Source organism: Sparus aurata, chromosome 12 (assembly GCF_900880675.1).
Source record: "Sparus aurata chromosome 12, fSpaAur1.1, whole genome shotgun sequence".
NCBI lineage: Eukaryota > Metazoa > Chordata > Actinopteri > Spariformes > Sparidae > Sparus > Sparus aurata.
This window is the reverse complement of record NC_044198.1, coordinates 3,965,449-4,245,486: the sequence shown is the minus strand read 5'-3', so window position 1 is coordinate 4,245,486 and position 280,038 is coordinate 3,965,449. Positions and strand designations below refer to the sequence as shown.

At 41.1% G+C, this 280,038-nt stretch overlaps 13 protein-coding genes and 1 long non-coding RNA gene across 23 annotated transcripts; 6 read left to right on the top strand and 8 right to left on the bottom strand.

The window, feature by feature from the left end:
• Positions 1-652: 652 nt before the first annotated feature.
• thnsl2 (threonine synthase-like 2) lies at positions 653-9,186 on the bottom strand. 3 transcript variants are annotated; one of them, XM_030434907.1, is made up of 9 exons: positions 8,911-9,186; positions 6,421-6,652; positions 5,665-5,859; positions 4,004-4,156; positions 3,654-3,893; positions 2,785-2,933; positions 1,726-1,851; positions 1,449-1,603; positions 653-1,248 (listed from the first exon to the last, which is right to left on the bottom strand). In XM_030434907.1, the coding sequence occupies exons 2-9, from the start codon at positions 6,641-6,643 to the stop codon at positions 1,023-1,025; spliced, it is 1,467 nt and encodes a 488-aa protein (XP_030290767.1). In that variant the 5' UTR covers positions 6,644-6,652; positions 8,911-9,186; the 3' UTR covers positions 653-1,022. The 3 variants fall into 3 exon arrangements, with proteins under 3 accessions (XP_030290767.1, XP_030290768.1, XP_030290769.1); XM_030434908.1 differs by lacking the exon at positions 8,911-9,186 and adding an exon at positions 7,892-8,046; XM_030434909.1 differs by lacking the exon at positions 8,911-9,186 and having other exon boundaries at positions 6,421-6,671.
• Positions 9,187-12,738: 3,552 nt separating this feature from the next.
• Positions 12,739-22,593, bottom strand: tbc1d13 (TBC1 domain family, member 13). The gene is made up of 12 exons (XM_030434910.1): positions 22,250-22,593; positions 19,937-20,010; positions 19,811-19,851; positions 17,869-17,930; positions 16,920-17,019; positions 16,098-16,180; positions 15,707-15,866; positions 14,874-15,084; positions 14,631-14,794; positions 13,929-14,089; positions 13,774-13,831; positions 12,739-13,691 (listed from the first exon to the last, which is right to left on the bottom strand). Exons 1-12 carry the CDS (start codon positions 22,270-22,272, stop codon positions 13,626-13,628), a joined length of 1,203 nt encoding a protein of 400 aa, XP_030290770.1. The 5' UTR covers positions 22,273-22,593; the 3' UTR covers positions 12,739-13,625.
• A 2,204-nt stretch (positions 22,594-24,797) lies between these two features.
• On the top strand, positions 24,798-51,534 carry zer1 (zyg-11 related, cell cycle regulator). The gene is made up of 16 exons (XM_030435667.1): positions 24,798-24,975; positions 25,978-26,195; positions 26,363-26,513; positions 29,057-29,511; positions 32,102-32,275; positions 32,377-32,491; positions 34,669-34,815; positions 34,937-35,110; positions 35,714-35,929; positions 38,316-38,357; positions 38,719-38,838; positions 38,980-39,095; positions 41,521-41,709; positions 43,300-43,397; positions 43,656-43,758; positions 46,313-51,534. The coding sequence occupies exons 2-16, from the start codon at positions 26,029-26,031 to the stop codon at positions 46,398-46,400; spliced, it is 2,355 nt and encodes a 784-aa protein (XP_030291527.1). The 5' UTR covers positions 24,798-24,975; positions 25,978-26,028; the 3' UTR covers positions 46,401-51,534.
• A 2,056-nt stretch (positions 51,535-53,590) lies between these two features.
• On the top strand, positions 53,591-78,987 carry sh3glb2b (SH3-domain GRB2-like endophilin B2b). 4 transcript variants are annotated; one of them, XM_030435430.1, is made up of 12 exons: positions 53,594-53,889; positions 56,951-57,092; positions 58,211-58,222; positions 60,301-60,429; positions 61,190-61,323; positions 61,550-61,642; positions 64,804-64,866; positions 68,206-68,229; positions 68,386-68,475; positions 72,444-72,544; positions 74,322-74,559; positions 75,270-78,987. In XM_030435430.1, exons 1-12 carry the CDS (start codon positions 53,827-53,829, stop codon positions 75,375-75,377), a joined length of 1,197 nt encoding a protein of 398 aa, XP_030291290.1. In that variant the 5' UTR covers positions 53,594-53,826; the 3' UTR covers positions 75,378-78,987. The 4 variants fall into 4 exon arrangements, with proteins under 4 accessions (XP_030291291.1, XP_030291293.1, XP_030291290.1 ...); XM_030435431.1 differs by lacking the exon at positions 58,211-58,222 and having other exon boundaries at positions 53,591-53,889; XM_030435432.1 differs by lacking the exon at positions 64,804-64,866 and having other exon boundaries at positions 53,595-53,889.
• Positions 78,988-103,528: 24,541 nt separating this feature from the next.
• On the bottom strand, positions 103,529-108,615 carry LOC115592347 (uncharacterized). The gene is made up of 4 exons (XM_030434971.1): positions 108,205-108,615; positions 107,507-107,555; positions 107,231-107,272; positions 103,529-105,429 (listed from the first exon to the last, which is right to left on the bottom strand). The coding sequence occupies exons 1-4, from the start codon at positions 108,508-108,510 to the stop codon at positions 105,032-105,034; spliced, it is 795 nt and encodes a 264-aa protein (XP_030290831.1). The 5' UTR covers positions 108,511-108,615; the 3' UTR covers positions 103,529-105,031.
• Positions 108,616-110,949: 2,334 nt separating this feature from the next.
• On the bottom strand, positions 110,950-161,206 carry pip5kl1 (phosphatidylinositol-4-phosphate 5-kinase-like 1). 2 transcript variants are annotated; one of them, XM_030436811.1, is made up of 10 exons: positions 161,130-161,206; positions 154,344-154,559; positions 127,652-127,702; positions 127,363-127,517; positions 126,559-126,683; positions 125,652-125,686; positions 125,499-125,554; positions 125,271-125,383; positions 121,555-121,717; positions 110,950-117,143 (listed from the first exon to the last, which is right to left on the bottom strand). In XM_030436811.1, exons 2-10 carry the CDS (start codon positions 154,557-154,559, stop codon positions 116,714-116,716), a joined length of 1,344 nt encoding a protein of 447 aa, XP_030292671.1. In that variant the 5' UTR covers positions 161,130-161,206; the 3' UTR covers positions 110,950-116,713. The 2 variants fall into 2 exon arrangements, with proteins under 2 accessions (XP_030292671.1, XP_030292670.1); XM_030436810.1 differs by lacking the exon at positions 161,130-161,206 and adding an exon at positions 160,739-161,035.
• On the top strand, positions 148,106-148,585 carry LOC115593305 (uncharacterized). Its single transcript, XR_003986289.1, has 3 exons — positions 148,106-148,281; positions 148,377-148,427; positions 148,521-148,585. It is a non-coding gene; the product is annotated as an uncharacterized LOC115593305 (long non-coding RNA).
• Positions 161,207-165,746: 4,540 nt separating the features above from the next.
• On the bottom strand, positions 165,747-169,935 carry dpm2 (dolichyl-phosphate mannosyltransferase subunit 2, regulatory). The gene is made up of 4 exons (XM_030436866.1): positions 169,840-169,935; positions 168,338-168,427; positions 167,918-168,020; positions 165,747-167,125 (listed from the first exon to the last, which is right to left on the bottom strand). Exons 1-4 carry the CDS (start codon positions 169,840-169,842, stop codon positions 167,070-167,072), a joined length of 252 nt encoding a protein of 83 aa, XP_030292726.1. The 5' UTR covers positions 169,843-169,935; the 3' UTR covers positions 165,747-167,069.
• A 1,218-nt stretch (positions 169,936-171,153) lies between these two features.
• LOC115593259 (protein FAM102A-like) lies at positions 171,154-197,454 on the bottom strand. The gene is made up of 12 exons (XM_030436745.1): positions 197,225-197,454; positions 196,568-196,864; positions 184,958-185,078; positions 183,507-183,536; positions 181,896-182,012; positions 181,751-181,797; positions 181,460-181,620; positions 180,882-180,983; positions 180,501-180,714; positions 177,075-177,196; positions 176,910-176,979; positions 171,154-176,815 (listed from the first exon to the last, which is right to left on the bottom strand). Exons 2-12 carry the CDS (start codon positions 196,738-196,740, stop codon positions 176,770-176,772), a joined length of 1,203 nt encoding a protein of 400 aa, XP_030292605.1. The 5' UTR covers positions 196,741-196,864; positions 197,225-197,454; the 3' UTR covers positions 171,154-176,769.
• A 2,365-nt stretch (positions 197,455-199,819) lies between these two features.
• Positions 199,820-204,031, bottom strand: naif1 (nuclear apoptosis inducing factor 1). Its single transcript, XM_030435001.1, has 3 exons — positions 203,445-204,031; positions 202,100-202,150; positions 199,820-200,815 (listed from the first exon to the last, which is right to left on the bottom strand). The coding sequence occupies exons 1-3, from the start codon at positions 203,887-203,889 to the stop codon at positions 200,265-200,267; spliced, it is 1,047 nt and encodes a 348-aa protein (XP_030290861.1). The 5' UTR covers positions 203,890-204,031; the 3' UTR covers positions 199,820-200,264.
• Positions 204,032-204,825: 794 nt separating this feature from the next.
• LOC115593099 (calcium-binding mitochondrial carrier protein SCaMC-2-like) lies at positions 204,826-230,823 on the top strand. Of its 2 annotated transcripts, XM_030436463.1 has the most exons (11): positions 204,826-206,013; positions 216,882-217,008; positions 218,123-218,210; positions 220,951-220,986; positions 221,287-221,398; positions 223,922-224,080; positions 224,209-224,361; positions 224,447-224,554; positions 224,679-224,846; positions 224,937-225,087; positions 226,167-230,823. In XM_030436463.1, exons 1-11 carry the CDS (start codon positions 205,660-205,662, stop codon positions 226,349-226,351), a joined length of 1,641 nt encoding a protein of 546 aa, XP_030292323.1. In that variant the 5' UTR covers positions 204,826-205,659; the 3' UTR covers positions 226,352-230,823. The 2 variants fall into 2 exon arrangements, with proteins under 2 accessions (XP_030292323.1, XP_030292324.1); XM_030436464.1 differs by lacking the exon at positions 220,951-220,986 and having other exon boundaries at positions 205,092-206,013.
• Positions 230,824-234,989: 4,166 nt separating this feature from the next.
• On the top strand, positions 234,990-247,727 carry LOC115592126 (UDP-N-acetylhexosamine pyrophosphorylase-like protein 1). Its single transcript, XM_030434651.1, has 9 exons — positions 234,990-235,682; positions 237,686-237,890; positions 242,077-242,252; positions 242,388-242,560; positions 244,955-245,148; positions 245,338-245,478; positions 245,602-245,787; positions 247,125-247,191; positions 247,466-247,727. The coding sequence occupies exons 1-9, from the start codon at positions 235,403-235,405 to the stop codon at positions 247,550-247,552; spliced, it is 1,509 nt and encodes a 502-aa protein (XP_030290511.1). The 5' UTR covers positions 234,990-235,402; the 3' UTR covers positions 247,553-247,727.
• A 1,071-nt stretch (positions 247,728-248,798) lies between these two features.
• Positions 248,799-255,368, top strand: LOC115593015 (probable palmitoyltransferase ZDHHC12). Of its 2 annotated transcripts, none has more exons than XM_030436329.1 (5): positions 248,799-249,387; positions 249,633-249,772; positions 250,524-250,616; positions 253,756-253,922; positions 254,012-255,368. In XM_030436329.1, exons 1-5 carry the CDS (start codon positions 249,291-249,293, stop codon positions 254,325-254,327), a joined length of 813 nt encoding a protein of 270 aa, XP_030292189.1. In that variant the 5' UTR covers positions 248,799-249,290; the 3' UTR covers positions 254,328-255,368. The 2 variants fall into 2 exon arrangements, with proteins under 2 accessions (XP_030292189.1, XP_030292188.1); XM_030436328.1 differs by having other exon boundaries at positions 253,753-253,922.
• A 2,095-nt stretch (positions 255,369-257,463) lies between these two features.
• On the bottom strand, positions 257,464-279,115 carry LOC115593013 (serine/threonine-protein kinase N2-like). 2 transcript variants are annotated; one of them, XM_030436326.1, is made up of 22 exons: positions 278,825-279,115; positions 275,214-275,490; positions 274,073-274,242; positions 271,638-271,761; positions 270,402-270,553; positions 269,994-270,213; positions 269,651-269,833; positions 268,940-269,049; positions 266,765-266,908; positions 266,382-266,457; positions 265,481-265,640; positions 263,575-263,665; positions 263,255-263,316; positions 262,769-262,838; positions 262,469-262,560; positions 261,322-261,498; positions 261,149-261,211; positions 260,986-261,062; positions 260,603-260,745; positions 260,024-260,131; positions 259,770-259,850; positions 257,464-258,386 (listed from the first exon to the last, which is right to left on the bottom strand). In XM_030436326.1, the coding sequence occupies exons 1-22, from the start codon at positions 278,843-278,845 to the stop codon at positions 258,186-258,188; spliced, it is 2,802 nt and encodes a 933-aa protein (XP_030292186.1). In that variant the 5' UTR covers positions 278,846-279,115; the 3' UTR covers positions 257,464-258,185. The 2 variants fall into 2 exon arrangements, with proteins under 2 accessions (XP_030292186.1, XP_030292187.1); XM_030436327.1 differs by lacking the exons at positions 274,073-274,242; positions 275,214-275,490; positions 278,825-279,115 and adding an exon at positions 272,076-272,131.
• Positions 279,116-280,038: the final 923 nt, after the last annotated feature.

Here is a 280,038-nt window from a genome sequence, read left to right as displayed (position 1 = left end):
GCATAATTTAATTACATTTTGCTTGTGTCAGGGTCGTGATTTTCTGAGACGGAACTGAGCCATCATTATTGTGATTCATTACACCTGTGATCTTCCTGCTGTGACAAGTCAAAATGAGAAAGAGATCTATTGCATTGGATTGCATTATGTGCGGTATGTGCATCAGAGAGCAGGTGTCCAGACTTTGCTGAGCAACAGCCTCCACACATTTTAGAAAATGACCAAAACAAATGCATCCACAGTCTGTATGCTGCCTGTTGGATGAGAGATCTATGACCCCCAACATAACAAGATCGCCCACAAATGGTACTTTAGATTAAGTCCCTCCATGTTTAACTTGTCCTGCTCCTGACAAATTAAAGTCGGATGAATAGGCTAGCACTGCACACAGGTCCGTCTACAGAGTTTAAGGAAGACAATGAATATAAAATACACAATGAATACAATTACCTAAAACCTCCTCTTTCTCCTGTTTAGCTCCTCCATGGTGGCTTCAGGCGTCTACTGATGTAGGAATGAACCTTTTTGTTCTGTTACGCTCATCACTCATACAACATACAGACAAGAACATCAGCTGAATCCCTGACGGGTAAATATCAGTCAGTAACAGAAACTTCTGAAATGGCACTGAGCCTGAGACAAGTAAACTCTATTTCAATTTTAGAACTTTTTAATGTTTCGAGACAGTTCAACTCTTAGAAAACTATTGGGATTTATTCTTTCATATACAGTGACATTAGTGTTTTGGCAGGAAGACTGAACATAGTTAGTGCAAACAGTTCATTGATTTGTGGTGTATGACATCACTGAACAAATACAAAGACAAGTTGTATGACAGTTCAGACCAAAGTCCATCAGAGAGGCGACAGGAGACCTTTCCCATCAACATCATTTACTACATTCAGATAAGGAGGTGCACAGATCGAGGACAAGGCCGCCACAATCACCTGACCTCACCCACATACAGTTAGACGTCCAAATCAGGGTTTCTGAAGTAAAACAGTGCAATAACACCTACATAATCAGATGTAGTACGTTCCCCTGTTTTTTCGGACTGCACTCACAGACTGGATTTTCTCTCTCAGTCTGTCCTCCCAGTCCTTGCACCAGGTCACGCTCCGCTCCAGGTTCTCGTAACGGGTGGCCAACTTGTCCAACTCCAGCACCGCCTGGGGTAGGTCAAAGGTCAGGCCGGCCTTCTCTACCGCTGCCTGAAACTTGGCTGGAGATGCTGTTGCAATGTAACACCTGCAGTAGGAGTTTCAGTAATTAATTACAACACTGCCAAAAGTCAAGTAAAGACCATATAAGTGAAGAGAGGTCATCAGATATAATTCCTCCTTCAGGCTACATGACCTCAGAGTCCTGCTGGCTCACGTCTTGTAGTGAAGTGAGAAATGTCTTGTGTGTGTGTGTGTAGTTTAATAGATGAATACAGAATATCTGACCTGTTGAGTCTGGGGCTGTGAGGACAGTGGTAGTGATGCCATACAGCCACAGCTGTGTGTGGACACAGCACATACTGGTTTTCGTCCCAGCACCTCTTCATTGTCTCCAGGATCCCTTCATCTGTCACTGTTCCAGTAGATAAAACTTGTGACAACTTGAATTAAAGAGGGACAGAACACAAACACATCAGGGTGTTGGATGGAGGGTGTGTTCTTACTAGACATACAGAGGACAGGCATGCCTGGACGTATACAATATACGTTGAATGACTGGTACCAGTTTGCGGTGGTTTTCGGGCAGAGAGTGTCTATGTGATTGCTGAAACTCCTCCATCATGTTCTTCACTGAAGCTCCGTCTCTGCCCAGCAGCAACCAGAACACTCGCTCCATGTTGTACGGGTCCTGCAGGCCAACAATCAAGCAGAGTGGCATTATAGCAGTTGAACCGTTGAACACAATACCTTTCCTACTTCATTGTCAAGTCCATCCTCATTGTATGTGACCTTCGTGTTTTCACATCACACAGTCTGGCCTGGAGGCAAGCAAGAAAAGGAACAGTTGTGTTCAAACTCTTTTACTTACTTTGTGATCCAGAGTGACGATGGGCTACACACGTTCACACGTATAGAACTTGAGTTACATCCAAGTTACTTACTGCCTGCCTCGTCTTATTTCTAAACAGGAGACTATTTACCATGCAGTGTTACTGGAAAGGGGAAGATTACTTCCTTCAAGTTCCATAATGTTGTAAATCTATCAATGATCTCTATTGGCATAAGACATTTGTGGGAGAAAACACAATCAGTTCCACGTGTGTCTCTGCTGCTGACCAGCTCCCAAGTGTCGTTAGGAGGCACATGTCAGAATTTTTGTGTAGGCCCCAAACCTTTAAGCTTTAAACCATCTGTGAAGAATAGTTAAATGAATAACCGTGGGATTTACAGTTGTATGTGTAAAATGAAACAGATTTAATCTGATTGATTAGACAATCAATACAATGTGGTCATCATGAAGCTTCACCGATGCACTTCTGAACTTTGGATAAAAAATAGGCTAGCTGTTTCCCCTGCTTCCAGTCTATTGCTAAGCTAAGCTACCCATGTCCTAACTCCAGCTCTGTATTTAAAACACAGATGCAGGTTTGATATCCATCGCCTCATCACACTCTCAGAGAGTATTTCTCAATATCAGCACCCCCCTGATATTTCCCACTGTACCACATGAACAGCTCTGAGTATTAATTCAAAAGTCAGAGTTGTTGATCAAAGGCTTCGGAGCTAACATCATCCAATTATATCAGAGGACCTCTTCAAATCAGATCACATACTGTCTTACCTGGATGTCTATGGCAGGGGCCAAAGTCTGTGTGACATCAGCTGCCATGGAAAAGTCACCAGTGGTTACGGCTCGGTGCACTATGTCATTAGAATTCACCATGGCAACCAGCTTCAGGGGCAATCCCATCTGCTTCACAATATAGCCAGCTGACACACAGACAGACAGTGAGGCGACAGGGACCGAACGTTCTCATGAGCAACACGTTTTTCGTAGCTTCAAAACATTTGAAGGAAATGATCCCGAGAATGATTATTAACTGCACTGAATCACTCAGATCAGTGATTAAACTGAAGGCCTTGGCTTATCAAACTTCTACTACATGGAGAACATGCAGAAAAGAATGCTGAAACGTTATTATTTGGTTGGTCCGATGACTGACGTTATCAGGCGATTTAAGCTTATCATTGATGTACCGTATAAGTATATGTGTTAGCTGACCAGAAAATGCAGTAAAACTATGCCAGAGATATGTCTGAGGTCATTCAGACACACAGTCTCCATTATATTACAGCAGAGAGCACTGAAGACCTACTTTTACTGATTCTTCTCATTTGTTAAAGATGCATTAATGGTCTAAAATGATATTAATCGTTATTGGAACTCACTGATAATGGATAACTGGTTGGAGGTTTTGGACAATTCGTCAGGAAAGCCTTTCATATGAGCTTTCGTAATGTGTGATGGGAATTTGTCAAAATGTGTACCTTTACAGATAAAGCTGGAGAACCAATTTATGCATGAATGAAAATGCAGAGACAAATAGCCTAAAATATACCATGTACCCTGCTGCCTCCTGCCCTAGATGAACAGCCTGCATGCTGACTGACTGCCTGACTGATTTTCCCTGACAGCAGTAATCAGCTCACCCGCAATGTTCCCCGCCCCTCCGGTGGGCACCACCACCTCCAACTCTGGCAGCTCTCCGTCAGCCTCAGCCTGCTCCATACCACTGAGCTCCAGGTAAGTGTAAATGAAGTGGGCCAGCTGGATCATGACTCTGGACCAGTTGACCGAGTTGAGGCTCATAAGGCCGTAAGACTTGACCAGGTCTTGGTCAGCAAACAACCGGCGCAGCGGCTGGTCGATGTCATCAGAGGTGCCATTGGCTTCAGAGGCAAAAAAAAAACACTCAGTCTGACTGTAATAACTGTAACGAGAATAAAATGATGGCTTTATGGTCAAAGAACAGCCATTAGTCCTGTGGCTTCAGGCTCACCTGCAAACACATGGACATTATCCTCCAGGCAGGTTATCATGTGCTTCTCTTGGACTGGTGTGATACGTCCACGAGGGTAAACCACCATCACCTCCAGCCCACTGAGACCCTTTGCGCTCTGGATGGCCGAGCCGCCGGTGTCTCCTGATGTACCTGGTGAAGAAAACCACAAGTAGGCTGACTCAGACCTTCACTATTATCATCTCTGACACTTTGTTCCATCTTTGTGCTTCTTACTTCCTCCTTGGAGTGTGAATGTGCTTGTTAATGCCATGATAATCTGCCAGTGTCAAAGTGAAGGATCCGTACCTACAGACAAGTAATGTCCTCTGGCTGAAATACCACTTTCCTGATGTTTCCTTTTCCGTTCCCATATCTTCTGTTTTCTGTTTATTCTGCAGTGTGTACATGGTTTGCATTCCTGTTTGTTGTCTAACAGTGACAGAATAGGATCCAACGCTGATGCTTATCAGAACCATCTCTGCTTGATTTGAGGTTTCATTTGTGTTTCAGGACATCGGCCTCGCAGACACAGCTGAATCCATGTAAGTTTACTTCTTAATTTCACCCATTAGCATGAATAATACAAAGGTTCTGTCTGCTGACTTAAACATCAAGCTTCCTATTCTTACTAAACAATTCCAAATTTATAACATCATACTCTAGAGACCATTTCTAGAAGAACATCTCATTTTTAAAATGCAGTTTGGTCATTTAGTAGAAACCTCTGTGTTCAGTGAAACACAGGAACAAGAACAGAAAAACACCTGAATCTCTTGCTTTTCCTGCTCTTCAGTTTGCTAACAACTAGAGCTACAATAATTACTTAATTATTTAATCGAAAAATAAATTAATCACCAACTATTTTCAACATCAGTTATCATCATCAGTCGTTTTTTTAAGCAAAGCTTTCAAAAATCTTTCTGGTCGCAGCTTCTTAAATATCACTGTTTCTGTTGTTATTCACAGTAGATGAAGTCTCGCTGGGTTTTGGACTGTTGTTTGGACAAAATAAGCAATCTGAAGATGTAACTTTGGGCTCTGGGAAATTGCAATGGGCATTTTTTTCATAATTTTTTGACATTTTGTAACTAAAACAATAAGTGATTCATAGCTAAAATAATCATCAGATCAAATGACAATAAATGATTGTTAGCTGCAGCCCTAGTTGCAAAGCAAAGGGCCAATCACAAGATCACCCTTCAACTGGAACGAAAAAAAACCTTTTTGGTTAAACACTTTAGTACAGACTAAATGAACGAAACAGTTGATTTGTTTCTTGTTAAGCTGCCATAAATATGTGCTTTCAGCATGTTTCCTACCAAGCAGCACATGATGCTGTAACAGAGGCTGTTTCATTCCAGGGTTGTTATTGGTCTGTAAGACCCCCTGCTGCAAACATGAAAGTTGAACAGTATTCTACTGTTGTAGGTTGATTTGGATACATGTCTGGACTGGATCGGAGCATAAAGCCTTTAGCCGAGGCTACAGTCAGACTGCACCTGTCATCTTAGAGGAGCCAGTACAAAACAAAAGACAAATGTGTTTCTGTCAGATATTTCCATTAACATTTACCTCTTCATGTTGTAGACCGTATGAAACGAATTTGAAAAAATAGTTCCCTAGTTAAATCAGAGGGCACTACAGGTTTTATTTCTCACCTACAACAACAGTAGCTCTGTGATTCTCTTTTTGCAGGAAGTAGTTGAGGAAGCGCACAGTGCAGGTCATGGCAAGGTCCTTAAAGGCCAAGGTCTGTCCATGGAAGAGCTCCAGGACTGACAGACCATCCTTCAGCCGGGCGACTCTCACCACCTCAGGCACTGAGAAACCAGACAGGGCTTCCCCTACCAGGACTGGGATGAGACAAGGGAGGGAAGAGAAGAAATCATTTTTCCACATTTCTGTTGCAGTGGAACAGGTTTTCATAAAAAAAAAACAAAAAAAAACAACATTTTGTTTAATTTCATGATTTGTTTCTTGTTTAAGGTATTTGATTTGATATTGGATTAGGCTTGAATGAATTAAAGGGGACTGTTGGGTCTTTGCGGAAGAATGCACTCTACTGAGCTTTATTGGACAAGTACGTGTACAGACACAAGAGATCTGACTCCAGTTTTTGTCATTTCTCATTGTACTTAGACAGGAAAAGAACAAATCAAGGAGCAGCTCAAAACAAAGCTGAGCACATAAAGTGAGTAACAGCCAGGAAGATTATGTACACATGTGGAGAGGCAGAGAAATGTGTTAACTCTCTGCCTCATATATTCAGTGAGATTTTGGCAAATGTGTTTTGAATGCAGGTTATACAGTTTAACTTGTATTATTTGTTTTATATTCATCTCTATGAAGAGGAAATATATCATACATTAACATCAAATGAGATGTTAAGTTAACAGAATATTTGAGCTGCTCACCCTCCAGGTCCTCTCTGGGGATCAGCTGAGTGGGGACGAACAGCGAGGCGACCTCCACCACCAGTTTGGTGTAGGGCAGCCCCCTCCAGCCCCTCAGGGTGTCTGGGCTCAGCGTGGGCAAACTCTCGGGCATGAACATCCCCCCGTCTGGAGCGTAGCCTGAAAACAACACATCCCGGAAGTTCCATCCACGGACCCCGCCCCGAGTACTGCAGTACTGCATCTGAGAGTCCTGTGAATAGAGATGAGAATCTGATACAGACACAGGCTCCGCGTTCTGTGTCCTATCAGTGGAATCTATGTTGGTATACCTATTGTCTCTCAGCCAATAGCATCTCTTACATCTACATCTTTTATTTATATATATTTTACTTTATATATGGGCCAGTATATATCTGATTCTGATCACGTCACTGTATAATATACACAGTCCTAACATGTTCTAATCAAAACAATTTGTCTAGATTAAACTAACTGCCCTCTCACGTCTTTGTCTTTCTATGGGACGCACGCTCTACCAACTGAGCTAAACAGCGCCCCGATATGTCCTTATATTCTGATTGTAATTTTTGTGTTTTATATTTATGGTCTTGACTGTTGCAGTAATTGGCCCTCATTTTTGTATGCAGCCGAACCCACAGCAAATTCCTTTCTCTAAAAAAGGGGTGGCATTTTATCGTCCACTATTGCACTGATCATTTTGTAAATGAAAAGCTCTTTGTGTTGGCAATAACTGAAATGAAACACTCCAATGTGCTGGAATGCCAGCTTTACACAAAATGTACGTTGCAGTAGTCATTCATTATGCCTGCTTACACAGACTGCGTTTGTTACACCAACAGAATGAGCTGTTCTCAGAATTTAGTATCAGTGTATAGCTCCAAAAGTTTTACTTGGCAATTTATTGTTGTAACACAAGAATGCAACTGAGCAATATTAATGTTAAAATATGGCAAAAAATATATATATACATAGAAATGATTAATTCCGTCTACAATTCGAACAACTTGCAATAACAAATTCGCAAAGAAACAAATAAAACATATAAGATAAATGGCCAAAAGGGTTTGAACTAAACTTTGAGAAAAGGGGAAATATTTGGTTAAAGCAGGTGGCTGGAAGTTACAAAAAGCTCCTTCGATGAAATCATGCCTATAATACATCTGTGCTCTTAGTTTAAATGGAGAATTTTTTCTTTGTTGTATTGGTACTAAGTAAAGGATCTGATTACTTCCTCCACTGCAGTCAGCGAGGGCCCAACTGCTTTTCTTTAGATACCTCATCAGACAGTAATAAGCTGCAAGATTGAGTCACACTTCAAATCAGCAAATGAGCAATGGACACTGTTTAAGTTTCACTTTACTCTAGCCCACGACCTCCTGTATGACAACTATCAATACCTGCTAAGTCAGCACAGACTGAGTGTACTTCTCTATCTGCTATGCTGCCACAGAGCATGCACGATACTTACCACTCTGTAGAGCAATTTTCCTCGTTAATGGCCTTCAGCAAGAACAAACTGTGACTTGGCCCCAGTCGTTGCTGCTATGTTTCTACACTAAGAGGGATAGATCCACTGACGGGCTGCTCACTGTCCCAAGAAGGATATAAGTGGAACTTGAACTTTGGAACAGCTTACCAGAGGAACTACTCACTTATTATGAAATAGGCTTAATTATTGGCTTACTGAAGACAATGCAATAATAATTTACATTCCACTGATTTTCTCCATTTGCGCACTAGTATTTTCTAGTGTCATAATAAAACGCACATACTGCTTCAATAAGTTTTTATTTATGGATAAAATAAATGTTTATGTTCAGATTATTTTGATCATTTGACTGTTCTCCTCTGTCACTTATTGTTCTATAACAATATATTGTTTTATACGCATCTTACTAATGGTGCCTTTAATTAACTGCTGCAAATACATGTAGCTCTCTGTCCAGTTCATGCACTATTTTTCATCCTATTAGACATAAACTCAGTTTAAAACAGTGCATACTTAATATCTGACATCATCAAACGGGGCAACAAAAGAGCCAATATGAGAGGCACTACTCTCTACATTAGACTCCCCCAATTGAGGCAAACAAAGGTGTTATCTGTGGCTGGAAAGGCGAGACACCTCTGAATTCATCAGTGTGTCTTTTCTCATACTAACCTCCAGATTAGATTTGAAATAAAACTCAGGATGGCTCGGGTTTGTGTGTTGTGTTCTGTGCCTCTTTCAGTCAGAGGTGGTCTTGGGTGTTGGCTGTCCCTGACCTGTTAGTATGTCTATGTCTTGTACTAAACACATCTCTCCCCCCCCCCACTTTCATATTCCGTTAGTAATAATAATAATACTCTAGTGGAGACGAGCAGTGTTCAACTCGAACACATAGCAGACGGTAGTCCTAAATCCAGAACAGCTTAACAGAACAGCCATGAGACTGTAGCTCATACTTTATTGAATCATTCCTGAGGTAAAGATTCAGTCCCACTCACCACATAAACAGCGCCCCGGTAGCACTTCTGACCTGATGACGTGACCAGCCTGTCACCGTGAACTGACAGTTAGCTTGTTTAAACACAGCACTGTTTGCTAACGTTGGTTTGCCTCAGAGTTAATATGCTAATTCGGACAATTCAGAACACACACAGCCTCTTCTTAGAATCAGTAACTGTCTGGAGAAACTCTAAATGAGCGCTCTGTTATGGCCACATTAAGTTAAGAAGCCCCTTGTTGTTGTCTCTGAAACAGTACCCGGATGTTCAGTAACGCTGACTCTGGACTGACACGTCTTCCGATTGGCTACCATGGCGGTGGGCGGGACCGGTGCCACGTCGAGGCCACGCCCATTTGGGTTTACCTCATGGGGCCTTCAGACGCATACAAACAATTATACAAGTTCAAAATTACAATCCATTCTCAGCACAACCAAACTTCAACAAACAAAACACACTTTAGAATTTGGAGGTCTGCTAATGAAAAGGAGTAGATCTGAAATGTCCAATAGTTAAATTGTTTTGCCAATTTCTGGTTTTACAGATTTACATTTTCAATGGCAGTCAAATATTATTTAAAATCTGTCATTTTAAGAGTGTAACAGGATGGAAATCTTTCAAGCTTATGGGACCTTATTTGATAAAACCTTTGTCTGGTAGTGAATGAAGAGAGACTGACTGATTGACCCTGTTTGAATTGTGTCATGTATGACATATGTGATGTTTGTCAAATTAAAAGATTTCATTTTCCAAGTAAAAATAAGGTCTGTTTGTCATCAAACTAATGAAATATCAGACTGTGAAAATGTGTCATAATAAAGACTACACAGCCAACAGTCTCGTTAGTGATGTAATCTCAGTGAACACTCACCAAAAAACATAACTTAAACAAACAGAGCTGCTCCTTTATATTAGCAGCTCACAGAACTCCTTTCACATAATTGCAGTTAGTCTATATGAGCAAGTTTATTGTTATTTTCACCTTTGTAAATTGAGGCCAAGACTTGAGGCACACACTATGTATCACTGTAGATGTGTATGTGATGTACAAACGTCTACACTATCCTGGAACAGCTAGGGCACAAAGATGGTAAGATTTCCACTCAGGTTATTGCTTGTCAGTATTAATTTGCTTAACAACTGAACTTCACAGAGAACAATGTTGGATTTATACCATCATTCATTTTTAATGCACATCTGCAAACATGTAAAAACATATATACAAGTTTTAACACTGGAGACATTACAAAAATGTGTTTACAAAATTGGAAACATGCAAATAACTGACATTGTATAGTGTACATAATCCCCCTGCCTCCACACACACACAAACACGCACGCACGCACACGCACACGCACACACACACACAATCAGAATAGAAATAAATACACATTTTAAAAAAAAGGAGCATGTGAATGCCATCAATTAGTAACAGTTCCTCTAAAAATGTTCACCCAAATGTTCATGATTTGCTCATGATGACAAAACAAAATACCTTCAAATGCAAAATGTCTCTTTGTTTTGGTCTGAGAATGCATGTTGTTTTCTTGCTCTTTCAAACTAAATAAATATTCTGGACATGATCATGATTATGACATAGATATCTATCTAAAGAACAATTAAAAATATTATTGTTTAGAACTGCTTTTTCAAAAGTGATGTCAAGTAATTGTGTTGTGGTCATTTTGATAAAGGTCAACTGTGTGACTAATAGCATTGTGTAAAAGTGCTGTAGAGCTGCAGAGATGTTCTGGCCTATACATCTTGTTCTCCAGATGAAATGTCACTTCATCATGATTTTAATTTGTTTTTCATTCAGTAAAAAGGAACATTGTTATGCAAATATTATCATTCCCACTAATTGAGTCATATCGCACTTGCAATATCTGTCAAATGTATTTTTGTCATGTTGTGCAGCTCTAAATCAAACTATACTGTAAATTTGTTATAAGTTGTTTAGGATTTGCATCTTAAGTAGGAACAATGATTAATTTTCAAACATCACAGAAAATGACTAAAATACCATCCAGTATTTGACAGGAGAGCAAAAGAAGGCTAGTTTTGGCAATAGAAAATTATGCCATTGCTGATCTGTTATGAGATGCTCGATACAATTTAAAGGAACATCCCCTTCAGTTCTGATAAGAGAGCTTCAGACACAAAGACACCACAAATAAATGTGTTCTCTGAGCAGCTTCACACAATTTAAATAGCACTGTATCGTTACTTACTGTTTGTTAAAGTAAACAGGGCATACACACACACACACACACACACACACACACACACACACACACACACACACACACACACACACACACACACACACACACACACACACACACACACACACTCAAAACAATGTTAAAGACTATATTTCAATAGTGTATTTTAACTCGGATGATCAAGTAAGATTAGTTCCGATCTTCCATAGCAGAAAAATCAGACAGGGATAATCAGAAGTATTCAATGCCCCATCCAATTGATAAGGAGTGTCAATAGAATTATAGAAAACATACATTACAGAAATGCTCCATTAGACCTGGAAGTGGTGTATGTTACCGTTCTGGGCATGTATTAGGGCCATACTTGAAAAAGGCTGTACAAGATGAGATGACACTGAGTGTTTTACAATGACCTTTTCAGCCAATAGTTCTGTGTTTCATATTAACCTGGGGACGCATCTCAATACCAATGGTGCCTTCATCGGGGTATGCATTAAACAATTCAATAAGCATCATCAACATAATTTAGGCTTTTACGCGTTCCTTCTTTTTCTGTTTCCCCACTGATTAACATGTTACAAGCTCGTGACTGGATATTTTCGCAGTGGCAGATTTAGGTTTGCAGTTACAAATTTACATTTAAATAATAATCTACATTTAATCAAGCCATAACATGTCTGCCACAGATCACACGGTATGTGCACAACACAAGATTAATTAGTAAAAGATGGGAATCAGCCCTTTCTTTAAAGCTGTGGTGATGTTCACACTGGACATAGTCAGGTTAATCTACACCAGGGGTCTCAAACTCAGACTACTTCAGCTCACTTGTCACTCAGCTTGTAAACTTTTGGTTTTAAGCTAATGGATATAAGGGAACAGAGTAAAGAGCAGGAATAGGTTTTTTAATGTTAATCATCAAGTTAAGAGATTTTTTAAAACTTGGCGTTCTTGCTTACTTCCTTGTCTGAAATGGAAAAAAAGTAAGAAGAGAGTTGACCATCACAAAAACGGAGTACAGGAACAGGCAGACCATCTTTCCCTCACCAACATTTTTTAGTCCTCTGTAGTGGCAGCATTTTCGTGTTTCTTTTCTTCTCTAACATATGGAGGAATCACTAGCTGTGGGCTAGCTATCAATTAAAACATGTTTTTGTTAGGGACCAATATTAATATCTAAACCTTTTTAATCAGACAATCTTTCTTACTTAAACTCTATCACATCATTTTAATTGAGATCAAAGTATGTCAATTAAATAATATCTTATTTAGGCATAAATCTTAGCTACGCTGACACTGTAGTATCTGTACCATTTGTTAACATATTGGTACCTGATCATTTTGTACTAATATCAGTGAATTTCAAACAATACTCCACATAATTACTGCAGGCTGGTAACAGCAGAAACCAGCAGCCTTCCAACAACAACTATGAATAGATGATGCTGCTCACAATGAGTGACTGAGAGAACTGCAATGATCAGCTGACCAATTGATAGTAGACTGACAGACTCGCCAATGACTTTGTTCTTGTTGGACTGACAAAAGAAGACATTAAAAGACATCACCTTGGACTTTGAGAAACTTGCACTGACAAATATCACTGTTTTCAGACGTTTTATAGAGATAAATTAATGATGTAAATGATCATTTGTTGCAGCCCTGGAAACAACTAAAGAGACACGTGTAAACACAGGTTGCAAAAAAAAAAAGAAAAGGAAAACAAGCTTGGTATGTTCAGTGTGAAAAGCAACACAACTCACTCTGATGGTTCTTGCTCTTCTTTCAGTATTTTGTTGTGTCAAAGACTCATCTACATTTCGACTGAACAACTGATACAATATTCATTAGGCAAGGCCCATCACTTCATATTGATTTTACCCAGGCAGAAAATATCACCAGGAATACTGTCTCCTGTTTCACATCATTAAACCGATAAGGCATACATGTTTCGTACATTAAAAATGTTAAACTTCTAAAAGTTAAATAAAAAAGCCCAAAGAATAAACATGCACTATTGCTCAACCCAGTTAAACATTTGCTCAGTCTGACTACATACGTGGTCGCAGTGGGATTTCTGTTAAATTTTTGGCTCTATTGTAAAACATTTTGAGTACGTAGTGTCAGACCAAGGTGGCTCTGCTCCCTCAGATGTTCAGTGCAAACATTATCTGAGTCTCCATGAGAGAGATGGCTGTGAGAGGAGCCTTTTCCCACAATGCATCAAGAAACAGATGACATCTCCTCCTCACGTCCAGGAAGAAAAAGTTTCAGCATGTCCTCAAAGGTTTCACCACGGCAGTCCCCACTGACCAAATATCAGACATAAAGTTAAAAAGCAGAGTGCAGGCTTTTCCCAACACATCCGTCCAGGCTCTTCATCGACGAAGTCCTTCCATGATACATGTTTGACATGACACTGTTTTTTATGTTTAAACTCCCACCTACCACATCCATGCAGAGAGGGCAGGGGGACAAGAGGGAACAGGTTAGGAGTTATCCTGCAGCTCTTTGGCCCTGGTCAGGATGGTGTGGACATCTGAGATGGGGTAATCCTGAAAGGGACATCAGCTGTACCATAAATCTAAAGATGACACTTGGAGGTTATGTTTCTTTGTGTATTATAGACAGACTTACCTGCAGTAATCTCATATTCACTGTGAAGTCTCCTGCCAGTAAGTTATCTCGGATGAGACTGTGAACAGAGGAAGACAACAGAAACCATGATACACAGGAGGAGCCAGAGGTACCAATGCTGTAAGACAACAGGGAGCACAATCTGTAAAGCTCACATGAGCATGGCGCAGCAGACCAGGATGAGGAAGTGGAATCTGTCCTGGTCAGAAAACAGGGTGTCCCAGATCCGGATGACGTCTGGCAGGAGGAACTCCTGAGATAACAACAAGGTGAGCCAGCGGAATGTGAAATACTGTGGTTTGATGTTCTGCTCTTCCTGTGAGGACAGAAGAAAAGAGGAATTGATTATGGACTAGTGTTGTTTGAAATGAAAAACTGTGATCCTCAGAATGTATCTCTCTCTCCTCTCCACTAATAACAAACACAGAAACTGGACTGAGTCAGTATCAATTGAGAAGTAGCATATACAATATTGATATAAATGAGGCCCGAACAACTAATCAAGATATAATCCAAATTGCAATATGTCATAGTCCAACGTTAGATTAACAGAATTGCAATTTTTTGATAAAGGTAAAACGCATTGTAGTGCGACATATTCCCCAGACAGAAGGGAACATGCTTGTTTGGTACAGTCCTCAGTGAAAATCACATCCTTCACAACCATTTTCACATTTGTTTTCTAAAAATTCAACTGAAAAACGTAAAACACAATAAAAAATACAATAAACTGTATAGGCTTCAACAACAGGCAAAGCATTGCGCCTCCCATATTGCAACCTGTCTGATTGAACATCCCTACAGCTTTATTTAACTGAGAGTGAGAAGTGGAAGTGGGAAGGAGCCCTCGACCTTACCAGCTTGAGATAGAGCTCCAGGTCTTTGTCTTTGAGCATGGAGTACACACTCTCCATCTTGTAGGTGATGCCGCACTGAGAGTCGTCTAGGCTCTTGATGAAGTTGTCTCTGTTCTCTGACATCAGGTTGGTGAAACAGAAGAATGTATCTGCTTCAGCATGCTCTGGACAACAAAGTAGAAAACAATGCATTTATTTCCTATTTGTGGAATATGTTCACATTTCAGTTAAAATGTTACCTACCTTTCCACTGGCTGTTGGGGTCTGTGGCAAAGGTGTAATATATTGGTCCAACAATCTCATTCATGCCCTGTACATAGGCAATCCCAGGGTTGAGTTTGGCATAGATGAAAAGGATCCGCTCCACAACCTCCCAGTGTGCTTCACTCCCACTGGGCAGCACCTCATACTCGTTAGATGGATACAGGTTCAATGACTTTCCAGGTGAGCTGACCTGGAAGAACATTTTATATGTTAGATGTGACAGACATTTCATGCCATGTATCCATCTATTACTGCTACTTAGCTCTGAGCACAGAGCACATCTGTGGCTGGTGAGAATTTCATTAGTTTGCAGGTATTTGGTCACAAACCAAAGTGAAATTAGGACCCAAGGATTGCATCATTTTATCAGTACTATCAGTTAAAAAAACTCATCCTGAGGCAAACATGATCGTCAGTAGATATTGAGACATTTCAGCCTTGACCCAAGTGTTGAACCGACTGAGACCAAATCCAAATGTCCACACTCAGACTTTGAGGCATGTTCCTTGTAAGTCCACAAGGTTTTAGGTATGTCCCACTGTGAAATTGTTAAGGGCATGAGGGTTCCCTGGCAGACATTTTAAGCTGTTTATGGCTACTTTCTGAAAGTCTACATTACTGAACACGTGGCCTGAGGGAATTAACCACAGTGACAGGTTAAGCAATTAATGTCATGGTTACCAAATTTTGCATGTACCTATACAAGATACCAACTGATTACTAGGATGCTTTCTTGATAGTTCAAAACCAGAAGATGCATTTGTTTAGTTTCTCTTCATTTAAGTGGTGTACTGCTCACTAATGTCACTTACATTGGTGACTCCACTGCGGTTGCGGTTTACAGTTTGTGCTTTCAGGGTAGTTTGTTCAACGCGTCGACGCAGCGTCTCATAATCGTTTTGAGGGTCCAAGATAAGTTGGCATGGATATTCTGTGGGTCGCTGGAAGAACGCCATGTCTGGATACAGCCGCCTGCAAAAGAATAATAAGGGAAACACTCCTGTCATAATTACCTGACGTGTCAATTTCTTCAAATAAGCTGTTCTTATATTTTTGGGTATCTTTGCTCTTCTGATCCCTTTAAAAGAAGAATTGTATTTCTTCTTCTACTCTGTATATACAGTGACAGGCTGTGGACCTTTTTGTACTCACATTCTATCAAGAGGAAACAAACAGATCTAGAATAGTTTTAACAGGTCATACCTTACATCCTTGTCAATTTGTAGTAGAATTTCATTATCTTTGAAGTAGGTATTCCATCTGCTGTCTGGGTTTGGATTTAGAGGCTGAAAAAAAAAGAAAAAAAACAAAGACAAATGACATGACTGCTCTGGTTAGGAGTGACTTGTGAGCAAAGAGCCAAACATTTTTTCTTACATGGCTTCCATGTATGAAACCTTCACTGCAGACTGTAACTGTTAATGTTTTTTCAAGCCCCACCCTAATGCAAACATATATTTGCCAGTTGCTATCTTCACTGCTTAATACTAAGTTTTAAGTCATGCACTTTAGTAAAAATACAAATTCTCCAGCTCACTGAAAGGGTTTCTATGACCACTGCACCCCCTCCCAGTCTATGACAGTGATTAAATAATTCATGTGTTACAGCAGTCCTTTTGGACTTGAGGTCCAGTTTTTTCTTATCAGACATTTCACAAACTATGTTTACATGATTCATAATAGAATAAAATATTGCAATATAAATGAGATGTTTTTATTTTTCGATAAATTAACTTGTATATCAATGATTATCTGAGTGATTTAAAGTGTGTTGCTTATGAAAATCAACTAGAAACTCAAGTATAATCACGTGTCTGCACTCTGCCTTATTAAGACATTTCTAATAAGCATACTCTTAAATGTACAGTCTGTTCCTTTCACTTCCTTCTGCAGAGACTGACAACAGCCAACAGGGTTGCCAAATACACTCTACTTCATGTAACATGTAGCTTCACTGAATCTGGCCTCATTTCAGTTTAACACTGCTGTGAGAAAAGAGCAAAGGACAAAGGAGACAGGACTCACGTGGTCCTCCATCGTCACATCTTCTCTGGAAAGGCCCAAGTTGGCTTTAGCAATACCAGGCTGGATGATCATTTCTTTCAGGAACTGCGAGTATACCTCCCTATGAGACACATGGGACAAAGTGGAGGAAAGAAGTGAAAACTTGAAATAGAGTGAGTTCATATGATCACATCATGAGGTTAACAAACTCTTGTCACAAAGATGTTCAATTAAGGCAGTATATGTTACGGTATAAAATACAAACTTATCATCCACTGAAAGAATTGACGTCAATGGGACTTTATCAATTCTAAATTACTGCAAACATCTTTTTCACATCAGGACATTTTGGACAACATATACAGTGCATGGCAATACAAATGTATTTGTAAGAGGCAGATACCAGCTGATAATATCAGCTAGCCAATTAAATTGATTGGCTTCTTCTTGATTCATCAGTTGACAGGAAATGAGTAAGTATTTTATTAATTGAGTAAAGACATCTGTGAAGCAGAAAAGCAATATAGTTACGTGTTCAGCTTCTAAAATGTGAGAAATTGTATTTTTTCTCTGATATATATATGATCTTAAATTCTAATGGGTATTTTACACAATTTTCTTTACATTGAACAAATAACCAACGGATTTATGATAGTGGAACTAATCATTATTTGCAGAAAACCATTCATAAATGATTCTCTAAACTGTCCTATCAGTGTTTTTCCTCAGGAAAGTGGGGGTAGCAGGGGTGGCTTCTTCCCAGCTAGCTTCACTATGAGAGAGCACCATAACAAAGAGCCTCAGGCCTGGTCAGTCACAGGTCATGTTTTTTTCTTTTTTCAGTCAGCTAACAACATTAGCTAATGTCATCAGCTTCTCTTATTGATGGATAGCAGCAGATTTTGTACCAACACGTAAAAGTAATGCAACGTGGTTTGAGAATGATCAGGCCTCGTCGCGTTCTCCTTACCTCTGCTTTTTGAGGAAAGACTCCCATAATGTCTGATCAAGAGGTAGGTAATTGAGAAGGATCTGAAAAAAGAGTCAGACAATCCCAAGAGTCAGGAACACAGATCATAACATTTTGCAAGGCTATGCCGTCTGATCTGTCCCCCATCACAGTCTAATGGAACATTTTACATGTCACATTTTATGTATAACCCAGACGTTCTTTCTACTGTTATTTCTTTGATTTTAACAAAGAGATACTTGTTGTAAAGGAAAGTTGCAAATGACATCTTTCATGTACGTTTCCATGTCCAAAACTTTCTATAATCATCTTCAACCCTGCTGGAGCCACAACCAAGGCCATCATTACCAACTCATGCAAACTGCTGTTCCAACCCACATACAGTTACTTTAACTTCATGGAGGTTTCTATTTGATGTTGTGGTGCAGCCATAAAACCCTGGGAGCTTGGCTTTGAAGTTGATATATCACACAAAGCTCAATGAAGTGAAATTTACAGAATTTGTACATGGTACCAAAAAGGATGGGAAAATGTTATTGTAACTTTGAAACTCTCTACAGAAATCTTCAGAGATTAATTTCTTGTTTGTTCCTGTTGAGGATTTTTCAGAAATCTGCAACTGAGACACATAGTTCTCAGCTGAGTGTTTGTGTGTGTATGAGTGTGTATGGGTGGATGAAAGATTTGTAAAGGGCTGTGTCTGCACCTGAAGTCATCACGTATGATTTCAGCCTGCCTGGCTCATATTCAGACTCATGTAAGAACCAATCATAAAGACAGAAACATTTCACATCAATCATTAAAGGGGCACTGCTGTGTGGATTTGTAGAAGAGATTCAAGGTCAGACTTTTAACATTTACAATATTAATGAGTTAATAATACGAACTTTCTCCATAAGTGAATAAACAAGCTGTTGTCAGAGGAAAATAAGGTTGCAGAACACTGTTTGAAGCTAGAGAGGTGGCAAGGTCAGCCACATATATAAAAGAAAACCAGTATGAAATTGTGTTGTCGTTTAAGGTCAGTTTGTTTATTCAGTTTATTCATGAAACTAGAGTTTAGTCATGTATCTTTGTTTGGGCAGAACAAACCAGCCAATGAAGATTTTTCTCTTCTCATTGAGTGTTCCTTTAACCAATTAATCAAAATATAATTTTCAGATGAAGGTGTTAAGACAGTGTTAAAATGAAGTACTATAGAGCTGCAGAGATGTCCTGATGTACAAATCCTGTTCTCCAGATGTGATTAAAACATGTTTATTTTGGTACAGACCCCTACAAATGTCACATCATGATTTTATAGTTCATCGTGTTCACAGGTTTAAAATAGCTATGCACATATGATCAATCCTACCAATATAAAAATGCAGACCATTTACTAATTGTGTCAAAATAATCATATCTGACAACGTGACATCCACTGTGATGGAGAGTCTTTTTTTAAATTACAGGAACTTTTTTTGGCATCCAACTTAATTTTCAAGCCATCCTGTCCTAACATCTGTCACAGTACAGCTCTGTGATGACTTAGCATTCACAACACAAGGAATTATTTATGCCTTTTTTTCTGCGTCCCCTGACGTCACTACTGACACTGCTGTCTTCTAAAGCCCTACAGCTTTTTTTCTTTTTTTCCTATTGTATAATTTTTTTATGAATTAAACTTTTGAATGAAGCATTGTATAGCAGTTTTGGGATGTTAATTATAAAATAAGCTGAATGATCACACACTACTTCATGTACTTGTGACGTTCATCAAGTGGAATCAAGCCATTTTAAACAAGTCTGACTGCTGAATCCCACTTGGAACACTCATGTGCAATCCTCAAGGGAACAACTAAGAGGATATGAAAACAAAAATGTTCTTGCATGAGGTCCAATGTGTCACACATATGTGGACTCCAACAACAACAACAACAACAACAGAGGCAGGGCAACTTACTTTCCAGCAGAGTGCTCGTATGCCTCCTTCAAAGGGGATTCCTGCGATAAAAAAAGTAAAGGTCAAATGCAGAACAATAAAATATCTACACCAATATTATCAGCACAAAAAATGTGTGACAATCACCATTGAAGCACAGCTCCCTCAGTGTCTTCAAGTTGATGTTTTCCTCACTTAAAGATACTTTGAACTCCTGTATCCTGAAATAAGAAACAAGATGAGGTCAGAACTGATTTAATTCCTGAATTACTGCTTGATGCCAAAATATCTCTTTTACATTATGGACAATAAAAATGTGAAGTCATTACTGTTGACACACTAGTTCTATATGAAAAGATGCTTTCACTGGCATAAAGTCCTTAAACTTTAACTGAGATGAATTTAAAGGAACAGTTTGACACTTTAGGAAAATGCACTTTTTTGGGATTCGATAAAAGAAAAATAATTACAAGATGACGAGCTACTGCTGCAACTATATTCTAAATCTAAACTCAACCATTGTTCTCACACTTATCTGACCACAAATACAAGTTCAGTTATTATGGATGTGAAGCATAAACCTATAAACATAGACCACACACTGTTAGAGAGCACTGCAACCATGAGACGTGAACTCAGTTGTAGTGAATGCAGTAGTAGTGAATGAGATGTTTTCTAGTGGTTTGATGATCTAGATCACACCAATAGGACAGCATGAATGCTGCCTTGTAACTACAACTGTATAATGCAAACCAAAATCACAACAGCACAAATCACTAAACCTTGACTGTGACAACAACTTAGATCACTTTCAGATTCTTGGCATAAAACAACCTGTTCAGCCAATAATGTGCCCACAATGGTTACACACAGAAACTGAATATGATAAGCTTCATAGAAATTGGATTTATTGTGATACTGGGTCAATGGATTGCATTTAGATGCAGGTACATTTTAAGTACCATATGGTAAAAAAATAAAAATCTCCTTCAGGTGTTTGACTACACTTATCTTAATTAAAAATTAGTTTACCAACTAACCAACTTTCCCCCCCCCCCCCCCCCACTATTATTAGGGCTGGGTAACATATCAACATGATATCATTATGGTGATATGAGACTATATATGTATATGATTTATGATCATATGACATAAGTGTTGTCTTTTCCTGGTTTGAAAGGCTCATTCAAGATGTCATTTTATGAGCTCACCACACTGCTCTACTTGTTCGAATACTTGCCTTTAACCAGTTTGTCATTATATCCACATTACTGATGATTACTGATCAAAAAGCTCATTGTGTTCATATTTGGTCAAAGTGGCGGACTTACAAAGCAGCATTATTGTTTCAATATCAATATTGAAGGATTTAGTCAAAAATATTGTGATGTTTGATTTTGTATCCCAGTCCTTTCATTAATGAAATGCTTTAGAGGGGATTCAGAGTAATCAGGTATATATTCTATATTTATATTTCAGGTACTATTTTAAGGCCATTGCACAAAGCCCGACCTAAACCTAGCCTGTGAGATGAGGCCCTGCACATCTGCTACTGACCTGCAACATGTGTACATTCAATTTCCTATTAAAAAGTAAATCCATCCTTAACAGATGAGGGTTGAGAAACACCTGTGCCTTACTTTATTATTTTATAATGAATACCAACGCTGTAAATTATTAGCAGAGGTGGAAAATACTACGGGATAAAAAAATAAATAAAATAAAAAACAAAACAAAAGAAAAAACGCTTAAAAATAAGAGTACTAAAACATATATAATCAAGTAGTGTTGGGAGTCATTGCGAGTAATCAATAATGGAGATTCACACTATGAGTTAACATACCAAACTGCAGCACAGACAATGCTCAGTTAATTACATGGAACATTTGATTAACAGTCTTTCCAACTGAATCCAATGCGTTATCTAAGGAGCATTGTCCGGCTAATCTGCCATTAACTTATCTAACGCAGACGACAGTTTAACTGGAAATGAGTAACATTTGTTTTCACCCTTTGCACTGACAGAAACTCACTGTCAGCAAACACAGCCAGCTGGGTGGTGGCTAATCGTTAGCGAGTTCGTGCTTAAGGAAGTATGATGTGTCAGCTGATGTGCTAACAGTTAGCTACCGTAGCTACTAATAACGGTGAAGTTGCTGTACAATTAACTAACAAAAAGCCCCGGAGGCCAGCCGTTTATGACATTAACTGTGACATTTTAAAATATGCCACATCATGTAAGCATGCACGAACTGTATGTTTTTTGCAACTCTTGCCTTTCAGCTAAACTTAGCTTATGTTTGGTTAGCCGAGCTGCTGTTGCTGCTAGCTTACTAGCTGAAGTTAACACCAGTTTTGCGGGGGGATGCTAGCTGCTACAATAGCTGATGTACCAGCAGTTCTTCGCGGTCCGAGCCGTTCTGCATCCCACGCGAGAACAAAGATTTACAAGTGTCTCACCTGTTTCTGTACGCGGTAGACATGTCTGGACAGGCGGCGGTGTATTCCTCCAACTGTTTGCAAAAAAATAAGGCAGAATTAGTGTCCAGAGGGAAGTCCTCCTGTCACTTCCGCCTTCACCTCCACACTGTGGGCACACGCGCCGCTGCTTGGATCCACAGTCGAGTGTCAGAGGACAGTTCCCAAAACACTGAGTCCCGCGTGTGTTCCCGTGCGCCTGCCTGTCATTGCGTTTCACGTCTCTGTCGTCTCGGGGGTTTTCCTCATCATACACGGAAACATAAAGGGACAGTGAATATTAAACTTATGGATGCAGTCTAATAAATATGCAGCTATAGACTACCTCCAAAAAACCAAAGAGTGTGTAAAAGGTGTTTTACATGTCGTGCTGTGTTTGGTGGGCTTAGGGGATTTATTGTTATTGCTTTGTGTTTACTGTAGAGAGTGGCATACCTTATGACGGCCACTAGAGGGCGAAACAGCTTAAGGTATTTAAAAAAGTGAGTCGGTACTGAAGAGAAGAATATATATGTGGCAATAACACAAAGTCAGGAATATATATGTTTTTTCCATGAGTGAATAAACAAGCTGCTCTCAGAGGAAAATAAGGTCCCAGAACACTGTCTGAAGCTAGAAAGGTGGCAGGGTCCGCCACATATAGACAAAGTTCAACAGTATAAATTGTGTTGTCTTTAAGGTCAGTTTGTTTATTCGGTTTATTCAGTCATGAAAACAAATATAATTTTTTAATTAGTTTGTCTAGGCAGAACAATTCAGGCAGTGAATATCTTCTCTTCTCATTAACATGTCTGCAACAAAACTACAGAGTGCTCCTTAAATTATTGCATGTTTATTATCACTTTGTGTGTTCTGTGTCCTGTTGTGGTGGACTTTCCATCAAGAACCATTTAAGGGTAACTCCACCAGTTTTACACACTAAACTGCATGTACAGTTGTTGGGGAGCACTTTGTAAAAAAGTAGTATGAAGTCTTTTGTGGCTCCTGAGGAAGCTGCACCAGTGATGTCACTCGGTGGGTAACTTGCACTGTGGGTAATGTAGGCACTGGGTATTAAAAAAGACAAAGAATGTGTGGAATAAAACAGATGATATCTCTAGTTCTGCTGTGTCAATTTTTCATTATTTGGTTTTAAACTGTCCATAACGTAATCTTGAGATCAAAAGTTAATTATTTAGTTAACTACAAATAACAAAGCTTGTCTTCTCATGGTAATGGGTTAATTTATAATAATAATAATATATTTCATTTATAAGTGCCTTTCAGGTCACCCAAGGACACTTTACAGAAACATAACAAAATAAACCAGCAGTCAAACAACAAAATGAAGTATAAGTTTAAAGAATACATAAAACAAATAATAAAAGCATTACAAATCATCAGGGAAAGCAAATTTAAAAAGGTGAGTCTTCAGTCATGATTTAAAAGTAGTTATAGATGTACAGTGATGCAGACTATCTCATCATCTCAACAAAACAAAAGGCTAATTATTGTAAGGGAGAGGCTTACACACAGGGGTCAACTTAATGCAGATGTGTGTCTGTCCAGTATGTTCCAACCAATGCCAGAATTCTCAATAGCATAGAGAAAAGAAAAACACACGGGTGGGTGTTTCAATAATATAATAAATATGTATATGAATAAGTATGATTAATGTACAGTTGATCAACAATGGATAGTTAATGGAGTTTAATGGAGTTTAGATAAAACTACTACTTCTTCTGCCGCTCCCACTACCACTACTGCTACTACCCAGGGGCGGGTCCTCATATGGGCATCTGCCCAGGGCAGCATTTGTGGAGGGGTGGCATGAGCACCAACAAAAAATTAAGAAATAAAATAAGAGCATACAGTCGCCCACAGTAGCCGGCCGTCATTTATGTCATGTTGACTTCTGGAGAGTTTTTTGACTGACCTTTTTTTGAGAGGGGTGGGCGCTGTAGGTGAGGCTCACCCAGGGTGTCATGTAAGCTAGGACCGCCACTGCTACCACCACCACTACTACTACTACTACTACTACTACTAGTACTGTTATATACATGTACTGAGAGTAGCCGATGCCAACAGACTCAACAAGCTGATCAGGAAGGCCAGTGACATATATTGTATTGTGTATATTTCCAGACTGTCTACTTTATTATTTAATATTTTATTTTATTGTCTACTTTATTATGTTATTTTATTTTATTTCATTTTATTATTGTCTACTTTAATATTTTATTAATATCTTTATCTTTATCTCTTGTTTACATTCACGCTGTATTTCTGGTTCTACTTTGCACTGAGCTCCTGTAACAAAAATAATTTCCCCCGGTAATCAATAAAGTATTCTGATTCTGATTCTGATTAATAATAATAATAATAATAATAACCATAATAACAATAATGATGATAATGATGTATTAAGTTAATAAAACCAGACTTCAATTTATTGTGGGCCATTTGAGAAAGCTGAATAATAAGAATGTACCACAGAGGTTTACAAATAGGAAGTGGAAGGTCGAGTGATGGAAGTAGAAGAAGAGGAAGAGGAAGAACAGGAGGAAGAGATGAGAAAAGCAGGAGGAGGAGGAGGAGTAGTACAAGTAGGTGGAGGAGGAGCCTGTTTGTTGACATCGGACGAAAACGAAAATCAGATGAGTGAAGACTGGTGATAATAACTCAATTTCTCGCCCTCATCGAGACGTATAGCCCTGGCGAAAGCTAAGGTAGAGCTGATGAGCCATGCACTCAAACACCGCCGACAACTGTTTGTAGCCTGCCTTTCCACACAGCTCTTAGCTAGCGCTAGCCCTACAGGCTAAGTTAGCTAGCATCATAGCTGGGAAAGTCATCGTTAGCCACAAGCTAATTTGGATGCTGTATTGCACTGGTGACACCGTATCGGCAAGTTGAGGCTTAACTTAAAATAACAAGTGTTGGTCTTTGGTATTTTGGATTGTTGTGAGTGAGTAAGTTAACAGTTTTTGTCAGTTTGTCAGTGGCTATTTACCGTTAGTGTTGTTAAAGTGAATTATTCCACATATTAGCTAGCGAGCTAGCTAGCCGTCTTAGTAACAGTCAGTTTCTCCCTCACAATTCATTGCTATGTGTGGTTAACTAGCAAACCTGTAGTACTAACCGAAAGACAGCGTAAGCTAGGTTACTAGCGTCTGCGTTTCAGCAGTCATTCATCTCAATATTAATAAGATAACTTTGTCAGCAACTTAATGTTGAAATAAGTTGTTGCAAACTAGCCAACATTAGTTGCTAACAGTTGCCAGCCACAGTCATGACGCCTTGGCAAAGTATGCAAAGGTCTCAGTTTATTTTGGCTGTAGGGCGATTTGACAGTAAGGTGCCTGACGTAACAATTTCACTAGAATACGCAGAAATACAATGAGAGTTTGTTGAAGATACATCGACTGTAAGTCAATGTCTTGTTAATGTGTCCGATGAATGACTTTATGTAGGATTGATTTTCATTACTGTCATTGTTGTTACTCTGTCAATGGACACCGCACAGAACGTTTTACATAGATAGGAGCTATATTAACCTAAAACATTAACGTTTAGCACATTGAATGAAAAACAGTGCAATAATAAAGCAGATATTAACCTATTGTTCATCACAGTGACTTGATATCTGGTCAATTCTAATTTACATTTGTTTATTTCATCGTACTTCCAATCAGTCCTCAAATTGACCCTGTTCACTGCACCCCTCCAAGGTCCCCTGCACTGCCCTGTCTTTGATCTGAGCCGGAGAAGAAGAGGCAAACATGGCAGCCAAAGCAGGAGACAACCCTGACAGCCTCATGACTCTGGCAACGGTGTTCTGTCTGAGAAACCTCAGGAAGACCATGTGCTACCAGGGATTGAGGAACAAGCTCTGCCTGCGCTCCGACATCTTCCTTCCCAGCGAAATCTGCGACAAGCTGGTCAACACGTACGTGACAAGATACAACGATTGATGTTGATCACAGTTCTGATATTTCTAACTGTCGAACTGTACCGTGTTCGTTACAATATTACAGAGGCTCTGTCTGATGGGAGCTTTTACTTCAATGTTGGGTTTATTATAATTGTGATTTTTTTTTTTTTTTTTGTGAACAGATACATGGAGTTGGTCCACACAGACAGTAACTTTGAACCAGAGGAGAGCTTCTTCCAACTATTCTCAGACCCTCGAAGCACCAGACTCACCAGAGTACAGCTGAGAGAAGACTTCGTGCGTGACAGAGATCTGGAGGCCATTAGAAAACAGGTGGGATGCTGCAAGTTGGTCCGAGACCAGTTTTTCAGAATAAGCGTATGACGTCTTAACAGGTTCCTTTTCCAGTTCCCCTTTGTTTAACATAGCATCTACAATACTTCAATATTAAACGTACTTGTAGTCATTTACTTTTTTAGATATTTTTTTTGCCTTTATGGCTTTACTGATAGAACAGCTGAAGATAGATAGGAAACAGGATGAGAGAAAGGGGGAGTAACACGCGGCAAAGGGCCCCAGGCCAAGACTCGAACCCAGGGCCGCCGCAGCGAGGAAAAAGCCTCTGTACATGGGACGCCTGCTCTACCAACTGAGCTAAACGGCGCCCCAGTCATTTACTTTTTAAAGCAAAATGCAAGAAACTACTATTGCTGCTTCAACCCTCAGTCTTATGTACGTAGTTTTAACTATAACTCCCATCAGGTTATAATAAAATTGTCCTTATCAACTTTATTATAGACCCAATAGTAGAAGACAAGTCGACAGGTTGGATGAAGCAACATAACATAAGCTGTCATCTAAACCTTTTAATTGAAAATGAAGACCAAATAGAGCCTTAAAGTTATTTCTCACACTGTCGATTTTAAATGTCTTGTTTGATTTTTGTCCATTTTTGGACATCTACCCTACTGTTTGTGTGTGATCTTTAAAAAAAATACAAAATTCATATCTCAGTATTTTCAGGATGAGTGGCGAAACACATATATAGCTCAGTGTTTTCAGTAACAGTATAATAATAATAATAATAATAATAGTAGGGCTGTATGTAAACATGTTCTGCACATAGCACTAGTGCTACAAAGGATAAAAGTTGTGCAGCACAGGCCACAAAATGGAGTGTAAAATCGTAGTTTGAGATGAAAAATGTATTTTCCATGACTTTTCGAATGAACATAGTGCTGAAAAAATAGACATTGTTTTGAAAATCTTTACCTAACTATTATTATCATTAGTGCGCAATGGGTGGACAAATACATAGAGAGAGAGACTTTGTCCTTCATATGTAAGATTTGTGTATGAAATGTCTGTATTGCCACTATGCTGCTTCTTTGTCCTGCATCTGGGCAACTTCTCATCTATCAAGCAGAACAACAAATACACTATGATTCACCTTATACACAAACTGGCACACAAACACTTACCTCACACAAACAAGTGCCTCTGTCTCACACATGCAGAACAGCACTGTGTTGCACGTGTTGTGTAGACTAATTAACAGAATGGTTAAAATACAGTAGGAGTGCTGTGTCTCATTCAGTGTTGCAGGAGAACTTGAGAGTGAGTTAGGCAGAGCGGCAGGGACGGTGTGAGAGGAGAGTGATGCAGACGGAAGGAAAGGGGTTATGTAGCAGAACATCACATTATATCGACATAAACAGTATTGTCTCAAACTGTACCTCATTTGAAAATATATCTTAAAAAGTCCATTCACCGCCCCGCCCCAGTGTGTTTGCACAGTTTTAGAAACCAGTGAATGATTATAAAGAACAGTATAAGTTCACCTTAATTTGGCAGTATTAAGCTATGGAATAGAACATATTACACAATATTGTGAGCATGCATTCCCCTCATTGACCACGTTGAGGAGAAACTCTTACATGAAGGAACACAGTGTAAGCTGTTTCTTATTATCATGCATGGGATTTACAGTTTACTAAACTGAACAGGTCTTTTTTTTTTTTTAAGTATACTTTTTTTGGCCTTCGGCTTTTTATTATCACAACAGCTGAAGACATGACAGGAAACAGGTTGGTGGGGGGAGTGACACGCAGCAAAGGGCCCCAGGCTTGGACTCGAACCCGGGGCTGCTGCAACGAGGACAATGCCTTTGCACATGGGACACCCGCTCTACCAAAGAAAATGTAACAGTGGTTCTGAAAAGCCGAGAGAGAAGAGGTTAAAGAACCATTGGCTGATGCAGCCAAATATTTGAAAATAATAAAAGATTATGATCTAGCCCAGTTACCTGTCAGTCATCTGAGGCTGGTGAACCTGAAGGCACTGACAGCAGATAGTAGCCCATTGAGCTCAACATTCCCAGTTCAACAAGTTTTGCCTGGATGGGGTGCTATATGAAAAACATTTTTACTTTCTAAATGTTGAACTCATTCTTCAGAGGAATGTTTCATAACCTTCACATAGCCTTCATTATAAAAGACCTGCCGCGCTGTACGCAATTTGACATTAAAGTACATCATGTTTGTCATTTCAAGAGACCAGCTCAATCCACACATTGATAGCAACACGTTTGACCATTACATTACATTCGTTTCACAGCTGTGGTGAATAAGTGTAGATGATGTCTTGGCAACATACAGCAGAATTATCTGTATCTGTGTGTGGTAGACAGGATGGGTAATGTATTGTGATGGTATTGTATTGTAAGTTCACTTGTGTCTTTAGTTGATTGTGTACAGCAGTTCTATAAAGTACATTCCAGCCTTCAGTGATTGAACCATGCTTGAGTAGATGTGGTCACAATTTAAAAAAACAGTTAACTGGTGTTCAATAATGACTTGCTTTGTGTGTTCTGCCAGGACCTGATTGAGCTCCACCTCACCTACTGCAACAGTCTGTCATCCCGCAGTTTGAAAACACTGACCTGCTTCCGTGAGACCTTGGTGTCTCTTTGTCTCTTCGGCTGCAACCACATCTTCTACCGAAAGGGTGGAGCCCCGCTCGCGTGCAATGAAGACACCGAGGATGAGGAGGAGGAAAGCCCCGCTTCTAGGCAAGCAATAGAGACAGACTTTAACTTCCAGGGGTTCAACCGCCTCAGGTTGCTCAACTTGGGGGGGCTGCCTGACGAGGTGGATGCTGAGACCCTGCTCAAACCCCTGAAGTCGCTCACCTCACTAGATCTATCTAATGTACAGTTGCTGGGAACAGCTTTTCTCACACAGTGGAAAGACAGACTGGCATCTCTTGTTCTCTACAATGTGGACCTTTCGGAGGAGTTGGTCAGTACAGTGGTGGAGATCGTTCATCTCAGGTAAGGTGGGAGGGGGCTATTATCTCTAAATTGTCATTAAGCTCTTGACACACCCTGGTGTTGCAAGTCCTTGTATATATATATTGACCTTTGCTCCTTGCTGCTTCATGTACAGTGTAAGTGATTACATGAAACACAGATTTTTACTCATGTGTTGCTGGTGGAAGAAAACAGCATTTGTTTTTCTTTTTTCTTTGTGGCTTCAATTTATTTATTCAAATTTAAATGTGACTGTCTGCTGGACTGAAGTTGTAGAATTGAACACATTTATGGACTCATCCAGTAGGCCCTTTTAGCTGCTCAGCATTGATATAGTTTGCTTTTATTTATTAAGGGACGGCGCCAATTTTTTCAATTTTTGCCTAATAGAAAAATGTCCCATTGAAAGTTGTATGTCAGTTTGGACTGGTGCATTTTAGTAGTCATCAACCAATCACACGGTGGTCATTTGATGTATCAGTATAGGATAATGCTATGCTGCCTTGTAACAAGTTGTCATTCATATAGATAGGGGTGCTCCGATTGATCGGGCACTGATCGTTATCCGCCGATATACGTTGTAAAAAGTTGAATTGTTGGTCTCAGTTTCTCTGTCGCAGCCACATGACCACAGGATTCTGCTGCTAACAGCTAACTAACGTTCCTTCTGTTAATATCAGTATGGATTTTCAGTGCGCTCATGGTTTAACCAGCGCAACATGTTGGCACGGTCCTGCCAGCAAGCCGCTTGTGACAGAGAGGGCAGATGGACCGGTACCGCGGAGCAATTCTAGTAACGTTAGGTTTTACGTTGAGAGGCCAGCCAGTGATTATAACTAGCACTGACACCGCGCTGTGGAGAGAGAGAACGATGGTAACAGCAGGAGAAGACGGGCTCCGTTAGAGTCAGAAGTAGTCTGTTCACTTTCTCATTTGCAATGTATGCCGTCCTGTGTGGGAGCAGGAAGCAACGCTGTGTGTTTCGAGGCTTACAGCATTAGAGCTAACGGCAACCTGAGCTAACGGCAACCTGAGCTAACAGCAACCAGGGCTAACAGCTGACCGAGCTAACAGCTGACCGAGCTAACAGCTGACTGAGCTAACAGCGAGCAGAGGCACACAGCGGGACTGAGAGTTTCTGTACACAGAAACGTGAAGTGTGGCACAGTGTACTGCCGTTTAATGATCTCTTGTTTAATGTGACAGTACAACACGTTTACACTAAATAAATGTGCTTAAGTAGACTTATTTAGCTACTTTGAGTTTGTAGTTATAGACTCTACTTCAGTGTGCATTTTATCAATTTTCTGTCAGAGATGAACATAACCAGACTTCAATAGTGATCAGATTGTGGAGTACTGGCTTCAGGGAACAAATACATCACTACTGACGCTGAGACAACTTGAGACTGAGAATTATTCACAAATTCTGTTTTACTGAATTCTGTGTCCTGTTTGCTTTTTATATACAAATATATGAATATATGCTGTATTGTAGGCAGCTTGGCTTTTTTCATTTTCATGAAGCGATTAACCTCTCACCCAAAGGGGCTTTTTCAGTTCTAACTAGCTGATTCACAAGCAGAGTAATGTGGTTTATGTTTGCAATGGAGCGGACTGCCCTGATTTGTACATTTGGAACACAAAACAACCTCTCCATAAACAAATGGCACAACACAAGAGGGCCAACTCTTCAGGTCAAGACTCTGCTGTCCATCTGCACCTGAGGGAGAAAAATCATTCCTGTGAGGACAACGATGTAAATATGGGGCGGCATGAGCATCCTTGATACTGATACTGAAGCCCAAATTGCTCCTAATGATCCCATCCGTGTATGAATGTGTGTTTGAATGGCTGAATGTGACAAGTGTCGTTAAGTGCTTTGAGCTGTCAATAGACTGGAAAAGCGCCGTAGAAATGCAAATACCAAACAGAAGACCGATGGTTGAAAGAGGAGTAAAGGAATCCATCTATGTCAAACTGGAACGCCCATCTTTGAACGGAGCAGACGGCCTACAACATTACTTCTCACCCACTCACATTGTAGTACTGAGTTCTCTCCCCAGCTTAACAACCTTAACACCAAACTGAAACACGTCCAGTTGCTTATGATACAGTACTTACAATTACCCCATGACCTGGATGACTGAGAACCTTCATCAACATTAGAATTGATTATTTATTTCCACAACATTTTAATGCCACTAAAGTTAACCGTGCCACTGATAACTAACAACTTTAGATGACTATAAAGTATATAAACGTACTTTTGATTGGCGATCGGTATTGGCCAATACTGCTTTGAGCATCGATGATCAGTGATCGGCCCCAGCACATTAAGTACAGCATTATCACCCTCAAAGTATTGTACTACACCAGAATGGAAATAGTCTCAATATTAAAGGTTGTACTGTTAAATTAAGTATCAAATGACAATGTGAAGACAATGTGACAGTGTGTTCGTAGTGATGACCCTTTTTTCGAACCAGCAATCATCATCCAACTCTGCGGCTCCCCTCAGCTTTACAGGGTTTTAATGAGTTTCAGCTTGTCATTGTGTATGGCCACTTATCATCAAGAATGTGTCATTGACAATACTCTGCATTCTTCAGACATCTCGACATCTCGCGGGAGAGCAGGCGAACCTCCAAGTGTAAGATGACAAGGAAGATCCTGACGGCCATCGTACAGCGCCTGGTCAATCTGGTGTCACTGGACATCTCGGGTCACGTTATGCTGGACAACTGCACAGTTCCACACTTTGAAGAGGCTATGGGTCGGCCAAGGTGGGTATCCCACCGGATATACAATAATGTCTGATTCAGAGTTTTGAGGAATTTCTTTTACATTTTCATTTGAACCTATGAACAAGCTCTCTCTGTTTCAGCATTGAGCCGTGCAAGAGCAGCATCTATCCTTTCCAAGAGCTGAAGAGGCCCCTGCAGTTTCTGGGCTTATATGACACCACCCTTTGTAATGTGACGCACATCCCTGCGTATAAGGTACTGGTTGGATACACATACATTTTTTGGCTGAAAATAGTTAATATGGGCATCACAACTAAAGCGACATAATCTTTACTATCTGGGCACGTTACTGCTGACAGTCCTGGGACGTAAAGACTTGGAGATATAAAGATGGAACTGGTGGTAAATCCAAAGGAAATCAAGAAAGACTGTGCCAAGAGTCTAGAAAACCAACTAGAATAACAAGTGACAGTGCAACATTAATAGATACAATTTTTACCCATGAAATTGGAAATAGAATAGCAAGTGGATTTTTTTAAAAAGATGAATACACAGAGAAATCCCAGCTCAAAGATGGACAGGTTTATTCGATGACAATCCAAACAAAGCCTATGATGAATTCCTGTCAACTTTTTCCACTCTCTGTGACAAACACTGTCCAATACGAACACAAAGGATGAATAGATATGAACACAAGCCCTTGATAACTAGGAGTTCAGAAAGTGCTTGTGAAATGAAAAATGTACTGTACAAGCAGTTTTTTAAAATCTAGAACCATGGATGCAGAAAATGAAAATGAACAGTAGCTGCAGTAAACAGTGCAAAATGGTTGACAGTGCAAATGAAAGTGAAACAGTGCAATTGGATGTACAAATAGAGGTAGAAATGTTCCATTGGCTATTATCTGTTGTCCTCCCTGCCTTTACTGAGAGCTGTTAAACAGTCTGATGGCGAGGGGGACGAAAGAGTTTTTGAGTCTGTTGGTGGAGCTGGACTGACTCAAAAACTCTTTCGTCCTTAAGGTGAGTGTCTTTTCTTATTCTGTTCTAGTCAATATCTTTTTATCCGGCATTTAGGCAGGTATTTAAGTAGGCCTATAATATAGTGAACGTTTAATCGTCTGTGATTTTATTGAAGGACAAATGTCCAGAGAACACTACAGACACCTTCAGTAGTTTAGTCAGAGCAACAACAACCTGCAAACCAATACAAACTAGATCCCGATCACTAATAGGCTACAGGTTCCCTTGGCAACACGATATATACAGTGAGTGCTACTGTAACTGCACGGCTGCGTTCGGTGGCATCATTAAACGCTGCGACTCATATAGCCTCTGTATTCCCTCAGCTGAGAGTCTGACACACATGATGCTACTTTCAAAGTAGATGATCAGTGAAAGGCACTGCCTAAATGAGGGATAACAAGATATTGACTAGAACAGAATAAGATAAGACACTCACCTTAAGGACATCACGTAGGCTATTGCAGTTTGTAGAGAAGGTGCACTCGATTGCTTACCCAGCTGTCCAGGAATGCTATTAATATTAATAATTAATATTTCGTGCGCACGTTATACTTATTTAGTGGCCACGAATTAGTATTTTTCATGCGCACGTTTTAGCTATATTGTGGCCACAATTTAAATATGTTTTGGGGCTCTGTAAATATATTATATTTGGACATAAAAAATCGGTAATCAAGTGGAAACTACATGTTAATCATATTAAAACCAAAATATTAAAGTCCATTGCAATTTTGAACAAAACAAAAGAGATTCTTACCCTAATTTCATAAGACATATTGTATCATGCATTCATACTTCCATACATTACATACTGTGTGGATGTTGGGGAAAAACATCACAAATCGGATTGTCTTGCTCCAAAACAGAGCAATCAGAATCATCAACAGAGCTGTTCACCCCCAAACAAACCAACAAATTATATTGGGGTGTAAATTCACAAGCACACAAATTCTGTGAAGTTGTAGATCTCCAAATAGCATCACTGATGTATAAAGTATACAACAACATGTTGCCAGACTGTATCCAGCGGTTGTTCCAAATGAGAAAATGTCAATAAGAAATGAGAGGGAACTGTAATGTTTGTTTGTTTGACTTGTTTTCTGAAGCTAGAAAGCATAAAGTGAATGTATTCTCTATCTCTCAGTGTATTTGCATTTTTAAGTTTGAAAATGACCTAAATAAACTAAACTAAACTAAATTGAAATTCACTCAAAATGAGTTTTGTTGTTATTATTGTTAAAGGCCCAACTGGTGTTTTTTTAAAATACAATTTTGTAATCTTTATTTTTGGTAAATATTGTTTAAACTTGCCTTACCCTAACCTGCCAAAAACAGCCACGATTAACTTAAACCTAAAATGAGAACTAGAAAATGTTAATATTAATCTGCGTTGCCGGCCTTTTTCAGGTGACTGGATCCAAGAACGAGGACCAGGTCCTGAATGCCATTGAGGCTTACACAGAGTTTCGCCCTGAGCTGGCCCACAGAGCCATCAATCAGCTGTTTGACATTGCCAGGATACAGCACTGCAGCCAACTGCTCCGAGCTTTGCAAGTATGATGACTTTTAAGTGGGCTTGTTCTTTGAAGGTGGTGACACCAGTGACTTGTCATTATTCTTCTGTGTGTGTTATGCCTGTATCAGCTATCACATCACAAATGTTGTGTCCTTTCAGCTTGTCATAGCAGCGTTGAAGTGCCATAAATATGATAAGAGTATACAGGTGACGGGCAGCGCTGCTCTGTACTACCTGACCAACACAGAGTACCGCAGTGACCAGAGTGTGCGGTTGCGCAGAGAGGTGATACAAGTGGTACTGAATGGAATGGAACAGTACCAGGAGGTCACTGTAAGTCTACACTGTGGTGTAATGATGATGTTTAAATATCTATTAAAGTATTTAATAGTAGTGCAGTTGTCTGACAGTAGAATCAGAAGTGTGAGCGTTCCCGTTTCAACACCTGTACTGTGTGATCTGTTCTAGTGTTAATTTCATCAATTTAATCACCCTCCTGACCAGACCTACCAGTTCACTATTTCATTTATAAAGACCTATGAAATACTGATAAGAGTAAGTCTACAAAATGACTATTGTCTCACATTATGTGGATAAATGAAAAGAGTACTGTATGAAATCTAAGTACATTTCTGATGCTGACTAAGATTTGTAAAACAATTGGCATGGAATGCTTGCACATAATTCTGTACTCTTGTAATGTATGTAATTCTTCACGAACATGTAAAACTCCAAAGAGAATCTCACCATAAGGAAAAATGTTCCACAAAGTATAATTTTTCAAAAGAAAACCAAAGGAAATGGAATAATAAGCTTGATGTTGCTGCCTAATTAAAGCTTTTAGGCCTATTTGACCTGCATTGTTTTTGTTTTCAGACTTGTGGAGGTTTCATTTTGAGTTGTAAACATGGTGTGTCAACCTCTCTATCACACCAGGTCCAGAGGAACTGCTGCTTGACTCTGTGCAACTTCAGTATTCCAGAGGAGCTGGAGTTCCAGTACAGTCGGGTCAACCAGCTGCTGCTGAAAATCCTGGAGCCAGCCAGGCAGGATGAGTCCATCCAGAGAATTGCTGTGCACCTCTGCAATGCTTTGGTGTGCCAGGTAGACAACCATCACAAGGAAGCTGTGGGAAAGATGGGATTTGTCAAGGTAAACTCAGCATAACTTTGCATTTTCAAATTTTCTAGCATCCAAAAACACAGGACAGTGACAACAGTGATCAAATACACATTCTCTTTACTGTCGCCATGAAATTACGTTTTTGGGTTAAAGAGGTGAGAACCTTTTTTGATGATATATTAGTCAGTAATAAACATTCAAAGTCCTACTTCATTTGGTAGACTTTACAAATCTGAGTGGGAAACTCATTAGAGCTATCATAACTTTTCAAGAGCAGTGGGCTGCCACAGTGCTGAGCCCAGGGATCAACTGCAGTTCTCTCCTGTTACTTAGTCAAAGTAAGTGGCAGGAGTATTTCTAATATCTAGCAAGCTTATTTTTAGGATGGCAGGAAGTCAGAGCACCCCGAGGACATTCATGTAAACACGGAGAGTACATGCACCACGGTGTGATGATGACATTATTTCAGTTGTGTCTTTGTGTTGGGAAAGTTCATTGAAGTTCTGTAATTAAGATTTAGATGTTCCTTTATTGATCCCCCTTGGGAGAAATTTGCAGGTAAGAAACATCTTATCTTATCTTAATCTTGGTACAAAATGAAGCCCAGCTATCTTGTTCGATTTCTTTTTTCCAGTTCTGTCCTTAAAATGGAAGTTTATGTACTCTTTGGATAGATGTATTTGTGTACTAGTTACTAAACATTCTGCAATAGGAACAGTATACAAACTAAAGTCCTTTTGTTCAGTTTCATCTGATCGGGTGGTGTCATTGATATCAAGATCTTTCTTTCTAGAAAGACTCGAGAACAAGAAACGCCCAAATGCAACCAGCATACAAGAACAAAAAATACAGAATAAAACCAGATTACTTATAATCCAGCAACAAATAGAGTTCATAAGATTAAAGTGAAATTCATAATAATTGTATATTCATGGAATTATCAGTACACAGTGAAATGTGCCATGAGTTTGTGAGTATGTACTTATGGCAGCTCAGTTTTGAGGTTCAATGATGTTTTGACCTATCAGTAGGCCCTGCAGTGTATCAGGCTGTGTAGTCTTTAAACCTACTGAGCCCTCTGACAGGTGGCACCGTTCTCCAGCTATGACCTAATGGATCTTTAAGCTGCTTTAAACTCTGACACTTGACGAAGCAGAGCAGATAGTCAGCAGATTGACTCAGCACTGGCTGGATTCATGTGAATGCTATGACCCACTCATTTGTCCAGCCGCCATCATTGTTAATCCGGTTTTACTAGTCTTATCAGAAGCTAGTTAGCAGCCCCTCTTGTATGATAAACTTCTCATGAATTATGTGTTTTACCTGTCTTGCCAAGGTACTGAACATGAACTTAGAACAGATGAGTCAACTGGGTCAGTTGGGGAGTGGCACCCTCTCAATTACTGGTGTTTCATGTAGTTTGGCCCACAACACACAGAGGCCTCGATAAAATGTAATAACAATGGAAACATTGACTGAAACGCTACACAGAAAGTCAGTTTGATTTCTAATTTTTGTGTTACATATGAATTATGAATGACAGTCTGGTGTCAAGACAAAATTCCTGAGTATTTGACTCAGCAAAAGTAATTCTAAGGTTAAAGTTTGGCAGAAAAGTCAGAAAGGATAACATGTACTTGGTCTGATCTGCGTTTTAAACATCTATGATTCAGAGGGAACATCTGGGCAGCATCAAAGGCAGACTGAAGATGAGTGGGTAGAACTCGGAGCATATACAATTAAATTATCTTAATAGAAAATGATGTAGAATTATTTATCACGATTGATAAGTTGTTTAGGTATAATGTAAACGGTAACGAACCAAGATTAGACCCTGGCAGCAACCCATTACTGATGGAAAGAGGGCTCGATTGCTGTGTGTCGGAAGGAGAAATATATAGAAATAAACTGGGGGACTGTGACAGGCTTTGGTTAACAGAGAGACCTTACACAAATGATATGGTGGAGGACTACAGAATAGCCTGCTGCCCCATATCACTGCTTTGGTTTCAATTGGTGTTCATTACAATTCATATCTACTATCCTTTGACAAGCTTTCTCAACATTTCAATGACCACTGCAGTGGTGCAAAAATGTCTGCTGGCAGCCAAGCAATGAACACAATCTTACAGTGCACTGGGTTGGTTTCTTCAGTATAAACTGAAGTGCAAGCCCTCAAACTGTACTCATTATTTCTATGTCGACTTTTACCCTGTGATTGTAAAAGATCAAACTGTCCACACACTAATATCCAGTCTACCACTTGTATGATTTCATTTTTCAAAAATGTTTTTTGTTTGCTGTTAAGTAGTGAGCTGTAGTTTTGAAAAAATCTATCACTCCCAGTCGTATTGCTGCTGTGGTTGTGAAATCTTCTGTCAGCTGATTATGTTAAGTTTATTTTTCTCTTTTACAGACAATGTTGAATTTAATTCAGAAGAAGCTTCAGGACAGAATGGTGAGTCTCAGTTTTACCCCTGGATCTTTTGAATATGAAATGTTATTGCTTTTGGGGAGCACATTATTTGGTAGAATATGATTTCACAGCTGAGCAGATGGTATTTCAGAGCCTGTTATGAAATGTATTTTTCAAATGTAAAACTAAGAGTCTAATGGTCTAGGCACATACATATGTCAACAGTTCAACTCTTGGACAGCCAACCTTTGTTGCATTCCATTTGCCTCTCATTCTCCCTCCCCTCCTGTGTCTGTCTATGCTGTTTCAAATAAACACAAAGATTTCCAAGTATATAAAAAGTCAAATAACCATAAAATATTGTTTGAATCAAATGTAAGGGGATTCTTGTGTTTCCCCTCAGTGTGACCAGGTGATGGAGTTTTCCTGGAGCGCTTTGTGGAACATCACTGATGAGACGCCCGACAACTGCCAGATGTTCCTCAACTGTCGGGGCATGAGTCTGTTTCTGGAGTGTCTACAGGTGAGTCCATACTCGGTGTGTGTGTGTGTGTGTGTGTGTGTGTGTGTGTGTGTGTGTGTTTTACTTTTATGACAGTTGTCTTTAGATTTTTCTACTGTATAATCACACAGTTGTCTTCTTATTGTATGTATCTTACTCCAGGAATTTCCAGACAAGCAGGAGCTTCACCGCAACATGTTGGGGCTTTTGGGAAATGTAGCTGAGGTCAAAGCACTGAGGCCACAGCTGCTTACCCCACAGTTCATCACTGTGTTCAGGTAAGAGAACTGCTGACACCAATGGAGACTAAAAGATACTGTATTATAATACAAAGTATCTTACAATACAAGTGGATATTCAAATCAATCTGCTGTGTGACAAACAGCTCATGTATGATCATTTTTTGAACTTCCTGCTTTTCATTTGATTTGCCATGTACTTGGACACAGCCAGAACTAGGAATTAAACTCTTGGTGAAGATTACATATAAAAGGAAAGTGTTGCATTTGCAGACAGAATAGCCATTTTAGAGTAGCACTTTTTATCTGAACAAAGTGTTTGTAGTTAAATGTTATATAAACATATCACAAAACTTAAGGACATTTGTGTTTGGTAAATTATTTCTTTGTTATATTAATGCTTTTTGCAATAAATCTTATACCGTTGGAAAGCCTGTTTATTTCCCTTTTTTTTTCCTTTTTATCGGCTTAATTGATAGAACAGCTTAAGATATGATAGGCAACAGGATGAGAGAGGGGGGGAGTGATATGCGGCAAAGGGCGCCCAGGCCGGGACTCGAACCCGGGGCAGCAGCAAGGACAAAGCCTCTGCACATGGGACGCCCTCTCTACCACCCTAGCTAAACTGCGCCCCTTATTTCCCTTTTTAAATGGTGGCGCATTTGTAAGGAACTTGCATTTGTATGTGGGTTGCGGCCATGAAAAATATGCCAATTCTTCTCTACCAATGCAGCTTATTCTGCAGTCGCTATTGCCTCTTGTTTTGAGCTTCTGGTAACTCCAGATGCTGACAGCTGATGGGCACCTGATTGTCAGCACCTGTGAGCATGGGCCCTGCTACAGTGGTCAGTTGGTGTCTGCTCCAAGAATCGGCATGCCGCGCTTGACTGATCCGGAACGGGCCCGTGCAATGGGGCAACTTATAGCTAGTGTTCTGCAAAACTACTTGGTGGCTTTATTTAGATTGAGCCCTAGTACCATCTCCAAACTGAAGGCCACGTAACCAATCTCCGGTCTCATAGAGCTGCCAGGAGGCCTACCATGACTGCCCTTTACCGTCAGGGCCATTTGAGCTGGTGTCCGCAGCAAATGCACTGGAACCTAAACCTGTGGAGGAACGTTATGTTCACCAATGAATCCAGATTCTGCCTATGGCAGTTAGATCGTCAGGTCAAAGTGTGGAGAGGACACAGCGTACGCTATGCTAATTGCTGCATTGATAGAGTTACATCTTTTGGTGGAGGCAGTGTAATGGTGTGGGGCGGCATCTCCCTCACTGGAAAAACAGGGCTTGTCATCATTGGTGGCTATCTCAATGCAGATATCGAAATGAGATTCTGCAACCAGTGGCAGTCCCATATCTCCACAGTCTGAGACTGAACTCTTTCCTCCAAGATGACAACGCCAGCCCCCACAGGGCAGGGGGTTCTCAGAGACTACCTCCAGAATTTGAACACTTGGGGGAGAGTGACCAGAGTGACCAACATAACAATGTTGGCTGACTTGTGACAAATGCTGGGGGAAGAACTCATGCTGGTCACCAGCATGAGTAGAGGGTGCCAGGCTGTTGTGGCTGTGTATGGTTCTTCAACATGCTCCTGAGGCTCCTGTTTGTTAAATTGCCAATATGTCTTGTTTCATCGGACTTCAATCACCCAATCCACCAGAGAAGATTTGGCAAAATTGTCGTGGGCACAACCCCCATAATCAGCTCTGCGGTTCATGGTATAGAATAGAATGTTTGATGAGGGAGGGTTCTGCATTTCAGTGCCTGTGGGAAGAAACTGTTCTTCAGTCTGTTCCTTTAAGATCTGATAGATCTTTATCTCTTCCCAGAGGACAGGGGGGACAACAGGTAATGTCGGGGGTGAGTGGGGTCCTTAACATTACAGCTGGCCTTCTTTTGTAGTCAGCCAGTGAAAATGTCTCTGAGAGCGGGTAGTGATCTTCCCGATGACACGCTCTGCTGCCCTCACCACACTCTGCAAGTCCTTCCTGTCCTGTGTTGTGCAGCTGGAGAACCTCACCATGCAGCAGTAGATCAGGAGGCTTTCTATCGCTGACTGATAGAACTTGGTCAGCAGGCGGTGAGCATGCTTTAGCTTCCTAAGGAAGTAAGTCTCTGCTAGCCTTCACCACCTGATGAGAGATGTGTGTCATGGTGAGGTCGGCTGAGATGTGAATCTCAAAGAACTTTAAGCTCTCTACCCTCTTTACCTCCTCCCCTCATCCCACAAATGCATGGTTTTTACAAATGTTACACCATTTGAAGGGAAATAAACAGGCTTTCCAACGGTATAAGATTTATCGCCAAGAATCATTTTCACAACAAAGAAATAATGTACCAAACACAAATTTCCTTACTTTGTGACAAGTGTTGTTTAGTTAATTTGATATTTCATAGAGACCTCTCATCAGATAATTGTCTTCATCTGTTGCCCCTCACTGTTGGATGCTTCAACAGTAACCTGCTGGACAGTAAGGCGGATGGGATCGAGGTGTCGTACAATGCGTGTGGTGTGCTTTCACACATCATGTTTGACGGCCCTGAGGTTTGGTCGATGGAAGAGCCGAGAAGAGACACAGTGATGGACAAGATGTGGGATGCCATCCAGAGCTGGGACGTCAGCTCACGCCGCAACATTAACTACAGGTGATTTATCTGTTTGTTAATATCAATTACTTTTTTTTTATTCAATGCACATGAGTAATATGTATTATGTTTATTATCAAATGTTTGTATAAAAATGTCTAAGATGGGTTATATTGAGTAACACATAGAAATAGCAGAAAAAATCGTTCAGACTGTGCATATGATGACAAGCAGCTGCCACTTAATGTAATGTTACTGGTTACTGGTAACCAAGTTAGATTACAAGTTACTTTATTAGTTACATCCAGCAGCTGCCGACAACACCCCCTCCGCCTCAACATAAAAATGACAACCGGTTTTGCCAATACTCACTTTATTGGAAGTGCATTTTTAACAGTAACTCCGAGCACAGCATTGATAGTAGTAGGGATCTTGTTTATTATGGCACAAAACAAGAGCGAGTCCACCGTGTTCAAGTGCAGCATTTCCTCTACATCATACCGTCCGACCAACTTCTTCAACTCTCCCCCTCTTACTTGTTTTGCACCAAAGTCTAGCTTTTGTTGTTTGGGTGGTGGGGGACCTCCTGCAGAAGTCGAGGCCGTGGCTTTGCTCGCAGCTCTCTGCTTAACACCACCTGGTGGGACTTGTTCTGTAAACTTAACTGTGCTGCGACTCCAAATGTTTCTTCAAATTTGACGTCGTGTTTTTGAAGAATGATAGTACTTTGTTTGTACAACGAACCTTAACATTCTCATCTTTAGCTGACACAAACTCAAAATAATGACTGTATTTCCAGCTAAGAAAACGTGCATCTCTCTCCTCCCTCCATTGTTGTTTGTGTTTGTGTCGCTGCGTGGTGTTACACGTGAGTTGTCCTCATGCTGAAAAACGTGACTTGTTGCGTAAGTGACGTCACTCCCCCAGATGCAAAAAGAAAGCAAAAATATATATTCTTACTAATGAAAATGACAAAAGTAATAGTAACGCACAGTGACTTGAATAAGTAACTTTAATCTGATTACTGGTTTGGAAATATTAACGTGTTAATATTAAATCGCTAGTCGGTCGTCCATAATACTTTTTGCTTGGCGTAGTGGCAGAGGAGCATAATATTTTGCCCTAGTAACCCTAATAGGCTCAGTATCTTCTGCGACACGAACACCAGCATGTAGTCTGCTGTTGTTGTTCGCCACTTAACAACGCCACTTAGATTCGCTGTCCACATCAGAACACAAGGGCAGCGTTTCGTATTTTTAAATCCTGAGACCAGGTTTCAAAAAAGTGCGTTTACAGGATCCATGTGGACGATCGGCCAATACGATGCAAAACGTGCATTTACACACAAAAGCGTTTCCATGTGGATGGCCCCTAAGTAACGCGTTACTGGCATCACTGGTCTTAAACTTTACCACCACTAAGCTTCAGTACGATACTGTGGGACACTGAAAGTAAAATGTGCATCATTAGTATGATTATAAAAGTGATAGCAGTGTATGTATGTATATATATATGTATGTGACCATGCTAGAAGCAGAACTGTGTAATAACATGAGTACACAGTGAGCTGCAGCTTGGTTGTAGTTGAACAGCCCAGCTGTCTGTAGTGTTCCTCCTTCCTGAATTGTTAAATTGAGTTTGGTCTCTTAGGTCATTCGAGCCCATCCTGCGGTTGCTGCCTCAGAGCATCTCCCCTGTCAGTCAGCACTGGGCCACATGGGCTCTCTTTAACCTGGTGTCAGTTTACCGTGAGTATCTCATGTTTCAGCTAATATAATAAACGGGCACATGTTCCTGTACTGGCTAAATAAAAATGTTCAAATGATTTTGATTTACTGTGTTCCAGCATTACCTTTTCTTTTTCACCTGTCACCAGGCTGCTTGTTCTTTCATTCAAGTACACACCCCACCATTCTTTACTATTGATAAACATAAATTGTGCTGTATGCAATACTGCACAGGGATATTTCTCAGTTATTCTCTTTCTATTCACTTTGGCTCCGCAGCAAGCAAGTATTGTCCCCTGCTGATAAAAGAAGGAGGAATCAGTCTTCTGGAGAAGGTTCTGAAGCTGGACAGCTCACAGCCAGAGACCAAGGACATGGCCAGGTAAGACTGAAAGTTCTGTATATGAACTGTGTGTACTTAATGTTGTACTCATTGTTGCTCTATAGCCTGTCAGAAGGCTCTGTTTGGTAAATACATTCTGATGATTCAGTCAAAGGCTGAGCATCAGCCAGAGGAACTAGTTTTACTTTGTGTGGCACTGAGTAAAGACAGCTAATGAAAGTATTTGGTTCAAATAATTCTGTTAACAGTCATCACTTATTAGTGCAGTAATCAAAATAAATAGAAACACATAAGGTCACATTTACACATTTACTTCAGTTCTTTAGTCCGTGCAGAGGAAGAAAAAGAGGCATTCTTGTCTTTACGTTTGGTCTGTTGCGTGCTGGGTGTAAGGTAGGGCCCTTAATCATGAAGATACATGGACTGACAGGTGATTCATTGATTGGTGGTTTTGGTGGTTTCATCATCCTACATAATCAGCACTACATGGACCAAGGGAAAACAATTAACATTCTGACAACAAGTCATGCTGCACTACTGAGCCTTTTGTTTTTGTTTATTTTCTGTGGTGTCACCAAGGAGTAACTGATTTGGAGCCCGCATGTCATTAACGATGCATGTTTATAAACGGGATGAATAAGAACCATCTTGTACTGTAAAATTACAGGGGACCAGTTGGAGTGGATGCTTTGGATTACATTTGTCCAGTCCCTGAGGAGGATAAACTGATGATTGTTTACCTCTAGTCAGCTCAGTGTCAGCTCTCTGAATTTGGCATTGACACATGTCTCAGAACATGGCTTCAGTAACCAGGAGGAGTTACAGAGTAATTAGAAATAGCGTTAGCTGTTAACACTAGTGTTACATGGGCTGACTGGTTCTCTCAACAACAGCATCCCGCTACCTTTTTGCAACAGCAACAATGGTTTTGGTGCCGCTGTCAGATTCACAATACAGCTGCTGGTTTTGAAGACACAATGCAAAGTAATGATTTCCAGCAGTAGCCCTTTTCACACAGAGACTCTGCATTATCTCCACAGCGGAGGTTCGCCAAGTCTCCGCCATTATTTGTTCACACAGAGCCAAGCAGCGCCGACGTAAAGACGAACCAGCGTGTAATTCACACAAAAAGCCGGGGATGGATGCTGTTTTTTAGATCTGATTTCAGAATGTGAACACAATCGGATCGACACGCTCCGCATCGCCGACTTATCCATTTACACAGAAGCCGGTTCACCTCTGATACTACCTCCAGCAGCGCTTCAGAGCTGCAGCGAAATTTAATTCCTTGCTACATCCAAATGTTCACACAGAGGAGGATGTGGAGAATTGGCACAGTGCAGTCAAAGGGCAGTGTTAGAATGCTGTGATAGCTTCAGGCAGGTATATGGCTGGAGAAAGAAGTGAGCTGGCAGAGGGGTTGGGGTGTTCCCATGCTCACATCTTAATCTTTGCAACCCTACTTTATTCAGACACTGCAGCATGCTGCTGTGATGAATTACGGCGACTTGAACGTGCATTATGAAGGATCAATGAATGATCCTCACATATCTAACATACAGTGCAGTGCAGACTCCTGCACTTTTTCCAAATTTTTTTATGTTGCAGCCTTGTGCTAAAATCGTTTAAGATAACTTACTCCCCTCATCAGTCTACAAACAATACACCATAATTACAGAGCAGAAACAGAACTTTTGCAGATGTATCATTTTTTGCAGATGTATCAAAAAGGAAAAGCTGAAATATCACATTGATTGATATGACACTTGAATTTTCATTTCATTTCATTTCATTTTCATTTTCTCCTAATTTGTCTGGAGTCCGCCTGTTGTAAAGTCTATTAATTGGACATGATTTGGAAAGGCACACATCTGTCTATAGAGGGTCTCACAGCTGAAAATGTATATCAGAGCAAAAATCAAGCCATGAGGTCAAAGCAACTGCCTGCAAAGCTCAGAGATGGGATTATGTCGAGGCACAGATCTGGGAAAGGCTACAAAAGAAGTTCTGCTGAATTGAAGGTCTAGAGAGCACAGTGACCGCCATAATTCTTAAGTGGAAGAAGTTTGGAGCGACCAGGATTCATCCTAGAGCTGGCTGGCTGGCCAAACTGAGCAATCAGGGGAGAAGGGCCTTGGTAAGAGAGGTGGCCAAGAACCTGATGGTCACACTGGCTGAGCTCCAGAGATCCTGTGTGGAGATGAGAGAAACTTCCAGAAGGACAACCAGCGCTGCCACACTCCACTGATCTGAGCTTTACGAGAGAGTGGCCAAACAGAAGCCTCTCCTCAGTTTAGAGTTTTCAAAAAAGCACTTTGTGTAAGCTAATGGGCGATGCTTGGTTTTTCTACCTGTAAGTTATTGTAAACCAACTTTGTGATTGGTTCTTTACTGAATTTAAAATTAGAATGCCAAACATGTGAATATGCATCAAAGCTTCTAACTTTTAATTCCAGCCGGGTGGCTGCTCTGCTGTGGGTCTTACACCATGGCATTGCGACATTGCATTGCTTGACAGCAAATGTCAGTAGAGGCATAGAATTTACCATCAATTTGAACCTTTTGCTAACTTATACCATCTTCTCATTTTCAGCAAAGTAATGGGGCAGTGTGAAAACTTCAAAGAAGACCCGATGGAGACAAATCATGGACAGGAGGTAAACTATGGACAAAGAGGTTGACAGCACAAGAGCCATGATTCTCAGCAAGCATCAAGCAAACCAACCTAAGGCCCCTCCTACTGTCATCACCACAAGGGTCAATCGTGTGCATTTTCTTCTTCTTCTCATTCTTCTTATTTTGTAGATCAGAAATGTGTCTCTGACCCTCTTCACAGCAGTTTGGACAAAACTTTAATATATGACACATAGGACTTAAGATGTGGTGCATGGTGTTTTGTTGTGAGGGTGCTTACCTTTGCTGCACATAAGCATCTCTTCTGTTGGGAGGGGTTGGTGGGGGTGGGTGACCGTTATCTCTCAGTGTGCACGCAGGTGTGTGTGTGTGTGTGTGTGTGTGTGCGCGCGTGTGCGTGTGTGTGTGTGTGTGTGTGTGTGTCAAAGACGTACGGACAGAACGAAGCAGTCAGAGTGGTTCTCGGTGGAAGGAAACGGGTCCTCCCCAGCTCACTACCATTAACTGTGTAACATTGAACAAAAGGCTGAGGTGCAGCGCCATCAGAGGTCGCAGCACTCACACTGCTCGCTCACAGTCGCTCATGCTTGTGGAGGGCCACTGAGCTGTTGACATGTACAGTGAATATTAGCCATTATGTTTGTAGGCTGCAGAGAAGCGTCACACTGATGTTGACAGGAGGGAAGTCTTCCCAGACCTTGTGGCACAATGATGGACTTCTTTGTTATATATGTAAATATTCTCTGTTTGTCTCATCCTTTTACTGTGTGTATGTTTTATAATATAACTGTAAACACTCATGACTTTACTCTGTATTTAAATTTGTTTAGGTTGGACTGACAGGTGGTCAGTGCTAAGAAACTATATACTGAATACCCAATCATTCAAATGTAGTCTGGCAATCCTGGATACTCTGGTCTTCACAGGATCATTTAGATTTAGATTTGGTTCATCCTCGCCTTGCTCTTGAATTACCTGGCATGTTATCCCGACTCCTGACTGTTGATTCATTTTATTGGAAGTAGCTGTGACTTTCAAAAATGAGGGAGGTCATATCATTCAAAGCAAAAACACCATATAGCCAAAAGTATGTGGACACTACAGGCACAAAAGTAACTCCCATCAAGAGAGCGTTTTCTCAGTTGGTGCAGAGAACCTGCATAGAGCCTCGACCTCACCCCTATCCATCACTTTTGGGATGAAGTGGTATGTTGACTCTGAGCCAGTCATTCTGGCCCATCATCACTGTTGGACCTCAGCGATGCTCTAGAGGCTGATGGGAGCAAATCCCAGCAGGGTTCCGACATCTGTCGGAGTGTCTGAAACCAGAACAGAGGAGGCTGTCAAAGCAGCAGTTTAGTGCACGTAGATTTTGATTGCTATGAGAGACAGATGGATTTGTGCGATCACATGATCATTTACTCTCAGAAATCAATCTTGTCAGGCTTTAAGTGTCCAAATTACAGTCGTTCAACCAATTAGCATCCAATGAGGAACTGCTAGTAGCTACGTGGATCGGTTTTAGGTGTGACGACCATTGAGAGGAGTGACTGCTCGTTTGAAAAATGTGATTGTGGCTCACAACAGTGAAGGCTTTTCTTTATGAAAAACATGTTTTCACTCTTCTCTCCACTGACTTCAGCAAGAGTTTGATTCACCAGAGGTGTGGCAGTGCTGTCCTGCTGTAACTCCAGGCCTCCACATATTTTGAATATATAATATAGTAATATTCACATTTACGACCTTGAAGTCTTCAGACCCAACCCATGCTGACTCAAGTGTCATCATTTGAGGACAGAATGTCACACTATTGTAGGTAAGTAGTTGAACATTTAATAATACTGTGGACATGTAACTGGATGTCCATCTGGAATTCTAAAGCGGTCTCCAGTGGTTTGCTCTCAAGCTCAGCAGTGCCTCCAGTTGTCAGGTGTGATGCCAGATAATTAGCAAGGCGAGGCTAAAGGAAAGGATTATCCTTCGACAACACCTGATGGGCCATTACTTTTACTGGTTGGTCGACATGCTGCTAAGTAACTGCTTCACTTAAACTCCTCTTCTAGTACGAGTTGTCCCATGGTACTATACTAACATTAAACAGCAGATGAAGCAATAACTGATGGGAGAAAGGAAAATAGTGGATTGATGTGTTTGGCTAAAGTTGAAACTAGGATGATCTGTTCAGGAAGGGAGCAGGATGCTTCTTTTTCCCAACCCAAATCAAAGCCTGACTTGTTTCACGTCATTTGCAGTTGTGACAGTAAGGGTGCCCTGTGGAGTTCTCTTGTGAACAAACAGATTCATGTAATCGTGATGTGTGTCACAAAAAAACGTGCGTGTATGCAAGAGGCCTAACAAACTTGTTGAATTTACTTGCAAACATTTTAAAAGCAGTTTTTTAATTTATTCTGTTTTCTTTTACATTTTGCAAACTACAAATGTTTGCTCGCTCATGGCCTTTTTCTCCTCTGCCATTGCTGACATATTGCTTTCTTGCTACCTACTGTGGAGAAGTGGAGTAGCATAAAGCTACAAATGTGTACAGCTCCACCCATGTTTTCTTGCATGTGGGTCCTTTTAAGTGACCTCAAGATACAACACAAAACAACGCACAGATGGGCTTATCCAGACAGTGCTCCACAGTGCTACTAGTGGCTTAAAACTCCACAGGGTGCCTTTATGATGACTCTCACTACCTGGTTTCCTCACTGGCATTTCTCAAACGTGGCACTGGGATCAATATAGCTCTTTTGCAGACAGCAGTCACAATGAATCACTTGAGAGAGTGTCTGCTGAGCTATTGAAGGCACTGTCTCACATTCAGAACTAAACAATCCAAATGTCAGCGGTAGCTGTCTGAATTGGGAGCCATTCCTTTTAGTCTACAGAGTAGATTTCCTGTCGTGTATATTGAGTTCCATACCAGTGAGGCACGGCAAATGCACCACATTTTACTGCTTTTCTTACCTTGTTTTAACACTTTAGCTACAAACTGGATTTTAGTCTGATTGATACAGACATGGTTGACATGTTTCCAGGTTTGGGACAGTGACTGTATGTTGAGATTGGAGTTGCCTTTTTTTGACACGCAGAGGACAGTTTATGTACAAGTGAATAGATTAACAGAAGTCATGAATTAAACTCCGTTCTGTTTTGTTTTTCCAAATCCCAAAGATTTTTCCCATTTACATTATTGAACTAAGAAAAGATTAAATGGCAGCACCACCAATTTTACATATTAAAGTGCGTTTACAATTGTAAACTTTTAGGTTTTTAAAAGCAGTCCAGTGGTCTAACATTACACTCCTCCCTAACACTGTTGGACTCATCATGGACAGTTTAAAAGCAAATGATTAAAATCGATACAGCGGAACTGAGATGTCACCTGTCTTATTCCACACATTCTTCTCCCTTTTTAAAACCGGGTGCCTACATTACCCAAAATGCAACTTGGCAACTGAGTGACATCACTGGAGGCAGTTATGCAGATTCATAGTCATCAGACAAAATGATTAATACTACCTTTTCACATATGCAGTAGTACTCCCCAACACCTGTAAGCACACTTTAATCTGTAAAATAGCATAATAATTAAAATATTATGGCAATATGACCATGTGCAATAACCAAATTGCAGAGGCTGCAAGTTTTTGATAGAGGTAAAATGAGTCACACCATACAATTGTAAATGAAGCATTGAAGTGCTACTCAAATGCCCTGGCCTACAAATCATATCATGTATTCCAGCAAATTCAGTGGAAATGTGGTACTTGCCAGTATAACTAAAATCTTGACTCATGTTGCAATATCTGACAAAGTAACTGCAAAATGACTTTTTTGTTCTTTTAGATTGCTAGGCCCTAGTTGCTTGTTAATTTTCTGTCAATCAGCACTTGTGCACATTTGGGTCAGTGCTCTAGAGTGAGTTTCCAGCTTGGTTTAATTCTTACAACATTGGATTGTTGCCATTTGAATTAAGTTCCTTTTTAACAGATGATCTGAATGTGTTTGGATGAGCAGTTTGAGCAGGTGTAAAGACTCACTTTGCCTGCAGTGCTGGTTCAGGACAGGTTTTGGATGGTGAATATGAGCGGAAAAGATTAATTCACATTAATGTCATTCATTACATTTTTAAACCATGAACTACCAGGACCTTAGTTTTGATGCCAGTGAAGGAACAATACGTCGCCAGTCATATTTCACAACATTCAAAATGTTTTCTCCTCCAGCTGGTTGAACCAGGTCAGACATGTTGCACACTGGTTAGTAATATGTAGCACACTGGCACCACAGTGTGTAGCTCTAGCTGGTTCCCAGTGTCAGCCTCTGTACACAGAATCCTACCCAGTTAAGGACTGTGTTCATGAGTGATTTTAAGCTATTCCATATCAGTTGTGTTGGGTTCACCCACTGACTTGATTTCCTGGTTCTCATGTACAGTTTTTCTTTGTGTGATTTATGGGAATCTGATTGGTCCAGCTCTGTCTCTATCGCTACTTCACAGTCATGGTGCAAGTTGATGTTCGAGTAGGTAGTGGTGTGAGATGAAAAGCTTTAATAGAGACTTACTTGATGTTTCTGTCTGGAATTCCGATGTGTGCATCTGAAGAGGATGTGCTTTCACGTGTGATCAGAACAAAATCCCTCGTGACTTTTGAGTTAAGAATTACAGTGTTTGATTAAAGATCCTAGCAGAGGTGTGAGCTTCTCTCTGGAGAAGCCAGGTGATCACAGTTGGACATCTTACATCTCCATCATCTCATTAGAAGTCACTGAATGTTTCCATTTATGCTTTCCAGGAAGAAATAATGTCTACAGCTGGGTGTCAGTGACGGCAAGTAGCTACTGTCAGGGTTTGATTGTTATTTATAACGTTGTATGTGCTGAAAACTTAAAAAAAACAAAAACAAAAAAAAAAACTTTAAAGTTAAATACTGCTTCAGGAGAACTGCTGTGTCACGAACTGTTTCAGATTTCATCTACTAATTTCACAATGTTTCTAAAGTCTGTCGACACTCTGTTATTGATTTCTTTTGTAACTGCTGATGATAAATGTAATCCAAAATGGAGTGAAGAATATTTGATCCAAACATTATGGAGTTTTTCCTGACTTAAATAGTACCAGGCCATTAGTGTAAAGATATGAATAAGCAATAAAGATGGAGTGGTTTAAAAATGGAATCGTGTGTTGGTTTTTTTTTCCATCTTCACTGAAAGTAATTAAAATGTGATTAATGAAGTAGTTCATTATCGGAATAATGAACCAGGGGTGAGCTTGGCACTCACGAGGTGGCCATTCTTACCATGTTTTCCCCCGGGTGCTGCCTCTCAGATGTGTGTGCAGACTGTTCCAACTCTACACCAACACTCCTGCACATCAAACACAGAGGGACCAGCATCTTTTTTTTACTACACTTCGTTTATTTCCCAGCTGCACCACTTGAGGCTTAACCTGCTGCACACACTGTCAATCTGTATCTTTTCAAGTCATTTTCTTAAAACGAATGAAAGAATCTTCCAGGATGATGAGAATGGGACTAAAAGGCTGCAAACCAACATGAACTTGGAGAGTGTCGTGTCTACAGAGACCTGGTCCACCACAGCCTCTTGGATCAAGCTGTTCCACTTGACGGGTGGATCGTGTCCTGAGCTGACTGAGCGCAGGACTACAGCTGGACGAGGAGAGGTGGACTCTGTGTTTACCTCATTGATGTAGATCACACACTGTCAAAGTTAACAGTGGGCAGTGTTTAACTAGTGTGGAACTTTTGATACGAAGATGTCGACCACGTTATGATCACCATGTTGGTGCTGCTGCTTACATTCGCCCTGATACGGATTCAAAAAGAACTAAGTATTTATGTATATTTGTATATTGTATAAATGCTCTGTAATTTGTGCAACGTGGAGTTTACTAACTTTAATTTCGTTATACACCCCTGTGTAATTAAACTACCTTGTATCTTGATATAAGATCAAATGAATTCAACTGGCTGTAATCAAGTTAATTTCACAGTTACATTCTGTCTTCTTTCAGTATCAAAATGAGAGAAAGAAGATTTTTTTTTAACCTTCATTCTAAGAACAACATTTTTTTGGCTGAATGAGGACAGAAATGTGACTGAAGCTCTGATATGTGTTACTGTAGGCAAAGAATGAACTTCATGCTCAAATTTCAAACAATTCCACAACTTTAGTAAATGCATTGGTGGAAAAAGTATTCAGATTCTTCACTTAAGTAAAAGTGCTCATACCACGCTAGTGCTGCTTCTACATTCATCTGTGAGGATGCCTTTCCCAGCTAATCAAAGAAGGTTCTGAAAGAGTTTATTTAGCTTAAGGAGGAGGATCATTTTGTCAACACATCATCCATCAGTTAATCATAAACACATTTGAAGATGAATGGATTTCACTGGAGAAGAATGGTATTGAAGGTTCAAGCTTCAAAGTTAAATATAATAGTAATTTTATAACAGCAGGGTTGTAGAACAAAATCTAAGTTGTAGTCCTGCAATAGAAAAATAAGTGTTGAGGATGAGTTCAGGAGTCTCCCAGCCTGAGGAGTGAAACTGCTCTGTAGTCTGCTGGTACAGCAGCAGATACTTCTGTATCTGTTGTCAGATGGCAGCAGGGTGAACACACTGTGGCTGGGTGGGTGTTGTCTTTTAGTATCTTTGGGCTCTGTGCTGACATCTCACTTCACTGATGTCACTGATTATCTGTAGATGGTACCAGTGATGTTCTGCGCGGCTTTAATCAGCCGCTGTGGAGCCTTCCTGTCCTGAGCTTTGATTAATCATGACAGTTTGTAGAGGTTCCAGTCAGGATGCGTTCTATTGCTCCTCTGTAAAGGTTGGATTTAATCATTTATTTATTTATTTACTTTTTTTTTTTTTTTCGAACTTAGAAAATGGAGCACCAGGAAAACAGAAATCGTCTCACTTACACTTAATATCTGCCTCTGATATGTGGAGTGAAAAAATAGCATAAAATGGAAATACTCGAGGGGTGTGTAAGTACCTTAAGTTTTAACAGTACTTGAGTAAGTGTACTTCAGAATAAATGCGTAGTTATATATTTATCATATGCACATTCATTAATCTAAACAATCTGCATTCAGTTCGCCCAAATTACACAATGAATAAACACGGTGTATTTTAACATCTCAGCACTCTGTGGATTATCCACAGCTCTCTCTGTGCACACTTTTCATTGGATCCATGTAGATATGAGTGTGTGACCAGAACCCAGGGTGGGGGAACAGCACATGCTGCAGGGTGTGTGCGGGGGGAGTCGTGACTTGCAGACCGGTGCTGTGGTCTCTTTAAACGCAGGGCGGAGAGCAGATTTCCGATTGTCCGTGAAGCGGATTACAGCCTCAGCGCCGCTGCTACATCATCTCAGCTGATCGGAGGATTCCCTCTGCAGGGAAACAAACAAGCCCTGCCTGTATGCTCAGCTCACAGCGGCACCATGGATTTCAACGTGAAAAAACTGGCTTCTGATGCTGGAGTCTTCTTCACCCGGGCGGTGCAGGTGAGCCGCTCATCATTTGCTTGACATCGTGCCGTACGGCGAGCAGCCTTCAAGTAATGCGTGGATTGGTTTACCTTGTAACTGCGTCCTGCAGGGCTGGAGGATGGCTGTGGGCCATGGTGCTGGATCTATACAACACTCATACAGCACATTGTGGAGGTTGAAGTTACTGTAAAGAGGAAAGCGGGTGTATTATGTCGTGTTTTTAGATGAACGCAGCCAGCGCTGTAAGCCGATAAAGGTCCATCAAGCCTCGATCCATTATTGATGGCTGTGATCGAGTGTATCACCCATGTGACAGCAGCAGACTCCCTCCTGCTGCCATCAAGCCATCAACAGCGGGAACAGGCGGCAGACACTCTGCACCCAGTAGCTCCCAGTTCTATCCGGGGGAAAAAAACAAAAACTCGTCACCAGTCCCCCTCCAAAAAAGTAACAATTTAACGATCCCTCTTCTATTCCGAACTGTACACGACGACACGAACTGAATCTACGTCGATTTGCGAATCAGTAGGATTCATTAAGGAACTCGGCTGCATTAATAAGCACATGATAATTTGAATGAATGATCATTTTCCTTGCATTGGCACTCGTTTGGTTCATTGCCCGGCATGTCCTTTCAAAATACGTGAGAGCGGTCGGGTAAAAATCCGAATGTTTCCTCTTACATTAAATTCACTTGGTGGATTATTTTTATGCCGAATTTATATAAAACTCCTATCGATTAAATAAAGAATTAAAGCCATGTTATAACCGTGAGGATGCTGTGCTGATTGTCAAGAATCTTGCGAGGGCTCAGTGACACATTACCATTAGCATTGACAGACTATACATCTGACAGCGTGTGCTGTACGTGCTGTACGCCTAGTACACTATACTATACTACAATGTATTGTATACGTTGTGCTTCTACTAAGAGGTGTCATTGCAGTGTTCCGGTATGAAACACACCTTTATGTCGGAACTGAAACAAATATGTTAAAGGGGCGGGGCCAACGGCTGTTTTATTGCTATGTGAAGCAAAATAATTTTCATTGTTAGTTTATGTCCAATCCAACCAGAAGACTCATTAAGCTGTGCTCACTAACATCTGATTTAGCGACTGTAGCTTCAGTTTGGGCCACACTCTGCACTGTTTCATTTAATGGATGCTTAAATGCAAAGTTCACACTGCTTTTCCATAGGCTGACTAGAGAGGACGTAGATGAGACATTATGGAGGGACACAAACAACAGCTGAGAGCACATTGAGTACACTCAATGACACATAGGCAACCGCTGATATTAAACATTTTATATCCCTCTGCACCAGGGCCGGCTCTAGCCATTTTGGTGCCCTAAGCAAGACTAGGACACTGCCACCAACACTGGCACCACTGGGTCAGAGTAACACATTATTACCTACTTGTGATTATAAAATAGTAAAATAAAAGAGGTTGCACGACAATTAAAAAGTTACACATGCCCAATAATATGGGTAATTATTCGCCCATATTGGTCAGCAGCAACAGTTAGCCAAAAAAGTTAGCAGGCTTGACATTCAGGTGATTCATAAACATCCTTGGCAACTAACATAGCTTCATCATCTAGCATTATTTGCTCGTTTTGCATTGCAGTGTACTCCTAGCCCTGGCCCATCGTGGCTCAGAGTTACACTCCAAATCCAGATCACTAGCTACACGGCTAACTGAGCTAACTAGCTTAAAGCTGCTACAGTTAGTATGATATACTGCACCCTATATTTATGTGTATGAAGTTGAGAGGTAGCCAGTTCTGACGTAGAGGGCCTTGTAAGAGTATATCACATCTCTGGACTTTGAGGCTGGTTTGTAGGGACAACGTGTTTTTAAAGGAGCACTCTGTAGTTTTGTTGAAGAAATGTTTATGAAAAGAGAAGGATCTTCATTGGCGTCATTGAAAGATATTCCGGATTTTTTTTTCTGCCTTAACAAACTAAATAAACAAACTCTCTTTGTTTTCATGACTGAATAAACTGAATTAACAAACTGACCTGAAAGGAACACACAATTTATACTGTTGTACCTCGTTTATATGTGGAGTTTCTGAGCTTGGATTATTATCTCATTGATATAGTATATATTAAAATTCTCAGCTTGAATATATTCTCCAAAACTATATAGTGCCCCTTTAAGCTTTCACGTGTGACTTTGCCAAGCATAGTGCCTGTATTATTTCTCAAAAGTGCTGCTTTTTTTTGAAGACAACTACATTGATAGAAAAAACAAGTGGATAATCCAACACATTAAATATTAAACTTGGTGTACATTTTTATGGTACTGACAGTCCCTAAACGTCTAAAGAGTGCTAGCAGTTAAGAACTGAGGAGATGCGACATGTGATTTGATCTACCCACAAAGCTGTTGTAAGCCATGTTTTTTTTTTTCTTCATTTTTTTTTTTGCCTGCTGTAAAATGACAGTGATTATGACTTTCCTCATTCGTCTGTGTGTTGAATGTCCAGCTGGCTGCTGGTTTCTGCCAGTCAGACCTGGCAACAAGTGAAGAAATCAGAAGAAGTCAGACAGCCCTCCCTCAGATGACAGACGATGCTTTTAGCCTCAGTTATAAAACACACAAATTTGCAGCGAGAGTGAATTGCACGATTCACGTTTGAACATCACAGTTGGTTAGAATAGTACTTTATTGGGACTTGGCTGAAAACAGGCCTGCTTTAATACTTTATCGCATGAACAGACATGGTCCATTACTTTTAGCATCATGTATGTACACGTTAGGTATTAAATGTGCTGTAGTTATTTGTAATGGTACGTGATGATTAAACTGCTAATATTTGCTGAGTCCATTTGGAGCACTTACTGCAAAGATTTGGAAGAAGAGCTTCTAAACTGAATTATACTTAAAGGGTAACTAAAGGGTGTTAATGTTCAAAAGTACATGTAAACTTGACTTCAAGACATGACTGTAGCACCCATTAAAAATGCCAATTGTTTTGTGTCCCCGACACGTCAGCACTATGAATTGCATGACTAGCTGTGGTTGAAGTGTGACGTACACTCAGGATCCTGACATTGTGTCTCCCAGTTCACAGAGGAGAAGCTGGGCCAGGCTGAGAAGACAGAGCTGGATGCCCACTTGGAGAACCTGATCACTCGGGCTGACGGAACCAAGAACTGGACTGAAAAAATCTTAAGACAAACAGAGGTGCTCCTGCAGCCTAACCCAAGTAAGAGAAGAGTCATGTGAAGTCTTAGGAGTAAAACATGACAATTACTGATTATTTAATGAGTTGAAAGTATAACTCATTAAGTAAAAAAATGTAGTAACACCATACAATAAGTGTCCATTAATTAACATTAGTTAATGCCGAAATAAGCATTAACTATTGTTAATTAAAATATCTCATAATAATGGTTGCTCAACAGCAAGAAGGACCTGGGTTCAAGACCTGGCTGGGGCAGGGCCCTTCTGTGCAGAGTCCGCATGTTCTCCCCGTGTCTGCTTGGGTTCTCTCTGGGCACTCCGGCTTCCTCCCACAGTACAAAGACATGCAAGTGAGGTTAATCGGTCACTCTAAATTGCCCAAAGTTGTGAATGAGAGCCTGATTGGTTATTTGTCCCTATTACATGTCAGCCCTGTGATGAACTGTCCAGGGCAAACCCACCGCTAGCCCAGTGTCAGCTGGGATGGGCTCCAGCCCCCTCATGACGCTGTAAAAGAATAAGTGGTTACAGATGATGGAAGGATGGATAGGGATGAATGATAATACAGTAATGTTCATGTTAACTAAGGTATTGATTTATACATTATCGAAAAGTTAATTTCTGGATTAGTGTTAAACACCAGTTAATTAATACAATAAAAAGCATTAAGAAACTGTTAATAAGGGTCACTTGGTCACATTTATGGAGTGTTGATTAAGGACATAACACATATTACGAGATGGTTGATCCATAAACAACTTTAGTAAAAAGACACATTTTTTAACTGTTACATAACTGTAAGTTAGTTTCTTTATCGCTGCATTAACTAATTTCAATGGATGTACCCCCACTGTAAGGTGTTACTGAAAATAAAATTGGAAAAATAGTTACCGCAGCTTAAATTAACTTGTGCTGCCTGAAACGTGTCCTATTTTAACTGTGCTTTTTCTTTTCTTTTTTTAAATTTTATTTTAGCTTAGCCACTCGTTTCTGGTTTTTTTTACCAAGCAACTTTTAGTATAATACTCAGGGATTCAACCTTAATCTGTAATAGACCTAGAATTGATAGAACAGCAGATGGTTCTTGGCAGTAATGTCTAACCCTTGATCTGTGTATTCTTTTAACCCTTCATGCTCCAGTTGACCACACTGGTAAGTAATTTCCCAGAATGTGTCCAAAGTCTGTGTGAAGTCACTGTGCTCGTCAGCATTAATGAGCACAGATGATATCCGCTGTAACATATACAGATGATTGTGTTGAATCACAAGTTAAACTGGAACAAGAGAGAATACGTACTGACAGCAGAGACAGTCTGCTGCACACTGACTGTAGACGCAAACAGGTGTTGAATTACTAATGAGCTTCCATGCAGGACAACACCTGTAGGCACTTGTGTGATTGTGTAGAACTGATGCTGCCTTCATGGGTAAAATTGGGGTCTAAAATGGGTCTAATTTATACTGATTAAAGGTCCAGTGTGTAGGATTTAGCCGCATCACAGAGTGTAACCAACGCAGTACCCCTCGCCTCACCTTCCCCTATGCCAACTGCTCTGATAATATTTGGACATTGTGTATTTTTGATGTAAAATCTGGATGACTAAATTAGTAAATGAACAACCAGTGTGCAGAGAACCATCCCAGAGCAGCCATTGTTGCTGCCACACAACACTGATCGTTGTGGTTGCCTTGAGGCTAACGTCAGCTAGCATACTTCTGTTGACAGAAACTTCACACCTCGCCTTCAGTTCCTCCTGAAGCATAGAAAACCTTGTGCTGACCGCGTCTCCCCACTCGTGTTGTAGATCACAGTCAAGAAGTCATATTTCAGCTGTATGACAGTCGACGTGTAAGTTAGATTTGATTTCAAGGTAAACGCGAGGCAGTTTGCAGCAATACAAAGTCGTTACATTTCTGCAGCCTGGAGCAACATGTGTCAGGACATGTGGAGGAGACTCTCCCCGGGTCATTAATGACACAAAGCTTCATCAGAGCCGGTGTGGTTGTTTTTACATGAACAGGGCTTAGAGCTCATATTTCCTGCTGTAGGTAGTGTTTACGACATTGATTTTATGAACTTGTAATTTGTCTGTGTTTCAGCACTCTGGATTGGAAATGTGTGCACCCATTCTTTAATGCAAAAAAGAAAAAAAAAACAAAAAACCATCCCATAGCAAAAAGTAGTTTATTCAAGTGTACAACAAGTATACTTATTTTATACTAAAACTGAGGCAGTGTACTTTTTATATACTATACTTTATATACTTAAGAAAGGTATAGTGAAGTATACTTGGCTTATACTGAAAAGTATAAAGAATAGTCTAAGACTAAGTACATTAGTCTTACACTTAGACTTACACTTACACTTTAATACTAAATATGGTTCGTGAATGTGGTTGTGAATAAGATGATGTGTAAGACGGTTGCGGGTTAATTCACATCCTTGTTATGTGGTTAAATTGTGTCGAGTTAACAAAGATGATAAAAATGTTGGCACCGTGAGTGAGGGGTGTTTTCTGGGAGAGACTTCCTGTCTGTTAAGCTGTTGGTATGTGTGGTAATAATTAATAAACTTCTGGCTAGAGCTTGTCAAATAACAAGTACTAATACTTAGTATATTTGATGTAAGTGCAGATTGAGGTCAAGTCATTAACTTGTGCTTACATTTAAGTTAACAGAATAAAAATGTTTCTCACTACACACATTTGCATTGAGGTATTACCCCTGTTATAAACTTACATGTTAATAAACTAAAATGTGGACTAGAAGTATATACTTAGTACACTAGTAGTATATAGATGAGTGTACTTGTCGTATACTTGAAAGTGTACTTCTGTAAACTTAAAATTATAAAGTATACTTAAAGTATACTTTTATAAACTTAAAATGTTCCAATTTAGTCCGAAGAAGTATTAAATTAGTATACTTTCTAGTACGCTACAAGTACATGGTCCGTAGTATACTTGCTATACTTATACTTAAACTCAAGCATACTTAATAAAATGAACTTCAAGTATACTACTTTTTGCTAAGGGATTGATTGTTGCAAATAAAATGTGAGGGAGAAACTCTGAAATATTGTCAGCAAAAGCTTTGCATTATTTTTCCAAAACATCACAGTTAAGTCAATCCCTGTGTTTCTGAGTACATGGCCGTACAAAAGTTCTTACAGCAAAGTTTTTCACCACTTGTGTTCAGTTTCAACAATCTCTGTATCACCTGTTATCCAGGTGCGCGGATAGAGGAGTTCATCTATGACAAGCTGGATAAGAAGCTTCCCTCCAGGGGGACCAACGCAGAGCTGCTGGGCCAGTACATGCTGGAAGCTGCCAATGAGTTTGGTCCGGGGACGCCGTACGGTCAGTGGAGCGCCGACTGAAACTGATATAGTTGCAGCTGAGGAGACTTTGAGCTTGTTGTCTGCCTTGTCCTCGTGAAGTGTTAGAGGGCTGTGAATGCAGACCCTAACCCTGATCAGATAGTTGATGGATCAGTCCATAGCTTAAAACTCACATGCTTTAAAAGCTACTACTATCAACAACGCGGTGCACGTCTGCTACTCAGTGTTCTGCAACCAAATGCTTTAAAGTCATTATGGTTTTTTGAGGATTTGAAAACCCCTTTTGTGACACCGGAAAAGTAATGGAGGCTGAGTCATTTTGCCAACACTTATGGACAGTAAGAATATCACCAGATGCTGTAGTTTATCTCAAACACACACACCGCTGCATACCTCATAACACTATGTCTTCTATCCACAAGTTCTAAGTGCCAAGCATATCTCAGACCGTCTTGGTCACCAAATGTTCGGCTGTACTAACACTTCCACACAGTCTTTGCCTGCTTTTTGTCACTTGTCCAGCTTTGTCCTCTGCTCTGCACAGCTCTCAGAATAGCATCAATATGAAATACATTCCCAGCGTGAAGTTTAAGTGCTTCTAAAGCCTGCCTCCAGTTGTCCAAGCGTGCACTGTGCTGGTAACATTAGCAGTCAGGAGTGAACCTTGCTTCACTTCAATCACGCTGTCTTGTGCAAAATAAGTTAAATGGATAGATAACATTATAATCAATGTTGACGTAGTGTGTAATTAAAGTGTGCATGTATCTTGCCACCTCTAGGGAGTACCCTGATCACAGTGGGAGAGTATCAGAAGAGACTGGGATCAGCTGAGCGTGAGCTCCTCCACACCTCAGCCACCACTTTCCTCACTCCTCTGCGTAACTTCTTGGAAGGAGACTGGAGGACTATATCAGTAAGACTGACTACTCACTACTATCAGCCCTGGGTGCTTTAAGACATTGTGTTTGTATTTAAACCACCCAAGTGAGTATAAGTATGTAGTATAACTGTTTTTATGCTATTTTTCTATTCAAATGTTTTCTCGTTGCTCGTTGCCTTGTTGTGCTAGCTGTGCTGCAAGGTTTGTTCCCTGCAGCCAGATTCCAGTTTTCTGATTGGGTCCCTCCTGTCGTCTGCAGAAAGAGAGGCGACTGCTGGAAAACCGGCGGCTGGATCTTGACATCTGCAAAGCTCGCCTGAAGAAAGCCAAGCAGGCAGAGGCCAAAGCAGCGGTGAGATGGAATGTCACATTGTCCCCGTTGTTTTTGCTTATGCTGTTGTAGTTTTTTTCTTCTTTTTCCTCCTGTAATCTCTAACAGTATTTGAATCACAGTAACTATCAGGCCGACAGAGGCTGAACTGTGCAGAGAGATTGGGAATGTCTTCCACTTTTCAGGCAACAGTGATAATACTGAATGACTTGCTATAGTGGCGCTGTAAGACTTGCTTTGAATGTTTAAATGTATAACCTCGATAAGGTAGTGTTACTGAATTTCTGTTGGTCACTATGAGGCAGGGGCAAAAGGCAAATACACAGCAGAACTTTAAAAGTTGCTGCAAACAGTTACATATCACATCCAGCAGATACGGAGCAACATCAGCTTTGTTGTGGCCACCTAAAAGATACAATGTAAGATGTAAGTCACTCTTCTTTTAGCTCTATTTCGGTCTCACAAGCTTCACTATGTTCACCCACTAGTCGCTAACTGTGTCTGACTGGCGTGTGGTGCTGAGCAGGCAGAGGACAGCGGGTGTGTCAGAGCATTGTAGCTAATAACACCTGCTGCTGCTGCTGCTGCTAGAAACGAGGATGAGAAAAGTTGTGGGCCATAAACCCAAAACAAGCTGAAGGACGCTAAAAAAGCACATGACTTTCATGTTATAAGTATCCATTTAAATAGTGTGTGATATAACATGTTTAGTTCAACTTTAAACAACTTTAACTGTAGACAACGTTCATGTTTCCCAAGGTTTCCTGGTACAAGTTCAGTTGCTGAAGTTGATGCTATTTTGATTCTGGAACATCCAATTATTCTGTGTTCCCATTATCGAACCTGCAATAGCCCCCCAGTCCAGAGGCCAGAATCATAAAAGATGATGGAATGATAATACTGTGCTGTACCTGCTGGATGTGGACACAGACAGCTGATTGCTGACAAGTTAGTCATCCCACCTTTAAAAAGCAAGGCAAGCATTAGGCTGTATGTTTTTCTGCCCCCTAGTGGCCAAAATGGATGAATACAGCTTTAAGGTTGACAAGAGACGATTGTAGTGAGAGGCACTTTGTGTTAAGTAAGCAATGCAGTTAGTGCGTGTTGCATCGTGTGCCAGCTGTCCCCTACCTCATCCATACATTATAAAACCGTAAATCTATAGTCAAGCAATGTCACATGTCGGATGGAATAGCCAGTAGCATACAGCTTTGACTAAGAAGCTAACATACACGCATTCATGTCAGCTCGTGAGGTCTGGCTTTCCTTAGAATAATTTATAGCAGTGATTTTGTCCGTGTTTTGCATCAAGCCGGTTGCTTCTCCAGATGGCATGTCTGCACTGAACAAATGGCCCCTTCAAATTTCTGAAAGGCTTTTCAGATGTGCGACTGGCTGCCATGTTATCAGTGATTCTGCCTGCAGTGCCTGTTGCATGCGTCTCCACCTCAGTAGGATAAGCTTCTTAATGCCTTACGCTGACCTGACTGACGCAGAGATGCTTTGTGTAAAGCATTACACGCCGATTTTGGTGTGCTCACAGGAAGGTGACGGAGTAGCACCCTAGCTGCAGATAGAGAGCTGGCAAGTCTTATTTTGTCCTGTATTTTATTGTCTTAGTAACACAGTAGAGGTTGTGTTGGTCCTTGGATAACCACCTTCATCAACCTTTTTATTAACTGGCTTTGTTGTCTCTGGATTTTCCATTTTTTTTTAGTCATGTTTTAGTCAAAGAGCCAGAGTTGTTAATTACAAGCCTCCTGATGAGAACCATGAGTGAACTGCTTTATATAATATGAGTTGAAACAGTGATGTCTGCAGGGGGAGTTGGTTTCCTGTAGCTGCATAATATAGTGATCAGCAACATTAAGGTGGTACAAAATAATCACACAACCAGGATACAGAAGCTGTCAAAGCATAATCACATTAAATGGCCAAGACTATATATTTCATTAGTCAAGAATCAGTATGGATCATCCATAGGAGGAGAAACATCAGTCTGGTCTACTGCCAAAGCAGAGAGGAAAAGCACAGACCGTCTAAGAGCAGTCTGTCTGACTGTAATGTCGAATGAGCTCAGTAGCAGTAAGGATTTCTTGTTCTACTGAAGTCTAGCTCAAAGCTCCTGATGACTTGGGTCAAATCTTTAGAAATTCTCAAGAACATGAAATATTTGTGGCAGAAATGAGAAGCGGCAGAATTAAACAAACATCAGAAACAGAGTTTGGACACTCATCAGGACGTGTGTGGGTGCGATCCGAGGTGACGTACTGACTGGGGTTAAACAACCCACCAGCTGTCATCAGTTTCTGATTGAAGTGGGCCTTAACTGTGGGAGTGTTGAATTGTGATCGGCCTTATTCCAGCTGAGCACTTAAAACCAGTCAAAGTAAAACGAGAAATCCGGAAATCTGTCAGAGGAAATCATTTATCACTCAGAGGGACATGATGCAATGAGTCGTCCGAGCTTTTAAGGCCGTCTGCGGATACCGAGTTGTTGTTTTAAATGCCTTTTAATATGAGCTGTTTTCCCGAATGAGCTGTAAACACTGTGTGGAGTTACCCTTTTACACATGCAGCCCACAACAGGAGATTGTCTTTCATATGTGTTCTCGCCTCTGAGTTGAGTTGAATTAACCCAACAGATGTTATTAGAGCTATGGAATATTAACTCATCTCCACCTCTCCCTCAGCTGTGCACAAACTACAGGTTTGGAACTTCTTTTTAAAATGCAAAAAAAGAAAGAAAAGAAAAAAGGAAATGTTCTGGTATGTGATCGGGTACATTTCTATCTATATGAGTTGCACATGCTCCAGAATGTGCAACTCATACAACCTTATAGAAAAAGGTTGTCTGATTACCTCACTGATACTGGTAATATTAAAACTCCGTAGTGCCCTTTTAAAGAATGAAAGTCGAGGACATAATTTACACCCTCTAGGCCCCCATGTGCACTGGGCCTCTTCATGTAGCATCATGGCTGTAATGGATGACTTTGGATTCCACCTCTAAGGTTTACTTACCTTCTGCTTTCTTCTAAACACCCTGCATTTTTGTTGCTTTCGATCTGTTTTATTTATGCTTCTCTGCTTTTGGCTGACGTTTTGTGTTGTTCTGCTTAATGATTGTAACTGCATGACTGTGCCAACATGTGTTTCCTCCTCCCTGCTCTTGTTTGTAGGCTGCACCTGATTTTCAGGAGACAAGGCCTCGAAATTATGTTCTTTCTGCCAGTGCATCAGCGGTAAGAGTCCCAAGTCCGACAAATGGCACACATGCAGGGTACATATATCACTGAGCAGGGGCTAGGCTAACATGCTAATCAGCGTACAGTGCTAGCCAGATCGTGAAACTTTTGAAAAAGGAAAACAAAACATGAGCAGAAAGATGCTCACCTTGGGGTCTAATGTTTCCTAGACATGACTGCCTAACTGACGTTGTGATGTCATTTCACTGACTTTACAACTTTCCTCAACCTGATCATGTTATCTTGGCATGTACCATTGTCCAATAATTGTGCCAGAGACACAACTCCGACCTGTGGAAGCCCAGAAAATAATGTTTTAAATGCCATTATCTCAAGATAACAAAGCTCGATTTCTGATAATGGCTTAATTTATCTTGTTATCTCGAGAAAACAAATGGCGGATTTCTACAGATAATGAGAAACTTTATCAGGAAACAAAGTCTAAAAGCAAATTACTTGGCTAATTAAGTATCTATGTGAATAAATAACAGTATAGTTGGATGCACGTTTTCATCCTAAATCTTTGCTACAGCTGTGAAGATGCCACGCTTGTGTGGCACTGCTGACCTGATAAACATAAGATATGAATAAAAAGAGGGATTAACCTTTTGTTTTCTTGGGATAACGCATTCATCCTGTTATCTTAAATTAATAAAGCTTGTTTTCTCAAGAAAACGAGGTAAATTAACACGTCATGGCGATAAATCTTGAGACAATGTCATAATTAACTTGTGATCTCGATATGAGGGCATTTAAAAAGAATGATTGCAACTACGCCCCGTCTGGGCTTCCATACAGAATGGCCACAGGCTCAGTTATTTTTCCAGGTCTGATAAAAAAAAAGCTAGGCTAGAAGTGAGAAGAAGCTAAAACCTTTTGCTTTCTCATGATAACAGATTAATTAACTCTCTTATTAAGGTCATAAATTAACCTGTTATCATGAGAAAACGAGGCTTGTCAGACTGTGATAACAGCATGATGCTTGCAACATAAATATCATACACAAGCTTGTTTGTGCATGTCTGAATTTTGTTCATACTTAACATTTGACAAACAAACAATAAGAAATGCTGTATATTATGAATGAAACACAATAGCACCACAGTCTCTGAAAAAAACAAATTGACTTTTCTAGTTGCAGTGGTCATTGGAACAAATCATGATATGAAGGAAAAGGCCCCTCGCGGCTGGTGTTAGCTGTGGGTCGGATCCGCTGAGGTTTATAACACAACAGTGGACGTGAAGCTGGACATGATCGCTGTGTCAAACAGGAACTCAACATTCAGTTACCTCATAAGCTCTGTCCACACATGTGACTCAGAGGAACACTGCAGAATAATGCTGGTTAATGCAGATCGTACATTTCAGCTGAGGACAGCGTTTCCAAAAAAAAACAATGTGTGTTTCACTAGTCATACTCCAGTTGCACTTTTGATGGTCACAATATTTTTTTTATTTTTTTCAGTCTCTACTTTTATTACAGATGAAGCATATTGTAGAACATTATCTCCCTACACTTTCCCTTCCATCTACTGCAGTATTGATAACCTGTTAAATATACTGTATTAGCTTTAATTAACGTTGAAGTCACAGTAAAGATTAATCGTACAAATGTGAGTTTCTTTCTCTGTAACTCGTAGCCTCAGTGGCCAAAGAACTCAAAGTCACAATCGAGCTTGGGTAAAACTTCCAAAGTATTAACCTGTCCGTGTACTTAAAGTTTTCTCATTGAGCAAGGAAGGATTTTTTTAATCAATATTATAATTTTATTCAAACAAACAAACAAAAAAAAACCCCAAGAATTGTGTGGCCCACTGAGGGGAGGTTAGACAGAATGATCAGCAAAGGTTAAGCAGTAACCAGTTGGACGTTTCCTGGAAATCAGCAGCTCTTCTTTTTATCTGGTAATTTTAAAATAGCAGAACATTTTTGATGAATCAGGTAATTTTACAATATATTCTTGGGTAATGATGGTGTTCTTGTGAAACTGTATAATGAGGTGTTACCGAAATAAATGCAGACAGATTTATAAATCCAGTCAGAATCAGGAATAGAACTTTCTGTGTTGCCTGTGTTTCTTTTTTTCTAAAACAGTCACATCAGCCCTTTTGGTGGCGTTAAAACATTGCTATGTGTTTCTCTGTGTCGACTCTGTAACTGAATCAGCTGCAGAGCGGCTGGGAGAGCTGGGATGTGGAGGAGGATCCCAGTTTGGCGCAGCAGAGGAAGGTTGAGCATGTGAAAATCTGTCAGCAAGTAGTAAAATAGGATTAGAACCTCCTCATTTTGGGCTGTTTATGCATGGTGGTAGACCTGTAGGAACTGTCAGTGTCCAGTGTGTGTTTTGTGGTAGAGACTTTGTATACACCCCTTATGCTATCTGATAGGAGCTCATCTGTGTTTTGTTGTTGTTAGAAAACATTTGTAGTTATTTTAGAGACTTATTTTATATTAATGTGGCCTGGAAAAGACAGCTGAATGTAGATTTTCAAGTGATGCATGAAGAGAAATGGGTGATATGGACAGTCAATACCATAAGCTGGTAACTCTTTATCATTTAGGCAGTGCGACTCAAAAAATGTTAACATAAAGTGAATAACCGGTAGTTAAGTGTTTATTTGATTTTCCATATGTAATTTAAGACACACTCTATGAGACTAATATTCTTCTAAGGTATGTTAAGTCTAACAGGAGAGTTGCTTTCTCATAATAACACATGTCGAACACAGGGGGGCACAATATAATAAGGATTCACCAGGCTTCAACATCTGCACACAGTAGGGGAAAGGTGAGCTTCAGTTCAGGCTGGCTATCAACAGCAGCATCTGTGAGAGTCACTGAAGTGTTTCTGGTAAACTGGAGATCAATCAAGTCACAACAACGTAGTTTCAACAAAATCACTCAGCTTAATATGAACCACCGTTGAAACAGTCAGTGCATCGTTTACCTCAGGTGTCAGGCACACATTGATACACAATGAAGAAGACGGACAAATCCACATCAACATATGATGGTTTATACAGTTCTGATGAACAAACTATAACTTTGTTGAGTGATGTAGAGGTGTCTTTTAGGGTGTGTAAGTGCATCGTCACATCAATGTCGGGTGCGGTTACTGGTGTTTCAAACTTAATATTGCTTTTCGGCTTTCATTTTTCTTAAAGTAACAATACGTAAGCATTTAAGTTTAAAACATCCAAGGATGTTGACATTATGTCAAAGCCATCTATGTACTGTGTTGCAGCTAAGCCAGTACTTCAGTTCTCAGTATACTGTCAACATGTTCAGAATGATTTACGACTGCTTTTTTTTCTGCTCTCATGCTGCTTCTCCCAGCTGCTGAGTGAGGAAGTGGACAAAGTAAGTACATTCACTACTGGACAGTGTGTGTGTGTGTGTGTGTGTGTGTGTGTGTGTGTGTGTGTGTGTGTGTTTGTGTCTGCACTTCATTAAAACCATTACCGGTGTTTGCAGAAGCCCTTTTGACACTTCTTGTCCTTTCACTTCCCCCTGCAGGCTGAGCACGAGCTCCGTGTCGCGCAGACAGAGTTTGACCGACAAGCCGAGGTCACCAGACTGCTGCTGGAAGGCATCAGCAGCACACATGTGAGTGTAAAGTGTGCGTCTGCTGTGAGCCAGCTGTGCTCGGAACTGTTAGTCAGAGTCACCAGAGCATCCTGTCTAGTGCAGCGATCTGGAGGAACTGGGCACATGATTCATTTTGAGGGAACACGGAGATGAAGCGTTCAAAGTGGTGAAAGCTGTGAGAACTGCATCATCCACTTCGCCCTCCTTGGACTGAGTGTGATCTGACCTCAAGAGAATTAGTTTGCAAACAGGTCACATGACAGGATTCTGTCGTACGCTAACATCTTTTGAACCCATTTTGTGATTTTATAGTCCATTAGTGAGGCACCACTTAACTAGCAGTGACTGTCTGTTAGCAGTTTTTTTATGGGGGGGGGGCTTTTCCCCCCTCCTCATTTAGCTCATTTTGTCTCTGTCGAATGATACAGTGTACGGTCCTTAGAACAGGTGGAGAATACAGAAGTGGGGAGAGCTATTGCAAATAACTGACACCAGCAATCTTCCAGGCTTGCTAGAGTCAGCAACAGTTGTTCATTAGCTAACCCTGTGGGTCATCAGGCGCGGCTGAAGAACAGCGTCTTCTGCGATCACACATGATTACATTCTCATGGGGCTTTTAGCAACTGAGGAGAATTGCATGTTACAAAAACATAAAACCTGAAACATTCCACTTCCAACTTGTGGAGGCCAGCAAATGATGCAATGACTTTATTAAATTCAGATCCAGGCTTTTTATCTTGTTAAGAAAACAAGTTTCTTGTTAGAAGGAGATCATGAAGCTGTTATTACAGACAACCACAGGGTTGTTTGATCACACTGATTACAGCATTACAGCAGTGCCGTGTCAGCAGTCCCCCCCCCCCCTCTGGCAGTGTGGCTATGTATTTTCTCTTTGACAAGAGGTTGGCTAGACAGGAACACATCTGCTTTAAGTTGGCCACTCTGTGTAAGCCGTTGCATAACGAACACTTCAATCCTCACATGAGAAGCCTGAGTTGAAACAAGAGCCACCTAACAAAACAATACTAATGTTACGTCTGTCCTGTGTAGTCATTCGCTTTAATGCAAATGCCCTCATATGAAATTGAGCGGTTTTCATTGAAACCCCCCAACCCAGCCCACAGAGCAGGGTGGGTATGTAATGGTTCGCTCCTGTGAACCTTATAAAGACATTTGCTCGTGATATTTTAACTTGTAATCATGAGAAAATCGGCCACTATAACAAGCTTTGTTATCCCAAAATATTGGCTGAAAAATTCCGGTTCCTGTATTAGACTAAATGTTAACTAACTAATGCAAACAAATAAAGAAGTCAATATTCAGAATTCTTGAAACTGTATAGAAGGCTTTCAACCAGCAGGTCTAAATCTAACCAAAGAGACAACTATAACAAAATATATTTCTATATTAATATATAGAGAGAGATGTATAGGGTTACAGTATAGTAATACAATATTTAAATCCAATTGATTAAAACATTTCTGGTAAGTTCTTTGGTGGAACACTGCACTTATTTTTTGTGATCAAATTTTTATTTTATTTTTAAAGAAAGAAAGGCATAAGTATGTACTTGCACATTACAAGAGTAGATCATAAAAAATATATTCATACCTACACACATGCTTAAATACATATGTAAACAACTAAAATTAAAAATTTAAAAATTTAAAAAAACAAATGCACAATGAAATCAGAGCCGAAATCATAACCCCAAATATGACCCACCCATTCCCTGGATCCAGGACTCCAAACCTCAGTCATATGTTACACCCGAAACCCACGGAGGGCAGTAAGAAGTGAATGCCAAGCCTTTATTGCCGACTCCTTAGCTCCGTGAACTCTGGCAATCGACAACTCCAGATAAACAATGTCCAAATATGTCAAAACCCATACTCGGAAAGAAAGTGAGTGTGGAGGTTTCCAACGTGTAGCAACTAGTTTTTTCGCAGCTGTTAGACAAGCCAACAGTGCTCTTCTCTTGTCCAGTGTCAAACCCAGCTCTGTCAAATCATTCAAAATTAGTGTAGCAGGCAAGCAGGGCAACCTGATCTTAAACAGCTTTGAAAGGTTAAAGGCAACCATCTTCCAAAATTCAGCCACTGGGGAACACTCCCAGTACATATGAAAAAAACTGCCAATCACTTTGGAAGAACATAAAGTACATGTTGGATCATTAATAACCTTAATCAAATGAAGCTTCCTAGGAGTTAAATATACCCTATGTACAAAATTGTAATGTATTTGCTGATGATCAGGATTTCTGGATGCTAAGCTCACATTAGCCCAAACTTTATCCCAGTCAAATGTGGGTTTCAGATCTGGAACATCTCTCCTCCACACCGCGTCTAATGCCAGGGGTCTGTAAGAATGCTGTAACAAGAACCAGTAGAGTCTCGAAACAAAACCACTTGTGCCTCTAGCTGAGTGGAACAATTTGTGAAGTGAGTGTGACCTAAGAGGGCCCTTTAAAGGAACACCATTGCTTTTTAGGGCCGTTCTCAGCTGCAAGTAAAAGAAAAAGGAGGTACGTGGTACACCGTACTTAATACATATGTTCTGAAAAGTAAGTAGTCCCCCCTCTCCGAAAATGTCACCAAGTGTACAAATGTTTTTTCTTTCCCAGTCAGGAAAACAAATAGGACGACTGCCAATCAGCAACTTATCATTATTAAATATTGGAGAGTATGGGCCCCATCCAGGAGAGCAACCAGCTAATTTCTCCACCCTCCTCCATATAAATAGCAAATATGAAATTATAGGGCCAAACCTCAAGCGGGACTGGCGAGCTGAAATGTTAGAATGCAGGATATTAGCAAAAGAATATGGGGCCAATTTCTGCTCCTCCAGAGCTCGCCATGACACCCGTGCATCAGGTCGGAACCAAGTTAATAGGGGCCTCAGTGTAAAGGCCCACTTATAAAATTTGAAGTTCGGGAGAGACAGGCCACCGGCCTGCCTCTCCCGCTGCATTGTGGTGAGCTTAATGCGAGGTCGTCTACCACGCCAAAGAAATTTTGTTATTGCTGATTGCAATTTACTCCAATATTGAGAGGGCGGGGGAAGGGGGAGCATCGAACTCACAAAATTGACTCTGGGCAGAATATTCGGAACACTGCACTTATGAACTAATTAAAAATCCTGCCAGAGGCGCACAGGTGGTCGAGTGGTTAGAGCGCATGCCATAGACGCAGCCGACCCAGGTTCGATTCCGGCCGGAGGTCCTTTGCTGCATGTCACATCCCCCTCTCTCTCTCCCGTATTTCCTATCTGTCTACTGCTTAATAAAGGTGTCTATGCCAGACTATTTCATAACTCTGTGCAAGTTCCAGTAAACCAGTGGAACATCCCAGCATGGAACTTATTAATCACGGCTAACAAGTACTTCTCCTTCAGTGTTGATCCAAGCAGAATTCCAAATGGAATCATCCATACAAATATGACACTTCTCTGGAAAACTTACAAGATTCATGGATTTCCTTTTGTTCGAACATGAACAGTCAATACTCTACACCAGTGGCACCTCACAGATTGACAGAGCCAGAGTTCTCGCGCGACTGCGACAGACAGATGTAGAATTAGTTCCTGTCAACTGTATATTATCTAGACTGGATCCTGGTGATGGGCTAGTTGCTTTCCACCGTGTCCCTGTTGATAATAAAATGCACATTTGCATTTATGCCAAAATACTTTGTCTAGATATTGATCTTCTATTCGACTTTTTTTTAATGAATTTATCTTTCTAATAATATGTTGGATTCATGTGTGTATTCAGGTAATTAAACTTTCGATAAAATGATCACACAATAATTTGGCCGCCCCCGCGTGCAGTAACTTCCCTGGTATTCACAGAGCCCTGCTAGGGAGACCTGGGCTGTAATGAAATACACACCACCATTAAACACATGGCGGAGAATAAGCAATCTTCTAAAACAAGATACTGGAGATTCCTATCATACTCAGTTATTCTTTTCCCTTTCTCCCCTCAGCTCAACCACCTCCGTTGTTTGCATGACTTTGCGGAGGCTCAGGCCACATACTACGCCCAGTGTCACCACTACATGCAGGACCTTCAGAGGGAGCTCAACAGGTGAGGGCTGACGTCAGCCGGCGACTTCATCTGTGATGCTTGTGTGACAGATGTAGATTAGATTAGATCGGGACAATGGCTCTGTAGCTCATTTACTCAGAACAAGGTATAATGGGACTTTGTGTAAGGATCAGTAACGTTTGAAACTGACCATGTCTGTTTCTTTACATTGTTAAGATTGTATTCGCCAGGCTTGCTGTGTAGTGTTTCCTCACGGGGTGTACTCAGAGTGTGACTTCTGACTGGCAAGTGTTTGTTTTGGCACACACTTTCTCCTACTCAAACAGCTGGAAGTGCGTAATGTGCTTACGCCACTCCATGCTCGGCCAAATGCAGCTGCATTTTGAGATAAACCACATCTTCGCTTGCTGTGTCAGATAAACCCGCAGACTGCTGAGGAAACATGCATGGGCACCATTTCCCAAAAAACAAAAGCCTCAGATTCAAGATTATCACAAAACCCATCTTTTAAGTGGTGTTTGTTTCTACCGTAGAGCAGGGATGAGTGACATCCTTACTCACCATTCACGTGCTGTTCCGACATCACACTGGTTTCACTGAGTGTATGCAGCCTTTTCCGTTTGTCCTTGGACAATTTTGCAGTTTCTCAAGGAGGTTTTTTGATACGAAATTGTGACAGCACAAACCGAGTGCAACGATTTGCAAACCTCTATCCACCTGCATTTACTTGAATACAATACAAAGACAAGATATTTCATATGGTCAACTAAAAACGCTGTTTCACAGCTGCCGGCTGATGAGACCGACTGGACCAATTCCAAAATGTACTATTTAGTCATTTACACACTAAAATATGTGTAAAAAAAAATAATTAAAAATTAAAAAACTACTTCAGTTTGATGGCTGTTGGGGAAATGAGGTTCCGGCCACCTAGGTGCTTTCTGAGGCCAGAATGGAAGGAAATACAGAAGCTCTTGCTTTATATGTGCCTGCATTCTTGTAATTTTAAGACATTATTGCTGTTACCTGGAGAGCAGTGCTCACTGATGCTGACACAGTCACAGAGTTCGCCAGAAGAGGACTCGCACCTAAACAAAGCAGGAGTGAATCTGTAGATTGACCTCTCTGAATTATATCTTGAAAAGTAATTGTTATCTAAATGTGTGTATATATACAGTATATATGTGTTTTCCTTCAATCTCAAGTTCTCTTCATGATGATCCAGCAGTATTTATGATTCAGAGTTGCTAAAGAAAAAAATTGACATACCTTATGCTTTCCATAAAAGTTGACAAAATTAAGTCACGACCTTTTTATTGCAAGAGCAGACAAAAAATAAAATAAAATACAAACCTAAAACAACCTAATACTAATACTAAAGTGGTTAAATACAAAGACAGCATTTCAAGTCCAGACAATTATAACTACAGTCCCCTCCCGAAGAATGAGACCCCTTCCTTTATTTTGGCTGTACACTGAAAACATTTTCATTTGACGCCAAAAGATTTGATGTTCTGTTACAAGAACCATCTTCTAAGTTGCATAACAGATCTTTTGATCGCTGTTCCAATAGTTTTGGAGGGGACTGTATTTTAAAACACTACAGAGTCGAGCGTCCAAATCTGTATCCACGCATGAATCTGTCCTCACTCGTGGCCAAACCCGGGACTGAAAATCTTGACATGGAGCATCTGCACAATAGCATTATCACATGTGTCAAGATGTGATCACTCTTCAGTCTTCCTGCAGGAAATCTCTAAAAGTGGTCTCTCTTTGACCACTCATATCCTTCATTTGTCTCCCAATGTTAACACAGATGCGCTAATTCCGTCAGCGCCCCCCTCTCCTCTGCTGCTGTCTGCCCCGACCCCGTCTCCTCTGCTTTCCTGTCTGGACCGCCATCACCTGGAGCCACAGTTTCCTCGTCCAGCCAAAGGCCCAGCACCCTGACTATGGAGCAGTCTCAGCTCCCTGTCACAGGCACTAGAAAGGCCAAGGTCCTGTACGACTATGATGCCCACGATGCCAGCGAGCTCTCCCTGTTGGCCGATGAGGTACAGGACGAAACCCTGAGTCACCCCACACACTCATATCTATGTTACACAAGGGACATCATTTGGTTATCATAAACAGGAAACAATTTTGTCCATTGCGGCCCTGAAGTAATCCCCCCCCCCGTATCCCCTGGCACATAGAAATGTAAAGGCTTAACAAACTGAAACTGAAGTTAAATTTCATCCCAACCTGCGTGTTAGTCTGATGGGATCTCACTTTAGCGATTGACAGTACAGACAGTGCTCAGAGGAAGTGTAGGATCTCATTACACATACAAGGAAGGAGGAGGGAAGGAGGCAGACCATTAGGTCAGGAAAATTCCCAAACACACACTCGGCGGAAGAGCAGAAGGGAGATGGTACTATGTATTGTGTACTTTCTGGTATGGAGTATTTAGTTTTTCTTTTAAAGGAGTACTTTTGTGTTTATGACTGAATAAACTGAATAAACAAACTGACCTTAAAGGACAACACAATTTACACTGTTTTACTTTGTTTATATGTGGCAGACCCTCCCAACTGTCTAGCTTCAAACAGTGTTCTGGGACCTTATTTTCCTCTGAGAACAGCTTGTTTATTCATTTACGTAGAAATATTAATGGGGTCATGTATCATGACCCCATTATAACGGGGCACTATGTAACTTTTGGTGAAAACATTTTGGGGAATATTGTCATTAAATGGCCTTCTTTACTGTTTTGTTTGTCCAGCTCATTACCGTATACACCGTACCAGGAATGGACCCTGATTGGTTGGTCGGAGAACGTGGGAACGAAAAAGGAAAAGTCCCTGTCACCTACCTTGAACTGCTGAGCTAATGGATCAAACAACAGGACACACACACACACACACACACACACACACACTCACACACACACACACACACACACTTGCAAAAACCTCCATCTACTGTCACATGTGTGCATTTAGCACACTTAGTGTGTTTGATCTGTGACTATCTTAAACACTTATGCAAACCTGTTGGGAAAGTTTCTATAGATACAGATGATTTGTGGGAGGAAGTTGCCGCGAACCCTCGTGTTAAACAACAGTTTCATTTGATTACTGTCCACAGTTACACTCCTTCATTTTGTTACCAGTGCAGTTTGTGTGTTTTTGCATGAAAACTGATTTCTTGTCAACCTTACTGTTGTTTTTAGCACATAAGTGTTCCCGAGGCATTCAAAGACCAAGATCTTGTGTAATACATTAAAGGATAACTCCAATGTATTATGACTTGGGTGTTATTTTTGTATTTTAAGCCACCGTTTGTATCAGTTATGATATTGCTAGAAGTCACCAAAGTGACACAGTGACATGGCACCGTGTTACAGTTCAATGGGGCAAGAAACAGGAGCTGTCAGACAAGTAGACAGTTGTAAACAGGCCAACAATTCAGACAGGTTATCAAGACCACTTTCTAGAGAGCTTTAGTAAATCACTAAATACAATGTAGTCAATTCAGCTTAACTAGACAGGGATGTTCATTTTTAAACAATACTACATATTTTAATTCAAATCATTTAACAAACTGGTATTTAAGATTATTTTTGGCTGTTTATGCCTTTTTTTTTTGGTCAATAGTGTCAGCTGAAGACTGGCAGGGACAGTATTGGACAGAGGGGATGACATGCAGCATAGGGCTGGGCTGCTGCAGTAAGGACTGAGACTTAGAACATGGTGTGTGCTCTCTACAAGATGAGCTGGTACCAGGGCCCTGCACAGTCCCCAGTCCTTTCATATTTGTTATGTGCTGAGAACGATCCGATGCTCACTTTTGCCTACATTTTGCTGTAAATGTATCGGACACGTTGAAATAACGGCTGTAGCCTAAAATCTAAAGTTTATAACACGAAGTTATTTATATGAATGAAAGTTTCATTGCGTGGTTCCTCCTGAAACTGATGTGGCACAAAGCAGACAAGGCAGGATATGCTTTAGAGTGTGGCTCGCTTGTGATTAACAAGTTGCTACCTGTGTCCTCAGGCTCAGATCCTCAGATCCGATCAGGATGGAGGTGTAGCAATGAATATGCCCCCCAGCTCCACTCTCTCATCCAAATGTGGCCCCTTCTGGCTCCAACAACAACAAAAAAAAAGATCAGTGCAAAAACCAAGGCTTCAAAACAGTAGTCCACAAACCAGTGGGTGATGTCATGGGGGCAAAATCCACTATTTATAGTATGTTGTGTGGCTGCAACACTGCACAGCAGACTGAAGTGGACAAAACACTGATATAAAAGAAAACAGATCACAAAGACTACTGTGAGTATGCTTGCTGCCGAAGTGGGAGCTGTGCTTTCATTACAACCCGTCTGACTGTTTGACTGCTCATGTTTCTTGACGTGTTGGACTTCAAGTTTCCAGATCTCATTCATTAAAGGGGTTCAGTTACTACTAAAACCGCTAAAAAAAGACTCAACATGTAATAAACCAGAATTATCCTTTGTAGGATCATGTAGGACTTGCAGTGATGCATTACCTGCTGTCTGCCTCTCCTCCCCACATTCCACAATCTGCAGCCATGACAGCGAAAACTGTGTTTTCTGTTGAATTCTTTGTTGTTAAAACTCAGTTGTACATATATTATCTACTGAGAGGGACTTTAAATGAAAATGGAATAGAAGATCTTGATTTTTATGTTCAAAACTCTCAGACACTAAACGTACAGATTGGAAACCTGGAAGTTTAGTTATTTTTCCTCGAATGTGGGATTTGATTAGCCACCTTAGCATTTGACCAGTTTGCTGTTAGCTGTTATATTATGAAATAACTTCAGTATAGAGAATGTGTTCCCATAGAAGCCATCTGATTTCATTTGGGCGTGACCATGCTTGGTCATCATGTTTCAATTAAGGGTTAGGGTTAAATATGTCATTTCTGTTTGGAGACATCTCTAACCTCAAACTTGTACATAAGGATGATTACGAACTGAGGTTAGCCTACAAACTGTTGGAACAACGCTTAAGTAGATCCCTGAAACATCACTGAAAAGTGATAAAGACTTTCTGTTGTGTGAGAGGATGCAGTGCAAACGGGAGCCTTCAAACAGTGACGTGACATTTACTGTTGGGAAAGTTCTGCAGACTATGAAATGTGCTCACTTTTATGGACTCCCACACACTGTATCACCTCCCTGATGGAGGATATCCTCCCAACTTTAACAGCGTGCAGGGGGAAGTCAGGCAAACTGGGTTATCAGGCCTAAGTGGATAGGTCTGTTCCCACATAGGTTGGAATACTTGACACATCATGTCTGTGATTTTCTTGCAATCAGTGTGGCAATAGAGAGTTTCAATTAGTTGGAAAGGGTGATACAGCTTGTTGTGATGATGACTGTCAGGAAAATCATTTCCACGCATTTAAAGTGATTACTCATCAACTGAGAGTCGAATGCGACCCTGACTACAGACTGATGTAATGTGCTTGTTTGGATTGCAGTAATTGTGTGTCATAGCTGTGTGTAATTTTGAAAGTCTTGTTAAAGGGAACCCCCAATGTGATTTCACTTCCCAACATGCTAATAATAGAACATAGAGTATGCAGTGATTTGGCCTGAGATCACAACTGTTCCCAGATGTATACTCTTCCTTTTAGAGCCAGAATACGTACGTAGGAAGATGTGATATCGCTTGGTACGTAGGAAGATGTGATACCAGTCAGTCATTACATTTACAGCGCACGTTCATGCTTTCCTCCTCCACCACCCACTTTAGGGCTGATTTATATATCAACTTCGTCACTGATACGACAGTGACAACAAACAGCAAAATCACTGCTCTATTTGTATTTTTACTGTAATGACCATTTCAGCTTGTATGGGCCACTAGAAATGCTTGAGACCATTGCTTTTGTTTAGAACTTATTGGATGTTTAAGTCTTTCTGTACCTTGGAGTTCAACAGAATAATCTTACCCCAAAGCACAATGTCTGTTTTTTTTTTTCTGGAGCTTTCCACACATTTCAGAGTTTTCATCAACTGGTGAGTTTTTAACTCCATTCACTGATTTAGACCATGAGATGGCCATTGGAAGCTCATGAAAGAGCACCTTTTCGGAACTTGATTTAAGCCTAAATTGTAAGACTATTGAATATCCTCTATGTAATCATAAAACCATTGAAAGACTGAAGGACTTATTGTAGCATGCTAACTGTAAAAATGAGTGTGCTCTGATTCGATAAAACACTAATTTACTGCATGTGTGCGTGCAGGTGTGTAAATCATTTCATGATTGCTAGTCACAGTTTTTAAAATTTTATCATGACCTTTTTCCCCGTTGCTAAAATAATTGTACTTTAGTGTGTTATTTCATGCCTGGTGGAGGAATTTTAAAATGTCCTGACATCTCATTGTCGTCCCTTTCTTGTCATCCTCTAACTTGTGACCTCTGGTTTGATGTGCAATAAACATGCATGTGTGTTACAGTAATTTGATTGTCTGGCATTTGAATATCTACAAGGCACTGACGAACCCTAACCCTTTTAAATTTTCTCGTAAAGCAACATTACATATGTTACCTGAAAAAAGCTGCTTCGAAATCATTGAAATGTCACAGTGGCTTGTAATAGAGTGAATAGTGTCTCTGTCTCAGCCACTCTGTAATTACATCACCATGTAGTGAACTGCGGCCCAAAACCTTTTCTCATAAGCTAACATTGTGAACGAAGCGTCTGTAAAGCACTGAATAATATTTTTAGCTTCACAACCCTTGCAGTATGACCATTTCACTCTCATAATTTGATACATTTGGTCCAATAACATTTGGAAAGTCTAGAAGAGATGCACGATTAAATTATTTTTCCCCTATTCAAGTTAGTCGGGCACTAAACAGAAAGTTAGCTGGCTCGGAGGTCTCACACGTTTTAAATATAAATATAACAATGAAACTCACTGTCAGCTGAAGTATTCCAAGCAAGAATTGAAATGTGACCTCACAGCCCTCCTAAGCAGAGCTAAGGATGCTGGTTGCTGATACTTAACCAATGTGAGTAGGACTTCTTTAAGTGTGAATATCCCAGGCTGCATACATGCAAGTACATACTATTCAGCTCGCAGGCAGGAAACTAATTGATTTTATTTTAAGTCATGCAGTGGTTCCTCATTAATAATGTATTTTTATTGCAAGACAAAATGTTGACAGTGTAAAGGCAGCTGTATGGGAGCGAGCCTTGCTCCTGAGTATTCATGTTTGTTCTCTTTGGGAGGAAGGATTCATTCACAACCCTCAAGAGAACGTGTTCTTTGACAAGATCAAATCCTACAGGCACTGTATTGATGATATTGACCTACATTTTCAGGCAGTAAGACTGAACACGGAGTACTCTGAAGAAAAAATCTATCATTTAGATCGCACTATTCATAGAGATGATGACAACCATTTACATGCCACTTTATTTCACAAGGTAACAGATTTACAATTCTCTTCTCCATTATGATTCTTTTCACCCTCCACCTCTAAAAAAAAAAGATGATCCCTTATGGAAAGTTTGAAAAGGGTTAAGCATATGTGTGACTCAGGCAGGTGAGTCATGGAAAGGCCTTTCAAGTCTCATGTTATTGATAACGCTTTAGAAAAAAGTAATCGCAGAACCTACTGCGTCCCACTGAAGAGGGAGAAACTCATCCAACCCAGTTTTTGTTAAAGAACTAAATAAAAAAACATCATCAACATACCACCCATTCAAATGTTTTTCCTGAACTAGCAGTTATTTCTGACAAAAACAAGCTCCAAACGTGAAAGAAGTTATCTACCAGCCGGCAAAGAGGACATGTGGTTAAAAGAAAGTGTTTCCTCAACACATGCAAGCACTGTTCATATGTGATTCAGACGGAAACATTCACTGATTAGAAAACAGGAAGAAAATACAGTCAGCGAGATGTCATTGACTGTAACATCACTCTTGTAGTATATCGTCTTACATGCCCATGTAACTCTTCTTCCCCTTTCTCTCTCTCCTTTTTCTTTCTCATAACCTTGATCCTCAAAACTCTTAACCACCATTGGAAAGAGAGGTCAAAACTATACTATTATACTTCTCTTTGTACGGATCCATTTGAAATCATATAAAGGTCACACAAATTTAAAAAAAATGGATTAAACCTCTCTGGAAATGTGTTCATGTGATGGATGTAATTTTGACATCTGGTCATTTTAGAGCAGGATATACACCAATCAGGCATAACATTTTGACCACCTGCCTAATATTGTGAAGGCTCCCCTTGTGCAGCCAAAACAGCTCTGACCTGTCAGACATGGACTTAAGACCTTGAGGGTGTCCTGTGGTGTCTGTGTCTATTCCTAGGATCAATATTCAGTAGCAGCTGGTTGTTGTAATGTTGAGTGTAGGATTGATTTAACCCAAGAAAACAGTCACACAGTGTGGTGAGAGTTCTGAAATCAGGCATGTTTCTGGCCACCTGACAAGTGTACTGCAAGTCTAATAGTCACATTTCTATTACGTCTAAGGTAGCAACCAACTCCTGTCAAACATATCTGACATTTTAGCTTCTAAATATGTTCACCATCAGATAGTGCCATGTGCAGTCGTGGTCAAAACTTTCCATCCACTCATAAACAACATGTACATCACGGCAGTCTTCAGTTCAGATGATTTCTACAGCTCTCAGATTACTGTGATGGAATGAGCGGAACACAAACTACTTTGTCACAGAAAACATTCATTCATTCAAAGTTTGGTTCAATAATGAATTTATTATATGTCTTCTGAAAATGTGGCCACATCTGCTGGATCAAAAATATACTGGCCACAGTAAACAGAATAACCAGGCTACATAAATTAAACTAAAAATTAGCAAAAATGTAAATGTGAGTGAGAATTCATTGAGGTTCTCATCAACATCACAGACAATGTGAAAACACCTGAACCATGATACCTCAACAAGCCTACTCCATGGCCTGGAGGAAGTGAACAGATGAGGGGGTCTCATTCATAGACCTTCCACCACCATACAGGGTAATAAAAACCCTCATTTATGGGGTATACGATGGAAGAATATGCAGAAGTATGTGCAGGTAGAAAGATGCATTGTCTTGCAGTGTATTGATTATCAGATCAATACTATCATAACCATGGCCAACGTTTTGTGATGAAATCATATGAGTTACTGTAAGTCCCAGCCCCGATTTAGACAATTAAAACATGAAGGCGAGTTTTCTACCAAAACTAAAACATGTCTGTGAACTTAAACTTAAATGTGTGTAAATGATAAAATTGTATTTTATAGTTGTGGGAACTGTGCCTGCTTTGTTTTGATGGATTTATAGTTTGGGATGTTGAGTTCAGGGGCCTAGCTTTCAGTTATAAACAATCGTGAAAAACTGTCATAAATTCTTGCTGTGACTTGGCACAGAGATACGACATCTTGGACCCGGCATGTAATGGTTCGCCTTTTAATGTCTTGCATGACGCACAGAGGAAAGGATGCCAGAAACGTCACTGTTTCACCTCACAATGCCATGGAACATTTCTGTTAGTAAACGTGAAGTGAATATTGAACTTGATCCTTTCCTCTTCAGTTTCACACACTGGTGTAATGTGTTTCAACAACCAAGTATTCTGACATCATTGTTTGTTCGTGTAACTTCCTGTTGTCACAGTGAGACAGTTCAGTCACGTGTCCTTGCAGCTGCATTTTAGCAAATATCTGTCCAACAAAAGAAAAATCAGCTGCTCTAGTGATTCATGAAAATTGTTTATACATGTTGAACTAAATAGACATCGTTCATCGGCCAAAACACAACAAAATTTGAGATTAAATTCAACGTTTCACAAAATGCAACATCTCATTTCATGGAAAAGGTGGGATAACACTATTGTCTACTGCCTTTTCAAACTGGGGGCCATGCTGAGTGTCAGCAGCTGTGATTAATACCCTGACTAAAAGTACATTCCACACCAAAAAAACAGAAACTAACCTGTGGAAGACTGAAAGCACACTGGAAAGGATCAGGACTGAAATAAGTACACAACAAACACAGGAAATTAAATTGTACTGGAGCCAAAGACTTGGGTTTTGTCCCATCAAAAAAAAGAAGTGCTGCGTCACCTTTTCTGTAATCTGTAATTTTGTTGTGTTTTCTAAATTGTTGTTGGTTTTGGTGAATATTGTCCTCTTATCCAAAATGGACTTGTGTTTTATGAAACCTTGAGTTTTCTGCAATTTTTTTTCCAAAAATGTTGTAGTGTGTTTGTTGAATGTTGTGTTTGGAAACCTCAGGGCCACCATCCAGAACAATCCCATATGGTTCAAAGGCAGAATCCAAAGGCTGACATCCAAAACATCTTGAACACAGCAAAATACTAAGAATATAAGATAATAATAATAATAATGATAATAATAATGATAATAATACATTTTATTTAAGAAGTTCCTTTCAAGCTTTGAAAGTGTACAGAAGGATTTTGAATTTAATTCTTTGTTTGATCAGGAGCCCGTGAAGCTGCTGTAGGATGGGGGTAATGTAGTGGGAAGAAGGGGCTTTGGTGATGATTCGTGCAGCAGAGTTTTGAACCAGTTGAAGCTCATGGAGGGACTTGTGAGGGAGACTGAGAAGAAGAGAGTTATCTAAACAGGAGGTGACAAGACTGTGGACAAGGATGGAGGCAGTGCTGGGGGTGAGGGAGGGACGGAGTCAGTTGATATTTCGTAGGTGGTAGTAGGCAGAACGAGTGGTGTTATTGATGTGAGCTTTGAAGGATAGAGTGCTGTCGAGGATGACACCCAGACTCTTAACCTGGGGGGGGGGGACTTAGGAGCTGTCGATGGGAAGGGGGAAACGGTCAACTTTGGATAATGTAGATTGGGTACCAGTTAGAAGAATTTCAGTGTTATCACTGTTTAATTTCAGGAAGTTTGAAGTGAACCAGGATTTGATTTCTGATAGGCAGGTGGTAAGGGAAGAGGGCAGGAGTGTGGAGTTTGGTTTACTAGAGAGGTAGAGCTGGGTGTCATCGGCGTAGCAGTGGTAGTGAATGTTAAATTTACGGAAAATGGTGCCACGGGGAGGAGATAAGTGATGAAGAGAAGGGGGCCCAGGACAGAGCCCTGGGGCACACCTGTAGTGACTGGGAATGGTTTAGATTCAAAGGATTTGAGCTGGATGAACTGAGTACGACCTGAGAGATAGGAGTGGAACCAGTGAAGGGGGGTGTTAGTGATGCCGATGGAGGAGAGTCTGCTTAGGAGGATAGGGTGGGAGATGGTGTCAAATGCTGCACTGAGGTCAAGGAGGATGAGGATGGAGAGAGAACCGCAATCAGCTGCAATAAGGAGGTCACTGGTGATTTTTATGAGGGCAATTCCGGTGCTGTGGTTGGGGGCAGAAACCAGACTGGAAAGGGTCATAAAGGGAATTTTGTGTTAGAAGTGTATGTAATTGAGTGGCAACTACTTTTTCAAGGATTTTGGATATGAAAGGTAAGTTGGAGATGGGGCAGAGATTATTGTAATTATTGGGATCTGAGCCGGGGTTTTTCAGGATAGGGGTGATGGCTGCAGTTTTGAGGGATGGAGGAACAATTCCAGTGGTGAGTGAAGAGTGAATGATGGCAGAAATGAGGGGAAGCACAGATGGGAGGCTGAGGCAGATGGATCAAGCTGAGAGGTGGAGGGTTTAGATTTGCTGATGAGGTCAGATATTAAAGAGTCATTCTGGAGTTGGAAACTGGAAAAGTACCGACAGTGCTGTGGGGGTGCAGATGTGGGGAGAGGATGTGAACCTGAGTGTGAGTGTTAGTGGATGTTGGAAATTTATCATTAAAAAACTGCATTAGGGAGTTACAGATGTCACTTGAGTATAGGTGGGGAGGTAGGGAGTCGGGTGGTTGGAGAATTTTGTGAAGTAATGTGAACAATGATTTGGTGTTTCAATCATTGGAGATGATTAGACTGGAGTAGTGGTTTGTTTTCACTTGAGTAATTGAGTCCTTGTAATGGAGTGAGTGGGTTATGTACATTTCTTTGTGAATAGTGAGTCCTGTTATTTTATAGAGTCGTTCGAGTTGGCGTCCTTTAGCTTTCATGGCACGGAGATGAGGGGTGTACCAAGGGGCAGGTGTGGAGAAGGAAACAGACCGTGTTTTGACTGGAGCAAGAGAGTTGAGGATATCGTTGAGACTATTGTTGTAGTGGGTTACCAGTTCATCAGGGGTGGAAAGATGGTCAAGGAGCAGGATATTGTTAATGTTGGAGCAGAGAGTATCTACACTGTAAAAATGATAACTAGTAATTGTTTATCTCATTAGAGGTTTCAAATTAAACTGGCTCAGAAATAAAGGTTTGCAATAAGTAATCTATAAAATCTTGTTTGCCCAGCAAATTTCTCTCATAGTTGTCTTAAGTACTATTTTAAAATCAGCACAACAAGGATTTGTAAATCTTTGAGCAGATTTTTGAGTTAAGTTGGGCCAACTCCGTAGATTGTTCATGTGCACAACACTGCGCATGTCTGAACCAGTTCCAACAGGTTTTAACGGCTCTCTCCAGAACAGGCGCGTCCATCGGACATTTTGTGGACCGAAAAACTTGACCAAAAACGGACCAAGTTGGATGTTAAAAGACGTTGGGAATTTACTGCTTTTTCAAATTTTTGGACTAAGACTTATAGCTGCGGATTTTCACCTGGTTTGCCACACGGTATTCGGATATGTGTGGAGGCTGACAACAGTTTTGGTCAAGCAGGGAGAGGGTGCTCGCTGCAGAACCACAAAGGTGGAGCTGCACCAGAGTCAGCCCCGCCCCTAGTCGGTGCAGGCCCGCCCGTTGATAGACTTCCACAGCCAGCCTGCCCCAAGTGGAGGCAAGTGGTAGTAGCCACTGGATGGAAGAGTTGTGAGCAAGTGATTGGACTTCAACTTAATGGCTGTAAGTAACCCAACGTAACATAAACATAATTATTAAGTGTTTAAAATGTTTTCCAAGACATATGTCGACATAAGCATTAAGTTAATTTTTAAACGTTTATCTTGCAATGTGCTGTAAATTCGGCGGTAATTACACTCGGTAATTACGGTACATGCTAACGTAGCTAGTATGATAGTCTTTCCTAGTGCACTTGATTAGCACTAAAAAAATAAAATAAAATAAAAATGTGCTCAGTGTGTATATTATGAGAACTTACAGTAACTTTTTTTCATATTGAAAATGTGTGCTTGTGTGTGTTTGACCTGCACAGATGCATTAGACAATACTGAGGAGAGGGCAGGATCCCCTTCAGTCTCACAAGCGATGCGGCGAGTGTTGCAGCAGCTTTCACTGCACTTTTTGTAAAACGGCATTTGCCTATTTTCTTCTCTGTTCAATTTTGCTGTTTGGTTTAGTTTACCGATCTATTGATGTGTCATCAATAACATGTAAAATAAAATCATCAACATTGATGTATATCTTAAACTCTCAGTCATTCATTCATCTTCAGCATCACTTATCGTCACTAGGGCTATGGGGGAGCTGGAGTATCAGCAGACTTACTCGGAAAGGCAGGGTACACCTTGGGCTAGTCACCATTCAATAACAGAGCAGAGAATATACACACAGAGAAACATTCACACTCCCTTTCACACCTACAGGCCATTCAGCAGTTATCCTAACCTGTGTGTCTGTCTAAACATCCTCATAATCCATACAGCTATTCAATGCCATGAGATACAAGATTACAAAATAACTTGTCATTTCTCATTCACAAAGTAATACTGTCACCAGAACAAGACTGGTACCCCAAGATATTTAATCAATAATGCATACTAAGAAAATAATAAATATAGTTATTATTATTAGTTCAATAATAATACTGATTGCCTGAAACTGTTTCAGCAGTCTACTGTATCTTGAGCCGAGGTTATGTTTTTTCCAGACAACAGAAGGGGAAACAGGCCATGGGACGGGTGATTAAGGTCTTTTATGACGTTAGCGGCCCTGCGAGAATAGAGATACTTTTTTGATCCCAAGCCGAGAAATTACAGTGCAGCAGCAGCATTACACAGTGAGAACATAAAGAATAAAGAATATAAAGAATAAACTATTCAATGTAATATATAAAAGTATATACAGCAAATGGTCTATGTTGATAATAGCAATGTGCAATGTGTGTAATGTGTAAAGTGCGGAGTGACTGTAAGTAATGACCAGAGTTGTTATTGTACAGTGTGATGGCATGTGGCAGGAAAGATCATAACCTGCAACCTGCGAGGACATCGTTGTAGATATCCATCAGGGAGGGGACAAGGGCATTAATTTTTTTTGCTGTTGATGCTGATACGAATATTAAGTTATTCTTTTAGGATAAATATTCTAAGGCGTATTTGTCTACGAAATCTCTTCGTCCATCTGTCCTAGTGTGTTTATAGATAGTAAATGTAAAATGCAAAAGGCACACTTGGACTTGAACCCTGATCGCCCGCTCCTTTGACTCACAGACGTACCTACTGTACTATCATATCTGTTTTGGTTAATAGTTGTCTAATGAAATCCACAAAACTCGAGGGGAGGCTAACGAAAATGAATCATCTGCTTCATATATCAACATCTTTACCAAACTGTTTAATATTTGTGAACACTTAAATTTACTACTGTAAACTAAGCTCCCCAGCGTAGAATATATGAAATGCATATTGATTTATAAGCTTGTTTTGTCCTATGTGAAACAAAGTTCTAAAAAAAGAAAAAAAAAAAAACAAGGGTTGTTTGTGTTTAACCCTTGTTTTTTTGTATTTTTCATTTTTTTTGGTTGAACAGTATTTTCATTTGTTAAAGTAAAGTTGTCCACATGATTGCAGTGTTTTTACTTCAGCATGTTACTGGGGTCTGACCTGTGCTTCATCTTCATTACTATGAAAGATTTCTAGTTTTGCATTATGTATAAGTTCAGTACAGTACTATACTAATTCAAATACTTATGTTTTCCACTGGATACTCTTTAGACATCCGACATTGTGTCCCACCGAAAGACGGCAGCACTGAGAGGCCTTCCCATTTTACTCTGCGAAGATGCAACAAAGTTTTTCCTGAAGTGCTTGGTAAGTAATAGTAACTTAAGGAAAAGAAAAATAATTTAGGTCTTGCAGCTAATTCCTCATTCCCACAAGATGTTTTAAAGGAGTAGTTCCTCCAAAAATGGAAATATACACCTCCCCAGTGCAGTTTATCAGTCCAGATAATTTTGGGGTGAGGATTGCAGTTTTCCACTTTGGCTACCCTTTTTCCTGCTGAGGGGAAACAGCTGGTCTTTGTTGGGTGGTGTTCTTTAGTAGAAAATACTGCTATAGTTGTATCACAAGGTTGGTGGGTGATAGCTACAGACAATACATTTTAGTTTGTTTACAAAATGAAGATTTCAGAATTGACAGCCTCTCCATGTCATGACATTGGCTTATGCATCTCTCTCTTGTCCAACAGTTTCAGCCCTTTTGTCAGTCTTCACATTACATATTTCTCTGATTTGTTAATATTTCATACACTGTTTACACTAACTTGTTTACAATTCATGTAAATCACCATCCTTTTCACAAGTTAAGCGATCACTTCAGCTATGTTACCATTGCTTCATCAATTTTCTTTGGATGTCAGATTCCAGTTTATAGCTGCCCATTTTATTCTGCCTTTTGAACATTTCAACTGCTTTTAGCCCTTATGAAGCCAATCGTCTCTCTGCTTACACATTATACTTTTGAGCTTTAGCAATCGGTTTTTTAACATTCACATGCATTTTCTTCAGAAAATGCTCACTCTAGTTTGTTTGTCTTAGTTTTTCTAAGATCTTAATAATGTATCTGTTATTTTTCCTCAGGACACTGACACTTTGGCACCAGTGCTGCAAGGTGCGTCTGTTGCCATCCTCACCGTCCTACAAGATGAAGCTGACATCTCTGTGCGAGACCAGGCAGTTGTGTTGGAAGGGGACATCGTGCTGCACAACATTCCAGACCTCTCTACTGCCTTAGCATCCCTCTTTGGCCTTCTGTTTGCCCTCAACATTGATTATCCAAAACAGATGAAGTACACCTTCGAAGCAATTCAGACCATCTTTTTTGAGCTTGGTGGCTCTCGATGCTCGCAGCATACAAGGTCTCTGAAAACAAAGCTTTTACTGTGACTGTTAATGGAGTTTCATGTATTGTGGTTACACCGTGGTTGTTAACGGTCATGTAAAACAAAATAACCAGTTAAAATATGTGTTTCAAATATTTTTATTGTGAAGCCAACAGTGTATCAAAAATACAGTCATCTCTGGTTTTTACGATGCTTCGTTATTTGTGACATAAGTAACAAAAATAGCTTACAGCTAAGCAAATGAATAGTAAAAAAAATACATTAGCTGTGAGAGGAAAAAAAATAACCAGTTAAAATAAACAGAAGTTCTTGTTCATATGTAAATTCAGAAGCAACTAACCATAGGGGGAAAATAACCATTATTTACATGTTCAGCAAGTAATTGATTTCAAATCTTCAGCATGGAGGAAGATTCCCTCGAGTGTTACTAGTGTTACAGTATGCTTGTTTCATAATCTACAACAATTTGATTACAAAAAACCCACAGGTACAGAGCAAATTAATTAATTGAAAATCAATGTATTGTTGTTTGTTTTTTTTGTTTTACAAATGTTGTATGTGAAGCGGTTAGCCCGTCTGTTCATAAATATTGAATAAATATTTCAGATAACATTCAGCTGTAGTCTGTTTTTTATAATTATCCATCTGTTGAGCATTTTTCAAATAGAATTACAGCAACATACATTTTGCTTGATTTATAAAGGTAAAATGCATGTTTATTCAACAACAATATTTGTGTTTAGTGAATCTAGGAATATATGCCGTTGAAGGAATAATTGTACGTTTACTCAACAAGAATATCTATGTTTAAAGAAGGTAGAAATACATGACATTGAGCGGAGTAATTGTTTGTTAATTTAACAAAAAATCTGTGTTTGGTGAAGGCAGAAATACATGGCATTCAAGCAAGAATTTCTTACTATTCTCACAGGATTATCCTAATTAGGTGAACAAGAAGATCCAAGTTGGCAAAACTCTTGGCAAAACTTAAAAAGTTTAGTTAAGTCAACAACAGCAGGCAAAAGTTGAGAAAACTCAAAAATCTCTTGCATCATGTTGCCTGTTTTTTTTTTTTTACGTTTTCTCAACTTTTTCTTTTTTACAGTGTATATTAATGTTCTTTAAGTTCCGGAATGAAATCGAGAGTGATGACTTGTAGAGAGATGGAGTGCTGTGCTAAAAGAGATGAGAAAATGGTCACTTACATGGAGTTAATCAGCTGTGCAGTTGGAGGGGGTGAGACCAGAACAGCAGATTAAGTCCAGAGTGTGACCTTTTGTGTGTGTCAGGAAGTCGATGAATTGATGGAGTCCAAAACTGTCCAGGCATGATGAGAAATCTCTAGTGAGGGATAGATTACTGTTGTGTATATATGTGTACAACGGATTGACTAGTTTGGTCTAGCTACCGGAAAGCGCGGATGTCAGCAAACAGGTATGTAGCTCCTTGCACAAACACGCTGTTTTAACTACTTTTTTATTCATTTTGAGTCATACACGCTACAGTGCTGTGTTGTAAGGTGTCTGCTGATGTTGCATAACTTTTGGTGTGAGATGTGGAGCATGTTAAGACGCTTAAAACACAGTGTAAAGTTCTGACCCCATGCTGTTAGCTGTAATGGTTGGACCAAATGTGTTCGCATCTTCGGTACTGGCAAGTCAAGGGTAGCTTGAGCAATGAAGCTGCATGTTTAAATCGACCGAAGTTCTCCTTTAAGGAGTCCAAAGTTGACAGAGGTGTTATCATGTTTGGTGGGAGTGAAAGCCAGCCTAGATTGGCAAAAAGCCCCCGCAAAGTCCCTTTGTTGAAATTGAAATGGATGTTTCAAGACCCCAAACACACTAGTAAGCGAGCAGCATTGGTTCCAGACAGATAATGTTACTGAGTGGCCATGCCAATCCCCGGACCTTAATCCAATAGAAAACTTGTGGGGCGACCTCAATAATGTTTCTGCGGCAAACTAAATACTAATTCAGTGATTCACAGGAAAGCTGAATCTTCAAGCATCTTTTCAGTTTAAACAGTAAATGTTTGAGTTTGTAAAGAAAAATGCAGACACTGCTATTTTTTGGAACCGCCTAATATTCCTTTTTTTTCACTTTCTGTAAAGTAGAAACACATTTGATCAATGTTTCTTCATTTTTTGATTTGGAATAAAATGTGCACTTTTCCCAACGCATTTGCGTGCACTGCAATAAAAGCTATTATAAGGATTTTGAGCTTTACTCACTTTTTTAAACACATTGCTAATATTTCGAACAGAACTGTACAACTGATCACTTTTTGGATTTTGAATCAACGGTGGGCATAAGCTGGTTTGTGACTGGATCGAGATGGCAACCCAGGTAGTAGATGAGGATGGTGATATGGATTGCGATGACTGGAAGCTGGTAATGAGGCAGGAAAAGGAGGCAGGCCCACACAAGTATGCCAGCAAGAGAAATAACAGACAATTAGAGGAGAATATTTCTGATAAGGGAAACCGGGCTGTTCGCATGTGAGTGGACAGGGAGGAATTTAAGATAACACTTAAATTCAGGATGGAAGATGAGCAGGTCAAACTAAGTCCATTAGCATTGTCTAGGGAGCTGAGAAAGAAAATGGGAGACGTCGAAATGGCAAAGGTACTTCGAGATGGGAACTTGTTGGTGAAGTGTGAAGTGACAAACAGAGAAATAAAGTGTTGCTTGTTGAAAGCATGTCCAAAAAAGCTGTGAGTTCTGGGTGTGAACAAAGTTACTCGAGGAGCGATAACTGGCATTCCTGTTGAGGAAGACCGAGAAAACTCAGAGCAGTGAGGTAAGGAGACTGAAGAGACTAATGAAAACAATAAATGATGACAGAGTGGACAATATGTCAGTGCTGATAGAGTTTCAGGGCTCGGCACTTCCGTGAAAAAATAAGCATAGGTTGTAGGAGTTTCCCAGTCATGACTTATGTTCCTCCTCTATTTTGGTGTTACAAATGCCAGAGGTACGGGCATATAGCAAATGTTTGCAACAGAAAGCAAAAAGTGCACAAAGTGCAGAAGTGATCACAGGACTATGGACAGAGTGTGCTGGCTCAGTGTTGTAATTGTGGTGGCCAGCACAGTGACATATGGAGGCTCTGATGTCAGGAGAAGAGCAGTGGAAATCCAACAAGTGAAAACAGTTAACATCATGAGCTATGCTGACGCAGCATAGAGAGTGCAAGGACAAAAGGGAGTGGAGGAAACAGGAAATGTCAGTCAAAGTTCAAGATCAGGAGGTCAAAACCTACAAGTCAATACAGAACTGACTGTGGATGAGCTGATTTTGTCCCCTTCGGACCATCTACCTCTCCTGGCTCCTGCTGTCTCACATACTGTCAGATCCAGACCGTCACACCCTGGGCTCCGCTTGATCATTGCTCTCCTCTGTTTCACTATCTCCTTATATCTGGATTTCTGTAAATGTTTCATGCCTCTTCACTCTGATCTCTCTGTCTACTACTAATGATCTTGTGTGGCCTGCCTTGTTCCAGGTCACCAGGGTGGACAGGAGGTCATGTGGCTCGGGCACCACTTGGCGATGTCTCGTCCTGCTCAGTTGTCTCCTGGATCCATACTTTTTACATATATTCATTTGTATCAGATAATCTGTCAATGTAACTTGTAAACTGTGATTTGTTGTTCTGTTCTGTACACGCGACATCTATTGCATGTCTGTTCATCCTGGGGAAGGGATCCCTCCTCTGTGGCTTAAATCTTTCTCTTTGTCAAACTATCCTATGGGCAGCAAAGCAAGCAATTCAAAGGAAAGGAGGAAAGAAAACCATAGTGGATATAAGAATGTGAGAATAGATATAAAGTATTTAAAGGGTTAAAAAGAACTCAAAGGACTATTGGAGGAAATGTTGTAGTTCAACAGGAAGGGAGATATAACTTACTTAATTATGGGAAATGATTAAAAGAATGAATGGGACTAAACAAGAGTATGAGTATCCTGTTTGAATTGGAGGATGAGGAAAAAGTTGTGACATGTTGACATGTACCTTTGTTAAAGTGCATTGCTCTAAAAATATCAATGACGATATTTCCCTTTCTGGAAGGAAATAACTTTGAATGAGAAACTAATACAGCAAAATGAAGATAGGGATGTGAGATATGTAAGAAATGGTCAGTTCACCAAAGCAGAACTGAGGCAAGAAAACTGAGATGTCATTGCCAGGAAAAGCTCAGATATGTAATATTATGATCAATCAGCTAAGTGTTTCATCTGAAAACTTTTACTGGAGTTAAGGTATAAAGTTTGGAAGAAGGTGAATTTACCACAGATATGGAAATAGGCGGTGGTTATACCAACACATAAGCCAGGAAAACTTTGTACAAACCCAGGGAATTATAGGTCTATTGCCCTAAAATTTAATATATGTAAAATAATCAGTGATATAATAGTATTAGTATTAGAATATCAATTCATGTATGATTAGGGAAATTTGATTCAAAAAGATTTTAATTTTGAAAATGGAATGCCTCAGGGCACTACTGTGATTCCTCTGTTATTTTCTATGATGATTAAATGATGTTTCTCAGAGTTTGGAGAGTGGGTTGGGATTTTCTCTTTTCACTGATGATGGGACAATCTGGAAGAGGGTTGGGAATTTGGACTTTATTGTTAAGAACGAGGTTATCGCTGAATCAGGGAAGCTGTGGCTCAGGGGAAGACCTGACGTCTTGTTGTTGTTGAAGGTCGCTGGTACGATTCCCCTGGTCTGCATTGTCAAAGCCCCTTGCACGGCAGCCACCACCATCAGTGTATGAATGTATGTAGGAATTACTGAAAGTGTCTGCTAAATACCTTAAATCTAAATAGAAGAGTATCTACATTTTCAGTAGACAAAACAAAGCCAATGCTCTTTCTATGGAAGATAGAATTAGTATAAACTTAAAACGAAAATGATAGAATCAAGAGCTGGAGAGAGTGAAACAATTAAAATTTCTAGGAATGTGGCTTGATAAGAGAATAACATGGGCCGTGAATATTACAGTTTTTCTCAGTCGCTTTGGTGCTTTTCTCACATCACTATTAACATTTGCACAGCAGTTGCATTTCTCAAAACAATTAGTGCAAACTGCAAAACATAGTGGATAACCTGCAAAAGCACGTCACTTGCTCAAAATGGATAGTCCATTCCTCAAAAGCAAGTATTCATGTCAATGAAACTGCCAGTGTCATCAAAGTGAGAAGTCTTGACACCATTGTTTATGAACAAGATAGTCAAATGGCTTTGTCATGTTTTCATTATGACAGTTTATTCTCTCAGTGTTTTCCAATGCAAAAAAAAGGTCAGAACTCGGTGACACTACCTCAAAATGCTCAAGACAGCACTATACACTACTTGTACAGCCATTTGAAAACTACAGCAAAGTTACACATTGCTGTAGTTAGGGGAGTAAGTGAGTACAAGACACTGAATATGTACAATTCACATTTTCACTATATGCTCTTTGCAATTCTACAGCATTGTGCAAAAGAAAAATACACTACAGTCACTTATTTAGAACAAACATAAGAAACACCCTTTTGGTAGAGCTGTGCACAAATGTGAACAAACTGAACATAGGTAAATCATTCTGGCACATCCAGACGTTCCTGTCTGTCTGGCCACATATTTTTATCTACATCACAACGGATATCAGAGAGAGAGAGAGAGAGAGAGAGAGAGAGAGAGAGAGAGAGAGAAAATGTAACAACTTTTCCTGTGTAACATAATGCATTTTGGAAAACATATTGTACAGTATGTTCTGTGAATACATATACAGAATTGCTAGTGTACTGCATGAAACTACACAAAGTAAAACAGTTTACAGTGCCGAACATTAGAGTATACATAGAAGACATGTTTTACCTGTACATACTGGTGGCGGATCTCCTTCACTCTTTCACTGTTCCGGTCAAATGGCACTTTGCACAATTGTTTTCATGCGCATTTCATTTCTCTTGTCATTTCTGTCAATTGTTGCAATTGGCACAGATTCAATATTGCCAAATACATTGTTATCCTCTATGACAGCGCTTTGAATTTCTTTCAACCTTATTGCATTGTTTGCAATCACCATCGAACAAATGGCTTCCTCTTGCTGCTGTAAAAAGGGGCCCTCTTCCACGTCTGCGAGGTTGTCTTTCAATCCTATGTGGTGCAGAGTAAAATTACGGTAACGTACAGTAAACATGAGATATTATGAGATGTTGGATTACTGTCCGACACTATACATACCTGTTCTCCCTACAAAATGTTTGAATGATTGAATTCACAGTGGTTCTTCCAACATTTGGTCGCACCCTCCGACCAGCCTCAGCCATTGTGAGGCCGTGATTGACAACATGGTCCACAACTGTAGCCCTAATTTCATTAAGAATCTGCCTATGTATTTAGACTCTTCTCCCCCCTGTTTTGTCCCCTTCCCCTTCCCATTCCTCCCCGCATCCTCACCCCTCTTCCAGGATGCTGACCTTCCATTTTTGTGTCACAGAATTGTAGAAATGGTACACACTATGTCCTGCTCGGTTCATATATGCTTGCCAAGTAAGGGTTCATGGGATTCATCCCTGAGTGACTGTGAACAAGTGGCTTGTGTTTGGATGCAACTAATACTTCACATACCTCCTCGTGAGTGAAAGCTGAAGTTCACCTGAGAGCAATTGTTCAATTTAGGAGACATTTCCAGGAAAAAATTATAAAGAAGGGTATAAAATATTAGTTTTATTTCTGAACGACTATTCAGCATCCATAAGTATAGTTCATTTTGACCGACATGACATAAGCAAATGATAATGTTATAAAACAGCCGAGAAATTGTATGAAAGTAACTGATACATGTCCAAAAGCATTTGCAATTTGTTCAGAGGAAGGAGAAATTGCTACTATGATGTGCACAAATGACTAAATGTTGTGGAGGTTGAACTAATAGTTATGAGAATTTTCATTCTGATCTGAGAAAAGCACCAAAGCGACTGAGAAAAACTGTAACAAAGTAATTGACAAATGTAAGAAGGTGTTAAATGTAATTAGATGGCCGGCTGGAAGTAAATGGGGGGTCGAGAGAACAGCACTGCAAACTGTTTACACAGGATTAATAAGATCTGCATTAGATTATGGGTGTATAGCTTTTGGATCCGTAGCAATGGGGTTAACCTAAGACAGCATAACGAAGATTGTCCAACGCAAGATGCAATGAAGCCCTGTTGGGAAAAGGCGTGGAGAGAAACTAAAGGTTTTGGATGGACAACTGAGCAGAGAGAAAAAGAAGTAGAAATAACTAAAATAAACATCAGTCTAACGGTACCACTCTCAATAATACAGCCAGGGATTCTTCCAGAACCTAGTGTTGATCTCACAGTGCTTAGCAAGAAGAACAATGAGAAGGGATTTATATTACACCCACAGTTAAAGCGAAACTCTCACCAAAATGCAACCTAGGTTTTTTTTTGCGAATGTACCCGAGTCAAACCTTTGTGTAAAAGCATAATTACGACGAAAGAGGCACTTTTAAGAATTATCGTATTTTCTACAGGCACTTTTACGCTAGCCATAAAATCACTATTTTTAAAACACTAAGAAGTCTCGACACAACATGAAACTTTGCTCGTAGTATCACCAGGGTCTCTACACATGAACACGAGCACTGAGAACATTGTTTGTGTACACAGAGTTTACTAAAAAAGAAGGTTTTTAGACAACTCATGTTAGCAGATGTTTCCTCCGCTCGCCACCGTCCTGCCAGTGGAGAAGTGTCAATTTCTGAAAGCGCTGGCGACATGCTCAAACAACAATGAAAAAATACAAGGGTCGCTCTCATTAAACTGTGGCAGCAGTCTTATTAATGTCGAGTGAAAACAAACAAATCCCGATCTAATAACAAAGCAAAGCGCACCACTAATTAACAAATCTTATAAAACTACAAAACATGAAACAAATCTATAAATACTAAATTGTGAATCAACAAGATTATTAAGATTATCAAGATTATTGGCATTCAGCAGAGGAACTTGGGCTCTATCTGGGAAAAACAAGCAATCAATCAATCAACTTTATTTATAAAGCACTTTTCATACATGAGTATGTAGCACAAAGTGCTTTACACAGGAAACATAAAACAATAATAAAGAAAGCCCTCCCACCCTCCGTACTATATACATGCACACATACGTACACACACATACACACACACACACACACACACACACACTCTTACTACAGGAAATAAGGAGACATGGCAAGGCACTGAGGATTGAGGAAACGCCACCTTTGGGGCCGTCCACACTGGGAGGAATCACAGGCTGTGCCACGGGGGGCACCAGTGCCCAGGCCCCCCGACCCTGACAGACGACGACTGGCTGGGCCAAAGGGACCCAGGGACAGCACCCCCAGCAGCAGCCCAGACACAGCTCCCAGTGTGGAGGACCCCCCTGAGAAAACTCTGGAGTTAACCCTTAAAAACTAAAAACATAAGATAGGATAAAAACCCTGACAAAAGATAATTAAATGAAGTGAACAGTTAAAAGGATAAAATGCATAAGATAATAATAAATAAAATAAAATAGTATCGAAGATAAATAATAATAATAAAAAAAAAAAAAAATTAAGATGAAAAGCAGCTGAGAAAGCAAAAATAATTATCAGCCAACCAGACCACATTATGACGACCGAGTTTTTATTGTTGCCCTCTGGTCGACGCTATAATGTGCCCAGGAGCAAATCTAATCGATTTGCAAAGTCTTTTATTCCATCTGCCATCAAACTCCTAAACTCAGACCCCATTAAATTTTAGAAGAATTTAACCTATTCATTTATTTACTCATTCATTTATTTATGACGTACCCATGTGCCTCTTAAATTGTTTTCTGACTGACTGAATGAATGATCGTTGTAATGTATGTATGTTTGATGTCTGGAAAGCTACAACTAAATTGCCCATTTGGGATAAATAGAGTGGTCTGAACTGAACTGAACTGAACAATGGGGAAAAAAACAGATGAGCCATCATTGTGTGTGTGTGTGTGTGTGTGTGTGTGTGTGTGTGTGTGTGTGTGTGTGTGTGTGTGTACGTACCTGTGTACCTGCGTGAAGTGTTGGGCTGGGCTTTAAAAAGTGGCTCAGTGTTGTCTTCATTATTTATTTGTATTTGTGAATAAACGTTACATTTGTTTGGCATCTCATTCAGTGTTTTTTATAAAGATTTTTTTGAGGCATAGACACCCATGATGGGAAAAGGGGAGAGAGATGGGGGTGTGACATGCAGTACAGGTCCTCAGGCCAGATTCGAACCAGGGTCCACTGTGTACATGGCATGCGCTCTAACCACTCGACTACCTGCACGCCTGTGTCGCTGCAAGTTCACGTGTAACAAGAAAGGAGAAAGTGAAGGGCTGTCAGCCACCAGTTTATATACTCTGGCGACCAAAACACCTGAACTGAAACTACTCCACCCACTGGGCTCCAGGGAGGTAGAGGCTTGTCCCCCCTCTTAAGACAAGGTTCCACTTTGATATTCTTTATTTAGATATATACATCTAAATGTATCTAGATATTTCTGTCATCACTTTGACGTCACAATGACAATAAGCATGCTAGAACTATGCAACATTTCCCAAATTTAACCAAGTCCTATTACAATGGAATGCCTGTCACACAGTGACTTAAACCTCCAACCACCACCATCTCTTTAGCTATATCCCGTCTCCAGCCCAGCAACCTTGGATCCAGAGGAGCAATTTACGGATGAATAACTGCTAATAAAAGAAGCATGTGAATTGAAAGTAAAGTAAAGTGAGCACCAGACCTCATCAAAGTCAAAAAATGTGGCCTGCAGCTGAATAAAGCAAACTCAATGCTTTGTCTTCACAAAATACCAGCCACCTAACACAAAAAACTGGAATTAACACAAGCGCAACACCAAAACAGGATAGCTAAAGGTTCCTCTAAACAAAGGCTCACTTGCCAGTCAAGTTGTCCCCAAGATGCACAACACAAAGAGGCAACCATCCTACAGCAAAGTTCACAGACAAAACCAACCAAACCACAGAGCGATAGCACTTACTACCATAACTGCTCAACCAAGCTGCAAAGTTGCACAATATTACAACTTCCTCCATCCTGCCTGATAGGATATGACCACATGCTGAACTATGCTCCCAAGACAGTGTTTCCAGTCACGTTCTCCACCACACAAAGTGTAAACAACAAACTAGTTGGTCTCAACCACTTCAGCCTACAAAAGGGATGCCTGGGCCATACCAATTGAATGGCCATAGTTACATGCACCAGTATTTAGCCTAAATCAACAAATGGGTTTGCAAACTAAAGTGAGGACAAACCTCTTACCTTAAAACATACAGCAGAACACCAAAGTAACCAAAACACCAGTTTAATCATCATAACAGACATTGGAAGTCACTCCCCAATGCTAACCAACAAAATACCACAGCAACATAATATAATTCCATGTGTTTTCAAATACAGAAACATTTCAGCAGCATTGAAGACAGACAGTGTTCAGTTCATCATCCAGATTGCAACTGTATTCTATCTTCACAATAAAACATTCAATGTGAGACATTTCTTAATGGTAGTCTCTGTTTCAGTCACTAAAAGTGCAATTTAATTGCAAAAACTATCTATGAATCTGAAGTCCATTACATCCTAGATAATATATTCACAGGTTTAGCTATTAAACCTTTTTCTGGCATAAAGTTTACAGTGTTCTTACTTCATAACGCTTTATTCCCTGCATAAAAGTTATGCAAAAAAACCTTAATATTAGAGCTACTATATAATGATATAGTGCAAATTATAGCAATCTTCCACTGTACTTATATCAGCAGCATCACATCTGCAATGATTCTGGACATGCACACACACTTCATATTAAAATTACACTCACAGTGAACCACTGAACATCTTCTATGTGAAACCATTTGGCTGCAACTGAATACCACAATAACATAAATCCCTTTGTATGTACATATATAATATTAACATTTCCCACAAAGTAAAACTCTATAGCATCTGTTACTTTTGTGTAAGGCACCTAACAAAATATTTTTTTTTCCTGTAAACTATTACTTTTGTGTGAGCCTACACCCCGTGCCAAATTGATTGACATTAGCGAGATGCCTGCAAATCCACACTCCAAAACACCTGCGATGCAGCGTGTGTACCTGCCACCCAAACAGCAATGCTCAACTCCATATCAAAAAAACGTCATAACACTTCCCTGCATTAAGTTAGGCTTTAAGGGGTTGGAACTGGTTATTTTCACAGACTACACCACTGTACCATACAGAAAAAGTTCAGCGGCAATGGACACATGCTCAGTTCATCATCCAGACTACAACTGGATTTCCACCTGACACAACCCAGGGCACAACTGCTCCCTAGACAAACGTTCCACCTGGATGGTGCTTACATTTATTGTGTTACTTCACAAGAGATGCGGATTTTTGGGTGTACCACACAAATCCACATGTGCCTGCTTGCACTCTTATGTCATATGATATTTCATCAGATATCAAGTTTGTCCGCTCCTGCCCTTTTCCCTCCCACTCACTTATTCAAGTTTCATCAAGTTTTTGATTCCTTAGACCAGGGGATCACCCTTACGCCTCTGGAATTCGCAGGTGAATAGGGTGGGCGGGATTCCCAACGAAATCTGATGTAAGAAAAATAGTACAGTATGTTGCAACATGTCCAAGGATGCCCATATTTTCGGACTTGCTCACAGGAATGACTCATAAAACACACAAATTAGCACACAAAGAGCACAGCACGCGGTAAAGGACCGCCAGGTGTGTCTGGACGCAATGTGGCTGGACAAGTGCCACCGAACAGAAAAAAGAACCAGTGTTGCCCATTGATAAATACACAGAATCCACTCATCAACATGAAGGGATCTCCAGGAAGTGCAAATAAGTGAAGGGAAAATAGGCTAAAAATAAACAAAACCTTGAGCTCTGAGCTACAGTCAGGTGGCTAGACAGAAAATGACAAACTTAACTATCTGCAAGCATGTCTTTTCTTGCTGCTGCCATAGTTTTCTATCTCTCCTGTGGCCTGTGTCAGTGCTAGATAAAATCACAAACTGGCCTCTCAGCATGAGATCTAACAATATGAGAATTGTTTCATGGCAATGGTCATCTATCCCCTCAGTCACAAACAGCTTGCTGGCAGAACATTGTAAATATGACAAGATTAGGGGGTTCTGGGTCTGCCCCAGGGTCTCCTTCAAGTTGGACGTGCCTGGAAAACCCCAGAAGGGAGGATCCTGATCAGATGCTTGAACCAACTCAACTGTCTCCTCTAGATGGAAACTCCTCCCAATGTCCATGCCCCATCTCTAAGTCTGGGCCCAGCCACGCTACAGAGGAAACTCATTTTGGCAGATAGTATCTGTGATCTCGTTCTTTCTGTCACTACCAATACCTTGTGACCATAGGTTAGGGTTGGAACATAGATGGACTGGTAAATCCCCCTTCATCTGGAAAAAACAGAGACACAATTCTGAGGTTCCCAAACCATACACTCTCCTCACTACAGCTGTGCCTTGAGATCCTGCCCATAACTGTCACACACAGGACTGGGGACAAGGGACAACCATGGTGGCTCTAGTACCTTACTCTCCCACAGTGCTCCCTGGGGGACACGCTTGTAGGCCTCCTCCTGGTGTGGAGGTGTCACTTATTGTTTGGCTTGTATTAATCCTGCACTCACCAGAGATCAAGATTTGTTCTGATCAGCCAACTCTGCCAGCCACCCAGCCTCTGGCACCTCCAACACCTCTGCACGCTTCACCTGGTACTCCTCCGAGCCTCCCCAGTGTTATCCTCCAGAGCCATCATGAGTTGCCTCCGCCACACCACTGGCGTTTTCCAGCTGAATCTGAGTTCAGCTCACTCCTGCAAGATCACCTGTTTGTTCAATAAATACCTTTCTGCATAACCCACTGAGGTCTCTGCTTCTGGGTCCTAAACTGTTGTACTTCAGCTGACTACAGTTTGAATGTAAAGATACTTTGAGTTTGGACTTTAAATAATGTTAACACTTTTGTGTCTGAGCTAGTAAACGGGTATCAGCAGTGAGCAGGGTGTAGAGTAGAGGCTCCTCAGTACAGGGGCAGAAAACTTTATGAATAAAGCTGAAGTTTAAACTGCTTGAAATAGCAGCCTCGTGACTTTTGGAATAAATCTCTTATTTGGGATATAATGCCAAGTCTACCCATGGATAAATGACACATTTAGAAACATTAACATTGTTTTGTTTTCATTAGAGTCGTCCCCCTTCTGTAGTACTGCTATCTTAAACATGATTAAGGTTGGTCACAGCAGATTAACATCTAATTGAATGTGATGCAAGTCAAATAATCATTGTGTATTAATATAATATGCAAAAGATTTAAGGTGCTTGAAATGCTTGGAAATCAGGAGTCTAGAACTGGCTTCCCCCGCCGACACTTCTGGCTCACCCTGCATCCGACCCACGATTTGATGTCAAAAATAGATTGTAATCTGGCTATTATTTTTTTTACTATTTTTTACTAATTTTCTTTCATTTAGTTTTTCATTCTCAGAAATAGAGTCCATGAACAAGCGTCCGGCATCTTCCACAACACACACCCTGCAACATACTGCTCATAAACCCAAAAAACAGAGACTAATATCCACTGAAGCCAGTGAAAATAAACATTAGCAGTGCATTCAAGTCATAGAGAGAGCTTCGCTTTGTTTTGAAGGCCCTGAACCACATAGATGTGTTTTTTTTCCTGTTGGATAGGTAAGATAACACTGCAGCAAAGCATGTTAAATAGTTGTGTGTGAAAATTTGATTTGATATTTTGGTTGTCTTTAGCTTTCTTGCTAACATGGATGAACTGAAAGTTCAACAATCTAACAATATACTATTCTAAGTGGATAACGTCAGCTAATTCATCCAGACTCCTGGGACTGATTTGGCTGGGAAATTGGCTCCCTTGTGTGAGAATTGCTTTTCCAGTTAACATAAACAAAGGAGTCATCAGCAGATCAATTCAGATGTTGGTCTTGGATGAGCATCTACATCACACAGCATTGTTATTTCTACTGAAAATGCCGTTTTATTGGTGGGTATTTGGGAATGTGTAGGTATGATAGGTGCTTCACCATGTCACACTGGATGGGCCCTTGGCCAATGTCAACATCCACCTCTGTTAATGATTTCTGATCAACAGCCACACCGCCACCTCCTCCAACTCTGTCTGCTCTGCACAGGTTATAGTTATGCAGAGAAACTGGATCATGAATGCTATCTTTGAGCCAGGTTTCTGTCAGGACCAAGATATAGGGATCAGTCTGTGATATGTGAATTTCATGCTTTCATTTATTTTATAGTACAGTTACACCTCTGACATTTAAATGTAAAAAAAATTTAATCCCTTTCTGCATTTAAAAGTGTGAGTTGAAAATATTTTGCTCTGAGTCACCATATCACTTACTGGCAGTATGCAACTTAGAGCACTTGATGATAGGTTGTACAATTATTAATTTTTAGCTCTATAATTTATACAGGAGGTAGACATGTGATGCAGTGACCATTTGAGATCAAAACAGGAATATTGGCTGCAGGAGAAGATACTGATAGTGAAAGAGAGGGGCAGTATTCTGGCTTTACATGAATGAAATTCAACTGAAAGTATTATAATAGGTCAAATACTACCACTAATAACCATTTTAACAGGACCAAGAAAGATGATCCAATGAGTTCATTTAGCTCAAAATCAAAATGTAATATAATCTCATACGGTGTTTGTAATTAATAATACTCGTTTTTGTCAGGAGTACAGCATTGACACAAATGCACCCATAGAACAAACCAATAGAATGTTAAAGTGAAGTTCGAATAAGAAGCACAGTTCATAAACCATCAACTTTATTCAGAATTCTTGATATTAGATATTGCTTCATAATTCATAAAATAATCCCTGAGTGCACACAATATATGAACATCTTAGTGTGAAGCCTATATTTTCACAACAGTCTCTACAGCTCGGACAGACAAGTTGGGAGGTGCATAGTAGCTCTGCTTAACCTACTTTACATTGTTACTAGACTAACTCCACATAGTCCAGAGCTAGTTGTAGTGTGGTTGCTGCCGACACGCAGACCCTCTGATGACAAACTTGAAATCTTGCACTCCCCGAGCTGTGTCTAATGTATTCATGCACTTTGTGAAAGGTCCCATCCCCAGCTCGTCAAGTACTAATGCTCTGGGATGGTAGGTTGTGATGGTTGCCACTATAAAGTGTCAGTATTTGACGGGTTGGGGATGAGACTCAAGCTTGAATGATATCATTTTCACAAACAATGATTGTTGTTTCATTACCAAGAGACAAGGAATCTTTCAGATTCACAAGCTGAAAGATTTATTTCAAATAACAAAGAAACAGATTTAACAACAAAGTATAGTACATTCATTTTATCTAAAACCCCACTGAAGTCTTTGACAGCTCTCCTTTGAGTGTACCCATGGGCAAAAGCAAAGTCACCTCAAAGCTTCAAAGGCATGTGGCAATTTTATTTTAAATTATTACTCATGAAAACAATACTTATTCATATAAATATATTTTAGAAAAACCAAGATCAGTGACAAATTAAAGAAAAGACCCATATAAAGACTGGGGATGTTTGGCCGACAGTTTATTCATGTTGTGGCCTTCACAATCTCCAGATCTCAACCCAGATGAACGCCTGTGGGAGATTCTCCACCATCACTGAACACCAAATGAGTGGTTAGAGGAATGGTGTTCATCCCTCCATTAGATTTCGATGTCAAGGAGCACTGAAGCTGTTGTGGCGACTTGTGGTGGATCTACATCTTCTTTAAACTCTTCCTGTAATTTGTCAACAATCTTGATACAGTGTTATACAGTGACAAATCTGAATACTCATTTAATTTAAGCCTTTAGAAGATGTACTTAAAAACAGAGCTTATAAATAAGTGATGATAATTAACCACAAATAAATTGTTAACAACAATAAAAAATATGTTTAACATATTATATTAAAGGGGGCTGTAGCTCAGTGGATAGAGCAGGTGGGCTGGTGATTGGGAGGTTGCTGGTTCAAATCCCAGCTCTGGGCTGAGCTGAGCTGCATGTTGAAGTGTCCTTGAGCAAGATACTGAGCCCCAAATTGCTCCTGATGTGCAGATGGCACCTTGCATGGCGGCCTCTGCCATCAGTGATTGCCCTGAGATGAGCTGGTGACTTGTCCAGGGTGTACCCTGCCCTCGCCCAGAGACAGCTGGGATTGGCTCCAGCAACGACCCCATAAAAAGGGATAAAGTGGTTACAGACAATGGATAGATGGATGTTATATTAAGACAATCAAGGCATATTCTCATGAATGCATATTCTCTATGTGAGATAAGCACCAAATGATGATTTTGTGATCAGTTTGTAGCCCTCTATAATCAACACTCTCAGATGATCTCCTTCAGACAAATCAAAAAGCCGCCCCAGAAACATAGTCTTGGAGCCTTGCGTTGTGCACAATATACCATCCAACGCCTCCACCAGGGTTACATTCTTGTCATAACCTTTATTCCACTGTTGCAGCTCCACAAAGAACTTCTTGAAGTCTTCAGGTTCGTCCTCACCAAGACAGTTTAAAGCAATCCTCATATAGACAAAGTAGAAGCCTTTCACAGGAATCACAATGGCACGTTTCTCCTGGTCGTATATTTGACCAAACTCGGCATTCCATGTCATGTACAGTGGTCCGCTCTCTCTGGCTTCTGGCTCAGGTACGGACCCTGTAGGTTAAAAACATACAGTAAATCAAATGTATCCCTGAAACTAACAATCCCCCCATGGTGTGTTCCATCCATGTACACATTATACAATTCTCCAAAATATACATACAGTAACTTAAAGGATCGGTTTTGATGATTTAGAAAGTTGTGTGAATCAAGTGTTCTTTGTAGCATGGCCTCTTAACTTATTCTGAATGATTCTGATTGATAACAGCTGCTGACTTTTCTGCCCCAATTTTGACAGGGCTTGAGGAGTCTGAGGAGCTCAGCATTGATCTGACAGAGCTTATTATTGATTTGAACAAGTCAGGAAAGTCACTTGGAGCCATTTTAAAGCAGTTCCAGGTCCCAAGATCAACTGACCAATCAGTTGTTTGTAAGTATAAAGTTCATGGCACAGTTGTTTCACTGCCAACTATCACCTGCTGCTGAGAGAACACAGGTCAGAGTCAACCAAAAACCATCAAAAAAACAAGTCTGCAATGAATTAGAAGCTGCTGGAAGACAGGTGTCAGTGTCCACAGTCAGGTGTGTTTTACATCAACACAGATCTAGTGGGTGCCTGGTCACATGGACAAAGAAAAAACCCTCTGGAGGAAAAGCTCTGGTCACATGAAACAAACACTGATATGTTTGGCCACAATGAGCAGCAGTATGTTAGGAGGAGAGAAGGTGAGGCATTTAACCTCAAGAGCACCACACATACTGTTGAGCATGTTGCTGGTAGTGTTTTGCTGTCGGACTGTTTTGCTGCCATCTGCTGCTCTAAAGTAAATGAGCATTTTGAGCAAATGTGCTTACAATTAAATTCTTGTATTTGTGCACATATTAAGCATTTAGGTACAGTTAACTCCCTCCCTGTTTACTTTCTCTCGCCAAATCATGAACAGTCAGCGGTCTTCAGCCCCGAGTGAACTGTGTGTCTAATACATTAATGACACATTATGGAATAACGAAGGAGAATTATCTCCAAAATCTTCAGGAAAACCTCAAATCCTCAGCAGAAGATTGGGGTTTAGTTGGGTGTTCCGATCCCAAACACACATCATAAGTGCTAAAGGAACAGCTCAATCAGGCTAGAATTCAGGTTTTGGAATGGCCTTCATAAAGTCCTGACTTGAACCCCATCAGAACATGTAATCACTCACTCCATCACAGAAAACTGAGAGCTGTAGACATCATTGTTACTGAAGACTACCATGATATACCTGTTCTTTACAAGTAGATGGAAACTTTTAAACATGACTGTACATGGAGGTGTATCCTCTGTTGAGCCAAGACTCTCTTTCAAGCTGTGACAAAAAAAAAAAAAACAAAACTATCTAATCTTACAACTTGATGTTTACCCGCTGTTGTGTTTGGATTAAGAGTCATTCTGCTGAGGCTAGATGTGACTCACACTATGACGCAAGTTTTCTGACAAAGTCAGCTTGGCAGCATTTAGGATATGAAAGTGAGTTTTCAAGGATTAAGTCATTTTGTTTTCAAACTTCTGAAAACAATAAGTATTCAGTTCCATACATATAGGATTTACAACAAAATAATTAAATACATGAGAATTACAATATGACAGAAAAATATATATTCTAAACAGGGATTTTGCAACACTGTCATCACTGTCATAGGTGAAAAACTATATGGCTGCGATACCATGCAGCAAAAGGGCTAAATATGCAGTAATAGTAATATGTAGTTATAGTTATAAAGTTGTGATATAGATTTTAGGTCATATCTCCCACCCCTTAGGTAAAAAACAAACAAGTCATTTGAACAGTAGTGAAATCTCAAGAAAAATACTCACTGAGATGAATTTGCAGTCTTTTGGAGTCTGTTGAAGGATTATCTGTAAACCGGGAAAGGGAGGAGAGAGACGTTCAAAACAATCCTGCTTGTTTGATTTCGGTGTCACAAGCATGTGAATGTTGCGAAATAGCAACCACATTTATAAAGTGTAGAGCTTGAGAGTGGAGAGAAGTGAGGAATCCTTCAACTTGTAAACTTTAACTTGCCCACTAAAATCCTCCAACTTCTATAGACAGTCCCAAATATTAACAATGGACTTAAAAACATAGCATACCTGCTGGGCACCCTTGTCTGGAATAGGCTGGACTTTGCACAGCTGCATTCTGAAAATAAGACAGATCACTTTTTGTATATACAAGTTGAGCATTAACATGTTCAGATACTTAAATGGTGGCCATTATATGGTATACATTATGCGACCGCTTGTAGAGTCTAAATGGGATCTAGCCTTTATAGTGATAAAGTGAAAGGGCAACTACAATGCTGAGAAAAAAAGTGGAAGCAACAGTTTATGTGGTAGGAAATGACGCGATGCCATCAGAGAGTAAATATATCTGGCCAGCTGTTCGTCAATCAATGTGCCCATAGAGATGTAATGCGTCTGAGTGGACTGTAGGGTTTGTCTGTAATGATGCAGCCAACTAAAGTAGCGCTTCAATGTGGACACATCCCCCTATGTAAATGTAAATCTACACATTTTCATCTTCAACCTTTAAGATCTTATGGCACTATCTGTCAAGATCATGCACTGTAATCTGTTGCAGCCTAGCTCTAATAACTGCATTTATCATAAGGGATGAAGTCTACTGAAATTCTGAAATATTCCTAATTTGTAAAGTTATTAGTATCTCCCAATATTATATATACAAACTGTCAAGTTTACATGCTCATGTCATCAATGATTCAGAAACAGCCCAACCCTCGACAAGACAAGGAACATTTTGCACATAAAGAGAAAGTTTTGTAACTTACCTCTTGTTGTCTGGACCCAGAGTTTTTGTGTTGCCATAAATTAGCACCAGTCATAAAAAGCACCAGTGCCATACAGCTGAGCAGCAGAAGGAAAGTGATGAGTCTGAGGCGTGTCTCCTGTTGTTTCATGTCCTGGCAGTGTTGGATGAGGATGAGCACAGACTCATCTGAGCCCATATTTACCATTGAGTCCCCACAGGCAGCTTTAGCTGAGTGTCCCATCATTCTCTGCCCCATGACAGCAGATCTGATCACTGCGAGTGTCTGCAAACTGGTCCTGAGAAAGGCTGTTTGCCAGTCATACATGCACTCACTTATATTAGCAGTTGAACAGTGGGGCAGTAGCCAACCGCCTACACCAAAATCATCAGTCTAAAATTACCTCATCCTACAATTCATGCAGTTGGGAAGGGAGGAGAGATAGAGAGAAAGAGAGAGTGAGAGAGAGAGAGAGAGAGAGAGTGAAAGAGGAGGAGGAGCACCAATCAGTGTGACAAAATATGGACAAAGCCCTAAAGCTGTGAATAGGCTTTACTCCTACCGTGTTATTTCTATGTATATATATGTGTGTATATATATATATATATACATATATATATATGTATATATATGTATGTATATATATATGTATATATATATATGTATGTATATATGTATATATATATATATATATACATATATATGTATATATGTATATATATATATATATATATATATATATATATATATATATATATATACATACATATGTATATATGTATATATGTATATATGTATATATGTATATATATATATATATATATATATATGTATATATATGTATGTATGTATGTATGTATGTATGTATGTATGTATGTATGTCTATATTCATCACAACACAACATTAAAAGTCATTTGAAGTTGCACTTCATGTCACATGATGAATGTATCAAAAGTGAGTAAAAGACCATCATTTCACTATTTCAAACAGTGGAAACCCACACTGTTTATATCTAGATAAAACCAATGCACCCATCATTACTGAACAGTGTTTTGCCCTTCATCCATCTTCGGTAGCTGCTCTTTCTACCAGCGTTTCTGCTTGAGTGTCTCCAGATTGTTGAGGATGTGGTTGAGGTGGAGAAAACCTTTTTCCTGTTGATTCAAAAAAATCAAAAACTATCCATTAACCATCCTGTATTCTTTTATGAAAGGTCTTTTTATTTTTAAGTATTTTAATTTTTCTTTGCCAGTTTGAGGAATGTTTTGGGTGCAGCCAGTTCAAACTACTGTGTGGGCTTACGTCACAGGTCTGAATGGTTACTCCTGTTGCTGTGTGGAGTCAGGCCAGGATGTAAGCCAGCACACAAGAATAACTTTAAGCAGGATGGCGAGTCTTTCTCAGGCTAAAAGTTCACGTAATACCAAAGAAAAACAAACACTCATGTGTCAAGGGCTGAGTCATCAAACCTCAGCTACACACTCACTACAGACAGGGTTACTGGCAACTCTAATGTATGTATACATTTATAAATGCAGCTGACACACAATATTTCCATTTATTTGGAGATGTGTTTTTGTCCATATGATGAAACTATGTCCAGTATTCACTAGAAATGAGGAGGGAAAAAAATCAATATCTTCAATTCCTAAATCAATTCTTTGATTCCTAAATAGATTTTATATAACGAGCAGTTAACTTGACGCCAGTACAGAAGGGGGAATTACTATTGATGTGCTGATAGAAGTTAGTATTGTGACTGCAACAATATCTTAAGAAGTGATCCATTTTACTTTACATGCTAAGACACTCACAGGAATATACAGTATTTCTGCTTCCTGTAGCTTCAACACTCTACCACACTGACTCCCCTGAAGTGTCAAAACTCTCTCCAAATTCCCACTGGATATAGGAATACAGCCACCACTAGGTGGAGAATGTGTTCAGAGAGACATTGACATTGACTCCCGTGTAACTTCCATTTTTGAAAATATGACTCATTGACAGTTAACCTGATGACTACACAGAGTTCCTCTTGTCCATGGTTTACCACACAAAAAAGGAAGTTGACACCACTCCCCATCCCACTTCCTTTCTTGGCGTAAAACTTTATCTCATGATGACTTTTCATTTATTCATCTGTTATGGATCAGGATGAGGTGAGATGACTGACAAAGGTGATCATTGAAGGAGTAGACAGACAGGAATTAAGTTTCACCACCATGTGCTATTTTACTGAAGTGTGTGGTAGAACTCTGGAGCACACACAGTCACAGAGTCTGTAGGGCAGCAAGGTCGGAATGTTTAAGGTTATTTTGGTTGTTTGGTTTGTTGTGTTTTGTTGTTTGGTTTTTGCTGTACAATTAGGCCCAGCCATTTACCCAAGACACATTTACACTTTGCCACTGTGATTTTTTTTTTTTTAATTTCCCTCGAACTTCCCGCACCACTGCATTCTCCTCATCCACTTCCAGCCAAAGTAATTCTCTTCCTCGGTCTCCTTCACAGCTACCAATGATTCATAGCTACCATTGATTCAGTCACTATCTCGCTAAAAGGACCATTGAAACGGATTGAGGGTATGCATCATGTAAGCTCAGCAGGTAACTATACCTTTAGTGTTATTTTTTCTACTTGTAATTAGTTTTAGGACATAATTTCAATTAGTTCAAAATTGTCAAAGCCTTTGGTCAAAAATGCTATTGTGTCCACTGGACAACTACATCTAACTACAAAATAATTCACGTTAAAGTCAGTAACCATGAGGAAATTTACTGTATTTTATTAATTTACAAGTGATGACTCTGATTTAGTATATGCTCCTCATTAGCTTGCAACTGTTTTCCATCCATAAATACATTTGAAATGGGTTGCACTGTAATACCAGGATATACAGTATGAAATATTAAATCAAAAGCAAAATACATTTTATTCATAGAGCCAAAAATCAAAATCACATTGCCTCAGAGGGCTTTACAAATCCGTACAGTGAATGACATCCTACAGATATAAGGAAACAGAGGAGAGCAATGATCCAGTGGAAACCAGGGTATGACGGTCCAGATTCGTCAATATGTGAGGGAGGGGCCTGTTGTTCATCAGAAGGGTGCCTGAATGAAAAGAGAAGAGAAGGAGGAGCTTGTGGAGAAGCCAGGGGAGGAGAAGCTAGAGGAGGAGGGGCCAGATGAGTAGGAGGAGGAGCCAGAGGAGGAAAAAGCTATAGGGAGAGGAATGCAGTTCGAGAAATGACAAATTCTAATACCATACGTACGAGACTCATATAGACTGAGAACGCCCCACTAAAGAATCTAGCAATGGAAGTCAAGGACTCATCAAAGGTTGAAGTAATGTTAATAAATAACTGTTAAGTCACTATCTATCGCCGAATGAGGTCACACAATGACGGTACCAAAAATGTACACTGGGTGTTGGTGGCGACTTCCCCCGGAAAATATCACAAGCGGCGCACAGTTGACGCATTCTTCCAGCAGTGGTTGGTCGGCCAGAGAGAGTAGGTGGCAAGTCAGTAGCCAGAACGATGAACGTCTTCTGGCCAATACATTTTTATGGCAGGCATATTCTAAAACATGTTGACAGTTCCAGACAACCTTTGCTGCTTAAACAAAGTTGCATCTGCTTGTCTGTGAGGATCCATGTGACATCTGGCAACCCACGTCAGCATAGCCCAGATAAGATACTTATAAATATGTCAATGTATGCTATGATTAATACATCATTACACCTAATAATAGATTATAATAAAAAGAATCACATCTGCTGTCTGTCTGCATCAGTGTCGGTGCACACCACGCCCAGTGGTCATGCCAGTGGTGAGTTAATTTAAGTTTTCATTCAGACAGTATTTACGTTTCCACCGTTTTAATGTTTGCACCTCTCAGAGCACGCATACTAAACTGAACCAACACTCTGTTCTCAGCGGGGGACACTTTGGCACACAGGACACTTATAAAAATGTCTGGGAAAATAAATCATATTTATGGACTGTCTGAAAATTAAATTGCCATTTCAATGCAAAAGTCTAAAAAAGGACAGTCAACCAATCATCTTCATCATTCCAGAGGCTCAACTTTAAGCTAAATTGTAATCATAGCTGTCGTGGAAATTGCTGTGTGTGAATAGTTATAGGATTATGTGTTGATCAATGATTTGTGGGTAAGAACATAATATGTGCGCTGGACTTGACAGTTTTGTTCACCCTGGTCTCTGCTAGCGTAGGGGAGTAAACAGCTAACGTTACTGCAAATGGTCATGGCTGAACAAACAAAGAAAAGACATAACAGCAGATGATGAAATAGAGGAATGAATTGAATTAAATGTTATTAAAGCTTGGCAAAGTTGCCAACTGACGTCACGCAGGTGAACCTGGGTCTCTGGGAAGCAGTGAGGTCCCAATAATACATCTGCATTGCTTGCTTCCACAGATCTTAGAGATTGCCACTTGTCTGATGTCAGCTGAGAGATTATTCCAGAGGAAGGTAGCACAATAGGAAAAGATCCTGCAGCCAGATAAATTCCAAATCTGTAGCTGTTATGAACATACCATTAATGTTTAATTTCACACACTGAGATAATCATGGGATACAGGAGGCACCTCCATTGCGTGGGAATTGCTCCCAGTGAAGTAACTTGACACTGAACATAATGGCGGGTTGACGTCACAGTACATGTGCTTGTTAAACATCAAAAGAAAAAAATGCCAAACCAACCACAGGTCTCTATCAGTAAGGCAAGGCAAAGGTTACAGCACATCCCTTTCCCAGCATTAGCAGACGTAAGGCACGAGCATGTTTTGTGTTAAAGTGAAACAGAAAGCTGCTGTCTTACGTGCACAAGTAGGCTGGCATCATGAAAAGTCCTGCACAGCCTCAGAGAATTAAACAGTTTCATTCTTTGTATTCAGACATTCATAAATGAGCAGAGACATCATCCTGGTCAGTAAGAAAACATTACATTTGCCAATTATGCTTTGTGTAGGGATTCTTAGGAGGTCCTGCTGAATTCTGGGAAGAATGCAAGTTCTCTGAGAACATGTTAAAATGAATAATAAAAACATGCTCTGTTATTAAAGGTGTGCATTTTTTTCCCCAAGATGTAAGGAAAGTATAAGTCTTTACAGTCGCATTCAATTATACTGTACCATTGACACACAAAAGTCTAAAATCAGGGAATGAGGAAAGCAAAACTAGAGATATCTGCCAATAAAACAGATTTTACGAGACAACATTGCAGAGTTTGTAGCATATCAGGGAAACCTCTTTTTATCTTTTGATTCTGGCCTCTCAGGGGTGCTTTAAAATCTTCCATTGCACTTCAATAGTACAGGAAGATAAAGATCTAGCTCTGGAACAGGGAAATGTACTATATACAATGCACATAGAAAGTGAATGAATAGGTATAGGCTTGTAATAAGGTTTACTGGGGGATGCTAGGTCAGAGAACAAGTCAGTAGCCAGAACGATGAATGTCTTCTGGTCAATACATTTTTATGGCAGGCATATTCTAAGACATGTTGACAGTTCCAGACAACCTTTGCTGCTTAAACAAAGTTGCATCTGCTTGTCTATGAGAATCCATGTGACATCTGGCAACCCACGTCAGCATAGTCAAGATAAGATACTTGTAGATATATCAATGTATGCTATGATAAATACGTCATGACACCTAATAATAGATTATAATAAAAAGAATCACATCTGCTGTCTGTCTGCATCAGTGTCGGTGCACACCACGCCCTTTAGGGTTTCATGACCACCAGGAGGTCATGCCAAAGGTGAGTTAATTTAAGTTTTCATTCAGACAGTATTTACGTTTTCACCGTTTTAATGTTTGCACCTCTCAGAGCACGCATACTAAACTGAACCAACACTCTGTTCTCAGCGGGGGACACTTTGGCACACAGGACACTTATAAAAATGTCTGGGAAAATAAATCATATTTATGGACTGTCTGAAAATCAACCAATCATCTTCATCATTCCAGAGGCTCAACTGTAAGCTAAAGGGAAACGCATTCAGGGCTGCCAACACTTTTTCTTAAGGACTCTCTCTGTACAGTATTTATTTAACCCTTAAATGCAGCCACCCAGTAAACAAAAATGACCATGAAATAGAGGCTCAAAGTAAATGCAGACATATAAAGCCTATAAAGTATGTTTGTCTTTTATTTTATTTCATGATGGCATGACAGCAGCAATATTTTGGGGATTTTAGAGGATGGACCTTCCATCCTCTTAATGGCGTCTTACACTGGGCATGTTTGGAAGCCCCCTTTTCCCCACTGTACTGTTTTGACAGAAAACTACCATGACTGAATAAGACAGGTGTCTATTGAAACAACAATCAACCCTGTGCTCAAGAAATTTAGATAAACATTATGTTACTTTTTTAACCTTGAAATAATACAGAGGCTGTGTCCTCGCTGCAGCGGCCCAGGGTTAATGTCACTGTGATTTGTAATAGGGTGAATGGTGTCTTCATCTCAGCCACACCGCCCCCCCTATCACTTGTTTCTGCACTGTTTAACTTCAGTGAGAGGGTAGCATCACAGTGCTTCACGCCTGACAGCAGAACATCACATACATCACTATCAGTGATTTTCTGGTTTTCCCTCTGATGGCCTCCAGCTGCTCTGTCTCAACTCTCTGTGATTTACACAGTTTCCTAAAAGCAACTTGTCACTGCTGTGTACTGTAGCTACAAGTTAGCTCAGCTAGCTAAATCTGCATAGAGCACCGCCAGGTTGTGTTGGTTTTTTACATCGCTATCCAGACATTTGGACCATCAGGAGAAGGTTTTTAGTGTCCATTCTGGATCAAGACCTGGAGCCGGGCAAGGGGGGCATCAGAACCAGGCTCAGCAGCCTCTACGGACATCAAGACAGTGGTGAAGACACTGAACTGGACGTTGACGGAGTTAAAGATGCATGTTATAGCCGTTGGTATTGTCTCAGGTTCAGGTTGCATTAGCTTGCCGTTTGCAAACTTTGACTGCTGCGTGGCAGAAAAGCCTGTGAGTGTGCATGTTTCCTTCAAGACATACGTTTTCATCACCTAACATTGTTATAAAATGCTGATTTCAATTTGTAGTTAGCACATAACATTACATAACATCTGACAAATTGTTACAGAAACCTGGGATTTGAATTTACAACAACTGCGCTGCACTCAGATATGATATCAGATAGATATGAATAACTATATAATGTTGCTTAAATTGCAGGTGTGCCAGAGAGTATCATTCGCTAATCTAGATCTAGAACGTATAAAGTCAATGAAAAGTTGCAAATAGACCGTAATTTGTGCAGGGCGGCGTGATTTAAAAATACTGAACTCAAGCGAGGATTTTGCATGACACTGTTGCTAAAGCCTATCAGCGTTGACCTTCATACTGACATCATAATGTCAACGTTGCTGATGTCTGGACATTTATGAACAGCAATGAAGGATATGATAAAAACCTCTAATCGTGGTTATTTGCAGACACCCGGAGCTGTACGGTAACACATCTACTCATTCTGACACAAGACAAATAATGAGCTGGCATGGAGGAAATGTGAGGAAGTCAGACTACCTGGTAAGTCACGGAAATATGTCTAAGCACAATGTAGCTCTGATCTATTCAGGGAACAAGAACTTTAAAAGTTCCTGTTCCAACAGACCTGACGAAGCATGAATTCAGGCTTTTTACAAGGCGGCATTATGATGTTATGTCAGCGTCCTTCTGATCCATTTATTGCAGTCAAATCCCAGAGAAATCTCTTTGTTTTGGGTTTATACTGATGTGGTTAAGCAGATTAAATGGCTTTAATTAATCTACATGCGGGCTATAGTTACTATTTATTGATTTTAACACTTCTATTAAGAATCTGCCATTCAGTGGAGACAGATGGACACTGGCTCTGCAGCTGAGAACTGGGCACCGGACAGCCTAAGGTAGAACTGGAAGCTGCAGCCATTCAGTTGCAGTTCTAGACAATGAAATTCATCAAGCTGGGTGTCGCGTAGAAACGTTGCCTACAAACAAGCTGTCAGGACTTCTGCAATGCCCCCATGGCCAAGAGATGGGCACTTATTCTGATGTTTTTTGAACATGAAAGCATGTCAACATTTTAAGGTAGACGCCCCAAAAAAAGTATGAACCTGAAAACGAGCATAATATGGAAGCTTCGAAAGTGGACACACAGTGGATTTGAACATACTGTTTTACAAAAAAAGACTATTTAGTCCCCTCCAATCATTTTTAGTGAGTACGGATTATATTTTTCTTTGCTCAAATTGAATTACTGATTGCGCATATCCAGTCTTATTGTTTTGCATGAGTCAGAATGGGTACTGCGCACTCACAAAAGAGACACAGATGTAGGGCCTGTGTTTTGAGCACCTTGCAAAATGAAAGCATGTGAACAGATTTAGATAAACTTGTTTAATGTGCCTGCATGTGGGTGGACTTTGGTTGACCATTTAGTTTTTTAGACATGCTCAGTGAGTGCTGTGAACTGCTCACCCATAGTCTACTTGGTATGGTCCTGTACCCAGTGACATAGCCTGAGGCAGTAAGTCTGTGGACTGACAGTGGAGAAGGACCGGCCCGGATGTCTCAGCCTCTTCCACAAATGCTCCAGCCTCTTCTTAAAACTGTAAACTGTGAAAATGTCAATAATGCCGATGAAGTAGCGCTGCTCAGGCCCATCGATGACATGCAGAGGATTCTTTAAATTGGGCAGTAAACGTCGGTTTTGGGCCCTGAAATCTTGAAGCTCGGCAGCCTCACAGCCTGGTCCTGTTTCAAGAGTACCACCACTTAATGCATCACCTGCTTGTGACGGCTTTAGACAACTGCCATCGACATCAGACGAAAGTAAGGTGGAGTCATCTTCTGGGACTGACCCAGGAACCGCAGCTATGCCTGCATGAATGGGGCTGGAGCCTGGATTCACAGATCTAGAATGATAAAGTCACAGGGAAGAGAGTGGGTATGAGTCAGAGGAATTACGTAGCCTTACTCACAACTCACAGGCATTGTAGTGGCACAGCAGATGATTCCAGATTAAAAACAATAAATCCTTGAGATGATGATGTGGAACATAATCATAATTTCATCGTATTACTCAAATGAGAAGCTTCCAATGAGTAAGGTAAGCCTTCAGAAGAATCAGTGAAAGGAACTATGATGTTCTTAATATGACGTGATCTGGCATATCACATTACAGCACCTGACATGTAAATGATTTCCAAAGCATAGCACAAGTTGTCAAATCCGATATGTAAGAATGCAAGCATGATATCATTTTGGAAGAAATACCAAGAGCCAACTCTCTCCTTTGAAAATGTTCCTATTATCTATTGCATAAATGTGTTTGAGCATGAGCTGCATGGTGCAAGACTAATGCTGTGTTCCAGGCAAATTGTTACTAGGGCTGTCAAAGTTAACGCGTTAATAACTCGTTAACGCAACATGCTCTTAACGCCGTTAATTCTTTTAACACGCGATTAAAGCGAAACTCTCGCCAAAAAGCAACCAAGGCTTTATTTGGGATTGAATATGAGTCAAACCTTCGTGTAAAAGCATAATTACGACGAAAGAGGCACTTTTAAGATTTACCGTAGTTTCGGTTTTGGGCACGTTAATTTTGAACAGGAGAGCTAGGGGCATGACATGCTAGCATCAAAATCGCTGAACACAACACAACACAAGGCTCGACACAACATGAAACTTTGCTCGTAGCATCACCAGGGTCTCTACTCATGAACAAGAGCATTGAGAACATTGTTTGTGTACACAGAGTTTATGAAAAAGAAGGTTTTTGAACTACTCACGTTAGCTGCTGCATCTCCTGCGCGTCGCCGTCTTGCCAGACAAAAAGTGTCGATCCCTGAGTGTGACCTGACAGGCACGCTTGAGGAGCGGTTGACCATTACTCTCCTGCCTGTCAGGTCGCACTCGGGGATCAACATAATTTTTTGTTTTGTCGTAAGCGAAAAGCAACATTAACGTCCACGTTGAAAAGGGAGCCTCATATTACAAGTAATACTACAATCAGCAGCTGGAAAAGTCACGTGACATTCCCGTGGATAATGAATTATCTATGCATTCATATGGAACTAAGCTTGAGGAGCGTCCCACCATTACTCTCCTTCCTGATGGTCGCACTTGTGGATCGACACTTTAAAAACCTTCTTTTTCATAAACTCTGTGTACACAAACAATGTTCTCAATGCTCGTGTTCATGTGTAGAGACCCTGGTGATGCTACGAGCAAAGTTTCATGTTGTGTCGAGCCTTCTTAGTGTTTTAAAAATAGCGATTTTGATGCTATCGTATCTATGCCCCTAGCACTCCCGTTCATAATTAGCTTGCCCTAAACTACGGTAAATCTTAAAAGTGCCTCTATCGTCATAATTATGCATTTACCCAAAGGTTTGACTCATATTCAATCACAAATAAAGCCTTGGTTGCATGTTGGCGAGAGTTTCATTTTAACGCACCACCAAGCAAGTTGAGAAGCATTTTGTTTCCCTGCTCTCCACCGCTAGAACGCGCTTCCTAAATATCTGAGGCCTGGTAAACTTTCAGTTCATTACTGTTTACCGTGGCTTTACAATGACTTAGATACATAACCTCTTTATGATCTGTAATTATTTATTTGCTTTTGTCTGAAAGGCAACCAAGTCTATTTATAAACTAACTTTTCGTTTGTTTTATTATATTTTTAGATTCAATTTTAAAAATGTCTGTCTTAAGGATGTGAAATAAACTGTAAGTAAATAGCTGTCAGTAGAAAACAAAATAATCAAATCTAGCCTGATGGATTGGGGATCTTTTGTTACATGTTTCCTGTTGTACCCAACTCATACCGAACTAGACTGGAGCAAAATGGGTAACTGCAGGGCAGGATGGAGTGAGTAAGTGTGGCAGTGAGGTGACTGTGACAGGTCAAATAGTCAAATCACATCTGGTCATGACCAACAATGAGTGGGTTTGAGAAAATGGGAATATGGCTGGAGGAGGGAACAGAGAGATAGAATGTGACAATTTGGGAGATATTTAATTGGCATTTATGTAGCTAAAAATTATGAAAACCCATCATTTGCCCATGTGTTACAAATGTTCTAAGTAAAAAAGTTGGTACACTTGTCAGTGCAATTTAAAGAGATTTCTCTCTTGTCATCATAGTTTTCTTGAAGGTGAGACATGTGCTCGAATTAATTAGAGATTAATTAGATAATGATATATTGCACCACATGTTGTACCCTCAGGTCACACTACTACTACTACATAAAATGATAAAATAACATTATGTTACATGTGTGAGCAGTTTGGTTAACAGTTTGGTTTAGGATCCAAAGGATATCAAATGCACCAGTCTGATCAGCCAACTCAGTTCTCAGTATGTGTGTGTGTGTGTGTGTGTGTGTGTGTGTGTGTGTGTCTGTGCGCGCACGTGTGTGAATCTGGCTTTGAGACTTAAAATACATTTTCCCCTTTTTTGCATGTATAACATTTTTATTTTAAAGATTTAGAGAAATTCGTCACAAAAATAGAAATGTCAAGAAGTTGCACTTTCACTTGACATCAGCACATTCAAAAGGATTCGTTGTAATTCAGGGAAAAGAATGGGGTATTTACAGTCACTGTCAGTAAATCCTATGAAAGAGACCAAAACTAATGTGTTGGTTAATACTGTCTGCTCTAACCACCCTAAGAACCACAGACGGGTGGTGAGAGCAGACAGTTCTTCTTAGCAAATCTCGGAAAGGCTCTCCACCGCACCGGTGGGTAAATGTTTGTACTGAAACAGGAATTAAAAACTAGCTTGACGCCATCCAGCTTGACACACGCACACACACACACACTGAGAGGAAAAGGGATGTCATGGAGCAGAAATATGGTGCATATAAAGTAACAAAAAAATGCACCCCAGTATCTTGAACGCCTCACCAGCGCCTGATAATACCTGTGCCATCTCACCAATGTCTGACATTGCACCTACAATTTCCATAAACTTACAATGGCCACACTAGTATCTCACATATGTGGTGTAGGTGATGTGTGTTTCATTTTGGTGAAACATGAACATGTCATCGTTATCACCTGTGCCGTGCCCATGCTTCAATCTAAGGCGTACGCATGCATGCGGTGCACACCAACACTATACCTTACCAAAATTAACTCTAAGTTATGCATAGGTGTAGGTGATGTGGTGACGCCTGACACTGATCAATACAATATTTCTAGTTGCATTTGTTGTGTATCAGTGCAGGGTTGAGTGAACCTGATACCACACACCTGATGTGACACCCAAGAAAAAGAAAAGGAAAATGATTGTTAGTTCTTCACTGTGTGTCAGTATATATTGGGTTTTTTTTATGGGCTACATAAAAATGTTAACAGCAGTTTGTTTAAATAAAGATTATTTTTTGATTATTCAGCAGTTATCGCCGTATTAGTCCTGCAGGAGTTCCATGGTTATCATATTGTGCTTTAGACTGCAGATAAAATAAGATTCACTCACATACTCTACACCAATTTACCGACTTTTCTGCCTTGTAGAAGCTAGCCTATTACTTAGCTACTGAGGTGTCTAACACAGGAGTGACCTGGTTGACGCGCCTCACTTTCAGTTTGATTACTGTAGGCTCTGTGTTGCTTTCCTCACAGAATCCACAGGCTGTCCTCCAATAGCAGCATAAGAATCTCTTCATTTCTTCCACTGCGCATAAATGTCAACAATGTCTATTTCCAGTTTCCATCAAGGACCAAACACTCAGCTTACAGCGTGACCAATAAACACAGTGGTCAAAAACCCCTTTGACCTTCATGGGTCAAACACAATGACGTCAACAGTTTCTTTCCTACCTTTAAACCTGAGCCCATAGCCTGGTATTACAGCGACACCTAATGTTCAAACAGTGAGCTACAGTCCAATTAGGAACATTGCGACAACATAGTTGGTTCCTAAAAAAGTTATTATCTATCTTCTCCAAAAGATCCTCCTCCCTCTAAAACACACCTCCTAGACTAGACAATGCCTGCTGACCCTTTGTCTTAGCTCTTACATTCTCTGGCTTTTGCTCATGTCCCTCTTCTGGCTTTCCATTTCTGAAGCCACCTGCTTGGCGATGCGATCCCTCAGGTGTTTTCGCCATTGACTTTTTATCTGTATCTGTATCTGACCATGACCTACCAGAACTAGCTTACCATGACCTACTTATGTGCAAAAAGTAGCCTTGAATTGTCTCAATTGCAATAAATGACTGGACTATGTCTGACTGCAAAACAATACAGCATCTAGTAAAGAAAACTGTGAAACCCTGTCATTAAAAGGTTAGGATAACAACTTTACGACACTGACTTTTTGGTTCTCATGATGAGAGTAGCGAAGGAGAGACTCTGGTGGCGTTCATCATGGTGCAAGGGCTGATGGGCCAGGAGGAGACTGTAGTCCAACACATTGAGCCTCCGGAGGAAGTGTGTGTCAATTTCCACCTGCCGAAGGAGCCAGGGTCGCTGCTGGTCTGCACACACGCGAACCACATAACATCACAACTCAAACACAATTGCACAGCACACATACAGTATGTTTAATATATGAATAAAACCAAAGGCATACAACCTATGACACACTTATTTGATTGAGATTTATTTGAACTATAAGTTTGCAAGACATTCATCTTAGATGAAAAAATGCATCTTGGCACAGCTTTAAAGGCATAACACGTAGCAACTTCAGTTTAAAACATTCAAAAATCAGCTAAATCAATAACATGACATCGATGTACTGTGTTTTATAGATGTCTACTGAGTTAACATGCTTACCAGCGAGCCCAAAAAACATTGTGTGGTAGTGAATGGAGAGAGACAAATATTTTTTTGAGCACATATGATGTTTATGAATTTAAAAGATAATTTTCCAAGTTAATATAGTCTTAGTTGTCGCAAATAAAGTCAAATCTCACTTTCTTTTGTGTTAAAACACTCAGTAACTACATCTCAGTCAATACACATCACCAACACCAACATGGCCACCAACTGGGCACAGCAAAAGTATTTACAAAGGTGAAAATCAAAATAAATCTGCTCATATTGACAACTGCAGTTATTCGAAAGGAGAGTTGGTCAGCTCTGTGAGCTGCTGATATACAGGAGCAGCTCTACAATGTTTACGTTTTGGTGAGTGTTCAACGAGATGACATCACTGACAAGATTGTTGGCTGTTTAGTCTTTATAATGGCTTATTTTACTGATATTTCTGATATTTCATTAGTTAAATGGCAAACTGAGACTTACTCAAGTTAATTTTTTTTTTCATTGACAAGTATCATACACTGAACAAAAATATAAATGCAACACTTTTGTTTTTGCTCCCATTTTTCATGAGCTGAACTCAAAGATCTAAAACTTTTTCTGTATACACAAAAGATCCATTTCTCTCAAATATTGTTCACAAATCTGTCTAAATCTGTTAGTGAGCACTTTGCCGAGATAATGCATCCCACCTCACAGGTGTGGCATATCAACATGCTGATTAGACAGCATGAATATTGCACAGATGTGCCTTAGGCTGGCCACAATAAAAGGCCACTCTGAAATGTGCAGCTTTGCTTTATTTGGGGGGGTCAGAAAACCAGTCAGTATCTGGTGTGACCACCATTTGCCTCACGTCTCCTTCACATAGAGTTGATCAGGTTGTTGATTGTGGCCTGTGGAATGTTGGTCCACTCCTCTTCAATGGCTGTGTGAAGTTGCTGGATATTGGCAGCAACTGGAACACGCTATCGTATTCGTATCGTATACGTGTCGTATCCAGAGCATCCCAAACATGCTCGATGGGTGACATGTCCGGTGAGTATGCTGGCCATGCAAGAACTGGCCACAATAAAAGGCTGCTCTGAAATGTTCAGTTTTATCACACAGCACAATGACACAGATGTCGCAAGTTTTGATGCAACAATCGGTTTGCATAACCAAAGAATTTCTGCATAAACTGTCAGAAACCGTCTCAGGGAAGCTCATCTGCATGCTCGTCATCCTCATCAGGGTCTCGACCTGACTCCAGTTCATCGTCGTAACCGACTTGAGCGGGCAAATGCTCACATTCGATGGCGTCCGGCACGTTGGAGAAGTGTTCTCTTCACGGATGAATCCCGGTTTTCACTGTTCAGGGCAGATGGCAGACAGCGTGTGGGGCATTGTGTGGATGAGCGGTTTGTTGATGTCAACGTTGTGGATAGAGTGGCCCATGGTGGCGGTGGGGTTATGGTATGGGCGGGCGTATGTTATGGACCAAGAACACAGGTGCATTTTATTGATGGCATTTTGAATGCACAGAGATACCGTGACGAGATCCTGATGCCCATTGTTGTGCCATTCAACCACGACCATCACCTCATTTTGCAGCATGATAATGCACATCCCCATGTTGCAAGGATCTGTACACAATTCCTGGAAGCTGAAAACATCCCAGTTCTTGCATGGCCAGCATACTCACTGGACATGTCACCCACTGAGCATGTTTGGGATGCTCTTGATACGACACGTATATGATACGTATACAACAGCGTGTTCCAGTTCCAGCCAATATCCAGCAACTTCACACAGCCATTGAAGAGGAGTGGACCAACATTTCACAGGCCACAATCAACAACCTGATCAACTCTATGTGAAGGAGATGTGAGGCAAATGGTGGTCACACCAGATAGTGACTGGTTTTCGGACCCCCCCCCCAGACCCCCCATTAAAGCAAAACTGCACATTTCAGAGTGGCCTTTTATTGTGGCCAGCCTAAGGCACGCCTGTGCAATATTCATGCTGTCTAATCAGCATCTTGATATGCCACACCTGTGAGGTTGGATGGATTATCTTGGCAAAGGAGAAGTGCTCACTAACACAGATTTAGACAGATTTGAGAACAATATCTGAGAGAAATGGATCTTTTGTGAATATAGAAAAAGTTCTAGATCTTTGAGTTCAGCTCATGAAAAATGGGAACAAAAACAAAAGTGTTGCGTTCATATTTTTGTTCAGTGTATGTGTGAGTCACACTGGATCAAACAATTATTTTTCTATCTTCATTCACTACCAAACTAACAAAGTTTTTTCTAAAATAAGGTCACATGGGGCAAACAGGAAGGGGCGTGACTTCAGCTCTCTATAGCTCTATTCGATCATTAAATCGGTGTGGACAAAGGTCATCTCAAAGTTCAGTTGGTGTCAGTGTGTGTCAGCATTGTAAGTGAACTATTTGTTTATGTATTTCAGCTTTAAAATATTTCAAAAGACCACATTATGCACATTTTCAGGTTCATACTTTTATTGATGGGTCCTAATAGAATAGGTTTACATACTTTATTTTCAAAACACATCTTTTCTCATATGGTGTATTGCTGCAGCATCCCTTTTCACACTGTGTCGTGAACGCTCCATTTTAGCTACAGAGTGAGACCTCTGTTCAATCTTTGATGGGAGTTCCACATGTGCATTACTAATGGGTCAGGATGTAGCCAATAAGACGCAGAGTAGGGTGGATCATGCTGAGCAAGGCAGTTTGATCTAAAATAAAGCTGCTACAGAAGCGACATAACACAATAGAGTCAAGGCAAAACCCCAAAAAGTAGAATATAACCTCTTTAAATAAGTAGCCTATCGAATGTGTGGAGTTTGAAGGCCTATAAAATTTGAGATATTGCCAGAATTTTTGTTTAAACGATAAAAAAATTAACAAACCATAGAATTGGAGGAAACAACAGGTGTGAATGTACTGCGCTGAAGAGATATCTACTGTCCTTTCTCATTTTACCACTGCCAAATTCAGACCGCTAGTTGCACAGCTAACAGAGCTAACTAGCTAACAGCAGCTACAGTTAGCAGATGTAGCGGTTAGTCTGTTGATACGTTGCCACTTATTGTCTGGTATTATAATTTGTGAGATGACCTATTCTTATGTAGGGTTAGCTTTAAAAACAATATATGATTGGCCTGAAGGCAGTGACATCCTGCAACCCTTACCAACCTCTACACAGCTTCACCTGACTCACAGCACAAAGTAAACATTATATTCTTTTTTCTTACCCAGTGTGATGTACTGCCCTTCAAAATTGAGGTCTTTGAGAACCACAATAATCTGGCTTCCTTCTGGTGCTGGCTCTGTCCAACGACTCACCTCACAGCCCTTAATGTCATACCTGGCAACACATAACACTAATAAGGCTCGACAGACAGGCGACACCGTCTGTTTCTGTGTTGTTAATACCATACTACACATGCTTTGCTATTTGGGGACAAGCAAACCAAGCTTACCTGGCACTGATTCGATCATCAGGATAAAACACACTTTGCATAACAATGAAGTATTTCTGCAAACGACAAGTGGAAAAGGAGATGTGCTTTATAATACCATGTAACATCCTATAATCATAATGCCACAGAGCATTGATTAAATGTGATCTGTACCTTTCGTTTGTGCGGGATTTTGATCCTGTGAACACCTTGAAAAAACGTTGAGAAATAGTTCAGTCCACAAACACGTATTAGCATTCATTTTAGTTTAGTTTCTGGCCACCTTATCAATCAAAGTCCAATATTCACTGTTTTTAGCTGAGATTTTGTTCTCCACCAACTCCTGACAAAATATCTGGCTCTTTAGACGCAAAATGCTTCACTAAGTCCACAAAATGCTCCACTATGTCCACCAGCTAGATGGAATCATTCGTACTTAATGTGTCCTAAAACCAGCTAATTTAGCTCACAGAGCTCCATAGAGGTGAGAGAAGCAGCAGAGTCGGGTGATGTTTGCTCATAGGTTCGTAACTAAAAGCAGCTGTTTTCACATTGCAAACTATCTTTGGATTAAGTTTGATACAAAATAAAAGTGTAGAATGTTGCGACCCTTTGGAGGAGCCTGGTGCCATTGGTTGGGAACCACTCAGCTAAACTACACAGCTGTACACTTGATTATTTGTAATTAAATGATTTTTACAGTGTGTCACTGGTAGTTTTACCACTTAGTGTAAAGGATCTCAAGACTTCTTTCTCCACTGAACATGGACAATTTATTGCAATAAAAGTGTTCTGTTGAATGTGAGATTGTGTGTGTGGTCAGAAAAGCAGCATGCAACATTGAGGTTTATTGTAACCCAAACAGACACATTAGACACACATGTGATGTGACACACTGGTGAAACACATGTGAAATTTACACTATTACAAGTTTAATCTTTGGTAAAATAGACCTTTAAATAAATATTAATAGAATTTTTTTTGTTCTGAAACATAACGTGCTCACTCTCTGCTTTGTTTAGATTGGCCAAATACAATGTCTTCCTGTGTGTGCAGGTGTGTCTCTGTGTGATGTGTGTACCTAGGAACTTGACAAGCAGTGAATGAGGATATTTCCTCAGGTGTTCCATGTAGATCTTCAGGTTGGACAGAAGGAATTTGATTTCCCTTTTGTTCTGGGTCTTCAGAAAGAAGCGTTTATCATTTCTAGAAGATCAAAAGTAAAGAGTAAGTGGATCAACGAGTCAACAGCCCAAACCCTGGGCCTTTTAGCATGATACCTTGTTATTTTGATGTTATATTTTGAGATTAAATACTGGATTTAGACATTAAATGTGTCAATCAGGATTACAACTAACAGCCTTTTTTACTGTAAAATAATAGAAGCAGGTTTTTGCACACCTCAGTACACCTTAGTCATTTTGCAGATGTAAATTGAATATTTCTGGCAAAAGTGTTACGGGCTGACCACAGTGGCTGTGTGAGCGGTGAGTGTGCATGGCCTAGCTTCTCACTTTCAATGTGGCGTCCATATAAACAGGTTCGAACGGACACACTGGCTGCAGGACTCACACTTAGAGATACAGAGTCTTGCCTATTTCTACCACTACGCACGTTCTAGTTCTCAGCAAAAGTCAAACTCCATGTAAACAGAGTGGGCAGGCAGGGGCCATGCTGCAGCAGCAACGCTGCCTGTGGGGACACACACACACACAGGCGTGAGCAGCAGCAGCTCAGCAACACAGATGCCACACAGCTCACAAGCATCCTGTGTGGCCAGCCTTGGGTTAGAGTTAGGGTTTGGTATATAATTATGGTTATGGATATATTTTGGTCTTAGGCAAGTAAGATTTCTGTCCAAAAAGTGTGTATAGGAATGACTCACGTCAGGAAGAAGTCAGCCTTGCTCTTGGAGTTGCTGATGAACTGGAGATAGCAGTTTTCAGAGCAGAGTGAGTGCTGATACTCCTGCTCTGTCATTCCTAAAGAGCCACGCAGGCTAGCAAACACCGGGCCAGCAAATGTCTCCATTGTGAAATCCTACACACACACACACACACACACACACACACACACGCACACACACACGTGCGCACAACTGAATATGGGGTACTTTTTCATACATTAAAAGTATGAGTTCTTTTAATGATTGAGACACAGACACATCCACTTACCTTATGGATCTGTGTGACCTCTAATCTATAATCATCATCTGACAGTTCATTCTAGAGCAGGACAAAGAGGAAAGATGTTAGTGAGAATGAAATTAGGTCAATTAAAGTCAATTAAACTTCAGGGATATCAATCGGTCCATTTAGGAAGCACAAGATCACATGCACCCTAATCCCACCCTAATGCACATCCATACATGTGGTGACAAGAAGTTATGCTGTGTCTCCAAGCTCAGTCTCAAGAACATGGAGGAGAGACCAGGAGACCAGCCGTCACACAAAGACAGCTGGATGTGACCATAGAAGGGCAACCCAGCAGCAGGACCAGTATCTGGTTCTTCGTGCGAGGAGGAACAGGGGGAGCACTGCCAGAGCACTGCCAGAGCCCTGCGTTATGACTCCAGGAGGGTGGCTTGAGGGCCCGACGTCCTCTAGCCAACAGTAGCCAACAGTACCCTGACTGCTGTTAGGATCAGCCTGTGATTTAAATATTTCACTTCCAGCCCTCAGTGGTTTGTTGATTTTGGTTTCCACTGACCACTGTTACATAATTTTGTTCTCAAGAAATTATACAATGTAAAGACTTTCAAAGACCTGATCTGTGATTAACGTGTTCCCGTTGTGTTGAGCAGCTTATATTTCACATATATGCATTATTTACATAAATAAAATATGTTCACAGTAAAATATACAGAGTTTATTGCATGTGCACATAAGTGTGAAACCCCCCCCCCCCCCGATTGTGGGATGAAAATCATTTTGAGCGAAGTACATGTACTATACATGTATCCAGTGACTTAAGCAGTGTTCAGTACTTTGTAGTACTTTGAACCCTTCAAGTTTTTTGCATTATGTATTAAAATACCATTCATTCATTAATCCAATGAAGAAAATGTCCAGAATTCAAAGGTAAACTCAAAGCTACAGGGGACAGAAAAAACACTTTCATATTCTGCTGTAGCTATCTTTGGCTACAGCAACTAGCATGTGGTTCAGTTAGCTGTGGGGCTAAGTGGCCCTATTAGTTGACCGGAGTCTGCCTGGACTGTGACCTCTTATCACAGGGGGAGTCTGACAGGCAGGAGGACTGGATACAGCCTCTGAGACCAATAGCTGCCAGTCTGATAACAGGGGATACAATACAGAGGTGATTTACAGGAGCTCTGACCAGGACTATGACTCCGGGATGAGAAGACATGACAGGTGGGGACAGGAGAGGCATTAAGTGGCAGAGGAGAGAGAGAGAGAGAGTCAGACATCAGCAGCGGGTGAAAATGAGGTGAAGAGACAGGATATTTTCAGATCTTACTGAACTGAGGATTTATTGGGACCAAACCAGAAGGGATTGCTGAAAGATGCACCAAGACTGTTTTGTTGAGTTTGATTTCACAGATGTTTAGTGTGAATTAAGAGTCAGGGAAGAAATTGAGCCTGTGTTAGTTTGGTAAAAGGTGGAGAAACTTTCCTTCAGAAGGTGCATTTGTATTTTTCTGTAGAGTCTGAAAAAAAGTGTAATAATCTTTCTTGACATAGTGTGAGTTTATTTATTTATTTTTTTGTGTTCACTTGTTAGACCAAGTAGCAAACTCACGTCTACATACATCTCCCAGCTGCAACTATGAGGGCTGTCAGATTATCACCTCTTACATTGAGAAGTGGTACTGTATAATGAGACAAGACAGGCAGGGACTAGCAAAAGTATCCAAAGTAGCTTGACTGTCCCAGGCGCCTGTGTCACAGCACCTGCTCACTCAGGTTCGCTCTCATGGGCAGGAGACAGTTTGTTAAGTAGTGTCATGGCTTCTTACTGTGTTTATAGGAATTGCAGCTGGCCGTCGTGGGTGATCCTCAATGTTAGATGCTAGATGGAGTAGTGCCAAAGGTATCTTCCTTGCTGTCAGCTTTTTCTTCACCCGGTCAAATTCTTTTTGGTGTTTAGCGACATTAGTGCTCACATCAGGGAATAAGAAAACTGGTGCGCCGTTGTGTTGAGTGGTGTTTCTGTACTTCATCTGGTGGTGGTCATGGGAATAGGGGGTAGAGGGAAGGCAGCCAGTGAGAATCTTCACCGAGTCATACCTTCACAACCTTCCGGATGAGTTTTGATTCAGATGTTGTTGAACCTGCTATAGTTTTCTAATTGATCAACTTCTTCAAGCAGGTAATCATTCTGTTTGCGTAGGTGAAGCACGATTTTATTCAGACCCACTAGTGTGTCTTCAGTGGCGCTGATACAGTCCTCTGTCTCTGTGACTCTTGTGACCAGACCGGTTATGGTTTTATCCAAAGTTGTGATGCCGTTATTTCAGTCATCTTAGAATCAAGTTGGGCAGCGAGTTTTTGATTTCCCTGTTTCATCTCTCTGAGAATGTGGGCCAAGTTTTCACATGTGTTTTTCTTTCCTCCGCCTTTCTTGGTTGTCAGCATATGGATGGCTGAAGTTAGCATTAGCATCTTCTAAATCCGTTGTGGGTGAAGGATTTATGGAGTTGATGTGTTTTTTTGGGCCTGGTATCCATGCACTTAATATCAGTGTTATGTCCATTTAGGACGAATGAACCAGTGTTCATTTGGTAATGCCTCGCTGCATGTGTAGTGTGCAGCTGTTGTTGTCTGAAGTTTTAAGTTTCGTTTTGATTGAAAGTAAACAGAGTTAAGTGCAAATCCTCTCGTCCAGCGTCCTCTTTATATGCAACATTTGGCGACGAGAATGGCTGAATTTTCTCTTCCTCCTCCACCTCCTTTCCTCGCACTTCCCGGTGAGCCTACAGTACCGTGGAATCGCTGGCATCAGTCTTTTGAAACGTATCTTCAAGCCACAGGACTTGCCGACGTCAGCGCAGCTCGGAAAACAGCATTGCTGAAGCACTGTTTAGGAGTCGAAGGACAACGCGTGCTGGAAACGCTAATCAGCGACTGGACAAATACAGACTATGCAGGGACAGTGAAACTTTTAAAAGACCAGTTTGCTGCCCCACAGAGTGTTTTATTGGGACGGTTTGTGTTCAGGCAAAGACATCAACTCCCTGGTGAGTCCGTCCATCAATACGTCTCCAACCTGAGAGGTTTAGCCAGCCATTGTAAATTTGGCGCATTGACAGAGGAGATGATACGTGATCAACTGATTGAGCACACTACATTTCCTAAAATTAGGGAGACGCTGCTACTTGAATCAGATGATCTAACACTGACTAAGGCTGTTGCCATTGCATTCCAAATTGAAAGTGCAGCTGAATGTGCAGCGAAATTAACAAGGACAGATTCATCACTAAGCCAAGCAGCACAAATAAGGGCACCGTCATATGAGCAGCAGCAGCAGTCATCCAGTGCAAGTTTGGAGGTACCAGACACAGCCCCAGACCCAGTCATGCATCTCACAAGACAACAAGGGCAGCGTCAGCGTCAAAGGCAGCTTTCCTGCGGTAACTGTGGATCAAGCACACATGCCACCAGAGCCCAGAACTGTCCAGCTAATGACCAAACATGTCGCAACTGTGGAAAAAAAAATCGCTTCGCAAAAATGTGCCGCTCTGCCCCCTCCAGATCGGATGGACACACCCCCGTGGTTCACCCACCATAATCCGCCATGTAACATCAGGGCCCATGCAGTTCAAGTCATGCACAGTGAAAATAAATGACGTGTGTATGACACAGGCGCAAGTGTCTCCCTGCTGAATGCCAGTACGTACCATAAGTTCTTCCGTTCCCATCCACTGTCCACACCCACTGCTGTCCTACATGGGTATGGTGACTCAAAAATTGACCTGGTGGGATCCATTACAGTGTCTGTTAGCCATGGCACTAGAGTCTTGCCCTCCTTTGTCTTCAATGTGGCCCGTCGAGGGGCGAATTTAATGGGACTGGGTTTGTTCATGGCATTGGGATTTTCACTCATTGACACAGGGGGGGCTGCCATAATGACTGTCACTGCCAGACCGCATCAGAAGTGGGCATCACTGTTTGAAGGGCTAGGCTGTCTGTCTGCTTTCGCCCATCAACCCCTCATTGACCCCTCCGTGACCCCGGTTGTCCAGCCACTACGCCGTATTCCACTGGCCCTGAGGGATGGAGTGTCTGTTGAGCTGCAGCGGCTGCTGGATGCCGGTATCATCGAGCCGGTTGACGCATCACTATGGATTTCAAATTTGGTTGTTGTCAGAAAGAAATCAGGGGCTCTGCGTGTATGTGTGGACCTCCGCGCAGCGAACAAAGCAGTCATCCCGGACAGATACCCGCTACCCACGTCTGAGGAGCTCACGGCACAATTTCACGGCTCCACCGTCTTTTCAAAACTGGATCCCAGAGAGGGCTATCTCCAGGTGCCCCTCCACCCCGAAAGCAGAAACCTGACGGCCTTCGTCACACACCTTGGTGTTTTCCGCTACACGAGGATGCCGTTTGGCCTTAGCTCCGCCCCCTCCTGCTTTCGAAAGGTCATGACCTCAGTGCTGGCAGGTATACCAGGTGTTGTCATTTACCTTGATGATGTGGTGGTACATGGTGCTGCTACTGCTATCCATGACGGCCGCCTGCAAAGTGTATTCGCAGCCCTGGCCAAGCACGGACTAACCCTCAATGGCAGTAAATGTGTTTTTTCAGTGTCGGCTATCGAATATGTAGGCTTCCGACTTTCCGCGGAGGGCATCTCTCCCCTTCTATCCAATGTGGAGGCCATCCTCTCCGTTCCCGAACCGACCTCGGCCGCCCAGCTCGCTTCATTCCTGGGCATGACGGGATACTACATGAAGTTCATGCCTCAGTATTCAGCTATAACAGCCCCACTGTGCCAGCTGCTTCGGAGAGATGAGCCATGGGTCTGGTCGCCAGAATGCACCGAGGCAGTGCAAACTCTCAAGGCCCAACTTACCTCACCTCCTGTGTTGGCACATTTTGACATATCCAGTCACACCCTGGTAACCTGTGACGCTTCAGCCATGGCAATAGGGGCTGTGCTATCACAAATGCAGAACGGCGTGGAGAGGCCCGTTGCTTTCGCCTCCCGGGCTCTGAACCAAACCGAACAACGATACTCAGTTGGGGAGCGGGAGGCACTCGCCTGTATGTGGGCTTGTGAGAGGTGGCACCTTTACCTTTATGGCCGCCAGTTTACGCTGAGAACAGACCACCAGGCCTTGACATCTCTGCTCTCCTCTACCGGCACCGGTCATAAGCCGCTGAGACTGCATCGTTGGTATGACCGCCTCCGCCAGTACAATTACACTCTGCAGTTTACCCCTGGCCGGGATAATGTTGTCGCAGACCTCCTCTCCCGCTCAGTTCCTGCCCAGACCCCGCCCACCAGCGTCAACCACATCGAAAGTGAGATTATTCACATGCTACACACTCCACTCGAGTCCACGGTCACTCTGCAGGACCTGAAGGAAGCCTCAGAGCAGGATCCAGTCATCTCCCAGCTCTGCACCTACATTCGTCAGGGATGGCCAAGGGAATTGCCAGATGAGCTGTTAGCATTTTCCTGTGTCAAGCAGGAGCTCTCGTGTTGGAATGATACATGTGTGGCACGTGGGCTTTGCACCGTGATTCCAGGGGCCCTTCGCGCCCGTGTGCTGGCCATGGCACATGAGGGTCACCTGGGCATAGTGAAGCTTAAACAGAGATGCCGCGACCTGGTGTGGTGGCCAGGCATAGACAAAGACATTGAGGCCCTTATAAAAGACTGCCCAGCATGCCTTGTGAGTGGCAAAACCGGCCGCCAACCACCACCACCCTTGCAACCTCTGGCCTGGCCCTCAAAGCCATGGGAACACCTGCAACTAGACATATGTGGTGAGATCCATGGTGCCCCCCACTATCAGCGATTCCTGGTCGTGATATATGATTTACACTCCAAATAGCCCGAACTGACCACCACCGGCTCCGTCACCTCTCAAGTCATTGTGGACTTCCTGGAGTCCCTCTTCTCTCGCTGGGGCCTTCCACAGACCATTACCACCGACAATGGCCCACAGTTTATATCTACGGAGTTCACTTCATACCTGGAGAACAGAGGGATTCGACACATCCGCACAGCCCTGTATCACCCGCAGGCAAATGGTGGGGTGGAACGCTTCCATCAATCCCTAAAAAATGGCATCAGAGCACATCAGGCCCAAGGCTGTTCATTTAAACAAGCCATACGTCTGTCACTGCTGCACTACCGTGCTACCCAGCATTCAACCACAGGGGTCTCCCCAGCCTCACTCATGCTGGGTAGGGAGTTAAACCTACCACTGGACAGGCTCCGCCCCATCGCAGCCCAGACCTCACTCACACCAGTCAAAGCCTCAGTCACCCGGCGTCAGAAGCGGATGAAACAGTGGTTTGACAAGAAAAAGAGGGTCAGGGTGCCTGATATCGCGGTGACAGACTGGGTCAGAGCTCGCCGACCGCACAGGGAGAACAAGATGGCATCATTTTGGTCCACTCCACAGAAAGTGGCTCGCCGACTGGGCCCGGCCACATACCTCCTTGATGACGGCACCCGCTGGCACGCTAGCTGCCTTCAGAAGGTGCCAGTCTGAAGATATTCCCACGTCGTCACACCCAGTGCCCCCATCACCATCGGTGCCGCCCCGGCCCCCAGCCCCAACGCCACTGTTTGCCCCACCTGCAGCTGTGTGTTCTCCACGGCTGGTGCGTGCCAGGGCACGGCCCGATCACCTGAAGGACTTTGTGTCTACCTTTCATGTTTGAATTCCCCCCAGAGAGGGGAAAATGTTATGTCCGTTTAGGACGAATGAATCAGTGTTCAGTTGGTAATGCCTCGCTGCATGTGTAGTGTGCAGCTGTTGTTGTCTGAAGTTTTAAGTTTCGTTTTGATTGAAAGTAAACAGAGTTAAGTGCAAATCCTCTCGTCCAGCATCCTCTTTATATGCAACAATCAGCTTTGGTAAAGAGTCCAGGTGTAATTATTTAGTTAAAGGATGATTTTATCAGGGTGTTGTCAGGAGCTCTAGTGCCACATCTGTCTACCCTCGCTGCATCACGGGACCTCACCCTTAAGTTGTTCAGTTTAAGATGTACATCACCTCCACCGGTCCAGAGGTAGGTTAGCTAAGATTAGCAGTGATCTTGACCCTGCATGCGATAGTTGAGAACAGTATTCAGCCATTTCATGCCCAGTGTTCTGGTCATGTCCAAAACTATTACATTTTGGGGATCTAATATTTAAAGTTTTTTTCAACAATGTTTGTACCGTTGTTTTCTCCATCTGTCCATCATGGTAATAAGTGCAGGAACTCCTCCAGGAGTTGACTGAAGTAGAACCCAAGTGGATATTGTATCTTTTTTGCTTACTTTTGGCCAGAAGGCTCATTTTATGTGAATGGAAGGACTCTTCATCTCCAACACATGGACACTGGATTTCAAGGTGTTATTCAAGATGTTATGTATTATTTACAACTGGATAAGATCTACTGTTTAATCAAATGATCAACCGCATGCTTCTCTGCCACCTGACAACTTCCGTGGCAAATATGGAAGCTGAAAACTTGTAATGAAGTACACTACGCTCGCCTACTTATCCCTGCCTATTAATTCATTAATTCATCTATTTTTTAAATTTTCTCTTGACTGGTCTGGCCATCCTTGTTTGTTCCTATGTCTATGGGTCGGTGGGGTTGTTTTTGTTTTGTTTTCATGACTGGATTTGTGTTAGTTTAAAGGAAACATCTGTTGTTGTAAAATACTCTTCTTTCTATCCTTTAATACAAGAGTTTGAAACATGAAACAGTTGTCAGGACATAGAACCAATAATCTGTTGATATTTACAAATCCAGATGCGATAGAGTTTAACAATGGTGTTGTGGAAATATACTGCACATGGGACATCCTTTAAGCAAAGTGATAAATCAAACCTCACTATGTGGCATGTGACTGATGGTCTGGTGGATAGAACGTGGCATCTATAAAGACTGGTGAAAGAGGAAAATGCGCTAGTGCTGTTTGTCCTGTTATGATATGATATGCCTTTTAGTCACTGGAGAATATCATGCATTACAGCAGCTGTTCAGTTATAGATTTAGAAAATAGAAATAAACAATAAAATAATAGAAATACAAAATAAAAGTCTACTGCTAATAAAAACATAAAGACTAAAAGCACTCTTTCCACTTTCTACATCCAAATAACCAAGAACAATTAACTTCACCTATAAGTAGCATACACATGGGTTGTGGTGGTATAGGCCTATACAGTCTATGCGATTAAATATAATTGCACCGATACATTAGACTGCACAGGAAGTAAACAGGAAAACTGAACAGGATGGTTGCAAATGGAAATAAAGTGCAAATGTTAGGGATGTGCTGTATGCATATATATACTTTAAAAGCATGAATAAAGAGAATATATCCCTGTTCTCGGTTGGAGACAGACATTTTTCTGCCAGTCCTGTTGCAACATGACAATGCTGATGTGCACAAAGCCAGTGAGGTGTTGGACCTCACTAATGTTCTGGTGGCTGAATAGGAGATAATCCCTGCTGCCACGTTCAACCTTTATTGGATAATCTGAAACCAACAGTGGAGGCTGTTGTGACAGCAAAGAGAGGGGACTCCTTAGTAATGGTGTTGTGGAATGGGTTTAATGTTTAGTTGTACACATAATTTAAATATCGGCTACATTAAATACGTTTGAATCTTTGCAGCATAATCCTGGAGAATAAATATCAAATCCTAAAGTTTTACATGAAGCTGCTGTTATAACACACACACGCACACAGACGTGTGTGTGCTCATGTGTGTGTTTGTGTTTTTGTACCTCTATACAACACAACAGCTAGGACAGTCATGCATTAGCCTGTTGAGTCAGCAGAGTGTGTTTGAGTGGGATTAGGGTGAAGCAGCAGCAGTGTGTGTTGACCTGCTCTGTGACTGTTCATTCAGCAGCACTGGTTCAAGGCCTCAATCAGGAGGGGATTTCCCCTTTCAGCACTCATGTTTGTACACTTTCACAAGGAGGAAAACAACTGCTGCAATTACCCATCGGAGCTCTTTTCCAATATATTTTAGATAGATTTAACATTGTTTCTACAGCATATAGAAATAGAACAATACAGATTCCCTTCTGGCCAGAAATCTATGAACTGGGGATTGTATGGTTGGTCTAAAAAGTACAAGTTTGATTTTTAAAAGCTCTGCAGTATCTGACTGACAGACAAAACTCCTGATCTCCGAGTTTTGTTTTGGAGGATTCAGCACTGTCGAGTCATAATGGGTTTGAGTGGATTCATTTTACATTAAGAAGATTTTTTGAGCCCATGTCAACACTAATATTTGAAAGTTTTTGTAGAATTAGCTGATATCAGTTTGAAAGACTGTTGAAACACAAAAACACCAACCCACACTTTGATGAAATACCCTGCTTCATGATAATGAGCAGGGTATTTAACAATTGAAAAATATATTTGTCAGTATGGTCTGGTTGACAAATTATGTAATGACATCACTGTGTAAATACCAATGATTTAGGTATTTACACAGTGATATCGTTCATCTATCAATCGTTTCTGTGCCGCATCATCTGAGTACTTATTGACATACAGGACAGCCCCTGATCTTCATTCTAATAGGTACTCTCTGGCAGTGAGAGTTTAGCCACTCTACAAATACTTGATTTACAGCAGAGCCAGACACTGACAATTTTGTTAGAGTCTCTCCACACAAGCAAGCTCACCAACACAGCCATCAATTGATGAGAAAGATGTTCGTCAAGGGAAGATGTTACTGGATGAAGTTCTTTACACATCAGGGATGTGAGGAATAAACAACACAAAATAGCTCACCTGTAAAGATCATCTTCAAATCTTCAAATTTGCAAAAGCTGTTGAACACTTGTTCAATTAAATTCTGGAATAGTTCAATAACACTCCAACAACAGAGGAGGATTTTGGGGTTATCGCATTTGTGCCAGGAGAGTGAGAGGTGCACCATGCCCACATCACACACACACACACACACACACACAGTTGCACAGACTTTTTGAAGGGCAGGGGCGAAAAGAAGGGCACTTTTGCATAGTTTTGGCTCCCAAGAGGGCACTTCAGTGCATGTTTTAGCTCCCAAGAGGGCAGTTTACCATGTTTTAACCAGCCAAGGGGGCAGTTTAGTGTGTTTTGCCAACCAAGAGGGTACTTTGACACGCTTTTTTGGCTCCCAAGAGGGCACTTTAGCACACGTTTTGGCTCCCAAGAGGGCACTTTAGCGCATTGTTTAGCTCCCAAGAGGGCAGTTTATTGTGTTTTAACCAGCCAAGGGGGCAGTTTAGTGGGTTTTGCCAACCAAGAGGGCACTTTGACATGCTTTTTTGGCTCCCAAGAGGGCACTTTAGCACACGTTTTGGCTCCCAGGAGGGCACTTTAGCGCAGGTCTTTTGCCCCCCCCCCTTGTGCACATCAATGCACACACACACACACACACACACACACATAGTGAGCAGGGAAAACAGAAGAAACACATGGTAGCAAAGTGAGTCCTTTGTCATATAAAACAAAGTGATGAGAAACGCAAACATTCAACAGGTCCGCCAGGAGTTGTGAGGTGCTGTCTATTCCACACGACCTGATTGGTTGGTGCGTATGTGGGCATACGAGGAAGGACACCAGAGCGATGCTTTTTTGCCACATTACATTCACGTTCTGTGTGAAAGTACTCGTGACAAAAGAAACAGTTCCAAAGAAATAAATTGATGTGCAAACGTCATCAATCATAACAACCAGATGTGACATACAAGCTGAATTCAGCAAACTTTTTCACAGAAGTCTTAGTCACTGTCTTACATGAAAGTTTCATAATGATCCAGTAAGAAGTGCAATATTCCAGTAATCAGTGGCTGTAGAACACTGTTGTATGTGAGATCGAAGCAGCCACACAAACAGAATCTGTCATGCGTCATACCGCTTATTTCCTGTCCTTTACGATACCAAGGAACATCCAGGCTGCTATCATTGAAAACATACAGTTGGTATAAAACCCTCATAAACCTGCAATATGTTTTCAGAGTGTGGAACTTTGCTGTTGCTGTTGTTTGAACTTTACGAAAGGCCCAGACAGACTTGAATCACTAGTTTACTCTCACACATGAGCAGTCATCAATCGGTACTCTCAAGGGGTCACTGGACACTTAAATATTTATAGAGCCGTACTGTGACAGGCATTAGTAACTATCAAGTGTATACTATTTAGACTGGATCCAGGTGATAGAGTAGTTACTTTCTACTGTGTCCCTGTTGATAATAAAACGCGCATTAACCCCAAATTAGTGAGTTTGGATATCGATCTCTAAATTGAAAAACTGTTTGTGAAATGTTTGGGATTGTCAGTACCAATATTTCCAAACTGATGTACACTCCACCAGCTCTGTGGATATGTAAGTCCTGAAAGGTGATATTTTTTAATTGTGTGCAAACAAGATACAAAAAAGTCCTTTGAGGGCTCCATAACATGCATTTCAACTTCTTCTATTCCCAGTGGCCTTTGATATTTGGCACCACGCCAGTGATGTGCAGGAAAGGATTTGATGCCATACCAAGATGCTTTCATTTAATCTGCCTTAACTTGTGCAACTGGCAGATTGGAAGAAAAGATAAAGGTGAGTAAGCTATGGATAAATTTCCTGTCATTGTATTTTTCTATATCATATCATGTCTCAATAATTATGTCATACATTTCCAGAGAACTGAACTGAGAAAGTATCTTAAAAAAACACACAAGGACAAAGTGTGCAGTGAAAAGGTTAGTTCGTATAGACCGGAGAAAAATCTGCTAGAAAGGGGCAAACTCAATCGAAGATTGTTGACTACGCGCCGCGACACACAAATGTCATGGAAGTCCGCTCCTTGGGTATGCCTGAGCTGGTGCAGGAGGTTACCCGGAATGTCGGTGAAGTTATGGAGCAGAAATTGTCCAAACTCACAGACACCTTGGACAAAATTGCCAGCAGCCTGAAGAGTGAAGGCTTGTTGTGCAGCACAACAGAATGGAGCGCAGATACAAGGATGCAGAAGAAGCTGGGCACTTTCTGGACAAGCTGATCGGACCACAATTACCAGTGAGACATACAAATAAACAGATGATATGTTGAAAATCTGTTTCAGGCTCCTCCACAAATTTGATTTTATTGTATTTTTTCACTGGGAATTTTCCTTTTGTTGCTCTTATGGACCTTTTCTAACCTGGCTATAATCTGAGCCATGTTCAAAAAATTAGACACTCTCCACTTGTTAAGTTTGTTTTTTAGCTTCTGACTTTAGACAATACTATGCTCTAAAATTCTTTTTACATTATCTGCAGCTAATACAAGTTTCTGTTGAGCTTTAGTCCTTAAAATGCCTCTCTTATTAGATCGTTAATGTCAGCACCCTTGTGCTCTTTTTCTTTTTTCTGTTACACTGATGTTTTGGGTTTTTTTTGCTACAGCTATAACACAAGAGTTTACATCATTTTTAATCTCAGGTTAAGGGTGCGACAGAGGTCCAGTGGTCTGTGATGCTTACGTCCAAAGTTACATTATGTTCTGTATTTTCATGTAACATCATTTAAAGGTGCCATGTAAGACTCAACTTTGTTTGCTCACTTGTTTACTAGGGATAGGAGCAGGGGACCATGAGAAGATTTCCCTGCTCTGACTTTCTTTTTTCTCCCTGAGCCCATAACCAGTGGGCGTTTTTCAGTTGCTTTTCCAGACATGAGACTTTATTGACTTATCTGGCCTTGTTTGCTTTTTGGTTTGGGTTCTGGTTATTTAAGTATTGCTTGGTCATTGTTCAGGACAGCTCTTTTCCTACATGACAGTGCTATTTGCTTCTTGCTGACATATATTCTGCATGTGAAAATTATACCACAGTTGGAATGTTAAGGGCAATAACGTATTTAAGAGGCATAAAATTCTTCCACTACTTAAAAAATGTTTCCCACCAAGAAAATGGGCAATTAGTGGTAGAGCCACTCACCAGAACGGAGACTGAGTCATTTTAACCAGGCACTTTACCACAGACTACAAAGCGAAACTCTCACCAAAATGCATTCTAGGCTTTTTTTTTGTGAATGTACCCAAGTCAAACCTTTGTGTAAAGGCATAATTACAACTACAACTACGCCAAGATACTGTGTTTGTAATTCTGTTTTCTTGATCCTCTTAAGTGAGTGACTTTTTGTTTGTAATTTTCTCAGTAAAGTAAAGTTTAAGTTTATAACCCTTTTGTTTGCCTCCGGTGGAGTGCCTCCTTTTGTTTCTTAACTTTCATAGATATTGATAGAGTAGTTTTGTTTATAGCCCTTGTCTTCCTCCTCTTTGGAGCGAATTTTTGTTGTAAGTTCTTTATAGCCTTAGTGCCAGAGTAGTTTAGTTTTCCTTGCTATTTTATTTTCCCTCCGCAGTGAGCGAATTTTTGTTATAAATTTTTTCCTTTTTCTTTAGAGGTCTTTTGCCTCAGTCTGTTTTTTGTTTTGTTTCATGTTCCTTGATCAGCAGTTTAGAGATTGTGGTTTATAGCCTATTTCTTCAAGTCACGTTGCTTAAAAGAGTTCAAGTAAAGAAAATGTATTTCGCAATAAAATTTGATTGAATTGCTTTAATTCTGCGAGTCCTATCTTCAGCCCAGGCCTGACACACCAGGGTCTCTACACATGAACATGAGCAATGAGAACATTGTTTGTGTACACAGAGTTTACTAAAAACAGTTTTTGAACAACTTGCGCTAGCATATGCTTGTTCCACTAACCACTGTCATGGCAGTGGAGAAGTGTCGATTTCTGATTGCGACTTAACATGGAGGTAAGCTAAGGTGGAACACTCCTAAAGCTTAGTTCCATATAAATGCACAGATAATTAGTTGTTTTGTTGTTAGCGAAAAACAATATTGACCTTGAAGTTGAAAAAGGAGCCTCATATAAGAAATAACTCTAAAATAAAAAGCCGGGAAAAGTCACGTGAGATATTTGTCCTGGGAGTATCCTGCCCTCGCCCTCGCTGTTAAAGCCAGGGTCTGTAATGTTGTTCAGAAACACATTTTGTTATACTGGGTGAAATGATCCTGCTATCCTGAGAGTAGTCAATACATTATGTATTCAGAAAAAGGAACGAAAATAATCGGACCTCTGTGGCAGCTGCAGGACTGAGAAAAAGCTGACCAATCCGTGCCATCCGGCCCGGATAGCACGGATTGGTCAGATGCTTTCATGTCTCGTTCTGTCCCTCCCTCCTCCATGCGTGCACACGTTACGTTTCACTGATGCCGGAAATATTCAGCACACTCCTCTGCAGAAATACGGAGTTGCAGGAGAAGACGTTCGTTTGGTTAAGATGGCAGAGAAAATGCAGCCAGCCTTACAGCTCACCCCGCTAAAAAGGCAAGGAAAAGAAAGCCTGAGGCAGGAAAGGCTGCCACGAAAAAGGCTCTGGATAAAGAAAGAAGTCGGAGCGAGTCAACATCAGAGCGGCGTTTGAGTGGTGGAGACAACTGGGGCATGTGAAGGGCTTGAAAAGTGATGCAGAGGTTGCCCTCTTTCTGTTCGACAGGTAATTAGTTGTTTGTTTTAGGAGGATTTGTTATTTTCATGTAATATGTAAGGTTTGCCAACTTGGCTATGTTTGTAGCTCGTATAAGACCAATGCTAACGTTAGCTTCTTTGTGTGTTGTTTTTAGCCATGAGAATGGCTAATGAGTCGGCCCAGATTCCACTGGATAGGGGTCCGCTGCGGCTCCGATCTGGTTTTGCTCTGCCTTCTGGCAATCCCCACCGGTTGCGGTTTGAGTCCGCCACGGCCACAAGTAACCCTGGCTGCAGTACGCAGATCGGGGAGTGGCTCAACGTGGGCAGAGTCAAACGTTTGATTGTGCGGGCACCATCTGGTGGCAGAGATCGCGCACAACCCCTGAAGAAGAATATGTGTCTGACAGAGACAAAGCAGTACAGGACAGAAGAGGCAGTACAGCTGGCAGAATGGAGGTAAGCAAGGTTTTTTATTGTGTTTTAACGTGCTACTTTGCAATATTTGTGACAGACAAAGAAGGAAGTAACATCATTTTATTTCAAAATAAGTTATGCTGTATGTATTTACTTTTTTGCAGTGTGGGGGGAGGAATATTATACTTTTGGGGGAAAAATGATATAAACCTGTATTTTAAATCTCCTTTTCTGAGTCTTAGATTAATATTTATATCCAATTCATTTGTCAGTGTTTTGTTAGGGTTTTGTGATAGCTATTACATGCTAAGTAAAACGTTAGCAAGAATAAGGATAGTTATTACATGCTAAGTAGCAAGAATAAGGTAAAGCAGGTTGAAAAATAAGTTATGCTCTGTAAGTTTATGCATTCTACACATTGATGATGGGCTTTGTTTTTATGTATGGACTCCTAATTTGGAATTATACTTTAGGGGGGAAAATATTATACTTTTGGGGGGGAAATGATATAAACCTGTATTTTTCTGAGTCTTAGATTAATATTTATATCCAATTCATTTGTTACGGTTTTGTGATAGTTAAGTTGCTAAGTAGCAAGAATAAGGTAAAGCAGGTTTAACAAATTAGTAAATGCTGAATTTTAGATTAATATTTATGTCCAGCACAATGTACTTTTGAGGGGAAAATATTATGCTCTTGGGGGGGAAATGATATAAACCTATATTTCAAATCTCCTTTTCTGAGTCTTAGATTCATATTTATATCCGATTCATTTGTCTGTGTTTTGGGGGGAAATGATATAAACCTGTATTTCAATCTCCTTATGGAATAACAGTCAAATGGTAAATCCCAGTAGTAGGCTAGTATATAAAAAAAATCTGATCAATTATATTGGGCTGGTCTGGGCCAAAACAGGCACGGCTGACTTTTTGTCCCAGTCCAACTCTAGCTGTCATGTTAGCATATCATCCACTCTTCCTTGTTGAGATAGTACATGTTAGCATGACATGGCATGAACAACATTTGTTGTTGAGATGAAAAATTATTTAATATATTTTGTCTTGTGGATTTCTAATTGCTGTGCCTATTATGTCTATTCTTTTCCCCTCTGATATATAGAGACACATTAGTATACTCCTGGATGGTGAAACACCCATTTCTAAATGCACCAACAGTGAACTTTTCCACTGTCCCTTCTGTAAATACATGGGTGCAAAACATATGGTTGACAACCATATAGAAGGCCATTCCTCAGTCAAACACAAAAGTGCTTATTACATATCACACAAATTAATTAATTACAGTAGTATTTTTTCACAAGTATGAATCGTGTTCCCTTCATTCCTTTCTTACAGAATTCACAATGATCAAGTGTGGCTTAAGTTGTCGGATGGCAACACACTTTCATTGCTGCTATTGTGCAGCAACAATTATAAATAGATTGCACTTTATAAGGCATTTACAAACACACCAAGAGGAGGAGCATGCTGGAGCCCCCAAAGAAACAACAAAGGCCCCAGCACAGCCCGCTGTGGCCCCCTCACAGCACCCATTGGCCCCCGCACAGTCCGCTGTGGCCCCCACACTGCACCCATTGGCCCCCGCACAGTCCGCTGTGGCCCCCACACTGCACCCATTGGCCCCCGCACAGCCCGCTGTGGCCCCCGCACAGTCCGCTGTGGCCCCCACACAGAACCTATTGGCCCCCGCACAGCCCGCTGTGGCCCCCACACAGAACCCATTGGCCCCTGCACAGTCCACTGTGGCCCCCTCACAGCACCCATTGGCCCCCGCACAGTCCGCTGTGGCCCCCACACAGAACCCATTGGCCCCCGTACAGTCCGCTGTGGCCCCCACACTGCACCCATTGGCCCCAACACAGCCCGCTGTGGCCCGCACACAGAACCCATTGGCCCCCGCACAGTCCGCTGTGGCCCCCACACTGCACCCATTGGCCCCCGCACAGTCCGCTGTGGCCCCCACACTGCACCCATTGGCCCCCGCACAGTCCGCTGTGGCCCCCACACAGAACCCATTGGCCCCCGCACAGCCCGCTGTGGTCCCCACACAGCACCCATTGGCCCCGGCTCAGCATCCAGAGGCCCCCACACAGCACCCATTGGCCCCCACTCAGCATCCAGAGGCCCCCGCTCAGCCCGATGTAGCCCCCACACAGCACCCACTGGCCCCCGCACAGCCTGCTGTGGTCCCCACACAGCACCCATTGGCCCTCACAGAGTATTCCGCTACTAAAACATCTAATCAACAAAAGAAATTCACTTGTCCTCAATGCAAGGTGAAGTTAAACAAAAAAAGCTTCAAAACACACTGCAGGAGAAAGCATACCCAGCACTTTGAGACAGTGTCGAAGGACAGATTTTTGGTCTGTCAGTGTGTCGATGGTAGACATGGTTTGTTTGCAGTTGAGAAATCTTGTTGTGGTCCAGCAACACCCATACATGTCATCAAGAATACTTGGGGGCCAACACAGAAGATCATGTGTGAGGTTGACCAGTGTCGTCTGAACGCTGACTTTGCTCGAAGAAGCGGGATGTTGCCTTTCGAGTGCCACCACATACAGTCTTTACTGTATTGCCCACGCACTGATGGTCAAACCAGTGACACTAACTGATGAGGCCTTGGAGACAATGGTGGACAATAAATGGTTTGGTGAGGAGCGTAAATCCAGCCTCTTGCATCAGCAACAAAATGCTGATGCAGAGGGTGTGCCTCTGTCTGTGCACCTGACTGTGGGTGGTCCACCATCCAAATTTCATATCTCTGTTTATGAAACAAAGATAACTTATTATAGTAGGTTGGGAAGAGTGATTGTGTCATATGACACAAAGCAAAACAACTGGCATTGTCCCCGCTCTAAACCGAGACAGTCTTGCATACACAAAGCTGTTGCTAAGTGGCATCTGTTCGTCACAAAGAGGAAGCTATTTAGGAAGGTGAAGAGCACAGAGGCAGAGAAACCCAATCCAACACAGACCAACACAATCAAAATGCAAGTGAGTCTAAAGAGGACAGTTATCCACCAGATGACAGACGAATTGCAAGGATGCTGAATTTCCTCCTCACCAACAAAAAGCTCCCTGCAGATTTGCTCCAGGCTCTCATAGAGCAGTCGAGGGAGGGAAGAACTACGGACAGCTTCCCTAAGCACCTTATCCCTAGAGAAACAAAGTGTGTAAAATGTGAAAACACACTTTGTGAACAACTAATAACATCAAAAGGCAAGATCCTGACAAGCACAGGTGTAGTTGAAGGTTGGTACCATCACAGGTCTTTCTATGGTATTGTATTCGTATCAGTTATTGGGTTACATCATTTATATGTACATGAGAAACAGAAATAGTTCTACTAATCTCAAATGACATGCAAGCAATAACCATGATCTTTGGTTGGACTGTGTTTTTAGGAATATCAACATACAGGAAATCGTGCCTGAACTGTGGCATGATTTACAGATACCAGGAGTGGGAGGAGGGTATCCACAATTTCGATGACCACATCATCCTGTCTCTGCACTTGTGCCTGATGGTCAGGAATGCACTTCAGGTGACAGCATATAATTCAATAACATATTGTGCTCGCTGAAAGGTTCATTGATTTTCTATATGATGTGATAGATTTACATTTTTTTACATCCTTTTTTAGTGACCCAACTTCTAAAATTATATGATAATAATAAATAATATTAATATATATTTATCCTTGCTTATTCCTCCTTTATTATAATTTATTTATTACAGATCATTACTGTTAAACAAATGGTGATTGAAGATGCAACTCTAACAAAATACATAACTTATATTTTGAAATGTTATAACATTGGAATACTCCTGTTTCTCATCATTTTCCAGACCCATACAGCTATCAGCAAAGTGATAGAAATAACAGAAACAACAGAAAAGGTGTCCTTTCCGAACAAGGAGAGAGTTCTTCGGGCATACCTTCATTTTGAGGCCCTCACCAACCATGACTACACCTACAGTTGTGTGTCATGTGGATACAGCCCAGCGGTTGTTGTGATGGATCTTCACAAGAAAGGCGATTTCAATATGCCAGGTGAGTTTAATAAGCTGTTACTTCACATATTTTAGCTTCATTGTTTGTACAGCACCTCTTCTTTCTCTGAATTTCAGTAAAAGTGTAACATCATGTTAACCATGGCCTTGAATAGCACTGCATCAACTGTTCTGTACAGAGTGTTTTTAGTAATTGAGCTATGAATACCAAACTATTGTTTTAACAGTGAGTGAAATCCCAAGTCCACCTGACAATTATGATGGTCATGTGGACATAAACAACTTCTGGGACGCTGTGGCCACCGAAAATTTTCAGCGGTGGATTCATTCCATGTAAGTCTTGTCAAAAGACAGAACATCTTAAGAGCAGTTGGAGAGAGAGTATATTAATATGTGTTTAATTTTGTGATAGTAATAGCTAATACTCATCACATTTGTTCACAAAGGTGGTCGGAAGAACCCTTTTGCTGTGCCCCCGAGTTACCATCACTGGGCCCCCTGGATTGGCCCACACACCCGGAGGTCAAATTCAGTGCTAAACACAGAATTTGAAAAAATGCAAAGCCCCAAAATGCCAAATGATTGGGAGAATGACGATGATGGCGACGAGAAAATTAATGAGGAGCGGCTCACAGATGAGCTGGTGAACTTGAAGGTGAATTAGTTGATGAAATATGCAAAATCCACTTCTTTGTGCTTACAAAAAGTAAGTCTATGCTTTATTAACAATATCAACTTAATTGCATTTTCACACCAGGCACAGGAGGTCAGGGCACTGTGCAAACAGTGTGGTGTGGACGACAAAGGGTCCAAGGTGAATCTTGTGATGAGACTGTCTGAGAAGATGTCTGACAGAGTCACCTACAACAAGGTGTTTGAGAAGGTGTGGGGTGCCTCTGGTAAGTGATATGATATGGAATGTTTAAGATAATTCCACTTTGTCATATGTTGTTGTGTTAAAGAAATAACAGTATCATTATGTAGTTATGCAGGTTAGCTATATATGCTGCTAATGTCAGTTATTACTGTTTTTTTCTGTTGTTTCACAGGTGGTTGGGCAGTTATCACCTGTCCATGTGGGGTTGTGTATTCAGTAAAATTCAACCTTAGAGCAGAGAGTCCACGTGACTTTGTGGATCTCTTGCTGTCCTGGAAACACTTTTCCAATGTGTCAGTGTATGATTATGCCAGGGGGCTGGCACTGCATGCCAACCGCCGACAGCCAGGAATCTTTGCCCCTTTTCAAGGAAGGTTACTTGATCCCACCCCAGAGAATGTAAAACAGGCCTTAGAGGGCAAGGTTCATGTCAACATGCCTTGGCTGAAACTTCCTAAGATGCCAGCTGACAAAGATGGCCACCCTTTCACTGGGTCCTCACAGCATTTTGCTTTAAATGATGTGTTCCACCAGGGCAACAGCAAAGACCAGAGGGAGGTTCTGAGAAAGCTGGAGCTTGGGCCTGAGCTTACTGGTCTTATTAACAGCCAGTGTGTGGAGCAGCTGTTTTCGGGGGTTGAGAAAGAACAACTACTTTTTGAATGTGACAACCCCATCAACACACATATCTCTACAAAGAAATATACTCCATCATTACAACATCGCAAGGAACCAAAAAATGAAAAGACAGTACAGCAAGATTGTTCCTCCAGATGTTGCAATGCAGTGTGACAAGCCATGGAAGGGTCGTCTTAGGTATGCTATTGAAAATGTATGCACATTTGTTGTCTTCATCTACTTTAGACAATCATTTATGCAGCATTTTTTTTCTATCGCTCATTCCCCATCAGCTGGAATGACAACAGGGTCATCTGTCAAAGAACAAGCAGAGTCTCAAGAGTGTGAGTCATTGCTCTATATTACACATCATTCAAAGGAGAAATGTGACAGTTGACACTTCATTTTCATTTTTCTGTTGTTGCTTTTTTCACTAGTAAATGATGGCAGTGAGCAGAGACCTCGTGGAGACTTCACTAGTCTCCACCAAGTTGTCAGCACATAAAGCATGCTGGGGACAGGAACTCCAAGACAGCCGGGAACAACTGGAAAGGTCAACCACTGTGCCACTGTGGTTATCTATGAATGTCATTCATATAATCACATACATGTATAAAGACTTTGTTTTCTTCCACTAGCTGTCTCAGGTCTTGGATGAGACCAAAAGTCCCACTCAGCACCTTGCAATGGTGAATAACATCATCCTTACCCGCTTTGACTTTTGGAGTCTGGGTTTGGAGCGGGACATTGACGGAACGGCAGGCATAGAGAATGTGCTGTGCTGATATGGATTATGTAATTTTTTTTCAAAATCTTTTGATAATTTGTGTTTATGTGTTTTACTAGATCCTGAACTGTTGTCTTAAAGTGATCGAGACGGTAGCATACCTCTTGTGAAATATTTAATTCAAATGCATTGGATAGTATAGTTCAACAGCCAATATATTTTGACAGTAAGAGATTAATAAACTCTATGTTACAGAGAGTAGAGAACGTGTTTGCTGCAGACAGCTATGTTATTTCCTCTTGGTTCCCACCATCATCGACGAACCCCATGGATCACCTGCCGGTAATTTCTTTGAAAGTTTTGCTTTTGTGAGTGAAGTCTGAGCATTTCATATTCAGCTATTGATGTCTCTCTACAGGACAATGCAGCCAGTCTACAGTGGATTCTTCTCCCAGTGTTCGTACCTGGACATTGGATACTCTGTGTAAATTTATACATTTATATTTATATTTTCCTCAATTTTTTCCTTACTCAACAAAGTTGCTCATAGCTGATTTTAATTTTTTGCCATAATTAAATGCATGTCAGCTTTGTTGAGATTTCAGTAACATTCCACAACTCAATGTATGTTATATTTGAATTTGAACATTTAACAGATACTGAGGCCACAGAATAGGGAGATTTTCTTTCTAGATCCCCTCTGTGGCAGCGGCTGGAGAGATGAGAGTAGAACCCGTCTATTCAGGTTTTTAGGGCACCTTGCGTCATCCTATCTGGACAGTGGTAGTTCTGTTCTAAACCACTTGTCAATGGAAAGACTATTGGTCAACGGCTGTGTTTCAGAGGCCTTTCATTTGGGATGTGGCACATGACAAGGCTGTCCATTGTCCGCTTTGTTATTCTAACTGGCAACTGAGCCACTTGCAGAGGCCATGAAGTGTGTGAGCGATATCTCTGGTGAGAGTCTTGGGAGAACTGTTCATAAATCGGCACTTTATGCCAATGACGTCATTCTCTTCCTGACCAAACCCGAATTTTTTTTTTTTTTTTGGCCTTTTATGGCTTTATTGATAGGTCAGCAGAATATATGACAGGAAATAGGGGGAGAGAGGGGGGGAATGACACGCAGCAAAGGGACCCGGGCCAGGAGTGGAACCCCGGTCCGCTGCAGAGCCTCGGCACATGGGACGCGTGCTCTACAGACTGAGCTAAACGGCGCTCCACAGACCCGAATTTCTATTCCTGCCTTGGTTCAACTATAGATGCCTTTGGCAGTTTCTAATGCTACAAAATTAACGACGATGAAGCTGAAACTTTGCCCACTGGATGACTTTGGGAATAAAACTTTTGGGAATAAAACAAACTTGGTCATCTTTCCCTTTTAAATCAGAATTTGGTATTACATATTTAGGTGTTAAAATCTCTACCAACTTAAATCTCGATGATTGGTAAATCTTGGTGATCTTCTCAGGCGATGTGACCTCCCTTTCTCTTAGTTAGGCAGAGTCAGCCTAATCAAAATCAACATCCTTCCAAGGAATAAGAATAAGTCTGTTTTCTGATATTGATAATGTGGCCAGGTGGAGCTTTGTGGAAACACAAAAGGAGATAAAAGGCACCTGTTGGCAGCCCATGCGGGCATTTCTCGGCTTTGTTTTTCTGTGGAGGGCTGGCATGCTGCAGGTTGTATGCTCCGTGGGTCAGGGACGTGCACATGATTATAGTGGGGCAGGGGCTCAAAGTCAGAAAAGGGCAGTGCATGTGCACGCAAAGCGCGCGCCAGTTTTCCTTCAGGCCTTAATAACACAATATGCAGATTAATTCATGTAAAATTAATAAACAAAATACTTATAGAAAGCTAACTACCTAGCTGTGTATCTTGTGTAGCTGTGAGTGATATGCAATTGCCATTTCTTTTGTGTCAACAAATTACTGTCAACATGAGTTTATTCACATTATCATAATACTGAGGTTTGGAAGACATGCCAGGGTTCTCCCCAGAAATTTTTAGTGTAGCGGCGCACCGTCTGTCCAGGGGGGCGGGGGGTGCGAACGCTCATCACGTCAGTCCGGGGGGGGGCGGAGACACGGACGGACGGACGGACGGACAGACGGTCATCAACTCAGTCAGCCAGGGGACGGACGGACGCTCATCGCAGTCAGCCGGGAGCTCCTAGCCATCAACCGGGGGACGGACAGACGCTCGTCACTGTCACGCGCGGAGTATAGCGGCGCTGACCTAGCGGTATAGCGGCGCAGCGCCGCTGTTCCACCGTCTGGGGAGAACCCTGCATGCAATTTAGCTGCAATTCTTAAAAAGCAATACAACACTGGTTTATTATTGGGCTATTTATTGGAGGGCAAGTGCAAACTAGAAATACAGGCTACACATCTAAAAAAGTGACAAAACCAAGAAATGACTACTGTGACTGCTACAGTGACTGTTGGTAGGAACAGCAATGTTTACAACAGCAAAGTCACAGTAAACGCGATATCTGGAAGAAGTTTAAGATTTGTGGTAAATCAATAAACAGCTGACGCAGACAGCTGTCAGATTATTCTTAACTCTCATCAACAAGCAGTTAGCTTAACAAGGACAAATGGGCGCTCTTCTGAAATATGACTCATATTTAAACACGTTGAATAAGTGGAAGGCGACTTGTTAGCCCCCACAAGGAAGGTATGTTCATGGATTTATAACTCACAAAGGTTCAAGTCGCTCCACTGTCACGACACATCTACATGCATGGTGGAGTTCTGATGAGGCAGCAGCTTCTCTCTCTCTCTCTCTCTCTCTCTCTCTCTCTGTCTCTCTCTCTCTCTCTCTCTCTCTCTCTCTCTCTCCCTCCACAGCGGACAGAGAAGCGGCTTTATAGGCTCAACAACACACACACAACACCATATTACTTACGAAATGCGTACAGTAGATAACCGCTGCGTTTTTATACCGCCGTTTTGTTCACATCGCCATACACAACAGGAATTTATTTATTCATTTATAACACACACAAAAAGGGCACTTTTTAACACGAGGTAATAAGGACAGGGGCTCAAGCACCCCTTGGGCCTTATGTGTGCACGTGCCTGCCGTGGGTGAATGAAGTTGGTCGACTGGGAGTCCCAGTGTCGGGGAGACGTCTTGCCATTGTGCAGCAGGTTCTGTGGGCAGACTGTCTGCTTGAGAATTCTGGTAGCATGAGTGCCCAAGGTTGTGAGGGGAGATCTGACCGGGAATCTGCTGTATAGAAGTTAGTGAACCACTGCCTTGGTGATATTTATTTTAGTTATTTGCTGTTTTAAGTATTGGCATTTTAGTGTCAGTCTAATGTGTACTGGGTCAGCGTTTTTGTAAACCTAACGAATGAAGGAAATGGGAACCAACCTGTCTCTTTTTGCTTTGAGCCGCGCTTACTGAATAAAAGCTTTACATTTGCAATCCAACGCTGCTGCCTGTCTATATCTGCCTTAAAGGGCGTTGGAACCTGCGGTTTGTGGCAACGGGGTGCTACAATAAGAAATATTCAAAATGTATCTGGCAAGGAAAATAACATGCCTCAATCTTAAAACACTACAGCTGCACAGAAAGGGAAAATGACAGTCCGTCAGTACATTCAACATTGACAGAATCAAAAGCGTATAGGAGAGGGTCCTGGGGGCTGAGTCTGGGGAGGAGGTATGGTTCATCAGGTAAGATATTTATGTGCAATAGGCTAAGGCTGAGAGTCAATATAGGATCCTTCACAGATTACAGTGCACACCCCAGTCTCTTCACACTTTCTATCCTGGGATCTCTCCTCTCTTTGGAAAAAAATCGCACAGGAACTTCCATTTTTGGGTTAGGGTTAGGGTTAGGGTACGAGTAATATGAGTAAATCCTGGTTTGTTTCTGTTGGGTATCTCAGGTGAGAACTACTGAATAAACACATAGTATTAGCAAAGATGTGCATTATACTTCAATGGATTAAGCCAAGACCTCCAACTGTAACCAGAAATCCTCAAAGTTTAGACAATGGAACACTTGAGTTCAGTTTTAAAGCGGAATGAGAAGGTCTTTGATATGATGTGGGCGCCCTTTCTTAACCATCTCCAAGCTGTACAGCAGACGTAATACTCAGGGGGCACTGCACTGTGGACTCGTGTCCCTCCAGTGCCCCAATGGAAGCCTCATGCTCCCTCCTGGGTATCCTGTTGTGCTGCCTTGGTGCTGTATTCCCTGATCTGTGACATATCTAAGCTCTATTAAATGTCCATGTTATGTACCATGTAATGCTGCATTATCTGTTGCTCTTTTTTTTCCTTTGCTAATACCAGTTGCTGTCATGTATGTCTTGTTCTTTTTGTTTCTTCCAAATATTCAATACAACATTTTAAAAAATCAAAAAATAACATAGAGATCATATGCTCCAAAGTTCAAAGTAACGGACTGAAATGGTAACAGAAGCAGGCAGGGCAACAAGTAATGACTAAAAACGGCTGAAAATTCCAGGCAAAAACAAGGTAAGTCCAACAACAGACCCCGACAAGAGCAGTCCAACGAAATAACAAAGAGAAGTCCGGAAGGCAACCCAAGTAACTAGCAAAGCAGGAACTCAGGGAGAAACACAGAGACGCATGAAAGACGGAAACACACTGACTCAATACACACCACATCAAACTAATGAACACATGAAACACATGTTACACAGAAAACAGGCGAGACATAAATACAAGAAAGAAAGACACACAAGGAAAGATTCTTTCAATAAAGACCAGAATATGTCATGTCTGTAACCGCTTTATCCCTTTTATGGGGTCGCTGGGTTTGTTGCTGGAGCCAATCCCAGCTGTCTCCAGGTGAAGGCAGGGTACACCCTGGATGAGTCGCCAGCTCATCGCAGGGCCCTCAGGAGCAATTTGGGGTTTCAGTATTTTGCTCAAGGACACTTCGACATGCAGCTCAGCCTCAGCCCGAGGGAGCCAGGATGTGAACCAGCAACCTTCTCCGATCACTAGTCGACCTGCTTTACCCACTGAGCTACAGCCGCCCCAAGACCAGAACAACTAAACTGAAAACCCAAAGCCATAATCGTAACTTCCGACTATGTAGGTGGGCAGCCAAATCAGCAGCCACACAGCGATATTGATATCTGTCGTTTTCTGAACACCAGCATGCTCCTGTCCGTTTTTGCATTATATTTGCCTTATTTCTTTCCAGACTGGTGTAGTCTGTAGTCCTAAAACCCAGAAACAGCTTTAAGTTTTGCTTATTAAATGTGCCACCACATTTGTTACAGTGACATTTACACAATGTGGGCGCTTGGTGTAAAAATGACAGCTACTACAACATAATATACATAATGAAATGACCCATAATTTTAAAGTCTATAAATCAATGTATTCAATTCTGCTGTATTTTCTATGAAACTTGCAGCCACGCCTGCCAGTTTATTCACCTGAATACTGCCATCTGAATATCAAGCTGGAACAGTTCAAATATCATGTATGTGCATATGTACAAGTGACTGAATTGTTGCCTCTGCTGACCCGTACTCACTGTAGGTGCGGTGTCAATAGTGCTTTGAGTGGCAGCTGCCAGTCCCTCCTTCATCATGCAGGTCAGGCTGTAGAACTCGTGCTGCTGATCGATCTCAAACAAGCCCAGAAGCTTCCACTGCTGCCTCAGACCTCCCCACCTCCTCCTCTTCACCGTGCTGGGGCGCTGACGGCGACCAGACATCTCCAGGTCACCTGCGGCTGCTGACATCTCCATCTGGGTCACAGAAAAACGCACAAATCCAAAACAAATGATTGCTACAGTCACATGTCACTGTGCCGTAAACACGGGTGAGGTTTTCAAAGCTCCTGCAAAAAGACATCAAAGATTGAGAGCCAGAGGGGCTCCTGACAAACACAAGGACAGCTGACTGTCAGTTGAATCTTAACAGAGTTACTATGGAGACCAACACAAAGGGTTCACAGCTTCATGGGCCGTGCTGCGTTTTATGGCACCACAGGACACTAATGTCAAATTAATTCATGTACTATAGGAGCAGTAGATAGTAAATGAACATGAAAGCAAAGAGAAAGAGCCAGGAAACAGTAACCAACACTTATGCCAGTGCAAAATGTACTAAAATAACAACATGTAACTGAATCTATAACACTCAAATATTTCTTACTTCGGAAGCTGCTAAGTATTTATAGTACATGTAAGAGGGTCGAGATATCGGACCAAAATTTATTTTACACAGAAATCTACATCATCATATTCATCAGGATCGTTTTCAAAATGTCAAGTCTGGTGATATTCCATATTACCAATCCCAAGTGCAGACCAAAACCAACAATGAATGTGTCATCTAACAAGTGTTGTCTGTGCATCTGATGTATCTTCCTCCTCTGTGTCACAGAGCTCCATTGTTGCCCAAAAACAATTAAAACCACACCACTGAGCCACGCTGTTAAACTGGCTGACAAGTGCACCAAAATGTTTGTCTTCTCCCTGTTCTCCCCAGCCACTGCAATCACAGCACACCATTTTACATCTGTTGTAGGTTAGCTAGCTATTGGGTAGTTCCTTGGCAACAGGCATGATACAAAGCTCCTTGCACCTTTTAAGCTCATCACACTCACAGCTTCACTTGGCCATGAAACAAAAGCTTCTCGTCTGATCACAACCTCGTGCGACCTTGTTTGATGGTCCGCCTGAGTGTTCAGGCTGCGGTGGTTTGAGCACATCAGTTGCTGCAGGCCCACGCTGTTTTAATACGCCATCAGTGCACCTGACCACACCTCACTTTAAGACCACCACGCCCAGGGGGGCCCGGATGGTGCAGGTACATTTTCTGTGGGGGTGATGAGTCTTAGCTCATCTCATATATGACTGGTTATTTAAGTTTTTCATTCATTCTATGGTTATTTAGAAAATAATTATTTGCACTCATTGCCTTTGTCTTTCCTTGTGTAACTTGAGTCGATACAAGAGATGCTGTTTAGTTCTGGCAGGAAAAGCTTAAGCGTCTGCCTCAAGCATGTTGTAAATGATAAAACCACAATGACTTCGAGGCAAAAAAAAACCCAGGTCTCCCACATTCCTTTAGTATTTCCTGTCATTTGGGGGATTTCCCAGTAATGCCATGGAAATAAACTACAGTAAGGTCAACCGAGGTGTAGTGTATTGCGTAGGCATGCATCACTGTGCATTGTCTTCCACAGAAAACTGTGGCTGAGTAAATGTGCTGTGCTCCCAGGAAAGATTCTCCCCAGTATAATGTGACTTACTTCCTCATGATCATTGTGAGCTGCATAATTCCTTTAAACTGACAGTGCTGTTGCCCTCTAGAGCTCTACATGGGACAGTCGGCATGGAAGCGTCTTCCAAGTTGAGCCTAGCATTGTCATCTTGTTTTAAAACTTGGTCCTAAGCTTTACCTTTTACACTGGAGCCTCCAATTAAATAAACAGCAACAGCTGCTGCCTTTGTTTTAAATGATATTGCATCCACTGTAGACCATAAGATGCATTGTTAAGCTGTTTTTACGAATACTCGAATACTTTGAGATGGCTTAGCACTACCTTTCAGACAGCAGTGGGTAAACCTGGGCGAAAGTTCTTCATTATGAATACCTAGGCTCCTGGATTGATGACAAATATGCTTTTAAAACACACTCAGACAACTTAGGTCAAAAAATGAGGTACGCAACTCAGAATCTCTTATCATCACGAGAGCACTCAAATCAAATGCTCTGACAAATGAAATGAAAAAAATCCAGTAACTATGGCTGCTGAAGGCCGCTAACAAGCTCATCCAATTGTCCAACTTGGCCCATGTGTTTGGACAAGCTACCTGTCCATCAGGGATGATTCTAGGATCACATTTCTATGGGTGTTCAGCTCCCACTCGTTCAAAATTATATGATCTCCTCCACAGACATTAAATTAAATAAAGTTAAATATTTAGATTTTTGGTTTGATGTGTTTTTCATTAACAATCTTTGTTTCTCTTGTGAATTGGTAAACCTCCCCTCCTTAGATAATTTCGGAGTCACTTGTTGTATTACTTGAAGTTAAATGCCTCACCTTCTCTCCTCCTAACATACTGCTGCTCATTGTAGCCAAACATCACAGTTTTTGTTTCGTGCGACCAGAGTTTTTCCTCCAGAGGGTTTTTTCTTTGTCCATGTGATCAGCAGCAAACTTCAGTCCAGCTTTAAGGTGCTGCGTCTGGACCAAGAGCTTCTTTCTAACACGGCAGCCTCTCAGCTCATGTTGATGTAAAACACACCTGACTGTGGACACTGACACCTGTCTTCCAGCAGCTTCTAACTCATTGCAGACTTGTTTTTTTGATGGTTTTTGGTTGACTCTTGACCCTCCTGACCAGTTTTCTCTCAGCAGCAGGTGATAGTTTGTGTTTCCTTCCTGAAAGTAGCAGTGGCTCAACTACCATGAACTTCATACTAACAAACACTTGTTTGTACAGTTGATCTTGGGACCTGTAACTGCTTTAAAATGGCTCCAAATGACTTTCCTGACTTATTCAAATCAATAATGAGCTCTTCAGATCAGCGCTGAGCTCCATAGACTTTCCCATTTTAGTGTTTGTGGCTGTATCAAACAAGCTGTCATGACCCGGACTTGTGTCTGGAGTTTTCTGTTGGGTTTTTTCTTCCTGTGCTCTCAGAGGTGCTCTGCAGAGGCTGGCCGTGGCTTCCCTGGTGTTCCACTCATTCCATCACAGAAAAATGAAAGCTGTAGAAATCATTGGAACTGAAGACCGCCATGATATACATGTTCTTTACAAGTAGATCTTTTACTTCTTTTTCTTTTACTACAGCTGTATCTGCAAACTGAAACTGCATTTGATTTCGATTGCTGAAATTGAGGGCTCATTTCGATTTTTAATTGAAATCGTGACACCTGTAGCTGCTAAACATATTTATTCATCCGCACATTTTGAGTTTGACCCTAGTCAGTGTTTTTTCCTGTCTTACAATGAGCACTCTTTCTCAACAGAGAATGGGGCGGTGCTTTGTCTGATGTAATCCATTTCTTTCGCAACCAGATAGATGTTCTAACAAGATCGACTTCATTAGCATGGATAGAAATAGAAGGGTTATTTGGTAACAAGGTTGCATTTATCAGTTAACAATGGCAGGGTTGCAAAACAAAATTGAGTTTGAGCCCCTTTGGTGCCTTTTAATATCTCTGTGCTCTGTGCAGACATCTCACTTCCGACCGTCAGTGGTGCTCTGTAGATGGTACCAGTGCGGTTCTGTTGGTTTTAATCAGCCCCTGTAGAGCCTTTGTGTTCTGGGCCATGAAAACCTGTGACAGTTTGTGATGGTTCCAGCCTGCATGCTTTCTATTGCTTCTCTATGACCAGAATATTGCTCTGGAATTTAGCCTTCATAAGTCTCTGTACCAGGGTGGTGATGTGTGATGACCACGATAGGCTCATCAGTGATGGTACTTTGAAGGGTGACAATCAGTTATTCATATGGTGGGATTATATGATTAACCCATAGGTTTTCATACCTTAAATTAAAATACTTTTGCCGTGAAACCGAAAACATTACACAAAAATCTCAAATCAAAAATCAAAATGATTAAATTAGTATTTTGTGAAAGTGCCAACAGTCATCCCAACATTATTGTTGCAATTTCAGTGTGGAGGTAGGGGATATTTGATAAAAATATTGTGATATTTGATTTTGTTGAGATGGGCTTAAAAATAATGTGATAATATCCTAAGGTCATACTGCTCAGCCTTAGATAAACTGAGCTGAATTCAACAAACAGCGTTATTGTGTAGCTGTTGTTATTTTGTGTGTGGAGGGCAGTAGATATGGCATCCTCTGTGGATCTTTTGGTTCAGAAAGCATACTGGTGAGGGTCCAGACTGGCAGGGATGTTGTCTCTGATGTGCTGGAGAACCCGTTTCTCAAAGTACTTCATCAGGAGCTACAGGGCGGTAGTCATTAAGACTAGACACAGCAGCCTTTTTAGGAACGGGGACAATGATGGCTGTCTGGAGGCAAGAGGGAACAGCCTCTTGTTAGAGTGAGATGTCGAAGAATGTCAGTAATAACATCAGCCAGCTGATCGGCACATGTTTTTAGTACACGGCCAGGTATATTATCTGGACCAGCAGCCATATCTATATTCAGTCTCAGCAGGATTTCTCTCACATCCGCTGTTGTTACTGACAGCGGCAGGTCCTCTGGAGGTGGAGTAGGATTCACAGGCTTTGTTGAGGAGACAGAAGTGCCAAAAGTGACCCGGGGCCAGCCGTTTGAGACACCTGTAGTAAACTTTGTCCTAAAATGATATGTATGTCCTATCTTCACTACTCCAGCATGCCCTGAGTAACGGCGTCGCAGCAGAGACAGTATCTAGTCTCTATTGAGTCAGCCAGCCATTCACAGCTGATGTCGATGCGATGCTCTCAAACGATCGTGGAATATCCAATATCATCCATCATATTTGTTTGCTCTCTAGCTCACTGACACAATGGAGGCTCAGAGCTATAGTAACATTTTTTTGTTTGCTGTCTAACAGCAACCTAACAACATAATATATTACATTTATGTACATTTATGAGTTGTATTGAAAAAAAAAAGGGCTGACTAATTTAATCCGATGAACTACTTTACATAGATAAGTTGCAGAGCTGTGTAAATGCAGTGGTAAAGTTCAAGTTCAACAGCTGGCAGAAACAGCCTGAATATCTATTCTGTTCCACTGTGACTGGCAGTTTATTTTCATGGATAATGAAAACTTACTTTTAAGAAATGTCTCCCATCAGATTTTGTCACAAATCACACCTTGTGTATAACTATATTATTGTACTTTCATGAACATTTGTTGTATTATTTGTTGGTTTTCGCTCCGGCTCTGGCAGTTACACTGATGCCACGGAAATGACCAATCAGATCGCTTCATCAGAACTGCTTGTGTAGTCTGCGGATTGACTCGGCGTCACATCTACATTGTGTCTACTGAGGCTAAGCTACACTGGCTGGCCCCACTGGCTTGAATAGGCAGTGAATGCAATGGCAGCTCAATTGTCCAACAACCACCACTGTTTATCCGGTTCCACTAGACTAAACAATGGCCAGTTAGCAGCCCTCGTGTATGACACACTGCTCCTTGCATGATTCAAGTTCTCTGATCCGTCTTACAGATTACACACTTTAGTGTGAATGTGTGAGTAAGTCCACAGAGTCATTAGGTGAGTGTCCTCTAAATCACTGGTGATTCACTGGTTGGGCTGCAAATACCAAGAAGCCTGACAGTCTGACATGACGACCAATAACATGTGCTCGCCACATGTCAAACAAGTGATGCTGAGCGGCCGCTTGTTGACTACATGCACATTTTAAAGTCCTGGATCACAGATGTAATCGAGGCTCACTGCCTCAAACCTCATTTCACCCGGCCCTGTACTTTGGGGTTGAGAGGAACGATCGTGCCTTGTGATGAGTGATTTAGTTTTATCACTTGGATTTATGTGCTCAAGAAACTATTTCACAATGTTACCAAATTATCATTTCTGTGACAAATATGTATGAGTGAAGACGTCAATGTTTCCAGATGTATGTTTTATTTTCTTACAGCGTTAGATGGAAGCCTGGTAAACTACCTCTGAATAGGACAATTAAAGTGCTTAGTCATTATGGACTGAGGACCAGGTTTTGGCAGTTTGTCAGAACCTGGTTCTGTTGAATGACACATAGCCAACATGTGGACATAACCACTGAAGATGAGCCAGTTAAGAGCTTACTCTAAGCTAAAGAAGCAGGATTTAAACAATGATACATCATTATACACTTAAAAGCCGCAGCCGGGATGACTAACAGCGTTATTAAGCCCACAATAAACTACATCACGAAAAGATGTACAGTTGCATATAAATCTGTCATCATCACATGAAAGTGTTGTACTTGCCTCGGTGTGGCTCGTGGAAGCAGCGCGGAGCAGGTCGGTGCGCAGCCGCCGGGCTCGGTCTGTGTGTGTGTGTGTGTGTGAGTGTGTGTCTGTGTGTGTGTGTGTGTGTGAGTGAGCGTCACATGTCAGTCTGCGGTGCGATGACTTCGAGCGGAGCCTGCGGTCACACCCATACACTGCTACTGAGCCCTCTGCGCACTCTCCACTCTGATAGGCTCACATCACGCAAATTCAGTCAGTAGTTTGGGAATCATGCGAATGCCACAACGCAAATACTGAACGAAGCATCAATAAAGTAACATCAAAATCACTGAACTGTTGGGTTTATAACAGGGACGCGCACAGTCATCTTCGGGGGCAGGGGCTCGGGAGAAAAAAAAGGGGCACTCACCTCAGCAACCAATTCTCTATTTCCACCCCAGTGTTGCCAAACTGCCGTTCAGAATGACGTTCTGTGCACCAGGGACAGCACTACTCTAGAGGGTGTGTTTTAGCTACATCAGAAATCTATACAGCCCTAAGCCCCCTCAATTTACTGTTTCATTTTATCATTAAATACTATGCAAAAGTTAATAACCAGTCATTCAATGTATGCTTCGGCTGACAGGCAAAGGGTCTTGGGTGGGCTCATTTAACTAGATAATAAGCATGCATAAGAGTGCACAGGGGACACACTTAGAGTTTCTGCTGCGGGAGGATGGCTGCAGGTGATGAGGGATGATTCATATTTTCCTCATCAGAGATGAAGTATTTCATCCACTTCTTGTTGTGGCTGCACTTTTGATTCGTATCGTTTTGTGGTGATATCCGACATCCAAAAAATCCTTACAAATGCAGAGAGTTATCTGAACATGCAAATTGAACAAATGTACTTTTTATTGTTGTATTTTGAACGGTGTTATCAGTTGTGGCGGTACGGTGCTGTCCATGTGTAAGTTGTTCACCTCAGCACCTGAAGACGTGTTTTGCCGTAGCCTTGCGGTCACTTGTATCAGGCTTATAGAGATTCTGTTGTGTGCTCTTTTGCTAATTTCAACTGCAAACTACAAGAGTAGGTTGTAAAGAACACTTCCTAATAAGTAACTTCAAAGATTTGAAAATCAACTATTTCCTTCACTCGTCACGTATTGGTCAAGCCCCACCTCAGCACGGGCAGAGAACAAAACCTGGCGCCTCCATGCTGTTCACAATGCACAGTGTGAAAATGTTTTTGTGAGATACATTCATTGTTCAGTCAGACCATTTCAGCCACATTCAAATCAAAGGAGTCTTTTCCAGAAAGGAAAAATTGAAGTTATGCAGTTTATAGGCAGCCAAACAGATTTCCTGTTGTTCGGTTGTTTGGTTGGTTTTTTTGAGGCCAATATGATACCAATTCAACTATTGGAGATACGGAGCCAGATATAGAACATTTCTGAGCTGGACGGGGAATTATGCATTGCCTTTTTACCCAGTATGAATGCTTATCTTGACATGGGTGCTATAAACTACGGAGCATTTTGACATTTGTCATACTAGACAAATGTCTTCTGTGCGTACTTTTTACTTGTAGGCAGGCGTATCAATGTCCCTCTCCTCCTGAAGCCTTTCCTTTCTGTGCAATAAATCATGCAGATGATCAAAATGAACGACTGGCAAAATGTATCATTAGATCTCTAAAACACAAATGAAAAGCTAAAGTACCAGCAACATTATATTGTCCATATTATCCAGCTGTGTCTCTTTAGACTGCACAAATACATGACCAGTGCGCTTTTTTTCTAAATTGAATTCATGTTTCTGGAGATGGAGATGGAAATCAACAAAAAAAAAAAAAAAAATCATGGCAGAGGCTTTATTCTGAGTGCATAGAGCAGGTGCTTACGTCCCTTTGGAGTCTATCTGTGCGTGAGCCTGGTTTGTGAGGAAGATGCCAATACAGCCTCTGGGCAAACCCTGCTGACTCATCAACTGATGACTGCTGGCTGTGGTTCAGCTATCTGTCAGAAGACATACCTGTGCAGTGATTCAATATTTCTAATAAAAATAATACATTTAAATCATATAACACCTCTCAAAACACAAATGAAGTGCTTTACAATAAAAACAGTACCAAACTATAATGGTACTTAGATGCTCGCATACCTCTTCCAAGGCCAGTCCCCTTTAATTTAATCAAGCCTTATCCAATATCAGATCCCACAGTCCTGCCTCACTCTAAACTTTAAACCACACGTAACCGCTTAACCATCTATCACAGCCAACCACAGGACAACTAAACAATGCAGACAGGATCACGATCTCCATTGTGTTGTGGAGGAAAATAAGTTTGTTAAAAAAAGAAAGCCAAGCTCAAATGACTAATGTTTTAATTCACATCACATTGTGCACCTTTTTTTAATCAGAATCCAGTCAAGTGTTATCAAAAAAAGGAGGCAGAGACAGACTCCCCTATCTACCTCAGTGGAGCTAAGGTGGAGCAGGCAAGCAGTTTTAGGTTCCTTTGATACTATCACTGAGAAGCACAGTTAGGAAAGTACAGAAGAAAGGCTCTACTTCATCCCTCCCAAGTTTAGGAGGGCTAAATTCCTGAGCAAGATCCTTGTCAACTTTTCCTGAGGAACAATAGAACGCATCCTGACTGGAACCATCACAAACTGTCGTGGTTCATCACAGCTCAGGACAGGAAGGCTCCACAGTGGCTGATTAAAGCCGCGCAGAACATCGCTGGTACCATCTACAGATCATCGGTGACATCAGTGAAGCGAGATGTCTGCACAGAGCCCAAAGATACTAAAAGACAACACCCACCCAGCCCCAGTGTGTTCACCCTGCTGCCATCTGACAACAGATACAGAAGTATCTGCTGCTGCACCACCAGACTACAGAGCAGCTTCACTCCTCAGGCTGAGAGACTCCTGAACTCATCCTCAACACTCCCATTACCAATACAGAAATGTAGCAGAACACAAGGACTTTAAATATTATTGGTGAATTTACATGACCTTACCTTTTCATTCAGTAAAATCCATTGTTACATCTCCTGCATTAGTCACGTGAACCAACCAATTTCTACTAATGATATCGTGCCATCCACCTGTCAGTCAGTCCTCAACTTCAGGCAGTCAGCGAAGTGGCACCGAGTTCAGATTTCATGTCAGAAAGACGCTGCTGGAGCGGAGTGTTTCACTGATTATTGTAGGTACAAAAACTCTCATTTATAACTTTATTGACTGATTTGATCAAAGATTGATTGTATCTAATGGAGACAATGTTTTCTGGTTTTCCCTCTAATCTCCTCCGGCTGCTCTGCCTGAACCCTCCCAGATTTAAAGAGTTACAGTATCCCTGAGTCCTTTCCCATCATGATCGTAATTAAAGGAAACTAGCCCTAACCCATCCAAGGTATTGTGAATTCCACATGTGTTATGTAGTTTCTGTGCAATCCTTCTGACAAACCAACAAACTAACAGACAGACAGACGAAAACAAACCGTAACCTCCTTGGCAAAAGTAACAAACCACAAAGCAAATAAAACGAGCTAAAAGCTGAGCAACTAAACACATCACAAAAAGAATGAAATCATGGCAGTGGGTTTTCAAGAGTGATTTCAAAAAGATAGCTTGTAGTCATGATCTCCTTGGGCGGGTCATTCGAAGTCAAGGAGTCCTACCTGCAAAGACTATCACTTTGTATTAACCCAGACTTTGGGACCAGGACTGCTGACAAGGTGGGACAGTAGGTCAGTTGTCCTCCAACTTCTAAAATAAGGTGCTTTTTTTTTTTTTTTTTTTAGCACTCTCTGTGTGGTGCCCGGTCTTGGTGGGTTATGTCCCCAGCCCTGCCAGTCTCAGAACAGGAACACTCCCTCTGTGTTTTGTGTGTGTGTTTTTGTGTGTGTGTGTGTGTGTGTGTGTGTGTGTGGGTGTGTGGGTGTGTAGGAGGGGTGTTTGATGAATGCATTCATGAACTTCCACTAATGTTTTATTGTTTTTTTTCCTTGCTGTTGTTGTTGTTGCTGCTGTTGTTTTTGTTTCTGTTTGTTAACTTGGTTGTGCTGTATACGTAAAATAAAAAAATAATTGGAAAAAAAAATAATAAAATAAGGTGCTGGGAGGACTCTGGGGAAGATCATCCTGTGCCGGGCAACGAGCAGGACTATTAATGGCAATGTTGTAGAATGAGGCTGTTGCAAAAGTGGGTATTTGAACAATCGTGACCTATGTTTGTTATCATTTAGCCATTCTTTCACCATTCCTTTTGCGTTTGGGATCAATGTCCAGTTGGAACACCCAGCTACACCCAAGAGCCAATCTTGCTGCTGATGATTTTAGGTTTTCCCTAAAGAATTTGGAGGTAATCCTCCTTCTTCATGATTCCATTCAGAATCATCTAAACAGGACCTATGATTAATCCATTATTGAACCAAACTTGTAAATAATTGTAACTGAATACTGCCAACATATACGTGTTCTTTACAAATGGATGGAAACTTTCAATCATGACTGTATATGAATATCTCTCCAAGGATGTAACCCAAGTTACACCTAGCACTGGATCTCCCCTCCAGTTTCTCCTTCTCCGTATGGATGGTGTCAGTTTTAGTATGTAATGAGCTTGTGGTATTTGTAGTTTTTTTTTTATGAGACAATGTGTTTAGAATTTAGGTAAGTACCAAAAATCAATACATTACACATAAAAAAACAATATGTGCCAGTTGCCAATTTCTGAAAAATCCAGGAATGTCCCAGTTAAAGGTCATTCTAGTGAGCTGCTGTTCACACATGTTCACACAAGTCTGTTTCATAGTCAAAACATCACACATTTACGTCTGGCATTTGCAAGTTCCAAGGGAGCTCTAAATGCCAGGAGTATCATCTGAAACAGGACACAAATATGACCTTTGTTCAGTGTTGATCCCCGCTCTCTTCCTGCCAAGTCAGTTAAAACACTTTTTCTGTGTTAAGGTTTAATTATTCATTCTTACAAAGAGACACACACTGAATAGAAGCAATGAAAAAATACAACGTGTTTTCAAGCATCAGCATTTTATTGAAGCGGACAAAACGCTGGTTCAACATTCATACTTTTACAAACTAAAGAGACGGACACATTGTCACAAGTATTTACAGAATTTAAGTACCGTGCTGCTTTCAATAAAGGCCGGAGTTCCAATTCTCTTTTTTCCTGTTTTGCTGCCACTGAAAATAAAACAGTGCAAAGCTTCTCCTAATGACTTTACTGCAGAAACCACCACAGCCAAGACTTACAGCCACAGTCAGAGAAACATTCTGACTGCGTCAAGAGCCCGTCTGGAGAGAGACTGAGTCAGCTGTGCCTGGAAACACAAACCAGGGATTTACATCCCGCCCTGATGGAACAACAGGGGGAATCGACTCCACGGATGGGGACTCACAGGGCTCTCAGGCAGTGTCTCTGATAAACTGGTTCATGTTTCTTATCTTCAGAAGTTATTTTTCAGTTGGAAAAGAGGCAGAGTTTAGGTTTAGGGGCTTCTGCTCTTAAATTTGAGCCAATTTGAGACAACAGAGCAAGTGTATGTGACATGAGTCACCTGAGACACTGAACTACACACCTGCAGGGTCATTTCTAGTATGTTGGTCAAAACAACTATGAATTAACATTACCTTTCCGCTAATAAACTGACATGAACCGTCCAGTTTAACGACTTCCTGTTAACAGTTCCTACTGCCTGCAAGAGGAGAAAACAATGCAACTGATCTGCGCACCACAAAACACGTGATTCACAAAAAAGAAAAAAAAACTTCGGACAAATTCAAAGCTACTCATATCAGTTTCAAGTTGTTCTTATGGAAGTTTCAGACTCATTACACAGTCTCTGTGAAATCTGGTACGTTCCATGTTTTGCTTTCCACCACATTCATTCTCAGTGTCTCTTTTTATATACTGCGACTCAGGGGTGCTGAAGCTTTTACACTGATCACATAGTGGCTTTAAAACAGTGTCAGTGACTTCTACTGAAGGGGCAGCATATTACCAGAGCAACTGTCGACTGCTGCTAACTGTAGTGACTTAGCAGTGCAGTTAGCAAGTCCGGACTGCGAGCGCAGAGGGGTTTTATGAGGAAGGACAGGTCGGGGCTCGCGGCTTTGCATGCCGACTTGTGTAAATATCTTCTTCACACACTGCTGATAATGTTTGATGATATTTATTTTTATTTTTTTTGCACCGCTGTCAAATCTAACTTTGTTAATGTGAAAATCAGCCGTTCAGGAGATTTGATTTTGTTCGCAGGGTCACACGGGAGGGTTCAGCGTCCACGTTATTTTCACATACTTCAGTCCTCTGCAGTCACTCTGTCCTCCTGAGATTAGTCCGCTTTCTTTGGCTTGCGACTCTTCCACATGATAACTGCAGTGAAGGCCCCTGTGGTAAAGACAAGAGTGGTACAAAACTTGACATTACACACATTTCCACACCTCTTTTAATTTTGTAGAGAATTTAGAGGCTTTGTCTGCGGAGTCCATATTCAGAATACTTGAGTGCAGGCTTTGCTCTCTGGCCCTGACACAACAGGCCGACAGTCAGCTATCAGCCAATGTCGAGGCTGTCAGTGAGCACCTGCGGCCCTTCTTTTTTTCTCTGTGTCACCCACTGTTGGAACGAGTTGCCCCTTGTCGGTGGCTTTTCCGCCAACTTAGCACATTGAATCAGTGGCGGAGCCTTGCAGTGAGAGAAATCACTCTGATCGGCTGCTCAGCTCAGCAAATCAGTGCTCAGTAAAAGAACCAAAAAAGAAAAGGGAAAGACTCTTGAGCCTGTCACTGTAGTATCCCTGATTTCACCATTTAGTTGCAGTTTCTCTACTAATTGCAACTTTAAAATCAGACATATTCACGAAGCAGATATACTGACAAGAGGGGTGTGAAGGAATCTGCTTTTATCATTACAACGGTTTGCATACCTGCAATCCTGAGCCTCCTGGTTTCACTTTTTGAAAGACAAGTACAAACTACTGCCACCTGGTGGCACAGTGTGGAGAGGTATTTTCTCTCACAGACGCAGAATGTTGGGGCTGGTCGGTTGCAGTCTTCACACCATGTTCAAGTGCAGCTTTTTGGCTGAGACACAGGCGACAGAGTCTTGCGGTTGATGCAGCAGTCTGCTGCTAGTTCTTTGCTTGATGTGTCTGGGTCCTTACAATTATAGTCTACTCACCTATACAGAGGAGCAGTATTACTGCTGCAATTCCAGGCAGAATGACGGAGTACTCCCGAGGAAGAAAATACTTGTGCAGTACATGATGACTGTCAACAAAAGGCTGGAAAGAGACAACACACCACATCATATAGTTAATCAAAATAGTTTTCATAAATTTTCTTTTGAAAAGACTGAGATTACAGGTAACGTGTTAAAATGTAAAAACATGTAATGTTGCATGTATTCAGGCTTTTCAAATCATCTATCTACTACGAAAATGAGTCACTGCAGAGGTAAATATTTGTAGACTCTGGTGATTATGCCGTTTACTTTGATAGAATCAAACATCTAAGGGGATAGATCAGAATCATAAATACTCTGAGCAACAGTCTCCTCCTTTTGGTTGTATTATAAACGGTACTGCGTGTTTACACCTACCAGGATGATGACCCATACAGAGTAGTATGTAAACAGCAGGAGGCTGAACACAACAAGACTCATGCCAACCGCTTGATCCACTCCTGTAGCCTGAAAACACAGAAACACACACTGAGCAGACGCCTTTATGTGGCGTGCGCGATCAAAATCCCATCAAAGTGCTCTGATATCTTCTCAAAACAAACTTCATGAGTACATGATAGCGATGCAGGTGACATGGTTTGTGACTCAAAGGAATATTCCAACTGATATTCTTAAAATCAGATAACAGTTTGAGGGGGCAAGAGAAAAATAAAGAAAGGTTTAAAAAAATCACAGCATCAGAGGCAGGGATATCCTGATTTTTAGTTTCTTGTATGAGTCAAACTAAATCATTGGAAGCCACAATGACTAGTACCTGATTAGTCAACTGACCTTTACGTTTGAAACTGGTGGAGTGCCTCCTTTAAATAAACTAACCTTGTTGATTTATGATTTGATTCTTTTTTTCAAACAGTATGCGACATGACAACGTCATTTTTGGGTCATGTGCTTTTGAGTACAAGCAACTGAAACTTCAACAATCATCTTGAGGTCCCACACAGGTGCCAGATGGGACGCCAGAAGAGAAACTCCCTTCACAGCCTGCATGCCATGCAGTGTAGGTGGTCAGCTGAGTGAAATCGCGAATAGGCTGAGAATTAAGCTAAGGAAAAAAACATATTTTTTATATCTGCATGTTGGTAAAAAAATATATGTTTAGAGTAGTCAAACAGCTGGAACCACCTAACTACTGTAAATTATTGTATATTACTGTTTATTATTCTGTAAATCTGGTACATCTAATGGAATAAATGCAATTTAAATGACTTGATTGCATTTCAAGAAAAAAAATAGTGCTTAATAATCACCCTCTGCTTTCTCTACACATACACTACTCAACATGAGTTAGGTATGTCTGGACATGGCAGCATATATGCATGTGTCTCCATTCAAATATCTGAGAGTTCAAAATGATTGTCACTGCTGCAGATATACGCATGTCGTATATCACAGACGTTTGGTCTATGAGCTCAGACACTCTCTTGTCAAATCGTCGCAGAAAACGAGACTCCAAATAATTTCAATGTTAAGTTTAAATGAATGACCGGAACAGGAATATTTGGGGAACAAGCTGTTTGAAAGTTGAGAGAATCGCGAAGGGACTTGTTAGTTTTTTACGGCTTCTGCACATTTCCAGGTTTAATTTGGCTATACACTACGCCGGAGAGCAGGTGGTTGTATTCGATTTTACGCAAACTACGGAGATAAACGCTCATGGTGGACGGTAACGTCTCAAACTACATGCTTGTATTAAGATTAGCCAGAGTAACTGTGAGTTCGCCGGCGTAGCTTAACTACTGAGTGAAAGCGTCCTGAGGTTGAGCCTGCTGCTTTACAGTCTACATGTCGGTAACTACAGCTGAGTTACAGCTTCAAAGAATCTGCCTTTAATTCAAGTTTAATCGGTTTATGTCTCTTACCATTTCTGACAGCTTTTGTTTGCTGACGTTTCCTGCCGCTCTTCTTCTTCTTCTTGATAAACATGGCTGTCAAGATGCACCTGAGGGTCTCTGCTGCCCCCTACTGATTCACCCGCAGAAGTACTGTTCCTTCATGTACAGTACTGTGCGTGCTCTGATACACTCAGACTATGTATAATAGACTGATTACAATTCATATAATATCATCAAAAATATTTTTTTAATAAAACTGTAAAGAAAAAAATTGCTTTTTTATACCATTCTGATAGGCGTTACATATCAGTCTATACTTATTATATGAAAGCAACATGTTAGTCTGACATGACACATCCAAATACATATAGGATTTAAGTTTACAATAGTAAATAGCAGGATGTACTGTATGTGCTACGTCTGGGCTGTTGGAGAATCTCAGGCACAGGGTTTGTTTAAAAGGTATCGGATCTTATAACACGATTGTATAGTCATTCTATTTGTCATACAGTATATAAGGTTTTATTACAAATGCGCTCATAACATTAATTCGAAACGACCATGTAAAACAGCCCTTATATGAAGGCATTAAGATAAATGTTATTTCTAAATACCAGTGTTGTAAAAATAACATCATACTTAGTAAAAGTAAAAATATTGTGTCAAAATATTAGTTTGGCAATAGTCAAAAATAGAATAGAACGTTTTATTGTCATTGCACAGTGTTTGACTGAATAGTATGGAAGTATAAAGCAGCAGAAAATGGATATACTCGAGTAACATGCAAGTACCTCAATATTGTACTTAAATAAATGTACTTAGTTTAATTCTATAACTGCTAAATAGCATCACAACCCAGAAAAGGTCCAGTTTTCACCTTATTTACCTTATCATGCACTAACATTGCCCCTGCAGTGGTTTAATCAGTGGTTTAATGTATTTAATCAGACATCCCATGTAAATATTATTACCATCATCACATGTGTCAATCACACATTATTATATTTAGTAAAATTATTATCATTATTATCATTATTTTTATCATTGGTTCATTTTTGATCATGGAAACGGTTTGAATAATAATTTACTCAAGGTCCATCTACTGAAAAGGACCAGAAGTTAAGTTTAGATAAACTGCAGTAAGTACCCAGGCGTAGTCTGGTCACACCTGATACCATATACGTCATGTCTTTCTTAATAAACCCTCCATCTACAGTTATTAATTGTGTTGGGTTGTGTTTGTCTGATGTATGATTAGGTATCATAGAGCCACATTAATGTACGGAGCATTGGCAATAGTCGTGTAAATGACTAATAAATCAATTCACACTGTACACAGAATGATGATTGCAGGCTTTGACATTTTATTTGGTATGCATGTTTATGTAAATCATAATTCATTGCTTACCACTGGTGTGTTTACATGCTGCTAATAATATTACAGATAATTGCAACTCTTTATGTGACATTTACATGTACGTCAGAGCATTTTAATACAAGGAGATTAAATATTTGTATGAGCAATTAAAACACATTACAAACAAAATAGATCTGATTTTAAATTGTATACAAAAATGTACATAACACACAATGGTTATTCATGAATTAGTATTATAATTCTACTAATTTGACAAGTATGTAGGTAGAAGGTCAAATTTGTGAGCCGCAATTTGAATTTAATAATATCCTCCTCACCAAAACCTTTTACCTATGCAAATAATCAGTATTACAGCTACGATTGCAATATAATCCCAATCTAATTATGCAATAATTCTGTTTAACTTCAAATCACCAGGAAAGAAGAAACCCTTTGACCCCATGAAATAAGACATTTATTGTATGAATGTAATTAATAAGGCCACAGGTTACATAAAGTCAAGTACAAAGGAAAGAATGAGTATTTCTGTAACTAATCACAGTAGTAGACAATTCACCAACAAAACGGTTCTCTTTGCTGGATGTATTTCCTAATGACCACACCCTTCCCTGTAAATAAAAATCCTTTTAGTCCCACATCACCATAAAATATTAGCTTTCAAATAGAAATATGTAAAAAAATCTGTAGACCAGCCTGCTGGTCTAAACATCAAAGGAAAATAGATTGGAGGGTTACATATAAAACCCCTTTAGTTAAAAGCATGTGCAAGTGATAAAGGTGGACTTCTATTGGACAACACACTGGACAGAAATGATACAGACTCTGTTTTTACTGATACATTCTTAGTTTTTGTACTTTAGTGTGGACGGCAATAGAAAACTCTGCTGAGGCTGGAACACCACGTGACACATTTCAGAGCAGTCGCAAGCAGTCACCAGTAAACCCATCAGTTCTCCTGTATTTAAGTACAATTGATTCATGCAGTATTTTACTAGTATTAACCAGGGCTTGATGGGCCACAGAAAAAAAACACGAAACAGGAAGCATTCCAGTATCTGATACAACTGTGCATCATTCAAACATGCATGGCCAGCATGCATATAGAGGCACATTGACATTCACATACAGTACAACAACAAAGACATTAACATACACACTGTGCAAATACACAAACACATACATGAATCCTGTGGGGTGAGGATCTATTGTATATTGCCAGGCTTGGGACAACATGGGCTTTGTGTTGCTGCAGCTGTGGGACTGACCTCTCGACAGCCAACACTCAGCCTACACAATCACTGTTACAGAAGCTCTATACACAAAGTGACAGAGTTGAAACAAGTTGTTCAGCGATGACACAGAAAAATAGGAATGCCTTGTTGATCCACTTTGAGTTCCTACACTATATTGCAGCCCCCTTATAAAACTAAAAACTGTCGAAAACTAGAAAGTGCAAAGAGCTATGGCTGAAGTCAGTCTTTGTGTTAAATACTGTGCAGTCAGTGTAGGAGGCCAGAGAACTTCTCGTCGGTTCCATTAATCTGAGCCTCTCAATAATTTTGGCTGGTTGAAGTTGGATGACTGACTTGAATACATGGCAATCAGATAATCTGCTCAGATCCTCCAAAATGGCACAAGCTGTGATTTCAAGGTGAACCACCAAGATTATATTGTACTTTAAAGGAGCATGATGTAGTTTAGGGGAAGAAATGTTAATGAGAAGAGAAAGATCTTCATAGGCTGATTTCTTTCGGCCTAAACAAACTGAGTAATCAAACTCTCTTTGTTTTCATGACTGAATAAACTGAATAAACAAACTGACCTTAAAGGACAACACAATCTGTACTGTTTTACTTTGTTTTTATGTGGCAGACCCTGCCAACTTTCTAGCTTCAAACAGTGTTCTGGGACCTTATTTTCCTCTGAGAACAGCATGTTTAGTCAATAATGGAAAAATACATATTTCTGAGTTTTTATTATTATTACCTCATTAATATTGTACATATTAAAGTCTGAGATTGAATTTCTTCTCTGTAGTGTCCCTTTAAAGCTGCACTCGTAATCTTTAAATAATAAGAAAGTATCACACAGCTATGTTTGATGATATATTGGTCACTTGTAGTGAAATCACATACTGAGCTTTTTTGTCCTCCTTTGGCTCATTGTTTTGGTTTTTCCGGCCCACGGACCTGCTCTCACCAACCACATTTCCACCAGTAGCAGTTGTGAGCTAACAAGCTCTAAGAAACCACTGTACACTACCTGCTCACGACCAAACAGCAGCCAGAGACAGTTGAGAGCATGGTTGAGCATTTAACATTTCAATATGGTGTTTATGTGCAGCTTGTTCCACAGCTTAAATCAAAGAAGGCAGCTCAGTAACTTTCAGCCTGTTGCAATGTAATGTTCAATGTATGTCTTTAGGCACCTCCTGATCATAACACACTTGCTCTTTGGGTCAGGATATTCTGTGTTCTGACTGTGGAGCTTGGGCAGTGACAAAGCTCTGAACAAAGTTTGTGAGCAAAGAAGTATATCACCATAACATCTGACAATATTGATTAGTTTCCAAGAGCATTCAAATGCAAGAGCGAAAAAGTACTTAGTAAGTGCAGATAGCAGACGGTTGCATATGGCCAGCCATATGAACGCAAAGCCAGATTCGCCAAATTGCATTTTTTCCTATAGAACAGTATTGAATGAAAAATGTCAAATAAATGAAATAATAACACAAAGTGTTCTTTGTCATTTTAGAGAACCACATTATCTCCATTTCATTTTAGTGGTTTCTAGCAATCCTCCTATTGAGTACACATGTGCATAATAGTATAATAAGTATGAATATACAGTGATCAAATAGCATCAAAATATAATAAAAGGACAAAAGCTTCAGTTCCATTCCATTTCTTGTGCTGCATTCAGTGGGTCCCTTTCAACTTGTAAAGTCAGAGAGTGATAACGTGATAGAATCAGGTTTATCAGGTTTGACTTGTGTGTTCATCAGTCTGAGGTAAAACCATAACATGAGCTAAACCGGTGAAGAATCCGCAGTGGGATGTACACAGTGGACACCAAACAAACTTGTCTGTTTGTTTCTGTTTTTAGCCTGAAAATGATGCAGCCTGTTACATGTGTTTAGGCCTTACGAGAGTTACAATATATGGTATGCAATTTCCTTTATTGTGTTATCTGATCAGGTACTACCTCCTGGTGGTGAACTCCGAAATCTTCAGCTCTACAAGTTGTCGAGGCCCTGCTGAACGCACCGTTATTTCAGTGTTGCACTACAATTCCCATAATGCAGTGGTCTTCAGGATATTCAAGTAATTTCTGCTCTTGGCACTAATGAAAGATTCACTAAGTGCGTTTCAGACTGGTCCCTTGTTCAGTAATGTTCATAGTAAATCCCTCTACAGTGAACAGGTTTACTACAGAAGTCACTTATCTATTGACATTTCACAGGCAGCGCAGGGTAATATCATAGATTATTTTCTCAAATGTTTAAAGAATAATAAACTGTACACCTATGTAAGAATTGTTACGTTACAGTTGTAACAACAGGAGATTGCTAAATAAATTGTGGTGCATCAGCTTGCATGTTCACTGTACAGGTATGAGTGCAAGTGTGTTCTGCTGTCACATATCATAACGTCACTGTTTAAGATTGCTGTTGGAATTGAAATTATACTCATTTCCACTCAGCGAGGAAAGAGACAAAAGGCCAGTGTGGAGAATTACTGACTCCAGGAACCTACTGAACCAGAGACTTGTTTGACGCACACGCACAATCTTAAGAAAATGATCATTGTATTACTGTGAATTCTCAAACAGAATCTAAGATGTAGCTCAAATTACATCTTAGAAAAAGAGTGGAGAAAACTAAATAATTGGTAATCATACCATACAGATAGTCGATATGAAAGCAGACTCATGGCTTTTTGCTCCGAGTTTCTCCTCTGAAAAACTCATCTCCAAGTCTCGGGAGGAAAGAAACAAAAAAGAATTAGTAATTAATGCTCTCAAACTAAAAATGTGTGCACGGGAATTAATAGACAGTTAAAGCTGGAGTAAGTAACAAAATACGAAATATAATAAATAACGAAATATCTGGAAGGGCAGGTTAGATTCTTAAAATATCAAACAAAAAATCCTCCTACCCTGCTAACCCCATGCCTGTGCACTGCCTGACTGTAACAACACCGACTGGACAGCTGGGAGTTGTGTGCGAGAGGCGGGTTTGCTACACTCCTCCAAGTTTCTTAGTCTTTTAAAGGAGAATAAATACATAAATACACAACTCTGTCAAATGCCACAAGAATATAAACACTAGCAAAACAGGCGTCATGAACGTACCGGCAGCTGCTGTTCACCACTGTGGCCATTCGCTGTGTGCTACCGTGACTGGATTAGCCGCTAAACGACAGGCTCGGAGGCTGTGTGCTGACATGATCATAATCAATTTAAATCCATTTCAGCGCTCACGGCTGTTCAACCAGCATGTCAGTATTGGGAAATTTAAAGTGCAGTTTATCTGCAATTCTTGTGCCCCTTGCTCGCTAACTGCTATAGCAAGACATCCACTTGACCTTGGTGGAAGACATGAAATGAGTTTGCCCAGGCAGGCAGGTACGGAGGTACACAGAACTGTAGGCCAGCCAGTCGTTTAATTCAGTTCGAATGAAACGATCCGATGGGGTTATTGGAGGTCGACCTGCAACCTCCCGTCACCCAATTTTTTTCAGCGTTTGATTGCAGTTTAATTATTGAGCGATTTTTAAGCAAATATATCAAAAATTGCCTGTAAAATAAATGAACACCCTGGCTTTAAACAATATTGTGGCTGTTACAACAAATGTTCTACGGATGTCACAAACAACAACAGTGTTAAGTAAGAAAATCTGAAGTATGTCCACGGCCTGTCAACTTATTAGTGTTTACCTTATCGTACACCTTCTGAGTATATGTTAGGGTGGTGATGGGTTGAGGACACCTGTTATGAGTTAAATGTCCACACAGCATCAATATGAAGGAGTGAATTCAGTATGAAAACGGCAGTTAGCCTGATGCTGACTGACAGACCCAAGTTACAGTAAAAGAAATTGCTTATGTGTGCACATAATTTCAGAGCATCAATGACTAATCCCTGTGCATGAATCTGTAATCATTTAATGTTGAATTAATCCGGATTGATTCTACTTTGCTGCGCTTTTGACATTGTCATGCTGCTGGAATAAAACTCCACACTTCCTGCAGATGTTCCAAAATAAAAGCTTCCCTGTTCCTCCCTGGACTGTGTTTTAATGTAAAACAGAAACGAAGAGGACATGTTAACTCTGAGCAGGAAGTGCAAATTAACACAGCCAACAGGAGCAGATTGAAATGTCTGTCCACTATCTTAAAAACATACAATAATGGTATGTCACCTCCCAACACCTGATTAAATATACTAGATAGGCTCCTATCTATATCACAGGATTCTTATCTCAGCCTGTATGCACTGAAGACATGTCTGCACATACTTGTACATACACAGCCACAGACAACCAGTCGATGAGGCTGAAGACGCGCTGATGTGCGGCTCAGTGAGTTTCGATGACCACCGGCTCAAAAACACCAGGCGTTCCTCTGGAAAACACAGGAACACATGAACAGTTAGATAAAAGAGAATCGGTTGGTATAAAGATCCAGTGTATGAGTGTACCTGTTGTGAACAGTGTACCTGTTGGCGAGCTGCGTCCCGCTGAGGGCGGTGGTCCCATCTTTGCTGACAAACAGTCTCAAGTTGCTGTCTGAAGAAAAGCAAGGAATCCACACGAGAAGTTACCACGGTGGCACGCAAATGCTGTATTAAAACTAAATCCCCCAACCTGAAGCTCTGCCTGACCTTCATTGTTGCTGCTGTCAGAGAAGTTCTGACTCTGGACAATCTTCTCCACAATGTCATCGGCATCAATGCGGGTGTCGTCCACACAGCTGGGCTGCCTCTCCACAGTGTCCTTCTTTCTCCTGTTGCAGGGCAAGAAGGACACCAACAGAGATGAGATGGATATCTGGAACACTCCACAAGAAGTTACTTTATAACTCGTGTTTTCATTGTAAAATGACATTCAGAGTTTAAGGCAAAGGAAGAATTGTATGCACAGGGACACACTCTGACCGGTCTTTAAAGATTCTGCCTCATATACAAAATCCTCATATTCTAGGAGAAAGCTGGTGATATTCAATATTCTCCTTTAATGTCAACAAATCCCATTAAAAAGACAAAAGCAACGATGAATGTATCCTACTGACAAGTATGCTACTGTGTGTGTATTTAAGCCTGATACACCCAAGGAAACACTGAGACTGACCATTGTTTAAGCATCGAATAAAGACATTGCATTATGGTTCAAAAAAGTTCCAAAATAAAAGTTGGCCTTCTGATAACCATCTTTTCTGGATGGGAAATACATTGTTACCATGAGCGTGCATATTCAGCAATACAGTAACCATCTCACAACCAAATACACTGTCAATCATTTGTCATATAAAAAAAAAAAAACAAGTGTAGGTAACATCGAGTTTGAGCTCAGCATAGGAAAGGGACAGAGCAAAATAAAATCATCAAAGAAAATACAGAATTCAGTGATCAGTCATCTGTTCCGCTGTTATGAAAAGGGGGTTGTTGCTACACAATGCGTTTTGTAGCAGCACTGCCAGCAAAAAATTGTTTTCCTATGTTTGCATGCGCTTTTTCACTCCACGCTTCATGTTTTTTCCGGCTGTTGAAATATCCTCAACTTCAATTTTGCAATCTTTAACTTTGGGGGGGGGATCAATCACATTCACCGTTTCCTCCTGTTTGAATAACAGTCTTCAAAATCAAACTATATCTGGGAAGGGTTTCCAAAGTACTACCTCTTCAGTAGAACCTGACAGGCGGAGTGCAACCGACAGGACAGAGCAGTCAGAAAGCAATGAGAAGCGGATAAGACACCGCTGAGTTCTCCAGTTTTCATGGGATTTTTTTGACAATAACAAAAAAAAGCTGAATATCACCAGCACTATTCCTTTCATCTTGCTTATGCCGATGCTAATGCTAAACATAAAGGTGAAGTACGGCTCCACAAAGTGACGCGCAATGTTACCTTCTCCATTTTAGATGCTACAAGGTGTGTTTACTGTTTCATAGTCATGGAGGCCTGATGACCTTTGAAACAGGCATATTCGGTATGCTAGGCAAAACTCAAACCTCTCAAACATGCTTCTTGTCCCTTTGGACTTCTAGTGATGTCACAGATCTCAGTAATTACTTTGTGTAGATTTCAATGTTATATAATCTACTATGCACGCTTATGATTCACTGATTAGCAGTTTAATGAGATGGAGTTAAAGGTGTGTGTGTGTGTGTGTGTGTGTGTGTGTGTGTCTGCATGTGTTGGCTTTTAAACACTCCAGCCCCACACAGCTAGCCATAGCTGTTGTGTACCGTCCTCTCAAGCCAAACCCATCGTTCCTTTATGACTTTGTGACCCAGCTTTGTCCTCTCTCACCCTCCACACCCTTTCGACGTACACTTTGACTCCACGGACTCCTCAACAACCACTGAATTCACTGAAATACTGAACTGCTTCAACTTGACTCAACAGGTCAATTTCCAAACTCACGACCACGGACTCATCCTGGATCTGGTCCGTTTCACTGGGCTCACTGTGCGTCAGCTCTCAGGCTTCGATATCACCATCTCTGACCACTTAGCTATCACCGTGGAGATGGAGACTCCCTTCCCCTTCCCAAAAGATAACCTCTTGCCAGCTTCACTCCATTTCTCCCTCCTCTCTCTCATGGAAAATAACACACACACACACACACACAAAAAGCCCACTCTCCCTCTATCTCCACAACAACTAACTCCTCCCTAACTACCTGCTCCATCGCATTCTCTCTCAAACTGGCTGCTGCCTGGACTCGGCCCTGACATCCCAAACAACTACAGACCAATCTCCAGCCTCCCCTTTGTTTCTCAACCACTGGAACGTGCTGTTGCTTCACAACTCAAAGCCCACCTGTCTACTTGAATATTTCAAATCTGGATTCCGTTCCTCAACACAGCACTAAAAACAGCCCTCCTCAAAGTCACAAACGTCCTTCTCCTTTCCTCTGATGCTGGCAGCCTCAACATCCTCATTCTACTCATCCTCAGCATTACATTTGACAGCTGCTTGAAGTCTCTGCTGAACTTGTGGAAGACAGTGCTGACATCTTCCCTTCTCTCACGCATTATTGTTCTTTTCTGTTTTGTTGTTTCTTTGTAAATTGTCTTTGATTATCTAGAAAAGCATCTAATGCATTATTCTACTTATTATCACTTATTAACGACAGAATGTCATGACAAAATATCAAACACTTACGATATTTCGATAAAAACTAAATGTCAGTCTTGGTGGCAGTAGATTAAATTGCAGTTCCTTTAATGGCCACTTGAGGCTGGCCGCAAAAAAAAGAGTACTGGCTATAAGAGCCTCTCTCAAAATGTCCAACTTTATAGCAAAAAAAAAACAAATTTACAGCCTGGTGCAAAAAACTGTTTTAGTCTCTTGAAAAAGTGTTGCCCCTAATGACAACTGTGTGGGGGTGAGCTTTTATGTAACTCACTCATTTAAATCAAACTACAGGTTTAAAGTTATGTAGAAAAGGCTGTGGATGCTTTGAGTGACTGCTAGCTGCAGGCTGTCTGCTCGGCTTCCCCTTAGCTGATTTCAGTCAAGCTGACCTCTCAGCTGTTCTTTTCATGCAAATATTGGACCAGTAATATGGCTTGCTGTGAGATTAATTGTACAGACCGGAGCAGAATGACAGACTGACATCACTGTTTTGGATTCGACTGGTTTGGTGTTTTGGCTGGATGTGTACAGAGCTCTGAGCGTGGAGGATAAGTGAAATATCAGGAGTCTCTGATGAGTGCTGACCTCATTCAGAGGCTATACAATGTTATTATTACTGAATATAACATTTCTACAATGTGAAGTCTTTACTGTGAGTGCATTTGAGTTCATTTGTCCGTGTGTCAGCTGACACAATTACACCTTTGAGCTCCATGATGACAGCAGATGAGGGTATGAAGCTGTTTTAGTACTTGTTCACATTCAGTCTGAGGTCCGGCCACATGACAACAACAGCACGTCTCACATACTTCGAGAATTCCTGGCATGCAGTTTACACATGCCAGAAATTCAGCCTTAGACTGTTATCAGTGCGGTGGAGTCCAGACATGCCTCACAGTGAGATCAACTCCTGACAGTGTTTTGTACAAAAGTGTGCGTGGATCTACCTGGAGGATCGGTTGGACATGAGAGCTGCTGCAGAGGGTGGAGGAGGTCTCTCTGGTTTGGTTGGAGTTGCTTGTCGGTGCGGTTCGGTGGGGGTGGAGGGAGGCTGCTGGGAGGGGTGGGCGAGCCCACAGGAGACGCTGCTGCTGGAGGACGGGTTCCTCTGGTGACTGAGGTCAGTCAGGCTGGAGCAGCGAGAGTGAGCTGTGCTATAGCCTGGAGGAGAGGAGAGGAGAGGAGAGGAGAGGAGAGGAGAGGAGAGGAGAGGAGAGCGATATGAACAAATATTAGATCGTGTCATCACTGGCCAGCAGTGTGTGAAAACGTTTTGTTTTTTTTAACCGCAGAGTTTGTGTTAGCCTGAGGAGGGAGAGCTCTCTGACCTGAGATCTTGCTGTGCTGGCTCGCATAGCTGGAGCTGCGGAAATGACCGGTGTGAAAGACCTCGTCTGGGCTGGACACACTCTCCCCTTCCTCAGGCAGCCCTGTAGAACACAGCAAACACACAACAGCTGACTATCACTTTGTTGTTTGTTTCATAAATATATAAATAGTTTCACCATTTTCAACAATTTTCTCTGAGACACTCAAAAATTGAAACATGGGGGGGATGATAACCCACTTGTTGATTTTGGGGCTGAAATCTGAATTAACGCATAAAAGAGGTCAGACAGGACAAGAAGCATGAGCAGTCATATGATCAGACAAACTTATTTCAAACCTGCCATGTACACACAGTTCTCCTGCACAATAAGGAGTCCAAATAAGGTTCAAATAAGGCGATTTAGTTATCCGTATAAACTGTCTAATGCCCCATCTGACTTTGCTGTTGTATCACTGTTCCCAGATCTCATAGCTGAAAGAAAAACTAAGAAAATAAGACCCCAGCTGTAATACTTTGCAAACACCCATCAACTCCAGTTAGAAGAAGACACAGCTAGCAACAATGCTGCGCAGTTACCTGAGCTACGTCCTGACGACTGTCTGGGTTTGAAGGTGCGAGGACCCACCATGACGCCCCCTAGTGGCTGCCCTGTGGCATCAGTGCTCTCACCCTTCCGGTCCAGCTGCAGAGTGGGGTCCTCGTCCCCGATGGACACAGATTTGGCTGTACTGGGAGGCCTAAGAGTGTCGACAAAGGCACAAAACATAATGAGGATTACAATTAGCGATGTAATATCCAGCAAAACGATTCCCATACCGAAACTTCTCAGTGTCAGTCTTTGAAAACGAAGAGCACAGAGGAACTCACGTTTTAAAGCAGGGATCCCCAGACAGAAGAGTCATCCCAATTGTTACCTGTAAAAACACGCAGGTGGTTTATTAAACCTCAGTGCACATCAGTTCAGGTTGTGTGTGTGTGTGTGTGTGTGTGTGTGTGTGCGTGCGTGCCCTGCCTTGAGAATAGAATTGTCCTGTCGAGTGTTTTTGGTGTCATAACCCTCCAGGATGCAGCAGCGCACTGTAGAGCCTGAACCAGCAAACTCTGAAATGTTGAGATCAGCAAAACCTAGCTGTAGACACAGACAGACAGACAACAGACAGACAGACAGACAGACAGACAGACGGACAGAACATTTAAGGTGGGAAGTTATTTACAGATTTCGAATAAAGTCGAGGTCAAGTCTGGTCAACTTCTTTTTACAGATCCGACTCAGCAGGAATGCTTCTTGTTCCTATGAAATGTATAAACGTCCTTTTGGTTCTGGTCTTCCTCGTCCTGTACTGTACGTCACATCTGCAACCAACAGTGGTGTCGTGTGAGGAAGTGACCCAAGGGAAGCAGGAGAGAGTGACTTTATGTAGAAGTCAATACCCTCTTTTACCCTCTTCATTCATGATTTTCTGCCCAGTCAGCCCTGCCCTGTCACTTAAATGGTCTTAGTCTGAGGCGATGGTGTTGTGTGTGAGCATGTGTGTAAGTTTACTTCACTGTCATTGTTGATCCTATGAACATAATACCATACTTATCATCATAGCATAACATCTTAGCTGGAAGCCCAGGACATTATTTATTCAGCGGGTGATTAAAACCACCAGAACATCACTGGTACCATCTAACAGAGCATCAGTGACATCAGTGAAGTGAGATGTCTGCACAGAGCCCAGAGATATTAAAAGACAACACCCACCCAGCCCCAGTCTGCTCACCCTGCTGCCATCTGACAATATAACCGACATTTTAAAGTTAAACCACAAACTTGATCATCCATCTGCTAATGTCAGACAACAGCTATCATATGCATTTAAACCCCCTTTTACAGCCTTAGTGCCGTACCAGCGAACTAGCTTCTTTACTCAGGCTGTGAAACTGCTATTAAAAATTATCTAGCACAAAGGAATCGAGCAAAGTTTTGTTTTTTTCAAACCAGGGAACAGCTGCCATTGAACAGAACACCAGATCGATTCAGATTGATGAAAAGAGATCTCGTGGTATGGATCCAGACTGGGTAAAGTTTTTCACAAAAGCGGAATTATTCAGCTTCAGACATTAAGTTTATCATAAAACTCTTTACTACACATTTCAAAATTTATTTGATCAGTAACTTTGACTGATTGTCCTTTCTATGTATAAACAGAGGACGGTGAAGACAAACTGACGTCAATCTGCCGCTACTATGAGCACACACACACACACACACACACACACACACACACACACACACACACACACACACACACACACACACACACACACACACACACACACACACACACACACACACACACACACACACAGTGCGATCTGTTACTGGCCACTTCATCATCATTCTGTGGCTGTGGCCTGTCACATGCCCCTGTAACAAAGCCCTGTGATGTTGGTTGTTATTGAACAGATTTTACAATCACTGACACTGTAAAAGCTGTGTTTTATAAAAGGAAGCACGGTGCTCTCAACTTTATGGGTTCACAGGTCATACAGGCTGGTTTAGCTGTGTTCAGGTGGATTAAAGGGGACTTCTGATATCTTATGTATTCAGTATCACATACTCAGAAAATAAACTTACCTTTGAGAAGGCCTTTCCTCCTTTGAGCTCCTGCAAAGATGAAAAACAGGACAGTGAAGGACCCAACACTGCTGCCATCTCAACAATCATATCTAAAACTTATACTTCACGTCACATGGAGGCAGTATGGACCTGTCCTCGAGTTTTACCCTCGGACAGGTGCTGGGGGACAATCTGACTACACTGTACATTATTTCCTACATTACTGGGTAGTGAGGGAGGAAGTGGCATAGACAATGTTTACACAGCAGCTACCTTCCTCTGATGTCACGCTGTGTCATGTAAACGTGTCTGACGATTTCTCACCTTTTTCTTTTCACTGCCTCGTGATTTATCAGCAACTAAGCAGACAATGGTGAGTGAAATTGAGGTGTGTCATATTTAATGAAACAACATATTTGATTACCCATCAGCTACCGTCAGACAACAGATACAGCTGAGTGTTCAACCACTTCCTGGCTAACATTTCTGTTTCGATAGTGTTACATGACACAATAGCTTTAAATAATTCTGAAATATCAACGCACATCTTGGACACATTCATCGGAGCTTAGATGTAATCAAGCCTGGAATGTCATTTCATCCCACACAACACACTCACTTCTAAAGTGCTCAGAACACAGGTATGTGTTGGATATGATCTGCACGAACATTGTGAAATCAGCTGAAGAGACAGCGAGTTAAAGGAGCACTCTGTAGTTTAGGGGAAGAAAGGTCAATGAGAAGAGAAAGATCTTCAGTGGCTGATCTTTTTCTGCTTGAAAAAAATAAATAATCAAATTACCGGTATATTTGTTTTTATGACCGAATAAACAAATTGACCTTAAAGGACAACACAATTCATACTGTTTTACTTTGTCTATATGTGGCGGACCCTGCCACCTTTCTAGCTTCAAACAGTGTTCTGGGACCTTATTTTCCTCTGAGAACTGCTTAAGAAATACATATTCCTGAGTCTGTATCATTTCCTCATTAATATTGCAAATATTAAAATATGTTTTCCATTCTCTCTTTTTTTTTTATTAAATCAAATTAAATAAAACATTTACATTCTGAGTTTGAGTTATTCCTCCAAAACTTCACAATGCCCCTGTAAAGGCTGTACAAAGTGGTTTAAATGCCAATGATAGCTGTTGTCTAACAGTAGCTGTTTGGTTATCAGATATGTGGTTTTACTTTAAAATAGGCCCTATGTCCGTTTTTTTTTCACCGTTCACTGTCTTCAGTTGGTTATCAGTGGAGAAGCCATGAAATGAACAGTTGGTCAGATTCCCTGTGTTTATATGATTTGCAACCTGAAACATAGCAGTGTGACATTTTCCCATCATTTGAGTTTCACACCCTCAGTTAGGCTTCAGAGGGAAATGGCCACCTTGTGAATAAGGTCTCTTGCTTTTGAATTCATTACTTGGAGACGCAAGGAGAGGTGGCTGCTGTCAGGAGTAGCTTACCTTGCGTACAGAGACCCTGCAGAGGCAGGGGTCCAACACCCCGGTGATTGCATTGGCACTCATTTTACACACGAAAGAGAATTTCTTCCTCCAACGAACACAGTTCTGCTGCACCTCCTCCCTGCACACACGCACGCACACACACACACACACAGTTTAGAGCGAGAGTACATGTTTACAGATATATGGCTCTCTAGCTCCTACTCCTTCATTTTAAGGTGCCACTTGTTACATCTTATGCAGGCAAAAAGATATGGATGTTAAATATTGCAGGGACGAGTGGATACTAAACATTGAAACAAGGCCTGAATCATGGCTTCAGTGTAGCTTACTGCTTCCCACTATGAAGAGCTGCTTAAAGTGGATCATATGTATTGTCACTTCTGATGTTGACACGTATGACCGATCAAATGGTTTTGATCATCACGAAACATAAGAAATGACATTATAATACACAGCCTGCCTTTTTTCCACAAGGTTATGAAGCTGATGGTCCAGATGATCTCATCTGGGTTTGTTGAGGGGGTTTTCCACTCACTGATTGGAAACAGATTCACTGTTTATCTGCATGTAGCTTGGTGCAGGACAGTTCTCGCTCTCACTCGGACTCAGACATATCAAAAAAGTGTACATGAGATGGGGTTAAGTGGTGTTCCCTCCATGTATAACATCCAGGGTGTAGAGAAGCGCTGGACACCAAGTTAAGATTTACCCTCAAAATGGAAACTTTTCAGTGAATGTCCTATCTCTATATTATTCCGTTAATCCCAGTGAATTTCTTTCTCTCAATCCCAAATCCCAGTGAGCACCAATTCAGATTTCAGTGTTGATTTTCTAGTCAGAACCTGTAAGTCTCGGCTTCCTCTTTCCAACCAGCTGAATGCGGTCAACATCAACATGTAACAATACACAAAGTTGAGTAATCATTTTGGTAACTTGTAGAGGTGTAGGTCGAAAGAGTGACAATACTGAATAATGTCAAGGTCTTTCTCCAACGTATCCAAAGCACTGGTAGATTAAATGTGGTTACGTCCTACTGTCTGTTTCATATAAAAAGTCATAAATGGGAACTACATACGCTGTGTGCTGCCGACAAGCCTTGTTGGCGGCACGCAATCAATCAGCACCACTACTGTGATTTCTCTGTGCAAGGCCCTGAACATCAAAGCGCTCCATGAATGTGAAGCAGGGTGGAGCCAGGACACAATGGCCAAAATAAAGAGAGTGCTCTCTTCAACATTTTATTCTGGAATTTGGCAGGCCATGGAGAGAAAAGGAGCAAGGTCTTATGGGATTGATCCAGTGTGTCCCTCCCTCAGTCCATAAACAAGCATTCCTCACTTAGCTAATGAATGAAGAGCAAAGGTAAGCTACACCAGCTGAGACCACAGCAGTGTTATCTAACGCTAAGGCCGTCGAAAGGGTTGGCGTCGTTCTCCACAAGACTCATTCAACACACACACACACACACACACACACACACACACACACACACACACACACACACACACACACACACACAGGCCGTGAAGAGTGCCGGGCTTGCCCTGACTTGGCCACCAAACTCTGATGTTATCTGTGCCTGGCCAGCTCATGTCAGAGGAAACATCATGGGAGAATCATCCAGCTCTCTCCGTGATCAGCACTTCAGTCACACAACACACATGCAGACTAATGCTTTGCTGACAGCAGATAGTCCCGCATGGTTCTTCTTTGGAGTGTGATGTCAAAATATAAGAAGTGCAATGAAGTCCAAAACACAAATCTTCCAACTGGCATGTTTGACCTTACTGACTTCTTGTATTTTAATCATGTATTTCGTTTTATACCATGGTCTGGATGATAACTCCCCATGGTGTTCTCCTGTCAATCAAAACATGTGCCCGCTTACTGTTTATAATCATATGGATGCAGTTGTAATGTGTAGTGATTGAGATCCTGACCCACCTTACATCCTGGAAAGTGACAAAGTTACGTTTTTCGCTCTTAATGACATAATTAAATAATCAGCATCAGTAAACTGGGCATTGTCTGACTCCTTCACTCACGGGGAGGGAGGCAGTTCTCTGGGGGAAAGTTCACTGAAGTCTCGGTCTGGAGGGCTGACCGTCGCAGTGTTTTTTTTTCAACACAAACACTCGCTGAGTTAAAGTTTTTTGCCGGTGACAGACGCTGTTTTTCGGGCAGAAATGTGACGAGGAGTCGGTAGGACAGACAGGAGGATGGATGCTTCTCCACGTATATCTATTTTTTCCTCATATAAGCTGCCAAAGACAGTTATAGTTACTATGTTACTGTTGTTCGATCATGTAGCCAGTGGCGGTTCTAGACCAGTTTTAATAGGGGGGCCAGGTCGGTGCCGGCTTTTTTGTTAGGGGGCACATACAACCCGGGAAATAAAGATAAATCCCTCATTCAGACAAAGCAGTGTTTACAATTTCAGCAATTTTGATTGGGTAGTAAACTGCTGAGACACTTTATTTCAACCTTTCTCTTCAAAACAAAATCATTGCAAGAAATCTGTCATTGTATTATTGATGCAGACTCCCTGTCGGGGGGGCCACAGGGGGGTCCAGACTCAGAGTTACGGGGGCACTGGCCCCTGTTGGCCCCCCCCCCTAGAACCGCCCCTGCATGTAGCGTTGCTTTGTTGGACATTTCTCTGTATTTTGTTGAGTGAATGGCCTGTGTAGTTATCACACCAACAGTCCGACAGAAAAGATACTTTGTACCAGCGATCATCTCACATCCCAATGGCTCTTCAACTCGCTACTTGAGGCTGTTGCCAACTTACACATGGCTCATCATTTGTTGTTGAAATCTTGATATTGATATGGGGAAATTAAAAGTTATTGACTTTTAATTTAGCTAGCATAATTTTAACTTTATGGCTTTATCTAAGGTTAATTCTATTTACCGGAGTAATGAACACCTTCTCTGTTGCACAAGAACATTATGGGATGGTATTGACTGTTCCAGCTATTAGTCAAACCAGGCAAACAGTGCTGTTTCTTCTTCAGCAGTGACCGTGGTATAAACAGGATATGGCCTGACGAGGTCTCCATTATCAGGAATTACTGCACTCCAAGAAAGCCTCAACATCCATCCATTAAGTCTGTAAATGTACGTGTACATGTACAATCACACACACTGTTACTACTACATGTCTGAAAACAGAGCTCTAACATGTCTCAAATTAAGCTAATCATTATTAGCTCCATTTTCAGACTGAGATTCTGCATTATCACCACAAAGAAGGCTCGTCTTAACACCACCTTTGTTTGTTCACACTAAACCAGGCAGTGCCCACTTAAAGCTGCTCCAGTGCGTAAATTCATACAGCGAACCAGGCCTGCGGAACCAAAAGAGGGGTGACAGAACATATCATGACATTGAGATTTTTTCACTTGTTTCTAGTTTCTCCCTCCTGTTGAACTTGACATGTATCGGCCGACTGTTTACAATCATATGGATACTGTTATAATGTGTTGTGATTCAGATCCTGACCCACCAAGCATCCTGGAAAGTGACAGAATTAAGTTTTTTACTCTAAATGACATAATTACAGAATCACCATCAGTAAATAGAGGACCCTGTCTGACTCTCACTGGATGATTTCTGGTGGAAAGTTAACTGAAATCTCGGTTGGAAGGGCTCACAGTCACAGTGAGCTTTATCAATACAAGTTTCCAAAGACAGTAACTACGAGAACACAGTAGTTGAAGGCGTGGCGAGTTATTTTTTCACATTACACAATCACTGCCGTTGAACAGCAGGAGCCACTTGGCTCTGCTGCCTGGACAGATGCTGTTTTTTTGGGCAGGAATGCGACATAGAGTTGGTAGGACAGACAGGATGACAAGACACTTTTCCGCAAATAGCCACAACCTGCTACCACATTACTTGGTCTTAATTAATTGTTTGGTCCAGTAACGTTGCTTTGTGGGTTGAAGTGTGGGTCATTTCTCTTTCATTTGATGAGTGAAGGATCTGTTTAGCTGTCAGACTGAACACCATCAGACCGACACCCTCCTGTCCCGCACTGTTGGCATTTCGATTCGCACGGACATCGTCTCGCCTCTGCTGCGGCCTCGATACTAACTCCACTGGAGGATCAGAGGCGGAACTAGACTTTCCCCCCATTCCGCCTCTGTAGCTTTCACACAGATGGCGAGGCGGAGTATCGGCACAAGATTCCCTCCTTGAAAGTGAATGAGACAACTATTCACAGATATAGGTCTACACAATTACTGTCAAAGGTTAGGCTAAGGTTGGGCACTACAGTGTACCTATCCTGCTCACAATTTTAACTGTTAAAGCTGCATTACCTGGTTTATGGCCACTTGGGGGCATCTAAACATAATATCACATTTAAAGATGTTGCCTTTTTTACACATTCAGCAAACATGGAGCAACAATAGTATTCATTTTGAGTGGTGTTTGTTTCCACCTGATGAATGTAAGTCCATTTATTATCTCTCTGTTAGCTCCGTTTTGGTCTCTACCATCTTCTGACAAAAATATCTGGCTTGATTCACCAGCTTGTGTGTGTATGTATGTTGTCTGGTGCTGAGCAGGTAATGTTTGGTCTGTTTATCAGTGTTCTGAGACTGAGAACAGCTGCCTGCTGCAGCCAGTGAGTATTTGTGGCCTGCACTGTTGGCATTGGTCGGACCTTGTCGGCAGCTTTTGGCTGACTGAGCAAGTGGAACTGGCAATGGAGCCTGTTAGTCAGAAATTACTCTGATTGGCTGTTCAGCCAAGCAAATCAGTGCACAATAAGGGAAACATAGGAAGAAAAGGGAAATCCCCTTGAGTCTTTAGTGGTGTATTCATTATTTCACCCATTCAGTGCAGTTTATCCTGCATTTCGACTTTGCCTCCATCAGTCCATCAGTTTCATCACTAGCAGTTTCAGTGTCTGTCTACACAGGTTGCGTTCAGGCACAGCATTTAGCAAAGGTCACATGTGTTTTGGCTGCGCTCAGAGCCCAACACGCAATCACTGTAGTTTCATGTGTAAAACGGACTAAAGGCCTTAAAACACACATCTGTTTAGCATTACTCACATGTGGTCAGAGTGAAACAATCTGTTACATAACTGAGCCGCTCAGATGTAAAGACTGACATGTCTGCAATCATGTGGAGGATTTGCTGCATCTTGCTGGGGCATGTTATTACTGATTCATGGCCCTTTAGCCTTGTCATGCTCTTCCTATCTATCATGTTGTTATAGAAGAGAGAAAGAGACCATCATTACAGTTAACAGAACTTTTACTATTCATTTTCACGTGTTTTTACACTGTTTTTATCAGCCTTTTGTCAGTATCTCTAGGCATTCTTTTTCAACACTGGCTTTAACATTAACTTTATCACAAGAACTTTTCCCACTCCACTTATCTTAAGGGTGACCTGCAGTTTACAGCTCTTAAAACAACAAGCCTGGAGGCTGCAGGCTGCCTGGGAGAGGCAGAGAACCGCCAGACAGGTTCTGCCACTTCTTTTCTTACAGCCCAACCTGCCTGCCTGCACAAACACACCATTGTGCTGCAGTAGATGCAAGCAGTGCTTTATCTCACAGTGAAGCTGTGCTTAATTTGCCCAGTTGGCCACAGTCCGTCTTAGTGGCCAACACGCAGCTTTTAATTTCAGCCGACATGATTGAAAATATGTCACCACACAGAAAGAAAGTGGTAGGTAATGGAAAAAAAAAACATTTAATTTATTTTCAATATTGGATGTTATGGTAGAGCAGGAGTGGTTGTTAGAAATAATAATAATTATTATTGATTTTAATTATTAAAATGTAATTCATCCAAATTAGTTACCACATCATTAAAACAAGGCACCAACCTGGAATCAGGGTCCTATAAAAAAGGGTTCAATTAAAATGCATATTATTGTAAAGTGACGTTGAGGGCGCTCAGCAAATACAGAAACGCAAACATTATTTACATATAAAGAAGACTTTTTACAGAGTTCTGAATGATGATCCTTCAGAAATAGATGCCATCCAGATCAGGTCAGTGACTCTCCTGGCACTACACAGCATTGCACCCGTCTGCTTTACACACTGTTGAAAATGCTCATTTGTGTCCAGTGCATATGACTGTGTTTTCCACAAACACTTAGGTGCTGAAACAAATGTGTTTGGGTTAGAAACTCCCACTTGATAAACTATGTCCTCCTATTGGTTACTCTCTGTCTCTTTTTTCCCAGTGGAAGAATCTGAAGAATGAGACAGAGATGCAAATGAGCCTCACACACACAGACACACACACACAGACACACACACACACACACACACACACACACACACAGAGGAGGAGTCCATTATTTCTTGTAAATAGTTAGAGAATCTTTTTAACCTCTACTGCCATTTGTAAGTGCACTGATGTGTGAGGAAGTGACTGCTGAACTCTGTGAAGGCGCAATCTAAACATTTTCACAGCCTTCTGTCCTGCCAACAGTGTCTGACAAATTTTGGGTGGAGTGCAAATTTAACAGGTTATACATGATAGTAAAGTGACAAAAACATGATTTACAAAACTCATGATAACAGTGTAGTGGCACAGTGGCTTTTTTGAGCATCTTGTGAGAAATTTCCAGTTTCAGAAAAGAGGAACTGGAAAAGCAATCCAAAGATAGAGGTCTGTAACACACATGAGTTATTCACCCTTAATTCTGTTTCATTCATTGTCATTTATATGAACCAATCAAGATAAGTAGCTGCATGTGATCTAACATGTAAAACTTGTGCAGAATTCCTTATCCATCACGGTTGTTGTGTTATTCTGGATAGCGGACAGAATAGAGTTTTGGGAACATGTTGAGGTTTGAGCATCTTACTACATTTCTGATCGAAACCTGAGGTCTGCTCCGTCTTCAGGTGTAAGCACAGCTAACACTGAATAGTAAAAGCAGAAATAGGATTATGTCCATTCATGGCAGACAGAAGACCTGGCAGACTTACTGGTAAGAGACCAGCAGATCAGACTGGTTACACTTCCCTTTTCTAGAGTGCACTTTGGAACTGCTCTTCAGTTCTCATCTATTCAAAAGCCAAACCAAACCAGTATGCAAAGCTGAGCACTAGGGCCAAATCATATGGGGAAAAAAATCGAATTGCGATTTTTCGGACTGATATTGCGATTTTTATTTTAAGTCAAGCTTCAGCTGAGTATTCACTGTGTAACAGATTTTAAACACATGAACGAGCACTACCACATCAATATACCATCAAAATATCAACTGATGGATATTCTAATGAAAAGACGAGAACCTGAAGATATGAATTGCTGCCGACAAGTGTTTATCATATTTTTTTTCCTACTGGCGCGCAACGTATAACAATCAAACATGCAATTACCACAAAAGTTGTGACTTTAGCTATATAAATGAAGCCATAATAATTCAAATACCAAAGACATTCCAATGAGAGAATAATAGGACACTGAAATGTGAAACACTGCACATTATGCAATCAAGTGAAATAAAGTAATAATAATGTCAAATAAATACCGAATTAAAATTTTCCACACCACAAGTCCAAAGATCTACTTGGGTTTCACATGCTGTTGAGCCACATCTGACTGGTGAGTACGGCACTTCTGATGGCGAGCATGACTGTCGCACTAGGAAGTCGGCATACATTTCCAAAACCATTGACACACATGTTTAAATGTGGGTCAGATGCTCATCCTGCAGAAAAGTGTATTGCAGCTTTTTCAATTTGATAATAAAATCGATTAATCATTCAGCCCTACTGAGCACCACATTTAGCTATCCTTTAAGGCACAGTACTGTACAGCAATGTCATAAGGGCAATCCAAACCAAGATACAGTAGGAACATCTGCAGTGTCTATAATGATATATGGATGCTTTCACAAATGGAATCATGGTCAATAATTTGGCTCTTTTAACAGAAAATGTAAAAAAAAAAAAAAATATTTCATGTCAATGTGAAAACAGATTTCTAAAAATATATAATGTAAAATAAGTGATCCCCTGACCACTTCAGGAGCAATACCACAAGCTTGTCTGAGAAACTTCTAATTGTAAATGTGCGTTGAGAAAAATACTTCCAGAACCAACAGTGTCCCACTCCGCTGGCCTACAAAACTCAATCAAGTTCCGAACACATAGAATCCAAATGTAAGCCGACACACGGTCCAGTGTGTAGGATTTAGTGGCACCTAGTGGTGAAGTTGCAGACTGTAACCAACAGAGCACCCTTCTCCTGGCACTAAAAACCTGAAAAACAACGCTAAAGGCCCTCTTCAGAGCGAGTGTTTGGTTTCTTCCATTCCGGGCTATTGTAGAAACACGGTTGACTCAAGCCTCCCAGGAACAGTGCCAGGATTTGAAGCCATTTTTCATAGCGGCCAAACCATTTAATTACATCGTCACGTGATGCACTGCAGCCCAAAAACACTTTTTCCCAAAAGATTACATTGTGAGAGAGCGTCACAACCCCTTCATTTCACTATCATAATTTGATCCATTCGGTCGAATAAAATGAGTAAAGTCTAGAGGAGCCACGAGCCTGGACAGTGACTGTAACCCTTAGTCTTTAAAATACACTAAACTAATTGCCTACTGGGTAACTTGGAGGTATTTTTCAGTCCAAGTTACAGTTTATTTACACAGTCATCTGTATTTTCATGAGCCTGGTTTGAAAGAATGTCTCTAGAGCTGAACCCCCTCCAGCATGTTGCTCTGAGTGGTCTGATGGTTTAAATGGTGGCTGGGAGGCCCTTGTAGTGCAATTAAAGAAAATATGCAGTCAAGTGCAAGATACAAATCGACAGGCAAATATAAGATAAAGAGGGCAAGCTCACTTTTATACTGGACATTTTGTGTTAGCGAGGCAGCCATTATTAATCCAAGGGAGTCAGACCGACTGTGCTGAGGAGCTGGAGGTCTATTAGTTGCGCAAACACACTGGACTGCATGGTCTGCACCATCCCTGTTCTCATTCAGTGTGTGTGATCTTGTAATGTGTGCTAAAGTAGTGTGCAAAGACCGCAGGACTCCTGATTACAAGACAGAGGGTTGTGTTTTGTGAGCAGCACAGCGAATCTGACAACTGTGAAAGTCTATGGGGCCAAGACATAACAAATCCTTTGCCCCTGAGCTCTATCTGCTGCTAGTGGGTGGAGAGGGGAGTGGCAGGTTAACAAGGGGGATGCATTTTGGTGCTTTTGCCCTCAGTTGGCCTATTGCTTATCATCTTAAATCAGCTATTTAAGCTTCCCATTTATAAAAACACACAAACTCAATGTCATTAACCAATATTTCATGGAAACTACAGGACAGTTAGGGAACTGTCCGCCATTAATACCCGGTGTCCACAGTCACTGAGTTCTTTGCATGCAGGCAAATGCACTGAACCATATCTGCTACTTGTCTGTTCATTTTAGCACTGACCTACAGATTCTAGTGATTACTTCTGGCTCTTAGTTTTGCCTCTGCCCAGCTCATTTATCTGTGTGATCCTCAACAGGAACTTCCTGACTGCTTCTGTGCCCAGGGGGAAGGTGAAAGGTCACAGGGCTTCTACTCTGCAGTTGGCCTCAAAAGAGTCTGAGATGGCTTCAAAGTCCTTTCTGAAATTTGTTTTCATTTCATTTTGTTGCCTCTTCTGTTATTTAACATGTTTGTCTGCCTTCTGTTAGATGTATTTTAACCATTTCAGTTAAGTGTGACTATGTTTTTCAACTGCTTATTTCTTTCCTTGGTTTGCTTATATAAATAAAGAGTATAGTTTAAGGACCATACCAGAGTTTTGGCATCTTCATTGAAGTTTACCACAATTCACATAGATTTCACATTATTTCTAACCATATCTGCCAGGCTTATCACTAGAATATGAAAATCAACTTGCACTCTAATTTTACATTAAAAATGCTTTAAAGGAATAGCTCAGCGATTTATTTTCATTTCAGTTGTAAGATCAATATCAGTTTCATATCAGCTGGGGCTGTCTGGCCATTAGCCTGGCTTAGAATACAGATTTAAGCAGGGAGAAACAAGTTAGCTTTGCTCTGTTCAAAGTCAACAAAAGAAGTCAGAAACACCTCTAGATTTCAGTATTTAACTTCCTCTTTAATTTTAATTTAATCCTTAATAGACAGAGCAGTAAAAGGGATGATTTGTGGTGTTAGGTAACATGACATCCTACATTTATTTCTAGGTTAACATTCCCCTCTTAAACTGGGACCTGTCAGCCAAAATAAGTGAGCAGCACTTCGCCCACTGTGCTGTATATATTTTTCTGCTTCTTAAGGAAAACAGGAGGGAAAATATTTCTCAATATTTTGAAAGTTTTTTTTAATTTTTAGACTTATTAGACTACGTCAAAAACTCACCTGTTTCACATCTCACAGCTGAAACTAGGGGGGCAATCAGACCATCACCTCTTGAGGTGAAGAGTGGCATTAGGAGACGGGACAGGCTGGGGCTAGCTGGTTAGCATGTTAACTTCAGCATACATCTCTGCAACACGGCACGTAGACTTCTTTGACATAACGTCAACACTGTTTCTACACGTTCCGCTGATTATGTTAGCTCATTTTTGAACATGTTAAACTAAAACGCGGACCAAATCCAACATTTGAATGATGAGCTATACTTCAACTGCCTCAAAGTTGAAATTCTCTGCAAGGTGATTTTTAAATATAGAGAAAAGAATGAAAGCACTTTTTGAACCATTTATGGTCTAAAAGGGTTCACACGCGCAGAAACCTTGGTGTGGTCCTTGCAGGTTTGCCTTCTTTGAATCTAACAGACCTGTCCTGGCACTTCCCTACAGCTTACTCATACTGACCAACAAAGGTAATAAGGTAATGCGTTGAGTCTAACTGGAGTCATGCCAGTGTAGTGCATATACCAACAGCTGGAGGATAGGGGTGCCTCATCAGATGCCTTTATAACTGTTATGCAAATAATTAAAGGGTATGTTCACCCAAAAGTACAAAAATCATATTTGCTCAATTGCCGATATCAAAATAAGGTTTGGAGCAACCTGTCGCTGAGACATCTGCCCCAGACCAATACAACAGAAACTGAGATTGTTTTAACTGGTTGTCCTGTTGTCATAGTTACTCTAAATACTCTACAGAGGTCACAGTAACCAGATTTTGAGAGTGGGTGATTCATGTTCCCTCAATGGCTTTGCCCCAGAGTCTTCAACAACAGGCAAAGACACATTTCCATTAATGCCTGGATTAATGGACAGTAAAGTGTTTTTGACTCTTGTAAGACTTCAGTAATACTGGGCAGTTCCCAGTGTGAGGAGCCAGGGTGGAGCGGAGAACAGTCATGAAGGCAACATTCCCAGGAGACATAAGGGTGAAGCAACACATACTGTACTAAAGGTTGATGCCACTTTCTTTCCCAAATCTGAGGTGGGAAACTACCAACCAACAAACAGACTTCTATCAACCACCTGGTTATAGCAGAGTCGATCGCTGCTCTGCTTGGAGAAAACAGCACAGTGTCAACAATTGCAAAGAAGTAGGGGGAAAAAAAGACATGTTTGTGGACTGGAGCAGGTTAACCTCAGGTAGAGATTGTCTTAAAACAAGGAAGTGATGCGTTGTAAATACCTGGATGACAAGGTGGCAAAGTCCCCGCCATCAACCAGCCGGATCTTACAGAAAAGCACTCCATTGACGAAAGGGACCGCTGTCAGCTCCTCCAATGTGAAGTGCACCTGAAACTTGAACTTCTTCTTCTTCATCAGGAAAGACATGGTCCCCAGCTGCTGGAGTGTGCTCATGGTCTGATGAACACCAATGAATGAGAACAATAAATGCAGCCTGCTGGGTTCGGCTTCAGTGTGGGGGCTGAGAGTCCTCCTTTGGTTCAGGGTTGATCATTTCAAGAAGAATTGTTTAGACCTGCTATAAAAAAAAACAATAAAAAAAACAAAAAACATGAACACTCGTTGGAGTTCACGGTTAAGTCATTTAATGTGCGGCTGCTTGTCAGTGTGTTTGCAGCAGTGGCAGATGCAATTCGTGTTGTCCGTGTCTTTTGAACGTTGCATAAGACAAAACGCCCCACACACTCAGCTCTGTCTGGTGAATCTGGTGTTTTCTCAACTCATAGTTTCACAATTAGATGGGAGCTCGAAAAAAGGCAAGTTCGCTCGTGTTTCTCTCGCCTGCTCCTCCGCTCCACAGCTGCCACGCAAACACCGCCGCCGCTCAGCGCCTCAGCACGGCTCCCGTCTTTCCCTCTCAGCCTCCTCCAAAACTCACCGCTCCGTCGGCCCGATGCTCCTCATAGTCGGCGAGGCAGCACAGTTGTGTTCTCGGCAAGTTTCTCCCTTTTTCAGCGTGTCATCGCCAACTTTTCCCTCTCGGGCAGAGTTCAACACACAGCAGTGAGGCCGAGCGGCTCCGTGAACGTCTCCGAGCTCACCGGGCCACTTTAGGGACCGTCCACAAAGTCCGAGCAGAGGCGTGTGAGGAAGAGGAGCGCTCGTACAGAGAGCTCCGAACTCTGAGCAGGACATTTAATATGGCCATGTGCTGAACATGGCATTACTGTAATGTCATAGGTATCAATATATTTCAGTTTGGAGCATTGTTTGTGTATCATCAAACTGTGTACATCTGTAATAGGCTACATGTTATGATCAGATATGTACAGTAATATACTCGGTTTGATTTTACTACCCGTTCACATATGGATTCTTCTAAGATAGATAGATGTAGCTCTTCTACTCCACCACATAGTATATACAACTGTTCAATATTTAACTTTTTCATACAAGGTCCCAGAGTCTGCGACCAGGAGTCAAGATACTTCTACTTTGCATTTGTTTTCAATGTCGTACAATTTGTTCCATTACAAATGATAAAATCAGTTTAGCAGTTTGAGTGAACAGTTGAAACTTTAATAACTGGCCATGTATATCTCAGTATTTTGAAAGTCACCCTTTTGCTTTAAAGGAGCACTCTGTAGTTTTGTTGAAGAAGTGTGGATGAGAAGAGAAAGATCTTCATTGGCTGATTTTCTTTCTGTAAACAAACAAACTAATCAAACTCTCTTTGTTTTCATGACAAAAATAAGCCAAATAAACAAACTGAAGTTAAACGACAACACAACTTATACTGTTTTACTTTGTTTATATATGGCGGACCCTGCCACCTTTCTAGCTTCAAGCAGTCTTCTGGGAGTTTGTATGATTACCTCATTAATATTGTAAATATTAAAATTCTGAGTTTGAATTTCTTCTCTTAACTACATAGTGGCCTAAAGTCAACATGCACTCGAGCTGCATGGTCTACACAAGTTAGTGTGAAACCCGCTGACTCATGTTAACCCAGCATGATGTGACAGACATCTGTCTCACAGACTGCTTCTTGTGATGTCACAGACAGCTTCTTGTGATGTCACAGACTGCTTCTTGTGATGTCACAGACTGCTTCTTGTGATGTCACAGAGGATGTTTGGCTTTCTCAGTCTCTGAAGAATGGAGTGGTGCTCCTCCTCAGTCAGGGAGAAGTCGGTTCTGTGCAGGAGTCTGAAAACATCTTCCAGCACCATGTTTCACTGTGACTGTGAAACACTGTGGGATCATTCTCTCTCATGTTCGTCTCTTTACATACACCCTTCTGTTACTGACACTAATCTATCACTGGGATTCATCAGTAAATAGACCTTTTTCATCATCCACTGTGAAATTCTGGTATTTCTTAGCTCACCTCACGTGTTCATCCTTGTTTCTCTCCTGAGAAGTGGTTTAGAAACTGCTCCTCATGCTCTGATACGCTACAAGACAGCCTTCTTCTGACAGGACGGATGGTGATTGGGTTGGCTTTTTTTGTCTCTCAGTGAACTCAGCTTGTTTAATTGAACTTCTGATGATGTTCCCTCTTTGGCTCTGCCTGATCTCACTTTGGATACAACTGATCCAGTTTCTGTGTTTTAGAGTTTCATGCACTGCCACCTTAGAAACATTCAGCACTTAATGATGCTAGGCAACTGTGTAGAATAACAATTTCACTTCTGACACTGTCATTATTGTCCTGCACTCTCAAACTTTCTCATTTTTACCAGGTTTACATTACAATATTAAATGTGGCACTGCTCCTTCACACCACTGCTTATGTGAAAAATAGTAGTCTAAAGCCTTTTGCGGCTCCAGAGGAAGCTGCATGTAATCTGATAAATTGGCTCCAATGATGTCACTCAGCAGCTAAGTTGCATTTTGGGTAATGAAGTCACAATGTTTTGGAAAGGAAGAAGGATGTGTGGAATAAAACAGGTGATATCTCTGCTCTGCTGTACTGATTTTGATCATTTGTTTTCAACTTCTCTACGATGATCCAACAGTGTTATAGGAATGCAATGCAGACCAGTGGACGGCTTTTCAAAACCTGGTGCATACATTACCCACAATGCAACTTAAACATTGCTTGACAAAATCTGTCAATGCATTTACATGCCATCCCTACTAATATCACAGAAAGTGTTAGTCTTGCCCCAAAACTAATGTCAAGTAATAGTGGCTTTTCTCATGAATGTGTGATGCATTTCATTGGTGTATTTATTAGTGTTTTTATCATAGTAATCTCTTTGTATTACTATTGTTTTTTTTTCTGTCCTGTTTTAAACAAACCAATAAACAAACAAACTGAGCGAGCAGCAACTTGCAAAAAAAAAGCCTTAGACTGCTTTTATACATACACTCCCCAACACCTGTAAACACACTTCAATGTGTAACACTAGCAGAGAGACCCTCCTCAACTACACTGCTGCGCCACCACTGATGACATTTGCTTACATACACTGACATCTTCTGGTTGATTAACAGCAATGCACCCTGCAGGAAAAAGACAGGCTGCTGATGTTTCTTCTAACTTTATTCCGCTCTAAAGACACAAACGGACTCTGGTCACAAAAAAAGACTCATTATTCTTCGTTCATGTTTAACGTTGGGGTGACATGAAAAACTTTCACAAAACACACTAAAAAGAATTGAATGTTCATTCCACATCAGAGTGATGACCTTCTGCATCTTTGCATTAAAAACATAATTTCAAAATCGAATCGAATGTATTAAATAACATAAAGTCACAGCTGATTAATGACAGGCAGTCAAATGTTCCTAACTAAACATTTTTGATGCTTCTGTGAGTGGCCAAATGATAAAACATAAGTAAAACTCTGTACATGCTCTCCTAAGGCAACTTTTGACAAGTTTATATTGTTCTCTGTAGTCCGTGTGCATGGACTCCTCTGTGTGAAATGCAGACAGGAAGCGGCGCCACACACACACACACACAGCGCCTACTGTATCCCTTCGGCTTGCTGTGGTGGGGGTGGAGGTGTTTTGGGCCTGCTCTGCTCCTCTGTTGCTGCCCCGTCAGCTGGGGGTCCTGCTGCGGAGCTGCTGGGGTTTGCCACCTCAGTCCCACTCTGCAGGAATTTGCGCAGGTCTTTGAGAGCAGGTCTGAGCATCTGCACTAATGCCAGCAGGGCAGCCTGGGTACCCTCCAGGGCCTGGGCCTGTCTCTCCTGAGCGAACGCCTGAGCCTCCTGGGAGCGCCGCATCATCTGCAGCAGCTCGTTCTGGCCCTCCAGGTGCTGGGCGATTTGTCGTATGTGGACGTTGGTGACTCTCTGCTCCTGCAGCAGGCGGGCCGAGTTGAGGGCTATACGGCTCTTCAGCTCCTGGGGTTTGGCCTGACCCTGTGGTGGAGGCGGGGAAGCTGCGGATGAGGCGAGCATCTCCACTGGAGCTTCAACAGCCGCCACCACAGTGGGGGCGGAGTCACCAACAGTGGTGGTGCAGTACTCCACCACGCCTCCGTCTTCAAGAGTGTGGTAAGTCGTTTCAGCTGAAAACAGGACAGAACAGCTGTTTCGTTAGTTACCCTGCCTATAGAGGCTACAGATTTTCCATTTTTCCATTCCATTCTAAAAAATACAGTTGTGATCTACTAATCCTCATGTCCCTCAATGCAACGGTTAAAGGAGTACTTCAACATTGTGGGAAATCTGTAAATGGGGGTGAAGTTTCATTTGACATAATGCAAGCTACTTCATAATATTACTGTCCTAATATGAGATGAACACAGACCAGTCATTCAAGTCATCATGTCTCAAGTTAGGTCTAGTCACAAGTCTTTTATTTTCTGTCCAGTCAAGTCATTAAAACAGTGACTCCAGTCGAACATGTAAATATGTTTCAAATTGTCCAACCAACTGGTTGTTAATATGTCTCTGCCAACTGTGCGGGAATTTTATGATTCTCCACAGTCACTCTGTCTCCAAACAACAGGTGGTCATACGTGTCTTGTACAGACGGTAGAGCCAGGATAACGACAGTGACGATTGCACTGCGAGCAATCTTCTCATTGTGTCTGCAACCTAGATAATCACATCTACTGTAGATATGTCTACAGAACAGATGTCTGACGAACCAAGCCAAGGCTAAGCTAACTGTTTGCGTAAACCTCAAGGTGATGATGAAATCAATCTTGTGCTAATGGATGTGAATGCAGGATGATGTGATGCCTTCTAGAAATGAATGCAGGCTGCTACATTAAGAGGAACATTATTAGAATATCAGAAAAGGAAAAAAATAAGGAAGGAATAAAAAAACAGCCAGCTGGCTTGTGCTTATGGCTCGGCTGCCACCAAGTTCATTTTTTTTAGGTATCCTCCCATTTTCTATCATGCTGTTATACTTGTACATACCATGAGTAGGGAAACGGTACTTTAACTTAACTTTCACTTTCACTCAGTGATAGAAGTTATCTGTCGCCTGTACAGTACATCTGTTCAGTGCTGAGTGAGCTGTTAACCAGTCATTGGTGGTATAAAGACTGAGATAAATGATTCATCTCAGTTTATGTGGGTGGTGCTGCTCGTGACAAGAACATACTATTTTGTATTTCATCTTTAAATATACTGTATAAGTCTCAGGCTTAAGTGTCAGCTGTCTAAGCTTAAGCTGACCAGAAATGTTATGCAATGGTCAATTCAATGTATGGAAACCTTCCTTTGCAGTAAGTGGAAAGATGTGTCCTTTCAACTAATAAATACACTTACTGCCCTGTATATGTCAGATATGAAATAAAATGCAGGTATGGAGGGATACTGCAGATAGACACACTTACCATTCAGTGGCTTTGCTTCATCGCAGACTGTAGCTGAGCCCGCTGGGAGAGCTGAAACAACACAGACAGAATATGAGGCTGAAAACATGGCAACTAACATTCAAAGAAAAAGAAGGGAGAAAATCTGCAATTAATTAAACACAAGTCAAATATTAAACCTTCAAAATTTGTATGTTGCTTAAAGTGACAGTTCATCTCAGAACCAAAAATACATTTTGACTCTCACCTGCAGTGCTAGTTTTGGAGACAGTGGCCACAGAGATGTCTAAATGGCACTCAGCCTGTGGTGCTTAAAGACATACATTTGAGAAACGTACGGCAATGTCTCTATCCAGACATCATGACCTGGTTACTCAAGATAATCTGCAGAGCTTGTTTTGAGAAGTTTCATATGGCATCTATGTTCTTTCTACCTAACTACACCTGCCCACAGTGTCACCGCACAGAAGGAAGCGTGCATCGACTGACGGAGGCGAAGAGGCTTGTGCTTGTGACACTAATGGTGACCTCCTTGGCTTAGTTGTTTAGTTAGCTAACTCAGTTAGCTAGCCCCTCATCCATGTATTTCCTACGCAAAACTTCTCACAACAAGGTCTGCGGATTACCTTGAGTTTTTCAAATGTAGGCTATGTCTTGGTGCTCTGAGCACCACAGGCTGAGTGCCATCTAGTTCCATTATATTAGAGAGAACGCAAACATCTCAACAGCCTATATCTCCAGAACACTGCATCTCAAACCAAATCAATCTAGATGGGTAAATAACACTACGGGTGAGAGGGAAAAGTATGTATTTTGATATTGGGATGAACTGTCCCTTTAATATTGTTCACCACATGTAAATCATTGGACGTGGAAAATCGAGCTATTAGTAAGTAATATGCTTGTTCCAATGTGTTGTCTGAGTCATGAAGAAAAGCAGGAGGCAGTGGAGGAATAGCAGGACTCCTGTTTAGTACTCTTGAATGCATCCACAGTCCAAGGCTGAGAAATGGAGAAATGGGATACAAATCTAAGATGAGACGAGGGCAACCCTGCCATCAGGGTCAAAGAGTCTGCAGGCGCATCCTATTTGTCTTTGCTTTAACTGTTTGAAATGGGGAATGTTATATTGTATGAATTAAAGTCCCCCTCCAATCAGAAGTATAATCTCCTTCAATATCCACTTGTATTACTCAACTATAATACATGCTCAGTCTCAGCCTGTCGGTCTACTTAAGGAGCAACATTTCTGACTGAGCTCTGCACACGAACTTATTCTACTTATTACAACCGCATACATCATAATCCCACACACTGCCGCTGTATCCTGGGTCTGCTGCTCACTGTAAAACTTCTGCCAACTTACTTTCTGTTAGTGTGACGGTGGTGGCGGTGTTCACTGTAACAGGTAAAGTTATCTCAGCATCCGAGTCTCCTGCAGGTAAGCTGATGATGGTGGCCTCCCCCAGGAGGTTACAGATCCTCTGCTGCATAGCAGTGAGGATGACGGGAACTGGAGTGCAGTCTGCGGAGGTCCCCTCTATAGCAGCCCGCGCCTGGGCCACTTTGCGTCGGACCTCCGTCTTCATGTCGGACCACTTCTTTTTCACCTCGGGCAGCTCTCTGGGACAGGTGGTGACAGCGTTCACCTTTTTTAGAATGTCCCCCCACGCGTTATTCTTTGCCATGTGGGTGACTCCAGCATTGAAGTGGTTAACCAGTGTGTGCTTTTGTTTCTCTATTTCTTCCACAATAATTTCCACCTCTCTCTCCGAAAAATTCATTTTTCTCTTTTTCGCGACCGATGCCATAATTGCAGAAATTCCTCTTTTAGAGAGGTAATTGTGCGTATTGTACGCAAAAATAGTAGGATTTACTCAACTGATGTGCGCAACGTAATGGCTTCCAGAATCGGCTTCTTCTTCCTACTAGCAACGCTTACGTTAGCGGGGCGTGTTGCCCCGCCCATTAACACCCAATTGGTCAGATATCTCGCGGTCATGTTACAGTCTCTGTTACTATTGGTTTAATCAAACGCCAATCACTCAGCGAGCCAAACAAACTATGGGTTTCAAAAGCCAAATAGAAATTCTCACCGTTACCTCACTTTATCGTACAGCCGTAGTTGGTGGTGAATATGAGTTTTTGTTGTTTATAAAAAATCTATTTCTCTGTAAATAAACTTGCGGGAAAGACACCATGCATGCCATAAAACATGGTAATGTACGACGTAAAATAAGTGTAGTGTGTGTGGGTGGGTGTGTGTGTGTATCCAAGTTACTTTGCCATCTTTTCACTACATCCTAAGGCATTTCAACATTTAAATAATAATATAAAATGATATATAATATGTACATTGTACTGATCTTTAAATATGTGAATTAGTGCAGTCACAGTCAAGCACTGCAAAAACGAGCTACAGAGTATGTCTAACAGTCATTCTCATTTAATGGCGAAACGGTCTTTATTTAAGAGAACATCGCTGTGTTGAAGGTGATACATAACTTTATTCAATGTTATGTAAATGTAAAGTAACTGTGTTTTAATTGTTGTAGATATGTTATGTGCCATACAGCTGGATTTTTCTATTCACATCACATCATTTTAAATGTATATCACATATTAATATCAATCTCTGTGCATTAAGGGCAACTAATTTTACACGTTCAAGTTTCTACAGGTCTTGGGGAGTACTACTGCATATGTTGGCACATTGGGTTACATATCTTTTCAAAAGGCTCCAGTGTACCTGATTTACACAGTCAGCCAACATTACATGTCCCCACCAATAGATGGCGCCAATGTGTTGCGTGTATGTTTCATTGCATTGCAGATTTTAATTGAATTTTCTCAGTTTTGTGTTCAACTTGATCACATTATTATGATTCCCATTCTCATTCCCTCCGATTCAACATTCAAGTTCTTCTCGGATCATGTCCCATGTGTCCGGGCTCTATGCCAGCTGTCACTCAGGCAGTAAATCAACACAAGCCTAACCTTTGACGCGGTCACGCTGTAATCTCGCGTTGTACAGCGAGACTTCTGACGCACCCGGCTCCCGGTCCCAAATACAGTGTTCTTCTACGGTCGGCAAGTTAACGGCGCTTAAATGTCGGAATAAAAACTTTGTTGTCTTAAACATGAGCTTTTATTGTTCGTGACGTGTGATAGACGAGCTCTGTCAGTATGGACTATGCCGTTCGGTGCTGTGAAGGCATTTTATAGACGGTTAATGCGCTGACAGCTCAGGATCCTCATCGCAGCATCGCGTCTCGTTTTACCGGCATCTAACTCTTTCATCAGGTTACGTTGGAAGCGCTAGCTAGCTGAGCTAATTTATCAGTTGGAAAATAGCGAGAGGACTCATTTTCGTCTCAAATTATCTTTATTAATGTGTTCGTGGTGAATAGTCTGGTTTGTAAGTTAACGGGCAGCTGGTGGCTTTTCCTTTCGATACCGGCTGACATGGAGGGGCATGTGACGTGGTAGTCGGGGCTTGAGATATAAGCTAACAGTTGTCCCAAGTGCTCTTTGACTTGGATCTCGGGCGGTTGTCTGAGAGTGTGTCAACTTGTTCATTCATGCACCAGCAGGGCTCGTTGATGCCCACCTTGCTCAGTGATGTATTCTGCCAGTGCCGGTCCGCCGAGACCCACCCAGGGGTGGACCCGGGCGGTGGAGGCGGGCATGCCGCGGACACCTCATCGGCCTCACCATTTAACCCCGTCATCGGACAGCCCGTGGCCGGCGGCTGGCTCTCTGACTCCGACAAGTCAGCGCATCCATGTGACATATGCGGAGGGCCTGAGCAAGAGCATAGACTGAAAGTGCTGTTCCAGGTCCTGGATGTGAACGGTGATGGAGGCATTTGTGTCAACGACCTGACCATTGGGCTGAAGAAATTAGGTGTGCATCGCACTGAACATGAGCTCATGGTAGGTGAACATATTTTATCTGAAGTGAATGAGGTGTGTGCTTTTGTGTAAATGTGTCTGTCTTGTTTTGTTGCTGTTGATATTCCTATCTTACTTTATACACGTGGAAATGATTATAGACATAGATGTATTATTTTTTTTAAATATAACGAAGTCTATGATTTTATAAGTTAATGTAGTGTTATTAGATAAGAACAGTAAGAGACGATGACGAGAGAGAGAAAAGTTCTTTTAGCCTGTTTATCTGTTAATGACTGAACTCATTGTAATAAAATGTTTTTTTCAGAATTTATTTGATTTTGAATTTTTTTTGGTAATGAGTCGTGAAGGTCTTAAATTAAAATTTTTATGGTCTTAAAATGTCTTAAAAAGGTCTTAAATTTGACTTACTGAAGCCTGCAAGAACCCTGTGAGACAACCAGTTGACCTCCTGTATTTTCACTCAAATGGACTGGGAGCTGGGCAGTTTGGAGGGCACTGGTAGGCCTTGAGTGCTTTGTTATGTTCCTTGAGACATTCCTGAGCAGTTTTTGTATGTGTTCTTGGTCTGCGACAGCATTTGAGTGCATTGTGCCTGTCAAGTATCATCCACATGAATGCCGGGACTCAAGGTTTTCCAGCAGAACCAGGCATTGTAATGAGATGATCAATGTTATTCGCTTCACCTTAGGGCTGGGCGAGATGGCCTAAAAATTTCATCTCCGATTTTTTTTTTACACCAAACTCAATTTATGATTTTAATAGATTTTTTTCCTTCTTGAAAACAAGCTACAAATGACAAATAAATTATTAAAAGCATTACTTTTATTTTAATGCTTTTATTGTAAACAAAATTGCCCTTACATTTTAAACAGTGCACCTTCAAACTCACTTGCAAAAAATGTGCAAAAATACTTTTGTAAACATAAATGTAACATGTAAGATTGCTTGCTATTATAAAGAAAGATGAGTTTCCATATTGGTATTGATAAAGTATTAACATAACTTTCCTTGAATACTTTATTTTACAAAAGGTTCTTTTTGTTTACAAAAAGTACATTATATCCCTGAAGATATGTAAACTAAATTAAACATCTGCATGCTGCATAGTACCCATCACATGTTGGTACATGTACAGGACATGAGGTGTATGCTTGCTCTCTATTTTACACATTTTTGGCCAGAAAGACCTGGGATCCAAAGATTTCAGCATGTGGATGAACCTCCAGCTTTTCCACTGTATATATGGGCACCATATCTTAAACGATATGCACCGTGACTGCATCCGTAAAAGCCGTCCACCGGGACCCTTTCTTGTCATACGGGACACAATGATCAAATGATTCTGCTAAAGTTGGCCGCTTTATAGCGGGTGTTTGTGGGCTGCTGCGGTCTTGTACATCTCGTAGTGAACAACAAGTGTCCCACTGTGATGCATGCGTCTGTTTGAGATGCTGAAATAAATGGGTCGGACCGTGGTTTGTGTGAGGTCTGACGCTATATAACCAAGCTACTGACGAGTGAGTGCCTTTTTAGGAACAAACTCTCGGCTTGCTGCATGTTGTTGTGTCTGTTTCTCTGTGGAAAGTCAATGTGGGGGGAGGACGGAGTCCACTCTGAACTAAGGGAGCCCATGGGGAGCGGTGGTGGAGCAAGTTAAAGAGAAAATCGATTTTCATTTTTTAAAATCCTAAACCACAAACTCGAATTAAACTCGCCCTACTTCACCTGTTAGTGGTTTTAATGTTCTGGCTGATTGGTGTAAATGCTGTAGAACTTTGCTGATTTGTTGTGTGTTGGTGGTGTCTTCTAAGTCTGCAAATTAACACAGAGGAGGCCCACAGATCCACTAAATCTTTCCAGGCCTCAGTCCAGGGTCATGAATGTCTCTTCAAAGCCTCTCTGGAATCTAGCAGGTTATAGCAATGTCCAAATGCAGTACCAAACATACAGCCTCATATAGAGATTAAGATATCCTGATAACATACATATATAATCAAAAAACATCATTGGATAAGTTGCTGTTAACAAGTTTTTTAACCCTTAAGTACAATATATATAAACATTAAGAGAAAGACCGAGCTATTTAAATTAAAAACTACTCTGAGCAGCTAACTTTCAGATCAGACTGGTTGCATTTTTTTGCCAAAATATCCCATATTTTCCATATTTTCTTTTTATTATCCCATGGCTCTTCTCTCTTATCCCAAATTCTCCTTCGGCAGGCCTACATCTGTTCAGGTGGAGCGTTTACAGCCGCTTCTCTGACCACTACACAAGCTAATTATGTCATCAGTTAGTCATCAGTTAATGACCCACCTTCAAGTAGGTGGACCTGTTGTAATGGAAATGCATTACCATGCAATCCAAGTCAAACAGAGCAGAGCCAGGCTGGCAGAAGTAATAGAAAAATATCACTGGTGTTTTTGCAACCACAGCCATGTTGTTAACTGTAAAGTTATACCATCACAACCTTAATGAAGTTCTTACAGTTCATATTCAAGTTTATGAATACGGAATGTGTGCATCTCTTCATGGATTGTGGCACTTTCACAGGATTTCTATGGAGCCTGTTGGCTTATTGTTAATACATGGAAATATCACTACAGTATGGAGTCTTTGAATGACAAAGTTTCGGTGTCTCCGTGTCTGTTGTCTGACTTTACCAGGAGGTCAGTGCAAATAGAATCCTCCTGTCTGAAACTTTGCTTATGCAGTCTGCTTTTCTGACCGCATTCAGCGTTGCTTTTTTTGCTAACGATGAAGTGATAGTTTTCCTTTGTCAACTGTTTGCTAGCATGTTATTTTTAAGTATATATTTTTTTGGCCCTTTGCCTTTATTGACAGAATAGCTGAAGATATGAAAGGAAACAGATTGAGAGAGGGGGAGAGTGACACGCAGCAAAGGGCCCCGGACCGGGACTCTAACCTGGGGCCACTGCAGCGAGGACAAAGCATCTGTACATGGACGCCCGCTCGACCCACTGAGCTAAACGGCGCCCCTGCTAGCATGTTAATCATATAGACTTAAAAGACTTGTTATGATTGGCCCGGAGTGGCAGCTAATCACATACATTGAATAGCAATGGACCAATTGAACAATTGAACCAAGTAGATGATGTAGCATGTGGTATAATTTATTCATCATTTATATATACCCTCAGCTGCCAGATGTCAGTGCTGACCATGACACATGTGTGGTGGTCAGCCACTGTGGAGTGTCACATGTTTAATAGCCTTACATGTGAAGGACTTTGCTTCCAAGAAAAACCTTGTCAGAGTTAAGTCAAGTGAATGTGACAATTCCTCTTCCTGTCATACTGTGTATATGAGGTGTGACTTCAAAATGAGATAATAGGCATCTGTTCATGAAGAAGGAGCTACAGGCGTCCCCCACTCGCTGATAATATAGCGCTGACTCACTGACACTAAACTGCACAAAACAGCTTGTGCCCCTACACTTTTATCAAACGACGCAGCCACTCACTGCTAACCAGTGAAGATGAATTAAGATGATTAAATGAAAGTGCATTCAGAGAAAAGCCATTACTGGAGACACGCAGACATTCAACATTAAACTAATACAAATTCAAGGTCACATAAAACAAACACTGTGTCTGCCACAGCCAAGACTATACATCCACTGCATCTGTTACTCTGATGATAAAAACAGGAGGGAAATTCTTCTTTTGTCTGTTGTCTAGTTGAATATTTCCCTTTCCCATATTTCCCCAAGGTCTTTTAAAACTTCCAAGATATCCATCTTGTCACAAAATGACATATAGAACATTGAAAAACAAAAAAATGAATATCTTACATCTCAGTAAAAACATTAGATTTTTGAAAGCTTCTTTCTGGTTTAATTTTGGCCTTTTGTGGGCGTGTTCGCAGTGGTCTATTTTATTCAGTTTAACCACATTTTAACCTCCAGATAATTAAGACTAGATCATTTGTTTAAACAGGGAAATGATTTAGAACCTGCCTGTTCACCTGATTGCTTTGTTTACTTAGTGTACTGGACTGATGACGCATTCCCAGGTCACAGCTATTAAATTGGTAATTAAGTTATAAACATAACCAAGTATGACAACACAGGTTGTTACAAACCAGACTTTATTACACTACAGCCCAGACTCTGGCTGCAAATGATGTCAACAGAGTAAGATGGCAGCGCTCATATCAGGCATATTTTGGCTTCAGTTTTGTACAGTGGGAGGAAGTGATGATACGTTGTCCATCATTACATGTATGTATGTCAATGGTGAAGACAGAGAAGATGTATGTCTTCAGATCACCACCCCTAGTTAATGATAAGTAAAATATGGAATAATTGCAAATCTTATCTTTTAGGAAGGAAAGACTTTTCTTTGCTAAACTTTGAAAAAAAGAACCTCGTGCTAGTGGGGAGAGACTTGTTATAGTGTTTGGGAGCAGGTAGTTATTGCAGGTTTTATGGTTGACATATTTTATTCAGATGCCTGTCATAACTGTCAATAATCAATTCAGTCAACAGGATCAGTGTACTCTCCAAGCAGTCAGACAGAACTGCAGAAAGCTGCTGAAGTATTTAAGATTTTATGAAGAGATGGATCTACTCTGCTGCGTCACACTATAGTTCCCCTAGCAGGAAGAACCCAGCACATTGAGAATTTAAATGCAGCAGAGCTTGGTTTCGGGTGGACGGGAACGCCCACTGAATGCTAACAGTGTGTTTGGAATGACTCAGAGGGATTGCAAGAGGATAGTGAAGGAGGGAGGAGGGGAGGCATCACTCAGCAGTTTTTCTGCTGTGCTGGGGTTCTAAACGAGGGGAAACCCTGAGCTTCACCCTACCCCCTACTTATACCCTGGTTAACCATTGGAGGCATAAAGCAATTTCCATGCTCCTATCCTGTCCTCTATTGGCCTGCCAGTTCTTGACATTCGGACTTGCCAGTATGGGCTGCAGCGATTGGTCGGGCTCAGCTGCAGTGAGGATGCAGCTTTCTGGAGGCTCTCTCTGCTGCATTTCTCTGCCTGCTGGCACTGAAGCCGACTCAGTGGCAGGGTCTGCTGGTGCCATCATTTAATCATTCTCAACATGAAAAATGTACAGAGTGAAATTCTAGAATTTATGAATGGCGAACTCATGATTCTTCAGAACCTATATGGCAATAGTTAGCTCGGAGCGTTTTATTTTATCCTGCTGCCTTTGATGCTTACGGACCTGAACTTGGACATCTGTCGGTGAAGTGATTTAAATGGGAAAAAGATCAAGTAAAATGGGACACGGACACACTGAGCTGAAGCTGTAATGTGGAAGAAAGTGGAGGAGCTCTCTCTGTAGTTCCAGGCTGTCCTCAGCTGACCTTCCTACACTGCTTCTACTATTTCAAATCTTTGCTTTCAGCCAGCAGACACAGTTAAGTGTCGTCATTGTATTTGAGTAGAGGGCAGTCACCCAGACATACTAAGCCCCAGTCTGACGATGCTGCACGACATGCTGAGTTACCTGTGCCAGAGCCTTTTGGGCATGACACAGTGTAATCCTGCTGATACTCAGGTGCCAGAGAAGAAAGATGCTGAGGCTACTGGAAACTGCAGAGAGCTGCATGCAACTGCGAATTCATCTGACATTGACAGCAGCAGGAGTGATGTTTCTCTAAAGAAGACCACAGTTTTAATCATGGTGGCACCACCTACAGATCTTCAACCGGTAGGATAAAGCAGTGGGCTGTATAATGTTTTCGCTCTGACAGTAATGTACTGTAGATCAAAGCTAGCTTTACATCTCAGGCAAGGTTACAAACACAAATTAGCTTTGGGTCACTGCTGGTATTGTCATCTCGTGGGAGGGCCACTAGACAGTTCAAGTACTACAAGAAAAGCACATTATTTCAGAAAATTTTGATTTTATTTCCCTTAATAACACAATTTGTATAAATTATTATTTGATTTGTTTGATTTGTTAATCTTTTTCCTACTCTTAAATAACTTATTGAACCCCTGCACTGAAATACTTTTGAAAGTTACACCTGGCAGCACTTCTGTTCATATTTTCTTAATTTTGAACAAAAAACGAAGTAAACATCTGCACGGTAGTTTGTAACAGTGCAAATCTTTTTCCCTATAACTCACTTATTTAAACCTTGCACACAGCTTGCCACTGTAATCAGTGTTCGTTGTGTTACACAGTAGTCAGGCTTACACCAACTATATTACTTGCCCCCTATAGTAATATAGCAGAGGGGCCAGCAGCAGTGTGTGAAGAGAGTTATGGGAGGTGACGGATTTGTTGCTTGTTGTTGTTCAAAAATGTCATTTGTACAATACGGTTTGGGTCAAATATCTGCAAAGCCTGATAAAACATGGTTAACATAACTGCAAAACATCAGAATGTTGGCGTTTGCATTGTGAGCATGTTGACATTAGGGTAACACTGTCCCTAAGTATAGCCTGACAGAGCCGCTATACGTGGCTGTCTCTCAGTCTGGTTAACCTGTATTTGCTCCTTGTTGGCTCACTGAGCTGAAGGACCTTATTCAACACACTGCTCCTCAATCAAACATTTACCCTTGGTAGAACAACCACACTCTGGTCTTTTGAAAACCAAGCTGCCCAGCTGGAGTGGCATGAGCCCCTCAGGGGTGACTCCGGGTACTTGCAGTCCATTCATTGACTGACTGCAGCAGTAGTGTGTAGGAGTGCTCTACCTTGTGTTGATTTCTGGTCATTGCATCCAAATCTAAAAAAGTAAAACTACTTTCAACTGTAACATTAACAGACACATTTTAGATACATTTACATACATTTATAGTACAGTTATACCAAGTTGTTTCACCAAGATTAATATTAACAGGGACTATCAGCACATTCAGCACTTTTTTATAGTTAGGTCTGTGCAGTCAAACACATCACACAGAAAAGTGTGCTTTATTCAGTCTTATACTGTTGTGATCAGTTTTACTGTGTTTCACTTTATGTTGTCGGACCACTCAGTAAGTGATGGGAAATGATGGTGTCACTTGTTCTCTGTGAGATGTAGCCTATTTACCTATTAACTGTTGATGATCCAATGAGAGGCAGGCTGAGGTCCTGGTGGGTGGGTGTGGAGCTCTTTATATGCTTCATATATGGGATCTAAGGACACAGTTTTTCAGGAATAGAGCAAACACTCTACCTTGTGTTTAGTCCATTTACGTCTTCATTCTTTGACGTAGACAGTAGAGGAAACCTGATGTGTCTGTATCTCTATGTCCAATATGGACCACAATGAATTTGAATTTTTTTAATTCATCAAATGGATTACCAACTGGAATAAAGTCAATGTTCAAGCTGAGTTTATTTCTCCCTTTGCATGAAGTGATGACATATTTTACATGGAAAAGGGTATGAATGAAATTGCTGGATTGGGAGTAAAGTTGACTTTTTTTTGTGTTATGTAGATGTTCTATGTCAGTGTAATAATGGTGACCTGTATTTACTTTTTGCGTTTGTAAAAGGATACTCTGACGTAGGGTTTATTGTATGTGACTTCTCAAAATTGACTAAAAAGGTTACAGTGGAAGTATACATTTTTTAATGTGCCATCATGTATTTGCGTTATATTTGCTAGTCATAGTTGTTAGGGATCAGGTACTTTACCAGTGACAGCAATTTATGCCAATGAGATTATTATTATTAGAAAAGTAACCTTGTTTTGAGCATTTTCATATAATGATTAAGATAGATAGAATTAGATGTAGGGCTGCAAGCAACTAATGATTATTTTCATTATCCATCAAGCTGCAGGTAATTTTCAAAATTAACAGATTTATTGCTTAGTCCATTAAATATAGCAGAAAATGTTAAAAATGCTCATTATTATTTCCCAGAGCTCAAAGTGACGTCTTTGAATTGCTACTTTTGTCTAACCAATAGTCCAAATCCCAAAGACTCATCATCTACTGTCCTAAATGACAAAGAAAAGCAGCAAATCATCGCATTTAAAGGGATATTCCGGCATTAATTTAATCCATGATCTAACACGCTGTGACACCGAGTAAGACCCCCCTCGAGAGATCAAGTTTTCCGACCGCTAGCTTATGTAGTTTCAGCAACCATCAGAAAAGACCGCCCGATAACAATACACTGCAATAAAATGCCTTGAACTATGTGCTGGGACCCTATTTGTACTGTTGCTGAAGTTTGGTGCTGCTCTTGGCATTATTTGTGGCTATGAGTGGCTTTTTTTGTGCAGTCTTTTCTGAGGCTGCTAAAACTACATAAGCTAGCGGTCAGAAAACTTGGCCTCTCAAGGGGGGGTCTTACTCGGTGTCACGGTGTGTTAGACCATGGATTAAACTTAAGCCGGAATATCCCTTTAAGAAACTTGAGCCAGCAAATGTTTAACATTTTTTAAGCAAAAATGTTTAATAATCTTGAATCTTGAATGTTTTTGCTTAACAAATGTAAATTGAACAGTATTACACATTTATTAATATCATTGTCAGTTACAATGACTCTTAATGTAAATAAAACAGACAAATAACAAAAGCATTATTATAATTTGATAATAATAAAATTGTATGTTTTGGTAGACATGAAACTTGATGTAAACCTCCAATATATGTATATTTTAAGAACAGTAATACAGTGGATTTAAAAACCATAGATATGCAGATGTACATAGTATTACTGTCAATTTTCATTGAAAGAAAATGACTAAATGATGTCTGTGTAGCAGCAGTGTACTTAAGTGGTCATTGCTATGTGCCTTGAAATAGTTATGCTAATAATACAATATGATCATGCAATTGAAAGGGTCCATCATTCATACTCATTTTGAAACTTTAAATACTTTAAATACATGACCATCAATCAGACGATTAGCTGTTTCTATATAGTCATCATAGTTTTGGCTTACTAGTGTTGTCACGATACCAAAATTATGACTTCAGTACGATACCTGCCTAAAATATCTTATTACCGATACTGAAATGATACCACGGTGGAAAACTAAAACATCATCAAAAGTAATGGAATAAAATATTAGATGACAGAATGTGGAACTTAAAATGATTTATTTCTTTTTATTAATTAAAACACTTAAACTTAAAAAGTCAAAGTAAAAGGGTATGCATTTTTGTAAAAGCTGCTGAGCTTTATAGTTACTAAACCTGTTATAACAACAATGAAATGATTATGCAGCTGTTTAACTTAGCTGCCAATGTGGTTACAAGCATCTCTGTATCCAAGGAGACAAATGTCTTCTTGTTTTGTTCATTTGTCTTGTTTGCTCTCAGAGATTAAGTAACCTGATTTTCCATTAAAAGCTCAGTGCTTGCAGTAGAAAAAAATTAACAGCACATTAACTACAATTTTATTCAGCATAAGAATAATGAACATAAATGACATTAACTGTAAGTCTGGCTATTCATAAAATAAGATAATACTTTATTTGTCCCACAAAGGGGAAATTCGCATTTGCATTTCATGTTGATAAAGTTCAAACCCTGGATCATTAGCCTGTAAACTACAGTAGTGCACTAAAGTGCAACACAAATGACCCAGACCTGGTGGAGGTCTGTGCTCTAATCACACCATTTTCTAAAAATAGAGATTACAATATATATTATAAATGATTGACAAAAATGTACATTCTATGATTATGTTACTAGTACTGATTGACTTAAAATTGATAATTTACCTGTGAACACCAGCGCATGTTATGGTGAAGTTCATGTTACCAGTGTGAACGTTGCGTTTGCATACAGAGATGTGTGAAACCACATCGGACTGTTAAACAGTTAGCTTTTACCCCTGACTGCCTCCTGCAACTCTGATGGTGAAAAAAGTTGTCACAAAAAGTTGTCACAAAAAAAAATTAGCTTGACTTCCATCCAGGGGATATTTATGTTATCTATCACTAACCTGCAGCTCTTTAAACCCTTTGAACAAGTCCGCATGTCTGTCAGATAGATGTTTTTGCCAATGGTTTACCATACTACTACGGCTTACATGGGCTGGAAAAGTGATAAAATAAAAAACATTTTTATATGGCGGAGTCCTGAGGTTGAACTGATGAATTTCACAGCCAGAGGAAAGATGGTGCTCTGTAGTCTTATAGCACGGCACTAAAACACATTTTTTTTCACCATGCCATGATGATATTGTAACTTTAAAAGCAGATGTAAAGGACTACAACATGCAAAAACAGTGCTTTAATCTGACAAGGTATGCTAGTTCTATTTCAGTGAAAGGGTGAATTGTAAAAACACAGTCCCAGTCCCTCAAACATTGGCCTCTGGACTGGTCTCCATCTTGTGAGTCCAGTGGTGCACATGGTTTTGTTTTTTCTCATGCTCAAGTCAGCTCAGAGCAAATCATTGCTCGGGTGCATCCTGACAGAGACAAACATTTGGACTTGATGGCTGGCCTGCACACCCTGCTGTTCCTTCTCTTAGGTAGCCATTTCCTGCCGATACGAGTCTATTCATGTTCCAGCTAACTCTGATTCCTAGTAGAAATCCTTCCAGTTGGTTTGGCAAAATGTATTGGCAGAAAGTGCTGTGAACTGTCCGATAACCTGATATGTGTGGTGGCTGTAAAGTGGTCTTAACTGCTGGCTGAGTCAACAAAGCACAGATGGTAGGAGATGAAAGCTTCCTCACTCTGACCTCTACTGCTGTTTGTCATAGCACTTTGTCCACAAAGCAATACAGCTGTCTTCCATTACAGCATTGATTTCAAGTTAATATTCTAAACCGATAATGCTACTGTAAACACAGCCAACTCAAACATGTGAACATTGCTTAAATACAAAAATAAGGCAACATTTTTAAGAGCTGCTGTTCTCTGTCCATCTTGTGTTTGTTTCTCAATGGACACGAGTCCCTCAAAGGTTTCTCCTGTTTCCTCTCTCCTTACAGAAAATAGTGAAAGCAGGAGACAAAGACCTGGACGGGCAGTTAGACTTTGAGGAGTTTGTTCATTATCTCAGAGACCACGAGAAGAAACTCCGGCTGGTCTTCAAGAGCCTGGACAAGAAGAATGATGGTAAGGAGTCTCATTATAACTAGTGACCCACCAGGTGGGTTATTAAGAACAGACAGCACTGAGGCAGTGTGATATGACGATATATACTGCGTAGCATAGGAAGTTATCTATCATTCGCTCCTGTGTTCTATCATTTCTTTTGTTTTGTCACAAATCAAACCCTTTGCAGCAATATTTTTCATCATTTGTGCGCTGCTCAAATACAGGCAGGACATTTGCATGAAGGCAACACAAACTAACATGGAGGGAAATTAACTTGACACATAACAGGGTAAATCCTAACACGAGAAGGACTTGTCGTGGCAACTGAAAATCAGACTCCTGAGACCAAACCATAAGCTCATATCTTAAAGTGGGGCTACTTCTGTCATATTTATGTTGTTTGGGTATTTAAATCTTACAAAGGCCTAAACATTTTTTTTAAACATACTTTCAAGATAAAATAAAACATTCTTTCAATACAGTAAGTTTCAATACACTGTTATTTGACTTAAAAAAAACAACATCTAGATATAAAGTGGCCTATATGAGATTTTGGTCATATCACACAGCCCTAGACATGACTGATACAGTATCACAAAAAAGGGTTTCTAAGGTGATTTGGTATTGCATTTTTGTAACTTGGTGTTCTCAGAAGAAATGGAAAAAAAAGAGGAGCATTCAAAAAACAGCAGTGTCAATGATATCTTGATTTAGAGTTCCAAAAACTCCAACTACTACAACTTCCATATTCAAGAAATTTTGTTTTTTCATAAGATTTGATAGACATCCTCCAACGATTCAAAAGACATCATACAACTCTGTTTACAGGTTGAGTGTTGCTCACTGTGATTAGTCAATTGACCTGTATGAAAACATCAGGGAAGCTCACCTTAACTTTACCTTCACCTTAATTGTCAACAGACACCTTTGCCCCTTAGTGTGTTTAAATGGTATTATTGTTGTTTTCATTAGTCACAAATAACAACAACACAGGACAAAATGGGGTTTTCTCAATCATTTAGTGTGTAATAGAAATGAATCACCAGTTAACCTTCCTTTTCCTGGCTGACCTTGTGCCCGATGGCAGGCAAAACTGTGCATAGTAAATAACTACTTTATCCTTTTGGTGCAGGTCGGATAGACTCCCAAGAAATCATGCAGTCTCTCCGTGACCTGGGAGTGAACATCTCTGAGGAACAGGCAGACAAGATTCTCAAAAGGTGACAGTCCACAATAACAAATCTGTTAACTCCATCTGTGTGTGCGTGTGTGTGTCCGGCTTTTGTGTTCTGTTATATGTCACATTTTATCACATGAGATCTGAATCTGAGTAGCTATTGTATACATCCTCCAAACAACATCAGGTACTAGTTAGGTTAAAGTCGGACCAGTTTTTGCCACATCTGGTAATGATGTTAAAGTGGTACTCTCTTCGTTAGCCTCTTTCAGACAAACACCTCTTTACATAAACGGAGTGGCATTTTAACATTTTAGTCTTTATAAGTGCCCAAGTCACTTTTATGTCAAAAGGGTTGTTAAAAACTATTAATGATGAAATGAAAACAAGTATTGATCCCATCTTACTTACTCAGTACAGAATTATATAATGTAACTAGTGGTTTGACAGAGTAACTGGGTGGTCCATGTATAACTTCCCCAATCCAGTACAAAGAAAGGAAAGGGGAAAGGAAAACAATATTTATTTCTAAAATGACAGCCGAGCATCAATCTCAGTTCAAATAACAGCATGTCGGTGTCAATTTTAAAAGTAAGGTTTCCATCAATCTAAATACCTATATATCTCTAAAATTGCACATTCATTATGTTATCACAGAATGAATTTCAGCACCATCATAGAAAATAATTCTTGCACTGGAAAACAACATCCACTTTGTTTTTGCACACTTTTGGACACGTTTCAAGTCACAAATGTGTTTTTGAATACAGTTAAATGATAGCTGTTGATTTATTGGTGAAGTGTTAATAGAATGTGCACTGGCATATAGGACAGTATCTTCAGCAAAAAAATGAAAATTGCAATTGCATAATCAGGCGGTAACATTATTCTGAAATTGATTAATAAGACTGGTCCAACTACTGAGCATTGTGCAACCTCCTTGTGGAGGAGAACTTGGCATTTCCTAATTTAACACAGTGTAATTTGTCTGAGAAATCATTCTGAAACCTCAAACGTTATCAAACCCAAAGAAAGAAAGTCTGTGTCAAAGCAAAAAGTGGTCTTACATCGACAAAAAGAGTTGCACACTGTTTTTTGTTGTCTAAAGCTGAGACTATATTATTAATAACAAGGGGCATGGTAGAAATAGTGCTATTCTTGTGTCTGAAACCAGATTAAAATGGAGATAGTATGGAGTGCATGAATAAAAATGATTTCAACTCATGTCATTAATGAATGATTCAAGTATTTTTCGCAAGACAGGATAGATTTGAAATTGAACGATAGTGAATCAATATTGCATTAGGTCTCAGCTACCATCCAACTAGAGACAGGGGTTAGACTAAAGACAAGATTTACTCCAGGATTGATATTAATGAACCCACTATGTTCTTCCAAACCAACAGTATGACAGCAAAGTCTGTCAAACAAATACCCAGATGCAGCAAAATGATTATTAAAAGCAGTGGAGAAGTATCAGTTATCTGAGTTTGTCCATCTGTAACATAGGCAGGTAAAAAAAAAAGGGCCAGCGCTTTTACTGGAGGATTAAACTATTTTCCAGAATTTACTAGGATTATGAAAGGGATTAGTAAAGGAGTGCATATGATAGCCAGTTGTGGTTATTCTAGTGCACTTGTTGCTTAACCGTCTAAAGGCAAGCCAGTGACATGGGTCCTTTGTGTGCCTAGCCAGAGCCCATGCCTTATTTCTGGTTTAAAATAAGGTAGAAAGCTCAGCAGAGAATCACGGAGTGGAGCTACATTTTCTCCTTGTCTTTATAAAAGGGACGTGCTTATCTAAAACTGAGCGTAAGACATTGGTAAAATAACTTAAAGCTAAATCAGGGTCAGGGATTTTCAGTGTGTTATTGATTGAATAGAAGTTGTGCACAAAGGCTTGTTCATTACATTTTTTAAATTTCTTTTGACCGCTATATGTGAATTACTTTTCCTCCATTTCACATTTCTTGATTCTGATTCTTGATCTTGATTCAGATAATTAGATTTAGATTTTTGACTTGAATGTGCTGATTACATTGGTGAGGAGATTTACCTAATGTCTGAGCAATTTTTCCCTTCATTGTGTGGAACAAAGGTCCTATATTCTAGAAACGTATACCATTTTTCCACCCAATTTATTGGACTTACACATGTTTTTTAACGCTAAAAATTGTGTATTGACCACAGTCCCACTTCCCGCAGGCTTTTATCTGAAGCGTTGCGTTGTACGTTTGATGTCACAAATGTGCTGGAATCTGTTGTAACAGAAGAGAAAATAACAATAGAACCATTATCAAAGAAGCATCTGTAAAACAATGGATCGCAGTGGAATTTAACATGTCCGGGTCAGTTTAGATCAAAGGTGATAAAAACCTGGGTCTACTGAAGAGTCAGTTGACGATCACATTGCACATAAAAGCCAGATCTTTATGGGTTTAAGTGGGATTTTTGACCAGTGAAAAAGGGGTTTATCAAAACACTCAAGAAAGAAATACAGATAGCCCATATTCATAAACCATGTCCGTGAACCTTGAACGAGCTGTCAGGACTTCTGTAAGGTTTAAATATGCACCCAAAGCCTCATCCACAGAGCTACCATGAACAACAAAGAAGAACAAATGCATGTTCCATGTCTACAAAGGGCTCAGCCATGGTCTAGTTGTTCTGTGTATGTAGCAGCAACTGGCTCACTTTGTTATGGCTCAGTGTGATCTTTGTCTGGTTCTTCTAATCTCCTGTCTGTGTGTCTGTCTGTCTCTTCTCCTTTCTGGCTGGTCTCAGAATAAGGAGGGGTCATATCTGGGCCCCTATCTTGTAGTAAGTAGTAGCTTCTATAGTCTCCTTGCTGCACTGACCACCGCTGCATAGTGTATCGTATTCATCTACCACATCGGTAACACAAAGCAATGCTGTCATGATATGGTGATTCAGTTGTGGCACAGAGTGCTCAAGTAAAGCATCCTGCTACAACAGAATGCACTTGTACTTGTAAAGGAAGCCAAAAGAACAAACGTTATTATCACTGAGAAGTAATAGAGCATGTGAACAGATAGTTTGTTCTCTCTACTCTCTAAATCTGTCGCTTTTCAAACAGTCTGTCTTATTTCACGTCCTCAGTATGGATAAAAATGGCACAATGACAATCGACTGGAATGAGTGGCGGGATTACCACCTCCTGCATCCGGCTGACAACATTCCTGAGATCATCCTTCACTGGAAACACTCCACGGTACACACTCTTCCTCTCTACTCCACAGCAAGAGCAGCAAACATGAAGAGCACACATGAAGTCAAAATCTCATCTTTTCTGCTGAAATGTAATTGTGGGGAAAATGTCTTCGACAGAGGGACTTTAGAAGTTGAACATGGTTCCCATAGTGTTACGTTAAATGATGACACTACCAAAGAAATATAAAAGACAATGATTGACTCACGGTACATGCAGTTAGAATGAATGCTGGAGGTTATCTGTTCTGGTTTTTTTAGCTTGAAGGAGTTATATCAAAGTGAAAACACCCAACTGAAAGCTTTCCCCATATACCACCCCTAGAAGGAGAAAGGTTTGAATAAGAGGTCCTGTGATAAAGCTTACAGTTGCAAAGTAAATGCAAAGGGCAAGAACTGGCAAAGTTTGGGTTAGAAAGGAGCATATTCAACCTGCATACTTTACTACACTGAGTTGGTTTTGTACTGTAAAAAAGAGTTTTGTAACAATAATAATAATAATAACATAAAGAAATATGTTGCTGTTATAAGAATAAATGAATAATCAGTCTTTAATAGAAAGGAGAAAATAATAATGTCAGGATTATGTTGTATATGTTAGTTGTTATGATGTAAAAAGGTAAAAGCAAGGAAAGTTTCTCATTATAAAGAGATTATTTGTCATTGTGGCAGTAATATACTCCCATAGGTTTAATGTCCAAGTTATTTGATGTGTGAAAGTTAGTATGCCTTCATCATTTGCAAAACCTTCAAAAGGATACAACGTCAGCTCTGATACTAGACCCTCAAGGTTTCCTTTGTCATCTGGAGTTTTTGAACCCACGGTATGCAAGTGTAAGGCATTACATTACATTGATTCCACTTTCAAGTTACAGCGTGCTGGTATGCGCACTAGTTTCGTGGGTCTCATACAGCAGAGCATGTAAAACAGCCCATCCAGGAGATGCTGAACGTGTGTGAAATACAAACCCCAATTCCAATGAAGTTGGATGTAAGTGGTGTAAGTGATGTAAGTTGGGTGTAAAATGTAAATAAAAACAGAACACAATGATTTGCAAATACACTACAAAGACAAGATATTTAATGTTCAAACTTCTAAACTTTATTGTTTTTTTGCAAATATTCACTCATTTTGAATTTGATGCCTGCAACACGTTCCAAAAGAGCTGGGACAGGGGCATGTTTACCACTGTGTTACATCACCTTTCCTTTTAACAACACTCAATAAGCATTTGGAAACTGAGGACACTAATTGTCGATGTGTTGTAGGTGGAATTCTTTCCCATTCTTGCTTGATATACGACTTCAGTTGCTCAACAGTCCGGGGCCTCCGCTGTCATATTTGCACTTCATAATGCGCCACACATTTTCAGTTGGAGAAAGCTATGGACTGTAGGCAGGCCAGTCTAGCACCCGCACTCTTTTACTATGAAGCCACACTGTTGTAACACGTGCAGAATGTGGCTTGGCGTTGTCTTGCTGAACTAAGCAGTGACGTCCCTGAAAAAGACGATGCCTGGATGGCAGCATATGTTGCTCCAAAACCTGTGTGTACCTTTTAGCATTATGGTGCCTTCACAGATGTGCAAGTTACCCAAGTCATGGGCACTAACACGCCCCCGTACCATCACTGATGCTGGCTTTTGAACTTTGCACTGATAACAGTCTGGATAGTCCTTTTCCTCTTTGGCCCAGAGGACATGATGTCCATAAATTCCAAAAACAATTTGAAATATGGACTCATCAGACCACAGCACACTTTTCCACTTTGCGTCAGTCCATCTCAGATGAGCTCGGGCCCAGAGAAGCCGGCGACATTTCTGGATGTTGTTGATATAGGGCTTTCACTTTGCATTGTAGATTTTTAACTTGCACTTGTCGATGAAGCAACGAACTGTGTTAACTGACAGTGATTTTCCGAAGTGTTCCCGAGCTCATGTGCTAATATCCTTGACAGAACGATGTTGGTTTTAATGCAGTGCCGCCTGAGGGATCAAAGGTCACAGGCATTCAATGTTTGTTTTTGGCCTTGCCGCTTACATGCAGAGATTTCTCCAGATTCTCTGAATCTTTTGATGATATTATGGACTGTAGATGATGATATCTCTGTCACCTGTGCAGCATCACAACCTTACCTGCTAACGCAAGGAAGGTGGTAGGCCAATAGCATATGCAGAATAAGAAAGAGCCATATGAAAGCATATATTTTGTTTCAACAAAATAAGAAAACCTATTAAGGAACAGCTTGGATGCTACTTTTTTTTTCTTAATGCAGCTGTATCATCCAGGAAAATATTAGTTAAGGCTAAGTATCGGATCGGGACTCAGTATCAGCAGATACTAAATATTAAATGACTCAGAATGGGATCGGGCTGAAAAAAACCTAATCGAGACATCCTTAATAACAATAATGATACACAATGACACAAACCTGACTTCTTAAATCCTTGTCAATACAGTTGTCTATTCAAAACAAGTTTACTGAGGCGGTGTGTCAACATACTTAATCCCTCTGCTTCCTCCTCAGATCTTTGATGTTGGGGAGAGTTTGATGGTGCCAGATGAGTTCACTGCAGAGGAGAAGCAAACAGGAATGTGGTGGAGACACCTAGTAGCTGGAGGAGGAGCTGGTGCTGTTTCTCGAACCTGCACAGCACCACTGGACAGGCTCAAAGTCCTCATGCAGGTAAAACACAATACTCAGCGGATGGATGAGGGAGCGTGACATTCTAGACAAACTGCACAAAGGGAAGTGGATGAATGATTTCAGTGTGAACATATGCAGACTGTTTGTCCTGGTCTTGGCCTCCCCAGGTTCACGCCTCCAAGAGCAACAGCATGCGTATCAGTGGGGGCTTTACTCAGATGATCCGTGAGGGCGGTGTGAGGTCACTGTGGCGAGGCAACGGAATCAATGTCATCAAAATCGCCCCTGAGTCTGCTATTAAGTTCATGGCGTATGAACAGGTATGCAACAGTACAGCTCCAACAAGCCACATATTTCTGTCACATGTCGAGTTGATGCGTAACAAAAGGATGTCCTGTCTGACAGATTAAGCGATTAATTGGAAGCAACCAGGAGATGTTGGGCATCGCAGAGAGACTGGTGGCAGGCTCTCTGGCTGGAGCCATCGCTCAGAGCAGCATCTACCCCATGGAGGTGAGAGACCAATGAACACAGACAGAATGAAGCCATTTTATCAAGCAAGAACTTGTTTAAGAAAACAAAGTGTAGGTTTGTCTCACCTCTCAGAAAGGCCTGATATCACTTCCTGTCCTCTCAGGTCCTGAAGACACGATTAGCCCTGAGGAAGACGGGTCAGTACTCCGGCATCGTGCATTGTGCCAAACATATCTTCCAGAAGGAGGGTGTGGCTGCTTTCTATAAGGGCTACGTCCCCAACATGCTGGGCATCATACCCTACGCTGGTATCGACCTGGCTGTGTATGAGGTGTGTGGTTATTGCCGAGGGATGATATTCTTTTTTTGTTTATTGCTTTTTAGTTCAATCTGACCGCTTTGCTCTGCTCTCCTCTGTCAGACTCTGAAGAATTCCTGGCTGCAGCGCTTCGCCACAGACAGCGCTGACCCGGGAGTGTTTGTGCTCCTGGCTTGTGGCACCACCTCCAGCACATGTGGCCAGCTGTCCAGCTACCCACTGGCCCTGGTCAGGACTCGAATGCAGGGACAAGGTCAGTCACTGTAGATTTGATATTTTCAGAGTTTCAGAATCACTTCAGTAGATTAATTGATTGAGGTTTGCTCTTACAGGCTTTCCGAGTCGGATTCAGAACATGTAACTGCACAAAATAGTCTTCAGTTGCCTGTTTTAATCTGATGAATGCCTCCTTGTTCATGAGGAGGTGTATTAAAAAATCTCTTTTACTACTTTAAAGCTCCTTTTTTTACAGGAAAGGTCCATTCACAAAATATGTCAGCAGTTTTTTTCTGACAACACTACAGAACAACTGCCAAAATGATTTTCTGCCAGCATTCAGTCCATGCTAGTAGGTTATACTAGCTGGGAAATGTGAAAATGTTTGACTTAAACTGTCTTTGCTTCCTTGTGCACTGTCCCTTTTGAACAAGCTGATGAGTGAGTAAATTATTCAGGTTTATTATTGAGCTAATACCCGGTGAACTCAGTGTTTTTGAGCTGACATATATTTTCTGAATTTGTCGATTACCTCTGTTGCCCAGTAGCTGACACTGTACTGCAGTGGGAGGCTGCTGCCACCTGCAGCACTATAACGTCATCATGTAAAACATGGGAATGTTTAACACCATTAATATTACAAGTTTCATTGATATCATAAATATTGTGTATTGGCCACATAATCAAACCTTAAGGCTGATGTTGCTGCAGACAATTTTGTTTAACTAGGTTTGTCTGTTTAAGGTGTATGTTTAGTTTAGCAAACTCGAATGGTAAACTTAGCTCTTTCATCATTTCCCTAAGTGTAGTTTCCCTGTTGCCATGGTCACATTCCCTTCATCATTAACTCAGATGGCAGAGGTCGAAAGACACGCAAGGTGGTGAGCAGCAGCTCCGCTCACTCCCCGCTGCTGGGAGAAGCCACCTCCTAAAGTACCAATAGAGTTCTAATGTGATATGATTTTATTGTGACTTTAATAGTCAAGGTTTGTGATGTTTATATGTTTGTTTATGTACGGTGGACCTGTTCATAAGTTTAGACTGCAGAGGGCAACAAGCAAGTAGCTCTGTGTTTGCTGCAGTGTTTGCTGAGTCTCTCCTCCTCTGTTTCTTCAGCTACCCTGGAGGGAGGCCCTCAGATGAGCATGTCGGGCCTGTTCAGACACATCATTAGGACCGAGGGGGTCAAGGGACTGTACAGAGGCCTGGCACCCAACTTCATGAAGGTCATTCCATCTGTCAGCATCAGCTACGTGGTCTATGAGCATCTAAAGATCACACTGGGGGTCCAGTCAAAGTGAAGAGGGAGGCAGAGAGGGATCAAGAGAAAACCAAAGAGTTTCTGTGCTTGTCTTTTGACCTGAAGATTGGCTGTGTTTGGTTCTAAGGAAGAAGCAGCTGGCATTCTACATATTTAAATCACCAATCAAATCCCAGGATTCAAAGGATAAATGTGAGAAGATGTGAATCATGAACTTGAAAGCAGAGAGGCCTATGAAGACTTTACATTTAGGGAAGCTTGATTAACATGATGCCTGTTCGTTGCTCTTATCTAAATCTTTCTTTGAGCAATCATGCAGTAGTTAAAGTCCTGCTAATCTTAATTTAAGAAGACAGAAGTTTACATTGAATTAATTGGGCGATTTACTGGTGTACCAGTAAAATGTACCTGCTTGTTTTGGGCACTGACACTGATGTGGCAGGAGCAGCTCTGCTTCATAGGAAGACTCTGTGTCTTGAAGGGCTTTTCTAAGGCAAATCACGAGTAAGTATTTTCTCCCAACTGGAAGACTTGAACACTAAAAATCTGCAAAAGTACTCTGAATGTGCACAAAACCCATGTGGATATAACCTCGCCAGGTATCAAATGTGCTCCTTTATGTTGACTTGGTGGGATCCACAGCCTTATTCTGTGATACAAGGTGATCATTGGTCAAACAAGACCTCATTAATTAATGAGGTTAGTGAAAATATATTCAGCTACAGCCAGCTCTCAGCAGCTTAAGATCTTGTTTTTCTACATCTATCAACATTGCTTTGGATTGAGAAACACGTGGTTTTATGTTGGTGATCTCCAATAGTCATTCATTCCTCCTTCACTCTGCCCAGAGGTTCAACCTTTCCATTATTGACACTCCAACATCTCCCTCAGGTCTGTGCCTGTAAACATTCCCCATACACATTCATGCTTCTGAAGAGATGAGTCTTGATATTAAACTCACCCTTTTCCTCTTGCACTACCCTTATGTTTATAAAGCCACTTCTGGTAAGGATCTAGGAATTGCATGGTTTTTACTATGTTTAAAGTAAATGAAGCTTCAGTCTGTTGCTTTAAACAGCAAATGTGACCACACGCAGTAAACCACTGTCTCCTAGTGGCTACAGTGTGTTTTACGTCTTGTTGTACGTTAGAGATAAAAACCACAGATGGTAGCATTAGTAGTAGAAATCAGATGCACATTATTCAAAAAGGTTATAATCTCAGTGAACTAACTCGGCAATGTTAGCATCTCGATTTAAGGTGAGCAGGCCCAGTGGGGCTGGTGTTTGATTTGAAGACAGTGGACTTATTGTACAGAACTGTAAGTCTGTCGTTTAGCATTTTGTTGTACGTTGACTGACTGCAAAAAGAAAAGAATTGCTGAATTCGAGCTGGGGCTTGTCAACATAGTGGTAAAGAATTATAAGCAGCAGTAGTCAGTGACATAAGGGATCAGGATAAATAACCCAAAGAGCTTGCCTGCTTTCAGATGCTGTTCATGTCCACAGTAAGGTCGCTGTGGAGCGCTGGGAACCTTTGCACTATCTATCCTTCCTGTCATAATCGTAGAAATGTCCAATTCAGCGGAGCCAGGTCAGCTGACGTAGGCCACACATGTAATCATTTTACTGTAGTTTCAGCAAGTAAAAGAGCAACTCTCTGGTCTTGAAAATAATATTTTCATCATTAGACCCAGTTGATCCTGATTTTATAAAACACAAGTGATTAAACTTTACTTTGTGTTTAACAGTGTTATTTAGGAACTCTTGTCAGAGCCCAAAAACTGTTGTATTACCGACACCCGAAATCAACATGGCACATTCAATATTCATAAGAGGTATGAGTACATGGCTTCATCTACAAGTTTAAATTGGATTCAAATGTATATAGGATAAATAAATAGATAGATGCACTATACTTGTGTTAGGATGATAAGACAACTCTCTTCAAACAGCACATTGACCTATTTTGCTTTGGTGATGTCAGTCGTTCAGCACTATAGTATAATGTTGTGAGGTTAAGTTAAACTGCACAGAAGCTTAATCGGAGCGTCTTTGGCATACAACTCCAGTCCTCCTTAATTCCTGTACAGAATATCAGTTATCATACACGCACCCCTAGTTTTCTGAGTTTCCCTTTGCACAGGTTTAGCATGAGTCATCAGGTGAAAAAGTAGTTGTGTTAGTCACAGGAGTAACTTTCTGACAAGGATTTTACAGGTGAAATTCCTGTTAATATTTCGTCAAATGTTGTCAGTAGGTAAGAGATCTCTAAGGAACATTTAACCTGCTTGTCGGCTAGACATCTCCATCCTTTGTACTTTGTAAATAAATACTCCTATAAGTGACATGGCAGGACATCCGAGCAGAGGCAGCACTCCCAACCTGACTGATGCCTGTGTCAAATGGTCACAGATTCCCATGAGTGCCTTGTGTGCCGAGCCTCTCTTATGTAAATGTACCTACACGCTATCAGAGGAGGAGTCTGTGGAACATTGAATGCACTTTAAGGTCCTCTGCTTTAATTCCTGTTTTTATTTATTACTGTATTTATGTATTTATTTTTCCAAAAAAAATATTGATGAGTGAGTATGTGATCTGTTGGTTGTGCTGAGTGAATAATAATCAGCTGGCTTCTAGCTTTTAGGGTCATCTGTGGTGAAAAAAAACTGCGACTGAGGTTTGTTTTGGGTGATAGAGCGACTGATGTGGTTTGAATTTCAATGCCTCAATTATGTGGAGCCACAAAGTGTTCAATACTTAATAAATAATCATAGGAATACATGCTATTGTATAGAGCAGCCACAGAGGGAAAATGGCTGTCTTTCTACTCTTCCCATCTTTAGAATCAAAATGTGTCAGAAGAAACTTTGAGTTGACCGCCTTATGTCAGCCGCTCACATTGTTGTTCACAGGGCCTCTTCATTTTGATGCTGAGTGATTAACCAAGCTCACTACCCCAGTTAGCTAGTTAGCCAGTGAGGTGGATTAACATGAACTGCATTGTTGAGCTAAGTTTAAAAGAAAAGAAGATATCTGTTACTCTGCCTGTGTATTTTGTTTATTTACAGCAGAAATCTCTAGTTGGTTGAGTCAGAATAACTTTAGCATTGTTGTTGCTAAATGGCTAGATATCATAGCGGTTGAGCTTACTAGCTTGAGAGGCAGGAGGCATGCGATTGGCTCAAAGGTGAGAGAGGACGATGACAACAGCACCGTCATTGTAGTGGCAGAATGATATTATGTGTGCCATACGTGCACAAAAGGTGTTGTTGAGGAAAATGTCAATAGTCGTTTGAGCTCTCTCCACAGGTTTAGTCAAAATAAATCTTCAGTACACAGAGTGAGATGTTTTCACCTGCTGTTGATGCCCAACTCCCACTCAGTCCTCAGCCGCTTCATGCCTCTCCTGTCCCCTCGTGCCGTTTCTTCTCATCCTATGGGAGGTGAAAGACCCCAGTCTAGTAGAGCTCCATGTCTAATAGCTAACGGTGGCTAGTCACTACAGCCAGAGTATAGTGAGCAGCAGCTGTTGTCCCCTATATTGGTGGAGCTACTTCTGAACTCTGGCAATTTCTTCACCAAATTCTGAAATTTAGGTGACACAATATTGCATAATGAGTTGAATTTGAAAAAAAATTATAATAATAATTTCATGCATATTGTTGCAGAATGTATTCGTATTACTGTATATTTAATCGGGTCTCAGGCAAAAGCACAGCTGACTGTCATGAAGAATAAACATGCTGTGGGCAGCAGAGACACATTCTGAACATTATCTCATCATATGCAGAGTATGTTGTGGGAACTAATGCAACAAGAGGAAGGGTGTGTCCCTTTAAAGAGCAGCTACTCTGCTGTACAAACCAGCACTCTGTCCAATCTGTGTGTTACTGATAAAACCTTTCAGAATGCCATGCTGCTTTTGTCAGCTGCCTTACTTCAGCACCACGTCTGCTGTGCCTTTGTAGCAGGTGGAGAAGAGATGATGGCCGTGCATCTGCTCATGCGATTATTGATCCTCATTCACAGGCTTAGACGCAAATGTCTCAGTTCATCTCTCTTGCCTCCTCGGCCTCTCTGGCTCAACCAGTGTGTGTCTGATGCCTCACTCTGATATCGTATATACATAAATGGTGACACAGGATGATGTCACTGTGTGGCCGCATGTGAATGTTACATGCTCCAATGTCTTACAAGTAGTCCTAAGCGTATGTTGTATTGACCAACGGGAAGATCGGCAGTAGAACTTAAAGTATACAGGAACTACTACACTATACAAACCGAAGGCTCTAATGTATATTGATATATGGTGGCATAGTTTACAAAATGTATTCAATATATTTTATTTTGTTATGCTAGCTGTACATGACTGAGATGCCAGAATGAGTATGTGAGGTCTTGTTTAGTAGTTGTTTGTTTGTAGAAACATCTACTGAAAGAATGTCATGATGAAAATAAGATTGATGCTTGTTGTATATCTCAACTGTTAAATAAACTAGTTCAGCAGTGTTTTGATTTTTTGATATTTAACTAGTCCACTGAAATCCGACCTTAGTTTGCACCACATGACAAAATGTTGCTCGTGTCACTGTAATAAAGAAATTAGCATTGAGACACATCTTCTAGCCAGCACCGTTATTGTCTTTTATCATTTTGAGTATTCATCGCCTGGAAAAAGATGTTCACCTGAGACGTCACATTTCAGTGGTGGCAGGAGGCGGAACGATGAAGACGAGGATTTAACTTGGGTGTCCTGTTGATCATTCTCGAAAAAGCCTTGCTATTGTGAGGTTATGCTGTGACTGTTTGGAAATACTTTCAAATAGAGTCAAAAGTTAAAAGCATGAGAATCAATGTTCAGCCTTTTCTAGAGCTCTGAGACTGACAGGATTGTTCACAAAGGTTGAAAGACTACGTGGGCAGAGAGCTGATGCCAGTAAGAAGTGCGACCCGCATGTGACAGACGGTGGTTACATTAAAGCACGGGGTGATGGAAGTGAAAGTGTGGACGTTTTTTAAAGTGCAAAACCAATGAGACTTAACATCGGTCAGTTCACTTAGATGTGTAGAAGTTATGTCATCAAGCAAGCAGGAGTAAGGTGGAAAAACAATTCCTGTCTTGTACCGTACATATGGGTTCATTTCCATTATGTATCAAAAGGGCAGAAGAGCTGAACATAACGTAACCAACATAACAAATATCGCTTCAGTGGCTGACCTACGTCCTCCATGCTGCACTTACAACGGAGAGGGTTGCCATTTGTTGCCAATACTGAAAAGAGACCTTGGACATTATCAAATGAAGCCTTTAGGTCACCCGCACAATTGAAGTGGGACACATCTTGTGTCAGTTAAACTTCTAAAATCAAAAAAAATTTATATATATTTACTGGCTGTGGGAGAGGGAGATGTGGCAGTTATAATTGTTAAGAAGGTAACAACCACTTTGCACACAAATTGTCATATAAATCAGAACAAAAAAATTGAGGGAACACTTAATCATCACAGTATAACAAAGAGTCAGTTAAACTTCAGGGTAATCAATCGTTCCATTTAGGAAGCAGAGGTGATCGGGAATCAGTTTTTTAAATCGCGTTGCTGCAAATGAAAGTGATAACAGGTGCAATGGAGAGGCAAACGCAAGACAACACCAACAAGGGAATGGTTTTGCATGTGGTGGCAACAGGAAATTGCTCTCACCTTCCTGACTGATTCTTCTCTAGTTTTGTGTTCTGCTAGGGTCCTTATCCCTACTGGTAGCATGAGGCGGTGCCTGCTGCCAGATCAGGTTGCGCAGGTAGTCCAGATATTCAATGGTGGCGCATCCACACGTGTGGTCACAAGAAGGTTTGCTGTGTCTGTCAGCACAGTCTAAACCCCACCTTGCAACTCAATTGGCATTCAGGAGAGAACATCAGAACTGACAGGTCTGCCATTGGCTCCCAACATTGCATAGACCTCCATGTCAGGCCAGAGTTTGTTGGCAGTTCCTGGATAACGAAGGCACTGATGCCACTGACTGACCCTCCGAATCCTAAAATTTGGTCAACCAGTCAAATCAGTCTTTTTACATTAATCTACATTGAGAATATTGCCAATATTGGCAATAAACCCAATCCGAAATCAGTTAATTTCAGAGAGGCTCAATGTTAAACAACATGGGTTCAAAAAAAGTCTCAGTTTTTTCATGACAAAAGTGGTTTTGTCAGTGACAGTAGTTCTTAACCCAGGGTTCAGATGCTAAAATTTGCCGGTTGATGTGTTTCTCGTCCAGTGAAAATAGAAATTTTCCGAAAAATGTTTATGGCCGCTAGAGTGGCTGTTCATGAGGGGATCTCCCTCAGAGAACATACCTGCCAAACAGCACACAGCCTGGAGGAGTTTAGTCCTGTCAAAGGCGGCCAGAGATCAAGCCCATCTTTACCTGTGCAGAACTTCAAATGAAAGAAAATGTGATGAAGTTCCCTATACGTTAAGAGCCCCTGAACGTTATTAGTCATCCCTGGGCCTTTATAAGTTAAAGAACCTGCAGGCCTCTGTGGGCCTCTGGTTAGGCTAAATACTCAACACTTCCCTGTATTTATTAGTTACAGAGCCTACTTTAAATCAAAAGAATGAATGAAATGTAATATTTGAGCATGCAAGCAATATTATATTTAGTGAGTAATATTATTATTATTTATCTGTGACTCTCCTGCTGAACATGTATTGCATGTATTTTTGTAGCACATTACTAAGCTACCATAGCACCATCAGATGGGCTCAAGAGAGAACAGCATGTAAGGGAGTGGGCTGCAGTCCAACAAATCATTTAGTATTTTATATTTAATAGGCTATAGGTCTAATATATTGAAGTTAATTTGAAGTGTTCTGCCTTGATCCATCTTATTGTTGGCACCAACCTCATGCTGCCAATAAGGTCTGGCAGCATGAGGCAGCTGACATGTAAAGATTCACAGAAATCATACAGTAGGATATGCCACAGCTATTATTGTATGCTTTCCCATGGTTTCATATTGCGGGGACATTTTTCTAATTATTCACACTATGCGAACTGCATGAAAATTAACTAATAAATACATATGCATTGACAGGATCTGTGTGGCTTTTCATTGCTGCAACAGGAAATGGCCACTTGACAATAATATGCAAAAGGACATAGAGTACAGATCTCTCTGTTGGTATGCAACAAAAAAATATTGTTGTAACAGACACACTCAGAAAAAAGAAGCTCCGGAGGCAGGGTAACCGGCAAAAGGCCCGGAAGAGAGGCTGAAGAGGCAGGTGTGTTTACCTGGAAAACTATGGTTTATAATCGGCCGAAAACAGACATTACCAGAGTTACCGTGTGTGAGTTAACAGTTAGAGTCAGGCATAGAGAACACAACCAACAAAGCCAACCAATCTGAGACAGAGCAGATTGGGTTTTGCTAGAAGATCAGTAGGATCCATACTAGCATCAGTCTGCTTGTCAATCTGCTTCAGTGCAAGGTAGCAGTGAAAACGTGGTCTGGATTTTCATTCATGTGGGCATTCTCTCAATAAGCAAGTGGAATGGATTTAATAGCTATTGAAAGATGGATGCAGTGGATAGACTGACACATTTGCTGTGTCTCAATTCAGGGCCTGCATCCTTCGTAGGACCCGGCCTTTGCGGACCTCGAAGGCGAGTCCTTCGGAGAGACCTTGTTAACCGCGTCAGTCGTTCGGTCTAGCCTTTGGAGCATTCCCTTGTTGTGTCACCAGATGTTTTACCCTTATGTCATGATTTCTGCTGCTCAGGCCCGCAAATGTGACGATCTACGCCACTTGACGTCGCCATTTTCTTTCTTTCTTTCTTCTTTTTCGGGCGCGCAAAGAATCTTCGGATATGTGAGGCCACGAAGGATAGTAGTGGTGCATCCCCCAAAAACAGGGAAAAGAAGGAGCATTTGTGGGCTGCAGTTGGAGAAGCCTTCGGATTGGGACAGCCTTCACGCAGCGTTGTGACGTAATTAACCTTCAAATGCTCCTCCGAAGGATGCAGACGCTGAATTGAGACACAGCCATTTTCAACATAGGGGGGGGCGTCCAAACCGCAAGCCCCCAAAGCTGTCATTACACTGTCATATTTTGAACCATTTGGTCCAATAAAAATTGGAAGGAGCCGCAAGATTAAATCATTTCATCCCCACTCAAGTTAGCCAGGCGCTAAACCAGATGTTAGCTGGCTCAGTCAGTGGAAGTCTGTAGTGCGCATGCTCTACCAGCCCAACGACACGGAAGATCCAGTTATGTTCATACCCAGCAAGTCCAGCTGTGTTGGCTTCAAAGTGCCACTGCGCAGCTTTCATGGGAATTACCAGGACTCTGCTTCCAACAGTGTCCAGGTTTAATGTAATCTCTTCGATCCAAACTACTTTTATAGTATTTTATTTCATTCATTTATTTTTTTTTTAACTTATTTTGCAGAAACTGCTAAGAATCATAGAAGAAGAAATCTGCTTGGATATATTTTTATTTCTCTCTCTCTCTCTCTCTTTCTTTCTTTTTTTTGTTCTTGTTCAACAACTTTAAATACAGGTTCATAATTCCAGTCTACCTTTAGCTGTGCTGAATCAGCGGCACAAGCATCAACACACCAAACAAGACAGCGTTCAGAGATCTGCTTAGCAAAAGGAGTGATTCTGAAATATCTCAACAGAACCTGCTCGGTCCTGTGAACACGCGGAGAGCTTGTGGAGGCGAGATGATCGAGCATCAGGCGGCCCGGTCAGCTGACACTGAGTCAACACCGCTTCAACTTGTTGCTGACTGACACAAAGTGGTCGGTTTTTCGGGGAACTATTTTCAGACTTGTTTGCCTGAGTTTTCATGAAGCAGCACAAAGACGTGTGTCTGCTTGCAGCAGCAGCTCGTGTTATTTTAGTGTTTTCACCACAGGATCCTCGCTGGGGACGCGTTCGCCGCAGTCACGAGTTTTCCCAGACACACAAAGTCATTTCCTGTGGAGTGTTAGCACACTCCTGCAGCCCGCTCAGAGAAGGAGCTTGGATGCGTGCATACTTGAATTTGCTACTCCACGGTTTGCCTGGTTACCGAGACGCATTATGCTTTCCTTGGAGCAAGTGAGGCAGGGTTTAGCGAACGCGGGACAGTCTCACGTCCTGCAGTTCTGGCCGGAGCTGAGTGAAGAGGAGAGGGACACTTTTCTCAAGGAGCTGTCTCAGCTGGACATGGACGGGTTGAAGTATCACTGTGAAGGGCCCGAAAGGGCTGCATCCTCCTGGCCCGACGAGCTCGATGAAAACATGGAGCCCGTCCCTTCAGAGTTCATCGGCAGCGTGAAGAACAGTGACCGAAGTGCTCTGGCAGAGTGGGAAAATGAAGGTGAGTGCCAACAACAGTGGCGCAGTGCTTAGAGGGATTACGGTAATCTGTGAGCGCTGAGGGAAGCGGGCAACATCAGAGAAGAGCTGGAGCCAGGAGGAAGACAACATGGAGGTGTCTCTGCTGAAGCACCTCTACGTGTTAGTGACATTAACAATGGCTGCTGTAAACCACACACTGCCTCTTCCTCGTGTTGAAGGTGTTCCAACAAGAAACATTTCCTGTCAACTTCATGCTTGAGTCAACAAAACAGCATTTCCAAAAAATGAAATGCGAATGAAAATAATTAAATACTGTATCTAGAATTGTTTTGGCAGTGATGCCAAATGTCAGTATTCCAGTCTATGAGCATTTACTATGCATTTATTAGTATTCAGTGGCAATGCACATCCACACAGGTGTTTTCAATCAGTTTATTAAACCTCTGCTCAGGTTGAGCTGAGCTGTTCCGGGAGCAGCTGAGGTGAAAACACTCACATCAGCCAACTTATTATTCCTGTTGTCAGGTCGAGACACATTTCTAATATGATGATATCTCATTCTGTAAGTGTCAACAAAGTGTTGGCTGCTGCGTAAAGTCTTCTCCAGCACATCCAAAAGATTCTCAGTGGGGTTCAGGTCTGGACTCTGTGGCCATCGATGTGTGAACATGATGTCTCATGCCCCCTGAACCGCTCTTTCACAGTTTGAGCCCGATGAATCCTGGCATTGTCATCTTGGAATATACCATCAGGGAGGAAAAAAATCCATTGACTGAAAAACCTGGTCATTCACTATATTCAGGAAGTCAGCTGACCTTGTGTTTTTGGGGCAGATATCATTGCTGAACCGAGACCTGACCAACTGAATCAACCCCAGATCATAACACCTCCCCCACAGGCTTGTACGGTAACCACTAGGCATGATGGGTACATCACTTCATCCACCTTTCTTCTTACCCTGATGGGCCCATCACCCTGTAACACTGTAAATATGGACTCATCCAACAACGTGACCTTCTTCCACTTTTTTTTTTTTTCATAGACACCATTATTAAGCAGTAGACAAATAGGAAATATGGGAGAGAGAGAGGGATGTGACATGCAGCAAAGGACCTCCGGCCGGAATCGAACCGGGGTCGGCTGCGTTTATGGCATGCGCTCTAACCACTCGACCACCTGCGTGCCCACCTTCTTCCACTCTTCATGCTCCCTAGCAAACTGAAGCCGTCTTTCAGATTAGCCTCACTGATAAGTGGTGTTCTTAAGGCCACACAGCTGTTCAGTCCCAAGCCCTTGACTTCTCTTCACATCGTGTGCTCTTACTTTTACTATTAAACACAGCGGCGAGTTCTACTGTTGATTTTATACCACTTGATTTCACCAAATGTGAATGTATTAAATTAAATTTAATTACATTTATTTTAAGATGAGGTTTCCTTTTGTCAGTGAAAAAACCTGTGTGGGTATAAAAGGAGGAAAAATCCCAAAAAAGAAGGAAAGTTAACCACAGTGACTGAATGAACGGCCACATACAAATATATTGGAGACTGTCTTTAGACTCCTCTGATGTGCAAGCCTTTTTCTTGCTTTTAAAGACGGTTAGCAAAATGGGCTGAAAGAGTTAAATCTAAGGGGCACAAGATAGATTACTACATAGAATTTTAATTTAGAAATTTAGAAATTTTTAATGACTTTATAAATAATTGCTCTTTCTTGTGAAATGACAGAGACATTCACCTCTTCATGTCTCTTGAAATGATTCAAATGAGAACTTGTGAATTGCTCCTGACTAGCGTGACCTGGTACAAGGGGTTGTGTGCCAAACATGTTTAAGGAACAGTAAGATGATCGAGATTATATGCCAGTTTCTAAAGTTTATGAGAATTTTCACTAATACAGTATGAAAAAAGGTGTGGCGTATGTATGCTGAGGGTTGTGATGTTTAAAGGCCTTAATAACAATTTAGTTAAGTTTACTTACACACATCCTGCTGCTGCTCATGTCACCAATCTATTTTGACAGGGCTGATGAAAATCTCAGAGAATCGCGTTGGAGTCCTGCTCTTGGCCGGCGGTCAGGGGACCCGTCTTGGTGTTCAGTATCCCAAAGGGATGTATAACGTTGGGCTACCAAGCGGCAAAACCTTGTATCAGATCCAGGCAGAGCGTATTCTCAAGATCCAGGAGCTGTCAGACAGAAAGCATGGCTCAAAATGCACCGTTCCATGGTAAGATTATCTGATGGATCTTCCTTCCAGCTTGTCTGATGTAATCCAAGTCTCCAGAGATCCGAAATTGATTTGAAAAGATATTATTTGCTATAAGATGTGGGCGGCTGTGGCTCAGGGGTAGAGCCATCGTCTTGCTATCGGAAGGTCGCTAGTTCAATTCCCCTGGTCTGCATGTTGAAGTGTCCTTGGCAAGATACTGAACTCCAAACTGCTCCTGATGTGCTGGTTGGCACTGTCATCAGTGTAGGAATGTGTGTAAGTTGCTATGGCCAAAAAACGTCTGCTAAACGCCCCAAAATGTAGATTTAAAAGCCCTTTTTGAAATTGAAATCTTGTCAAATCATTATTTCAACGCATACACCCCATCAAACTCGGCCACATGTCACGGCTGTAGATAAAGTATTTTCAAATTAATCTGGGATCCCGGGGCTTGTCACTTTGTTCACCAGCTAGACACCAACTCTGTCTGCTGTCTAGTGCTGAGCAGGCAGTGTACACTGGGTGTTTTCTCTGATAACAGCATCCTGTTGCTCTGGAAACAACATTGACTAGAGCTGTGAGACTGGACAGTTAGCTGATGCTTCACAGTTCTGTGGTGCTGAGGGAAACTACAGATTTAGTGATAATCATTGGGTTTGTCTCCACGAGTGACATCTTTTATAAACTGTCAAAAAGAAATGTTAAGTAGTACAAACATGACTTTTCAGCTCTGCAATTAAAGCAACATTATGTAGAAATTGACTTTTTGTGTGATCTGCCACCCCCCTTTTCGTGTTTAGAACAGAACAACAAATCATAGTTTACAAGCTATATTGACAGAATATCTGATACAAATGTTAATATACACTGAACAAAAATATAAATGTTACACTTTTGTTTTTGCTCCCATTTTTCATGAGCTGAACTCAACGTTTTAAAACTTTTTCAAAAGATCCATTTCTCTCAAATATTTTTCACAAATATTTGTGACCACCATTTGCCTCACATCTCCTTCACATAGAGTTGATCAGGTTGTTGATTGTGGCCTGTGGAATGTTGGTCCACTCCTCTTCAATAGCTGTGTGAAGTTGCTGGATATTGGCAGCAACTGGAACACGCTGCTGTATACGTATCGTATACGTGTCGTATCACCTTGCTTGGATATTTGGGTTTGTTGTGAAATCCGATATTCCAGGGTATAATTGGCCGTTTTTGACTATTTTTGATTTTGCCATTATATTTCACCTTAAAAGCTATTTACTTGGTGTCATTTTTTTCAGCACAACCTCACATGTGTGACTGTACAGTTATTTTTTCATTTTGACATACTGTATTAACACAATGGACCTAAAATCACAAAAAAAACATAAAATCCGAGTAGAAAAAGTTAGATTTTTTACTGTGAAAACCACAAATATGTTTAACAAACCATTTTTTATTCCTTATAATGCAAATATAAATTGTTGTTTGCTAAATATGTGCATACATTTTTAAAATTTACTAAGTTATAGGTAACTATTTACATTTAAATGCAGGCAATGCTCAGGTCTGCCTGAGCTCCTTCCAGCTGAATGAAGAGCTGCACTGCCTGCTCCACATTCAGCTTCTCCTCATTCTGACTCATTAAACAAAAAAACCGACTCCACTACACACTAAACACACTACACCAAACACTACATAACACACTAACTACACACTCCAAACACGCTAAATGTCACAAATCTCTCAATTCTCAATATCGCTGTCTCGACACCGACCGTCGTTGCCTGTCATTCATCTGCCTCCATCCCTCCCACAACTTTCCATTCCTCAACAACCAAACGTGCTGCTTGGACACCTTCGTGACAAAAACCTTCCTGCACCAGACACAAAGCAAACGTGACGGCAATGTTCGTGAAAAAGTGTGGCGGACATTATTAACTGTAAGTCCGGTCCGTCGACTCGGGAGGTGGGCCGTGTGGGCTAGTGGCTAGCAGCTAGCTACACACGAACATCCACAGATTCCGATTCCACTTTGTTGTCCGCGCGTCTCCGGATCTCCTCAGACCCGAACAGACTCGGTCCGGACTCGTTTAATCTCATTAATCCACAACAGTCAGTTTAGATGCACAGAACAGAACAGAACGGGACCGAACCGCCGGCAAAATCCCGGTCCAGTTTGCGCCACTGCAGGTATAAATCCGCTTGTTTCTTAAGGTATGTCAGGGGCTAGAGCTCTGCAGTGATTGGCTCTGGTGCACACATGGCTACGGTGTGCAGTGATTGGCTCTGGTGGACAATGCTCGCGGAATTCATAAAGCATTTATGAAATAATTTATTAACGGTATCATTGCAGTCCAAACAAATCCGACGTCGCACACCCTTGAACCAAGCAGCAGCCATGTTGAAACTCTCAGGTCAGTCTGATCCTGATCCCGCACAGATATGAGGAACAGACACACACGCACACACACACACATATTTAGACTATGGCGGGCCGCCACAGTCTCGTCAATGTATCGGAAACACTGAATTTTTAAGGTGTGGCGGCTTTTATTTTCCTGTGGCGGTGCGCCACAGTCAATTACATGTAGGGGAAACCCTGCATCCAACCGGCCTCACAACCACAGACCACGTGTAACCACACCAGCCCAGGGCCTCCACATCCAGCATGTTCACCTCCAAGATCGTCTGAGACCAGCCACCCAGACAGCTGCTGCAACAATCGGTTTGCATAACCAAAGATTTTCTGCAGGGAAGCTCATCTGCATGCTCGTCGTCCTCATCAGGGTCTCGACCTGACTGCAGTTCATCGCCGTAACTGACTGTTTGATGGCGTCTGGCACGTTGGAGAGGTGTTCTCTTCACGGATGGCAGACGGTGTGTGTGGCGTTGTGTGGGTGAGCGGTTTGCTGATGTCAACGTTGTGGATCGAGTGGCCCATGGTGGCGGTGGGGTTATGGTATGGGCAGGCGTATGTTATGGACCAAGAACACAGGTGCATTTTATTGATGGCATTTTGAATGCACAGAGATACCGTGACGAGATCCTGAGGCCCATTGTTGTGCCATTCATCCACGACCATCGCCTCATTTTGCAGCTTGATAATGCATAATGCACGACAGCGTGTTTCAGTTGCTGCCAAAATCCAGCAACTTCACACAGCCATTGAAGAGGAGTGGACCAACATTTCACAGGCCACAATCAACAACCTGATCCACTCTATGTGAAGGAGATGTGAGGCAAATGGTGGTCACACCAGATACTGACAGGTTTTCTGACCCCCCCAGACCCCCCAAATAAAGCAAAACGGCACATTTCAGAGTGGCCTTTTATTGTGGCCAGCTGAGGCACACCTGTGCAATATTCATGCTGTCTAATCAGCATCTTGATATGCCACACCTGTGAGGTGTAATGGATTATCTCGGCAAAGGAAAAGTGCTCACTAACACAGATTTAGACAGATTTGTGAACAATATTTGAGAGAAATTGTTCTTTTGTGTATATAGAAAAAGTTGTAGATCTTTGAGTTCAGCTCATGAAAAATGGGAGCAAAAAACAAAAGTGTTGCGTTTAAATTTTTGTTCAGTGTATGTAAAGTGTGTCGATCCAGGAGACGACTGAGCAGGACGAGGCCTCACCAAGTGGTGGCGTCAGTATGTGAGGCAGCAGGATCCAGGAGAGGAAGAGGAAGAGGAGGAAGAGGAGGAGGAAGCTACAGAGAGTGTTGAGAGCGACAAAGCTTGCAGCTTGTGGGAACAGAAACAAAAAACAAAAGTTAGAGAAATGTGATGTTGATCAGAATAAACAGATTTTTTCCTGTCGGCAGGACAATGTTAATTCTAATACAATAGGAAGTATAGGAACATAACAAAATCATGACATCATAATAATGTGATTTGTTGAAAACTCTTATGTTGAAGTAAACATGTATTTAACGCTGTGATCCTGCCCCCTCACTGAAGCTACGTAGAGCAGAAACAAGTGACAGGGACATCATTCACTCTGTTACAAGACGCGTACAGTGTACGTGATCTGTACCAGAATCAACATGATTCTGATGCTAGTTAGTTAGTTTAAGGTGAAATGGTGAAATGGTGACATTACCTTGCTTTATGCTTGAGGAAATTTTAAGATGAATAATGTCATAAAGATCATAGAGGTGAAATATGAATATACATTTTTAACATTTAGACCTCATGACTGTACTGCTGCCACTCCTCAGGTACATAATGACCAGTGAGTTCACTCTGGCTCCTACTGAGAAGTTCTTCAAGGAGAACAACTATTTTGGTCTGGAGTCATCAAACATTGTCATGTTTGAGCAAAGGATGGTCCCAGCACTGGACTCTGATCAGAAGATCATCATGCAGGATAAAGGAAAATTAGCCATGGCCCCAGGTAGGTACACATCAGCTCCATCAGAAAACACAAACATCCGTGAAATCTCCTCGGCTTCATCTGTTGCTACTGATGTGTGCTGTGGATAGTTTGAGCTAACGAGCCATGTTTCAAGACCTTTCCCCCCTCTGTCAGATGGGAATGGTGGTCTGTACCAGGCGTTGGTGGACAACGAGGTGCTGGAGGACATGAAGAAGAGGGGAGTGGAGTACCTGCATGTGTACTGTGTGGACAACATCCTGGTCAAGATGGCCGACCCAGTGTTCATCGGGTTTTGTGTGAGCAAAGGGGCTGACTGTGGAGCCAAGGTAGAGTAATATGATATATTGTAATGCTGATGAAGGTTCACAGTCATCCAGGTCATGGTAAATCTAGGTGTTGTATCTCAACTGAACTGATATCCTTATCCAAGAGACTTCTTCAGTTCTTACTAACTGGAGAGGAGTTGAGAGAGAGAATAGTTATGTTATAGTAATGGTAAATATTAAAAAGATGCAGCCAGTCTCTTATATTCAGTTAGGAACTGTTGAATATATAGGGCTTTATCTTAACAATCTGAAACGCAAGTATCAAACACAAAACGCAAGTAGCTTTGTGGGCGGATCTCAGGCGCTGTTGCTATTATGCCGGCGGGATAAATGACTCTTGCGCCCGACGCAAATCTAAAATGGGTTGGTCTAAAGTAGCTACATTAGTCATAGGTGTGGATTGGGCGTAACGTGCAATAAACCAATCAGGGCGTCATCTCACATTCCCTTTAAAAGCAGGCGCGCTTGTTCCATGGCGGATTGCTATCATAATGGCGAATTTGCCAGGCGCACGCCAGGAGCAGTTCACAGCCGAGGAGACCGACGTTCTCGTCAGGGCTGTAAAGACCGAGAGGTGGCATTGTATAGGGGTGGGAAAAATCCATTCAAATTAGCTTTGGTTAAACGGGCGTGGGAGGAAATTGCCACAATTGTTTCTACGGCTGGCATCCCCAGGACATCTCACCGGGCCTCAGGGGGCAGTGCGCACGGGCCGAGCAGTGCACAACGGCCAGCTGATGAGGGAGCACCAAGGTGCAGAGGATCCAGACCCACTACACGCCGTGGCAGCATTGTCAGACCGGACCGCACTGTCCGGGATGCGGCACGGTATTAATGCCCGTCTTGACCGGGTGGCGATGTTGCTGCGGCCTCTCAGGCGCATCGCCTCAAGTCTCCAAACGCACCACCTGCTCCTGTTGTGCCCCTTCCTCCTTCCTCCTCCTCCCCCAACTCCATCTCCGTCCACCCGCTCCACTAGGAGCACATCGCGCATTGCCACTCCCGGACCCTCACTGCTACAGCGGGCGCGTCGCATATCAGAGGGAAAAAGAATTAGTTCTTCTGTTTAAATCTTTTCAACTTTTTTTGTATGGTTTGCAAAAACGGGAACTGCTTCCTTGTAGATGAGAGAAGCAAAGTGTATGCACGTTGAGCACACGCTATGGCCAAGCATGCGCCCTTAAAATAGCATCTGAATAAGTGCCACTGACTTTAGACTAGGTTTTTTCTGGTCTGTTGCGGAATTGTTTTCTGAAACAGCAAAATAGCACCAGTGAACGTTTGTGCCGGAACACGCCTCTTCTTTTCGCTGAACCGCCCCGGGAGGGCAAATTCATTCCCTAATTTAAGGACGTGCGTCTGTGGAGGGAAAATTCCAATGTGCGCCGAATGCAAAATAGGAATTATACAAGCGCCAGTGTACAAAGTCAATTGCGCTTAGTGCAAGATAGAGCCCATAGAGTGAAGCATACAGGCCCGGGCTTCACGTGTCTGATCATATGAACGTCTCAATCTGTGAACAGCCACAGTGTGTTGCATTTAAAGTCTTCAGTTAGTAGAACAAGGCACCTCTGTGTGATTCAGTACTTGCATGATATTAAATATTCCCTGTCGTGAGATAATATTCAATAGCTAATATCAACCACCCATAACAAGTGAGATCAACTTCTATTCAAGTTCTCAAAACAGAGGTATCAGTTCTGCTAACTCCTGGTTGGTTTGAACAGACAGGACTGTGGTTCTCTTCAGACAGTGTGCCGAAACACACCTGTATGTCCCAGCCACACGAAAGCCATCCCTTCAAAGCAGTCCAGCGATTTCATATTTTTTGTACGTCTCAATACATCTCAAGAATGCAGGAAGAATTAAAGATATAATATGTAAAATTTCTGCATAGACTTGACCTTTTGTTTTATTTGTTGTTGAGTTGTGTGCTACCACTGTCCCAAATGTTTCCAACAATGTTCAAACCAGAGAAATCCACAAGTTTACTGGAGGTAACGTTGTGTTTGAGGTGCCCTGATGGCTCACCTGGGTGCCAGCAAGTGACCTGATTTTAATTCCAAGATGTGGCCCTTTGCTGCATGTCACCCCCTCTCTCTTTATCCTCATCAGCTGTTCTATCTGATGAGCGCTAAAAGCCCCAAATATATCCTTCCCTCCCCTCCCCCAAAAAGGAGCTATTTTTATTTTTAAATATTTATTTATTTTTATCATCAATGCGGGTTATTTTAGCAATAGAGACAAAAACTCCCATGATCCCACGCTACTTACACCTTTTAAGTTGATTGAGGGGCAGAAATGACATATTGTGCATTTAAATTAAAAGAAAAATGTCCAGTGGGGGAAAAAAAAGCCCATATTGCGACTAAATGACCTGTTTCCTTGTGTTAGGTGGTGGAGAAGGCCTATCCTGCCGAGCCAGTGGGCGTGGTATGCAGGGTGCGAGGTGTCGCCCAGGTGGTGGAGTACAACGAGATCCGAGAAATTACAGCTGAGCGCCGAGGACCTGGAGGAGAGCTGATGTTCAGTGCTGGAAACATCTGCAATCACTTCTTTACCAGGGCTTTCCTGCAAGAGGTTGCAGAGTAAGAGTCCTCACTAAGCACAGCGAGTGAGATCAGTCTGACAATGAAACACTGAAATATTGTTTTTGTGTTGAAGATACCCTGAAGCTGGTGTTTTATTGAGACCCATGCAAAGAACATCTCAATTTGTTTGAGGATTAATCTTTTTTGTTGTTGTTGTTTATTTACTTGCTTTTTTTTATCCTTCAGGAAATATAAAGACCAACTGAAACAACACATTGCACTCAAGAAAGTGCCGTGTGTGGACATGTGCGGCAATCATGTTACACCCACCCGACCCAACGGCATAAAGCTGGAGAAATTTGTTTTTGATGTATTTCCATTCTCAAGGTATTGTGTCTTCAGCTTTATAATCTGCTGTTTTTACTCTACATAAAATGGCATCATGTAGAGTCTCACCACAGTGTCTCTACAGCAAGTTAACAAATGTACTTTGCGTTCTGCCTTTGGAAGGAGCTTTGTTGTGTTTGAGGTGTTGAGGGAGGATGAGTTTTCCCCTCTGAAAAATGCCGATGGAGCAGCCACCGACAGCCCCACCACAGCCAGAAACGCACTGCTGGCGCAGCACAGCCGCTGGGCCACAGCTGCAGGAGCCACGCTGTTGGATGAACATGGCAATCTCCTTCCTCCTACAGCCAGGTCAGATGAAAATGTTCTTATAAACACTCTGCTGTACCAGATAACGTCAAAAACCGTAAAGGCTAAAAGAAAACCGATGCAGAGCAGTGCTGATGATCGGATGATTAAACTGGTTGAAATTGTCAGCATTCTGACTCGGTTGATGTCGTTTTAGTAGACTCTAACTCTGCTCAGAATTGTAATAAAAAGGCCTTTTGTTGGTGGGGAATAGAACAGACACTATTCACATCGGACGCTCTGAGTGGTGACAGGAAAAGCACAGGTGGGACCACATTGGGTTTACATTTGTGAAAAAGGAAGAAAATCAGGTAAAATTAATTTACTCTACATAGTCCGAAATCACTAATTCTCCTCCAAGGCTTTACAGTGCTGTCCATGTAACGCCACATACCCTTGGATGGTGGAGGTGAGCATGGTGTTTAGGCTCAGAAGACGGGGGAAATAGCTAGTCTGGTTTTGTCCAAAACTCACAAATTAACTCTTTGAAAGGTGCAGTGCAAGAATTTTGGTTGAAAAAGTAAAAATGTAACTCAATTGTCGTCAGAATGTGAAGAAATAACAGTTTTGACATGCTGATATCTCTGTATTGTGCTTCAAAAAATCATTTTAAATAACAAGCTAGCCCTTTTCCAAACATCCTGTGCTAGTAGTGTAAACACCTACACTTCTCTGGTGCTTCAAGCGAGTACAGTCCACCGAGCTAACTAGCTAACAGCAGGTACAGTTGGCGGCAGTTGGTGTTAAAATCTGATATACTGCCTCCTCTTTGTTTTGAGAGTGAATTCAGCAGATTGCTAATTCTTACATACTGCGCGTTAAACGTGTTTTTGGTGAGCATACAAATGGAAATGTAAAAAATGCCAGCTTTTGGTTTTATGGAGAGAGATACCTGCGGGAGGTATTTCATGGCCAGGTGTAGTGAATTCCTCAAGTGTCTGCTGGTTGTCTGGCAACCTCAAGATGACAACAAGACTACTCGGAGTCACTGTGCACGCTCAGGAAATAGTTCCAGCACTAGCTCCGTAACATAATCAAACCACATACACAAGTAATATGGTACATCTACATATGATACATAATGTGGTGGTCTGTTTACTTGGATATTTAAGGATAGTTTCTTTGTTTTCAATCCAAACTGGCAGTGAGGAGATCCACTGAACAGGGATAACACAGAAAGAAATGAGGCTCAAAATCCACAGTCTTCGTTGGGTGAAGAAATGTATTCTGAGACGATCACAGTGACAACTAACCCTTGCAATGTGCATTTGGGCTTGTAAGTGTTGATAAAAACTTAACCTGTCCTTGAAATCTAAAAATGTGTGTGTTTTTCTCCCCAGTGTATCTGCCGGGGACAATCAGGCAGCACGATGTGAGATTTCACCGCTAGTCTCCTACTTTGGAGAGGTGAGGACATGAATGTGCCCACAGATTAATATGAAACATTGAGCTCAAAAGTTTCACTTTCTACAAATGGGACAAATCAAATTGTTTAGTTGTGTAAAACTGGGAACCTTGAGTTTGCAGTTCCTCCAGTTTTGTCAGCTTGCATGTAAAATCATTTTGCACAATGAACACATTGCTTTCAATTTCAGTGATTCCTCTTGAGAATTATTCCTTCCTGACTGACTCTTGTGAACACAGTGCTGTCGTTTAACCTCCATCTCCCTCCCTCTGCCAGGGGCTGGAGAAACTGCTGAGAGGGAGGACACTGCCATCTCCCTTCATTCTGGATGAAAAAATGGCCAAAGAGCTGCAGGCTCAGTGACATGTCTCTGTTAATAAAGGACCAAGTGATGGCTGCACAGACTCCAGTACAGTGGAGCACAGAACAGAGAGGAACTCTGGATGGATTTTTTTAGGAGGTTTCAGTTCAGGAAAGCAACAGTTGTTTGTTGCCCTTTCATTCATCTCATGTAATTGTCTCTTTGTTGAAGAAGAACTTCAAACAAAAACTTTGCTTTTTTACAAATAAAAATTTGTATCCAAATACCTCACTATGCATCTCCCCCCAACTTCTTTTTACAAAATTCATTCTGCGCTACTTTCAAATTTCAAGAGTTAATTCATAATAATTTGACAGTTCAGGATATGTGTGAGAATCTTCTTGATAATTTAAAAAGAAATGCAATTAACTGGGTGTATAGTGAGTTGCTTTAAGGAATATTAAGCTCATTCAGAAACAGGAAAAGCTGCAGAAAACAAAATGAAACAGAACAATGGAATCATTTATTTCACCACAATCCCATCCATGTGTAACACAGTGACAGAATGTATGACTGTCTTGATTGAATGAATGAATGAATGCAAATGTATTTCAGACATCTGAAAACAAACAAAAGGTTACATTAGTTTAACAAATAAGCATAATAAAATGAGAAGTATGTTACAAATAACATTCCATTAACAAGCAATGACACGCCTGAAAAGGAGCAGGAAGAAGTATACACTTATTTAATCCTAGCCCTTCTACACAACTCACTTATTAATCATAATTAATCTACTTCCATTCCTGAACTTGTGTGCCATCGGACACTCCGATCTAACTACATACAATTCGATACACTATATGGACAATTAATTTATAACATATTGTAAATAATACACACCTTTATATATACATTCACATTTGTGTCAGCTTAGGGGTCTTCCATGCGAAATAGTTTGAGAAGCACAAACAGACAAACAGACTGGGACAAATGTACATATACGCAGATAGTGCTTCATCAGCTTGACTTCAAATAGAAGAACCGGATATCAACAACACCGTGTACACACAGTATAATGAATATTTTGTGCATTATCAACCGCAGTCAGGGTTCACTATTAGCTTTCTGTCATTCTAATAATAAATGTATGTTTATTGCTTTGTGTCGGTCTGTCAGGTACTCCCCAGTTTGCCTGCTTAGTCCCGCTGAGGAAAATTAACCCCTGTTGACGATGACGTCACACAGCAGAGCTCGATAGTCCCGAGCATTTATGTCCCTGCCGGCCACCCTATCCTGGATCTCCTCGTGACCGAGGCTGGCCAATCACAGCTGAGACAGCACACGGACGACAACAAAAAATTAGCAGTTGAAACGTAAACGAAGCGGTCAGTTTCTATTGCGTTTTTAGCTGTGGAGTCTCATTCCGTGTAGTTATTAAATACTACATAATGCGCCTAAATTAGATATTATGTTTATTATGTATGTGGTGCTTAAATGTAACGTAATGCTCAGCTCAGTCACGCGAAACAGATGCTGACGACCGCAGGCTAGCGAACACGGTCCAAACCTAACGGTAACCGTTCGCGCTCTGTCGACGTTAACATTAAGGAACGATCCGACACAACGCCTCTTGATGCTTCACGAGCGCTGACGTCAACCTCCGTGGTTTGTTTATGCGCGCTGGATATCAGTTGGACAGCAGCCTGCAGCTAACGCCACACAGCGACTGTCCTGTCAGTGACAGCTGTCAGTCCGACCATCTGAAGAATGCGATGGATGCTCTAACATGCTAGGACCATGTTCAAAAATGTGTTCGGCTCAGGGTTTCTTGTGAGAACAGCTCATGTGATTCTGACATGGGTCATAACGTTGATACTCTTCCTACATGATACAGGTAAGACTGCCACAGCATAGCACTTCATTGCGTTGAACTGTAGGCTTAAACTAAGAACTAGACTATGTGGAATGACGTGTTAATGTATTGAAGATAGCTGCTGTCCTGTTAATTGTTCTGATGTATGAAAAGTAAAGTTGCCCGGGCAGGAGCTAGTCTTTGGTGTCCAGGCTGAGCCCGGGACCTCTCCATAGTGTACTATAGAAGTAAAGCATAGTCTCCTGTGTTATGTGTTGCGGTTGAAGAGCTGAGGAAGCAGGAGGAGACAGGCCAGCTCGTGCAGCCCGTGCTCTTCGTCCTGCTGGTGCTGGTGTCGGTGCTGCTCTATTTCGGTGTTTCCCTGATGGACCCAGGCTTCATCCTGTCTGATGACAGCGATTTACAGGTAATAAATGATCCTCATATATATCTCCTTCATCACGTGTATGGTCGGTTGGTATTCAAAAGTCAGTATAAGTAATGGCAGTTTGATAGATGTTGCAGGTTAAAATGCATGGGACACTTGTGTTTTGGGAGAATTGTGTATAGTAGAAAGATGTAAAAATGGTTCCGATGATTTACTGAAAATGTTTTTATTTACCAAACAACACTTTCCTCTTTTATTTGTTGTCTTGGGAACATTTCCTTTACAGTCATCCTTAAAAAAGGATTGTCTCCATGACCTGAGAAACCTCTATTGATTCCGGCTGACAGTATCTCTTACTGCCTCTTCAGGCTTTGCAGGTGTATTGTGTTGCAGGTGTTGCATCCATTTGATGCATCGCTGTTTTGCAGTCAGTGCATCTGTATGCCAGGAATGGAACTTATGGAATATGAGGAGGAATCTCACATTGCAGGTGGTTCGGGTTGCATAATGTAATTATTAACTGTATTGTTGAATGTGCAGTAATGTTTGGCTGCTTCACTTAGTTAACCAGTTATTTAAAGATTTGGTAATTACCATACCATACCATACTATACTAATACCAGACACAAGTTCTGATGAAGGGTATATTTACCTCAGGCCTGTGGGAAACACAGTCAAAATTGAATTGTGGGATGCTATGATTGCAGAAATGTAAACGAGCACACAAAAAGGTAAAAGCTCAAACCGCAAGTGGGCCTTTGTATGTTTGATCAGTATTGTGTTGTGCCAGTTCACGCTGGGAGTGACTGAGGAGCAGCAGGACATGATCCCACCCACCACCAAGTCCCTGAGGCAGCGCCGCTGTGGCCACTGCCTGCTGCAGGTAAGCGGCCCACCACACTGCCATGGGCTCATGTGGCATGCGAAACACTTTCACAGGAGTTAACACAGTGAAGAAAAAGATGGCAGGATTTCTGAAGCAGAAGAGTGTCAAAGTTGTTGATAGAACACTGAGGGCATATGTTTTCCCGATTTTTATCAAAAGATAACTATAACAAGGCTTTTGTACTGTGTGATAAGCTGACAGCAAGTTCATTTGCAGTTTGTTATTTTGTTTCTGACGATAGAAGAGTGAAAGGAAGCGGGCCTGTGTGGACACTGCAGTGGAGGTTGTGTCAACACTGTTAGAGAGAAGAGAACGCGAGAAAGCGTAGCTGTTCAGGTGCATCGATACTATGGAAAATGAGTCATTGCTATGCATTTATCATCGCCTGTGTTAGTTATTTTGAATTGCAACTTTCACAACAAATCAAGAATAATGAAAAAAGAAAAACTATGCTCTGTGCTTGATTTCATACTTCTTGACCTCAGCTTCAAACTACATCCTGCAGATGGTGGACAGTGTCTGCTCAGTTATCAAGCAGGGCATGGCAATATATTGACTTTATAGCTGATTTGATAGTATATATGGACTTAGATTCTGGATATGTTATACAGTGATGTGTAGGAAGTGTTGTCTTTCCCTGGTTTTAAAGGCTGCATGACAGTAAAGTGATTTCAGTTTGTGAACTTACCAGACTGTTCTATTTGTTCTAACATTTTACTCATGTGGTCATTATATCCCCATTACTGATGTTTATTGATCAAAAATCTTGTGTTCTTATTTTGTGAAAGTGCCAATAGTCAACCAACAACAACAAGATATTTGGTGAAACATGAGTTTGAGTGATAATGTAAGTGGCAACAGAGATAGATCTTGAGAAGACCATCAGATGTGGTAGCGAGCCTTTTGATTGAATGGCTGTCTGTGGACATGGTGTTTGACATCTGCGGTGCCAGTGTAGCTCTCAGACTGAAATGTGACACTTGAAGTTCTACAGTATTTGTCGGATCCCTCAGTGGTATAGAATAACAGATGGGTTGCCAAGCAGCACAGTTCTGTGTCACACACCTGTACAACCTCAAGCGAACACAAACCAGCATATGATACAGGAGGTGTTTAAGTGGTCAGGTCACATGTTTACAGTTGTATACTGGAGGTGATTGTATGTCTGCATTTCACATTCTGTGACATTTAAGCCTAATAAAAGGCCTAACCCTACTATGAAAATTAGAGCACAGGAACCTGGTATGACAGGTGTTTTTTAGACAAACTAATGCAACACAAACTAAATCTAATCCAGATCTCATGTTCTCTGACTCTGTAAGATTTATGTTTAATGAAAAGCAGTTGGGAAAAGCATTGTTTATGCACAGGTCATTATTTCAACCTAAACCACACACATTTTGACAGAAAAATGACACTCAAGGTCCACTCATAGCTTTAAACCACATTTCACAGTGTGTGAATTTAATGTAAATACTCTTTGTGTGTAAAGTGTATTGCTCCTACAGAATCAACCTCTAATCACCTGTACATCAGGTGCACCTTTTACCAGTCAGGCTTCAGCTTCCACTCTAAATGGATGGGAGGTGGAAAAGTTGTTGGAAAACCAAACATTTAACTACACAACAGCAGCAAATAAAACTGAAGGGAAAGTTTTTTTTCTGTTCAAAACCAGGGCTTAAAATGCTAGGTACCAAGAACTGAAGTTCCTCTCATGGCGAGGCGGTCCCCATAAGAGCCCATGTGAAGAAGTCCAACTTTCCTGCAGAAACAAACATGTTTACAACTAGCACAAAACGGTTTTAGTATCTAAACCTAATTTTTCCGCTCATGACAACTGTATGGAGGGTGAATTTTTATATAGCTTGCTCATTAAGATTAAAACTAAGACTTAAAGTTTTGTTTCACCTTTTTGCCCATTTTTGGATTAGCTGGGAGTCGGTGGACTCAGTGAGCTGTCACACTGAGCTTCATACAGGCTCTCTAGAAACCTCTGGATGACTGTCACAGAGACACAGGATACATCCATGTCTTTATACACTCTATGTTTGAAACATCACAGCTGAAGATTATCTAGACGCTGTCTTTAAAAGCTCATGTTTTTCTTTGCGTGCTGCTCTGTCCTGCCGTGAACACAGAGTTGAGACATCTCCGGCTCCCTGGATGTTCTGTTGCTCTCTGTGACCTAACAGATGGTTAACATGGCTGTTTTCCCAAGACAGAGAGTACAGGGAAGAGAAGCACCTTAACAGTTGCACAGCTTCTCCATTGGGACATCCTGTGCTCCTTCTGCTCAGTTAACGTCTGAAGCCTCAGAAGTCTCATTGCAACTAGTTTTTCCAGGCTGATGAACAACAGCAGCTATTATTTTCACACCGCTAGTCAAAATGAGCATTACGGTTGACAGAGCTGGCTCCTGTCCAGCGTAGCTGTTAACCAATGTCAAAACGACATTTAAAAGTATTTTTTTGGCATTTATTGATAGATCAGATGAAGAGTTGACAGGAAGCAGGATGAGAGAGAGGGGGAGTGACATGCAGCAAAGGGCCCCAGGCCTTGTCGGCTAGCTACCTACGACAGCTTTGAACGTAATGCTAGCAGTCCACAAGTATGAATGTACGTTTTCCACTAATATCTTTTTTAGGAGTTGACCGATTTGGCTTTTTCAGGGCCAATACCGATTATTAGAAACCAGGGAGGCTCAAAACCTATATTTGGAAACAATAGTCAGTAAAAACTAAAAATCTTTGTGTCAAAATTTACCCAATCACTGTTCTTATGTACAATTTTCAGGTTAGTTTACTTGAGATTTTAATTTTCTGCTACTTTATACCTCTCCACTACATTTATTTGATATATTTAGTTATAAGTTACTTAGCAGATTCAGATTATTCAGTGTTTATAGGCTATTAATTGCGATGTGTTACCAATCAGTTAGTGTTGTGGGCGGGACATTGTGTGAGAGGATGCTGTATCAGAGCCAAAGGAGCACATTTTAATGTCTTCACTTCATTGATAATCTGACAAAAAAAAAAATCACCTATACTGATAATTGACCAGGGCCGATAGTGGGTCTACCCCTGATATTTTGCATCTGTGTGTCCTCTCACATTTGTTCATCTTTTTTTCCAAGCAGCAGCCAATGAGATCAAAGCACTGCCAGACGTGTCAGCACTGTGTCCGGCGTTACGACCATCACTGCCCCTGGATTGAGAACTGTGTTGGCGAGAAGAACCACCGCTGGTTTGTGCTTTATCTGGCTGTCCAGCTGCTGGTGCTGCTGTGGGGGCTGCACATTGCCTGGTGAGTACACCACCGTCACTGATCACCACTGCTGGCAGATTTATGCAGCTCCAAAACCTTCACGGATCTTTTCCTGCTTGTCTCCTCAGGACGGGGTTCAGTTACGTGCCCACCTGGCAGCTGTGGCTTCATACCAACGGCGTGCTGCTGGCCGTGGCCGTGCTGCTGGCTCTGCTCTCGCTGATCGTGCTGCTCCTGCTCGGCTCCCACCTCTACCTGGTTTCTCTCAACACCACCACCTGGGAGTTCATGTCGCGCCACCGCATCTCCTACCTCAAGCACTGCGGCGCTGATGAAAACCCCTTCGACCGCGGCACCTTCCACAACCTTTGGGGTTTCTTCTGCGTGTGGGGCACAGTGGTGTGGGAACAGGTGTACTTCAGGGAGGGCAGCGACCAAGTCTGACAACACACACCAAGTATTAACAGACTGAAAAGACTGGATTTCACTCATGAAGAACTTATCTGGATCTGTTGATCTCACACACACTTGACCACAAACTATTAACAATCCTTGTGTGCAGTTTACTTTTGTAGAGGCACTGCTGTTTGTGCCATAACATTTCCCTACTTTAACATCTCTCCTGCTGGTTCAGCACCACGCTGGCTTATGTTGGGCTTATGTTGTCTTGTTATGGGGGCATTCAAAGTGTGTTTTGATGCAGTCATAATGCTTTATGACTACACCTACACACACTGTGCTTTTTGATGCACTTTATCAACAGCAGAGTTTGCATTAGAAGAAGGGCATGGAGAGAAAAGATGAACGAGACACTGACCACCTGGTCACCTTTCATGTCAACACCACACGAAACAAATGATTTTATTTATTTTTTTCCTGCAGTGACAGCAGAGGGCATTAAAACATTGCAGCCATTTTGCCTCATCAGGCAGTTTTACATGAGTTAAACACTGACAGTTACTATATGAACAAACAATTTACAAGAAATTAAATTGATTCGCTTTTCCTGCAGTTGCCTGAATGCAAACCATGTTCCCTGTCTGCATGGACTTGATCTGTCTGCTCACTTGGGCGTGTTTAAACCATCTAGGCAGACTGCTGCAGAGGCCGTTTTCATTAGATTTGGCGTCTTTGCTTCAGACAGACAACTTCTTATGGCTGTGAATTATCTTGCATTATGGCCTGGGGACAGTTTTGCGTATGAATTACTACTTCTAACAGTAGATTGCTCGCAGTGTTATAATTTGTTAAAATGAAAGACTACAGATTTGTGTTTCATTGTTAGAAAAGGAATAAAATTAATGATTGAAAATCTTCAGTTAACCAGAAGTTAAAGTCATCATCAGTATGAAGTTCACTCGACTGAACACATACAATGATAAGTTATGATACTCTATGAACTATAATTGCATACTGTGAGTTCTTACCACAGTTGACTGTTGAGGTGTGTATAGGTAGTCATAATGTATTAAAAGCCACATCAGTCAACCTCTAGTTTGACTAGTCAAGAGCTTCCATAAGACATTTATAATTCCTTATAAGTCACATCAATAATGTCACATGACTGATGATATATTGCATCAGAAAGCATTATGTCTGTTTGTGAGTGTAATCATAAAGCATTATGAATGTATAACAGTACACTATGACTGCCCCTATAAGGCAATATAGACATGGTCTTCATAGAAAGTGCCCCCTATATGTCCTGTTTGTTTGTGGCTCTGGACAGACTTAAATCGAAACTCTCGCCAAAAAGCAACCGAGGCTTTATTTGGGATTGAATATGAGTCAAACCTTCGTGTAAAAGCATAATTGCGACGAAAGAGGCACTTTTAAGATTTACCATAGTTTCGGTTTTGGGCACGTAAATGTTGAACGGGAGAGCTAGGGACACGACACGCTAGCATCAAAATTGCTATTTTTAGAACACTAAAAAGGCTCGACACAACATGAAACTTTGCTCGTAGCATCACCAGGGTCTCTACTCATGAACAAGAGCATTGAGAACATTGTTTGTGTACACAGAGTTTATGAAAAAGAAGGTTTTTGAACTACTCACGTTAGCTGCTGCAGCTCCCGCGCGTTGCTGTCCTGGCAGACAAAAAGTGTCGATCCCCAAGTGCGACCTGACAGGCAGGAGAGTAATGGTGAACCGCTCCTCAAGTGTGCCTGTCAGGTCACACTCAGGGATCCACACTTTTTGCCTGCCAGGACGACGCGCAGGAGCTGCAGCAGCTAACGTGAGTAGTTCAAAAACCTTCAAAGACCCTGGTGATGCTACGAGCAAAGTTTCATGTTGTGTCGAGCCTTTTTAGTGTTCTAAAAATAGCGATTTTGATGCTAGCGTGTCGTGCCCCTAGCTCTCCCGTTCAAAATTAACGTGCCCAAAACCGAAACTACAGTAAATCTTAAAAGTGCCTCTTTTGTCGCAATTATGCTTTTACGCGAAGCTTTGACTCATATTCAATCCCAAATAAAGCCTCGGTTGATTTTTGGCAAGAGTTTCGCTTTAAAGTTGTTTTGTTGTCCCTAGAATGAGAGACCTGCTCATAGTTAGCATCTCTGTGTAGACAGCAGGTTACCAGCATTACAGCCCTTATTCTGACAATCGTTTACAACCATTCAAGTATCTCCACAGTGTCTGAAGGCACTTTACCCTCCAACTTTAAGGCTCTGAGTGAAGCTGGTCTTTGTTTATGTATCCACCTCACACCTGACCCACTCCAGCATCCTTCACTAAATTAAATATGGCAGTAAGTACATGTGTGACGCACCATGACACATGGTAAACCTGACTGACTGTTAATGAACTGTAAAGTTTACTATTATTATCATCAAACATCTGATTAAATATACTTGTTTTAGGTGCATGTGTAGATGATCTAGATCCACGGTTTCTATGGTTTCCCTGTCAAATCCTGATGAAGTTTGGAGATGTTTTTCTAAGAAATTGGTACATTTGTGGTTTTAGTGTAGACACTTTCATTCTGTTCTTCTCTCATGTGATTGATTGCTGAGTCCTATTTATTCTGCACAGAGGGTGGGTCCACTTGCTTCAAATTTAATTTAATTTAGTTAGTTGAAGTGAGAGAATGACAAATGACAATTTTGCTAATATCATAGATATGAATATTTTGAAATATGGTGTGAAAAACTGTATTGTTCCCATCATAATCCACAATGTACAGGATGCTTTGACTTTCAAAGGACAGCATTTCAAGCTATTTTATATTGTATATCATTTTTAAACTATTTTGGAGCAGAAAATGTCTTTAGATTTTTGTACGACTGTTTTAATGAGTGACTGGAGGAATAGACACATCGAGTGCAATACATTGTTTGGTATTTCCATTAGCGCTTCTCCTTGTGCAATTGTAACCTTGTCAGAGAGCAATAAATGTGGTAGTAGTGTTGGACAACATGTAGATTACCTCCAGCTGGACTGAGTCGTTGTCAGTGAGCGCTCTGGTTTCTACGAATTAACATTTAATTCATGTTGTGTACTTCTGAATTATATGCAATACTGTCATGCAATGTTTTTTACTACTTTGAAATGACTGCGTAAATAAATAAATCAATGTTTCATGAAGAGTTCCTGGTCTTTCAGAGTCCAGCAGGTACACATTTATTCATTCATATGTTCTTCATGTAGTTTACGCTTTACATACAGGCCGGTTTGTTCAGTATAAAGCATAATCTTCATGATAGTAAAAAAAAATCAAGATGTAGTTGTACTGACTGAGAAATGAAGGAACTTAAATTAACAATTTGGATATTTTCAGTATATTACATCACAACAAATAACAAATGGAAGTAGAATGGTTATAGTAACGGGCAGAAAGTATCTTCATTAAGATTACAAATATTTACAATGGACTTTGGGTTGAGAGGCAGCACTGATGTTTGGAATATCACAAGCACAATGGCCATTTGTAAAAATATAAATGTACTATCAAAAACTCATTATTGCACTGGCCAGAGTGTAAACAATAAATCTGTGATCTAACTTCATTAAACAGTTCAAAATGAATTTGGCAGGGACAAGACACGTGAAAATATATCATGAAATCAGACCCAGCAAGACTTAACGTGTGTCAGTGAAGTGTGACGGCTGAAGTGATTATGCTGGACACTGTCATGTGTTTTAATAAACAGTCCACAGAGATGGTGTGCAGCTGGAAATGTGGAACTATGTGAAAAAGGCAGGACAGCAGTTTCTCTGCTTCTGTTGAATGAAAAAGGTGTTGTGGCAAATAAAAGTAGGTTTGAACTGGCGCTTCCTGTCACAAAAAATCCCATTGGTCAACTCATGAGGGAGAAGTCAAAGTCAGCAAAGATTTCCTGCTGCTCGGCGGTGAGGACGCAGGGTGTTCGTGGGAGGGTGAGGACTGGCTGGAGGCGTGTGAACTCCTCGTCAAAGTTACTGACGTCCTTCGGTGCTTTGATGACCGGCAGGAAGGGAGGTTTCATCTTTTTGGCCAGGAGAGCATCCCAGTCCATTGCCTGTTGACAGACAGTGGGTCGTTGAACAGCAGCAGTCCCACAAAAAAGATGATCAAACTTGACAAAAAAAAAACTGTCATTATGAGCTAGATTCAACATGCAGTCAGTGATGTGGATGTGCTACCTGTTACCTTGGGAAGTTATTCTGAAGCATTTTTTGTTAGAGTTGTAGAAAGTCTCTATACATCCCAAAGGCAATTAATAAATCACATACTCTGACAATAAAAGGAAAAAAGCGGTGCCTGTGGATGTGCAGTCCAATTGTTTCATTCAGCAGTATGAATTTATTGGATGGGCGACCTGTCAGTCTACCTACATACCTGCAGATTTATCATTGAAACTATTAGTGAGCTAGATGCACAAGCATAGCAGTGAGGACTACCAATAGGCATGTTCGTTCTTTACGCTCATTGTGATAATGTTGTTTTCTTACACATGAGTGAGACATGAAGATGGATAGCTGGATATGGTTAGTGATGACAATGTGCTGCCCTCACAGTACACAGCACCTGAGCCGTAGAACAGATCAGCCAACCCAATAATGTTAGCACAAAGAGTTTGGGTAGAAGTTTCTGACTGAGGAATGTTCATAACTGTTATTTTTACTTCTGTTTATATGATTCTAGCACTTGACAGGGTTGTTTATTTATGTATTTATTAGACTAAGAAATCTAGGAGAGCTCATTAAATACAGAAACATAACCACTGAAAAACATCTCCCAGCTGGCCAGCAAAAGCTACAGGGCCATTTGTGTCTGTGTGGTCAGGCGGTGGTCGGAGAAGCGGCTCTGAATGGAGGAGGTGGGATATATTTGGCTGCGCTTGCTGGTTCTACAATCTTACCAACTCCAGCTTTAAAGATATCAATTATGTGCTTTTCCTTCTGTTATAAATAAAGACTCAGAAATCACACACTCTTCGTCGATCTACGAACCGCTTCCATCTCATTAGATTTCCCTCACTTTCACACCACTGAAACTTCAAATTGCTGTATTGCACATATTCATTGGACATGAGTAATTCAACAAAGTGATCGGTGAAAGACGGAAAGTTAAAAGTTATATGATTTTTTCCATTCTTTGTTGAGTATTTTGTCTCACACAGAACTTTGCCAGTAAACCTTACACAACAGTGAATATTCTTCTCATTTCTGAATAAAGCTGTGTTGTTAAAGTTGAGCTGAAGTATACTTCTTCATCTCTGCAGGGCAACAAGAGCTTCTGACTGTAAAAAAAACATCTGAGATAAAGAAAGATCTACATTAAATATTTCTGTTATGCTGGTTTGAGTTGAAGCTCTAAAGAGCAGTCAGTCAGAGAGTTCTAATGTTTCATAGTGAGATCAGAGTGTATGTTGGCCAGTAGCGCCTGGCTGGATAATGACCTGAAAGAATTTTTGGCTTTTGATTGCCGAGGCATCTTCCTCCCCTGCTCCAAGCCTCATCTCAGGATTCTTCTGCAGCAGCTAAAACACAGTGAGAGCAGTGGAGGAGAGTCACTACACTGGGACACACAACCATCACATAATGTAAAGTACTCCATGATCAGTGGTGTTTTGACATGACTGTGATTTTGTCGCTCTAATAAGAAATAAGTAATGCCCGGGGAGAATTCCCACCCAAATGATAACGAGCAAACCTTTTGCATGAGGGACACGGACTCTGGACAAAGGAAGCGAGGGTAGCGCACTTCATCATTGACAATGCTGTCAAACACCTCTTCCTCATCATCACCTGGGAAAGGAGACTATAAGGGAAGAGAGAGCAGAATCTTACCAAAACTTGTACTTTGTGCATTTTAAAGGATAGGTTCACATTTATTAAAGTCTTTCTTAAAGGAGCTATTCCAATAAAAAATGAAAAGTCATATATACTCACCCTCAGGCCGATAGAAAGTCAGTTGAAGTTTAAAAGTCCACAATTGAAACTGAAGAAGCTGGGGACACGGAAGTACTCGGAAGGCCCAAGTTTGGAAATTTGATTTGAAATGATGTTATGTATACTTTCGCCATGCAGTCAAGCTCCTGCACATACCTCAAATAGGGTGTGCTGATCTTTGGTGGACTATGAAACTTCACCTGACTCAGTATCCACATGGGGTGTAATGGGGGTAATGCAGGCCTCTACAGCTTCAGCGTGTAATGTCTATATAGTGAACCTGGGGCTTTTTTTCTGAACAGCTGTCTGCTTTGCCTTTGCTTTGTCGATTCATACTGACCTCCCCCACCAGCATCTCATAGATGAGCACCCCCAGCCCCCACCAGTCAACACTGCGGGTGTAGTTGTTGTCTGTCAGCACCTCTGGGGCCAGAAACTCTGGTGTGCCACAGAATGTTGAGGTGCGATCCCCGTGGCCCATACCTACACACAGTACAGCCTTAATTAGATATCGCTGCAGACACATGTAACACTGATTACACTCTATAAATAACTTTTTATATTCCAGGCCTACGCACACAAAATCCTGACAAACATTTCTACCGACAATGATGGGGAACATTTTACACGGACACAGACAGCGAAGGAGTTGTTCTGCCTTACTTGTCATGTACTGAAAAGTTGAACGTTCAGAAAATTACATATAATGTGTTATTTTCTTACCTTCTTTGCACAAGCCAAAGTCTGCTATCCTGACAAAACCATCTGCATCCATTAGCAGATTGTCCAGCTTCAGATCCCTGTCAGACAGACACAGACCACATAACATCACATGCTCCCAGTATGAAGCAAGGTATGAATTTATCTCTGAAAGAGATGGACTCACCGGTAAACTATTTTGTTTTGGTGGAGAAACTCCAGGCCGAGCAGCACGCAGGACGAATAAAACCTGAAAGCAGGCAGAGAGAGATAGAAGTCATACAAACCTCCCTGAATTTTTGCTGAATGTCATTGAAGTTATTTACTTATGTCATGGTTTACTGAGCGATGTCTGCTAACCGGGCCTGTTTCTCATTGAAGATGTTGGTGTGAATGTGTGTCATGAGGTCTCCTCCAGGAGAGTAGGCCATGACAAAGCACACGTGGTCTGCAGTCTGGAAGCAGCCGTGCAGGTTCACCAGGAAAGGATGTTGTGAGGCATTGATCACTTCAAAGATTCTCCTTTCACAGACGAGGCTTCACACACACACACACACACACACACACACCCACACAGTGTTAATTAATAGTGTTCAAAGTATTCACTCACAGTCGCTAAGCTGAATTAATGACTCATACACCATATCTGTCGTTCTTAGAAGTAGGAATAGCTAGCAGAGATGCTGAAACCAAGAAAAACGCTTGTCATGTAAGAAATTACCAAATGTTTTCATTTTCTTAGGTTAAATAAAAGCTGAAAGCCAAAAAAACAGACAGGCCTGCTAGCAGAGACAGACAGGAATAGTGGGTCAGAGAGAGGGGAAGACATGCAGCAAAGGAGCACAGGCTGGGCCACTGCTGTACATGGTGCACATGCTCTACCAGCTGCGCTATGCAGGTACAACTAATTCAGACTATTCTTTTATCAGCTAGCTTTCTTTCCTCTTGATCTTGAGGGTTAAACTCTCAGACAAAAGGACTCCTTGTTTGCCTTCGCATTATAACTAGTAACTAGTCTTAATGCAGTTTGTCAATGGCTACTCAGATCCTGAGACATCAACTTTAAAACTTAGAAAGGAGTACATCTGGTACATTTAATACAGGAGCAGAAAATGGAGTGAAGTTCCCCAGAGATCTTAATCACCAAGTGAGATGAGTCAGTCCTCCAACTATCTTAACTAGCTTAACTCATCTGGTATCATGAAACTGGCAAAATTTTAGACCAATTGAGATTGTAACAATTAACAGCATCACAGCTAACCTGCCCCAGTACAGACCACCAACCAATCACATTACTGCAAAAATAGAGTCATAGTTCCTGAGGGATCCTAACATGGATAAAAACACTGAGTTTACAATAAAACAAAAAAGTAACCAACAGATGGAGTGTTTACTGCACTAGATACATAATGACTGCAGCTCAGAGCCCATTAGGAATATTGAAATTGTGGAAAGCAGATCTGACACTGATAATGTTTCAAAAAGAACCAGCTGAGTGATTTCTTACCTGTCGACTTCATCCCGTGTCACAATGTCTCCTTTCTTCAGGGCTTTGATGGCGTACAGTTTGCCTGACTTCTTATACTCTGCTAGCAAAACCTTGGATCAGGAGAAATGTTTGATGCATATTAAACCTTTATATCTTCTTTTAAAACATTTGCATGTATTCAAGCTGCAGCTCACCAGGACACCTCTTAACCTTTATTTCACAGAGTTGTCTGGTGCTTTTTTTTTTCAGCTCAAAACACTGCCACTGACATGTCTACAAGCTTAGAGCAGGAAAAAAAGGTAGAGATGTGATGTGCACCTTTCCGAAGTGACCTCTTCCCAGAACTGATATGCAGTTGAAGTCGTCCATCTGAAGTCCTTCGTCCATGCTGCATGAGAGTAAAAAGCAGCACACACTGAAAAACTCCACACCTGAATGAATAATACTTGAGTAAAAGATTTAAAGTATCTGATATTAAATGTGCAAATCAAAGTAATATAGATATACAGATATTTACATGTATTTACATGCAGTCTATATACCAGAGGTTGATTGATTATCCGATCTGATATTCAGCATTTTCCTGATTATTGGAATCAGTGTTTTATTATTCAATTGCAGACTTAAATTGATTTTTTCAATTTGGCTCTGTCGCAGCATGTAATCAGCAAAGTAACTAGTGACTTAAGATATCAAATAGATGCATTGGAGCAAAAAGTGCAATATTTTCCTCAGTACTCAAGTGAAGTACAAATTCCTTGAAACTCTACTAAAGCTCAGTAATGAGTACTCAGTATGACTTACTGTAGAGGTGGATGAATTGAGGGTTGGCGCCTGGGCTTTGGGCTCTTGCTCTCCCTAGGAGACTGTTTTTTCAGCAAGGTAAAGAGACAACAGAGATGCATTGAAACATCAACTGAATCTTTCAAACACAAAGGCAAAAGAAGAAGAAATCTGAGAGCAACAGAGACATTAGTGATGGAACAAAAGCTATTCTCTTAATTCAAGTGTTAACATCACACAACTCCCTGTCATCGGCCCACTGTTACACTGGTGTTTTCTTTGTATAACTACTTTCACTGTTCCATCATTTTTTGGTGAAACAGAGCACCTGACTAGCTCACCAGTAGAGAGTCTTTAATGTTCTTTCTTGTGCGATGAGGAGATCTGCCTGGATATTCTTCTGGAAAATTTAGACCCACAACAGCAGGTTCTCTGAAAAACAATTAGGAATAAACATTACACTGCAACTATATTTTAGTGCTGGTGTTGATATTCATAACTAGTGTCCTTGATGCACCCTTGATCTCCTCAGTTTCCTCTGAGCAGCATATGCACAACCAAAAAACACGTTCAAGCGGATACTGAAACAGCCAGTGTCCCAAAGACACTTACACATATAAAACACAAGTCTGCCTACTTGTCTCTTCATGACAAATCTACCCCCTTCAATTGCTTTTGTAAATGGAGTCATGGTTAATATAATTTGGGCCCGACATTACATTACAAAAAAAACCTCTTTAATGTCAAAGTGAAAAACAGATTTCTACAAACTAATGTCAATTAATTAAAAGTATATCAAGTAAAATAAGTGATTGCATAAGTATTCACCCCATTTCAATGAACTGACCTAATTCAACAGAGGACTGGCCAGTTGGTGCAAGTAGTCTCACAATTAGTCTCACTCAGGAACCCTGCACATTTATTTTCACTTTAAGTATATATTGCACACATCATGTACACACAAGGACAGTTACTGTATATTATATGCTTATTTTTATTCTAATATTTTTTTTATATTTTTATTCACGAACATTTTTCCCAGGGGGATCAATAAAGGAACATCTTATCTTATCTTTTCTCTTATTAGTGAAATGAAGATCACCTGAGTGCAGTGAATGTGTCTCAAGTGATTGTGGTATAAAGACACCTGTGTCTGAAGTTCAGTCACTGGTTAATCAGTGTTCCTGACTACAATTACACCATGAAGACAAAAGAACACTATATGAAAAGGTTATTGAAAAGCGTAAGTCAGGGGGTGGATACAAAACCATTTCCAAGTCACTGAACTTCCCTCAGAGTTCAGTTAAATCCATCATAAAGAAATGGAAGGAACATGGCACATGTGTAAATCTGCCTGGAGCAGGCTGTCCACACAAACTGAATGGCCATGCAAGAAGGAGACTAGTGAGGGAGGCCACCAAGACACCAATAACTACTCTAAAGGAGTTAAGAGCTTCAGCAGCTGAGATGGGAGAGACTCTGCATTCAACAATTGTTGCCCGGGTTCTACACCAGTCAAAGCTTTATGTGAGAGTGGCAACAAGAAAGCCACTGTTTAAGAAAGCTCATTAAACCAAATCATGAACTTGAATCAAGTTAACCAAGTTAGTCATAATTAATGGCACATTTCAGATCAAAATGTTTCCCCCAAAATGGTCCCATGAGGCACACCAAGAAACATCCCAAACACTACAAAATGATAAGAAAATAGAAGCAGAGTCTCTGCAGATACAAACATTGGCGCACACTTCTGGTAGGTCATAAGTGATGATTGAGAGGGATTATTTGTGTGTGAGTCTGTACACACACAAAAATACTAATCCTACATAGTATACCTTTAAGCGTAATCAACATGTTTTTAACGATTTTGTCAATTCTTAGAAAGCTGTACTTGTTAGTAGGTCACAGTCATTGGTTTGGGTCTGTGCATGGGATTTGTTCACAATATTAAAAATGCAGAATATCTCCACCATAATCCTTTAATAATGCTCATTTCTATATTCTCACACACTGTTAATATAGAACCACTATGTCTAACTTGTCTTAACTCTGAATGCAGGTCAGTGATAATGCTGCTGTCAGGCCTCCACTTAAGTCACATTCTCTCTAGTCTCAGATATCATGAGAGGGTAGAAAAATAGCCTCAAGTCTCTGTGGCAAGCTGAGCAGAGAATTGAATAGCTCACTTTTGTAACAGCTCTTTCATAGATGAGATGTTTCTGGGTCACAGACACCACGGAGACTTACCCTGTTGGACAAGTGGGCGATGATGTGGAGCCAGTGTTAGGGCCTGCTAATGGAGGGCTCATGGGCTCCAGAGAGCTGCAGGGAGGAAGGATGGTCATCATCAAACGGCCCCAAGTGGCAAAGTTCATGTTCATCTGGGCAGCACGCAGGAAGTCCTTCCCTGTGAGGAGAAACGGAGACAAAACAATCATCATTGACATCTTTACCAGCTGCGACAGCGCTGGCTGTTATTGTTACCTTGTGAGTTTCTGTGTGTGGGTCATCATAGCTAAATGTGGTCCTGGAGACTTAATGTAGTGAGAACTACCACAGAAGCAATTCTGACTATTTTGCTTGCTGAGTGGCAAAAACTTTTGTCAGTGCAATAATGTCAATACATGACAAGTGTGTAGTTGAGATCAAAAAGAAGTCTGAGTTATAAAATGGGTGTAGTTTCTTTTTTTTTGGGGGGGGGGGGGGGGGGGGGTAATCACTCACCCAACAGGGAGGGAGGGAGGTTCCTATTTTCTTTTTGTTCATTACTGTTGAAAGGCTGGTGAAGGTGCATGCATAAATATTGTTTGTGAGTGAGTATAAAAGTATGTATATGTGTGTATGTATATGTGTGTGCACAGGAACATCTGCCTTGTAATAGACTAAGCCCTTTATATGTTGATCATGTTTTTTTTTCTACAAACCATTACACATGTATTTTTATTTGTGTGTATGTATAGGTCTTGTGTATGTATGTGTGCATATGTACATAGATGGTTACACCTTCATTTTGTCAACATCATAATGAAGATAAAAAAAATAAATTTAACAAAAAAAAAAATGGGTGTAGCCCAAGCAAGGGTGCTGGAATGAGGGCAATAGGAAGAAGGAAAGGGACATTAATATCTGCAGAAATAAATGACACTACCTTTTTCTTTGGGGAAAATTCTTCTCTGCCTCTGGAGTTTGGAGCGCCGCTCAATTACAGGATTGATGAATGTAACCTGGAAATGAACAGAGGAGCTTCTTATGCTTCATACATGGAACTGTGTCACTGGGACAGAAACATTTACTTCATGGGATTATTTTATTCACTAATATTAACACCCATCTTACAGCTGCTTGGTGTAATAATAGAGAAAAGAAACATAATGGACGGTGACTACAACTTTCAACTGTTATGCTGTAACAATAATGATGATATAAGCACCAAAACATTCATTTAAATGACAAATGCAGGTACAATATGCTACTGTAGTTTGATGCACATGTCACAGGAATAATAAACAGGCTGGATATGAAAGTAAGAACCTCCATGAAGAGGATGCCTTGAGGCTCCAGCTGAAGACACATGCCATGCCGGCGGTTATCCAAGAAGTCCTCCAGCCGAAGGAACTTCACCCCACTTAACGCTCGCCAGTCTCTCCAGTACACATTGATTTCCAGCTCCCTGGACTAGATTAAGAAACACAAACATATATACATTAACTGACCGGATTATCAACGTTGTTTTCTTAGACTTGATGAAGCTCAAGAAGACATTATACAACTGTTACAGACTGTGTAGCACCCCATATTACTAGTACACTGGCCTGTATGGGTAAAATCATTGAATTTGTCAAGGCTTGCAAAGAGAATAAGAGCTTGGGTGTTAAATGCAACATTAGAAGTCAAGTCTTAAACAGGGATGCTGGGCATGAGTGGGTGAAACCAGATTAGAGAAAATGTCAGAGGATTAGCAGTGGGATTACAGGGTACAGAGAAGAGTAGGAGGCTGACAGAGTATAAAAGACATACTTGGCCATTCTGACTCGGTGGCTGACAAGATGTCAGGGTCTGTACTATTGTTCTGTTAACAGATGTTCACCATTAGCGGTAACTGAGAGGACATTTGACAATAAATTATCCAAGAGGAAGACAGAATGTCACTTCAGTAATTAGTAATCAACAATCTGCGGCAATTTTTCTTCCAGGCTGGGCCAGGATGACAAATAAACAGTACTTCAGTTCGTTGAGGATGTCAGGATGTTCCTGAACCCGAGCCCTGCAAGATTTCTGTCAGCTTCCATCTGGCACACAGAACTACCTGCTTTTCAAAAATGTATGGGCTAGAAATGGTGATGCTAAAAGAAACTTTATATCTCCTGGTTAAAAACATGATACACACGATGCAATCCTGCACAATACTGGATTCTTGGGGTTCATAGTGACAAGAGTTTGTTTTTTGAAAACTTAACAAAATTTCAGACAGGACAACGCTCATCAATATAAATAAGAATCTTGGTTTGGATCCATCAAATCTTTTGTTTTTTTTTCATGTCAGGGTTGTCTGGTGGACAAGTTTGACATCTTTCTGCAGCTTCTTGTTACTTACTGGACGACACATACACAGATATAAACATATAAAACATATTCAAGATCGTACCAAGATCATCCGTATATCTTTGATACAAACATTATTCTAAGTTTGGACGGTAAAATTCTTCTTTATGTCTGGTTCTTTTCTGTCATTGTCCCAACACAAAAAGAAGTTGAACATTTTCATTATGTCACTAAAATATTCCCCTTTGTGAATTGAGTAAAAACGGGATGATCTTTTAAGATCTTCCTGAGCAAAACTACTTAAGAGGCCTAGAAAATCTTCGTGTATATGAACAGAGAGAAGGCACAATCGTTTCTAGCGGAGCAGTTCAGATGAAAGGGGATGTTTGTCGTTGCTTTTAACCGTTCATCATACAGTGCTCTGCTGAAAGTTAAAGCTATCCAGTTAAATATTTGTTCAGCATCCAGTAATATTGTAACACATGAGGCCCCATCTTACATCTGTCACAAAGCGGCGCACAGCGCAGCACAAGGGATATTCAGTAGTTTCAGACCGACACAGTTGTCATGTTCACGCCCAGCAACAACTCTGTGTAAATAGCAAATGTACCTGGCACCGCCTGTGTGCCCCTAGGCATGTTGGTCTAAAGTAGGTGTGGTCAGTTGCACTGAAGGTAGATCACTTGCTTGAGGCAGCAGAAAGGGACAGCACCATAGACCAACAAAAAGCTAGTCTGAAGTCAAAAGCGCAGTCTGTTTCCTGCTATTTAAGGGACACATCATTCAGATAGTAAGATAAGTCTCCACTCACTGGTTTATGCAGTGCTTACATTTTGAATTTTATGTTGTCTGTTGTCTATTTATGTGACACCTAAAAGAACACCCCTGACTAAATCAAGTTCAGCCCCTTTGCACTGTGTACCTAACTTAATACCCTGATTGTCCATAGTTCAACTAGCGAAACAGACTTGGACACACACGCCCTTAAAACATTTGCACCATGCGCTTTAGACCAGCTGAACAGGGCCCATGGTGTTTAGCACTATTGGTTGTTAACATCGGTCTAGATTAAAACTCACTGATTGGGATGTGGAGTAACCATGTGAAAAATGCAGTTTCGGCTCAGTTGTAATTGAGTTGCTTGTTGAAGTCAAAGCCACTGACCCGTTCTAGTGCAATGGTGAAGCTCTGGCCCCAGGCCTCAGTGCCCAGCTGTCTCCAGTGCGTGCGCCCCACTATCCTGTTGTCCACCTTCAGCACAACGCTTACCTCCGCTGAGACACAAACACAGAGATACACACTGAGACAGGCACTGCCTCATAAAGACTACTACAGCTTGTAACAGGCTGGGTGGTTATGTTTACTAGACAAAAATACAGTATAAGCTGCCATAAGTAGCCAGTGGAAAATTGTAAACACAGACAAAATGATGTTTCAGGGTGGTTTTATTTGATAGCTCGTAAAACGAGAAAATAGCTCATAATAACATTTGTTGTTTGGCACACAACACCCCTCTAGACGCTGCTGCCGGCCAAGTATTTTTTTCTCCCAGACCTACCCTTTAAATATATATCAGAGACTGTGTGATACTAACTCAGGTCCTAACCTCCAAACAGCCCTTTAAAGTTGTTTTGATGGTCAAAAACTTTTTAACGGTCCTCACTATGGAGCAAATACAACTAAACACATATACACACGTACATACACTTCTGAAACCCAACCTACACTCCTATAAATGTACATCACTGGATTCTACATTAGTTCCTATCTAGTAAATTCCAGCCTTAAAAACTTGAAACAGAAATACGCAGAAACAAGCAGACAAATGAATACCGTCACACACAGATGTAAAACAGTGTGAGAGTGTTGACTTACAGGACAGATCATCAGCTTTGGTTGTCTTGCCATTAGCACTGCGTCCTGAGAGGCCGCTTCTGACCTTTAGAGACTTCCCATCTGAGAAGCTTCCAGAGGAGGCCGAGACACTGGCCATAAGACCACGGTCCGGAACAGACTCCAACAGGTCTTGGCAGCCCTTCAAACATACCTCCAACCGGCCTGAGAAGCAGGAAGAGCATTTCGTTGATCAATTCAGTCTATTTAAAGTTAAATGGCAAACAGTAATTTGCTTGAGGGAGAAAAAGCAAATGTTCTACAGATCAGATCAGATATCTTAGGAAAAGAAATTGAATATATGTGGGGATATTTTAGTAGCGACCTGTTAGACTGGCTGGTCTGAAGAAAGAGGAAGAAGAAGAACGGGATGAGGCGTTTGATTGCTTCTTCAGAGTGCCATAGTAAGGTGAGGTTCCCAATGCCAGTTCCTCCTTAATGGTAGCACGTTGGGGATGGTCCTGAGGCAGCTCACTTAAACGTTTCTCCAGAGCCAAGCGGAGCAGATTCACTTTCTGAGATGACTCCTGCATTCGTGCCTGAGCCTGGGGGATACACAAGACTCCTGATCCGCACAGCCTGCCTAGAACTTTCTATTTTTAAGATTTTATTTGGGGATTATGTATTTATTAGATTATGTAAATAGAATGGCTTTTTTAGTTGCAGCAGTGTTTCTAACTTGTATGCATAGAGGTGGTCGGATTCACATCCCAGACTAAAACCTGGTACCAACCTCTGCCAGTATGCGACGGTCCTGGATTTTACGTCCACTGAGCTGCTTAACCACATTTTTGGCACCGTCTGCTACGGCTGATTCGATCTTCATGTGGTGCATAAGTTCAGCCACCCGCAGCTCCAGAGGACTGATCATCTCCACAGGGTGACCTGAGGGCAGGAGGAGCAGATCACACTTAGGCTTCAGCAGCAGTTAGACCTTTGTATCTGAGCCATTACATATTTATACTCGCAAGACACAGCTGGACCCAAAAACAAAAATACAGCGATACACAATGCAGGTAACAGGATTTTTCAATCTGGTGTGCCATTTTTCCATTTAATTAGCTGTTTTCCTTAAAACACTTCCTATCCTTGTTATGAGTAAACACAGACTGGATGACGTTTGCTCAATTGTCATGGTGATAGTGTTAGGGTGTAATGTAAAAAATAATACGGGCAGAATCCGAAGGTAGATCCAGCTTCAGCTTATAAAACAGGGGGTACAGTATAAGGTGTTTTACAGCGGCTCTGATCAGGACTATGACTCTACGAGTACATGAGAGGCACGAAGCAGCAGAGGAGAGAGAAATACAGTTGGACATCATCTGTGGGTGAAGATGCTGTGCAGAGCTGCAATATTTTCACAATTGACGCTGCTGACTTTTTTTCAACCAAACCAGAAGTGACTGTGGACAGACAAACCAAGACTATTTTAGTGAGTTTGATTTTGTTAATATCAAGTTTTAATTAAGAGTCTTAAGAGTTAATGAGGCAGTTTAGGCTCATCTTTGTTCAGTAATAGAGAGAAACTTGCATTCAGATGGTATGCCGTTGTATTTCTGTGTTAATAAGGAAAATAGATGTAAGAGTACTTAATCTCTTCAGTTGCTGTGAGTTTATGTTGTTCATGAGCTAACAGCTGGCATACATCTCCCAGCTGAAACTACAGGAGCCATTAGATTATCACTTCTTGAGGTACAAAGTGGCATTACTAGACAGGATGAGCCGGGGCTAGCATGCTAACTTCAGTAGCCATCTCTGCAGCACTGTACATAGACGTCTTTGAGACGACGTCAATATGTTGTTTCTTTATATTCTGTCGATAATGTTAGGTCTATTCTTTTTTTAAATTTAAGACTAAAACTCTGGCTATATATTACAAATTGATGAACAACATGAAACGGTGTGCAGTTAGAAAATAATAAGAACTGGGTTAGGGTTAGTACAGTGCATTAGCGGTAGTAAGATTTACCAAGTGAGCCAGCCTGCTCTCCGTCTCTGGCTTGACTGACTTTCACAATCTGCATGCGCAGCAGCTCAATCTTAGTTCGGCTGTCCTGGAACATCTGCTGGGCTGTAGACAGCATTTTCCTGTCCTAGAAAGTAAATAATAAGTAAAGTTCAAAAGTCATAAGTAGGCAAAATGCCAAAGCAACATTTGGAAAATTCAAAACAAACAAATCTTTTCACACATGATCCTGTCAATGTTAAAGTAAATAATGTGTGAAGTCAATTTACAGTATTTTGCAGTATCAGTGGCCCATATAAGTAAGTAATATTAATGTAAGTAGTGCTTAATAATTAATATTTGAAAGTAATACAAGGGTTGCACAAAGTATCCGTATGTTTCTTTAGTTACTGTTTCTCTGTCAGGACGGGACATTACTAACCAATTGGTACATTTACACACCTGCAAAAACTGCAGTTACTTTGTGGTGCCACCGATCCCACACTCAAGTCATCCTGCTGACACATAAATAAATCCTCACTCGTTCCTCTCATCGACAACATCAACACCCAGACCAATGACACCAAGAACATGGCTTTAAAATATCAACTGCATCTCACAGTCATTGTTGGATTTATGTTGCCTCTTATTGTGATTGATATAATAATAATAATAATAATAATAATAATAATAATAATAATAATAATAATAATAATAATAATAATAATAATAATAATGCATTTTATTTGAAGGCGCCTTTCAAAGCACTCAAGGACACTGCACACAACAACAAAGTACAACAAAGGACAGCACAAGTACAGGACAATTTAGTGCAAATAACAGATAAGTAAGAGGATGCAATTACATGGTGCCATCTCGGCACAGAATTCAGGGTTGAGCTTCCAGGGTGAGAATAGTGCCATAGAGTGGAATGGAGAATAGGCAGGAGTGTGATTATATGATTAGGCTGATACAGAGTAAGCCATGCGGAATAAGTGTGTTTTTAGGCGAGATTTAAAAGTGGAGACAGTGTCAGAAGTGCGAATGTCTAGTGGGAGAGAGTTCCAGAGGCTGGGGGCAGATCGGCTGAAAGCTCTTGACCCCATGGTGGTTAGGTTGGCAGATGGAGTAAAGAGCTGGATGGTAGAAGAGGATGGGAGGGTGCGGGAGGGTGTGTGAGTATGGATCAGTTCAGCGAGATATGATGGTGCCAGGTTATGAAGGATCTTGAAAGTGAGGAGTAGAATAGACCACTTCATTTTAACATTGCAGCATTTTGCATTTGTGTTCTTTACATTCTCCCAACAAGTAAAAAGCTCTTCTCTCCCTTGGTATAAATAAGCATTCCTTTCCTTTCCCATTTTATTTTTGCGTTCCCTTACAATACCTGTTAATTTACCACACATCTAACTTTTGTACCTGGGGTGTACATCTGATATAAAAAAAAACAAACATGGGAGGGGAATCTTTACAACACTGGGGAACATATTAAAGAAGCCAGAGACAAATGTAATCAATATAAAATAATTCACAGGTATTATTATTATTATACAATTCATTCTTTGTTAGAAAATGTATGCATTATGGACATGTCCCAGGGTTTCTCCCCTGTGGAGAAATGTTCTGGACTGTATTGGTAAATTGTTAAAACGTGATCTTCCAGATCACCAAGATTGTGTCTCCTTGGGGACAAAACTGTGGTGTCACAACAAAGTAGATCTGCAATGAGAACCCTTAAGACTGTGTTGGAAGGAGCTTCAAACTCAAACACTGAATATGTGGAGGGCTCCAACTATGTAAACTGTAGGATTTGAAAAGATGCAGGGAAGGGTGAACTGTGAAAGTGACATCGATAATGAAAAAGCTTCAGTACAAATATGTCATGTGCTTATGCCCACCACATTATTGTAACTAAATAACCGCCTTTTTTATATTTCAATGTCTGTCACTGTCTGTCGGACTACCCCCTGTTGTTTGTTGTTTGGCTCTTTTTATTATCATTATTTTTCTTTCTACCTCCTTTTTGATGTTGGATATTCTTGCTCAGTGAAACACTTTAAATCACAAAAACACAAATTCAATTAATTAATTTCTTTGCAATGCCCCCCACCCCTCATACACACACAGATCAGACGAGGTCAGCAGAATATAGCTTCTTAAATACAACAGGTTTGAAACAATATTCTAAAACTATTGACATAAATGATTTTTAAGGAGTTCTGGATGTGGTCATCAGCAGTAATGTTAATGCTAGTGAGTGCCACACTAAGGACGGCCCTGTCCTCAAGTCCTCTGTCTGCAGTTGCGTTTCTTTTTTTCCCTCTGTCTGTTCCTACACACCACATATGCTTAATGCTGCTGACACCAAGTCAGTGTCAGCTCACTGCTACAGACCATGTAGGAAAATCATCTCCATCAGCAAACTCACTGAGTGTGTGTATGGGTTTGTTGATCTGTACCTTGACTGAGCTGTTGGTGTAAGTCTGGATCATGTTATCAGCGCCCTGTTTGACTTTGGTCTCCATGGTAAGCTGTTTTTTCAGTGTTCTGAGTCGACTTGCCAGTGGTGATGTGACCTCTTCCCACTGACATGACTCTGCTGACTGGTTGTCTTCTTCCTCCGAACAACCTACATCAAAATAAACACATAGTGGGTTAGTCTTAGATAAAACAATTCTCTCTCACTAGCGGTGATTCAGTTGTGTGTTTTTACCTATATCTATTTAGGCATATGTGTATGTATCCTTATAAAAACCAGGGGTATTACTGTACACTGCTGTCAATGAATTCTTCTTTCCTGCTGTCACATAAGTCTTTTATTGTCTAAACTATTAAGGCATTTTTACACAGTTTCTCTCTCACTTACTGTTTTTAGCTTTCTAGAGTCTCTCAGTTTCGAGAAAACATCGCTGGCAATATCACATGTGATTTTCTCAGACATGAACAGCTGCAGCAGAAATTTGTATAAATTTCCATCTCCTGCTCCCAGATTTTGCAACTCTAATTAGCAATGCCTTGAAATACAAATTGCATTAGATCAAACAAACCATGTGCTACTTGTGCAAAGCTTCAGCAACATGGAACTCTAGAGTAAATAAAGATAACGTTTAGGATAGAAAGTATTTGATACATAACCCTCCTAAAAATCTAACGTTTGGTAACAAACATGCAGCCCAAGTCAGATTTCCTCCAATGCTGTCTATGGAAAGTTCCAGGAGTGTCCAAAATAGAAAGGCTTGATCCTTCGAGGAGCATGAATGTGCAATCATGTAATTTAGTATCTGCTTCAAACTTTGTAAAAATCTGCTTTTTTTGTTAGCCAGGAGGAAATTCAAGCCTGAAGGCAACAGTTGCCACCAAGTCAAAATTCCGGTGACTCTCAGGTCTGGATGTCACCAAAACCAAAAATCCTCTAGGTACAATGAATATGGATATAGATATATCTTTATACCAATCTGTCTTAAAATGATTGTCATGATATCTTGCTCTACATTGGATTTAAAGTGTTCAATATAAAAGGCCAAGTTTAGGATTTATTTGAAAAGTTTTCCTTTGCCCTTTGTGTTTCTATGTCGAGATGATTTTCTCTGTTTTAGTTACCTGTGGTGCTGTCCTTCTCTGTGGCCATGGACCTGGCATTGAGTTCCTGTAGTTGCCAGTGCAACCTGTCCAGCTTGCGGCTCGAGGCCTTGAGTTGGCCCTCTACATCGGCTGCGCTCTTGCGATTGGTTACAGCTCGTCGCATTCTCTCTGCCGCCTCCTTGATCTTCAGCTCCCGCTGGATCTCCTGCCTGAGCAGAGTGCGAGCATCCTCCAAACGCTGCTGAAACTCTGGGTCCAGAATATCCCCCTCATCAAGACCCTGCAGGTTACCGCTCTAAAGGACATAGCACACACACATAGCTTCAGTTTGATCCCTCTGGTGTTTTTTTTCTTTTTATCTTGTAGATATCATGTTAAATACACCTGTTATATCACCATACTATTTTAAACAAAACGTGTTAATATCACTTATCCTGTAATCTAGCTGTGACACAAGCATCTCGAAACCGGTTGCTTCATCTTTTCTACACTAAAGGAGAGTGATTAAATGTAGGCCGCTGCAACATTAAAGGGACCAGCGCTAAGACGGATCAAGACAGAGTTCAACTCTACTGAGATTAACTGAAGCTATCACTACAATACAAAGGACAGCTATCCCTCAAGTTTCCACCAAAATTACAAGAACAACTATATAAAAGACAAAAACAAAGACTAAAAACTAAAAATGGAAATCATAGGTTGTGTCCACTGGTTAGCGCAACCCAACAACAAAGGACAGGAACCACTTGATAAAATGGGAACAAATGCAGATTAAGTATTTCAGGAAGAAAAGATAACCAAGCTGTGACTGTAAACCTAACAATGGATTAACAACAATACATGACACAATACCTCCCCCTGGTGGATAAAGATCCGTCTGTTTAATGCTCTGCCAGTGTCATCAGGCTACTATCATCTTTCTCAGTGACAGGACATCAGGTGCGGTGTCACGATTAGGGCTGAAATCAATTATCGTACTTATAATCTGTTCTTGAATAATAATTCAGTCTTAAATAAAAAATGCCTATCAAAGATTCTGACAGCACAAAGAAATATCCTAAAATAGTTGGTTCTGTTCAGCCAACAGTTTAAATATAAAGACAGTCGAAGTAAAATAATGCAAACACACAAAGTGGCAAACAAATCTTCATATTGTTAGCTTGAACCAGGGAATATAGAGTATGTAATATTTCCTTGATTTAACAATCGCTCCCTGGAATTGTTTCTAATTGCACCATCAGCTACATGTTTCAGCTTTCGTCATGATACATTCTTTTGTCATGAAACATGTCTTGCTTCACTGTCAGACATCACCCTGTAGTAACAGGGCATGCACGGTGTTGGGTTGGACGCAGAAACCTCACAGACAGATAAAACCAAAGCTATGTCTTCATTACTACATACGCTAGTGGTAAGTTGTGCTTTCTCAAATACCTACACCCTCAGGTAAGTACACATACACCTTTTCATCAAAGGCAGTTCTGGGGCCAGATTAGAGCCTGTGCCTCATCCCAAACCAGTTCTTTGTAGTTCGACAGCTAACAAACCGGCTCTCAGCCAGTCACTCTGACAGCTGCTGCACCCATCCGTCATATGTGACATTAGACAAAAATATATGGTCAGCTGATTGATCATCCATCCATATATTCCTTGTATTCATCTACTAATCTGCTTATCCTGATCAGGCACAATTAACTAGCACTTAATTACCTGCATAAATCCTGGACATATTGTCAGTATATCATAGTGCTGACACCCAGATTCTCAACTGTGGGCAGTTTGGATTTTTTTTGGATGCTTATAAGTAGAGCTGTGGTCATTATTGATTGTATAACTGATCATAAAAAAAACAAAAACAAAATGCAACTATTTTGACAATCGATTAATAATTGTAATCATATTTCAAGCAACAATGTCAAACATTTTCTGGTAAGAGCTTCTTATTTGTGAAAAGTTCCTACTTTTCCCCTCGTCATATGTGACAGTAAATGAAGAGTCTTTGGGTTTTGAAATATTGGCTGGACAAAAGATGCAATCTGCAGATTGGCCTCTGGGAAATAGTGATAGGTATTTTTCCCTTTTTTTCACATTTTATAGACCAAATGATTAATCAGAAAAATATTCCGCAGATTAATAGAAAATGAACATAACTGCAGCATAATATACATACAGTATGATATGTCATGTAGATTCACAGCTATCAAACTTGGTCATCTTACTATCACAGCCCTGACAGCTCCGACAGCAGTTCTTATACATGTACTTCTTCATCTTTTAAGCTCCTTCCATTACCTTCAGACATAACTAATGCCTATTTATTCACACTATAATTTTCTATATCCTTGGGTTGATATACCATTAATCCTTGTAAAATTTAATTAGTTCTGAACACCAGTTGATTGAAAGAAAAAAACACTAAATCTAGATAACCTATTAATCTTTTAAAGCAAAAAAAAAAAAGCTTCCAGCTTCTCATATGTTGATTTTCTTTGTCTCCAAAATATCTTGAGGTTTTGGACTGCTGGTCAAACAAAACAAGCAATTTTGATGATATCATCTTGACACTTTATGGATTATCAAGTAATCAAGAAAATAGAGGATCGGATGATTAATCCTTAATCAAAACAATCGCCCTAACTAAATTCACAAGACAGACTATAGTAAGACACAACGAATCAAAAATAAGTTGCATGAAAAGGTCAGCTTTATGCTCATTCTTTAGCCTTAAATGCATTTATCCTACATGTATCACTCTACTTTACAAGTGGACAGGGCAGACACATAAACTAACGTTCAACATACACTAATGACTAGATAATTACTCCTTTTCTACTGGCTTGAGCCCACCTCATCAGCAGTTGACTTGGCCGTCTTGTGTGTTGGGTATGACAGGTGTCTAGTCTTTTCTGTAGCCATTATCCAAAGGACACACCTGCTGCCTACCCCAACAAGTGCACCTTCTATTGTCCTAGAAGTTTTGTGAAGTCTGGATCTCTTTAGAAGACAGTGAAGCTAGCATGTTTCATAACAGAGATCAATGGACGACACCTAGCTCTAAAATAAGTCATTTCAAGTAGGATAGACTTTGGGGAGAGAGAAAGAAAAAAACTTGATTTAATACTGATGAAGTCAGATTATAGGCAAAAATAAAAATTAAATTAAAAACACTCAACTCAAAACACAGTGTACCTTCTTCAGGAAGGCAGAGCGCTCGGGACGGTTCTTAGCCCAGCTAAGTGTGAGCTTAGCTTTACTGAAATAAACTCTTTCAGGTAGAGACTGGATGTTTGCTCAAAAAGAAACTCGCTGCCTTAACACTGATTCTGGTAGAGAGTCAAAGCCATGTTGAGGAAGGCGCTTACTTCTTAACATGGTTTCTGAATGAAACTAAGTTGTTTAAAAGCTACAGTTAAATTGAAAGGTATTTGTGTGACAGTCACAAAGACGGAGGAACTATGAGGAGAAGCAAACAAGACAAACAGGAAAATCCAGTGGCACTGTAGCAAGTGGTGTTATTTAACTACGCTTAAACGTCAGATGATATTAATTTGCATACTGTTAGCACTAAACGTCTCCATTATGATTTTTCTTCATATTACGTGATAGAAAAGCCGTGGCGTTAAGTTTACCTGTAGTGTTAAACCTGACATGGTGGCTGTCAGTGGTCCGCGATGGACATTCACACCGCGTCAACGTCCGCTCCGACTCCCAACGGTCTCCTTCGGCCAGGCAGTCGGTGAAACAGCCCCTGCGGGAATATGGCACCCCTAGCTGAGGTAAATCAACAGCGGCATGAGAAATGTAACGTCTGCTGAAGCTGTTCACAGACCCTCTATACCGGTGAATAACTTGCTACTTGTGTTTATCATGGAAACAAAATCTGAGTAAAAGTTTGAATTGAGTTTAACAGGGGCTGGACGCAAATCTGACGTCAGAGGGCCGCGGCTGGATTGGTTGGCAGTCGGTAATGACAGAGACGCCACAGGAACCAATCACATTCGATTATTCATTGCACCTGCCGAGGTAGCCTGATGATGCATTCAAGAGCCTGTGTTCCCCACCCATACCTGATTTATACATTCAGCTCTGAGAGAGATAAGCTATGTAACATAGCGCAAAAGAGTAGAAGAAAAATATACATTTTTATTTTGCTCAGTCATTCATGAAACCAAACACAATATAACCGTTTGTTAATAGGAGAGCCGTTTTAATGTCAGAGGCTAGGTTGTTTATCCTGTTTGAATTTGTTTTTTCATAAATACATGAACAAAAAAGAATATGAATGAAAAGTGAAGTGGAACAGTTTCTCTTAGTAGGCTACGCATGGTGGACTGAGACATGGAAAACTGGCATCAACTAACAGAGGCTTAATTTTCCATAAGGGAAGCTTTTAAAGAAAAAAAAAAAAAAACATTTCAACTGCCAGCCACGCCACACACAGAGAGTTTTTTGTACTGTGGGCATGTTGCATAAATAAAAAAGAGTGTTTTGGTCCTTTGCTCCATGAGGTTACAGCACTGGCAGATTTGGGTAGCAGTATCTGCTCCCTAAACTTGACTTTGAGTAACCCCATGTGTCTATGATTGGCTGAGAAAAGTGGACTGGGAAGAAAAATTAGTGTGGGCAGGGGCTATAAACTGAATAAGAAACTGTTGGCCTTTCAGTAATGCACTTGACCACACATGATGACAAAACCAAATGTACATTTGAGACAAATAAATGCAAGAGTAGGAAAAGGTTAACTAATAAGGCTTTACAAGAAATATTAGCCACTCGCTTTCTTGCTGCTGATTGTAATTTATGTGCTCTTTGCCTCTAATTTTGATTTGTTCAATAGCATGTG

Excerpts from the sequence above, each read along its gene's own strand:
- thnsl2 (XM_030434907.1), bottom strand. The coding sequence starts at position 6,643 with ATGCAGTACTGCAGTACTCGGGGCGGGGTCCGTGGATGGAACTTCCGG. Across the intron at positions 2,934-3,653 it reads AGGGGCGGGGAACATTGCGG|CTGGCTATATTGTGAAGCAG; the intron begins GTGAGCTGATTA and ends TCTGTGTGTCAG. Across the intron at positions 1,249-1,448 it reads CACAGCCCCAGACTCAACAG|GTGTTACATTGCAACAGCAT; the intron begins GTCAGATATTCT and ends CTCCTACTGCAG.
- tbc1d13 (XM_030434910.1), bottom strand. The coding sequence starts at position 22,272 with ATGTCTACCGCGTACAGAAACAG. Across the intron at positions 20,011-22,249 it reads TCTACCGCGTACAGAAACAG|GATACAGGAGTTCAAAGTAT; the intron begins GTGAGACACTTG and ends TTCTTATTTCAG. Across the intron at positions 17,020-17,868 it reads TCTTTCCTCAAAAAGCAGAG|GGAGGTATACTCGCAGTTCC; the intron begins GTAAGGAGAACG and ends TGTGTCTCATAG.
- LOC115593015 (XM_030436328.1), top strand. The coding sequence starts at position 249,291 with ATGTTCAAAAATGTGTTCGGCTCAGGGTTTCTTGTGAGAACAGCTCAT. Across the intron at positions 249,773-250,523 it reads CTGATGACAGCGATTTACAG|TTCACGCTGGGAGTGACTGA; the intron begins GTAATAAATGAT and ends GTGTTGTGCCAG. Across the intron at positions 253,923-254,011 it reads TGGGGGCTGCACATTGCCTG|GACGGGGTTCAGTTACGTGC; the intron begins GTGAGTACACCA and ends TTGTCTCCTCAG.
- LOC115593013 (XM_030436326.1), bottom strand. The coding sequence starts at position 278,845 with ATGTCAGGTTTAACACTACAG. Across the intron at positions 263,317-263,574 it reads ACATTAAAGACTCTCTACTG|TCTCCTAGGGAGAGCAAGAG; the intron begins GTGAGCTAGTCA and ends CTGAAAAAACAG. Across the intron at positions 258,387-259,769 it reads AAAGCCAAAAATTCTTTCAG|GCAATGGACTGGGATGCTCT; the intron begins GTCATTATCCAG and ends GTCTGTCAACAG.
- sh3glb2b (XM_030435430.1), top strand. The coding sequence starts at position 53,827 with ATGGATTTCAACGTGAAAAAACTGGCTTCTGATGCTGGAGTCTTCTTC. Across the intron at positions 61,324-61,549 it reads GAGACTGGAGGACTATATCA|AAAGAGAGGCGACTGCTGGA; the intron begins GTAAGACTGACT and ends TGTCGTCTGCAG. Across the intron at positions 68,476-72,443 it reads AAGGCATCAGCAGCACACAT|CTCAACCACCTCCGTTGTTT; the intron begins GTGAGTGTAAAG and ends TTCTCCCCTCAG.
- LOC115592347 (XM_030434971.1), bottom strand. The coding sequence starts at position 108,510 with ATGTATGACTGGCAAACAGCCTTTCTCAGGACCAGTTTGCAGACACTC. Across the intron at positions 107,273-107,506 it reads CAGACAAGGGTGCCCAGCAG|ATAATCCTTCAACAGACTCC; the intron begins GTATGCTATGTT and ends CCCGGTTTACAG. Across the intron at positions 105,430-107,230 it reads AAGACTGCAAATTCATCTCA|GGTCCGTACCTGAGCCAGAA; the intron begins GTGAGTATTTTT and ends TTTAACCTACAG.
- dpm2 (XM_030436866.1), bottom strand. Across the intron at positions 168,021-168,337 it reads CTGTATGGGTCATCATCCTG|CCTTTTGTTGACAGTCATCA; the intron begins GTAGGTGTAAAC and ends GTCTCTTTCCAG. Across the intron at positions 167,126-167,917 it reads AATACTGCTCCTCTGTATAG|GGGCCTTCACTGCAGTTATC; the intron begins GTGAGTAGACTA and ends TCTTTACCACAG.
- pip5kl1 (XM_030436811.1), bottom strand. The coding sequence starts at position 154,559 with ATGGAGATGTCAGCAGCCGCAGGTGACCTGGAGATGTCTGGTCGCCGT. Across the intron at positions 127,518-127,651 it reads AGGTCACACAGATCCATAAG|GATTTCACAATGGAGACATT; the intron begins GTAAGTGGATGT and ends GTGTGTGTGTAG. Across the intron at positions 125,687-126,558 it reads ACTGCTTGTCAAGTTCCTAG|GTGTTCACAGGATCAAAATC; the intron begins GTACACACATCA and ends CGTTTTTTCAAG.
- LOC115592126 (XM_030434651.1), top strand. The coding sequence starts at position 235,403 with ATGCTTTCCTTGGAGCAAGTGAGGCAGGGTTTAGCGAACGCGGGACAG. Across the intron at positions 237,891-242,076 it reads TCAAAATGCACCGTTCCATG|GTACATAATGACCAGTGAGT; the intron begins GTAAGATTATCT and ends GCCACTCCTCAG. Across the intron at positions 242,561-244,954 it reads GGGCTGACTGTGGAGCCAAG|GTGGTGGAGAAGGCCTATCC; the intron begins GTAGAGTAATAT and ends TCCTTGTGTTAG.
- LOC115593259 (XM_030436745.1), bottom strand. The coding sequence starts at position 196,740 with ATGAGCACACTCCAGCAGCTGGGGACCATGTCTTTCCTGATGAAGAAG. Across the intron at positions 182,013-183,506 it reads GAGGAAAGGCCTTCTCAAAG|CTAGGTTTTGCTGATCTCAA; the intron begins GTAAGTTTATTT and ends CTGTGTCTACAG. Across the intron at positions 180,984-181,459 it reads GTCGTCAGGACGTAGCTCAG|GGCTGCCTGAGGAAGGGGAG; the intron begins GTAACTGCGCAG and ends TGTGTTCTACAG.
- naif1 (XM_030435001.1), bottom strand. The coding sequence starts at position 203,889 with ATGGCATCGGTCGCGAAAAAGAGAAAAATGAATTTTTCGGAGAGAGAG. Across the intron at positions 202,151-203,444 it reads CACCGTCACACTAACAGAAA|CTCTCCCAGCGGGCTCAGCT; the intron begins GTAAGTTGGCAG and ends GTGTTGTTTCAG. Across the intron at positions 200,816-202,099 it reads TGAAGCAAAGCCACTGAATG|CTGAAACGACTTACCACACT; the intron begins GTAAGTGTGTCT and ends TCCTGTTTTCAG.
- zer1 (XM_030435667.1), top strand. The coding sequence starts at position 26,029 with ATGGCAGCCAAAGCAGGAGACAACCCTGACAGCCTCATGACTCTGGCA. Across the intron at positions 39,096-41,520 it reads CAGTTCATCACTGTGTTCAG|TAACCTGCTGGACAGTAAGG; the intron begins GTAAGAGAACTG and ends ATGCTTCAACAG. Across the intron at positions 43,759-46,312 it reads GAGACCAAGGACATGGCCAG|CAAAGTAATGGGGCAGTGTG; the intron begins GTAAGACTGAAA and ends TCTCATTTTCAG.
- LOC115593099 (XM_030436463.1), top strand. The coding sequence starts at position 205,660 with ATGCACCAGCAGGGCTCGTTGATGCCCACCTTGCTCAGTGATGTATTC. Across the intron at positions 224,362-224,446 it reads AGTTCATGGCGTATGAACAG|ATTAAGCGATTAATTGGAAG; the intron begins GTATGCAACAGT and ends CCTGTCTGACAG. Across the intron at positions 224,555-224,678 it reads GCAGCATCTACCCCATGGAG|GTCCTGAAGACACGATTAGC; the intron begins GTGAGAGACCAA and ends CTGTCCTCTCAG.